Raw genomic sequence first — 284,191 nt, 5'->3', positions numbered from 1 at the left:
GCTAACATGGTGAAACCCCGTCTCTACTAAAAACAAAAAAATTAGCTGGGTATGGTGGCAGGCGCCTGTAATCCCAGCTACTCAGGAGGCTGAGGCAGGAGAATGGTGTGAACCCAGGAGGCGGAGCTTGCAGTGAGCCAAGATGGCACCACTGCACTCCAGCCTGGGTGACAGAGTGAGACTTCATCTCAAAAAAAAAAAAAAAATTTGCCAGCTGTGGTGGCATGTACCTGTGGTTCCAGCTACTTGGGAGGCTGAGGCAGGAGGATTGCCTAAGCATGGAAGGTTGAGGCTGCAGTGAGCCATGATCAGGCCACTGCACTCCAGCCCAGGCAACAGAGCAAGACCCTGTCTCCAAAAAGAAAAAAAAAAAGTTGTTGGGAGAATTTTTAAAAAGAGATTTATTGGTGTTTAATTTACATACTAGAAAATTCACCAATTTTTACGTATATAATTCAATGATTTTTAGCACATTTATAGAGTTGTGCAACCATCACATCAATTCTAGAATACTTTCATCACCCCTGCATAAAACCCTGTATCCATTAGCAGTCACTCCCCTTCTGTCCCCTAGTCCCAGGCAACCATTAATCTACTTTCTGTCTCTATAAATTTGCCTCTTTTAGAAATTTCACATAAATGGAACTGCACAGTATATGGTCCTTTGTGTCTTGCTCCTTTCATGTAAGCATATTTTTTTTTTTGAGACAGAGTCTCACTCTGTCGCCCAGGCTGGAGTGCAGTGGCGCGATCTCGGCTCACTGCAAGCTCCGCCTCCCAGGTTCACGCCATTCTCCCACCTCAGCCTCTCCGAGCAGCTGGGACTACAGGCGCCCGCCACCACGCCCGGCTAATTTTTTTGTATTTTTTTAGTAGAGATGGGGTTTCACCGTGGTCTCGAGCTCCTGACCTCATGATCCGCCTGCCTCGGCCTCCCAAAGTGCTGGGATTATAAGCGTGAGCCACCGCGCCCGGCCATGTAAGCATATTTTTGAGGTCCATCTATTTATTGTGTAGATTAGTAGTTCATTCCTTTTTTATAGCTGAATAATATTCCATTGTATGAATATACCACATTTTGTTGATCCATTCATCAGTTGATGGCCATTCGAGGCATTTCCACTTTTTGGCTATCATGAACAATGCTGCTGTGAACATCCCTGTATGAGTTTCTGGGTAGACATGTTTTCATTTCTCTTGGGTAGAGATCTAGGAGGAGAACTGCTAGGTCATATGATAAATTGATGTTTAACTTTTTTTTTTTTTTGAGACAGAGTTTCACTCTTGTTGCTCAGGCTGGAGTGCAACGGAGTGATCTCAGCTCACTGCAACCTCCGCCTCCCGGGTTCAAGCGATTCTCCTGCCTCGGCCTCCCGAGTAGCTGGGATTACAGTGGGATTACAGGCATGTGCCACCACACCCAGCTAATTTTGTATTTTTAGTAGAGATGAGGTTTTTCCATGTTGGTCAGGCTGGTCTTGAACTCCCGACCTCAGGTGATCCGCCCGCCTCGGCCTCCCAAAGTGCTGGGATTACAGGCTTGAGCCACCACACCCGGCCGATATTTAACTTTTTAAAAATGGCCAAGCTGTTTTCCAAAGTTTTACCTTCCCATCAGCAGCATATGAGGGTTTGTTGAGATAATTAAACAAGATTATTAACACAAAGTGCTTAGCATAGCGCCTGGTCATAGTAAATCCTCAGTAAATGGCAGTTAGCACTAGCAGGTTTCAATAGAAACAGGAATAGTTACAGTACCCAGAGAACGGCTGCCTTCTTCCCTGAATAAAGTGGATCTCATAACCACAGTCACTCTGAAAAAACTGACCAAGTTCTTTTTTTTTTCCCCTGGAAGTATGCTTACATTATTTGTGCTCTTTAGCCTGGCGTTCAAAGCTCTCCAGATACCCCACCTCCATCTACTTCTGCAATCCTGGCCTGCACCTCTCCACCTCCTCGCTCCTGCCCAATCAAGTGATCTGCACCTGAGCAGCTTTGTTCATACCATTCTCTGCCCCCTTCCCTCCAGTCTTTCTCCTGCCCTGTCTTCACGTACCAAAATCTCATCTGGGCTGGGCATGGTGGCTCATGACTGTAATTCCTGTGGGCGGCTGAGATGGTAGGACTGCTTGAGGCCAAGAGTTTGAGACCAGCCTGGGCAACATAGCAAGACCTCATCTCTACACAAATTAAAAAAAAAAATTAGCCAGGTGTGGTGGCACACATCTGGAGTCCCAGAGTTTTCCAATTGGTAGCCACTAGCTATGTGTGGCTACAGAGCATTTGAAATGTATCTAGTCCAAACTGAGATGTGCTGAATTATAGACACCAGATTTTGATGACTAAGTATAAAAAAAATGTAGGAATAATAGTTTTTCTGTGTTCATCACATGTTGAAATGATGTTTTGAATAAATTGGATTAGGTAAAATATATTACTGAAATTAATTTTAAGTCCAGATACAGTGGCTCACATCTGTAATCCCAACACTTTAAGAGGTTGAGGTGGGAGGATAGCTTGAGTCCAGGGGTTTGAGACCAGCCTGGGCAACATAGTGAGACCCTGTCTCTACAAATCATTTAAAAATTAGCCGGGCTTGGTGGCATGCATCTGTGGTCCCAGTTACTCAGAAGGCTGAGGTGGGAGGATCACTTGAACCCAGGACATCGAGGCTGCAGTTTGAACATGATCATACCACTGAACTCTAGCCTGGGCAACAGAGCAAGACCCTATCTCAAAAAGAAATTAATTTCGCTGTCCTTGCTTTTTTAAGTATAGCTGCTGGAAAATTTAAAATTACATTTGTGGCTTGCATTATTGTTCTACTAGACAGCATTGGTATAAAGCATCAATATCCTAACTCTCACCGAGCACCTATTTCTTAAATTTTTGTATCTGTTATCTGATATAATACCACAATTCTGTGGGGGTGGATATCATGAATATTTCTTTTTTCCAGATATGAAAACTGAGGGAGGGTGTGACCTCCCCAGGGTCGCAGCTGGACACTGGCAGAGTCAGGATTCAAACCCTAGCTGTCTTGACTGCAAAGCCTGTGCTCTTCTTCCACGGGATTTTGCTGCACAGACTACTAAAACACCAAGAGCTTTTGGGGTCTGTCTAGGGTGTCTTTAGCTGGAATTGGGGTATCTCTGTTCGAGAGTCTGTCTAGGGTATCTTTGGCTGGGGTGTCTTTGTTCTTTGAATTAGACCAGTTCTGCATGGTAATGAAGCATGCTAATCAGAAAGCCTGACTGAATGCTTGTCTTTCATAAACACAAAATATGAAAGCAGATTCATTAATATAAGCAATGCATTTGGAACAAATCAGATCTTAGAATCTGAGGGTGGAAAAAAAGGCTGAGGGCCACTGATCCAAACATCTCATTTTACAGGTGGGGAAACTGACGCCCAGAGAGGAAGAAGGGATTTGCCCCGGTTGTCAGGGAGTGGCAGAGCCCAGGCGAAAGCTGGGATTCCAAAATCCGGGGCTGAGTTCCCCAGTGTACCACGCTGTCTTCACATGGAAGGTCTCCTTCCTCAGCCACCTGGAAGCCCTTTGTCTTGAACCAGCCCCCTTCCTCCCACTAGCTTGTCCCAAGGACTAGAGAGGAGGGGGCCAGGAGACCCAACTCATTTCCCATCAGGGTCCCAAGGCCACCATCCGGTCCTGGGCCAGGAATTCCTTTCAGAGACTGAATTATACCGGGCCAAAAATAATTCCAAACCCTTGGAGGCTTCCACGAGTCCCCCATCCCTGCTCCATCCTGGTCTAGCTGGCCAGGCCTCCCCACAACTCCTCCCTGGGTCTTCCTGGGCTCCCCAGACTTCCCTGCCCAGCGCCCACCTGCACTCACACGTGTGTGGCGGGAGAGGGACATTTAAACAAACTGCCCACACCCTGGCTTGCTTTTCCCAGCCCTTCCAGATGGGCAGGAGAAAGGGCGACAGCGACGGTGCTAAATCCACCATCCCTGGGACCCAACCCAGGAAAGCCACCAAGAAATAGCAAGAGACACGGAAACAAAGAGGCATAGAGTGTGTCCCAGACAAAGAGAAAAAAAAAAGAATGTATAGATCAAGATAAAGACACGGGGAGGGAGACGAGGGGAACAGACTTCAGCAAAAGGCATAGAGAAAGAGGTGGAGGAGGAGAAAAGGGGACTCGCGAAAAGGAAAATTGGAAGGGAAAGTGGGAAGAAAGGAAGGAAATTAGAATGTGAGGAAATTGACTAGGGGAGGAAAAGCAGGGCGCGCGGGAGACGCTCAGCTGGCGGGAGGCGGCGTGCAGGGCGCGGGCGGCGTGGGGCGTGGGGACGCCAGGGCCGCAGGGACGCCGGGGCCGCAGGGGTCCGGGAGGTCCCGGGGGTCCCAGCGGGGGAGGTGCGGACTCTCCTCCCGGCGCCTGGCCCCGCCGCGGCGGTCCGAACAGCCACATTCCTTCGGGTTTCCCACACACTCGCTATCAAAGAGTCCCCAAAGCCCCAGCTTTTCCCGCGCCCCTCCCCCGCCAGTGGCTGGAGAAGCTATTTTTCACCCCCTCCTGGTCTTTAATCTGTTGTGGGGAAAGAAAGCGGCTTTTGTTGGACGAGGGGCTGCGCGGGGGGCGGAGAGGGGGCGCCGGCGATTGTGTGTCCCGCAGCTGCGCGTCCGGGACCGCCGGGGGTGGGGGCCGCCGGGCGCGGGGCGCGGGCGGGGAGGGCCGGGTAGGGCCAGGGTGGGGCCGCCGAGGCGCGGGCAGGGAGGGCCGCGGAAGGTCGGGCAGGGCCAGAGAGGGGGCAGCCAGGGCGCGGGGTGCAGGAGGGGAGGGTTGCGGTGGGTGAGGGAGTGGAGGAAAAGGCCACCCGGGCGCTCGAGCCCATTGTCCTCTTGGCCTGTTCTGCACCTGGCCAGGAGACTGGGGGAAGGTGGACATACACTGAAGCACGCACACAGAAAGCCGCACAACCCAGGGAAGATCCTATACTAGACCCGGGGACACATCACACATACCAGGCTGAAACACCCAGGAAGGAAGACATACGCGCACCCCGCGCACAGCCCTCAAGGAGAGCCCCACACCCAGACAAGGGCAGACAGCATATTCTCCGGTAGGAATACACTCAAACTGAGGCCGGGCGCGGTGGCTCACGCCTGTGATCCCAGCACTTTTGGGAGGCTGAGGCGGGCGGATCACTTGAGGTCAGGAGTTTGAGACCACCCTGGCCAACATGGCGAAACACCGTCTTTACAAAAAATACAAAAATTAGCTGGGCGTGGTGGCGCACGCCTGTAATCCCAGCTACTCAGTAGGCTGAGGTAGGAGAATCCCTTGAATCTGGAAGTTGGAGGCTGCAGTGAGCCAATACTGCGCCACTGCACTCCAGACTGGGCAGCAGAGTGGGACTTCGTGTCAAAAAAAAAAAAAAAAAGGAAACTAAGACAGACAGACACACACACACACACACACACACTGCCTGACACCATAAAGTTCTGTGAAACAAAATCCATGTCAAATACGTATTTCTTTCTTCCATCCCTTTTTTTTTTTTTTTTTTTGAGACGGAGTCTCGCTCTGTCACCCAGGCTGGAGTGCAGTGGCGCGATCTCGGCCCACTGCAAGCTCCGCCTCCCGGGTTCACGCCATTCTCCTGCCTCAGCTTCTCCGAGTAGCTGGGACAACAGGCGCCCGCCACCACGCCCGGCTAATTTTTTGTATTTTTAGTAGAGACGAGGTTTCACCGTGGTCTCGATCTCCTGACCTCGTGATCCGCCCGCCTCGGCCTCCCAAAGTGCTGGGATTACAAGCGTGAGCCACCGCGCCCAGCCTTTTTTTTTTTTTTTTTTTTTTTTGAGACGGAGTCACTCTGTCACCCAGGCTGGAGTGCAGTGGCATGATCTCGGCTCACTGCAACCTCCGCTGCCCAGGTTCAAGCGATTCTCCTGCCTCAGTCTCCTGAGTAGCTAGGATTACAAGCATGAGCCACCACGTCCAGCGAACTTATGTTGTTGTTATTTTATTTATTTATTTATTTTGAGACAGAGTCTCGTTCTGTCGCCCAGGCTGGAGTTCAGTGACTTGCGATCTCAGCTCACTGCAAGCTCTGCCTCCCGGGTTCACACCATTCTCCTGCCTCAGCCTCCCGAGTAGCTGGGACTACAGGCGCCCACTACCACACAGAGCTAATTTTTTGTATTTTTAGTAGAGACAGGGTTTCACTGCGTTAGCCAGGATGGTCTCAATCTCCTGACCTCATGATCCACCCGCCTCGGCCTCCCAAAGTGCTGCGATTAGAGGCGTGAGCCACCCCACTGCGCCCAGCTGAACTTAGTATTTTTAGTACAGATGGAGTTTCACCATGTTGGCCAGGCTGGTCTCGAACTCCTGACCTCAGGTGATCCGCCCACCTTGGCCTCCCAAAGTGCTAGAATTACAGGTCTGAGCCACCATGCCCAGCCCCTAGTTTCTTATTAAGACAGTTGCCATTCTCCAGCATTTGATTCCTTTCTCCCTCCAACTGGTGGCCTGGCTCATGCTGCAAACCGTAAACTCTGGACCCTGTTCTGCCTCCCAGTTGCTGTGTGACCTTTGGCAAGTCACTTCACCTCTCTGAGCCTCAACTGATACGAGGATTGAGGGAGATAATACATGTAAAATGTCTGGTTCATGACTGGCACTCTGCAAAAGATCCTTCTAAGCCTGCTGATGCTTGGGCCACTTGATTACACTCAGGATAGCTGTGGCCAGCAGGAGGCTCTCTCTGAGCTGCAGCCCCTGCCTCTGCTTTCTGGCACCCCCGCATCTCTAGCTCACTGCAGAGCTCTGGCCCAGTTAGGGGCAGGGAAGCCCTTTCCTCTCAGGCAGGGTCAGCTCTGTCCCCAGGCCACATCCCTCCCTTCCCAACCTCTCTACTCTCTCAGCCATTGAACTACTGCTGAGAGCTAGGCCAACACATTTGGGCAGGTGAATATTGTTTCTCAAGGCCTTTTTTGGACTTCATCTTTTCTTACCTTGGACCCCATCATTCTAAGGCCTTTCCTGAACCCCAATTAGTGGAGTCCCAAATCCAACCATCAGCATCTGTCTACAGCAAATAACATTATGCCTGGGAGTCGCAGAATCAGAGTCATCCAGCACAGCCTGCATTTCAGTCTCCAATTCCCCCTCTAAGTTGTCTCCCAAAAGCAATTAATGGGGTGGAACTTGATTCAGTACAACTTTACTAAGTGCCTACTCGGTGCCAGGCACTGTGAAGGATACTGACTCCAGGGAGACAAATAAGACTTGATTACGAAGCAGGTGAGCTGTGTGCCCCATAAGGTGGTGGGGAGTGTTCAATGAAACTGAATGAAATTACTTTGGAAGTAGTGAAACTCTGCATTATGAGAGTTCATGATTCTTTTTCTTTTGTTGTTTGTTAAGTCTGAGTTAAATTCCTACATAACCTACTGATGCTCTCCAAAGTCTAGAAGTTTCAAACTTTTCCCTTAACAGAGAAATGAGGCAAAGGCTGTCTCTGTCCTCATTATCCTAGAAGTGCAAGGATGAGAGAACCAGTCCTTTTGTGTCTGGACACTGAGCAGCTTGAAGATCTCTGTCTTTGTGTGTATCAATGTTTGAGCCATAGGCCTGGATTCAAATCCTGATTGTTTTCTCCTTTTCCCCGTCAGCTGTGTGGATAAATCTCTTTGAACTTCAGGTTTTTTTTTTTTTTGAGACGGAGTCTCGCTCTGTTGCCCAGGCTGGAGTGCAGTGGCACGATCTCGGCTCACTGCAATTTCCGCCTCCCGGGTTCAAGCGATTCTCCTGCCTCAGCCTCCTGAGTAGCTGGGATTATAGGCACCTGCCACCACACCCGGCTAAATTTTGTATTTTTATTAGAGACGGGGTTTCACCATGTTGGCCAGGCAGGTCCCGAACTCTTGACCTCAGGTGATCCACCCACCTCAGCCTCTCAAAGTGCTGGGATTACAGATGTGAGCTACCATGCCCAGCTGAATTTCAGTATTTTTGTGGAGAAAATGATCATGATAATACCTACCCCCAAAAAACTCGAGGGCCAATTACTAAAATAAAATTTATGAAACCTTGAACACATGACAGTTCCTCAGAAAATAAATTCCCTTCCTGCTTCCCTGTGGGTGCTCAGCCCTCAATCCCAGATAGTCCATGGGCATTCTATAGTTACTGCCTATCTGCTGAAGTAAGGGGTTAGTTAACTTCAGGGCGGCGTGGCTGACTGAAGCTAGGCTGACTCTGGGTTAGAAGAAGGAGCTCAACTCTAAAGCTGACTCCTAAAAACAGGAATAGTTACTGTGTACTTGCTTTAAGAATAATCTGGCCAGGTACAGTGGCTCACACCTGAAATCCCAGCACTTTGGGAGGCCTAGGTGGGTGGATCACTTGAGGTCAGGAATTTGAGACCAGCCTGGAATTAGCCCGGGTGTGGTGGCTCGCACCTGTAATCCCAGCTACTCTGGAGGCTGAGGCAGGAGAATAGCTTAGAACCCAGGAGGCGGAGGTTGCAGTGAGCCGAGATCATGCCATTGCCTCTCCAGCCTGGGCGACAGAGACTGTCTCAATAAAATAAAATAAAATAAAATAAAATAAAATAAAATAAAATAAACATCTCCTAAAACATAAGTATGGATAGGAAGGTCTTTGAGGGAGGAAAAGCTTTAGATTTCCAAAAAATTCCAATGCTTTCTGAGTCTCTCTGCATAGAAAACAATGTTTTCCCCTAGTACCCCAACACTTCAGTGACTGTCTTCCTACCTAATGGATTTGCCTTTGCTTTTCCCTATCTGGTAGAATAAAACCCTCTCAGGTCCAAGCTACCTTCCCAGGAGGTCCTTTGTGAGGGCAGAGGAAAAGCATAGGTGCAGGAGGATACAGGCTTTGGGAGACAGGCAGATCTGGATGCAAATCTTGGACCTGCCGCTTATCTAGCTGTGTGACCTTGGGCAAGCACATTCACCTTTCTGAGCCACTGTCTCTCTGTCTATAAAAGGGATCAGTGGGAAAATGTGTGAGAAGGCAAACAGGACTTGGCAAACAGAACTCAATGAATGATGATGGTGGCGGTGGCACTGAGTGCTTCTGAGCTAGATAGTAGCCCATCCTGGAACCCTTTGAAATCCCTACCCCTGTAAGGACTCATGCCTTAGATCCTGATGCTCCTCACATTCCTGACAAGAGCCTCAGCAGGAACCATTCAACTCACCTGGTACCACCTATCCCACTCAACAGGGCTACATCACATTACAGCACATAAAAATAACAGTTTCCCGCACCATTTTCCAACCCTTGTCCCCTTTGACTCTCCCAGCTGTGAGGTAGATGGATGGTATTTTCCTCCCAATTTAATAGAAGAGACAGCTGAGGCAGAGTGAAGGCAGGAGAAGTCTGGGCAAGCATTGAGCCTGGTATTGATTCTGAATCCCCTGTGCTTTCCTTGTATCACCTGAATCTCGAGCAATACTTTGGGCTCCAGACTTTCTGAGGGGAGGAGAAGGAGAAGGGATGTTCTATGTGTGTGACTGCAAAGTCCTCACCACGCCTTCTAGGCACTTATGAGCAAGGAGGTACATATTATGAAATGTGGCATTTGGGAATGTTCTGAGACCACAGCAGACTATCCTAATGCTATTAAGAGTGCTGGGCGCGGTGGCTCACGCCTGTAATCCCAGCACTTTGAGAGACCAAGTCGGGCGGATTATGAGGTCAGGAGTTCGAGACCAGCCTGACCAATATGGTGAAACCCTATCTCTACTAAAAATACAAAAATTAGCCGGGTGTGGTGGCGTGTGCCTGTAGTCCCAGCTACTCGGAAGACTGAGGCAGAAGAATCGTTTGAACCCAGGAGGTGGAGGTTGCGGTGAGCCAAGATCACGCCACTGCACTCCATCCTGGGCAACGGAGTGAGACTCCGTCTCAAAAAAAAAAAAAAAAAGAGAGAGGGCAGAGTGGACAGAGAGTCAAATGAGAGGAGGTGTGGGTTCTGGCCACAGGCCAGCTACTGACATCCCAAGTAAACGTGGGGAAGTTTCTGAGGTCCCCATGATCCCCGTGTCTAGAACATAAATGGGAAAAAGAGATGATAGATAGATAATAAATAGAGGCTCAGTTTAGACAAAAAGACATCTGCAATCCTTGTCACCATTACTTTGACTTTGAAATCAACAATTTAGAAAGCCCACTACCATGAAATTAAAAAATTTTAAAAATTTTTAAAAGACAAAACAGTATAACTTAAAGTTCTGCCAACTTTTCAAAAAAAAAAAAAATCAGAGAGCACAACATTGAATTTTTTTTTCTTTTCTTTTGGCAGAGGAAGATTCAGTTCCTGGAAATGCTTACAAAATGATTCCTGACACTGGGAGGAGATAGAAGAAAGAAGAAGAAAAATTATACACATATATAGATAAAGGAAGAAGGTGGAAAGAAAGGGAATAGACAAAAGAAAAGAAAGAACTAAAAGAGAAAGAAAAAAAAGACTTTAAAGGGCCCCAATTGAAGGAACATTATCAAGTTCTCCGCATCTGCAATTCACAAGCCGCTCGCGGTTGGGGCGGTGCAGACCCCGCCCCTTTCTCGGGTGTCCGGCGCTCATTGGTGGGGGAGGCAGTCGCCGGCCGGTGACTGCCCGAGGAAAGGTTGCCTGGGACACGCATCCCTGTGTGAACGCATGACGTCCCACCCTGGCGCCAGGCTGTCTGGGGCTGAGTCTTAGATCAACACAGCTGTGGGACCGGGACCCACAGCTGGGCAAAGGAGCGGATTCCTCAACAAAAAATAGGATTGTGAGAAAAGTTCTGAAACAAAAACAGCGCAGACAAAAGCCTTAATGACATCCTTTCATAAAAATAAAAAATGCAAGAGGGGGGAAAAAGCTGGTAAAAGGAGCAGAACTGGGAACAGAAAGTTCAGAGGCATTTGGAATAAGAGGCTGAGGCCCCACCACCGCTAAACAAGTTGCAGAAGGTCTGAGCTGGCCTGAGCTAGCCTGTCCAGTCTGCTGTGGGGAAAAAGAAGTCTCTTGGGTTTAAACTCTATTCGGTGCTCCTAACTATAACCTGCTTCTTTCAGAATTAGAATCTTAGGCTAGAGAGGACCCTTAAAGATCACTTGCTTCCTCCCGACCTCCTCCTACCCACTATCTTTTTTTTTTTTCTTTTTTTTTTAAGAGAAAATGAAGCCCAGGAAGGGAGGAAATTCATCCAAGGGCACACTGCAAATTATTGGCATGCATAGAACAGAATTTTGCTTGCTAATCCCACAGCATCCTTCTGCCTCATGTCACACAGCCCATGGGCATTTCAGCCTGGAAGCATCCTGGGAAATAATAAATGCGAAGGTGCTTTGCAAACCTAAACCACTATACAGGCCTGAGGCATCAGCTGTAGTAGTAGAAGAAGGAAAAGAAGGGAGGAGAATCTGGGCAGACTGAGCACCTTCCACACAACTGGCCCATACTGGGCCCCCCAGGCAGTAAGGAGACTAAGATCAGATGGAGTGAGCATGTCAAGTGCTTTGCAGGGAAGAGGCATTCAATAATTATCGAATGAATGAATGAGTAGACCCAATTAGTTCCATTTTATAGATGGGAAAATAGAAGCACCCAGGGATAACTCAGCCAAAGTTCACACAATTAGTTTAAAAAAAAAAGAAGAAGAAGAAGAAGAATGGGCATTTGCACAGAAATCTGTCTGGCGTATGATTTTTCTAGAACCCTCTGGACTTGACCATTTTGCCACAGAAGTCTGCAAGACAGGAAAAGAAGGATCTTTTCTCTGGTTATACAGGAGTTCCTATAGCCACTATTTTGCCTTTCCTGACCAAATAGCTGGCACTTGACTGCTGTAGCATATAAAGACTGACTTGTCCACTCCCAGGTTTTCTTCCTCTTTTTTTATACTAAAGAGCCTGTCCTTGAAAAAAGCATTCCAGGAAGAAATCTTTCTTGGGCCACAGAGCCCTGTGGTTTGATGGAAAAGCACGAGGCTTCAAGACTGGCTCTGCTATTACTTGTGTGACATTGGACATATCTTAAATGCCTTCCTTGGGCCCCTCAGCATCCTTCACCTACATATCCAAATTTCACACAGCCTTGGAATTCTACAGTTGGAAAGGATTTTAAATAATCACTTAGTATCATCTTCTATTTTACTCACAAGGCAATTAAAACCAGGGTACCTGGGCTTGTTCAAGATTACATGACAAATTATTGTCAGGGCTAGCACGATGAACCGAGGGCTCTCAATTCTCAGTCAGTGTCCTTTTTAACTGTTTTGAGACTCTCTTTGGCTCTGAGCCCCCCTTGTCCTGTTAATCAGTGGCACACACTATTGAACTCTTGTTTCCTGTGTTAATCTTGTCTCCCCAAATTGTGAGATTCTTGAAAGCAGGAGCCACTGTTTTATGTGGAGGGACTCCATAAATATTCACCAATGATTCATTAGGAAAGCAACTATTGGGGGAATCCCACTTGGCCATTTCCAAAATGGAAAGCAGCATCTTGGAGGTGCAGGTTCCCAAATGTCTAGGGAGGTGACAAGGCGACAAGCAAAGAATCAAAGAATACTGAGCAGTGTCCTGTCGCAATACAGGACTTAGTTTGCCGGCCCTCTGGTTCTTTTCTTGGTCTTTCAGATGGAGCTGGAGCTACTTCAGCAGGGCGAAGAATAATCAAGTCCAGGTGGCTTGCCCTTCCACAGCAGAAAGGGACAGACAATAGAGCAATGAAATTACCATTGTTTTCTGCACAGAGGTGTGTGGAAAGTGAAGAGAGGGGAAGTTAAGAAACTTGCTGACCCAATGGGGGGCTCTTAAAAAGGTTTATATAGAAATTCTCCCATCTGTGCCTCCATATTTAAAACCTTGTCCAAAATTCTAATTGAACTCAGCACAACTGTGCATATATTTGGTTCGTTATGGAGTTCATGGGGCAGAGGGTCCAGGCTCCTTTTTTCCCCACGCGAAAAGCATGGGCTCAAGCTTTCTTTTCCCCTGTTGCTCAAATAAAGTGTTCTTTGCTCAAACCCCCTTTCCCTCCTCCTTCTGCAATCTCAGCGCCTAGCGCAAATCTGTTTTCTTCATTGTAACGTCAGCTTCACCGCAATTAATTTTTTTTCCCTCTGGTCACAAGATAATTCCTGACGCCAGTGAGTCTGGAGGTCAGGCGAACAGCAAATTGGGGAACAAGGCGGCACTAATTCCTTACAAGTTTCCCTTGAAAAATCTTTCGCTTAAAAAAAACGGGGGGTGGGGAAGCTTCTTTGCTGTTCAGGGATTTATGACCTCGGAGGAGCTGTGGGTTCGAACCAGTGTTGGGCTAAAGGCGGACTGGCAGGGGGCAGGGAAGCTCAAAAGTCTGGGGCGCTGCCAGGAAAAAGCAAATTCTTGAAGTTAATGGTTTTGAGTGATTTTTAAATCCTTGCTGGCGGAGAGGCCCGCCTCTCCCCAGTATCAGCGCTTCCTCATTCTTTGAATCCGCGGCTCCGCGGTCTTCGGCGTCAGACCAGCCGGAGGAAGCCTGTTTGCAATTTAAGCGGGCTGTGAACGCCCAGGGCCGGCGGGGGCGGGGCCGAGGCGGGCCGTTTTGAATAAAGGGGCGTGCCTTCCAGGCAGGCTCTATAAGTGCCCACAGCGGCGAGCCTAGGCGCATTGCAGATCACTGCAGGGGGAACGTCTTTGGTTTTTGTTTCTTTTGGGGGCACCTCTGGACTCACTCCCCAGCATGAAGGCGCTGAGCCCGGTGCGCGGCTGCTATGAGGCAGTGTGCTGCCTGTCGGAACGCAGTCTGGCCATCGCCCGGGGCCGAGGGAAAGGCCCGGCGGCTGAGGAGCCGCTGAGCTTGCTGGACGACATGAACCACTGCTACTCCCGCCTGCGGGAACTGGTACCCGGAGTCCCGAGAGGCACTCAGCTTAGCCAGGTGGAAATCCTACAGCGCGTCATCGACTACATTCTCGACCTGCAGGTGGTCCTGGCCGAGCCAGCCCCTGGGCCCCCTGACGGCCCCCACCTCCCCATCCAGGTAAGCCTCGAAGTCGGGACAGGGCTGAACACCCAGGCAAGGATGCTGCGGGACCCTCAGAGATCCCGATTGCCTTAACTCTAACCTTTTTTCCTCTTTTCTCAGACAGCTGAGCTCGCTTCGGAACTTGTCATCTCCAACGACAAAAGGAGCTTTTGCCACTGACCCGGCCGTGTCCTGACACCTCCAGGTGAGTATCTCCTCTCTTGGAGAGGGAGGTTTAAACGGCAAGTCCAGGAGTTGGCAGGCGTTTTGAAAGATTACCACTCCCTCGGTTTAGGGAAACTGAGGCCAGAGAGGGATAAGTGACTTGCCCATGGTTGCATCAAATGAATGGCAGAGTCAGTTTCCATGTGATGTGCATTTCAGCCTTAAATGCGCGTCGCCCCTGCCCTCCTGGCAGTGGCCGAGGGTCTGGGAAAGTAGACACGGGTCCGACTAAATACAAGTTTTTCTGTTAAATGTTGTATAGGGAGCTGTGTCTTCGGCAGCCCCCTCCCAGCTAGTGTCAATTCCAAGTGGGAGGGGTAGCGCAAGCTCCGCCTGTGGTCTTTGGCGCCAACTGGGTGGGGGCAGCGTGGGGCGCGGAGTTATCAGCTGGAGGTAGAGACCAAGTTTCCTCCCTGGCGCCGGCCAGTCTGCGGACGGCCCCCGCCTCGGCGCGCTTGGCGGAAACTAACTGCTCCTTGGTCTTCTTTCCTCCCCCGCCCAGAACGCAGGTGCTGGCGCCCGTTCTGCCTGGGACCCCGGGAACCTCTCCTGCCGGAAGCCGGACGGCAGGGATGGGCCCCAACTTCGCCCTGCCCACTTGACTTCACCAAACCCTTGCCTGGAGGCTGAACGTGGTGCTCAGGAGCGAAGGACTGTGAACTTGTGGCCTGAAGAGCCAGAGCTAGCTCTGGCCACCAGCTGGGCGACGTCACCCTGCCCCCCCCCCACCCCCAAGTTCTAAGGTCTTTTCAGAGCGTGGAGGTGTGGAAGGAATGGCTGCTCTCCAAACTATGCCAAGGCGGCGGCAGAGCTGGTCTTCTGGTCTCCTTGGAGAAAGGTTCTGTTGCCCTGATTTATGAACTCTATAATAGAGTATATAGGTTTTGTACTTTTCGTACAGGAAGGTGACTTTCTGTAACAATGCGATGTATATTAAACTTTTTATAAAAGTTAACATTTTGCATAATAAACGATTTTTAAACACTTGTGTATATGATGACACCCGTCTCCACTAAGTAATAATGATGCTTTCTCCCACAGGGCCGAATTTAGGGAGCTTTGGGAAAGTGAACTTACTTATTCCCATGAGAGGGAAATGAAAAACTGCCCAGTTGGGATAGGGTGGAGAGAGAAAGGGTACAGTGGGATCTCCTGTCCATTGAGGGATGGGTGCAGAGAAAAGATCTGGGCTCTGCCCCGTGATTTCACGGATGAAGAAACCAGAGACTGATGCAAGCTCGCCCAGCAAGTTGGGGGCTCAGGCAAGTTGAGAACTGAGTTTTCATGTCCCTTGAGATCTAGCAGTAGCTTTCCTCTTTATTGTCGCTATTGACTGCCATTCTAGCAGGGGATGTGGTAAGAGGAGAGCCTTAAGTTTGCTTCACCTGGTGCCCAGACATGGGTGGTGGTTGATAGACCAATTCCAAAAATGAATAAACTGATAACTGGGCCTGGTTTCATTTCCTTCTTGCTCTCTGGGCTGGCTTCCTTGCGGGCTTCCAAAGTTGGAAAAAAGGAGAGAGGAGGTCTCTCCTGAAATAGGTAAGAAAGATTTGGATGCTGGTTGGAAAGTACTGATACTAATCCCTTCTCTAATGCTAGGTGGTTGTAGAGTCCAACCCTGAACAAGGAATGTGAGGCAGAGACTCCACAGTCCTCATTTCTGCTGGTATTTCTACACCACCTCCATTGGGAAGCTATTCTGTAAGCATCCCTGTCCCTATTTCAGAAATGGGGAAAGGGAACCTCTGTGGGTATTACTTCTGAACCTGGTTTTCACAGCCCTTGAGAGGTAGAGATGGGATTTGAACCGTAACTTCAGTGACTTGATTGTGGTGAACAGGAGCAGGGCTGGGGACTGGCCATTCCTTGAGGCCAGGCCTGGAAGTGGGGCAGAGAGCAAGATCCCAACCCATGCCTTCCCCCACACCCCTGGTGGCTCCCCAGGTGGGCTTTACCAGGTGCCTGGCCTCACTAGAGATTCCTGTTTATGGTATGATCTCATCTGTGTGTTGGTCCCTGGCATGAATTACTTCAATATTTCATAACAAACAGGTCACGTCATCACCTTTAGTGTGTTAACCCTGGTGAGCTTGCTGGGGTGAACAGGGGCATGGGGGAGGAGGAGAACCTCTGGCATTGCCAACCAAACTCCCAGCCTTATCAGTGGTTCTTAACCTGTTCTGTGTCCTGGTCACTCTGATCTGAAGGAAGATATGAACACACTCTTCAAAAAACACACACACAGTGCAGAGCAATAGCAGACTTCAATCCTCATGTGAGGAACCCTTGCCCCAAACCAAGTACAAGGCCTGGGTTGGGTCTATTTTGGATTGTTTTTTAGGTGTGCTGTGCTGGCTTTAGAGATGGCCATACAAGGGCATAAATCCCTGCTCTGTCACCTCCTAGCTGTATAACTTCAGGCTAGGGACTTGGCCTCTCTTGAGCCCCAGTTTCTGCATCTGTAAAGGAAGCTGATTCTAAGGCAGCGGTTCTGCGGTGCTAAGTCCCACATTACACCATGAACTGCAGTAGAGCCAGGCACTGAGCTCAATATCTTATACCATTTTCTGCCACAGCATGTTGCCTCCTGCTTGCTCAGAAGTTTCGGTACCGTGGAAGGCTAAAAAGGGCTGCGGTGGTCATCTGCCGAGTGACCTTGAGCAAGCATTCCACCTCTCTGAGCCATGCTCCTTCTGTGCCCTGCTGCCTCCCAGGACAGAAGATAATGGTGGGAAAGTTCTTTGAAATGCATCACACACCTACGAGGTATTATTAAGCTAATTCCAAGGAAATTGCCTGTCAGGACTCCCAGGACTGAGCTGTTCAGGTAGCCAGGACAATAGCCCAGCATGCCAATCCATTAGTCATTAGAGAGTGAAAGCAATTTGGCCCTAGGTCAGAAAACTCCCGGAGAGAAGATAGTGTCTTCTGTCATAATCACCTATGGAAGTGCCTGCCAGGTTCCAAACTATTTTATCTTCATTTTTGTTCTAATCCTCACAAACCACCATGATGGGTATCATTCCCTGGTTTATAGAAAAAAGACTCAGGCTGAATAACTTGATCCAGGTCACACAGTAAGAAAGTGGCAGAGCAGGGTTTAGGAACCCCAGCTTCCTCTAGCTTCAAAGCTCATGTTCTTGCCTTCTCTTCAGATTGGCTCTTTTCCCTCGCCATTCCCACAGCCTGGCACATGCTTGGTCCCCAGCGAGTGCTTGTCCCAGGGAGCGCTCGTCCCAGGGAGTGCTTGTTGAATGAAAGACCTAAGACTCTCCCTCATCTGTGAAAGGGGGATGTCGGTACCTCCCTTCCATGTGTGTTGTGCGGATAAACTATAAGGCGCATAAAGTATCCACGAGGCTTCCTGAACTACAAGATTCACTGCTGAGTGTCTTATGCAAATTGTCGCATGCGATCAGATTCAGAGCTGATGGCATCGGCTGTGAAATACAGACATTTGGGAGGTGTCTTTATTTTGTAAATAAACTAGCTCAGAACAGGCGAAGTAACTTGCTGGTGGCCACACGACTTCTAAGTAACAAAGGCCAGGATTCAAATTCATGCCTGTGACACCAGAAACGGTGCCCTTTCCATAAAGCCAGTTATAGCTCTCTAGCTGTGGACGTGACAGACAACCTTCAATTATCGTCTTGCCGGCCTCATCACCCCTCGTGGCCACCACTCTTCCCCATGCCCCAGGCTAAACCTGAAAACCTCCTGCCGCGCTCTTTCCCGCAAGTGCTGCTTCCAAGGGCTCCCCTCTGCCCACTCCCGGACCTCCCCGGAGACAGCCGCTCCCCACCAGCGGCGCTGCGGCGCCCGGGCTGGGGCAGAGCCTCGGCCCACGTGGCCCGGAGCCCGGAGGGGCGGAGCCGAGCCGGCCCCGCCTCCGCCCCGCCCCGCCCCTCCCGGCGCCCCACGCTCCCCCCGCGGGCCCTGGGGGCCGCTCGCAGGTGTTCGCTGGCGCCCGGATGTCTGAGCTCTGGCTCCGCTCTGGCTCCGGCTCCCTCCGCAGCCTGCGGGCGGGGCTCGCAGCCCATCCGGAGCCTCGCGGCGCCCCCGCCGCTCTGCCAGCAGCGCGGCCTCCCGGTTCCCAGCCTAGCGGCCTGGGGGGGCCCCCCACCCAGCGGAGTCGCTGACCCCACTGCTCTCCCGCTGCCCCCAGCTGCGCTCGGGCCGCTGCAGCCTCGGCGCACCCCCACCCGCTTCCTGCCCCGGCCGCGAGGCCGCCCTGGATCGCACCCGGTTCCTTCCTTCCTTCGTTCTTTCAGGCAACTCGCATTCCTCGAGCGCCTGCGACGTGCCCTGCATAGGGCCTTACCGGCCTTCCTAGTGTGGCCCCAGGCCCGCTGGGCTCCTCCGAGAAGCCTCTGCCCTCTCGACTCTCCTTTCCCACCTCCGCCCCTCTGTTCCGTGAGGTGCTTCGCTCAGAGTCGAGCAATTTAATTGTTCTCTGATTAGTTCTCCTGTTAGAGGTCAGTCAGTGGCAAGGTCACGAAGTCTCTTTGTGGCTGAGATGAGGGGTCAGAGCGTGGCCGGATTTGGGGTTTCGCCACTCTGGGGCAGGCTTTAGGGATAAATGTGGGTAGTCAGGCTGTGGGGGTCCGTCTGTAGGCAGTGTCAGAGGCCAGGGTTAGTCCGTGTTTGGGTAGGGTCGGTGGGCAATCGGGATCAGGGTAGTGAGACACCTTGAGACTGGGAAATGGGGGTTGCCTTTGACAAACCAGATTAAGGAGGGAGGAGTTCTCTGAACTCATATTCACCTCCCGCCGTGGCTGGGGGCTGACCAATGGCGCCCCCACGCCGGCCTCCTCCTTCTGAGCTATGGAGCTGTCCTTCCATCGGGGGACGCCTCCTCTCCTCACTGCCACCCTGCTTCTACTTTGTGCCCGATGATGCAGGCAGAAGCTCTCACTGGGCCAGACTTGTCAAAGGGAGCCTGGGCTTCCAGTGAGGGTGGCCAGGGTAGGGAGGCCTTAGGCTTCCTGGGGACTCCTACCCTGGAGCCACCCAGGAAAGTTGATGTTCTTCCTTGCTGTCTGAGTCATTTGTTATAATTCTGAAGCCTGTCAAGGATGGAAGGAAGGGCCCTTAAAGGTCACAAATGTAGCCCAGAGAGGAGTAGAAACCTGCTCAGGGACACACAGCAAGTTAGTGTTCAAGTCGGGATTGGAACACCAGCCTCCCACTTTGCTATTCAGGGCTCTTTTCGTGATGCTCTCCCTACCTCGAGTAGGGGTTGTTTTTCCCACTTTAGAGATGGGGCAGCGGAAGCCTGGAGAGGCCGGGAGACTGCCTCTTAGCTTGAGGATCTGCAAAAATGAGGTTAGGGAAGGGTGACTTCCCAAAGCATTGTCTCTTGGCATTGCCCACCTAGCCCCCTCCCTGCCACCCTCGTTAGGAGCAAATGGAACAAGGGTGGCCAAGCGTCGAGTTGGAAGGCGGGGAGGGAGAGAACACTGTTAAGAACTGCTGGGGAAAAGCTTAGCTGGGCTCTTAGGGAAACATATGGAACGCATTACCCGGAGTTGAGGTGGTCGCTGGCCAGCTGGCAGTTGGTCCCTTTGGGGCTAAAAATGTGCCTTGTGTGGCAATGAGGGTACCCAAGGCACGGCAGACTCCCCAGAATAACCTCCCCACTCACTGATCCAAGTTATTTCTGAATATTGTTTTGTTTCCTATGCCTGTGCCATTTCTTTTCTTCTTCTTTTTTTTTTTTTTTTAACGGAGTCTTGTACTGTCGCCCAGGCTGTAGTGCAGTGGCGCGATCTCAGCTCACTGCAACCTCCGCCTCCCGGGTTCACGCCATTCTCCTGCCTCAGCCTCCCGAGTAGCTTGGGACTACAGGTGCCCGCCACCACACCTGGCTTTTTTTTTTTTGTATTTTTAGTAGAGAAGGGGTTTCGCTGTGTTAGCCAGGATGGTCTCGATCTCCTGACCTCGTGATCCGCCCGCCTTGGCCTCCCAAAGAGCTGGCATTACAGGTGTCAGCCACCACGCCCGGCCTCCTATGCCTATGCCATTTCTAGCATCAGAAAAAGGGTTTCAAGGCCGGGCACGGTGGCTCACACCTGTAATCCCAGCACTTTGGGAGGCCAAGTGGGGCACATCGCCTGAGGTCAGGGGTTCAAGACGAGCCTGGCCAACATGATGAAACCTCGTCTCTACTAAAAATACAAAAAATTAGCTGGGCATGGTGGCACGTGCCTGTAATCCCAGCTACTGGGAAGGCTGAGGCAGGAGAATCACCTGAACCCAGGAGGCGGAGGTTACAGTGAGCCGAGCGTCTGGGCAACACAGTGAGATTCCATCTCCAAAAAAAAAAGAAGGGTTTCAAGACATGCCACTGTAGGTTATGCAGGGAAGAGATGAGAAATTGAGGACCATCAGGACAGACAACCATATTGCTCCATTCCCCACCCTACACCCACCCTGACTCTCTTCATCGGGGCCAGGGGCCACTTGGTCTTACAGTGGTTCCATATCCACTGTTCATGATCCCAGCTTCCACTGAGGGTTCATCCAGGTGGGCCCCAAGGGTCCTAGATGTTAATCCCTGTCAATCACATTTTCCACTGCAGGTTCAACTCCATATACAAAGAGAGCGGCAAGAAAGTGTTTCAAAAGAGGCCATTCACTAGTGGGCAGCATTTTACAGTCTATGTGGTAACGTGGACTGGTTGGGGTGCTTCCATTTCACCCCCTTCAGGGCTCATAGGTGTTAGGGGATCTGCTAAAGGTCACCCTGGAGTAACTCTCAGAGCCACAGTCTCCAGGATGGCCTCCTTACTCAGTGCTTTGGATGTCTGCAGCTGTTTTGAAACTTCATGCAAACCGATGGGTGCTGCAGAATTGGCCTCTTCCAGCCACAGCAGTAATCCTGTTACTTTCTCTCTGTGAGTCTGGGAAACATACAGACACTGGTTGAAACCTCAGCTTTGTCATTTACCAGTTGTGCTATCACAGGGAAGTTTTTGGTTTTCTTTTTGTTTTTTTGAGACAGGGTCTCAATCTGTTACCCACGCAGGAGTGCAGTGCATGATCACTGCTCTTACTGTAGCTTTGACCTCCTGGGCTCGAGTGATCCTTCCACCTCAGCCTCCTGAGTAGCTGGGACTACAGGTGTGGGCCAGCATGCCTGGCTAATTTTTTTTTGTATGTTGCCTAGGCTGGTCTGAAACTCCTGGGCTCAAGCAATCCTCCCACAGTGGCTTCCCAACGTGCTGGGATTACAGGTCTGAACCACCAAACCGGGCCACAGGTAAGTTATTTATCATCTCTGAGCCTCACGTGGTTGAATTGATGATTAAATTAGATGACATATGTAAAGCATCTGGTATTTGGTAGGCTCCAGATGACCCCCACCACAGAGTTTGCTGGGCTTGGTGTCAGATTCCTGGCCTTATTCCTTCATCTTTCCAGAGTGGCAATGTGGTTGGCATAACCCAATCACAGCACCCCAGGACTCCTGTCCAACATTGCCGCTCTATATGCAGAGCCCTTTCACTCAGCCCGGCAGCATCCGATCAGCGTCGCAGCCCAGTGGATTGAGGAATAAATATAAACAGTGCAGAGACTAAAAGCAGAGCTCTGGCCCAGCACATCTACTCCCAAGCTCTGCCACCCTGGACAAGCTCCTTCCCCTCTCTGAGCCTCAGTCTCCTCCCTGTAATACTGTGAGAACCCTGTCCACAGTTGTGTGCCGATACACTGAATGTAAAGCACCTAAAAGCCTGCCAGGACGTGGCAGGCACTCAAGAAGCATTACTAGATTCATTTCACACATGGAGAAACTGAGTCCCAGAGTGGGAAAGTGACTCAGGCAAAGATTTCCCTCACAGAACTGGGGATAAAAATCCAAATCTTCAAGCTCCCAGTCAGTGCCTAATTACTACTTTCTCCTTCTTGGAATTTGTAATTATTTCATGACAAGTGTGCTTTTGGCTGCTGGAGGGATGGAACTTCAGAGGTTGTGAGCCTCCCCTGGCTCAGCCTGGCCCAGAACCAGCTCACTCATGAAACTATCCTCTCTTGCAGAGAACAGGAGTTGCGGGGAGGAAGAACGTGACCCAGAGGCCAGAGAACCTGGAGGCCAGGGTTGGTGTAACTGTGTAGGTAAGAGCAGCAGCTTCGTGATCAGCCAGACCTGCATTTAAATCCTTCTCTGCCACTTCTTAGCTGTGTGACCAGCAGCCCTTATAATTTCACGAAGAGGAAGCAAAAGGGGAGCCAGCTACTTTTTTTTTTTTTTTTTTTTTTTGAGACAGTGCCTCTCTCTGTCACTCAGGCTGGAGTGTGGTAGTGCGATCTCGCCTTTCTTCAACCTCTGCCTCCCAGGTCCAAGCGATTCTTGTGCTTCAGCCTCCTGAATAGCTGGGATTACAGGTGGACACCGCCATGCCAGGCTAATTTTTCTATTTTTAGTAGAGATGGGGTTTCACCATGTTGGCCAGGCAGGTCTCAAACTCCTGACCTCAAGTGATCCACCTGCCCTGGCCTCCCAAAGTGCTGGGATTATGGGTGTGAGCCACTGTGCCTGGCCGGAGCCAGCTACTTCTTATCCTCATTCTCATGTATAAATCTTGTTGTAAACTTTTAAACAATTTTTTGTTTTATTTTTATTTTTTATATTTGAGACAGGGTCTCTCTCTGTCATCCAGGCTGGAATGCAGTGGCATGATCATGACTCACTGCAACCTCAGCCTTCCAGGCTGAAGTGATCCTCCCACCTCAGCCTCCCAAGTAGCTGGGACTACAGGTACCCATCATCACACCCGGCTAATATTTGTGTTTTTAATGGAGACAAAGTTTTGCCCTATCGCCCAGGCTAGTCTCTAACTCCTGGGCTGAAGCAATCCACTTGCTTTGGCCTCCAAAGTGCTAGGAATACAGGTATGAGCCACCTCGCCCATCCTTGTAAACTTTTTTTTTATTTTTTGAGGTGATGTCTTGCTCTGTCGCCCAGGCTGAAGTGCAGTGGTGTGATCTCGGGTCACTGCAACCTCCACCTCCCAGGTTCAAGCAATTCTCCTGCCTCAGCCTCCCAAGTAGCTGGGATTACAGGCACCGATCACCATGATTTGCATTTTTAGTAGAGATGGGGTTTTGTATTTTTGATAGAGACAGGGTTTCTCCATGTTGGCCAGGCTGGTCTTGAACTCCTGACCTCAAGTGATCCACCCACCTTGGTCTCCCAAAGTCCTGGGATCACAGGCATGTGAGCCACTGCGCCTAGCCCTTGTTACAAACTTTTAATTGAACAAACAATGGATAATAGAGACGTTCTAAGATTTGTCTAATGAAATGCTTTGTGTTCCCATGCTCTTCCACATACTAGCTGTGTGAACTTGGACAAGTGACTTAACTTCTCTTCTCAGTGTCTGCTAACAGTCCCTACACAGATGGTTGTTGTGAGGCTTAGTTACCATACAAAATTCTTAGATTAGTGCCTGGCACATAATAAGAACCACAGCCCCCAAATGCTAGTTGTCATTCATTATCTTAACATACCATGTGAAGCTTGTGTTCTCTTTCATTCTATAGCCATCTGTGTTTTAATATAAAATTGTGATGTCTCTCTTTCTTTTATTTTTATTTTTTGAGTAAAACGGACATTTCAGAAAGATGTACCAGATTTTTATCACATGGCTTTGTGAGACCCGGCACCCAGCCAACTTCACACATAGTCACACATGTGCATGCATGAGGACACATGCATGCAGACACACACACTTTGAGAAGGCCATGCTACGCCGGGCTGCTTCCCAAATGGGCTGAAACAAGTCCCCTTGCCCTGAAGATCTGCCTGTCCCCTCTCCTGCCCACTCATCACGCTCTGTGGAGTGAGGCAGGAAAGGGTGATTGGCTCACAGCAGCAGCATAGCTCTTAGCAAACCTGACTTGGGAGAAAGGCCTGGCTCTAGCTCTTAGCCCAAGTGTCAGAGCCTGGGTCCCAGCACTGGCTCGATGCCCTCCTTTGCTGTGCAACCCTGGCCATGTAACTTCACCTCTCTGAGCCCCAGCTTTGTCATTTGTGAAAGAGAGCTAACTGTTCCTACCGCTCAGGGTTATGAGGATTTGACAGACACATGGAAAGTGCCTGGCACGTCGCTGTTGCTCCATCAATGAGAGCTCTCAAAAGTCTGGCTCGTTTTTTAGCTCAGTAAAAGCTATCTTTTATAGTCTTTAATAAAATGGGGCTGGCCGGGCGCGGTGGCTCACGCCTGTAATCCCAGCACTTTGGGAGCCCGAGGCGGGTGGATTACGAGGTCAGGAGATCAAGACCATTCTGGCTAACATGGTGAAACCCCGTCTCCACTTAAAAAATACAAAAAAATTAGCCGGGCGTGGTGGCGGGCGCCTGTAGTCCCAGCTACTTGGGAAGCTGAGGTAGGAGAATGGTGTGAACCCAGGAGGCGGAGCTTGCAGTGAGCCAAGATCGCGCTACTGCACTCCAGCCTGGGTGACAGAGTGAGACTCCATCTCAAAAAATAATAATAATAATAAATAAAATGGGGCTATGGTCTATGTGCCTTACATAATTAATAGACTTTATTGCTTTTTGATGTATCTGTTAATCCAATAAAGGTGTTGTCTCCTAACACTATTTTATTTCATATTTTACAGTGTCTGGGCAAGTCAATGAAGCCCACTGAACCTCAGTTTCCTTATTTCTTTCTTTTTTTTTTTTTTTTTTTTTGAGACGGAGTCTCGCTCTGTCGCCCAAGCGGGAGTGCAGTGGCGCAATCTCGGCTCAGTGCAAGCTCCGCCTCCCGGGTTTACGCCATTCTCCTGCCTCAGCCTCTCCGAGTAGCTGGGACTACAGGCGCCCGCCACCACGCCCGGCTAATTTTTTGTATTTTTAGTAGAGACGGGGTTTCACTGTGGTCTCGATCTCCTGACCTCGTGATCCGCCCGCCTCGGCCTCCCAAAGTGCTGGGATTACAAGCGTGAGCCACTGCGCCCGAGTTTCCTTATTTCTAAAATGAAAAAGAAAAAACCTTCCTCACAGGGCTATTTAGAGAATTTAACGAGATGGTATATGTGTGTCCAGGAAGTAAGAGATCTTTTTTTTGCAGCCCCCTTTCTCTCATTAGGCTGAATTTCTCAAAGACAGAAGGGAGTTATTATTATTATTATTTATTTATTTATTTATTTTTTTAGACAGGGTCTCACTCTGTCATCCAGGCTGGAGTGCAGTGATACCATCTTGGCTCACTGCAACCTCCACCCCCAGGGATCAGTCGATCCTCTCATGTCAGCCTCCAGAGTAGCTGGGACTACAGGGAGAGAGTTCTATTGACCTCTGTATCCCCAGCATTGAATATCTAGTAATACATTTAATGATAGCAGTGATGGTGACAACAACTTTCATTTACTGAACACTTACTGTGTTCGAGGCTCTGTGCTAAGTGCCTCTTAAGAGAAGGACAAGTAATAGACATGTAAACGATTTGCTTTTCTCTGCTGATGATTTAAACATGAAGGAATTGTTTTACATTTCCCTTGGGGAAGTTTTATATTCCATTACTGGAGACAAAGTTTATTCTTGGGCCATGTACATTGTTTCGCCAAATCAGTTGGATAAAAATTAGAGCAATCCTTAGTTTACTTATCTATAAAATGGGGCTAATGATTAACTTGACTCATGTAAAGGTGTCCCATAAATGGGACATAAATGACAATGGTTTCTGCTTACTCCTTCCTTTCCTCCCCACATACACACACCCTTCCTTGGGGAGAAGGCAGTGACTAGGAAAGATTTGTTTTTTTTGTTTGTTTGTTTGTTTGTTTTTTTGAGATGGAGTCTCGCTCTGTCACCCAGGCTGGAGTGCAGTGGCGCGATCTCGGCTCACTGCAAGCTCCGCCTCCCGGGTTCACGCCATTCTCCTGCCTCAGCCTCCCAAGTAGCTGGGACTACAGGCACCTGCCACCACGCCTGGCTAATTTTTTTTTTTTTTTTTTTTGTATTTTTAGTAGAGACGAGGTTTCACCATGTTAGCCAGGATGGTCTCGATCTTCTGACCTCGTGATCCGCCCACCTCGGCCTCCCAAAGTGCTGGGATTACAGGCGTGAGCCACTGCGCCTGGCCAGGTGCTTCCTTTTCTTTCAAGGCAGGGCGGGCCTCACTATGTTGCCCAAGCAGGTCTTGAATCCAGGACTGAAGGAATCCTCCCACCTCAGCCTCCTGAGTAGCTTTCATCCTTTATAAGCATTTCAAAGTCTCCAAGTCATAGATGGAGCAGCTGAGACCCAGAAATAAGAAGGGCCTTGTCTAAGGCCACAGAGTGGGTACAGAGCCAGTCCCACATCCCAGGACCCCATCAACCCACCTGAGCTTAGGAACTCTCTGAGCACCTTCTTGGCACTAGGCTTTGTGCTCATTGCTTCCTCACACCAATTTTATAAAGTGGGTGTTGTCCCACTTTTGCGATAAGGACACGGGGACTCAGGAAGGTAAAATAACTTGCCCAAGTCACACAGCTAGTAAGGGACAGAATCATGACATGACTATCTGACTCCAAAATGCATGCTTTTTAAATACCTGGAGGCCTCTGCAGTTTGGCTGTTTTGGAGCCTCAGATTTGCTTGAGTGGCTCAGTGGACAGCCTCTCTGAGTTTCTGTAGCAGTAGTGTTGTACCCCAAAGCAAGGAGTCGGTTACCAAGGCTGATCCCTGTGCCCAACTCCCTCTGTCCCAGCAGCTGGGGTCCAGGGGTTCACAGAGCAGGCACTCATGGCCCCTGCTCCAGCAATGATCTGCATGGCATGCCGCCCCATCCCCAAAGCCCATTGTCTCCCCAGGAGACAATATGGAGAAAGGACCCAGCCTAGTGGGCTGCCTGTATCCATCTGTAACCATGGAAACCCCTTAGGGAGACAATTACAAAACCCTCCTTGCCACCTCCCGCCCTGCAGCTGTGGCTCCAGGAGCCCAGCCTCCAGCAGCAGAGGAATTACTGATAATTGCTGCTCCCCCAGCACTGCCACCACCAAATGGGACCCAGCTGGGCCCCCCTCCACGGGGATCTCCCCCACCCTCCCAGTCCCAGAATTGGTGTTGGTAAAGGGGCCTTAGTTGGGTTTAAGGCCTAAGCTATATTTCTTTTGCAAGAGTCAAAAGATCCTTGTAGCTCTCTACTGGTAAGATATGTCCTTGATCCCACATTTGGGCACAGAGAAAAAAGGGCTCAGCACAATTCTTAACCATTGAATAGTCAACCAGTCACCTGGGAAGGGCTTAGGTCTTCAGTGCATGACTCCCCTCTGGCGGCCAGTTGCTGCAATTGTCAGAGAGGAACAAAAATGATGACCTCGGCCGGGCGCGGTGGCTCACGCTTGTAATCCCAGCACTTTGGGAGGCCGAGGCGGGCGGATCACGAGGTCAGGAGATTGAGACCACGGTGAAACCCCGTCTCTACTAAAAATACAAAATACAAAAAAAAAAAAAAAATTAGCCGGGCGTGGTGGCGGGCGCCTGTAGTCCCAGCTACTCGGAGAGGCTGAGGCAGGAGAATGGCGTGAACCTGGGAGGCGGAGCTGGCAGTGAGCCGAGATTGCGCCACTGCACTCCAGCCTGGGTGACAGAGCGAGACTCCGGCTCAAAAAAAAAAAAAAAAAGATGACCTCTTTTCCTGGGTATTTACTGTGGTCCAGATACACACACATATTAGATCTAATCCTTACCACCTCTCGGTGAGGGGGGTCTTCTTGTCCTACTTGCACATGCTGAAGCCAGGGTGTCCAGAGAATATCCAGAGGAAGGATGACAAAGTGGTTGAGAGGGTGAACCTGGACAGCCCTGACTCAAAACCACCTCTACTGTCACCAGCCCTGTGGTCTTGGGCAAGTTACCTAAATGCTCAGAGTCTCAGTTTCTTCATCTGTAAAATGGGGGTGATGATGTTACACATCTCATGGGGGTGATATGAGGATCATATGCGTGAAAGTTAAGAGCCTTCAGAAAGGTGACCCACACATAGTAAATAAAATTCAGGGCCCTGACACGCAAAGCTGTCCTTCAGGCATAATCATTGAACTACTCTTGGGCTCAGTTCCTTCATCTGTTCTGTGGGGCTAATGGTGGCTTCCTCATAGGGCTGTTGTGATAATTAAGCAGATCTGGGCATGCATGTGCATGCTTTGCAACTATTAGCTTTTTTTTTGACAGGGTTTCCCTCTGTCATCCAGGCTGGAATGCAGTGACACAGTCACAGCCCACTGCAGCCGTGACCTCCTGGGCTCAGGAGATCCTCCAGTCTCAGCCTCTTGAGGAGCTGTGACTACAGGCATATACCACTACGCCTAGCTAATTTTTAAATATTTTTGTAAAGACAGAGTCTCGCTATGTAGCCCAGGCTGGTCTTGAACTCCTTGACTCAAGCCATCCTCCCGCCTTGGCCTCCCAAAGTGCAGGGATTATAGGAGTGAGCCACTGTGCTCGACTTCTTAGCATCATTTTTGATCTGCTTGTTTGGGGAGGAATAATCACAGGAGTGGGGTAGTGTAGGGGGCAGGGGGTGGGGGAGAGCAGTGGGCGGGGGAGGTGGGTTAGAAAGTGAATTATAAGCCAGGTATGGTGGCTCACTCTTGTAATCCCAGCATTTTGGGAGGCTGAGGCAGGAGGATTGCTTGAGTGTAGGAGTTCGAGACCAGCCTGGGCAACATAGCAAGACTCTATCTCTAAAAAAAGAGAAATGAAAAAGAGAGAATAGGGAGAGAGAGGCAGGGAGGGAGTGAGTGGAAAAAAGTGAGTTATGTTTCTCTCCATGAGCCTGGAGGAGGTACATGAGAATTCTGGCTCCTGTGACTACCTCTTTGGCCTCACAAGGCCCCCCAACTCGCCATTTCCCCCCAAGCAGAGTTACAGAGGTACTCTGACAGTGGCCAGAGACTTTCTTGGGAAGTCTCTTGGAAAGGGATTGTGAGTGATCTTGCACCTATTCCAAAGAACCTTTCGTTGGCCGGGCTGCATGGCTCACACCTGTAATCCCAGCACTTTGGAAGGCCGAGGCAAGCGGATCACCTGAGGTCAGGAGTTCGAGACCAGCCTGGCCAACGTGGTGAAACTGTCTCTACTAAAAATACAAATTAGCCAGGCACAGTGGCTCATGCCTGTAATCCCAGCACTTTGGGAGGCTGAGGTGGGCAGATCACCTGAAATCGAGAGTCTGAGACCAGCCTGACCAACATGGAGAAACCCCATCTCTACTAAAAATACAAAATTAGCCAGGTGTGGTGGTGCGTGACTGTAATCCCAGCTACTCAGGAGGCTGCAGCAGGAGAATCACTTGAACCTGTGGGAGGCGCAGGTTGCAGTGAGCCAAGATTGGGCCACTGCATTCCAGTCTGGGCGACAGAGCAAGACTCCATCTCAAAACAAACAAAAAAACCTTTCGTTGAGTTTAGTTCAATAAGCAATTCTTGTCCTTGTACTCTGCAGTGGGTACTATGCTGGATATTGGGGTGTGAAAATTAAAAAGACAAGGAGAAGCTTAAATCTGGGGGTGGAGTGAGGAGGAAGAACATTAAAACAACTGTAATTACAATTGCAAAACGATGATAGAGGGCCGGCATGGTGGCTCACCCCTGTAATCCCAGCGCCTTGGGAGTCCAAGGCAGATCACTTGATTCCAGGAGTTCAAGACCAGTCTGGGCAACATGGTGAAGCCCCTTCTCTACAAAAACAAACAAACAGGCCGGGCACAGTGTCTCACACCTGTAATCCCAGCACTTTGGGAGGCTGAGGCGGGCAGATCACGAAGTCAGGAGATCGAGACCATCCTGGCTAACACGGAGAAACCCTGTCTCTACTAAAAATACAAAAAAATAGCCAGGCGTGGTGGTGGGTGCCTGTAGTCCCAGCTACTCGGGAGGCTGGGGCGGGAGAATGACGCGAACCTGGGAGGCGGAGCTTGCAGTGAGCTGAGATCGCACCACCGCACTCAAGCCTGGGCAACAGAGCGAGACTGCGCCTCAAACAAACATACATACAAACAAGAACGATGATAGATTGAGGTTCCTAACAAGAGGTGGGGTGCAGGGCTCAGGGTCAGCTTCCAAAAGATGGCTGGCATAATCTACCACCACCGCTACTGTGGCCAACACCAAAATCACCTCGATTTCAAAACTGAATGTCTTGATTATTTCAAAAGAGATCTGGGCTGGGTGTGGTGGCTCACGCCTCACAGCATGTTGGGAGGTTGAGGCAGGTGGATCACTTAAGGTCAGGAGTTCAAGACCAGCCTGGCCAACATGGTGAAACCCTGTTTCTACTAAAAAGAAAAAAAAACACAAAAATTAGCTGGGTGTGGTGGTGGATGCCTGTAGTCCCAGCTACTCAGGAGGCTGAGGCACGAGAATTGCTTGAACCAAAAAAAAAAAAAAAAAGAAGAGCTCTAGCTGGGCACGGTGGCTCACGCCTGTAATCCCAGCACTTTGGGAGGCCGAGGCGGGTGGATCATTTGAGGTCAGGAGTTCAAGACCAGCCTGGCTAACATGGTGAAACCCCGTCTCTACTAAAAAATACAAAAAAAAATTAGCCGGGCATGGTGGCAGGCACCTGTAGTCCCAGCTACTCGGGAGGCTGAGGCAGGAGAACGGCGTGAACCCGGGAGGTGGAGCTTGCAGTGAGTCGAGATCGTGTCACTGCACTCCAGCCTGGGCTACAGAGTGAGACTCCGTCTCAAAAAAAAAAAAAAAAAAAAAGAGTTCTGAGCCATTTTTCAATGTTAGCAATTGACCTCCCGGGTTCACGCCATTCTTCTGCCTCAGCCTCCTGAGTAGCTGGGACTACAGGCACCCCCTACCACGCCCAGCTAATTTTTTGTAATTTTAGTAGAGACGGGGTTTCACCGTGTTAGCCAGGATGGTCTCGATCTCCTGACCTCGTGATCTGCCCGCCTTGGCCTCCCAAAGTGCTAGGATTACAGGCATGTGAGCTGGATTCCTAATTTGGTCCCTGGTTTCTGTTCTCTTAGCCTGAGGAGTTAAAAATGCACCCTTTTAAAATTGAGTGCTGTTTAAGATCACGTGGGGGATATGGAGGTACACAGCATTCTCAATGATTTATTTATCTGGTTTAAGAAACAAAAGAAAGGAAGAAACTTCTATCTGAGAGCAGAACGGTTTTTTCTGGTGGAAGAGACGGAGAGAGACATGTCAAGCAGGGAGGACAGCACAGGCAATAGGGAGAGCTGAGAGGTCAGAGGGAGAGTTAGGAAGAGTGTGTTGGATTAGAACGTCTAAGGGGGCCAGGTGTGGTGGCTCACGCCTGTAATCCCAGCACTTTGAGAGGCCAAGGCGGGTGGATCATTTGAGGTCAGGAGTTCGAGACCAGCCTGGACAACATGGTAAAAACTCCTCTCTACTAAAAATATAAAATTAGCTGGGCAGTAGTGGTGCGTGCCTGTAATCCCAGCTACTTGGGAGGCTGAGGCAGGAGAATCGCTTGAGCCTGGGAGGCAGAGGTTGCAATGAGCAGATTGTGCCACTGCACTCCAGCCAGGGTGAGAGGGTGAGAGCCTGTCTCAAAAAAACAAAACAAAACAAAACAAAACAAAAAAAAACCTAAGGCCCATGTGTGAAGGGTCTGAAAATCAGAGGGACCTGGTGGTGGGGGTGTCTGGGCCGTGGTGGGGAGCTAGTTGCCAGACCTTGGGCTAGAGAGAGACAAGGTCAGGTGTGTGTGTTAAAGAGATCCCTCAGGAAAAGGGGAGAATAAATTGACAATTACAGGAATTATAGGGGTGGATCACGAGGTCAGGAGATCGAGACCATCCTGGCTAACATGGTGAAACCCCGTCTCTACTAAAAATGCAAAAGAAATTAGCCGGGCGTGGTGGCGGGCGCCTGTAGTCCCAGCTACTCGGGAGGCTGAGGCAGGAGAATGGCGTGAACCCGGGAGGCGGAGCTCGCAGTGAGCCGAGATCGCGCCACGGGACTCCAGCCTGGGCGACAGAACGAGACTACGTCTAAAAAAAAAAAAGGAATCATAGGTGGCATTTCCCCAAGAGGCGCTGAGCAGCTCTGCTGGGACCTGACTCCCACGTGGGATGTCCCTCTTCCCGCATGGGATCACCTCCACGGGACCCAACATCTGTGAAAAACATTCCCAGGGCCTATCTGGAAAGAATCTGGCCGGTCTAGTAGCCCTGTCCTTCTCAGCGGGGCTGCATCTTTCACATCCTGTTTCTCTTCCCCAAGCCCATAGCGGGTGAGTTACCTTGTTGATGAGAAGACGCCTCGCAGACTTTGGCAGGTGCCAGGGTTGACCTCTAGGTGGCAGCCTTCGCCTTTCAGCCCCACCAGCTTCCAGCCAAATGTCTGAGAGAAGGAAAAGGAACTAATGAAGACGCAGGGGGACCCACCAGGCGCCGCAAGCACGTTTACTGAGCTGCACAGCCACCCTCTCAGGCACACGTCATTCTCTCCACGTCACAGCTCAGAGACGTGAAGTCACTGATCCAAAGTCACACAGATGGGTGGCAATTGGCTTCTCTGAGCCTCATGTTCTTTATCTGTACAGAGACTAAACCATTCCTAGCAATCACTAATCTACTTTTTTTTTTTCTGAGACAGCGTCTTGCTCTGTCACCCAGGCTGGAGTGCAGTGGTGTGATCTCGGCTCACTGCAGCCTCTACCTCCCGGGTGCATACAATTCTCCTGCCTCAGCCTCCCAAGTAGTTGGGATTATAGTCATGCGCTACCATGCTTGGCTAATTATTGTATTTTTAGTTGAGACATGGTTTCACCGTGTTGGCCAGGCTGGTCTCGAACTCTTGACCTCAAGTGATCCACCCACCTCAGTCTTCCAAGGTGCTGGGATTACAGGCGTGAGCCACTGTGCCTGGCCTTTTTTTTTTTTTTTTTGAGACAAAGTCTCACTCTTGCCCAGGCTGGAGTGCAGTGCACGGTCTCGGCTCACTGCAACCTCCACCTCCCAGTTCAAGTGATTCTCCTGCCTCAGCCTCCCGAAGTGCTGGGATTACAGGTGCCTGCCACCACGCCCAGCTAATTTTTGTATTTTTAGTAGGGATGGAGTTTCACCATGTTGGCCAGGCTAGTCTCAAACTCTTGACCTCAGGTGATCCGCCCGGCTCGGCCTCCCAAAGGGCTGGGATTACAGGCGTGAACCACCACGCCCAGCCCCACTAATCTACTTTTTGTTTCTATAGAATTATCTATTCTAGCCTGTAATCCCAGTACTTTGGGAGGCCAAGGTGGGTGGATCACCTGAGGTCAAGAGTTCAAGACCAGCCTGGCCAACAGGGTGAAACCCCATCTCTACTAAAAATACAAAAATTAGCCAGCCGTGGTAATGCACAACTGTAGTCTCAGCTACTTGGGAGGCTGAGGCAGGGGAATCCCTTGAACCTGGGAGGCGAAGGTTGCAGTGAGCCAAGATCATGCCACTGCACTCCAGCCTGGGTGACAGAGCAAGACTCTGTCTCAAAAAAAAAAAAAAAAGATTTATCTATTCTAGATATTTCACTAAATGGGATCATACAAACATGGCCTTTCATGTCTGGTTTCTTTCACTTAGCATAATGTCTTGAAGAGTCTTCCATGTCGTAGCATGTATCAGTACCTCATTCCTTTTTATGGGGCCAGGTGTGGCGGCTCGTGCCTATAATCCCAACGCTTTAGAGGCAGGAGGATTACTTGAGCCCAGGAGTCCAAGACCAGACCACGGGATATAGTGAGACCCCCATCGCTATTAAGAAAAAAAAGAGGCCGGGCGTGGTGGCTCACGCCTGTAATCCCAGCACTTTGGGAGGCCGAGGTGGGTGGATCACCTGAGGTCAGGAGTTTGAGACCAGCCTGGCCAGGATGGTGAAACCCTGTCTCTACTAAAAATACAAAAATTAGCCAGGCGTGGTGGCATGCACCTGTAGTCCCAGCTACTCAGGAGGCTGAGGCAGGAGAATGGCGTGAACCCGGGAGGCAGAGCTTGCAGTGAGCCGAGATCGCACCGCTGCACTCCAGCCTAGATGACAGAGCAAGACTCCGTCTCAAAAAAAAAAAAGAATTACATTACTTTTTTTGGCTGAATAATATTCTATTATATAAATATACCACTTTTTTTTTTTTTGAGGCAGGGTCTTGCTCTGTTGTCCAGGCTGGGATGCAGTGGCATGACTTCCGCCTCCCAGGTTCAAGCAATTCTCCCACCTCAACCTCCCAAGTAGCTGGAACTACAGGTGCACGCCACCACACCCAGCTAATTTTTGTGGTTTTTTTGTAGAGATGGGGTCTATGTTACCCAAGCTGGTCTCAAACTTCTGGGCTCATTTGATGTACGTGCCTTGGCCTCCCAAAGTGCTGGGATTACAGGCATGTGCCACTGTTCCTGGACTCCACATTTTGTTTATCCAATCATCAGTTAATGGGCATTTGGGTTGTTTCTACTTTCTGGTTATTATGGATAATGCTGCTATGAACATCTGTATTCACATTTTTGTGTGAACATATGTTTTCGATTCTCTTGGGTATATGGGAGTAGAATTGCTGAGTCGTGGTTAACTCTGTATAACTTTTTAAAAAACTGCTGAACTATTTTCCAAAGCAGTTGTACCAATTTACAATCCCACCAGCAATGAATGAGGGTTTCAATGTCTGAGAGTTCTCCACATCCTGGACGACACTTGTTATTGTCTCTCTTTTCTATTATAACCATTCTAGTGGGTTAGTGAAGTGTCATTTCATTGTAGTTTTGATTTGCATTTCCCTAATGACTAATGATGTTGAGCATCTTTTCATGTGCTTATTGGCCTCTGTATATTTCCTGTTTTTTTTGAGATGGACTTTGGCTCTTGTCTCCCAGGCTGGAGTGCAATAGCACAATCTCGGCCCACTGCAACCTTTGCCTCCTGGGTTCAAGCGATTCTCCTGCATCAGCCTCCCGAGTAGCTGATACTACAGGTGCCCGCCATCACGCCCAGCTAATTTTTGTATTTTTAGTAGAGTCAGGGTTTCACCATGTTAGCCAGGCTGGTCTCCGACGCCTGACCTCAGGTGATCCACCTGCCTCAGGCTCCCAAAGTGCTGGGATTACAAGTGTGTGAGCCACTGCGCCCGGCCTGGCCTCTGTATATTTTCTTTGAAGAATTGTCCAGCCAAATTGTTTGCCTTCTTAATAAATTTTGGTATACACACACACACACACACACAGCACATTCACATCCCATCCCAGATTCACTTCAACGCAATGAACCCGAGACAGCTGTGATTAGCCCTGTTTATGAGATGAAGGAACAGAAGCCCAGAGTAATGCAATGATATGTCCAAGAGCCCATAGCTTATGGAGTGCCAAGATTTAGAATTGTGTGGTTTTTTCTTTATTTTTCTTTATTTTTATTTTGTTGAGACGGGTTCTCACTCTGTCGCCCAAGCTGGAGTGCAGTGGTGCAATCTTGGCTCACTGCAACCTCCGCTTCCTGGGTTCAAGCGATTCTCCTGCCTTAGCCTTCCGAGTAGCTGGAATTACAGGTGTGTGCCACCACACCTGGCTAATTTTTATATGTTTAGTAGAGACGGGGTTTTGCCATGTTGGCCAGGCTGGTGTCGAACTCCTGGCCTCAACTGATCCACCCACCTCGGGCTCCCAAAGTGTTGGGATTGCAGGCATGAACCACTGCACCTAGAATTTTTTTTTTTTTTTTTTTTTTTTTTTTTTTTTTTTTTTTTTTGAGACGGAGTCTTGCTGTCACCCAAGCTGGAGTGCAGTGGCGAGATCTCGGCTCACTGCAGGCTCCGCCCCCTGGGTTCACGCCATTCTCCTGCCTCAGCTCCCAAGTAGCTGGGACTACAGGCGCCTGCCACCTTGCCCGGCCAATTTTTTGTATTTTTAGTAGAGACGGCGTTTCACCGTGTTAGCCAGGATGGTCTCGATCTCCTGACCTCGTGATCCGCCCACCTCAGCCTCCCAAAGTGCTGGGATTACAGGCATGAGCCACTGCGCCCGGCCTGCACCTAGAATTTTATGTACTTAACAAACATTCACATAGTGTTTACTACATGCCAGTCACTGTTAGAAAAGCCCACGAACCCATCTTCCAACAATGTTCCGGTAAAAAGGTTACCACTAGCAGAACTTCCTTAAAGCAACACCTTGTTTCTCTTTTTAAAAAATAACTTTTTTTTCTCCAATCACCAAAGTAATACATGTTTATTGCAGAATAGGAGAAGCACAAAGAAGATGGAGCAAGGATTTTTCTCCCTTGTTTCCCATAGCTCTGATCTGGTTTCTCTGTGATTTAGGATTCGTGTGAACAGGTGATGCACTGAGGAGCCCCGGACAAGGGATATGTACCTTCAGGAAGTGTCTGTCAAGCGGTTTGTATTCTGATTAATAGGACTTTGAGCACAAGGAATCTGTGGAATTTTTCAGGAGAAGATACACCAGCTGGAATGGAAGCTTGCTTTAGTTTGGGGATTTTTCCAGGACTATCTGGGGTTGTCTGGAACAGGAACTTCCTCACTTACCTGCTCTGTGGCCTCAGGCAAGTCGTGGCTTCCTCATCTGGAAAATAGTACTAAGCATCCCCAACTCATCTAGTTGTGGGACACAGTCTTTCCACTTCCAGCAATGTGTGCAGCACTGGAACCCCTGGTTCATTAGCAGAATGTACCCTCCTTCACATGGGGTTTTGGGGCTGAGTTTATTGTTCACAACAGCACTGTGCCTTGGGAGAGAGATCTGAGTTCAGATCCTGATTTCATCTTTAAACAGTTGTCAAGTTCCTTTACATATTTCAGCCTCAATTTCCTCATCTGTCCAAAACGTACCTGTGTTACAGGGTAGTTGGGAGGTTTCCACAAAATAATGTATGTAAAATACCTAGCTGGGGGTTTACGCCTAGGAAGTTCTCAGGAAATGGGAACTATTATCATTTATTTCAGGCCTACTTTGTGCCTGGCATCTCAGGGGAGGAAGGCACAAAAGTGAAAACAAAGCCTGGGTTCTGCCCCCAAGGAGTTTGAAGCTTGGTTGATTAGAGTAAAAGGGTCTTATGCACTGGAGATAGGATCAGAGACAGAAGAAAACTGCCAATTCTTGAGGCTCCTTATGAACCTGGTTCTGTGCTGAAAGCTTCATATGCATTATCTCATGAGATTTCCTCACAATCCTAGGAGGTAAGTGCTATTAGGATTAGAAAATCAAGATCAAAGATCAGAGAATTTAGGAAATTTGCCTGGGTCACACAGCTAATAAAGTATCAGGGCCTGAGTTTGAACCCAGGGATGTCTGACTTCAGATTCTTTGCTCCTTCCACTCCATTTGAGTTGGACCTTGAAGGATGAGTCAGATTTGGGCACATGGGGATGGAGGGGAGGAGGGGCCTGGAGAATAGGAGGATATGGAGCCAGGTAAGCAAAGCCTGGGAGATGGGGAAGTGTAAGGCATGTACGGCAGAAACTCTGAGGGTTTTTTTTGTGTGTGTGTGTGTGTGTTTTGTTTTTTGTTTTTTGTTTTTTTGAGACAGGGTCTCGCTCTGTGGCCCAGGCTGGAGTGCAGTGGCACGATCTTGGCTCATTGCAACCTCCACCTGCTGGGTTCAAGCGATTCTCCTGCCTCAGCCTCAGTAGCTGGGATTACAAGCACACACCACCACGCCTGGCTAATTTTTTTTTTTTTTTTTTTTTTTTTTGTATTTTTAGTAGAGACAGGTTTTTGACATGTTGGCCATGCTGATCTCGAGCTCCTGGTCTCAAGTGATCAACCCACCTCAGCCTCCCAAAGTGCTGGGATTACAGGCATGAGCCACCATGCCTGGGCTGTTTATTTTGAGAGAGTCTTACTGTGTCGCCCAGGCTGGAGGGCAGTGACATGATCATGGCTCACTGCAGCCTTGACCTCCCTGGGCTCAGGTGATCCTCCCACCTCAGCCACCCGAGCAGCTGGGATTACAGGCGTGTGTCACAACACCCAGCTAATTTTTCTATATTTTGGAGAGACAGAGTTTTGCCATGTTGCCCAGGCTGTCTCGAACTCCTGGGCTCAAGATATCTGTCCACCTTGGCCTCCCAAAGTGCTGGGTTTACAGGCATGAACCACTGTGCCTGGCCTGAAACTACAAGTATTTAGTCTGGTTCCATGTGAGGGCCTCTTCGGGTCCATTTCACATAAACCTTAGCCAAAATATATTAAGTACCTACCATGCACCTGACATTTCTCTAAGGACTTTATAACCAACACCTTACTAAGTCCTCACAGTAAATGGAGAGGTCACTTGTGCCGCCTCCATTTCAAAGATGAGGAAATTGAGACTCAGAATGGTCCAGCAACCTGACCATGATCACAATGCTAGGAATGAATGGGGCAGGAATTCAAGCTCAGGGAGGCAGATTTCAGATCTGTGCCCCACACCTCTTGCAAGAATTAGTTCCCAGGCAGTGAAACTCTAAAGCCAGCCCCAGCCGCCCGAAACTCAACCACAGAGAGCTGGCTCTCAGCCCCTCACTGGCTCCCTTCTCTTCTCCCAGCTCCACCCTGCCACCCCCATTTCCCTCCCTGGCCCTGGGGCTCTGCTCCTTCCCCAAACCTGCTCTGCCACAATTCCTTCCAGGTTCCCTCATCTGTAAAATGGGGATAATAATAGTGTCCGCCTCAGAGCAGTGTTGAGAGGATCAGAGGAGGGGCTCAAGGTGCTTAGAGCCCAGTGTATAGTAGGTTCTCAGTAAAAATCAGTGATCATCACCACCACTGTCATTTAAGTAGTGTCTCTGAAGTAATGTAAAATTGAATGAGTGATAGCATTATCCACATTTGATGGTTGAGGAAATTGTGGTTAAGAGAAGTGAAGCAGCGGCTGTCCAGTGTCACTTAACTAGGAAGTAGAGAGCGGAACTTACTTAATCTGGGCCTCCTGACTTTCTGACTTCAGATCTCATTAACTTCTCCTATTCTTTGCAGCCAGGCAGATGAGTGAATCATAATCAGTATTTATTACCTGCCTTCTGCACTCCAAGCCAGGCCCTAGATGCTAAGGGGCATTCTAGAGAGATCTGACCTAGATTCTTGAAGGAGCATAGAACCTAACTGATAAACAAGGTATGAAAACAAAGCCTTGTTTTGTTGAGGTAGAAGACACTAAGGGTCCCAAGAGGGTAAGAGCCATTCTGGCTGAGAGGAAGCAAGCAGGGTAGGCTTCTTGGAGGAGGTGAGATTTAAGCTGGCCCTCAAAGGACCAATGAGATACGCAGACTAGAGTAAAAGGGTCTTATGCACTGGAGATAAGGTCAGAGATGTGACCGGGAGCGGTAACTCACACCTGTAATCCCAGCACTTTGGGAGGCCGAGTAGGGTGGATCGCCTGAGGTCAGGAGTTGGAGACCAGCGTGGCCAACATGGTGAAACCCTGTCTCTACTGAAAATACAAAAATTAGCCAGGTGTGGTGGCTGGCGCCTGTAATCCCAGCTACTCGGGAGGCTGAGGCAGGAGACTCACTTGAACCTGAGGCAGGAGAATTGCACCGCTGCACTCCAACCTGGTGACAGAGTGAGACTCTGTCTAAAAAAAAAAAGTCAGAGATACAACAGCTGCCAATTCTTGAGGCTCCTTATGATCCAGGTTCTGTGCTGAAAGCTTTATATGCATTATCTCATGAGATTTCCTCATGATCCTGTGAGGTAAGTGCTATTAGGATGAGAAAATCAAGGATCAAGGATCAGAGAATTTACAAAATTTGCCTTGGTCACACAACGAATAAAGTGTCTGGGCCTGGATTTGAACTCAGGGCTGTTGGCTACAAAGCCTGGGCTCTTAATCATCATGGGTTATTGCCACCTTGTCCTCAACCATCTAATGAGGAATTAAGCTGTGGACTGTCTCTGGAGGGCTTTGAATGCCAAGGCTCAGACTTGCATAAAAATCACACAGCACCAGGCGAGAAATCAGACCTGAAATCTAGCAGCAGCTTCTAGCAGCTTTTTACCACTCACTACCCAAGGTTGCTTCTCCGAGCCTCTCTAAGCTGGAGTGATGAGGAATGTATTATCAGCAATGAAGGTTTTTGAATGAGGCAGAGAGGCTCTTGTGACAAAAGGATTGTTTAAAAGAAACCTAGAGATGTTCAAACATTTACTGAGTGTTGGGTCCTAAGAATACAACTGTGAACAAGACAAAGCTCTGCAGTGGGACTCTGACCCTGCTGTGCCCCCAGGCAGCTTGGGAGGGTAGAAGAACCCCTTAACTGGAAAAACAAGGGCTCCAGAGCTGGGACCTGTCCCAGATTCTATTGCCAGCTCTCAAATCAGGGAATCTCTCTGTATGACCTTGGGCAAGTTACCCAGCCTTTCAGACTATCAGTCTTTATCATGGGGATCATCATTCCTCTTCCCAGGATTGTTGGAATAAATTAACTAAAACAACGCTTGTAAGGATCTAGCATGGTGCTTGGCATCCTGTAGGCGCTGAATAGATGTTAGTTTTCCCTACAAAGAAGTAGACTAGTTTGCCTCCGTCCCTCACCCCTCTGCCATTAAAGGGAACAGGTTCCTGGCCTTCATTTCAGCAGGAAAGGGGCTATGAATGCACGTGTGCTAGCTAAGCAACAATGCAAATTAACAAAAGGGCCTGTGGCCTGGGGAATACACTGCTGGGTCTGGGCTCAGGCCGGGACCCCGCGCCAAAATGTTTCCCTTCAATCCCAGAGAATCTGGGCCCATTTCTCGGGGCGCTGTGCACTGCTCTGGCCGCCTCTGCACTGTGCATCCCGGAACCACCCTCTGTCTCCGTCTCGCCGGCTGCTAGCTAGCGCGGCCGGCGGCTGGCGGCACCGACAGCAGGTGTGGCTGCCCCTTTAAGCAGCGAAGCTAGTGTTGCAATCGCCGCCTCGAGGACGGGTTCTTTCCGGGGGGTGGAGCCTGTACTGTTGCAGTAACCAACCGGAGCGCGGCATTTTCCGCGGGAGATCCGAATTTCGCGGCACGACGTTTGGCGCTAAAAAAAAAAAAAAAAAAAAAGAAGAAAAAAAAGAGGCAGAGAAAGACTCAGGGACTAGAGAGCGAGCCGCAAGGAAGTCGGTGCAGTCGAGACCCCCCTCCCCATCCCAGCGCATCGCGTCTCCGCCGAGCTTGAGGGCACGCCGGGGACCCCTCTCCAGAGCCGGCCGGACCCCAGGTGCCGAGGCCTTGGGGAGCGCGGGGAGTCCCGGGTCGCGGTGCCCTCGGGACGAGACAGCCCCTGGCAGTGCCACCACCGCAGCCGCCGGGCGGTCTCCAAGCGCTGCTCTGCTCGGCCGCGGGCCAGGAGGGGAGGGTCCGGCCTTGCCCCGCAGGCGTCCATTGGCGGCTTCCCCCGGCCTCCGCGCCATGCCGCGGGCCGTGTGAAAGGCGGCAGCACCGGAACCCGCAGGTGTCCGCGGGCGCGCCAAGCCCTTTTGGGTAGGGGGCGCCTTACTCGCTATGCTGCAAGGGCCCCGGGCCTTGGCTTCGGCCGCTGGGCAGACCCCGAAGGCGGTGCCCGCGATGAGCCCCACAGAGCTGTGGCCATCCGGCCTCAGCAGCCCCCAGCTCTGCCCAGCTACTGCTACCTACTACACACCGCTGTACCCGCAGACGGCGCCTCCCGCAGCGGCGCCAGGCACCTGCCTCGACGCCACTCCCCACGGACCCGAGGGCCAAGTTGTGCGATGCCTGCCGGCAGGCCGGCTGCCGGTAATGCTGGGGGCCCCCACCGCTTCCCCCTGTGCTTTTCCAGGTGTAGGAAAGGAGGGAGGGGTGCCTGAGATCCAGTTTGAGTGGAGCAGGTAGAGTTTTGGGAAGAGGGAAGATGAGCTTTCAGTTTCCAGGACCCAGTGCCCCCAGTATCTGAGTAGAAGACCCCTTCATTTTCAGACTTTGGATGAAATAATCTCATCCATTGTAGTGGAGTGGAATGAGCACTGGATTGCGAGTCTGGAGGGAGACCCAACTCACTACTCCCAGTGCACTGTGTGACTTTGGGGAAGTCCATGCAGCCAACATTGCGGCCATTCATTCATTACTTCATTGTTTGGCCAGAAACCAGTACCGGGTGCCTGCTATTGTCCAGGCAAAGAGTATGGCCTGGGGACACTGTGGGACTTTGGTAAGACAGAGGGATAGGTCTAGTGGGTCTCTCAGGTCCAATCTGCCGTGGACAGACTCCAGATTGTCCAGCCAGCTCCTGGTATAGCCCCAAGTATCTGCCCTAGGTCCTCCCCCAGGCCCAGTCTTCCCTCCCAGACAACCTGTAGCAGATACAAATGTGGGCAGCCCCCTTGGGTTCTGTTCAGATTGGCTGCTCTCTCCTCAAGCTCCCAGGCTCGTTGTCAGAGCGGGCCCAAAGTGTAGTGGCACCAGGCTCCCTGCCGACCTGGGCTCAAGGTCTGTTTTGTGGGAGTGGAATTCCTGGAGCCCGTGTGAATCAAAACAACTTTAGGGTGGGGGGTGGAGTGGGAAAAGCCTGGGGGAGTGGAGGTGGTGGTGGTTGAGGAGCCTGGTTTCTGGTGTGACTGCCACTAATTCTCTGTGTCCTTGGACAAGTCTTGGCCCCAGTCTGGGCCTCAGTGTCCTCTCCTTCACAATGTGTGTGTGCACAGGTGGCTGTGGGGCTAGCTCTTCTCAGCCACATTCAGCTCCAGGTCCTGGGTTTTGGAAGCAGGCTCCAGGGAGAGGAAGGGGGTGTTGTAGGTTTGCTTAGTTGTGAGTGCGGTGAATAAGTTTGGGTACAGGGATAAGACCACCCCCCACTGCCCCAGAGGCATCTGGTCAGACTTGTGCTAGTCAGCAAGCACGGATACCCAGCCAGCTCTGGATGCAGGCAGAGCCACCACTCCCTGCCAGTGGACTCAGGCTTTGCCCATGTTCAAAACGTTAACCTTCCTGGAGACCCTTCCTGCACATGATTTCTAACTAGGAGAGCAGTGGGCAGGAATGGTATTATCCCCATTTTACAGGTTAAGCAACTGAGGATAACTGGGATTGGGTATCTTGTGTTCGGCGTTTTATAGCCTAAAACATCTTTGTAGTTTGTGAGATAGATGGCATTAATAGCTCCATGTTACAGGGGAAAACTGAGGCTCAGAGAGGGGATGTCACCTAAGGTCAGAGATGGGGATGGGGTAGAGTGATGGGACTTACAAAGCAGTCGGCTCTTCTTTTTTATTTTTTGAAGAGACAGGGATCTCCCTATGTTCCCCAGGCTGGTCCCAAACTCCTGGGCTCAAGCAATCCTCTTGCCTCAGCCTCCCAAAGTGCTGGGATTACAGGCATGAGCTACTCTACTGCACCTGGTCAGGCAGTAGGCTCTTCTCTATGTAGCCTTGACTTTCTTTAATACTGCCTGACTTAGGAGCTGAGTTCCCCCCAGGGAAGGGAGCTTTGTGGCAGGCCCACTCTCCTCTGGCCTGCTGCTTTCAGACTGGAAGTTTCAGTAACAGCTGTGGTTTTACACTGCTTTGAACCCTCCCAGAGGAGCCCAAGTACATCTGTCTGTACCTCCCTCCCAGAAGGGCTCAGTGATCTTAGCAAGAAGGTCTCTCTTTTACTGAGTGCCTCTCCTGTGCCAGACACTGCTTGGCACTCTTCACGTTCATTATCTTGGTCGGGATGTCCAGAATGAGGCATCTTGCAGATAAGGAGACTGAGCAAAGAAAGGAAGTCACTTGCCTGGGTCACAAGCAAAGAAGCAGGGGAGTCTCCTTGCAGCAGACCACCCTAAAGGCCTGCCAGGCCCAGAGCTCCCACTCCTGTCAATCCCCAGATGCCCGGGGCCCAGCCCCGTGGGCAGGCCTGCCCTCTGCTTACTCATTTTACAAGGGTGTGAGCTGGAACGGCTCCAAACCCAACCCTGGGTGTGGCCGCTTGCTTTGTGGCCAGGCTGCAAAGTGCAGGGTGAGCAGGATTTGTTGGGGAGCTTCTGTTTAAAGGGACCTCAGGCACTGTCCAAGGATGGCAACCAAGTTCAATGGCAGAATGAAGGCCAGAACCCAGATCTCCTGGCTCCCTGTCCAGAGCTCTTTCCAAGTCCTCTGAGGAAGGCTCAGGGAATGCCCCTTTATCGCATGCCTCCTCTGGCCAGGCGCATGGCATCATTCTCTTTCATCCCGGCAGGAAGCTCTGCCCAGGCTGGCGTGCAATAGCACCATCTCTGCTCACTGCAAACTCCGCCTCCCAGGTTCAAATGATTCTCTTGCCTCAGCCTCCCAAGTAGCTGGGATTACAGGCGCCTGCCACCATGCCAGGCTAATTTTTGTATTTTTAGTAGAGATGGGGTTTCACCATGTTGGCCAGGCTAGTCTCGAACTCCTGACCTCAGGTGATCCGCCTGCCTTGGCCTCCCAAAGTGCTGGGATTACAAGCGTGAGCCACCACACCCGGTCCTCCTTTTCTTTTAATTTGTCTACATTTTCCAAATTTCCTCTTGTGAGGCATGAGAGAAAATAAACATTTTAACACACAACTCTACAAGGCAGGTCAGGTGAGGAGATGTAGGCTCAGAGAGGCAAGACAGTGAATCCCAGGCTCCCCAGCTACCAAGTGGCAGAGCTGGGATCTGAAAGCGAGGTTCGACCCCTTACATTTGCTCCTACCCCTACCATCTAACTTAGGGCTTAGTAGAGACCAGGCTCCACTCTGCATGACCTTGGGCAAGTCACTTCCTCTTCCCCAAGTCCCAGTTTCCTCACCTTGGTGCCCGTAAGGGGGTTGTGCCTGGTGATCTCTGACCCTCTGCACTTGTGCAGCTGCCTGAGGAAGGAGCTGTACTCTTCTCCATAGGGGTTGGCTGGGTGGGCTTGAGTCCTGACCAGGCCTTGAAGATCCAGCCAAAGGGGCTGCCTAAGAGCGTCCAGGATAGAGCTAAGCTGGGCTCTGGCTGTGGCCATAGCCTTTGCTCTCCTCCCCTCATCACAGTCTCTTTTCAGCTCACCCTTGAACTTTCACCTTTTCCCCACTGGTGCTCCCCATACATCAGTGCTAGCAGCTCCCTGGTGGGGGCACTCCCTATGGGCAAAGTGCTTTGCTGCACTATGTCACTGAATCCTCAGCATAGGTGGAGACAATGATGCCCATTTTATAGGTGACTTGAGGTCAACTGATTTCCCAGCTAAGAAGGGGAAGGCCTAGATGCAAAGCCAGGCCAGTCTGACTCCAAGACCTGTGCTCAGCCTCACCTTGATCCTGATCCTCCTGGGCTTGTCGTCTGCCACCTGTATTCTGCAGGTTCAGCCCAAGCCATAGGCTGACTTTCCTCTGGGCACTGCCCAAAGGTGTCAGGGAGGTATCCTTAGGGGGACACTTGCTGCATTGGGACCCTGGGAGTGCAGAATAAGGGTGAAGGAGAGTGAGAAAAGAGAGAAGGCTGTGTGTGTGTGTGTATGTGTGTGCATGTGCATGCAGTGATGGGGGCAGGTGGGCGTAGCCCAGGCCTTGGCCCAAATTCTAGCAAATCCTGGGGCAGCGTGTGTGGGATGCAGCTGAGGCAGCCTGGTACATGGCTTTGGAGTCAGACAGGCCTAGGTTCAAACCCTGGCCTGGCCTTTTGTGTGACCTTGGGCACGTGCTTACCCTCTGTAAGTCTCCATTTCTTGGCTTCCGAGAGCCAGTGGCAATACTGATGTGGCAGGACTGTTATGGGCGTGTAACAGGCCCAGCATAGATATTCTGTTCCAGGTCTTCCCGGGGTTCTTCCTGGTGTGTTCTGGTGGGGGAGACAGGTGTGGCTGGGGAGGCCCTGGGCTGCCCCACCTCCGCCTCAGGTAGAACTCCACCTGAGCTTCCCTTCCTCTCCCTGCCCTTGGTGCTCCTGCTGGGGGATATATGAAGAATACTAGGATGTGCAGCCTTGGTCAGGATTGATGGAGGCCTCGGAGCTCCCCAAGCCTCAATTACTTCAGCTGTACGATGGGGATTAGTGGTGTGGGAAGATTCAGTGAAGTGATGAATGTTGGGGCGTGGTTCAGGGCATGTGGAAGGTCTCAGCCAGTGACTGGCACTTTCTCCAGTGACAGCGTGGGGCTAAATCTCTAGAATATAGGATTTCACCAGTTAGGAAGGTAGAAAAGGAATATTCGAGAGACTCATTCAAGAATGAGCAGTAAAGTGTTTGGATGGTTTCCAGGTCTGGGTAGTGGTGGAGAGCAAGAGTGTTATATCCAGGCTCCTCAAACCAAGGAGCAGAGCTTCTCAAATCAGCCCAGGAAGACTTCCTGGAGGGGGCAGGAGTGGGGGGAGGGGAACTGACAGCAGGAAGAGCTGTCACCACCTCCAACACCTGTCAGCCCAGCTGTGCTCAGCAGCAGTTAGAAGCCTCAGCCTTGCTGCGCATGACCTCACCACCAAATGTTAAAATAGGCCTCTGTGTCCAAGCCAGGGCAGGGGTGTCTGGGGGATCCAGAGTTGGAAAGAGGAAAGAAATGGGCTCGATGACCCCCAGAAGGATGTATGAAGGAAGAGGTTGAGATTAGATTTTCGGGAAGGGACTCTGTGTTTCCTGAACACCTACTGTGTGCTGAGACACAGGCTGAGAACTTTACAGAAGTTAAAGGAGCAGGAGCTAACCAGGGTCTTTCTCCCGCATGCAGACAGGGAGCTAAATAAGTGCTTCAAAGGGAAGCAACGCAGGGATTAATTCAGCGTGTTCCAGGGTTTTTAAGATGCAGAGGCTGCCCGGGTGGTGCCTTCCTTGAATCCTTACAATAGCCCCTTGAGGTAGGCATTTTTACCCCATTTACAGAGGAAGAAACTGAGGCTCCTAGATGTGTAACATTTCCCCCAACTCGTACAGTGAGCCTGCGAAGGAGCTGGAGATTCAAGCATGGGTCTCTGACCTATGTCCCAGTGTCCCAGTGCCCCAGCCCTGCCCCTGCCCTGCCCCTGCCCAGCCCTAACCAGGAGAGAGGCCCTTTCCGGGCCAGTGCAGCTCTGGGCCTAATTGGGGCCCGGGTGGCAACAGGGTGGAGAGGAGCAGATGGGTCTACGGTTTGATTTCCCCAGCAGGTGTTTCCCAAGCTTGGCGGGAACAGAGAGGGGGAGCGGGGGGGGGCGGGGGGATGGCCTCAGCTGCTTGTCCTTAAGACACGGGAAGGATTCATTGTCTGCCCCTCTCGGCAAAGAAAGAATGGCAAATGCAGTCTATTCAGGAGGCCCTGGGGCCCTCAAGCTGGAGTCCAAACATGGGGGTGGGGATGTTTGCACTGCTTCCCACTGTGGGCACCTCCCTGGGTTGTGGCACTGAGCCAGGAAGTCCCCTGGGTCTGGGCGGATGCCCAGCCCCGCCCTGATAAGGACCAGCTGTGGGACTGTGATGGGCACTCAGTCTGGCTGGGCCAGCTGCTTCTGTAGGGGGGCCCTTTCCCCACCCTGATGTGGTTTAGGCCCCACCCACTGCTTCCTCCTGGTATCATCCTCTGGGTGTGGTGGGGTGAGGAGTGGGTATAGGAGCCGGCTTAGGGCCCGTGGTTAAGGAACTCTGAGCCCTTGGCCAGACTCGCTTTGGTAGGGTCTCAAGTGCCTGGGCCTCAGAGGATGGGAGTTTTATTTGCCCTTCAGAAAACAAGAGTTCCCCTGAAAGCTCACTTCTCAGGTCACTGATGTTTTCCTATCAAGTATAGCAGTGCTTCACCAGGACTGGCGGTAAACTGAGGCACAGAGGTGGCTGCTAAGTGGCTTCATCGCTTTGGCCCCACATCAGGGAAAGGCTAAAGGAGGAATGATTCTCAAAGTCTGCCTCTCTCTCCCCCTTCTCTCCAAGGCCAAAAGGAAGCTGGATCTGGAGGGGATTGGGAGGCCCGCCGTCCCTGAGTTCCCAACCCCCAAGGGGAAGTGCATCAGAGTGGATGGCCTCCCCAGCCCCAAAAGTAAGCAGTGCTGATGGGGCCTCTGGGGTGGGGTGGTGCAGGGGCAGAGGGCAGTGCCCTGCCCAATCACTGGCAGTCATATTTGGATCACTTTCCAGTTTACAAAAGCTTCCTGTGCATTTTATGATTTGATCCCGCCAGGTAGGTAGGCTTGTCTCTCTTTACTAATCAGGCAACTTGAGACTCAGAGAGCTTGAGTGACTTGCCCATAGTCTCAGAGTGGAGTCAGGACTAGAGCCTGGACATGTAAATCTTGCACTACTTCTATGTTTTTTGTTGTTGTTGTTGTTGTTGTTGTTGTGAGACAGGTCTCGCTCTGTCACCAAGCGTGGATTGCAGTGGTGCCATCTGGGCTCCCTGCAACCTCCACCTCTGGGATTCAAGCAACTCTCTCACCTCAGCCTCCCAAGTAGCTGGGACTACAGGTGCATGCCACCATCCCTGGCTAATTTTTGTATTTTTAGTAGAGACACAGTTTCACCATATTGGCCAGGCTGGTCTCAAACTCCTGACTTCAAATGATCCACCCGCCTCGGCCTCCCAAAGTGCTGGGATTACAGGCGTGAGCCACCATGCCCGGCCAGTCTCGCACTGCTTCTGCCACACCATGTACTGCTCTCATGATCTAAACGCAATGACCAGTGTTTTATTTGGGAATTTATTATTCTTAAAAAGTTTTAATGTTTAGGTCAATGTAAATTTTTCTAAATCAGAGGAGCAGGGGCTAACCAGGGTCTTTCTCCCACATGCAGACAAGGAGCTGAATAAGTGATTCAAAGGGAAGAGAAGCACAGATTAATCCAGTCTCTGCCACCCCAGAGGTTTTTAAGATCCAGAGGCTGCCCAGGTGGTGCCTTCCTAAAGCTAAGTTGGAGGGGGTTGCTGCCTCTTGATATTTTCAGTCAATATCCTGGATAGGCTGAGCGTGGTGGCTCACACCTATAATCCCAGCACTTTGGGAGGCCAAGGTGGGCAGATAACCTGAGGTCAGGAGTTCCAGACCAGCCTGGCCAACGTGGTGAAACCCCGTCTATACTAAAAATACAAAAATTAGCCGGGTGTGGTGGCTCATGCCTGTAATCCCAGCTACTCAGGAGGCTGAGGCAGGAGAATCGCTTGAACCTGGAAGGCAGGTTGCAGTGAGCCGAGATTGCAACAGTGCACTCCACTCCAGCCTGGGAGAGAGAGTGAGACTCCATCTCCAAAAAAAAAAAAAAAAAAAAAAATCCTGGTTAGAGCAGGAGTTTAAGCAACTGTGTTTGGGAGGAACACTAGTTTTGGGGGTCCAGGTAGGCCTCTGCCCCAACCTGACAGGTCACTCCTGTGAACCTCAGTTGTCTCGTGTAAAAGAAGACACAGCTAGATCAGGAATGGCAAGAAAGTTTCCTCTACATTTGATTGGTCAAGGCTGCCCAAAGCACTGTCTTGAAGGATCCTGAGGCTCATGATAACTGGTCCTTCTCCAGAGGAACCTAAGACTCTAAAACTCAGGTTCCAGAATTACTAGATTGGCCACTAACTTGCTATATGACTTGGAAGTCACTCAATTACAAAAGTCCCCTCGTGGTTTTTTTTTTTTTTTTTTGAGACAGAGTCTCTCTGTTTACCCCAGGTCGGACTGCAGTGGCGCTTTCTCGGCTCACTGCAAGCTCCGCCTCCCAGCTTCACGCCATTCTCCTGCCTCAGCCTCCCGAGTAGCTGGGACTACAGGCGCCCGCCACCGCGCCTGGCTAATTTTTTGTATTTTTAGTAGAGACGGGGTTTCACCGTGTTAGCCAAGATGGTCTCGATCTCCTGACCTCGTGATCCGCCCGCCTCCACCTCCCAAAGTGCTGGGATTACAGGCGTGAGCCACTGCGCCCGGCCTCCTCGTGGTTTAAGATGCTGCAGCTGAGATATGGTCTTGCGACATCAACCTCATTGAGAAAGGGACCTTTTTCATGAACCTCCCCGACTTGATGTTACAGGACCGATTTTTCTCAGATAATCATTGTGATTCACATGGGAAGAAAAAGCAAGTGTGTGTCTATAAAAATGCTCTTAAATCCAGGCTTCTTATTTCTACCCTATTCTAATTCCAAACTCTGGACATTTAAGTGGCAGGATAGGGTAATGGTTAAGAAGGAAAACTCTGGAGTCAGACTGCCTGGATTTGAATTCCAGCTTTGCCACTTTCTAGCTGAGTGAGCTGAGCAAATTACTTAAACTGTGCCTCAGTATTCTCATCTATAAAATGGGGATGATTGTACAGCAACCTTACAGGGTGTCGTAGGGCTTAAATGTGTTCTTATATGGAAAGCACTTAGAACAGTGACAGTAGTTGTGGGTGGTTGTGTGGCAGCCCTAAGCTGTGGTGGAAATGTGCATTTAACCAGGAGTCAGGACACTAGGCTTCCAACACTGCCCACTGGCTGTGAGACCTTAAGCAAGTCACCTTCCCTCTTAGGTGTCAGGTTCCCTGTCTGGACAGTGGTGGTGATGGATGCCCTTGCTCACAGTGCTTTGTAAACTGGAAAGTGGTGAAAGGTGGTACTTAATGAGCCTACGTCAATGGACGAGGGTCCTGGGCGGGTCCTCCCCTCCCTGAGCTGTGACTGGGTCCCTTTCTTCCTCAGCCCCCAAATCCCCCGGGGAGAAGACTCGGTATGACACCTCGCTGGGGCTGCTCACCAAGAAGTTCATTTACCTCCTGAGCGAGTCAGAGGATGGGGTCCTGGACCTGAACTGGGCCGCTGAGGTGCTGGACGTGCAGAAGCGGCGCATCTATGACATCACCAACGTGCTGGAAGGCATCCAGCTCATCCGCAAGAAGGCCAAGAACAACATCCAGTGGGTGTGAGTGCCTGGGCGGCCAGTGGTACCCTCCAATGGGTACTTGTGCTGTGGGCGGAGCCAGAGGCAATAGCCAGTGGGCGTGAGTGGCAGGGGCAGGGCTGAGAGCAACATCCAATGGGCACAAGGGCTGAGGCGGACCAAGAACAACATCCAATAGGCTTATTGCTGGGGGTAGAGCCAATGTATGGTGAGGAAGAGCGCCATGTACCTGCTGAAGTAATCGGAGAACGTGATGCGGGGCGGAGTGGAGAATGACATCTGGGAGGTGTGAAGGCAAAGGGAACCCCAGATTCTTCCTCTTGAGTCAGAGATCCCAAGATCTACTTCTTCTAGCTTAGGGCAGTCCCCTGGGAGCTGAGTAGGGGGATCCTGGACTCCCTCCAGATCTGAGATAGGAGTACTCAAGCCTCCTCTCTCCATTTCTACAGGGTTTAAAGAGCTGACCTATAGCCCTTGGCATAAATCCTAAGAGAACCCAGGCAGGGAAGTCAGGACTGAGGCTACTCCAGTTGGAGGAGGCTGGGGCATAGGGATGAACAGAGTCGAGAGCCCCTCAGAAGTGGGGTTCAGGCCTTGACTTGTTTCTTCTCCCAAGCCCAAGCCCCAAACCTCTAGTTCCAATCCCTGGTAGCTCCCTGAGTGACAGGCATGACCACTGATTTGCACAACCCAGGGAAGCACCCTCATAGACTATTTTTTGAATGGCCTTGTTCTGGAGTTTCACCCACAGACTGACACTGGGGGGCTGCTCTGTTCCCAGAGGCAGGGGAATGTTTGAAGACCCCACCAGACCTGGGAAGCAGCAACAGCTGGGGCAGGAGCTGAAGGAGCTGATGAACACGGAGCAGGCCTTGGACCAGCTCATCCAGAGCTGCTCTCTGAGCTTCAAGCACCTGACTGAGGACAAGGCCAACAAGAGATATCCTCTTTGGTTGGGGGAAGGTGTCAGGGAGCAGGAATCTGTTGCATGTTTATATCTATCCTGAGTTGATGCAGTAACTTACCCTAAGGGTCTGGCATCTGTTTCTTCCTTCCTGGGTGGCTTTTCTTCTCAAGTCTATTTTTCTAATTATTTCTTTATTTTTTTAGAGACAAGGACTCATTCCGTCATCCAGGCTGTAGTACAATGGCATGGTCATAGCTCGCTATAGCCTCACACTCCTGGGTTCAAGTGATCCTCCCACCGCAGCCTCCTGAATAGCTGGAACTACAGTCATGTGCCACCATGCCTGGCTAATTTTTTATTTTTTGTATAGACAGGGTCTCGCTTTGTTGCCCAGGCTGGTCTCTAACTCTTGGCTTCAGTCGATCCTCCTGCCTCAGTCTCCCAAAGTGCTGAGATTACAGGCATGAGTCACTGTGCCTGGCCTCAAGTTTATTAAAGGTATTTTTTCATTATTGAAAATAAGCCAAGTACATTTCTTTAAATCTGGAAAATGGAGAAAAAGAATGACGAGCTGCCACCTTAACATAGCCATTGTTCCTGAACTGCACACAGAATGTGTTTTATTTAAATATAGTTGTAATGTAGTTGTGTGCCTGCTGAACATAGCTTTTTTTTTTTTTTTTTTTTTTTTTGAGACAGTCTCACTCTTGCCCAGGATGGAATGCAGTGGCACAATCTTGGCTCACTGCAACCTCCACCTTCCAGGTTCTAGCGATTCTCCTGCCTCAGCCTCCTAAGTAGCTGGGATTACAGGTGCCTGCCACCATGCCCGGCTAATTTTTTTTTTTTTTTTTGAGATGGGGTCTCGTTCTTGTTGCCCAGGCTGGAGTGCCGTGGCATGATCTTGGCTCACTGCAACCTCTGCCCCCTGGGTTCAAGCGATTCTCCTGCCTCAGCCTCCCGAGTAGCTGAGATTACAGGTGCCTGCCACCACACCCGGCTAATTTTTGTATTTTGAGTAGAGATGGGGTTTCACCATGTTGGTCAGGCTGGTCTCGAACTCCTGACCTCAGGTGATCCATCCGCCCCAGCCTTCGTAAGTGCTAGGATTACAGGAGTGAGCTACCGCACCCAGCCTTCACACCCAGCTAATTTTTGTACTTTTAGTGGAGATGGGGTTTCACCACGTTGGCCAGGCTGGTCTTCAACTCCTGACCTCAAGTTATCCACCTGCCTCAGCCTCCCAAAGTGCTAGGATTACAGGCATGAGCCGCCACGTTCAGCCGAATATCTTCATACATAGAATGCTTTCCCATATTTTTACTTGTTTCCTAGGTCAGATCCCTAGGATTGAAATGATGAGGTCAAAGAGCATGGACTTTGCTAAGGCTCTTTCATGCATTTTCCAAAATCATTTCATATCTAATTGGTTTTGGATCTGACCTTGTATTTTTGGAAGGATGCTAGGCATTGTGAGAAATATAAAGAAATAAAACACGTTTTCCTGCCTTCTCAGAGCTAATGATCTAGTTTGAGAGATGAAGCCTTTACATAAGGCAACATTTTTTATGATTTATAATGTAAGGCAACATTATATGATTTATAATGTAAGGCAATATTTTTTATGATTTATATCCCCATCTGCTTTCCAAAGGGATCCAAGGTAGCTTATGATATTAACAGGTTACAGATTGTATTATTTCTAAGTTGTACAAGGAGTGAGAAAGTAATGTTCAGAGGCTTAGGAGAGGTGGGTGAAGGTGCTTCCTGGCAGGTTTGGGGTTTGAATTTTGACCAGACAGTCACTTTTCTTGACTCTCCTGCCCTACGCTGGCCTATGTGACTTACCAGGATATCCGTGCTGTCGGCAACTTTAAGGAACAGACAGTGATTGCCGTCAAGGCCCCTCCGCAGACGAGACTGGAAGTGCCCGACAGGACTGAGGTGAGAGGGGAAATATTTGGTGGAGAGCAGGGTTGAGACCCTGCCAGGGAGGGTTCCAGGTGGCTCTGCAGACTCTGTCCCTGGCACTGCCTAGCCCCATGCTTCTCAGGCCCATTCTGGTGTCCATGGCAATACTGGTGGCCTTCAAGCTTGGGCAGAAATGGCAGAAGCTGGAAAGGGCAACGGAGACTGAGTAGTGGCCTGAGAAGATGTCTGTTCCTAGTTTCTTTCTGCATCCCACCAGCCCTGGGTTCCTGCACACATGCACACTCATGCCCACACATGACGGTGTCAGTACTCATGAAAATCCTTTCATGCTGACTGTGCTTTCCCAGGTTAAAGACCGAAATTCCTGACACTCCCTATGAGGCTTCGGTGCTCTGAGTCCCCAGCTGACCTTGCCAACCTCCTTTTCCGTGCTGCCCCATCTGTCTTTGTTTTGGCCACACTGACCTGTCTGCAGTTTCCCCATTGCACTAAGCTCGTTCCTAGTGTGAGATCTTCTGTTTTGTTTTATTTATTTATTTATTTATTTATTTATTTATTTATTTATTTTTGAGACAGAATCTCACTCTGTCGCCCAGGCTGGAGTGCAGTGGTACGATCTTGGCTCACTGCAACCTCCGCCTCCCGGGTTCAAGCGATTCTCCTGCCTCAGCCTCCCAAGTAGTTGGGATTACAGGCGCCCGCCACTACGCCCGGCTAAGTTTTGTATTTTTTTTAGTAGAGATGGGGTTTCACCATGTCGGTCAGGCTGGTCTTGAAGTCCTGACCTCATGATCCACCTGCCTCGGCCTCCCAAAGTGCTGGGATTACAGGCATGAGCCACCACACTCAACCTATTTGTTTTTTTTTTTAAGACAGGGTCTTGCTCTGTCACCCAGGCTGGAGTGCAGTGGCATGATCTCAGCTCACTGCAACCTCTGCCTCCTGGGCTCAAGCCATCCTCCCACCTCACCCTCCTGAGTAGCTGGGACCACAGGTGCATGCCACCATGCCTAGCAAATTTTTTGTTTTTTTTTTGTAGAGACGAGGTTTTGCCATGTTGTCCAGGCTGGTCTCGAACTCCAGCATAGAAGTGATTTGCCCGCCTTGGCCTCCCAAAGTGCTGGGATTATAGGCATGAACCACCACACCTAGCCGTGCAAGACCCTCATACATGCTCTTCCCCTCGAGCTGAAATGCTCTTCCCTCTCTGCCTGATTTACTGCTATTCATCCTATAGGTCTCAACTCAAATGTCACTTCCTCAAGGAAGCCTTCTCTGATTACCTCCAGACTTCATAAACACCAGTGCTTTTCCACTGCCTTTAATCTCCATTTGCTGAGGTATATTTGGCATGATTACACGATTGCATTCTGCTTCATCTATTAGTGTGTAAGCTTCACAAGAGAATGTTCTGCTCACCTTGTATCCCTTGCCCAGAGCCTGGCATATTATAAGGACTCAAGAAATAATTTATTTGAAGGAAGAACTGGGGTTGCAGAGACAATTAAGGTCCGGCCCCTACCCTTGGAGGAGTTCAGGACTTAGTGGGAAAAAGACGCTGTCATTTATAGACTGAAGATGTGCTTTGAGAGCATAGAGAAAGGGTAGTTAGAGGAGGTATCCCAGGTGGGGACAGTTAAACTAGGTCTTAAAGAATGAATAGGGTTTTTGCTAGGTGCAGTTCTGTGTGAGTACAGGCATGGAGACCTGGACATGTGCCTGGATGGCATGCGTGTCATCAGTTGTGGCTTAAGTTGCGGTTATGTGGTAGGGAAGAGACAGGGTGGGAAGACCAAATACTAGGACTCTTGGTTACAAGTAACAGAAAGCCAAGTCCAACTGGCTTCAGCAGGAGGTATGGGTAGGGGTGGTGGGAACCAAATGACAAGTCCCAGGGGAGATTCAGAGATTGCGGGCAAGGCTGGATGTTGATGCTCAAACTATGACTTCAGGTCTGTCTCACGCTTTTCATCTCTCTGCTTTTCTCTGTGCCGACTCCATTCCCAGGTGGGCTCTCTCCCTGTGGTGGCAGAGGTAGCTTTTATGATACCAGCTCAGCAACCCCAGTGGGAAGGGGGCTTCCGTTTCCCACAAGTCCAGCAAAAGTCCTGGGCCTAGTGCTGGTTGGATCCACCTGAGCCATGGGCCATCCTGAACCAATCATGTCACATTAACTTTCCTGGCTGCGTCACAAGCTCATCCACTGGCATTGGGGAAGGGTACTGCCCCCCCGCCCCAAAACTAGATGACCTGAGAGTGGGGGGAAGAGTGATTTCCCACAGGAAAATCAAGGTGTTCCCCCTAAAAGAAGTGGGCTTCGGGGCCAGACAGCAGAAACAGCGGAAGTCCACCTTAGGCCAGATGGAGTTGGTCTCAGTGCCAGCCCAGGGTTTGAGCTTGCACCCATGGATGGCAGCAGCCACGTGCGTCTGTCCATACACACTAAGTGTAAGTGTCCAGCTGCCCAGAGCAATGACCTGGCTTCTCCTCCTCCTCCAGGACAACCTGCAGATATATCTCAAGAGTACCCAAGGGCCCATCGAAGTCTACCTGTGCCCAGAGGAGGTGCAGGAGCTGGACAGTCCTTCCGAGGAGCCTCTCCCCTCTACCTCCACCCTCTGCCCCAGCCCTGACTCTGCCCAGCCCAGCAGCAGCACCGACCCTAGCATAACGGAGCCCACAGCATCCTCAGGTAGGTCCCTTGTCCAGAGGGACAGGAGGTGGAGGGAGAGACCGGCCTTAGTTTTCTCTTCTACATCAATGTTTGTTGAAAACCTCCTGTTTTATCCAGCAGCTGGGGATGTAGTCATCCTACCCCACACATGTGCATTGTACTTAATGCTTTATAAAGCCTCACTAGGAAGGCTGGTGCTGCTCCAGGACAGAGGAAGGCCTGGATCTGAATCCCAGCCTGTCCACTTACCAGCTATATGACCTTGGACAAGTTACCTAACCTCTCTTGGCCTCAATTTTTCTCATCTGTGAGTTGGGCGCAGTAATTAATACTGTCTAACTCATAGGTTGTTGTGAGATTATAGCTCACGCCTATAATCCCAGCACTTTGGGAGACCGAGGCAGGAGAATCATTTGAGACCAGGAGTTCAAGAGCAGCCCGGGCAACATAGGGATACCCTGTCTCTACAAAAAAATTTACAAATTAGCCAAGTGTGGTGGCACAAGCCTGTAGTCCAGCTACTCGGGAAGCTGAGGTGGGAGGATCACTTGAGCCATAGAGGTTGAGGCTACAGTGAGCTATGATCATGCCACCGCACTCTAGCGTGGGCAACAGAGGGAGACCCTGTCTCAAAAATAAAAATAAGAATAAAATTTTAAAAAATAGGCCAGGAGCTGTGGTTCCCACCTATAATCCCAGCACTCTGGGAAGCTGAGGTGGGAGGATCACTTGAGCCCAGGAGTTCAAGACCAGCCTGGGCAACATAATGAGACTCCATCTCTAATAAAAATAAAATAAAATAATAAAATTTGCCCATTAAAAGAAAATAAGACATAGAGGTGATGTGTCTTACCTAAGGTCTCCCAGCTGGGAGGCAACAGAGCCGTGTCTTGAGCCTTGGTCTACACACTCCCAGCCCAGTGCTCTCTCCACAAGGCATAGATCAAATCAAAGAAGGGGCTTCTGGCTGGGAGGTGGACAGTATGGTTAAGAGCTGGCTACCCCTGATGGAAGGTAGTACAGGTAAGTTGCCAGGGAGCAAAGTTCCTGAGAGCTTCCCAAAGAGGGTGGGAGTCTGGAAGGAGTACAAATGGAAGCCTTTAAAGGCCCCTCTCCAGAACAGTTTTTGCCTTTTCCTGGATCACACATCTGGTTAGACTGGCAGGATTCTTCAAGGCTGTGTAGGCCAGTGTTCCACTTTTTGTCTTCTTAGCAGCAGAATCCTCTTAAGTAGAACCCTAGTGTTTAGACAAAGGTAGAGCTAGAGCTGGGCTGATGGGAGAGGCTTGCTGGAAGGGCTCTGCAGTACACCAGTTGTGTCCATTTCCCTAACTCAGAGGTTAATAAACTATTGCCTGCAGGTCAAATCTGACCTGCTTTTAATGACCCATGAGCTAAGAATGGTTTTACATTTTTAAAGAGTTGTGGGAGAAAGAAAAAGAAGGCAACTATGTGACAGAGACCACAAGTGTCCCACAAAGCCTAAAATACTCTCCAGCTTTTTTTTTTTTTTTTTTTTTTTTTGAGACAGTCTTGCTGTCACCCAGGCTGGAGTGCAATGGTGTGATCTTGGCTCACAGCAACCTCTGCCTCCCGGATTCAATCAATTCTCCTGCCTCAGCCTCCCAAGTAGCTGGGATTACAGGTGCCCACCATCACACCCAGCTAATTTATTTATTTATTTATTTACTTTTTGCATTTTTTAGTAGAGGCAGGGTTTCCCCATGTTGGCCAGCCTGGTCTTGAACCCTTGACCTCAGGTGATCCACCTGCCTCGGCTTCCCAAAATGCTGGGATTACAGGCTCCAGCTCTTTATAGAAGTTTGCTGTCCCCATCTAACTCAACCCTTCTTTTTACACATGAATGAACAGAGGCCCAGAGAGGGCAAGTGGCTTCCCTAAGGTCACACAGCAAGTTGATGGCAGAGCTGGGACCAGAGCCCAGCCTCCCAACTCTTCTCTAATGATCTCTCCTGTGTCTGTCAGGCCTCATCAGGGACCAGAGTTTCTCCCTGTGCCAGCCATCTGTCCCTCGGGGCACCTCCCCAGTGCCTATCTCCCATCCCAGACCTGTGCCCCACCCTCTGGTCCATCCTCCTCCTGCTGTGCCTCCTCACGCAAGTGTCAGCATGCGCATAGCCCTCTGAAGCTGGAAGCACCTTTGCTTCAGTTGTCCTCTGAGACCTTGGGTGGAGGTGGCAGATCCCAAAGCATAAACAAGGGTGTGAAGTTGTTGGTTTTTTTTTTTTTTTTGAGACAGAGTCTCACTCTATCACCCAGGCTGGAGTGCAGTGGCACGATCTTGGCTCACTGCAACCTCCGCCTCCCAGGTTCAAGCAATTCTCCTGCCTCAGCCTCCCGAATAGCTAGGAGCACAAGTACATGCCACCATGCCTGGCTAATTTTTGTATTTTCAGTAGAGACAGGGTTTCACCATGTTGGCCAGGCTGGTCTCGAACTCCTGACCTCAGGTGATCCACCCACCTCAGCTTCCCAAAGTGCTGGGATTACAGGTGTGAACCACAGAGCCCGGCCTGGTGTGAAGTTTTTACCTGAGTTTTACAAATCAAGATCCTGAGGCCCAGAGAGGAGTAGAGGCTTACAGAGCAGTCAGTGGTGGGGCCAGCTCTCATGTCATGGCTGTCCCCGCCGACCCTTGTCACATGGCCTCATAGTATTATCCCTGCTGAAGGGAGGAGGAGGAAGTTTTCCTGGTCTCGGCTCACTGCAACTTCCACCTCCCAGGTTCAAGCGATTCTCCTGCACAGAAACACACACACACACACACACACACACACGTACACACGTGTTCCCTGCTGTGTTCTGAAACAGTATGGTTTTGAGGTCTGAGTGCCAGAAGCCATGTAAGAGAGGAAGCCACTACAGTCTTGGGGCCTGGGTCCTGGCCCTGGTTCTGCATTACCAGGGGAAGTGTTCTCTTCAGCCTCAGTTTCCCTCATCTGTAATGGAAGGGGTTTGAACAACATCGTCTCTGACATTTCTCCAGGCTCTGACATTCTGAGATACACCTAAATGTAGCTGATGGCACAGGATTTGAAATTGGGAGACCTGGGTTCAAGCCTGTATCTCACCTCTTAGTGACTTGGTGACTGTGAGTGAATCACTTTAACCCCTCAAAGCCTGAGTTCCCACATCTCTCAAATGGGGACACTTGAAATTTCCTCATGAATATTGAATGGGTTATAGAAGATGACATGGCATAAATGTGACTTAAAAAAAAAAAAAAAACTTACGTGGCCGGCTGCAGTGGCACACGCCTGTAATCCAGCACTTGGAGAGGCTGAGGGAGGTGGATCACTTGAGGCCAGAAGTTCCAGACCAGCCTGGCCAACACGATGAAACCCCATCTCTACTACAAATACAAAAATTAGCCGGAGGTGGTGGTGCATGCCTATAATCTCAGTTACTCAGGAGGCTGAGGCACAATAATCACTTGAACCAGGGAAGCAGAGGTTGCAGTGAGCTGAGATCACACCACTGCACTCTAGCCTGGCCGACAGAGTGAGACTGTCTCAAAAAAAAAAAAAGCTTATGTGAAGAGCATCTACTGAGCTGGGCCTGGTGCTGTTTTAGAGACAGAAAAGCAGTAAGAGCCATTCAGAGTGTGGTGGAGAGACACTTATTACAAAAGGTGATTCTATTTCTGGACGTGATCAACAGCAGGAGACAGCAAGGTCTGACCTATAATAGAGATTTTCACATGTGTTTTATCAGTTACTGCTTCTAATACTCATCCCTGTTTTTCCACATGAGGAAACAGAGTTCTGGGGTTCCATGGCTGGTGAGAGGAGGCGCTAGAGTCTGAGCCCATATGCTCCCCGCTCCCAAGCCAGGCCTCTGACTGTAACATCAGCAGCATGCCAAACAAACCTTAGATTTTTTTTTTTAATGCAAATACATTTAATGGACTTCTTTGGGCCCTAGTTTTCTCATCTGTAAATAGGGGTAACAGCACGGACTCCCTCAGGGCCGTTTGAGTGTCCAAGGAGGCTGAACCACGCCTCGCCTCAAGGGCAGTGCCACCACCTCCCCCATTAGCCTTGGTAAATTGGAGCAATTTTTAACAGGAGCAAGGGCAGCATGCAGACGCGACAAACCAGTGCTTATTTATTTATTTATTTATTTTTATTTTGAGACATGAGTTCTCGCTCTTGTTGCCCAGGCGGGAGTGCAGTGGCGCGATCTTGCCTCACTACAACCTCCACCTCCTGGGTTCAAATGATTCTCCTGCCTCAGCCTCCCTATTAGCTGGGATTACAGGTGCCTGCCACCACACCCGGCGAATTTCTGTATTTTTAGTAGAGATGGTGTTTCACCACGTTGGCCAGGCTGGTCTCGAACTCCTGACCTCAGGTGATCTGCCTGCCTTGCCCTCCCAAAGTACTGGCATTATAGGCATGAGCCACCGTGCCAGGCCAAACCAGTGCTTCATATGCACTTACCATGTAGTCCTCTGAGTAACCCTTTGAGGTAGGTAGAGTTATCATGCCCCATGCAGAAGGGAGGAAATGGATGCTGTAAAATGTGAAGTCCAGAGCAAGACTCCATCTCAAAATAAATTAAATAAATAAATAAAAGGTGAAATCACATGTCCAGGGGTGCACCACCAGTCTCAACAGGCAGACTAGCATCCCATCACAGTTGTATCTTCAAAATAATACTTGGCTGGGGCTTAAGGAGTGACTCCAATGTGGGGGATTCTCAGCATCAGGATATATGTGGCAGGCAATTTCCAGTGCCTCATTGCATGTCCCTGTATGGGAAATCACCATCTTACATCTAAGTGGAAATGAGCAGGTTGGGTGTGGTGGCTCATGCCTGTAATCCCAGCACTTTGGAAGGCCGAGGCAGGAGGATTGCTTGAGCCCAGGAGTTCGAGACCAGCCTGGGCAACAGAGTAAGACCCCCGTCTCTACAAAAAAGTTTGAAAATTAGATAGGCACGGTTGCATGCACCAGTGGTCCCAGCTAATCAGGAGGCTGAGGCGAGATGATTGCTTGAGCCCAGAAGGTTGAGGCTGCAGTGAGCCGTGTTCACCCTACTGCACTCTGCACTCTAGCCCGGGCAAGACCCTGTTTCAAAAAAAAAAAAAGAAGAAGGCGAGAAAGAAATGAGCATAGAGTGCTGGAGAATGGCTACTGAAAGGTCAAATAAGATGAGGCCAGAGAAATGACCATTGGGTTTAGCAGCATGGAGGTCACTGGCTCAGGGACATGGTGGGGAGAGACCCCAGACTGGAGTGAGTTGAAGAGAGAATAATAATAGGAAAGAAGAGACAAGATCAGGCTACTCTGGAGAAAGTTTACTGTGCAAAGGAGCAGAAAAATGGGCCAGTAGTTGAAGAGGGTGATGAGGTCAGGTATAGTTGTGTGTGGTGGAGAGTAGAGTCAACGTAACAAATTTACCATCGTAACTATTTTTAAATGTACAGTTCAGTGGTAATTAATACATTCATAATGTTGTGTAACCATCACCACCATTCATCTCCATAACTCCTTTCACCTTGTAAAACTGAAACTCTGTACCTATTCCCCATTCCCCTCTCTGCCCAGCCCCTGACAACCACCCTTCTACTCTCTCTCCCTGCGATTTTGACCAAGTATCTCATGTAAGTGGAATCACACAGTGTTTTTTTGTGATTGGCTTATTTCACATAGCTTAATGTCCTCAGGGTTCATCTATGTTGTAGCACGTGTCAGAATTTCTTTCCTTTTTGGTCGGGCACAGTGGCTCAGGCCTGTAATCCCGACACTTTGGGAGGCCAAGGGAGGTGGATCACTTAGGGTCAGGAGTTCGAGACCAGCCTGGCCAACATGGTAAAACCCGATCTCTACTAAAAGTACACACATTAGCTGGGTGTAGGGGTGCGGTGGTGCGTGCCTGTAGTCCAGCTACTTGGGAGGCTCAGATGGGAGAATTGCTTGAACCCAGGAGGCGGAGGTTGCAGTGAACCAAGATCGCAACACTGCACTCTAGCCTGGGTGATAGAGTGAGACCTGGTCTCAAAAAGATAAAAAATACATGAAAAGGGGTAGGGTTGGGTGTAGACTCTGGAAGGTGGATTTTGAGAGCAGGACAGTCCACCCAGGCTGAGGAGAGAGGAGACGGGTGCAGTCATCCAGAGAACCGGAAGTTTGTCCTCGCATGCTGAGGAGTTGGATGCTAGGGCCAGGCGTAACCTTTGTCTGTTTGTCTCCAGCGCCAGCGCCAGCGCCAACCCCCCAGCAGGCCCCACCGCCTCCATCCCTGGTCCCCTTGGAGGCTACTGACAGCATGCTGGAGCTGCCGCACCCACTCCTGCAGCAGACTGAGGACCAGTTCCTGTCCCCGACCCTGGCGTGCAGCTCCCCTCTGATCAGCTTCTCCCCGTCCTTGGACCAGGACGACTACCTGTGGGGCTTGGAGGCGGGTGAGGGCATCAGCGACCTCTTCGACTCCTATGACCTTGGGGACCTGTTGATTAACTGAGTGGCCCTGCCTGCCCCCAGCAGCCTGCCCCCGACTCTACCTCCTCACAGACAGGCTGACAGCCCCTCTGCCTGCACAGGGACATTGGACACTAGGTGCTGCCCTCAGGACATGGGGTCTCCTCGCCTTTCCCGCCCCAGCCGGCGGAAGCTGTGTGGGGAGATGTGAATGGTACGGGTGAGGAGTGGATAAGGGGTGTGTCCTCACCTTCCTAATGGAAGCTGGGCCTGGGGAGGGCCATCCAGTCTTCTGACTTCTGACCTCTCACGAGAAGGCTGCAGGTGAGGTGGCCAAGTCCAGGGAAAGGCCCTACCTCCTTTTGAGGGGTAATTAGGACCCTCGACGTACCAAGAATTAGGTGATGCCTTTGTATTTATTTCAGGTTGAGTTGTTTGTTTGTCCTCCCTGAATTTTAGCAGGGAGGTTGTTCTAGTTTTTAGTGAGACCTCTGCAGACAGACCCATCAGGGCCCATCGCTGTCCATGTTCCAGGGCAGGTCTGGGTTTCCAAGGGAGGGGCCCGGGCCACGTCCCTGGTTTCTCCACCGTGGTGGGGGCTGGGACTCTGAGGGGCTGTCCAGTCTGCCAGAATGCTAATTGCACTTAGGCCTCATAGTTCTAGTAAACGGCAGCTGTAGGCCCTTTTGCCTCTAGCCCTGTTCTTGGCCTCACATCTCCAGCTGAGCTGCTGGTCTTGGCTTCCTGGTTGCCTCTGTCCCAGAGATGGTCCCAGGGAGCCATCCTAGGGCAGGTAGCGCTGAGGCTCCTGTGCAAACAGGAGCCCCCTGCTCGGGAGACCCCTTTCCTGAGGCCAGAAGTCCTTACCTCTCCCTCCCCTTGCGATGTAAAAATCGTCCAGCAGAGACAAGCTCCCGCGGAAAACAGGAACATGGGGGCAGCTGTCATGGCTGTGGCGGGCACTTTTCCTCAGAGTTTCTGCCTTGCGCTGGTCCAGGAGCCATTTTGCACCAAGGACTTGGTAGGCAGAGGCAGCCCCACTGTGAAGAAGGGTCAGATTAAAACAACAAGCTGCCAAAAGCATCCCCTCTGCCCCCCATGTGGCACTGGCATCATTCTTTGCTTCCCTGGGAGGAATTTTTTCACCATATTTATTGAAGGGGATGGTTCCTTAAGGACGTCTCTGCCCGTCAGAGCTCACTCAGACCCCAAGGACACAGGTGACTGGGGCTTGGTGACTTGTTCACTCCTTTTTTCCTAGGTATACTGAAGGGGTGACAGAGAGAGGTCTTCATGGCAGACCAGGACTTCACAGCTAATGGGGAGAGGAACTCATGTGACCTCTTCAGGCCTGGGGTCCTGAGGGGGTCTTTTGGCTTCAGCCTGTTCCCCCAGAGGCTTGATCATCCCACACTGTCCCTTCAGTCCAGCTGCTCTTCTCCCCCACCCACCCTGGGATGTGGGTGCTCTGGGCTGAACCAAGGCCATGCCTTCTGGAGAGAGGCTCAGGGGCTGGTCTGAGAGGCCTGCCACCCACCCCTCAGGGAGCTAGGTTTTCTCAGAGGCTCAGCTGGACAGCACTTTTTTTAAAAAGTTTGTAGCATTAAGCTGGTTTAAAATATGAAGTTGGTTTTGTTGGATGACTCCTGAGCTGACTGACTGATGTCTGAAGTTTGAGACGAGGGATTATTTCAGGGTGGGGCCCAATGTGATCTAATGCCCAGCTGGGGGCAATTGTGCCTCATCATTTGCTCAAATTCCTGGGCCCCCAAGTTAGCCCCCTCCCAGGAGTGGTCAGCAGGTCACAGCTGCCCTCACTCTATAAGCAGGGCTAATTGCGTACCCTTTACAGAAGTGCTTTTGTTCTCCTCCCCAAATACTCACAAGGGTCTTATCAGAAGCCTGTCTTGAAGTCCGGCATGCGCAGGGATCCTGTGTGGGATCTTGTTTGTGGTGAGTGGGCTGCTCTGAGGTCTCCACTGGGCTGCCATTTAGCCATGTGCCATCTCTGAAGTCAGAGGTGTTTGACTCCCATCCCTTGGACTCTGTCTGGAGATTTCCCCAAGAATCACATCAGAGAAAAGGAAGAAAAGGCCTGCAGGACCCACTGGGAATGAGTTTAATACTGAAGTCTGGAATGTAAGCTCATGCCCTAGAGGCCTCTCCATATGGCTGGACAGGGGAGCTGCCCTCAGGCTTGTGCCCTGTGTCCTCAGCAGCTGTCTCTGTCCCCCTCTGCACTATGCCTTTTGCACCTTGCCTGGCCAAGGGGCTAGACCTCCCAGGCTAAGCCTTAGATTCAGTGCAGGACACAAGCTCATGCCCCCTTCTTGCCAGTGACACTTGAAGCCTCCCGACTGCCACAGAGCGCTTTCAGGGCGCATTGTGAGTGGTATTTTCTTTTCTTTTTTTTCTTTTTCTTTTTCTTTTTTTTTTTCAGATGGAGTCTCGCTCTGTTGCCCAGGCTGGAGTGCAGTGGCCTGATCTCGGCTCACTGCAACCTCTGCCTCCCAGGTTCAAACGATTCTTCTGCCTCAGCCTCCCGAGTAGCTGGGACTATAGGCATGCACCACCACGCCCGGCTAATTTTGTATTTTTGGTCGAGACGGGGTTTTGCCATGTTAGTCAGGCTGGTCTTGAACTCCTGACCTCAAGTGATCCACCACCTCGGCCTCCCAAAGTGTTGAGATGACAGGCACGAGCCACCGGGCCCAGCCTGAGTGGTATTTTCTTTAGGAACCAGGTAGACTTTAAAACGAGGGTAGGAGAAGAGCTAGTTTCTTTCTGAGGTAAATAATTTCTGCCAGGAAACTTCCCAGCCCCACCAGCAGCCCCCCTAAAAAATCACTCATATCCCCAGGGACTTCTAAAGCTTGGGCCTCCAGGAAATCATCCAGTAGAGTTGGAGATTAATGGGAACTCCTTTCCCATTAAAGGTGTTAGAATAGACCAGAGGGTGTCCCTTTTCCATAGTAATGGCATCGGCTGGTGTGCCTTCAGGGAGGAAGAGGGAGGTGGGCAAGCTTGAAAAACTGGCTTTAGGATGGTTCTGACTTTGTTCTCCCTCCCCAAGAGTTCTCAACCTCCATCCTGCAGTGTTCAGAGTTCAGGGAAAGGGTTTGGGTGCCCCAGCATCCAGGTGTTGTGTGGCTTAGCGCATGTGAAGTGAAAACCTTTCGGGGTTGTTTGGAAGCAGCTTTCTGGTTCTTGTCATTGTATCCTGAGGTCCCAGAACCCCATTCTCCCACGAGGATCCTCAGTGACCATGGTGGCCACACACCCGGCCAGCCTGCTGGCTCCTGGGTGAGCTGAAGAACCTTGCCTGTGAGGGTGAGCTGGACCCGAGAGAACATGGTCCCCGTGCTGGGACTCGTGCGGGTCATTTCCCACCGGCCTGGTTTCACCTGGTCCTGTCTTGATGAGCACCGTGTAAGCCTCCTTGTGTTGAGATAATTGGGCATTAGACATTAAACTGAAGCTCTGGGCATCTTGTCTTTGTCGTGCTTTCTGAAGCTCATTACCAACTGTGGATCTGGTCCCTCCAGGCTAGGCGTTGGGGGCTGTCCTGGCCAATGCCGGGGGGGTACATGATTGCCCAGTGGATTTCCCTCCAAGATACAGCCTCTTATCACCATGCCTGCAATCTCACCTTTAAGGCACTGAAAAGTTCTCAGCACCCAGATCTAAAATGTGATCAGCCCTGACTCTGTCTCCCCTATCTGGGCTATTTCCACAGCTTCCTGAATGGTCTTGCTGCCCACACTGTCCCTCCCACCCTCTACATCAGTGGGTCCAACTGTAGTCCTCAGACCAGCAGCAGCAGTATCACCTGGAAATGTGAGACATGCGTATTCAAGACCATGCCTCACACTGGATGCGTTGGATCACTTGAGGTCAGGAGTTCAAGACCAGTCTGGCCAGCATGGTGAAACCCCATCTCTACTAAAAATATAAAAAAATTAGCCGGGCATGGTAGCGGGCACCTGTAATCCAAGCTACTGAGGAGGCTGAGGCAGGAGAATCACTTGAACCCAGTAGGCAGAGGATGCAGTGAGATCACACCACTGCACTCCAGCCTAGGCTACATAGTGAGACTGTCTCAAAAAAAAAAAAAAAAAAAATGGCCAGGTGCAGTGGCTCACGCCTGTAATCCCAACACTTTTGAGAGGCCAAGGTGGGTGGATCACAAGGTCAGGAGATCGAGATCATCCTGGCTAACACGGTGAAACCCCGTCTCTACTAAAAATACAAAAAAAAAAAAAGAGGTGGGCATGGTTGCAGGCACCTGTAACCCCAGCAACTCAGGAGGCTGAGGCAGGAGAATCACTTGAACCCAGGAGGCAGAGGTTGCAGTGAGCCAAGATGGCACCATTGCATTCCAGCCTGGGCAACAGAGTGAGACTCTGTCTCAAAAAAAAAAAAAGACCTTGCCTCAGACCTGCTAAATAAGAAACTCACGGGGCAGGACTCAGAATTCTGAGGCTCCATGAACCTCCCAGGTGATTCTAATGCAGCTGAAGTTTGAGAATGCATGCCTTCTGCTACCCCAGAGAGATCTTTCTACACTTGATCTTAGCCAAAAGGCTGAGAAGCGATGCCCAGAAAGATCTTCCTAAAATGTAGTTCTAATCACATTACTCTCCTGCTTAAAGCCCATCCATGGCTCCTCTCTGCCCTCAGGATGAAGTTCTAACCCTTTTGCATGGTATAAATGACTATTTACAACTTCCAACTGGCTTCCTCTACCTTACCTGTGGCCTCTCTGGCCACCCTTTCCCACCACCATTGCCACACTGGGCTTCCTTGTCATCTCCTAAAATCGACATGTCTTCCCTCTTCTGGGCCAGTCCACATGCTGTTCCTTCCACCTAGGATGCCCTGTGCTCCATTTGAGCTGAGTGGGTACCTACTTATTCTTCAAGGCCCAGTTCAAGAATCTTTTTTTGTAGTTTTCTTGACATTAACGTGTAATCATTAATACTTTGTACATGGATATTGTTATAGCTTACTGAATATTACATGTTGGGCACTGAGAAGATAAATATGAATAAGACCTAGTTCCCATTTTCAGGATGCTTACACAACACAAACACATAAAAATGTAATTATAAATAATGTAACAATTGTAGTGACTGGTATACATTACAGGAGTTGGTGGGAGGGGGTTGGTCATTTTGGAAGGTTTCCTGGCCTTCGTACACCATAATCTCATTTAATGCTCACAACAACTTCAGGAAATCAGAGTTACTCTTACTACCACTTTATAGATGAGGAAACACTCGGAAGTTCCCAATACATTGTTGAAGTTCCTCATATATTGTTGGGGATGTAAAATTTGTAGCCACTTTGGAAAACAGTTTGGCAGCTCCTCAAAAAGATAAACATAAAACTACCATAAGACCCAGTAATTTTACTCCTAGGTATAGAATTATTCCTACTTGAAGTAGGATCATTTCTACTTCAAGATAAATGAAAACATATGTCTATGCAAAGACAAGACTTGGACACAAATGGTTCTGGCAGCATTATTCATAATAGCCCCAAACTGGAAATACCTAAATATCCATCAACTGGTGAACAGAAAGTCAAAATGTATTAGATTCATGCAATGGAATACTATTCAACTATATAGAGGAATGAGGTACTGATACATTATACAATATGATCCTCAAAAACATGGTGCTAAATGACAGAAGCGAGTCACAAAAGATCACATATGATTCCATGTACATGAGACATGAAGAATAGAAAAACCTACAAAGACAATAAGTAGGCCAGGCGCGGTGGCTCACGCGTGTAATCCCAGCACTTGGAGAGGCCAAGGCGGGTGGATTACCTGAGCTCAGGAGTTCAAGACCAGCCTGGGCAACATAGTGAGACCTAGTCTACAAAAAACAAAACTAGCTGGGTATGGTGGTGCATGCCTGTGGTTCCAGCTACTTGGGCCGATGAGGCAGGAGAATCACTTGAACCCAGGAAGCAGAGGTTGCAGTGAGCTAAAATGGAGGTGCACTCCAGCCTGAGTGACAGAGTGAGACCCTGCCTCAGAAAGAGAGACAGAAGAAGGAAGAAGAAGGAGGAGACCTGAGGTCAGGAGTTCAAGACCGGCCTGGCCAGCTGGGCACGGCTCACGCTTGTAATCCCAGCACTTTGGGAGGCCGAGGCGGGCGGATCACCAGGTCAGGAGATCGAGGCCATGGTGAAACCCCGTCTCTACTAAAAATACAAAAAATTAGCCGGGTGTGGTGGCGGGCACCTGTAGTCCCAGCTACTCAGAGAGGCTGAGGCAGGAGAATGGCGTGAACCCGGGAGGCGGAGCTTGCAGTGAGCCGAGATTGCGCTACTGCACTCCAGCCTGGGTGACAGAGCGAGACTCCGTCTCAAAAAAAAAAAAAAAAAAAGACTTATGCAATTAACTACAGTGCTGTCCCGAACAAGGGTCATTTATTTATCAGACATTTATTGGGCATCTACCCTGTTCCAAGGTGGGGTCATAACTACTGCTCCCTCCTTGTCAAGGGTGTTTACCTGCCTTAAGAAATTGCTTCCTCTTTCCCTGGGTGGCCAAGGCCTGGCAGGTGTGCATCTGCAGCAGGGTTTTTTTTTTTTTGTTTTTTTTTTTGAGACAGGGTCTCACTCTGTCACCCAGGCTGGAGTGCAGTGGCGTAATCTCGGCTCACTGCAAACTCCGCCTCCCAGGTTCACGCCATTCTCCTGCCTCAGCCTCCTGAGTAGCTGGGACTACAGGTGCCCACCACCACGCCTGGCTAATTTTTTGTATTTTTAGTAAAGACGGGGTTTCACCGTGTTAGTCAGGATGGTCTCGATCTCCCGACCTCGTGATCTGCCCGCCTCGGCCTCCCAAAGTGCTGGGATTATAGGTGTGAGCCACTGCACCCAGCCGCAGCAGTATTCTTGAGGTGCCTCAAGCTCTGGGTTGCAGCAGGGATAGAAAACCAGACATTTCAGGGGGTTCTGAGAGTTTCAAAGGGCTCAACAGTGTGACAATACTTTTTTGTTATATATATTAAGCTGTTTACTTTGCTTGTAGATCCTTCCACAGATCCTGGAAGAGAGAACAGGTAATAAAACTGAAAACTGAACTTTGGAAAATCTGAGATACTGAGAACCATAAAAAGAACCAAAAGGGCTCTTCACTCATTTGTTCATTTGTTTCACAAAACTTTTCCTTTTTTTTTTTTTTTTTTTTTTTGAGACAGAGTCTGTCTATGTCGCTCAGGCTAGAGTGCAGTGACGCGGTCTTGGCTGTGCCTCCAGGGTTCAAGCAATTCTTGTGCCTCAGCCTCCTGAGTAGCTGGGACTACAGGTGCACACCACCACACCTGGCTAATTTTTGTATTTTTAGTAGAGATGGGGTTTTGCCATATTGCACAGGCTGGTCTCGAACTCCTGATCTCAAGTCATCCGCCTGCCTCTGCCTCCCAAAGTGTTGGGATTACAGGCATGAGTCACTGAGCCCGGCCCACAAACCTTTTTTGAGCATCTACTATGTGCCTGCCTCTGCCTCGTGCTAGGGAAACCATGCGCCCTCACTTTATGGAGCTTACAGCCAACTCTAATTCAAACCACATAAAGTTTATGGATTGAACATATATTTAAACAAACACCTTTGAGCCTCCATGTGCTGGCTGGTAGATCCCAAGCTTTAGCGCTCATCAGAATCAGAGGGCTTGTTAGAGTACAGCTTGCTGGGCTCCATCCCTAGAATTTCTGATTCAGTAGGTCAGGGGTGGGACCTAAAAATGGACATTTCTGGGCTGGGCGCGGTGGCTCATGCCTGTAATCCCAGCACTTTGGGAGGCCAAGGCAGGCAGCTCACCTGAAGTGGGGAGTTCAAGACCAGCCTGACCAACATAGAGAAACCCTGTCTCTACTAAAAACACAAAATTAGCCGGGTGTGGTGGCATATGCCTGTAATCCCAGCTACTTGGGAGGCTGAGGCCAGAGAATTGCTTGAACCTGGGAGGTGGTGGTTGCAGTGAGCTGAGATTGTGTCATTGCATTCCAGCCTGGGCAACAAGAGTGAAAGTCCATCTAAAAAAAAAAGGGGCATCTCTAACAAGCTCCAAGGTGACGTTGAGGATACTGGTCAGGAGGACCACTGCACCAGATAACATGCAATGCCCACACTGGGATTCAGACATTGCAAAATGTAAAAAAGAAAGAAAACAATCCTTATTCCTGAGGAGCTCACAGCCCAGTGGATTCACTCACTTGCTCATTCATTTATTCAACAAATTAGGACCTTGTGTGCATAACATCATTTAGCTTCCGGCCAAGCGTGGTAGCTCACACCTGTAATCCCAGCCCTTCGGGAGGCAGATGGATCACTTAAGCCCATGTGTTTGAGACCAGCCTGGACAACATAGTGAAACCCCATCTCTACAAAAAATACAAAAATTAGCCAGGCACGGTGCTGGCATGCCTGTAGTCCCAGCCCTTTGAGAGGCTGAGCTGAAAGGATCACCTGAGCCCAGAAGGTCTAGGGTGCAGTGAGTCATAAGCATGCCACTGCACTCCAGTCTGGGCAACAGAGTGAGGCCCCGTCTCAAACAACCAAAAAAAAAAAAAAAAAAACCACAAACAAACAAAAATCTATTAGGTTGGTGCAAAAGTAATTGCGGTTTTTGCCATTAAAAGTTATGGCTAAATGGTTTCCGGCAAAACCCTATAAAGTAGGTATTGTTATTAGCCCCATGTTTACAAATGAGGACATTGAGACTCAGAGAGGTTGGGCAGTGTGTACAAGGTCACACAGCATGTGATGGAGCCCAGGCCATGCATCCCCAGGAAACCCTACTGTTAACCTCTAGCCAAACTTCATGTATTATAAATATGTCGTTTAATAAAGTGTTATAAATGCCACCATCAAGGAAGAATGGAATGCTCTGGGAGCTCGCATGGGCTCCATCTATGGAAAGATGGACTCGGAGAGGGTTGGGGATGGGGCCTGAAGGAGATGCTTGCCAAAGGAAAGGAGGGGAGAAGGCTGCCCAGCAGGCAGAAGTAGCTGTTTGGGAAAAGGCCAGCTGGCTCCATGGTTAAAATACGTAGAACAGGGCCAAGTGTGGTGGCTCACGCCTATAATCCCAGCACTTTGGGAGGCTGAGGCGGGAGGATTGCCTGAGCTCAGGAGTTCACCACCAGCCTGGGCAACACGGTGAAACCCCGTCTCTACTAAAATACAAAAATTTAGCCGGGTGTGGCGGCGTATGCCTGTAGTCCCAGCTACTCAGGAGGCTGAGGCAAGATAATTGCTTGAAACAAGTGACCACAGCAAAGGGTGACCAGCAGGATGCCCAGTGTATCTGTTGGCTGGTGGTTGTATTGACCCAATTATGGCCACACACCTCTTCCTGGAGTGTGCAGTCCCTCAATTAAAGGGATCCCTGACCACGCTAAGAGTGTTCCCCGGTCAGCGTTAGCGAGGCCTCTGCCCAGGCAGGTTGTTTTCCCAGCATGGGGACCACTGCCCTCTGGTGGCCACTCTGCCAAATGCAGAAATTGGGAAAAGCTACCTTTTATTAAGATCTCTTTAGGGACTAGGTTTTAGTCTATGCAATCTTTTCAAAAACCTTATAGAACAGGCATTATTATCGCCAGTGAGGCTCAAAGAGGTGAATTTACTTATGTGAGGTCACACAGCTAGTAAGGGTGAGCAAGAGAGGCACTTCACCTGCCTCACCCTAGTCCTGGTCCTGGTGATACAACCAGACTGCAACGTGGCCATCTAAGCTCCAACACCCATACTTGTCACTTCCATGTGGTCCCGCCTCCTAACTGGCATTATGGGGGCTCCATTCTGACCTTTGAGATTTTCTGTGTGTGTACACTGCCAGATGCTGGGGAAACAAAGACACAGTCTTTTGCCCACAAACAGTCTGACTAGTGGTCCCTGAAATATAAACTGTGAGAAGACACCTGGCTTCAGGAGCAGCAAAGAAAGCATATTTGCATGTGTGTGTATTTGGTATTCTAAGGAAACAGGTCCTTGGGGAAGCCTGCAGGCAGTGTCCCAGCCACAGGGAATCCTCTTCCCAGACAATGCGTGCCCTAAGGCCAGCAATCCCCTATCCCACCACCACTACTAGGCTGTACTTTCAGGTCCCTGGGACAAGCCTGATCCTGTTATTTCTTTATTTTCTTCTTCTTTTTTTTGAGATGGAGACTCGCTCTGTCGCCCAGGCTGGAGTGCAATGGCATGACCTGGGCTCACTGCAACCTCCGCCTCCCGGGTTCAAGTGATTCTCCTCCCTCAGCCTCCCAAGTAGTTGGGACTACAGGCGCCCGCCACATGCCCAGCTAAGTTTTGTATTTTTAGTAGAGACAGAGTTTCACCATATTGGCCAGGCTGGTCTCGAACTCCTGACCTTGTGATCTGTCCGCCTCAGCCTCCCAAAGTGCTGGGATTACAGGCGTGAGCTACTGCGCCTGGCCCCCTTTTTTTTTTTTTTTTTTTTTTTTTTTTTTCTGAAATAGGGTCTCCCTCTGTTGCCCAGACTGAAGTGCAGTGGCACGATCACAGCTTACTGCAGCATCGACTTCCCGGGGCCAGGTCATCCTCCTATCTCAGCCTCTCAAGTAGCTGCGACTATAGATACACAACACCATGCCTAGCTGATTTTTGTATTTTTTTTAAGAGATGGGGTCTCACTAAGTTGCCCAGGCTGCTCTCAAACTCCTGGGCTCAAGCCATCCTCCTGCCTCAGCCTCCCAAAGTTTTGAGATTACAGGTATGAGCCTGGCCTCATTATTTCTCTACTTACACAAATCTTCCTCATGGTCTGAGCCCTTTTAGGACCACCACCTTCCCTTGAGCTCTGTAACCCTGGCAGGGCCACCAGCCACCAGGTTCTTTGGAGGTTCTAGGGAAGCTTTTGTGGATGAATAACCATGAACTTGCAATACAGTTGATCTGCTGTCACTTCTGACGTGCTTGTTATTGTCAGGAAAATGCTCACCAGTGTGAAGGTCATTCATTCCTTTTACCCAGACATACCCACCTCTTCTCATGTTGCCAGCTTTTTTTTGAGACAGAGTCTTGCTCTGTTGCCCAGACTGGAGTGCAGTGGCACAATCTCAGCTCACTGCAACCTCCACCTCCTGGGTTCAAGCGATTCTCATGCCTCAGCCTCTTGAGTAGCTGGGACTACAGGCGCACACCACCAAGCCCAGCTAATTTTTTTTTTTTTTTTTTTTTAGTAGAGATGGGGTTTCACCAGGCTGGTCTTGAACTCCTGACCTCAAGTGAACCGCTGTCCTCTGCCTCCCAAAGTGCTGGGATTACAGGCGTGAGCCACCGCGCCCGGCTGCCAGCACCTTTTTTCCAAGTGTCCAAGGCAGTAGTTTCCCCTAAAACCAATTCACAAGTTTTTATTGAGCACCTACTAGGAAGCCAAAACACAGGGAGAGGAAAATTTTAGAGGTAGAGCTTCAGGCCTTTTATTAAGAACCTGCAATTGTCCTAATTGGAATTGTCCTAAGCCTATTACTCCTCACATCCTAATTGTCCTAAGCCTGTTACTCTTCACATCACCCCAGCGGGGAGGGGAAGATGAATGTTTTTATAGATGAGAAAGCAGCTTGGAGAGGGATAGGGACATATCCAGAATCACAGAGTAAGAGGCAGAGCTGAGATTTGAAGCCAGGTCTAGCTTGATGACAACATCTCAGCTTCTGTGCCTGTGGTTCTCAAAGTGTACTCCCCAGACCAGCAGCATCAGAATTACCTGGGTAGTTGTTAGAAATGCGGATGACTGGCCAGGCATGGTGGCTCACGCTTGTAATCCCAGCAATTCAGGAGGCCGAGGCGGGCGGATCACCTGAGGTCAGGAATTTGAGACAAGACTGGCCAACATGGTGAAACCCTGTCTCTACTAAAAATACCAGAAATTAGCCAGGTGCAGTGGCGGGCACCTGTAATCCCAGCTACTCAGGAGGCTGAGACAGGAGAGAATCGCTTGAACTCAGGAGGTGGAGGTTGCAGTGAGCCGAGATCGCATCATTGCACCCCAGCGTGGGTGACAGAGCGAGGCTCTGTCTTAAAAAAAAAAAAAAAAAGGCCGGGTGCGGTGGCTCACACTTGTAATCCCAGCACTTTGGGAGGCCGAGGCGGGCGGATCACGAGGTCAGGCGATCGAGACCACGGTGAAACCCCGTCTCTACTAAAAATACAACAAAAATTAGCCGAGCGTGGTGGGGGGCGCCTGTAGTCCCAGCTACTCGGAGAGGCTGAGTCAGGAGAGTGGCGTGAACCCGGGAGGCGGAGCTTGCAGTGAGCCGAGATTGCGCCACTGCACTACAGCCTGGGCAACAGAGCAAGTCTCCGTCTCAAAAAAAAGAAATGCAGATGACCAGGTCCCATTCCACATCAACTGAATTTGAAATTCTGGATGTTGGCCCCAGGAGTCTGCATTTTAATAAGTCCTCCAGGTGATTCAGATGCACGCTCAAGTGTGAGAACTGCTGACTCCGTGGTCCAGGTGCCCACGCTTAGATGGGAACGACCGCCAACTGGTACGTACACAAACAACTCCCGTCAAGACAAATTCCATAATAGCAACAGTGGAGGGAGACTCATTCTGGGGGTTCTGAAAAGGTTTCATGGAAGAGGCAACATTTGAACTTGACCATAATCAATGGAAGGACTTTCAAGATCATAAATGGAAGAAAAGGGCTTTCAGGTAGAGTGGAAGCAAGGAAGCCAGAAAGTACCTATTCATAAAATGGGAATATAGGTCAATTCATGACATGCTTTGCCTGCTAGGCTGACACATCTTGCCCTTATCCTGGAAGCAGTGGGAATCCCTGATCCTTGGAAGCTTTTTTTTTTTTTTTGGGACGGAGTCTCGCTCTGTCGCCCAGGCTGGAGTACAGTGGCGCGATCTCGGCTCACTACAAGCTCCGCCTCCTGGGTTCACGCCATTCTCCTGCCTCAGCCTCCCGAGTAGCTGGGACTACAGGTGCCCGCCATCATGCCCGGCTAATTTTTTTTGTATTTTTAGTAGAGACGGGGTTTCACCGTGTTAGCCAGGATGGTCTCGAACTCCTGACCTCATGATCCGCCCGCCTTGGCCTCCCAAAGTGCTGGGATTACAGGCGTGAGCCACCGCGCCCGGCCCCCTGGTAGCTTTTTGAGCACAGGTGTACTCATAGCTCAAAGTCCTTATATGTCATTGCCCAACAACAGTGTTGTTTTTGTTTTGTTTTGAGACGGAGTCTCGCTCTGTCGTCTAGGCTGGAGTGCTGTGGCATGATCTCGGCTCACTGCAACTTCTGCCTCCTGGGTTCAAGCAATTCTCTGCCTCAGCCTCCTGAGTAGCTGGAATTACAGGTGCCTGCCATCACGCTCGGCTTTTTTGTATTTTTAATAGAGACGGGTCTTCACCATCTTGGCCAGGCTGGTCTTGAATTCCTGACCTCGTGATCCACCTGCCTCAGCCTCCCGAAGTGCTGGGATTATAGGCGTGAGCCACTGCACCTGGCCAACAGTGTTTTCTTACTTACCCATCATAGTAGGCAGAATAATGCCCCACTCCCAAAAGATGTCCAATGTCCTAATCCCCCGAACCTGTGAATATGTGATATTACATGGCAAGGGAAAATTAAGATTACAGGTGATAAGATTGCTAATCAGCTGACCCTGAGATGGGTGATTATCTTGGATTATCTAGGTAGACCTAACATAATCATAGTCCTGACTGGTCACAGTGGGTCATGCCTGTAATCTTAGCATGTTGGGAGGCTGAGGCAGGCAGATCATCTGAGGCTAGGAGTTCGAGACCAGCCTGACCAACATGGCGAAACCCGGTCCCTACTAAAAATACAAAAAAATTTAGCCGAGTATGGTGGTGTGCGCCTGTAATCCCAGCGACTCAGGAGGCTGAGGCACGAGAATTGCTTCAGCCTGGGAGGTGGAGGTTGCAGTGAGCCAAGATCACACCACTGTACTCCAGCCTTGGTGACAATTTGAGACTCTGTCTCAAATAATCATCATCATCATCATCATCATTATCATCATAGTCTTTTTGTTTTTTGAGACAGGATCTCATTCTGTCACCCAGGCTGGAGTGCAGTGGTGCAATCACAGTTCATTGCAGCCTCAACCTCCCTTGGCCCAGGTGATCCTCCTGCCTCAGCCTCCCGAGTAGTTGGGACTACAGGTGTGTGCCACCACACCCAGCAAATTTTTTGTAGAGATGGAGTTTTGCCACATTGCCCAGGCTGATCTTGAACTCCTGGGCTCAGGTGATTTGCCTGCCTCAGCATTCCAAAGTTCTGGGATTACAGGCGTGAGCTACCACACCTGGCCAATCGCAGTTTAAATTGGGTGATCAGGATAAGCCTCCCTGAGATGGTGGCATTTGGGCTAAGACTTGGCAGAAAGAAGTGAGAACATTGGCCATGTGGATATCTGTAGGAAAAGCATGCCAGGCAGGAGGAGCAGCCAGTGCAAAGGTCCTGGGGCACAAGTGTGCCAAGTGTATTCAAGGAACACTAAGGAAGTCAATGTGACTGGAGCAGGGGAGGAGACGGAGAGTGAGAAGGGATGAGGTCAGAGGAAGGCAGATTAGGTAAGACCTTCAGGCCATGCAAGGCTTGGCTTTTGGCTTGAGTGAGAGGCATTAGAGGGTTTTGCAGAGCGCAATGACATGATCTGGTATCAGAGTCACCTGCTGCTCAGTTGAGAATAAGCTATAGGCCGGGCATGGTGGCTCACACCTGTAATCCTAGCACTCTGAGAGGCCAAGATGGGTGGATCACTTGAGGTCAGGTGTTCAAGACCAGCCTGGCCAACATGGTGAAGCCCCATCTCTACTAAAAATACAAAAATTAGCTGGGCATGGTGGCACATGCCTGTAATTCCAGCTATTTGGGAGGATGAGGCATGAGAATTGCTTGAAGCTGGGAGGTTGCAGTGAGCCAAGATTGTGCCACTGCACTCCAACTTGGGCAACAGAGCGAGACCCTCTCTCAAAAAAAAAAAAAAAAAAAAAAAAAAAGAATAGGCTGTAGAGCAGCCAGGGTGGAAGCAGAGAGCACAATGAAGCCTCCTGCAGTGATCCAGGCAAGAGATCATGATGGCTTGGACCAGGCCACTAGCGGTGGAATGATGAGGAGTGGGGTTCTAGATATATTTTAGGGCTAGAGCCAGTGAATTTCATGATGCGGGGTGTGACAGAAAGAGAAGAGTCAAGAATGTTCATCCTGAACACTAGAAAATGGAAGTTGTAGGCCGGGCGCAGTGGCTCACACCTGTAATCCTAGCACTTTGGGAGGCCGAGGTTGGCGGATCACGAGGTCAGGAGTTCAAGACCAGCATGACCAACATGGTGAAACTCTGTCTCTACTAAAAATACAAAAATTAGCTGGGCATGGCGGCGCACACCTGTAATCCCAGCTACTCGGGAGGCTGAGGCAGGAGAATCGCTTGAACCCGGGAGGCGGAGGTTGCAGTGAGCCGAGATTATGCCATTGCACTCCAGCCTGGGCAACACAGCGAGACTCTGTCTCAAAAAAAAAAAAAAAGAAGAAAATGGAAGTTGCCACCAGTTTAGATGAGGAAGAGGTGTGTGCATGTGTGTGCATGTATGCATGTGTGTGTGCGTAGCTGCTTTGGGTAGGGAAGCCAGGAATTTAGCTTTGCATAGGTTAAGTTCAAGAAGGCCCCTTAGACTTCCAGGCAGACGTGTCTGGAGGCAGTTGGATATAGTAATCTGCAGGTCAAGGGAGAGGGTCCAGGCTGGAGTTACAAGTTGGGAATCATCAGGATCTAGATGATATTTAAAGCCATGGGACTGGGTGGAATCCCCAAGGGAGTGAGCACGGAGAGTGGAGAGGAGTCCTGAGTGCTGAGAAATCAGAAAGAAGAGGAGGAACCAACCAAGGAGTTCAAGAAGGAGCCACCAGTAAGAGAGGAAGAAAATCAAAGCAGTGTGGTGTCTTGAGGCCAAGTGAAGAAATCGGGGAGACATTAGGCAGCTGCTGGAGGGGCTGCAGGATGAGGACTGAGCATTGACCTCTGGGTTCAGCGGGTGGGGGGGTCACTGGTGGCCTTGATGAGAGCAGTTCAGTGGCTGGTGGGAGCAAAATTCTGATCAGGCGGAGTTTAAGAGAATATCACAAGGCCAGGCATGGTGGCACACACATGTAGTCGCAATGACTCTGGAGGTTGAGGCAGGAGGATCGGTCAAGGTTACAGAGCCATGATCATGCCACTGTGCTCCAGCCTGGGTGACAGAGCGAGACCCTGTCTCTAACTAGTGGCATGATCAAAGCTGTGTATAGCCTCACACTCCTGGGCTCAAGCAATCCTCCCACCTCAGCCTCCCGAGTAGCAGAAGGTAGCAGGACTACAGACACGTGCCATCACACCTGACTAATTTTTAAATTTTTTGTAGAAGCGAAGTCTCACTATGTTGCCCAGGTTGGTCTGAAACTCCTGGGCTCAAGTGATCCTTATGCCTCAGCCTCCCAAAGGCATGAGCCATTGTGCCCAACCCCTTGATGGTTTGATTTTATCTGGAAAAAAACTTGCTCCAGAGAGCAAGCATCCTGGGACCTCTCTGAGCTCATTGCTTATCCTCCCTACTGCTTCACCCCAGAGGACTCTCCTCTTGGCAAATGGCAGTTTGCCAGTGAACCAAAATCAAGCACAAGAATCTAATAATACCATCATTGGTGTTTAAACTAGAGTGACTCCATCTTGAATAGGGGCTGGGTAAAATAAGGCTGAGACCTACTGGCCTGCATTCCCAGAAAGCTGGGCATTCTAAGTTACAGGATGAGATACAGGTCACAAAGACGTTGCTGATAAAACTGGCTGTGGTAAATAAGCCAGCCAAAATCCACCAAAACCAAGATTGCTGCAAAGTGACCTCTGGTCATCCTCACTGCTCATTATATGCTAATTGTAATACAGTAGCATGCTAAGAGACACTCCCACTAGTGCTATGACAGTTTACAAATGCCATGGCAACATCAGGAAGTTACCCTATAGGGTCTAAAAAGGGGAGGAACTCCCAGTTCTGAGCACCCCTTTCCGGGAAAACTCATGAATAATCCACCCCGTTTCGCATATAATCAAGAAATGACCATAAAAATGCGCAACCAGCAGCCCCTGGGGGCTGCTTTGCCTATGGGTTATCCATTCTGTATTCCTTTACTTTCCTAATAAACTTGCTTTCACTTTATGGACTTTGTGCAAGATCCAAGAACCCTCTCTTGGGGTCTCGACCCCTTTCTGGTAACGGTACCAGCAGAGGACTGTTCAAGCAGTTGCTCCTGACTCTATTTATTGATTGTATGCAGAAATGAGGAGAGGCTATCTTGAGAGGTTCTATTTTAAAAATTATGGCACTGAAAGTACAGTATTTGCATTAGGTACATCAAACACTTGGAACCCTTACAGTTTTCTCTCCTCTATTTTGACCCAATATAAACATAGTCGGGCATGACATACTATCAAACACCTATAGATTACTTAAAGATTACCCTAAACCTGGAAGTTCAGAAAAAATTTCACTGTAATTGAATTGTTCACATAATATTTAAGTAAAAACAAAAAGTTATTTTACTTAAAAAGAGAGAGAGAGAGAATGGCCAGGCTCAGTGGCTTAGACCTATAATTCCAGCACTGTGGGAGGCTGAGGAGGGAGGATCGCTTGAGCTCAAGAGTTCAAGACCAGCCTGGGCAAAGTGAGACCCCTGCCCCCTGACCTCCATATAAAAATTAAAAGTGGCCAGGCGCGGTGGCTCACGCCTGTAATCCCAGCACTTTGGGAGGCCGAGGCGGGCGGATCACGAGGTCAGGAGATCGAGACCATCCTGGCTAACATGGTGAAACCCCGCCTCCACTAAAAATACAAAAAATTAGCTGGGCGTGGTGGCGGGCGCCTGTAGTCCCAGCAACTCGGGCAGGAGAATGGCGTGAACCTGGGAGGCAGAGCTTGCAGTGCGCTGACATTGTGCCACTGCACTCCAGCCTGGGTGACAGAGCCAGACTCTGTCTCAAAAAATAAAAAAAATTAAAAGTTAGCCCAGTGTAGTGGCACATATCTGTGGTCCCAGGCACTTGGGAGGCTGAGATGGGAGGATCCCTTGAGCCCAGGAGGTTTAGACTGTAGTGAGCCATGATCATGCCACTGCACTCCAGCCCGGGTGACAAAGTGAGACTCTGTCTCAAAATAATAACAATAAAACAAAACAAAGAAGGCTTTGAAGTCATGCAGACCTGGGTTGGAATCCTGGTTATATTACTTGTTCATTCTGACTTTATACAAATTAATCTCTCTGAGCTTTAATTTCAGTGAGATGGGAAGCATAACGTCACCTACTTCATAGGGTTGCTGTGTATTGAGTGAGCTATCACTTGTATAGCCCTTGGCCCTGTGACTAGTACATAGTAAATAAATAAATACATAGGTGGGCCAGAGCCCCAGACCAGAAAACCGATTATTACAGTCCACAGTGGTAATTGCTGTGGTGGGGGATACTGGGTCCCGTAGGAGTCCAGAGTAAGTACATCAAGGAAGGGTTCTTGGAGGAATTGACATCTAAGTTGGCCCGCTGAAAGGACATGGGACAGCATTACAGACAGAGGGGAGAACAGTGAAGGGGCTCAGTCACAGTTGGGACAGAGAGGCGAGAGATTAGCCTGTGAATGGCAGGAGCAGCAAGACCATGCAGGGCTAGACGTCCATGAAAAGAAGTTTGGCTTTTATTCAGAGAGCAATGCCGGGGGCACTGAAGAAAGTTCTAAGCAGAGGAGCAACAGAACAGATATGCAAGATTAGGGGCTGGGAGACCAGCGAGGAAGTGAGAGGTGGTGGTGGTCTGGACTGGGGTTGGCCTGCAGATGGAGAAGGTGGTCTCACTGGTGAGACTAGTGACAAGACTTGTTTGAGGGGAGGTTGGTAGAAGAAGGGAGGAGAGGATGACTCCGAGGGGGTGCATGGTAGTGCCTTCCATCAAGACAGGGACAGAAAACAATCTGGTGCAAGGGGTGGGCGTACGAGATGGTGAGTTCAGTTTTGGACCTGTAGAGTTTGAGGTGTCTGTCTGTGAGACAGTGAAATGAAACGGTCTCATAGGCAGCTGGATGCATAGATCTTGAACTAGAGAAGAGTACAGGCTGGAAATACAGCCTTGGAAGATGTGATTGGCTCGGTAATGGCTCCCAAAGATATCCAGGTCCTAATCCATGGAACCTGTAAATGGCACTTATATAGCAAAAGAGATTTTGCAGATGCGATTGAATTAAGGATTTTGAGATGGGGAGATTATCCTGGATTATCTGGATAGGCCCTAAATGTAATTACAAATGTCCTTGTAAAAGGGAGGCTGAACACTTTGGGAGGTCCAGGTGGGCGGACCACTTGAGGTCAGGAGTTCGAGACCAGTCTGGCCAACACAGTGAAACCCTGTCTCTACTAAAAATACAAAAATAAATAAATAAATAAATAAAAATAAAAATAAAAAATTAGCCAGGTGTGGTGGCATGCGCCTGTAATTCCAGCTACTCGGGAGGCTGAGGCACAAAAATCCGTTGAACCTGGCAAGTAGAGGTTGCAGTGAGCCGAGATCACACCACTGCACTCCAGCCTGGGTGACAGAGCGGCATCATGCCTCAAAAAAAAAAAAAAAAAAAAGAGAGAGAGAGAGAGAAAGAGGTTGAATTAGCCGGGCGTGGTGTCATGCACCTGCAGTCCCAGCTACTCGGGAGGCTGAGGTGGGAGGATTGCAAAACCCCAGGAGGTTGAGACTTCAGTGAGCTGTGATCACTCCACTGCTTGGAGTGACAGAATGAGACCCTGCCTCAAAAAAAAAAAAAGAGGGGGCTGGGCACCATGGCTCATGCCTGTAATCCCAGAACTTTGGGAGGCCGAGGTGGGTGGATCTCCTGAGGTCAGGAGTTCGAGACCAGCCTGACCAACATTGAGAAACCCCATCTCTACTAAACATACAAAATTAGCTGGGCATAGTGGTACATGCCTGTAATCCCAGCTACTCTGGAGGCTGAGGCAGGAGAACCACTCGAACCTGGGAGGCAGAGGTTGTGGTGAGTTGAGATCACACCATTGCACTTCAGCCTGGGCAACAAGAGCGAAACTCCATCTCAAAAAAAAAAAAAAAAAAAAAAAAAAGAAGGGGGTGGGGAGGCTGGGTGAAATTTGACCACAGGGAAGAAAGCAAGTAAGATGCTTGAAGATGCTGCTGCCCTTGAAGGTGGAAGGTGCCATAAGCCAAAGAATGCAAAAACTACAGCTCTCAAAGCTGCAAAAGCAAAAAAACAGATGCTCCCTTATAGCATCCAGAGGTAGTACAGCCCCACTGATACCTTGATTTTAGCCCAATGAAAGTTATTGCAGACTTGTGACCTCCAGACATGTAAAAGAATAAATGTGGCCAGGCGCGGTGGCTCATGCCTGTAATCCCAGCACTCTGGGAGGCCAAGGTGGGCAGATCACCCGAGGTCAGAAGTTCAAGACCAGCCTGGCCAACATGGCAAAACCCCGTCTCTACTAAAAAATACAAAAATTAGCTGGGTGTGGTGGCATGTGCCTGTAATCCCAGCTACTCGGAAGGCTGAGGGAAGTTAGTGGTGATTTGTTATAGCAGCAACAGGAAACTAGTACAGAAGACATCAACATTACCGTTGGGATTGGATAAAGAAATCCAGGAAGGCTGATAGGGTGAGACATGCAGAGGATTTAGCAGAGAGCTCCCAACGACTCCAGCATTTAAGATCCCTGCGGAGAAAGTGCATCTCAGAAAAGGCTCTTGGAGCAGCCAGAGGGAGGAGGGCCACCAAGGAAAATAGTTCTCCTAGGATTCAGGGGAAAGGGTGTTTCAAGAAGGGAGTGGTTAACATTGTCAGATGCTCCCAGAAGTCAAGCAAGAAAAGTGCCTGAGCTCAGGAGTTTGAGGCTGCCCTGAGCTATGATCATTGCACTGCACTTCAGCCTGGGCAACAGAGTGAGACCTCGTCTCTAAAAATGAATAACAAGAAAAGTGCCTATTTGGTTTCAAGAGGAGAAGCTGACCTTGAAAGAACTCTTGGAATAGTTGTCTTCTCTATCATATGGTACACATTTTTTTCCAATTTTTAATTCTTTTTTCTTTCTTTTCTTTTTTTTTTTTTTTTTTTTTGAGACAGGGTCTCACTTTGTCACCTAGGCTGGAGTGCAATAGCAGGATCTCAGCTCACTGCAAACTTGACCTCCTAGGTTTAAGCCATTTTCCTGCCTCAGCCCACCAAGTAGCTGGGACTACAGGCAAGAGCCACCACGCCGGGCTAATTTTTGTATATTTTGTAGAGACAAGGTTTCGCCATGTTACTCAGGTTGGCCTTGAACTCCTGAACGATCTGCTAACCTCGGCTTCCCAAAGTGCTAAGATTACAGGCATGAGCCACCGCGCCCGTCAACTTTTAATTCTATTACACAGTAGTATATGGTCATTGTATAAAAGTTAGGATATACAGATTCACCAAAAGAAAAGAAAATTACTCATAATGTCTTCAGCTAGTAATATTTTAGTGCATGTCTTTCCGGGTTTTTTTCTTTTCTTTTCTGTGCGAGAAAAGAAAAGATTCTCTCAATCGCCGCCCTGTGGGGTAAAATACCATGAGGCCATTTTAAGAGGGGGAAATTCAGGCTTAGAGAAGCAAGCAATTTATCCAAAGTAACCAAGATTGGAATCTAGGTTCTTCTGACTCCAAAACCAATGTTCCCTGACGCGGTGCTTTCCTAGCTTTTTACTTGGAGAACTTTTCCCCAGAGGACCTCAGGCTTCAGAACTAAAACTAAGTGGATTTCTATCCTGAACCCCATCCCTCATCCGCCCCAAAGGATGGTGAGCCAGATTAAGGGGTGAAAGGCAGGAGCAGGAAGAGTAAAGGCGTGGGTGCGATCTACGGTCTGGTAAGAGGGAACTGGTACACGAACGTGTTCGGTTTTTCGCAACATCACAATCAAGCGGGCATCAGGCTTCCCATTGTACAGATAAAGAAGCTGAGGTTCCAGGAGGAGAAGTAATTTCCCCCAAGTCACACAGCTAGCCAGGGGCCCCGAGCCACATATCCCCGGGGCGGCGGGGGTTATCAGGAGGGAGTCCCCGGATGCTTGCAGAGTGAGGCTAAGAGCTGGGCGTACGCAGCAAGGGAGGGGTGGGGCGATTCGGGGCGGAGCGAGGCAAGGAGATTGGGCGGGACTGGGGAGAGAGGAGGGAAGGGTGGCGGGGGGGCGGGTAGGGCAGAAGGGGCGAGGTCATGGGGAACTCGGAACGAATCAGCAGAAGAGGGAGGAAGAGGCAGGGGGCTCTAAGACTGGGCGCGGAGATGGAGCAGCCTGGGCAGTGCGAGGGAGGAGGATTTGGAAGACCCAGAGCGGGATGAAACGGGACAGAGCCCTGGAGGGGCAAGGATGGGGGAAGGCGGAGGAGTTTCGACTGAGGCCAGGGGCGGGGCATCGAGCCAGGGGGAGGGGTCTGAGGCGGTGAGGGGCTGGGGGCGTGGCCGAGGGGGCCGGCGAGGGGCCGGGGAAGCGGCCTGAGGCGGCGCGGGGCGGAGACCGGACCCGGGGCCGGGGCGGGGACCGGGGCCAGGGCCGGGGCCTGGACCGTGGCGGTGGAGGACGGCGAGGAGCCGGGGGCGGGGCCGTCCCAGCTGAGGATCGGAGAGCGGCTGGAGGGTCGGGGGCGGGGCGTGCAGAGGGGCGGGGCGTGCGGAGGCCGGGACGGCGCCCCCGGCCGGCTCAGCGCGGAGCAGCTCAGTGCCCCCCGCGCCCCGCTCCAGCAGCCCCACGCTCGCGCCCGCCATGCCGGAGCAGTTCAGCGTCGCCGAGTTCCTGGCCGTCACCGCGGAGGACCTCAGCTCCCCGGCTGGGGCCGCCGCCTTCGCCGCCAAGATGCCCCGGTACCGGGGGGCGGCGCTGGTGCGGGAGGAGGTGAGGGGGCCGAGGCGGGAGGGGTCCGGGGGTCGGCGCCGGGCCTGGCCTTGACCTCCACAGGCGTGTCGCACCCGAGCTGCGACGGCCCTTCACCGCGCCCCGAAACCTGCCCCCTCCCTAGGTCTGGGAGGACCGAGCGCATCTCCAACAGCTGCGTCCTCACCGTCGAGGCGGGGGGAGGCCCGAGGGACCGTTTTGGGGGGCCTCGAGGTCACTTCGATGACAAACTCCACAGGTCGGGGGACGTACCCCAAGTGCCCCGCGTGACCGCCTCATCACATATGTGTTTGCCTAGCGCCTTCCAGCCTCAGTTTGCGTTTTCATCTTCGGAGCCCCACAAGTGTGCCCCCGAGTCACTCTCCTGAGAGGCAGGCTTCCCGCCTCAGTCCTGAACTTTCTTCCCCCCGGCTGCAGAGAGGCTCCCTCCCCCTTGCGGCTGGTTCGGAGATTTGGCCCGCGTTTGTGGAATGAATGCGGATGGGAAGGCGCCAGGAGCCGGGGTTCACCTTGGCCGGGCTGTTGGCAAGTTTATCGTCTCCTCTCCCCTCCCCTCTCCTCTTTGTCTTTCCCAGCAAAGCGTCCCAGGCCTTTTCTTTCGGCCTTGCAGGCTGCCCCTTGCAGGCTGCCCCACCCCATTCCCATGCTCTTCGGAGTTCCTTCCATTCCTCTTCTCCGAACCTGCTTCAGCTTTCCCCAGCTCCTCTGTAAGGAATATTCTAGGACAGACACCCCGTGGCCTTGGTCCAACGGAGAATAATGTGTTTTTGCAGCTCCCCATCCAAAGGATGCCCTCAATTTGGGTGGCATTTTGGACCTCAGCAAAGGCTCTAGCCTTCCACCCTTCACCCTAAGTGTACTAGGCACCCACTGCGTGGCAGATACAAAGCTCAGTAGTTCATAACACCCTGCGCCAGTGTCAGAAAATCTCTCCTTCTCTTCTCTCTTGGCAGGCTGACCCTCCATCTCGGAGTCTGTTTGTATCACTTTGTAAGGGTGATAGAGGATTGTGGAAGGAGCATCGACTTTGGGGAAGGCAGACCTTTTTTCTGTCTTTTTTTATTTTGAGACGGAGTCTTGCTGTGTTGCCCAGGCTGGAGTGCAGTGGCGCCATCTTGGCTCAATGCAAACTCCGCCTCCCAGGTTCACACCATTCTCCTGCCTCAGCCTCCCAGGTAGCTGGGACTACAGGCGCCTGCCACCACGCCTGGCTAATTTTTTTTTGTATTTTTAGTAGAGACGGGGTTTCACCCTGTTAGCCAGGATGGTCTCGATCTCCTGACCTCATGATCCACCCGTCTCGGCCTCCCAAAGTGTTGGGATTACAGGCGTGAGCCACCGCGCCCAGCCAAGGCAGACCTTTTTTCAAACGCTGGCTCTGCAGTTTGCCATTTGGGTGAACGTGGGCATGTGACCTGTTCTGTCATCTGTGGAGTGGGGGTAATAATGTGTACCTCACATGAGACAATGCGTATAAAGCATGTATCTTTTTTTTGGAGACAGTCTTGCTCTGTCTCCCAGGCTGGAGTACAGTGGTGCGATCTCGGCTGACTGCAATCTCTGCCTCCCGGGTTCAAGCAATTCTCAAGCAGCTGGAATTACAGGCATGCACTACCACATCCAGCTCATATTTGTAGTTTTAGTAGAGACAGGGTTTCACCATATTGGTCAGGCCGTTGTTGAACTCCTGAGCTCAGGCAATCTATCCGCCTTGGCCTCTCAAAGTGCTAGGATTATAGGCGTGAGCCACTGTGCTGGCCCATGCCTCTTGATAAATGGAATGATTTCATCAGGTTAATCGGCAGATCTCTTTAGACAGTGATTGGGTCTCTTTTGTCTTCATTTGTCTCACAGAGCCTCGCCTTGTCTCATTTGTCTCACGGAGCCTAGCCTACTACTTTTCACATAGTAGGGGTACATGTTTTATTAAAATAAGAAGCAGCCGGTCAGGTTTGGCTTCCTTACTTGGGCAGAACCAGTAGCTTGGAGTCCACTGCCTGTGGATGTGGGTTATGTTTTACTGTGGGGCTCACAGGGAAACAGTGCTGTCCAGCCCATCCTTTGGAGAGCTTCCAGAGGTTTGTCTTCATAGCCTCACATTTCATGACCCAGAATAGCTCAGTGCCATCCACATTCTTAGGGATTTCATGGTTCATCCTTCTCCCCAGGTTGTTCATTAGAATCTTAGAGCAGGAGAAGGGGCTCCAATATGAACCTTATCCGGACAGAAATGCCCATTTATGCCCATACATCTGGCCTTGCCTGGCTGTGTAAGTGTAAGCACTGTGTGTTGGGGGAGGGGCCCTTAGAATGGGTCTGGAGGCTGCAGAAGGCTCTTCAGGGCTCAGCTTTGCCCCAGTTCAGGCAAGACAAAATCCATCCTCCTTTGCCTTCAGATTTTTGGTTTGGTGCATGTAGAGGTTCGTTGTTACAACAGAAAGGCTTGTGGCACCTAAACACAGCTTTTCTCTTCAGCATTTCAGGGCCCAAAAAGTTAGAGTCTGAACTTTGGATTAGACTTCCCTGAGGTTTCCTGTTTGGTTTTGCATTTGCATTTATATTTTGCGATTACATTGTGTTTACACGTAGTTTGATGCTGCAATTTTTTCCCCCAGTTCTGGGCTTGACTAACCCACCCCCAGGCTTGTAGCTCTATTTGACTGAATCAAAATGCAACTGATTCTCAAGTCAAGTCTTCCAGTTCTGACTGGTTTCCTGGGAGTAACTAGGGACCCTGTCCTGGGACTTGCAGCCCTTTTGTACAGTCCTGCTGGGAAGGACCCTGGGCAGATCACAGGAAACTAGAATGTCAGGGCTGAGGGACCCTTTTAAGATAGAGACCAGCTAGAAACTCTCTCAGATAAGTTGGAGAAACTGATGTCCAGAGAGGCCAAGAGACTTGTCCAAGCTCCTGCGGTTGGATAATGTGAAAGTTAGCATTTCTACCCACGTGTTCTACCCCTGGTCCTGTTCTCTTTCCTTTTAAAGTCCATCTGTCTGTCCTCCCTACATAACTTCTCTGAACCTCGTTATTTTATCCTTAAAATGGATCTGTTAATCACTCCCTGCTTACCTTACTGGGTTGTTAAAGTTTTTTGTGTTCAATTATGAAGCACCATGCAAATGTGAGGGAGTATATTAAGATAGTCATTATGTCAACCAGCCTCTTCCTGTCTTGGGCCCGTTTATGCCCATCATCTCGTTGATATTCACAACAACAGGTGAAACCGGGCCTAGGGCAGTGGAGGCAGCTGCCCTGTGTCACATAGTGGGTCTCTCTGACTCTGCTGTGCTCTGCCTGGGCTCTATCCAGCTCTCTGTGCCATCTCTATGGACATAAAGGATGCTAAGGACATAAAGATGCTACTTTGATTTGCTGACTGACTAGAGAGAAGTAGCCTGTTACAGGAAGATCAGTAAGAACCCCAGGAGTTTGTCCTGAGTCCCCAGAGAAAGGTACAGTCAATGCCATAAGAGGCAAGTGGAGCAGGAGAGGGAGAGAGCAGTAAGGACTGGTGCAATGAGGGAAGAGTTCCTGGAGGAGGTGACACTTCCAGGTGGAAGGATAGATGAACCCCACTTAGCGGAGAGTGAATTCAGAGACTGGTGGGAAGAGAGCATATTGAGAACCAAGTAAGCCATTTTGACCACAGCTAAGAATTCATACTATATTGTGTGCCTCAAACTGCTAGTGGACACACCCCCTCCACTAGGTCTCAGATGAAGCAGTCTGCCACAAATAGGAGATCTTCAAAGGCTTGTTTTGTATATATTTTTGAAATTTTAAAATAAAGTTTTAATTGGACAAGTGGCAAATTTATTATTATTTTATTTTTTGAGACAGGGTCTCACTCTGTAACCCAGGCTAGAGTACAGCGGCACAATCATGGCTCACCACAGCCTCAACCTCCTGGGCTCAGGTGATTTTCCCACCTGAGTAGCTAGGATTACTGGCGCTGGGTTAATTTTTGTATTTTTTGTAGGGCTGGGGTTTCACTATGTTGCCCGGCTGGTCTTGAACTCCTGGACTCAAGTGATCTGCCCACCTCAGCCTCCAAAAATGTTAGGATTACAGGCGTAAGCCGCTATGCTCGGCCGGGGCATAATTTGTAATAAGTAATTTAAAACATAACAGAAAAGGCCTATGAACAACTATCTCAATCCCTATATTCTCCTCAGAGGTAATTGCTATGGAAATGTACATGCTTCCCAATGTATGTCCTCATGGAAAATATATTATCAGTGGGGGAATGGGAGTGGCCGGGGGAATGTTTACCTAAATTGGTATCAGGTCTTATAATGCACAGTTTAAATTGTTTTGGAGTTACATTTTTCTTTTCCTTTGTGACTTTTGCTTTTTTGAATCGTTTTATAAAGGATTTCCTTCTTAATTTTTAATATTCTTGTGAATTTTACAATTTGCTTTGTAAAATGTATTTTAGTGTTAAAATTGTGTAATCTTAGAGATTGTTTGCAAGAAACATAAACCCTGTCAAGCTTGTTTCTGTTGGAGGGAAATGTGTTTGTTTGTTTTTTGATCGTCAGAGAAGAAGGTTGAGGGAAATTGGCTTTAAAGAATTAGAGGTGCCTCATGGGACTGAAGAGCTGGAGGTAAAAGTACACCTCTCCAGGGCCTGGAACTGGAGGCTGGGAAGTTGTCAGGAACTAAGGCAGCTGCTTCGTCATTCTTGTTCTCTCCTGCCTCTGCTTCTCTCTGCACATCTGATCAGTGCTTTCGCTCATTCATCATCACGCAGGCCCCAAAGCACAGCCCCCATGATCACGTGACCTCACTGGGCCAGTGTCTAAAGGTAACCGGACACAAGATTGAGCCAGTCTCATGTCCCACTTCCAAGTTCCTGGCAGAGGTTGACAGCCCGGCCCAGCTTCTGGACTGGTTCCAGTAGCTGGGTCTCCACCCCTGGTTTCATCAGCAGAGGTCATGGAGGGAAAGTGACAGGCAGAGTAAACATGTCCATTGAGACCTATGGTGTGGGAGGGGGCACTTCTCAGAGAAGGGGCAGGGCCTGGAAAATCCCCTCAGAAGTATCTATGGCGATTCCTCTTTATTTCACACAGTCCAGGTTCCAGGGAGAGGTGCTGTGCCCATCCTGTTCTGTACCTCCCTGGTTTAGATCATTTATGCATACTCTCAGGTATAGAAGAACTCGTTTAGAAAACTCAGGTATAGGAGATTTTTTATTTTTTATTTTTTAATTTTTTTTGAGACAGAGTCTCGCTCTGTTGTGCAGGCCAGAGTGCAGTGGTGCAATCTCAGCTCACTGTGAGCTCCACCTCCCAGGTTCACGCCATTCTTCTGCCTCAGCTTCCCGAGTAGCTGGGACTACAGGTGCCCACCACCACACCCGGATAATTTTTTGTATTTTTAGTAGAGATGGGGTTTCACCATGTTAGCCAGGATGGTCTCGTTCTCCTGACCTCGTGATCCTCCCACCTCGTCCTCTCAAAGTGCTGGCATTACAGGCGTGAGCCACTGCACCTGGCTGGAGTTTTTTTTTTTTTTTAAGACAGAGTTTCACTCTTGTCAGCCAGGCTGGAGTGCAGTGGCACGATCTGGGCTCACTGCAACCTTCACCTCCCAGGTTCAAGCGATTCTCCTGCCTCAGCCTCCCGAGTAGCTGGGATTACAGGTGCCTGCCACCATGCCTGGCTAATTTTTGTATTTTCAGTAGAGACGGGGTTTCACCATGTTCGCCAGGCTGGTCTCAAACTCCTGACCTCAGGTGATCTGCCCACCTCTGCCTCCCAAAGTGTTGGGATTACAGGCGTGAGCCACTGCGCCCAGCCAGGTATAGGAGTTTAAAAGATTTAAAAGATTAGAATGCTAAGGGGGTGCAGCAAGACTTGGAGAGTTTTGAATGCCAGTTGAGCATTCTGACTTTTTGTTGGGCAGTGGGGACCAGTGCGCCCAATCATGTTGCTCAAGGAATGGATGAGGTTGGCCCTGCCAGCATAGTGCCTGGGGGACTGCTCCATGCCAGGCCCTGCATGAGGCACTGGGCAGATGCATCGCTCAGTTGAAGAGATGCAGTCCCTGCCCTGTGGACCTCAGAGTCTTCTGGCAAAACCTGACAGTAAGCAGGTAAACAAATAAGTCACAGCCGGGTGCAGTGGCTTAAGCCTGTAATGCCAGCACTTTGGGAGGCCAAGGTGAGAGGATCACTTGAGCCCAGGAGGTTGAGGCTGCAGTGAACCCTGATGGTGCCACTGCATGCTAGCCTAGGTGATAGAGCAAGACCCTGTCTCCAAAACAAAACAAAACAAAACAAACAGAAAGAACAAATGTCAGAAGTTGCTCATTGTACTAAGTGGCACGAAGACTCATCCTCCTCGTCAAGGCCTTCTTTGAGGTTTGTTCCGGGTCCTCATCTCTTCAGGGAATCTTGTCCACACGTGTGGCCTTAGTTACCTCCCATCTCCAGGTGACTCACACATTTGTACCTGTAGCCCAGATCCTCATGTCCCAGTGCATACTTGACCACACTCCTAACTTCCCCCAGGCTCCCTTCCAGAGCTCTTTTCACAATGAATGGTGTGACCTCTCACCTCCACGTGTGCCCCTCATCACCAAGGATCATCAGTTTTACCTTCTTTTTTTTTTTTAAGACGAAGTCTCGCTCTGTTGCCCAGGCTGGAGTGCAGTGGCGTGATCTCGGCTCACTGCAACCTCCGTCTCCTGGGTTCAAGTGATTCTCCTGCCTCAGCCTCCCCAAGGCAGATGGATCACCTGAGGTCAGGAGTGCGAGACCAGCCTGGCCAACATGGTGAAACCCTGTCTCTCCTAAAAATACAAAAATTAGCTGGGTGTGGTGGCACGTGCCTGTAATCCCAGCTACTCGGGAGGCTGAGGCACGAGAATAGCTTGAACCCGGGAGGTGGAGGTTGCAGTGAGCCCAGGTCACGCCATTGTACTCCAGCCTGGGCGACAGAACAACGCTCTGTCCCCCCAACAAAATATTATTTTGTTAAGATCTAATTTGTCAATAGATTTTGACTTCTATGAGAATAGAAACTAATCTCACCCTAGTATTTACCATAGAACCATAGTGTGGTTTCAGAAAATATTAGTTGAATAACAAATAAATGAAAGAAAAAACTAAAAAGGAGCATTCATAGAGAATAATGGTATGGGGGTGATCCAGATGGAGGGGACATCTTAGGCAAAGGCGCTGAGGCAGTAAAGAAGCTGAAGTATATGTGACCCTGAAAGGGGGCCCAAGGGGCAAAAGCACTGAGATGGGCAAAGGGAATAGTGGCACCTGCTGAGTTCGGGTGGTGGTGGCAAGGCCATATTCAAGTTTAATGGCCCTGGTAGTGAGTTTAAGTTTTATTTCATATACAGGAAAGCAACATAATCCAGTTTATATTTTAGAAAGATCGTATCAGTTGCCGTGTGGAAACTAGATTGGAAGGGCCAGGAGAGGACCTAAGGAAGCCATGCTGTTATTTAGGAAAGAGATGATGGTGGTGTGGATAGGGTTGTGGTTGGTGGAGGAGGAGAGAAGTGCACAGATTGTAGAAGTGTTTTATAAGCAGTCAAGATTTGTTGATGGAGTACATGTGGGCAGTGCTCAAGACTGGGTTCCACATTTCTTTTTTTCTTTTTCTTTCTTTCTTTTTTTTTGTTTGATTGGGATGGAGGCTCACTCTGTTGCCCAGGCCGGAGTTCAGTGGCACCATCTCGGCTTACTGCAACCTCCACCTCCCGGTTCAAGTGATTCTCCTGCTTCAGCCTCCCAAGTACCTGGGATTACAAGCGCCCGCTACCACACCCAGCTAATTTTTGTATTTTTAATAGAGATGGGATTTCACCATGTTGGCCAGCTGTTCTCAAACTCCTGACCTCAAATGATCCGTCCGCCTCAGCCTCCCAAAGTGCTGGGATTACGAGTGTGAGCCACTGTGCCTGGCCTTAAATTTCTGATGGAAGGGTGCCATATACCGAGAAGGGGAAATCTGGCAGGGGAACAGGTTTGGGGAGAAATCAAGAAATCTTTTTTTTTTTTTTTTTGAATTTTTTGTTTTTTAGAGACAGGGTCTCCTTCTTTTGCCCAGGCTGGAATGCTGTGGTGCAATCATAGCTTACCACAGCCTTGAATTCCTGGGCTTAAGCAATCCTCCTGCCTCCACAGGCACATGCCACCACATCCTTGCTAATTTGTTTCTTCTTTTGGTAAAGATGAGGTCTCCTTGTGTTGCCCAGGCTGGTCTCAAACTCTTGGGCTTAAGTGATCCTCTTGCCTTGCCCTCCCAAAGTGTTAGGGTTACAAGCATGAGCCACTTGCCCCTGGCCAGGAATTCTATCTGTGTATCTTTATAGGTCTTGAGACATCCAAGCGGAGATGTCAAGAAGGCAGTATGTGAGTTTGGAATTCAAAGGAACGGGCTGGAGATACACATTGGAGAGCTGTCAGCATCGAGACAGTGGGTTTCAAACCTGCATCTGTGTCAGAATCACCTGGCGTCATTCCCAGAGAGTATGATTCAGTGGAGGTATCTTAGGCTTTTTCTGGCAAGCAAGAGAAACCATCCTGAGCTGATTTAAGCAGAAAAGGGCTGCAGTGAAAGGGAATGTTCAGTAGATCACAGAATTTCTGGGAAGTTGGAAAATGGGCTGGGCAGCAGGCAGGATCTCAGCCAAAATCATGCCACGGAGCCAATTTGGCAGGACACTGCTGCCACACACTAAATGCCATCGCTGTGTCACTGTCCCCTGGACACTAGGCACCATTGCTGCGGTTGCCACCAGCATTGGAATGGATCTTCCACTGTGCTCCTGATTCAAAGTCTGTAGTGAGGGCTTCTGATTGGTTGAGCTTAGGTATAAGGGAGGCTGGAAAAGCAAGAATTTGTTGTTTTCAGCTTTCATAGGAGGTGAAACTCTGCCAAGACTTGTGCAGTGAGGAAGTCCCCAGACATAGGAAGGAGGTCAGGTGCCAGACTGGCACACAATGACAGATGTACTTGACAGCAGGTTTGCCAGCTTGTGGGAGTGTCTGGGAATCTGCATTTAAACCAGCACCCTGGAAATTCCCATGCAGGTGCTGCCTGAATCATATTTGCATCCATTGCTTGAACTGGTACTTAAAGCTGTGGGGGCTGGGCGCGGTGGCCCACACCCGTAATCCTAGCACTTTGGGAGGCTGAGGCAGGGGGACCACTTGAGGTCAGGAGTTTGAGACCAGCCTGGCCAACATGGCGAAACCCCGTCTCACTAAAAATGCAAACAATTAGCCAGGTGCGGTGGCACGCACCTGTAATCTCAGCTATTCGGAGGCTGAGGTAGGAGAATCACTTGAACCTGGGAGATGGAGGTTGCAGTGAGCTGAGATTGCGCCACTGCACTCTAGCCTGGGTGAAAGGGCAAGACTGTGTCTCAAAACAATAAAAAAATAAAAAATAAATAAAGCTGTGGAATGGACAAGATCACCTAGAGAGAGGAATGAAGAAGGCCCAGGCCCAAGCCCTAGGGACCCTCAGTATCAAGAGATTGGGATAGGAAGAGGAATTAATAAAGGAGACCAAGAACGGGCTGCCAGTGGGGAAGGAAGGAAATAAGACAGTGTTGTGCCTCAGAAGCCAGCAGAGAAGTGTTCTGAGGAGAACGGGTGCTCGGCTTTGTTAGATGCTGCCCAGATGCCCAGAGGTAAAATAAGACAATGACAGAGACACAGCCTCTGGCTTTGGCAACATGGAGGTCATTGGGAACCTTAAGAGCAGATTTATGGCTCACGCCTGTAATCCCAGCACTTTGGGGGGCTGAGGTGGGTGGATCACCTGAGGTCAGGAGTTCAAGACCAGCCTGGCCAACATGGCAAAATCCCATCTGTACTAAAAATACAAAAATTAGCCAGGCATGTTGGCGGGCACCTGTAATCCCAGCTACTCAGGAGGCTGAGGCACGAGAATTGCTTGAACCCGGGAGATGGATGTTTCAGTGAGCCGAGATCGTGCCACTGCAGACACAGCAAGGCTCCATCTCAAAAAAAAAAAAAAAAAAAGCAGATTTAATGCCATTTTCGCCTCCACACCATCCTGGACTGATTTGAGGAGGGGGCAGATGAGAAGTTCTCCCTAGAAGGGGAGCAGAGACATAGGGTGTGGCTAGAGCCCTGGTATCAACACGGTTTTCTAGGATGGACTGGGGACCCAACTCCACTGAACCAGCCTCCTCCCTACCAACAGCCTCTGCACAGGGGCTGAGGGTCTTCCCAGAGTTGTCAACGTTGAGCCTGTCTCTCAAAGTCTCCTTCTCTCCCCAAATTTGTCTTTTTTTGTGCTCACTTCCTTGCCTAGTGTTCAGCTGTTTCTGGCCACTGAGGTGCAAGGAGACAGATGACTCAGGCAGATTTGGAGGCAGAAACTGTAACTTTAGGTCAGAGCAGAAGGAACATCTTTCCCTGAAGGCAATTTGATCATATCATTCTCAGACAAGATGCTGCTAGAAGGTCCCTTCAATGGGCCTAGAACTTGGGCCCAGGGCAGATGAGGGAGTGAGACCCACAGGGGCACAGTGAGTGGCTTCTGTGACTCTAGGGCAGGGCCCTGGGAAAACTGCGATTTCACCTCACCAACGTCACTGGAGGTGCTTTGGAGGGCATGGGAGGCTGAGCTGGGAACAGCTGCTGGAGGTTCTCTAACTTGACTGGTTTTAGACCTTGAAAGAGCTTTTAAGAATCTCAGCTGCCGCGGGCTACACCCAAACCCACTGAATCAGAATCTCCCAGGGGCGAGGCCTGGGCAAGTGTGCAGTTCGAAGTTCCCAGGTAACTGATGAGCAGTCGGGGTGAAAACTATGGTGGTAAGCTATTGCATGCCCACTGAAGGTTAGTAATCCATTAAGCCATATTTACTGAACGCCTGTGGTGTACAAAGGCAGGCTGTGAGGGCATGGAGAGAACTAGACAAGATCTCCTGGGTGGGAGGACTCTGCCAGTGAAAAGTTGATTGACAATCTGTAGCGTACAGGGATGTGGCTGAGGTCTGTGGCGAGAGTCCAGTAACTAAAGTCAGACAGACTTGGGTTTGAATTCCTATTCGCTGTGTGACTTTGGGCAAATGACTTAACCTTTCTGAATCTCGGTTTTCTGATCTGTGAATTAGGGATGATGATAACTGTCTTATGGGTTTGTTTGAGGGGATAACACATAAAAAATCTAGCAAGCATAAACCTAGCACGTAACAGGTACTTAGTTAAAATTAAAATTGAAATTCTCTCTTACTGTAAACACAAGTACACCTGCACACAGGGTAGTTAAAAAGAACAGGAAACATACAGAGAAAAGAGGAAAGTAATTGCAATAGGGATGTGGTAATTACCATGAGTGAGTGTTGAGATTATCTGTGCGGTCCTGGCACCAGAGCAAAAAGGGAAACCTTGTGTACCTTGGAGGTGTTGGGGAATGAACAGCTGAGCCTGATTTTGGACAAGGCAGGGTCTTCCCTCAGCTCTGCCCTTTGCTCTCTGCCTTCTGTTCATTTCTTTGTCAAACATTTGCTGAGGCCAGCGTGGTGGCTCATACCTGTAATCCTAGCACTGTGGGACGCCACAGTGGGAGGATCACTTGAAGCCAGGAGTTTGAGACCACCCTGGGCAACAAAGCAAGACCCTGTCTCTACGAAAACAAAACAAAACATTTGCTGAGAGGCTACCTAGCAATTCTCAGTCCTGGCTATACCCTACAATCCCTTAGGTTGCTTTTAGGTAGATTTCTTCTCATTCAGGTAAAATTCACATAACATGAAACTCACCATTTTAAAATGTACAATTCAGTGGCCTTAAGTATATTCACAGTGTTGTGTAGTCATCACCAGTATGTAATTCCAGAACATTTCCATCACCCCAAAAAGAAACCCTGTATTGATTAGTAGTTACTCTCCACTCCCTTTTCCCCGGCCCCCGACAACTTTCCATCTCTATGGCTTTACCTATTCTGGACAGTTCATGTGAATGAAATCCTGCTATATGTGGCCTTTTGTGTCTGATCTCTTTCAGTTGCATAATGTTTTCAAGGTTCATCCGTGTTGTCTGGGTTGTGTTAAAAAGCAATAAAAATAGGAAAAACAAACACACCAGGCAGTGTTGTAAGCATTTTTCAGATATTAGCACATCATAACACAGGGCCTGTCCAGTTATTTGGATACAGAGAAGGTGTCTGCTGGGCAGGAATATCTACCGTGAAGCCCTTTCTGTGTGTCATATGCTGAGCCATGTGCTTAAATGCCTGACTGAGTTCAGTCTGATTAGATAGATGCTGTTATTATGCCATTTGACAGATGGGGAACATCTGTCAGAGAAGCTGTGTCACTTGCCTCAGGTCACACAGCTAAGAGGACTGGAACCAGAATTTGGACTTTAGGACAGTATGACTTAAAAGCCGGAGTCCTTAACCCTTGCTCTCTTTTCTATATTGCCACTGGGCCTTGCTAATATGTACTCATACATTTAATCATTCATTCATTCCACACATGCTTATTAATACCCACATCCTGAGTCTTGTGTTGAGTGCTGCAGATACAAAGGTAAATGAGCCATTCCCTGCCTTTCTGGAGTTTTCAGCCCCGTAGAGATCAGACATGTATGGCAAATAAGGGCCAGGATGCTCTAATGAAAGCCTGTAGTGGGCACAGGATGGAATAAAGGTAGGCAGGATCAGTTCTGTTGTGGTGGGGAGGGGGTGACCTGTAAGTTGAGTCGGGAAAGATGAAGTGTTTACTAGACAGAATGGGGCAAGGGCCCTCCAGGCAGACGGAGCAGCATGAGCAAAGGTCTGATGGCTGGAAACAGTTTGGCATATTTAGGAAATTGCCAAGAGTTCGATAGGGATGGTTTTAAGGGACCAGTGATGGATAGCAAGCCCAAGTTGGGGGCAGGGAGGAATTCATCCTGGCCAACAAGGGAACCCAGAAGGTGGGAAGTACTGTTTGCTGCTCTGTCCAAGAGGGCAGGCCAGGTTCTTCCCCAGGGTTGAGTGGAATTCAGGGCTTGAGGCCAGGGGTCGGGTAGGAACCTTCGGCGGTTAGTCCAGCAAAGTTCTTGTTCTCTTAGCTCATCACCGCCAAGCAATCTCCTGAGGAAAATCCCAGCCAGGAAACTTGGGGTTTGCAGAGGCCTCAGCATACATCGAGCATGTGGCTCCCTTCTTGCAACCCCTCTTCCTCCCTGCTTCCTACCACCCCACAAGGGACAGCCGGTAAGGCTGAGCTGGTGAGGCTGGACAAGTGCCCAGGCTGGGAAGATGTCTGCAGAGGCCTGACCAAGGGGCGCACAGCCAGTCACAGGCTCCAGCAGTGCAGGAAGGAAAACAGCAAGAGGCCAGAGGATCCTGAAATAATAAATGTCAGAGCAGACAGGAGCCTTCCCATCACCACCCAAACCCTTCATTCCAGAAGAAGAGTCAGAGGCTCAGGGTGGGAAGGAGACTGGCCAGGTCATGCTGCGGGACAGGGGCAGGGCTGGGGCAGGCCCTGGGTCCTGGCTTCCAGGCCTTGCAGTGTAGCCACCGCAGGGGCTGTGGGGTGGCAAGCAGGGCCAAGGGCCACCTTGGTATGGATGAGGCAGAGGGATAGCTGGGAAGAGCACTGCCCTCCTCTGGCATCCCCTTCTGCCCCAGCCTGGACTCTGAGGTGCTGGGGGTGGGGGCTGATCCAGAGGAAAACCATTTGGAGTCTTTCGCTTGCCCCTGCTGGTGGCTGAGGTTGGAGCAGCCTTGTAGGGTATGACTAACCTCAACTGTGTCCTAGCACTTTGGCCTGGAAGGGGATTTAGAGCTCATGTCTGTTAGCTCAAAATTGGACAGATGAGGAAACTGAGGCATAGAAGGAGGAAGGAACTCGCTCAGAGGCACACCGAGGGCTTAATGGCAGAGACAGCCCTAAAATTCAGCACTTTCCAGTTCAGGGCTCTTGGTCTCATGGCCTTCTTCTATATGCAGTAGAAGGCCATTCTCTCAGAATGTTTCTGCTGCGCCTCTGAAGATGCCTGGCATCCATCATTAGAAAAAACATTACCTCAATTTCTTTTCACAGCAATCCTTACAGAGATAACTGGGGCTAAGAGAGAGAGGATTTAGCTCATAGTTTGCTTTAGTGTGATAGCAAGAAAGGGCTCTGGAGGCAGAGGTCTCTGCGCTTCTTAGAACTTCCTACATGATCTTGAGCAAACTGCCTAACCTACCCCAGCCTCAGTTTCTTCATCTGTAAGATGGGGAGGATAATAACTACCTCACAGAGCTGTTGGGAGGAATAGGCCAGGTAACAAACATAAAGTGCCTGCCCCAAAGTGAGCAGTCAGTTAGTGGGGCGGTAGGTAGTTGAATTCATGCTAATAATAGACTCAAGCTGGGAGCTTGGAATGGGAGTCCTTCCTGTTGGGTGATCTGCTCCGGGCCAGGGCCTGGCTGTGTTCCCATCACCCTGTCATGCTTGGGGAACAAGGCTGAACCCTCTTTGTCCCGCTTGAACATGGATCTGCAGCCGAGCCCTGGAGTTAAACTTTCTATGTTGAGAATTACCAAGTAACTGCCCTATTCAGAACCCTTCAGGAGCACCCCATCATTTATAGAATAAAACCTAGAGGTTTGGTTAAAAGCATGGACTCTGGAGCTCAACTGCCTGGGTTTATTTTATTTATTTATTATTATTGTTATTATTATTTTTGAGATAGGGTCTCGCTCTGTTGCTCAGGCTGGAGTACAGTGGTGCAATCAGAGCTCACTGCAGCCTTGACCTCCTGGGCTCAAGTGATACCCTACCTTAGCTTCCCAAGTGGCTGGGACTACAGGTGTGTGCCACCATGCCTGGCAAGTTGTTTTGTATTTTTTGTAGAGACAGGGTTTCGCCATGTTGTCCAGGCTGGTCTCAAACTCCTGGGCTCAAGCAGTCCGCCCACTTGGGCCTCCCAAAGTGCTGGGATTACAGGCAGGAGCCACAACACCTGACCTGCATTTTCTGTAAATTGGTAATTGGATCTAGAAGTGAGAAGCCCTGGGTTTGTTTTTTTTTTTTGTTTTTTTGTTTTTTGCTTTTTCTTTTTTTGTACTTTATCATTTTGTTAACTATTTTAAGTGTAACTTGGTTTGCTCATTAAGGTATTGTATTTTGTATTTTTTTTTTTTTTTTGAGATGGAGTCTCACTCTGTCACCCAGGCTGGAGTGCAGTGGTGTGATCTTGGCTCACTACAACCTCCACCTCCCGAGTTCAAGTGATTCTCCTGCCTCCCGAGTAGCTGGGACTAGCCAGGGTGGACCACCACACCTGGCTAATTTTTGTATTTTTAGTAGAGACAGGGTTTCACCACGTTGGCTAGGATGGTCTCAAACTCCTGACCTCATGATCCGCCCCCCTTAGCCTCCCAAAGTGCTGGGATTACAGGCGTGAGCCACCGCACCCAGCCAAACGTTGTATTTTTAGGATCATGTTTAATATGTAGTACATATAATTTAATCATCTTTGTGGACACTGGAGTCAAAGACCAAAGAGCCAGGATTCAGCCACCCCACAGGAAAACTCCTTTTTAGCGTTGGAGTTTCATTGATCTTCCCACATCATTTATACTGTTAGTATTGATTGATTGAAAAATATGGGAAAGAACAAATGAATTCAAGAATGCTTTTAAAGAGTTCTGTGTCTTATTGATCATAGAGTTGCGCATATTTGGAATGTGGTCAAACTAATTTGTGAAACATTTTTATACTCGTCAGTAGTGCTTATGATAAGTGTGGCTTCACAGGGTCCTGCTAGTAACACCATGGACCTCCAGGGTCTGGGTCCATTGCCTGGAAATGAACAAGGGAGTTAGAGTCTTAACAGTTTAGTTCCCAGGTCCACATTTTGGCTGTGTGAGCTCAGGCAATGATCTTCACTGTTCTGTGCCTCGCTGACTCATCAGCCAGATGGAAACAAAAACGATGACTGCCCCATTAAGATGGTGTGTGTCTGAAATGGTGGGTGTCAAACTCCCTTACAAACTGTAAAGCTCTATACAAGTTTTAGGTTGTATTGTTTTTTTCCTTTTTTTTTTGAGACGGAGTCTCACTCTGTCACCCAGGCTGGAGTGCAGTGGCATGATCTTGGCTCACTGCAACCTCTGCCTCCCGGGTTCAAGCAATTCTCTGCCTCAGCCTCCTGAGTAGCCGGGACTACAGGCACCTGCCACCACACCCAGCTAATTTTTTTGTATTTTTAGTAGAGACAGACTTTCACCATCTTGACCAGGGTGGTCTTGAACTCCTGACCTCATGATCCACCTGCCTCTGCCTCCCAAAGTTCTGGGATTACAGGCGTGAGCCACCACACCGGCCTAGTTTGTATTTGTTAGTTTGCTTGCATTTCCAGTGAAACCTGGGGCAAGAAACTCACCTGAGCCTTTATTTTGCAGTCTGTAAAATGAGGAAGTAATGTTAGATAATCTCTAATATTCTGTGACTTCGTCTCTTAAGGAACACCACCATAGTCCAAAGCAAAGATAGAAAATGTTTTTCATCTCTCTGCCAACTCTAGTTTAATTGGTAGAGGCTACCATCATATCTTAACAGAATGATGAACCAAATCCACAGTCAGTGGGGAAAACACTGTGATTGATTAATAATGGCTATAATGGGCCAGGCGTGGTGGCTCACACCTGCAGTCCCAGCACTTTGGGAGGCCGAGGTGGGCGGATCACGAGGTCAGGAGATCGAGACCATCCTGGCTAACACAGTGAAACGCCATCTCTACTAAAAATACAAAAAAAATTAGCCAGGCATTGTAGTGGGCGCCTGTAGTCCCAGCTACTCGGGAGGCTGAGGCAGGAGAATGGCATGAACCCAGGAGGCGGAGCTTGCAGTGAGCCGAGATCGCACCACTGCACTTCAACCTGGGTGACAGAGCAAGACTTCATCTCAAAAATAGTAATAATAATAATAATGGCTGTAATGGGCCAGGTGAGGTGGCTCACGCCTGTAGTCCTAGCACTTTGGGAGGCCAAGGCAGGCGGAGTACCTGAGGTCGGGAGTTCAAGACCAGCCTGGCCAACATGGTGAAACCCCCGTCTCTACTACAAAAAATTAGCCGGGTGCAGTGGCGCACGCCTGTAATCCCAGCTACTCTGGAAGCTGAGGCAGGATAATTGCTTGAACCTGGGAGGCGGAGGTTGCGGTAAACTGAGATCATGCCATTGCGCTCTAGCCTGGGCTACAGAGTGAGATTTCGTCTCAAAGTAATAATAATAATAATAATAATAATAATAATAATGGCTGTAATGGTCATGGGATGACACAGAAGTGATACCTATGCACTATATTATAATGGTCCAAAGGAATGAATGTCTAATGGTGAAATATAATCTGTATCTCCCAAGGCCTTAGCTCTAGCAGCTCTGCCCCCTTGTCTGAGTTGCCTTGGTAACCACAGCTGGCTCTGAGAAACCATGGGAATGAAGAATGGGTCCTATTGATGAATCCTGACCCAGGAGGGGGCATGCAGAAGGCCCTTCTAGGCAGGGCAGCTGGGCATGGTCTAGTGCTGCCATCTGTGGTCTTTTGCCTGCAGAGAACACAAACCAGAGAGCCAGAGTATGGGGGGGTGTGTGTGTGTGTGTGCGCGTGTGTGTGTGTTGGGATCAGAGTAGGGGACACAATGGGCAGTGCCAGCAGCTGGAATTTAGGCCTTGTCTAGGGCCAGGGTAGGCTGCCCAAAGGACTCCAGTGGGCTTTCCAAGCTCAGACATGTCTCTTACACTAAGACGTGTTTCAGCCACCTTTGCCCAGTGCCTGCCAGGCTCTTGCATGGATCCGTTGACTCTTAGCTTTGAATGAAATCTAAATAGCTGTCCATTCTAATCCAAAATCCAGTGTCTGAATCACTCTCTAGCACCTAAAGTATTTGAATACTTCAAGTGACATGGAGCTCACTGCCTTCAGGGGTGGCCTATTCTTCCTTAGGAATGTCCCCTGTTTGAGCTGAAATCTGTTTCTGTCTCCCTAATTTCCACCTCTCAGTCCTGGGAATCCTCTCTGAGGCCAGCCTGAACAAATCTGTTTTCTTTTTAGTAGGACATCCTTTACAGTGTTTGTATTCGGGGCCTCACCATTGCTGTCAACCTTGTTTTCCTTGGACAGATCTCCCTCTGTGCCCTGCCTTCTCCCTCTCCTAAGCCTGAGGGGATGGTGAGGGAATATGGTAGAGGTGGTGGAATTGGGATTTAGGTGTGGAGGCAGATCCAGTCCCAGGATCAAATAAGCTGTGCCCCCTAACCTTTGTGGGGCAGCTTAGAGATGGGGAAAGAACATTGGCCCTGGATTTGGCTAGTCCTGGGTTTAAATTATAACTCTGGGCCAGGTGCAGTGGCTCATGCCTGTAATCCCAGCACTTTGGGAGGCCGAGGTGGGCAGATCATCTGAGGTCGGGAGTTCTAGACCAGCCTAGCCAAGATGGTGAAACCCTGTCTCTACTAAAAATACAAAAATTGGCTGGGCATGGTGGCACACGCCTGTAAATCCAGCTACTCAGGAGGCTGAGGCAGGAGGATCGCTTGAACCCAGGAGGCAGAGGTGGCAGTGAGCTGAGATTGTGTATCTGCACTCTAGCCTGGGCGAGAGTGAGACTCTATCTCAAAAAAAAAAAAAAAAAGAAAGAAAAAGAAAAGAAAAAGTTACAGCTCTGCCACTGTTCATCACTGTGTGACTTGGACATGTTCCTCCTCCTGACAGCTTCATCTTTGAAATGGGAATGGCAATGCCTTCCTCAAAGAGTGGCCAGGATAGTGACAAGTAATGAGGCTGCACAGAGCAGGCACTCGGGACATGCTGCTTGCACTCTCCCTGCCCGGCGGCAGAGGTCTGCTGTGGTCTCTCTCCACCTGTGCTTCCACACAGCTTGCTGACGAGGATCAACGTGGAGTTGGGGGTGTGAGGAGATATGTTTAATTAATTCAATGAAAGTTGAGAAATTCCTAAACCAAATTCAATTTAATTTTGAAGTAGATAACATTTTTAGTTGTCAAATAGTGGACAGTATTCTAAGCACTTTACCTATAGAACTTACTTAATCTCCCCAATAACCTTATGTTGTATGCAATATTATCATCTTCATTTTATGAATGGGGAAATTGAGGGACTGAGAGGTCACATCAGGTACCTGGTGGAGCTGGAATTCAAATCCAGGTAGTTTGGGGACAGCCCCATACTTTTAGCAATGATGATGCACTGCATCTCTGAAGAGAATTAGAACAGTAATTCCCAAACTTTAGCATGCATTAGAATCACCTGGAGGGCTTGTTAAACCACAGATTGCTGGACCTCACCCCCAGATTTTCTGATTCAGCTGGAGAATTTGCTTTTCTAACAAGTTCCTGGATGATGCCTGCTGCTGGTTGAGGGCCCCCACCTTGAGAATCTCTGACTATCAGGGACTAAATGGGCCCACCTGAACCCAGAGGCTGATTTTTTTTTTTTTTTTTTTTTTTTTTTTTTTTTTTTTTTAAAGACAGGGTCTCATTCTGTCACTCAGGCTGGAATGCAGTGGCATGATTATAGCTTACTGCAACCTCGAACTCATGGGCTCAAGAGATCCTCTCACCCCAGCCTCCCAAATAGCTGGGACTACAGGTGTGTGTCACAGTACTTGGCTAATTTTTTTTTTAATTTTTTGTAGATGGTTGGGTGCAGTGCCTCATGCCTGTAATCCCAGCACTTTGGGAGGCCAAGACAGGAGGATCACTTGAGGTCAGGAGTTTGAAACCAGCTTGGCCAACATGGTGAAACCGCATCTCTACTAAAAATACAAAAATTAGCCGGGCATGGTGGTGGGCACCTGTAGTCCCAACTACTTAGGAGGCTGAGGCAGGAGAATCGATTGAACCTGGGAAGTGGAGGTTGCAGTGAGCCCACTGCACTCCAACCTGGGCAACGGAGAGAGACTCTGTCTCAAAAAAAAAAAAAAAAAAATTTTTTTTTTTTTTTGTATAGATGGGGGTCTCACTTTGTTGCCGAGGCTGGTCTTGAACTCCTGGGCTCAAGCAATCCTCTCACCTTGGCCTCCCAAAGTGCTGGGATGATAGGAGGGAGCCACCACACCTGGCTTTTCCTTAATCTATCCAGTTTCATGGGGAATGAGGGCTGATCTCACACAGAGGCAGAAAATAAACCACAGTAAGAACCATACTCGTGTTTTCCAAATGCCTCAAGCCTTGCCACATGCCGCCATGTTTGTGATCTCATTAAGCCTCACAGTAATTCTGTGAGTTAAGCAGAGAATGGATTTTTCTGCCTGTAATCCCAGCACTTTGGGAGGCCGAGGCAGGCAGATCACGAGGTCAGGAGTTTGAGACCAGCCTGGCCAACATGGTGAAACCCCGTCTCTACTAAAGATACAAAAAATTAGCTGGGCATGGTGGCGGGCACCTGTAATCCTAGCTACTCGGGAGGCTGAGGCAGGAGAATCATTTGAACCTGGGAGGCGGAGGTTGCAGTGAGCCGAGATTGCGCCATTGCACTCCAGCCTGGGCAACAGGGCGAGATTCTGTACCAAAAAAAAAAAAAAATCTATTTTAAAGGAGAGGAAGTTTAGAAAACTAGCTGGGCTAGTGTCACCCAAGGAGATAATTTTGGAGATGTGGGGCTAGAATCTTAGCTACTGACTCATCACAGCACTCTGGAAATCTCTCTGCCTTTCCCCAAAATACCTTCCTTTCCCCAGGAAAGACAATTCCTATCAGAATTGTCTCCTTAAAACTAAATTTTTTTATCAGTGTGTGGATGAGTGGATTTAAAAAAAAAAAACCTGCATTTCTTTAGCTTAAATCTTTGAGCCCTATTATACCATGGGATAGGTGTTATCAGTCATTTATACCTCAGTGTGAATGATTTTCAGATATTTTCTTGAGAAAGGGGTAATTGGAACTTTTCCCTTTTCATGCTCCCTTTGGGCACTTGCATGTTCTTAAGTCTGTGGGTCTCTTGAAGGAAGGGGCCGTGTCTTACGTGTCCTCACCATCTGGCACCATGCCTGGCTGAAACAATCACCAAGAAATGCTTGTTGAAATGAATGAATGAATGGAGGAACTATGTTCCTGTCCTTGCCCATTCTTCCCAGAGCACGCCTCCCTTCCTGGCAGTCCTACCATTTATACCAAGCGTTCCCCTCCCTCTACCTTGTAGTGCAGTCTCTTTGGTCTCTTTTCTGCCTGTCCAGGGGCCAGAGTTAAGCAACACAGCTTATGGGACGCCTTCCCCATTCCTTCAAAGCAGACATGGCTGTTTTCTCTGGATTCCCAGGAACCTTCCATCATAGCCCTCATCACATTGCATGATAAGTGTCTGTTTATAATGGCTTTTTCTTCCCTTCAATGATGATGTCCTTGAGAGCTGAGATTGTGTCTTTTTTTGTTTGTTTGTTTTTTGAGACAGAGTCTCGCACTGCCCCCCTGGCTGGGGTGTAATGAGGCGATCTTGGCTCACTGCAGCCTCCGCCTCCCAGGTTCAAGCAATTCTCCTGCCTCTGCCTCCCGAGTAGCTGGGACTACAGGCACATGCCACCATGCCCGGCTAATTTTTTGTATTTTTAGTAGAGACGTGTTAGCTAGGATGGTCTCGATCTCTTGACTTCGTGATCTGCCAGTCTCAGCCTCCCAAAGTGCTGGGATTACAGGCGTGAGCCACCGTGCCTGGCCGAGATTGTGTCTTTTTTACACAGGGTGTAGTGGGCACTCAATAACTAGTTGAATGAATAAACAGCCATGTGAACTTGGCTGCCAAGAGCAGTAGGGACGGGAATGGTATCGGGATGGGAATGGTATCTGGCTGGGAAGCTGTTTGCTGATAGATGTCTGACAAGGGCATCGAAAAACAGTCTGTGGCTGGGCGCGGTGGCTCACGCCTGTAATCCCAGCACTTTGGGAGGCCGAGGCAGGCGGATCATGAGGTCAGGAGATCGAGACCATCCTGGCTAACACGGTGAAACCCCGTCTCTACTAAAAAATACAAAAAATTAGCCGGGCGTGGTCACGTGCGCCTATAGTCTCAGCTACTCGGGAGGCTGAGTCAGGAGAATGGTGTGAACCCAGGAGGTGGAGCTTGCAGTGAGCCGAGATCGTGCCACTGCACTCCAGCCTGGGCGACAAAGTGAGACTCCATCTCAAAAAAAAAAGAAAAGAAAAGAAAAGAAAAACAGTCTGTGAGTGATTCAGGTGACTTGTCTCCCTTTACCAGTTAGAGCTCGTTTCAGCCACAAGTGGCAGAATGCCTACCATAACAGTGGCTCAAATAAGAGATTTCTCTTTCATATTAAAGAAGTCCACAGATAAGTAGACTGGGGCTGCTAGGGTAGTTTCCTAATCACTAGGGACAAGGCTGATATCTTGTTGCTCCGCCATCCATAAAAAATGGCTTCTACTTCATGGTCCAGGATTGCTACCTGAGCTCTAAACATCGCAAGCACATTGTGGCAAGAAGAAAGGGGTGACAGAGGGTATCCTTGCATTCCCCTTTTTTCTTTTGTTTTTTTTTGGGGGGGGTTTGAGACAGGGTCTTGCTCTGTTGCCCAGGCTGGAGTGCAGTGGCACAATCACAGCTCACTGTAGCCTCAACTTCCTGGGGTCAAACAGTCCTCCCACCTCAGCCTCCTGAGTAGCTGGAATTATAGGCACATGCCCCATGCCTGGTTTTTAATTTTTTGTAGAGACAGAATCTCACTATGTTGCCCAGGCTGGCCTCGAACTCCTAGGCTCAAGCGATCCTCATCCCCAGCTTCCCAAAGTGTGGGATTACAGCCATGAGCCACCACACACCAGGCCCTTTTTTTCTTAATTAAAAAAAAATCGACTTTATTTTTTAGAGCAGTTTTAGGTTCACAGCAAAATTGGGCAGGAAGTACATAGAGTTCCCATATACACACAGCCTCCCCGTCTGTCAACAGCTCTTACTGGAGTGGTACATTTGTTTCAGTGACCATACATTGACACATCATCACCAAAAGTCCATCGTTTACATTAGGGTTCACTCTTAGTGTTGTACATTCTGTGGGATTGGACAAGTGTATAATTCCATGTATCCACCATTATAGCATCATACAGAAATGTTTCCCTGCCCTAAAAACCCTCTGTGCTTCACCTGTTCCTCCTCCCTACCCCCATCCCTGGCCACCACTGATCTTTTTACTGTCTCCATAGTTTTGCCTTTTCCAGAATATCATATAGTTGAAATCATGTAGTAGCCTTTTCAAATTGGCTTCTTTCACTTAGTGATATGCATGTAACTTTCCTCTGCATCTTTTCATGGTTTGATAGCTCGTTTCTTTTCAGTGCTGAATAATATTTCACACTCTGGATGTATGACGATTTCTTTATCCATTCACCTACTGAAGGACATCTTGGTTGTTTCCAAATTTTGGTAATTATGAATAAAGCTGATGTAAACATCCATGTGCAGGTATGCATACGTTTTCAACTCATTGAGAAAATATGAAGGAGTATGATTGCTGGCTCATTTGGCAAGAGTATGTTTAGTTAAGAAACTGTCAAACTGTCTTCCAAAGTGGCTGTACCATTTTGCATTCCCACCCACAATGGGAGTTTCTATTGCTCCGCATCTTTGCCAATATTTTTGTTTTGGGGTTATTTATTTGTGTGTGTGTGTTTTTTTGTTTTTTTTGAGATGGAGTCTCGCTCTGTCACCCAGGCTGGAGTGCAGTGGCACTGTCTCGGCTCACTGCAACCTCCGCTTCTCAGGTTCAAGTGATTCTCCTGCCTTAGCCTCCCGAGTAGCTGGGACTACAGGAGTGTGCCATCACGCCTGGCTAATTTTTGTATTTTTAGTAGAGACAGGGTTTCACCATGTTTGCCAGGCTGGTCTCGAACTCCTGGCCTCAAGTGATCCACCAGCCCCAGCCTCCCAAAGTGCTGGGATTATAGGCGTGAACCACCGTGCCTGGCCTCCCTTGCCCGTATTTGGTGTTGTCAGTGTTTTGGATTTTGGCCATCCTAACAGGTGAGTAGTTCCTCCCTTCCTTTTTATTTTTTTAAAGCCACTTTATTGAGGTAGGATTGACATGTAAAAAGCTGTCCATAGTCAGTGTATACAACTTGATGAGTTTGGGGGTTATCTCCCTTCTTTGTAAGATACTTCTTGGAAGTTAACAAAATATTATATTCCATGGCCAGGACTTAGTCCCATGACCACAGTTAGCTGCAAGGTAGGAAATGTAGTCTTTATTCTAGGTCGCCAAGTGGCCATCTGAAAAGTCAGGTTTCTTGTGAAGGAAGAAGAGAGAATGGACACTGCAAGCCACCCAGTGATCTCTGCCACACTACAGGGAAGGAAATCTCTCAAACTTGCTTAAAGGAACTTCGTTGGGTGGGTTCAGGGGTATTTCATGGAATTTCACCAAAGACATAATGTGTGGAGGTTGCCTCTGAACAGGCAGCATCTGGAAAGTTGCCAGAAACCAGCACCACTCTTCCTCTTCTGCCTTGCTGTGGTGGTATGGGGCTTGTTCATTTCGTTCTACACATCTGCTCTGGTCTTTTCTCTCTGCATGTGGCAGGAAGGACATCCCAGCTTTAGCATTTCAGTCAGTCAACTAGCTTTCCAGAGCCCAATTCCAGAGACCTTGGAGAGAGAATCTGATTGGTCCAGCTTGGATCAGGTGGAGAGAGATTCTGATTGGTTTAGCTTGAACCAGGTGTCTCTTGACTCTGGCTAGAGCAAACAAGGCTGCAGGGGCCCACCTCCAGAGGAACGGAAGGCAGTTTTCAGAAAATGGGTGTCATGGGATGGGAAGACTCCTCAAAATGTATCTAGAGCATGAACATACTCCTGTCAGGTCCATGTCCCAGGACTTTGCAAACCATCATTCATTTAGGTAAACATTTGTTGAGCACCTTCTGCGTGCTAGGCACATGGATCGGCCCTCTAGGGATTTTGGAAATCTTTTTGAAAATTGTTCTTATCTTTTTTTTTTTTTTTGAGATGGAGTCTCGCTCCCATTGTGCAGGCTGGAGTGCAGTAGTGCGATCTCAGCACACTGCAATCTCCACCTCTCAGGTTCAAGAGATTCTCCTTCCTCAGCCTCCTGAGTAGCTGGGATTACAGGTGTGCACCACCACGCCCAGCTAATTTTTGTATTTTTAGTAGAGACAGTGTTTCGTCATGTTGGCCAGGCTGGTCTTGAACTCCTGACCTCAGGTGATCCACTGCCTTGGCCTCCCAAAGTGCTAGGATTACAGGCATGAGCCACTGTGCTGGCCCAATTACTCATATCTTTAACCTGAATCGTCTTTTAGAGCGAAATCATAGCTCCTTAAATTACTCACCTTTTAGCTTTCCAGGTTTCAAGATGGGGATCAAGGGATTTGGTAAACACGTGCTTCTGTTTCCCCATCGGGATTTTGGGGAACCATAGAGATGGCCATGTTCTCGCCTCTTTTTTTTTTTTTCTTTTTCTGTTGGCCAGTTTAGAAAGAAATGTTCTCCCCTCCACCTCTTTGTCTCTTTAGTAAGAAACATTTTGGTTGTTTTTTGTTTGTTTGCTTTGTTTTTTGAGACAGGGTCTCCCGCTGTCACCCATGCTGGAGTGCAGTGGTGCAATCAGGGCTCACTGCAGCTTTGACCTCCCCAGGCTCAGGTGATCCTCCCACCTCAGCCTCCCAAGTAGCTAGGACTATAGGCACATGCCACCACATGGAGATGGGGTTTCGCCAAGCTGCCCAGGCCGGTCTTGAACTCCTTGGCTCAAGTGATCCTCCTGCTTTGGCCTCCCCAAGTGCTGGAATTACAGGTGCACCCCACCACACCCAGCTAATTTATTTGTTTATTTTTCTTTTCGGTAGAGATAAGGTCTCACTATATTGCCTAGGCTGGTCTTGAACTCCTGGCCTCAAGTGATCCTCCTGCCTCTGCCTCCCAAAGTGCTGGGATTATAGGCATGAGCCACCATGCCCAGCCTCATGTTTTAACCAACTCAAATATGATGCCCTCTCCTTAATCTTCCTGATTCTTTTGTTTTCTTTCTTCAGCCCTGGGATGGGCCTCCACAGATCTCAAATATGAAAGTGTCTCAAGTTCACACCCGAGGAGGAGAATGTTAGATTTATAGCCCCTGTAGGAAAAGAACCCAGAACCTGGCAGACCTTCCTAGCATCAGCAGCAGCTAATGATGATGATCACAGGTGCTGTTCATTTTGAACATACTCCATGCCCAGCACCAAGCTAAATCCTGTATGTGCATCCTCTCATACATATAGCCCTCATACCAACCCTGAGAGGTAGGCATCAATTTCCCCATTTTACACATGGCTAATCAGGAAGCTCAGAAAGAATAGGCAACTTGTGCCCAGGCACGGTGGCTCGGCCTGTAATCCCAGCACCTTGGGAGGCCAAGGCGGGTGGATCACTTGAGGTCAGGAGTTTGAGACCAACCTGGCCAACACAATGAAACCCCATCTCTACTAAAAATACAAAAAATTAGCCAGGTGGTGGGCACCTATAATCCCAGCTACTCAGAAGGCTGAGGCAGGAGAATTGCTTGAACCTGGGAGTCAGAAGTTGCAGTGAGCCAAGATTGTGCCACTGCACTCCAGCCTGAGGAATAAGCGCAAAACTTTGCCTCAAAAAAAAAAAAAAAAAAAGAAGAGGCAACTTGTTCAAGGTCACATAGCCCCTGAGTAGTGGAGCTGAACTTCAAAACTAGACCGCCCTTCCTCCAGAGGCTTCCCACGTGCCACCGGCCTCTGAGAACACTCCACATTGCCTCTGAGTTCTGTCCCATGCATGTCCTCTGGTGGGTATCATTTTGAATCTTTGGCGGTACCATTTCAAATGTGTTTACTAACTCTCGTCATGTAACTCTGGAAATCAGACTCTGATCCCATTTTATTTTTGTCACTGGGAAGAACAGCTGGGCTGGGGTCAGGGTGGGGCTGTGGTGCATGGATGGAGCACTGTTCTGTTGCACCTGGGAAGTCCAGCTCTGTGGCGTCCCCACCATGTGACTCTGGGTAAGGGCGTACCCTCTCTTAGCTTCAGTTTTCTCATCTATGGGCCTCTTCCAGCTCGACATTCTGTGCTTTCCAAGTTAACTGTGCATTTCACAAGGATTTTATGAGGTTGTCAACTTCCACGCCCCACTGAAAGGGGGAGTGTTTCTCATCTAGGCTGAGCCTGCCTGGGGCATATGAGACTTGCTTCTTGCCATCACATCCCTGGCCTTTCCCACATTCTGACGTTTGTTCTGCAGTCTCTGGGCTTTGGGGTTATCTGGTGTTGTCTCTCCAGTTCTCCCCAGTGGGGATGGAGTGTGCCCCCTCCACCCTGTGCCATCTCCCCAGACCCAGGTAACTGAATGCCTCCAACCTCTGTCTGCTCACCCATAGCATCCTGGCCTCTTCCTCCTTGTCCTGACATAACTGTTTATTGAGCCTGGGGTTTGGTGAACAAGTGTCCCCTGCTTTGTATCTTAAGGGAACATAGAGATGTGCGTGTTCTCCCCTCTGGCCTTTTGCTCAGCATTTTGTACATATTTACAAATCATTCATCTTCTCAGCAACTCCACAAGTCCCCTAGTATCATCCCCATTTTGTAGGCAAGGCACTCAAGGCTCAGAGAAGTTAACAGATTTGTCTAACAGACACACCAGCTAGTGCCAGAGGCAAGATTCAAACCCAGGCCTGGCACACCCTGTCATGCCACGTGCCTTTGACTCACTACATTTACGCTGCATTGGATTCAGGGAGAAAAGTCTGTGGTCTTCTTGGAGTGGTGTGACTGGTCTGTGGTTTCTGTGTGGTTTTTTGTGTTTGGTAGGGTAAACAGGAAGATCCTAGGGATAAGTTCCAGAGGACAGCAAAACTCAGCGTATTTGTTTGGAGGGTGGTGAGGGGGTGGAAATCATAGAGACAGGGTTCCTGAAGGAAGCACCCTTTTCCAGCTTGGCATCCCTGAACCTCTGTCCACATTTGCTTCCAGATCTTGGAAGGAGACCAAGCCATCCTGCAGAGAATAAAGAAGGCCGTGCGGGCAATCCATAACTCCGGCCTTGGTAAGTGAGCCTGCTGGGTGCCCCGCCTGGTCAGGAAGCCCCTCTCCCAGCCCCAGCCTGGAGCTAACTCCAAGCTCCCGTCTGTACCTCCACAGGCCATGTGGAGAATGAAGAGCAGTACCGAGAGGCTGTGGAATCCTTAGGCAACAGCCACCTGTCCCAGAACAGCCATGAGCTGTCCACAGGCTTCCTAAACTTGGCCGTGTTCACCCGCGAGGTCGCTGCGCTCTTCAAGAACCTGGTGAGGCCCCTGTCTCTTCCTTGCCCAGACTCAGGGTAAATCTAGTGGTCTTAAGAACCTGACTAGGAAAGGGTCCATTTCCTTCCTTCTCCCAATTTGCCCTTGACCTCTGACCTGAAGTCAGACCTGAGGTCCCTTTCCAGCCCTGACCCTTCTTTTGGATAATCCTCCTTTCTTTCTGGCTTCTTACCCAACTAACTCTTCTCTCTCTGTTCTCCTCCTTCTCTTCACCCAGGAGCAGAGGGGGTCTCACAGCAGGGAAGAGCCCCATGCAAGGGAGGGTTCCCTGGAGGAGCTTTGGGATAAAGGAGAGACAGGCTTGAGGGTTCCTACCTTTATACCGCTACTGCTGCCACTGCCGCCACCACCGCTGCCACCGCCTCCTCCTCTCCTCACTCCCTCTTTGTCCTCTGCTTTCCTAATCCACATCTGCTTCGTACTTAAATCCCAGGACCTGTCCCTGCCTCTACAAGCCTCTCAGCCCCTGTACATGGCCCAGTGGCCTCAGGTTGCTTCCTGATGGCTTCTTTGATGACTGCCTCCTCCATGGTTCAGTTTGAACCCAGGTTGTCTGGCTCCAGAGTCCAAGCATAAGCCTGGCTACACTGCCTCCCAGGAAGCCCTCTCGTCTCCCTCCAGGCTCCATGGCACTGGAGCAGCTCTTGTGGCTCCAGTCCTACCCAGCATCCTCCCTGGTTGGCAGGGGCCACATCATCCTTGAGAGGCAATGTGCTCAGTGGTTGAGTACCCAACCTTGGACCTAGACTCCAGCTTGGAATCCCCACTCTGCTGCCTACTAGGTCAAGTCGCTCAGTCTGCCCAAGCCCCAGGTCTCTCATCTGTGAAACTGGCATAATAATGCTACCTACCTCACAGAGCGGTAATGAGGATTAAGCAAGTTAGTGCCTACTTTATGGTAAGTGCTCAGTAAATGTTGGCTAATATTATATTAATGGCAAAACAGCAATTACTTTTGCACCAACCTAATAAAATCTATCGTTATAGCTCTTGGCATAGCTGTGCCTCGTACACTGTCCTGCATGTAAAAGCCTTTAACAGTGTTTGAGGCCGGGTGCAACGTTTCACACCTTAATCCCGGTGCTTTGGGAGCCTGAGGTGTGTGGATCGCTTGAGCCTGGAAGCTCTAGACCAGCCTGGGCAATGTAGTGAGACCCTGACTCTACAAAAAATATGAAAATTGCCGGGTGCGGTGGCTCATGCCTGTAATCCCAGCACTTTGGGAGGCCAAGGTGGCGGATCACTTGAGGTCAGAGATTTGAGACCAGCCTGGCCAACATGGTGAAACTGTCTTTGCTAAAAAATACAAAAATTAGTTGGGCGTGGTAGCAGGTGCCTGTAATCCCAGCTACTCAGGAGGCTGAGGCAGGAGAATCACTTGAACCCAGGAGGTGGAGGTGGCGGTGAGCTGAGATCATGCCACTGCATACCATCCTGGGTGACAGAGTGAGACTCCATCTCAAAAAAAAAAAAAAAAATGCCAGGTGGGGTGGCGTACGCCTGTGGTCCCAGCTACTCGGGAGGCTGAAGTAGGAAGATCAGTTGAGCCTGGGGTAAGTCAAGGCTGTAGTGAGCGTGAGCACACCACTGTGCTCCAGCCTGGGTGACAAAGCAAGACCCTGTCTCAAAAAAAAATAAAATAGTATTTGAGTCCAATTAAATTAGTGTCCTTCTTTGTCTTCACCTCTTCTCTCCCTGTTTCAGTCAAACTAGTGTTTCCTGGGGGTCTGCTATCTAGTGGGCATTGTACCAGGTGACACAGGAAAGTGTCAGACTGCCTCAGAGAACCACAGCCTAGCGGGGGAGAGAAAAACTAGTGTGTGGACTAGTATCAAGAAATACCAGCAGCATGGCACAAACTCAAGGACCCAGCAGCTGGTCTCAGAGGCCTAGTGCTGCCATGGTTCAGAAAAGGGGAGATCAGCATAGACCAGTCGGGAGGAGTAGCCAGGAGAGGCTTCCTGGAGAAGAGACCCAAGCTGTACCTTGGAAGCTGGTTGAAATATTAGGCCTCTTTAGGTTGCGAAATCACAGAAACCCAACTCAAACTAGGTTAAATTTTTAAAAGGGAATTCATTAGCCCCTGTAATGAGAAGTCCAGGGGCGCAATGGCTTAGGCTCCATCCTTTCCTCTTTTTTTTTTTTTTTTTTTTTTTTTTGAGACGGAGTCTCGCTGTGTCACCCAGGCTGGAGTGCAGTGGCACGATCTTGGCTCACTGCAAGCTCCGCCTCCCAGGTTCACGCCATTCTCCTGCCTCAGCCTCTCCGAGTAGCTGGGACTACAGGCGCCCGCCACCACGCCCGGCTAGTTTTTTTTTTTGTATTTTTAGTAGAGACGGGGTTTCACCGTGGTCTCGATCTCCTGACCTCGTGATCCGCCCGCCTTGGCCTCCCAAAGTGCTGGGATTACAAGTGTGAGCCACCGCGCCCAGCCCATCCTTTCCTCTTAAGATAGTTTCTCTGTCTCTGCTCAGTGGGCAGGATAGCCCAGCAGGCCCAGATGCCCATCTTACCAGAATAAAGATGGTCTTTCTCCCACAACTTAGGCAGAAAAATCCCAGTGAGGATTGTGATTGGCTGGCTTGGGTTGCATGCCTGTTCCCTATCCAGTCCCTCTATCCTGGGGCTGGGGTGCCCTGCTCAGATCTGACTTCTACGTTTACCCCATCTGACCACAGAGGAGGAGTTCCCCACAGGAAAGGGGGTTCTATGACCATTAGTAGGGGAGGCTCTGAAGCATTAGCCAGCCCAGAACAACAGACGTGCACTAACAGGTCAATTTGAGAGAGTCAGAGAAGAGAAGGGAGGCTGCTCCTGGCGAGGAACAGGGAAGAGACTGACCATGGGGTGCTGCTGGAGCAGTGCAGCAATGAGGCTGGAGCCATCAGGGGAGGTGTCACTCCGACACACCTCAGCCTCCCCTCCTGCCCCCTGTCACACAGGAAGCCTGGCGAGCAGCAGGTCAGCCATCCTAAGCTGACCCCAGAGCCAGGTCCTCTAGTCCTCCCCAGGCTCAGCACTCCTGCCATGACGGCCCCCCTCACTTGGCTGTCATCTCTTTGATAACATCTTTTCCTCTCCCCTGCTTCCCTTCCCTGCTGCTCTCTTTGCCAAGTGATACTTCACCGTACCCTGAATCTCTAGGGGCTGGATGCCAGTCACCTGAGGCGGGAATGGGCGTCTCTGTTTTTTCCAGATTCAGAACCTGAACAACATTGTCTCTTTCCCCCTGGACAGTCTGATGAAGGGGCAGCTGAGGGACGGGCGACAGGTGAGTCTCCATGCTGGGAGTGGTGGTGGGACAGAGTAAAAGAGGGGTGGGCAGGAGACTGTTGGGGGGCAGGGCTGGACTGAGGGTGGAGGGGAACAAGTGAAGGGGCTGTCTTAGGGAGAGTGATGAGCCTGGGGAGGTCTGGAGGACCTGGCTTGGGTCAGCCTAGGATGGCTGACCTGCTGTCTGCTAGGCCCCTTGTGTGAAACATCTCATGTAAATCTTACAACCATCCTATGAGGTAGGCTTTGTGGGTATGCTCATCCCCATTTTGCAGTTGAAATTCGAGGCCCAGGGAGTTAGGTAACCTGCTGACAGTTTACATAACTAGGAAGTAGAGAGCCCATGTGGGAATCCAGGGATCCTGAATCCCATACTCAAGCTGCCCTGTCTGTGCCTGGCAGCCCCTGGCTGGATGCAGAGTGGAACTCAAAGAAGGTGACAGAATAATCTCCCTGGGCAATCTGCCCCAGACGGCCCAGGGGAGGAGCCGTGCTCCCCCAAGAGGGTTCCCTCCCTGCCCTAGGCTGCCAGCCTGGCACCAGCCTGCTAACCACACAAACCAGACAGGCAGCTTTTTCACCTTGGGAGTCTCGAGGTTGTTCAGAAGGGTGTGAGCAGCCTGGCTGGATGAGGCTTAGGCAAGCTAGGCGGGGGGTAGTCAGGTCTCCCTGGCTTGCTGTATGGCCTTGGGTAGACTTCTCAACCTCTCTGTGCATGTTCCTTGACCTGTACCCTTGCTCTAAGAGGATGATCTAGCATCAGGGAGGAGAAAATGCTGGGCTAAAATTAGGTGGGGGGAGTTTGGCCTTCATCCTCCCATCCTCATGGTCATGACTGATCTCTCTTCTGAGCAAGAGGACTCAGGGTAGAGCCCAAAGATCTCTTCACACCCCAAGCCATGGCCCATCAAACCTGACTGATTCTTGGCATCTCTGGGGAGGAGAAGGTCTGTTGGGAGGAGGGCCTCAGCCCTGAGAAATGGGGTCAGCTGAGCCTGTTTGGTGGGGGCAGATTTGCAGCAGGACTGTGGGGGCAGGGGCTGGTTAGAGAAGGGCTCTGAGCAGCACAGGGGAGCACACTAGCAGGTCCCCCTGCAGGCAGCAGAGCATACTGTTTATTCCAGTGCTCCAGCTTCCCTTTGGGCAAATTGTCCTTTTTTAACCCACAGGATTCCAAAAAGCAGCTGGAGAAGGCATGGAAGGACTATGAAGCCAAAATGTAAGTGGCCACAGCCAGGGTCGTTTGTCCGGGAGAGTAGCGCTTAAACTGCAGCAGGGGGCTGGATAGGGAAGAACCTAAATGCTGCCAAGACATGTCATCCAGAAGTGGGTGGCATCTGGCTCTGTAGAGGCATTTACAGGGGATTGTTTATACCCAGACCTGACTGGATTCTGGGGACTAGGCCACAAGACCACCAAAGGAGCTATTGTGAAGGGACCTCAGGATACTGCTCTCAGAGTCCCATCTGCTCGGTGGTGCCAGACATGGGCAGGGATGGGAAGGAGCTAGCACTGACCGAACACCTCCGTGTGCTGGCCATTTAATCTTCACAGTCACCCTGTCATGTGAGAGAAAGGTATTAGGATCACAATTCCCACAGGAGGACTCAGAGAGGTTAAATCACTTGCCCAAGGCCCCACAGCTTGGCAGAGGCAGAACTGGGGTTTATGCCCCTTGCTCCTCGTTCCTCAATGTCAGGTGGTATATCTAGAGAAGGAAATGGCTTCCTGTGTTCTGTGCACACCACACGATACTCCAGATCTCTCACCAGCTATTGGGACATCATGGGGAAAGAAGGAGCCTCAGGCAACCAGTGGCCAATTCCTCCTGGGCAGAGACTCCTTGGGCTCTGTCTTCTAAGGAGTCTGTCCAGATCCCAGCCCTTGCCCTCTGCCCACCCAGGCCCATACGGTAGAGCATTGTTTGTGCTTTTTTGTAAAATTTTGTTTTCTCTTGCATTTTGCCAAAGCAATTTATGCTTATTATGAATAATTTTGAAAATATGGAGAAGTAAAAGAAGAAAAAAAATTAATCATCCTTAGCAGAGGATTAGGGTCATGGCAGGGAGATAATACTCTCCGTTGTTTGAATTTTTTTTTTTTTACAAGGTCTGGGTAACATTGCAATTTTCATCATTTAAAAAAAAGGTGGGATGGGGAGAAACTACCCAAAAATAGGAGAAAAATTATTAATTTTCAAGCCTAAAATATTAACATTTTAACATTTATTTTCCTATGTACGAAGAAATGTTTTTATAAAAATGAGATCATAACAACATACTGTTTTGTAATCTGCTTTTTTCATTCAAAAAATACATTGTGACCATCTTTGTACACCATTACATATTCTTCCACAACATCAGTCAAACAGGTGTGCCAAAACCTACATAATCCATCATGTATTTAATCTGTTCCTGTCATTGGAGAAGCATCCTTGGATTTAAATATTTGCCCCTGCTCATAATTATTTCTGGAGGATCAATTTCAAGAAGTAGATCCTGGAGCTTTTTATTGTTCCCTCAGCTCCCAGAGCCATGGCATCGCTCCAAGTCTGAAGCAAGGTCACATCTTGTCCCTGCACAAGCATCTCCAGCCCCAGCTGTGGGCATAGATCCTGTGATGAAGGGTGTAGGCACTGTGTGGCCATCCCTGTGGGGCCCCATCCTTGCCTGTGATGGGGCACGGCCGTCTGCTGTCACCGGAGGCCCAGGGACAGGTAGTGAGGGCACAGGCTGACCTTGTCTTCATGATTTGCTACGGGGCCACATGGTCCTCTTCTTCCTGAGTTACCTTGACTAAGCCCTTAGGCTTTTGGGGATCGTCTACCAAATGGAAATAATAAGCTCTACTCTGCTGACCTTCCCAAAGCAGGTCTGCTTTTCCTAGGTTTTTATATTGAGCCTTCCTGTAGGATTTCATTTACAGACCAGACTCCATTTAGTTGATGGGAAAGGGGGATTGGCTGAGGTTATTCAGTGAGTTATCGACAGGACCTGGACTAGAACCCAGGGCTTCTGAGTCTAGTGCTATTTCTGCCACGTGGTCTCCTGGCTCCCACCATGGAGCCACATAGTTTGAGCTAATGTCTTGGCACGGGTGACTGTACACTCCTTTTCATACGGGCTCCAGGTGTAGCCGGATATGCGTGAGCCATAAGTTACTATGTAATTCCACCACATTCTTACCAAACAAGTCTGAGCAGCAGCTGGAAGGGCCCAGGGCCCTGATAGCATCTGTCAAATACCACTGGGAGCTTCACCCCTGGCTGTTCATATAGGAGGAGGATTACCTCTCCACGTGGGGCTGCTGAGAAAGGCATCCCGGGCCCTGTACAGAGGCCAAGTTTATCTAGGCAGTTCCATTTACAGGTCTGTTTCCTCATCTGTACAATAGGGACAGTAATACCTTGCAGGGTCAATGTGGCAATGAATAAGCACAGTGCATATAAAGCACTCAGCACTTCAGTTCAGCAAGTATTTATTGACCACCTCTGAGCCAGAACTAGGACCAGAATAACACAGGAAGAGATTGAGAGGCAGAAACTCACACATCTGCTGGTAGCATTTACCCTAGCCAGCTTTTAATCTGTGCAAGCCATTTTCCTTCTCTGGATCTCAGCTTCATCATCCGTAAAATGGTCCCTGTTCTGAGAGAGACTGTTATCTCTCAGAAAATAAACAGCGTGACTGTCAGCAGCTCGCAGGACTGAGGCAGGGAAGAAGGAATGGAACAAACCTCAGTCACAGTGTTGGTTGTTAGGGCTGCCCCTAAGGCTCAGGCACCAGCCAGTCCTGGGTTCAACTCCTGGCCCCACCACTTAACAGCTGTGTGACTTGGACAAGTGACTTATCTCAGCCACAGGCTCCTCTTCTATAAAATGGGATAATGATCCTGCCTTATGGGGCTATCATTTTAGCATGTGAAGGGCCTAGCAGAGTGCCTGGGCCTAAAAATTATAATTAGGAGCCTGTAATCCTAGCACTTTGGGAGGCCAAGACAGGAGGATCACTTGGGCTCAGAAGTTCGAAACCAGCCTGGGCAACATAGTGAGACCTTGCCTCTATTTAAAAAATTAATAATAATAACAATACATATATAATAAGTATAATACATATATTTAGAAGCCACACGTGGTAGCTAATGCCTGTAATCTCAGCTACTTGGGAGGCTGAGGCAGGAGGATTGCTTAAGTCCAGGAAATTTGAGACCAGCTTGGGAGACAGAGCTAGACCTTGTCTCTAAAAAAGAATAATAATAATAATTAGTAATAATAGCAGCTTCTACTTATTTAGAGTTTCCTTTGTGCCAGGCACTGGAATAAGGTCTTTGCATCTATTACCAGATTTATTCTCCCTGGCAGGGAAAGCTGCTATTGTTATTCCCAATTTATAGGCAAGTAGTGAGGAACCCCTGCCACCTAAGCGTGGCTCAAGGTTTCAAGGTTGGTGGGTGTGTGGTATTTAAATACTTTCCTGCCTGCACCAGGAGGACCTGTACCCATCCCATGAACAACACTGGACTGTTGCTGTAGTCTCCTTCTGCAATGATCCCGGTCTTAGTAACTAGCATTTAAGTACTTTCACCCACTATTTCATTTCATTCCTTCTATTGCAATTCCACTCATAAGACAGAAAAATGTTTCTGACATTTGAAATGTTTTAAAAATGTTGGTGATCCTTTGAGGATAGGGAAGGAATGGGACTTGTTATTTTATAGGGGAAGAAAAGCAATCCCCAGCTATTACGTCATCTCAGAATGACTATGTCAGACTTTGTAGGGAAAATCTCTATGAATTATCTCAGCTGAGGCTGAGGGACAAAACTATGATAATTGACAAAGCCATTTTGTCAAAGCTGTGTACATTTTGTCGAAGCTGAAGCACATTGACAAAGTTGTGTACTTCATGGCTTATCTACACCCTGAGTTAAGTAGCATCTTTTAATCTACTAGCACTCAAAAAATAAAGAAGAAAGTACCATATGCTGAAAAAAATTATCTAAAAGGGATCACCAGTATTTACTACTCTGTCATCATTGCCATTACTAGAATCATCATAATCCTGCCATTCATTGAGGGCTTGCCATATGCCAGGAACTGTACTGTTTCCTATGCATTATATTATCCAAGGACTAGGTGTCATTACAGTGGTTCCCCCTTATCCTTGGGGGATACGTTCCGAGACCCCCAGTGGATGTTTGAAACTGAAGATGATACTGAACGTTACATTAGGTTGGTGCAAAAGTAATTCCAGCAGTTTTTGGCATTAAAACATAATCTATGCTTTTTCCTGTATATACATGCCTATGATAAAAATTAAGCACAGTACGAGATGAACAACAATAGTAATAAAATAGAACATAGTAGCATCACTACCCTTGCATTCTGGGGCCATTATGAAGTAAACTAAGGGTTACTTGAACACAAGCACTGCAATAATGAAACAGCTAATCTGATAATCAAGAAAGCTACTGAATGACTAATGGCAGGTGGTATAGACCAGGGGTCCTCAACCCCTGGGCCATGGACTGGTACGGGTCCAAGGCCTGTTAGGAACCTGGACTGAACAGCAGGAGGTGAGCGTTGGCAGGCGAGCGAGCATTACCGCCTGAGCTCCGCCTCCTGTCAGATCAGCATGGCATTAGATTTTCATAGGAGCACGAACCCTATTGTGAGCTTCACATGCCAGGGATCTAGGTTGCATGCTCCTTATGAGAATTTAAGCCTGATGATCTGAGCTGGAACAGTTTCATCCCAAACACCCTCCCCCACCTTGCTATCCATGGAAATATTGTCCTCCATGAAACCAGTCCCTGGTGCCAAGATGTTGGGGACTGCTGGATAGACAGTGTAAATACACTGGACAAAAATATGATTCATGTTCCAGGCAGGATGGAGCAGAAGGATGCAGGATTTCACATGCCACTCATAATGATGCATAATTTAAAACTTACAAATTGGGCTGGGCATGGTGGCTCATGCCTGTAATTCCAGCACTTTGGGAGGCCAAGGCGGGCAGATCGCCTGAGGTCAGGAGTTTGAGACCAGCCTGAAACACATTGTGAAACCCTGGCTCTACTAAAAATACGAAAATTAGCTGGGTGTGGTTGTGGACACCTGTAATCCCAGCTACTTGGGAGGCTGAGGCAGGAGAATCGCTTGAACCTGGGAGGCAGAGGTTGCAGTGAGCTGAGATGGCGCCATGGCACTCCAGCCTGGGTGACGAGCAAAACTCCCATCTCAAAAAAAAAAAAAAAAAAAAAAAAGACAAAAAAACTTAGGAATTGTTTATTTCTGGAATTTTCCATTTAATATTTTTGGACAGGGTTTGACCATGAATAACTGAAACCACAGAAAGCAAAACTACAGAGAATGGGGGACTACAGTATTATTCTCATTTTCCAAATGGGAAAACAAGCTCAGAAAGTTTTATAAAGGTTAAGTAAGTGAAGGAGCTGCCGAATATACTTTTCTAACCACTGTACTATATTGTGGTTTGCTTTTTGTCCATTTAATCTGGAGCAGATATCTTTCCATGTCAGTACAGTCATCCCTCAGTATCCATGGGGCATTGGTTCCAGGACCCCTGCAGATATCAAAATCTGAGGATGCTAAAGCCCCTTAGTCAGCCGCCTATATCCTCAGGCTTTACACCCACAGATATGGAGGGCCGACCGCATGTACAGATATTCCTTCTTTTTTTTTTTTTTTTTTTTTTTTTTAATTGAGACAGAGTCTACTCTGTTGCCCAGGCTGGGGTGCAGTGGTGCAATCATGGCTCACTACAGCCTTGAACTCCTGAGCTCAAGTGATCCTCCTACCTCAGCCTCCCATGTCGCTGGGACTTACAGGACCGTGCTACCATGCCTGGATAATTGTTTAAAATTTTGTTTTAAAGTAGAAACGGGGTCTTATTATGTTGCCCAGGCTGGCCTTGAACTCCTGGCCTCAAATGATCCTCCCACCTCAGCCTCCCAAAGCACTTGGATTACAGGCATGAGCCACTGCACCTGGCCAATCTTCATTCTAACAGCTGCACAGCATTTCTATATATGGCCATACTATTATTTGTGTAACTGCTTTCTACTGATGGACATTTAGCTTATTTTCCATTTTTGACTATTGAAAGATATGGTAACATTGTACACTGGGAGACTCCCCCTGCCCCTGCCCACCTGATGTCACTTTGTCTCCCTCATTCCTTTTTTTTTTTGGAGAGACAGGGTCTTGCTCTGTCACCCAGGCTGGAGTGCAGTGGCACAATCACAACTCACTGCAGCCTTGACTTCTTGGGCTCAAGGGATCCTCCTGCCTCAACCTTCTGAGTAGCTGGGACTATAGGCACACACCACCATGCCTGGATCATTTTTAAATTTTTTGTAGAGACAGGGTTTCACCATGATGCCTGAGGTGGTTTCGAACTTCTGGGCTCAGGCAATCCTCTCACCTTGGCCTCACAAAGGGCTGGGATTACAAGCATGAGCTGCCACGCCCAGCCCTCCCCAATTCCATAGCAAGCTGCCAGGCACTGCTGCCGAGATGCTGCTGAGATGCCGCAGGCCCAGCCATCACCTTCCCCTTTCTGCTGCTTTTTTTCAGATTCATAAAAAAAAGTCTGTCCTGACCCTTAGGCCTGGTTCACAGGATCAGTTCCCACCCTACTTATACCACCCTTTACAAACTCTTGCTTGGGGTATCAGAAAGCTTAGGGAAATACAAAATAACTCCCACTTTAAAATTAAAAAAAAAAAAAAAAAAGCCTACAGAGCCTGCAATGTCGGGAGACATTTCTGGTTGTCACAGCTGGGGGGATGCTACTGGCAGCTAGTGGGTGGAGATCAGGGAGGCTGCTAAACATACAAACCACCAGGCAGCCCCCCATAACAAAGAATCTTCTGGCCAAAAATGTTAGCAGTTCCATGGTTGAGAAACTGCTCTACAGGTCCCCAGGGACAGATTCTGCATATGAACACTATCCCAGAAGTCTTATCTACTCAGGAGGGCCCAGAACTTTAGAGTCAGAAGGGACCTGAGAACTTACCGTAGACCATTGCTTCCTCCATTTACAGATGGGAAAACAGAGGCCTTGAGGGGCCTACAGTAAAAGCTGCCATGTGTCTTCTATGTGCTGAGTCTTTTGCATGCTGTGCCTCATCTGGGTACAGATAAGAATCTCCATTTTCCAGATGAGGAGACCGAGGCTCAGAGAGGGGAAGAAATGCAGCTAGTAAGCAGCAGAGCTTGTATTAATCCCACTCTGTCTTTGTCTTCTCTGCTCAGGGCTGGCCCCCACTTGAGAGCAGAACTATTAAGCAAGACCTCTCCTTTACATGGGATTTGGAGTCACATGCACCCAGCCTGAGATGTGGAAATACTCTCCTGGCTGCGAGTGGGTAGTCTGCTGGGTGTGGGATTTCCAGGAAACCATTTACACACAGATCCACCCATCCCCAAAGAGGGAAAACAGCCAACCTCTGAGGGGGAAGGCCCCGGTTACTCTTAGCTACCAGGATGGGAAGCACTTTCTGTCTCCACTTAAAAAGAGAAGAGCACAGTGGGGCGTGATGGCTTATGCCTGTAATTTCAGCACTTTGCGAGGCTGAGGTGGACGGATCACTTGAGGCCCGATTTCAAAGACCAGCCTGGCCAACATGGTGAAACTCCGTCTCTACTAAAAATACAAAAGTTAGCTGGGTGTCGGCTGGGCGCGGTGGCTCACGCCTGTAATCCCAGCACTTTGGGAGGCTGAGGTGGGTGGATCACCTGAGGTCAGGAGATTGAGACCATCCTGGCTAACATGGTGAAACCCCATCTCTACTAAAAATACAAAAAATTAGCCAGGCATGGTGACACCCACCTGTACTCCCAGCTACTCACGAGGCTGAGGCAGGAGAATCGCTTGAACCCAGGAGGCAGAGGTTGCAGTGAGCCGAGATCACACCGTTGCAGTGAGCTGAGATCGCACCACTGCACTCTAGCCTGGGCAACAGAGTGAGACTCCGTCTATAAAAAAAAAAAAAAATTAGCTGGGCATGGTGGTGGGCACCTGTAATCCCAGCTACTCAGGAGGCTGAGGCTCAAGAATGGCTTGAACCTAGGAGATGGAGATTGCAGTGAGCTGAGATTGCGCCACTGCACTAAAAAAAAGAAAAAAAGAAAGAAAGAAAAAGAAAATAAAAGAACAAAGGTTTTCTGAGCTTTAAGTGTGAAGCTCCATGGGCTCAGAAGAATGAAAGCACTTTGAAATAACTCAGAAACAGAAAGTCAAACACTGCATGTTCTTTCTCCCTTATAAGTGGGGGGTAAGCAATGGGTACATGTGGACAGACAGAGCAGAATAGTAGACATTGGAGACTTCAAAAGGTGGGAGAGTAGGTGAGGGATGAAAAATTGCCTATTGGGTACCATGTATACTATTTGGGTGATGGGTACTCTAAAAGCCCAGGCTTCACCACTGCGCAGTATATCCACGAAACAAAACTGCACTTGTACCCCCGAATCTATAAAATTAATACAAATAAAAAATATTGAAGGCACCTGTGCTCTTAATACCTTCCAGGAAAATCAGAACTGTTTGCCCCAAATCTCACTTGGCCCTTGTTTGAGTCCTTCATCCCCCTGCATAAAAACCTTCAAATCCTTCCCATTACTCTTGGGATAAAGACCAAGAATATATTAACGTGGTGTGAATTAGACCCTGCATGGTCTGGCACCTCCTCACCTCAGCTGGCACCAGCCCTCTCCATCTTGGCACTATCGCTCCTGCCTTGGGGCCGTCACATGGTCCAGCCCTCTTGCCCAGCAGTAGCTTCCTCCAAGCTTCTCAGGCTTCAGATCCCAGCTCAGACATCACTTCCCAAGCAGCCGCAATGAGGTTGGATCCCCATTTTCTCTCCAATAGTTCTCTGTGTGGCTGTGATTTGATTCATGTCTTTCTCCCCCAACACTCTGGATTCCCTAAACTGTCTTGTTCATTGTACCCAGCCCCACCACACAGCTGGCACGGGAGGGCCTCCTGTACCATGCGGCCCCTTTGCTCATGCATCCCTGGCAGAAGAGGATTAGGGGCTGGTGAGAGTTGTTCAGGCTTCTCTTTCCTTGGGGTCTAGGGCCAAGCTGGAGAAGGAGCGCGATCGGGCCAAGGTGACAGGAGGGATCCCTGGGGAGGTGGCCCAGGACATGCAGAGAGAGCGGCGCATCTTCCAGCTGCACATGTGTGAGGTAAGGGGTGCTCTGGATGAGGGAGGGGGGTGTGGGATGTGTCTTCCTGTCTGCCTCTCCAGGAGACCAGTCACAGCCTCAGTTCAGGTCCTGGCCACATGGCCCTGTGGGATGTCACCAAGGCCCAGTCGCAGCCAGGAGGATTAGCCTGGGATGGGGACTGCAGCCCCTCGTTCCCAGGATTCTGCTTCAGCTCACATCATGTATCTTGCCCTGCCCTCCTCCTAGTATCTGCTCAAAGCTGGGGAGAGCCAGATGAAGCAAGGTCCTGACTTCCTTCAGAGCCTCATCAAGTTCTTCCATGCCCAGCACAAGTAGGTATCTCCCCACGTCCCTGCCACTAACCCTTCCAGTGTCACAAAACAAGGCCCCTCTCAGGGTGTGATAGACCTGCAAGTCTCTTTGGAGGCCTGCATCTTTTTGGCAGAACTTTCATAGCTCCTCACTGAGTGCTCACCGGGTGTCAGGCACGAGTACTTTACAAACATCAATTCACTCAATCCCCCAACACTTCTGGGAGCAGGTACTATATTGTCCCCATTTTATAGATGAGAAAACTGAGGCTCATTTTCCGATTACATAGCTAGTAAGTGGGATTTGAACCTAGTCAAGAGAGACTCTTGTCTATGGAGTGTCTGTTCTTGACCGTCAGACTACAATGCCCTGAGGTGCCCTGTGATCCTTACAGCAGCTTCTCCCACACTTCTGGCTTCATCTCTCATTTCCATCTTTATCTGGACCCTTGTTTGGCCTCTGACACCTCTTAGCTTTTTCCAAGATGGCTGGAAGGCTGCCCAGAGCCTGTTCCCCTTCATCGAGAAGCTGGCAGCCTCAGTACATGCAGTAAGTTGGGTCTCACCCTTGGGCACGTGATCAAGCCCCCTGTCCTTCCAGGAAAATCTGTGGGTGTGGAAGAGCTGGCTCCTGCCCACAGAGTAAGGCTACTGCTCTGCTCTTCTGGGTCTGGGCTCTGTGCCTGACATATTTGTTGGCTGGTGATGGGATCTCATCCTCTGTCCCATAGCTCCATCAAGCCCAGGAGGAGGAGCTACAGAAGCTCACTCAGCTCCGGGACTCCCTCCGAGGGACACTGCAGCTTGAGAGCAGAGAGGTCAGCCCCTGAACTATCCCAAAAGGAATGCCCTCCCCCAAGGCCCACTATGGAGGGAGAGAGAGAAGGAAGACCCACAGGGTCCCCTGGAGAAGTCTCCCTGAGTGAGCCCCTGCAGAATGGGGCTCTTCCCACTGAGATGCCCTGAGGTCTCCTTTGCATGTCTGAGGGACAGGAACACCTGAGCCGGAAGAACTCAGGATGTGGCTACAGCATCCACCAGCACCAAGGCAACAAGCAGTTTGGGACGGAGAAAGTGGGCTTTCTATACAAGAAAAGTGACGGGTAAGTGATTCAGAGCTTACATAATTTGCCCAATGTCACACTGCAAAGCAAGTAAATGACAGGGTTGGGGAAGCTGCCCAAAGGAACTGTTCTAATCATTTGTGTAGACACTGAGGGTTGCAATGTAAAATCCTCAATTCCTGGGTTGTCCAGGACACCTGGGCATGTGAACTTCTGCTAGAAGTGACTGGTTATTTTAAGTTAAAGAAGAAGAATAGCAGTAGCTAACACTTTTTTTTTTTTGAGATAGAGTCTCGCTCTGTCGCCCAGGCTGGAGTGCAGTGGTGCGATCTCCGCTCACTGCAAGCTCCGCCTCCTGGGTTCATGCCATTCTCCTGCCTCAGCCTGCCGGGTAGCTGGAACTACAGGCACCCGCCATGACACTCGGCTAATTTTTTTGTATTTTTAGTAGAGACGGGGTTCACTGTGTTAGCCAGGATGGTCTCGATCTCCTGACCTTGTGATCCGCCCGCCTTGGCCTCCCAAAGTGCTGGGATTACAGGCATGAGCCATCGCGCCCGGCCGGCAGTAGCTAACACTTATTGCAACAGTTAGTATGCCCTCATTCTTTTTTTTTTTTTTTTTTTGAGATGGAGTCTCCATCACCCAGGCTAGAGTGCAGTGACGTGATCTCAGCTCACTGCAACCTCCACCTCCTGGGTTCAAGCGATTCTCCTGCCTCAGCCTCCCGAGTAGCTGGGACTACAGGTGCCCGCCACTACGCCCAGCTAATTTTTTGTATTTTTAGTAGAGACGGGGTTTCACCATGTTAGCCAGGATGGTCTTGATCTTCTGACCTTGTGATCTGCCCGCCTCAGCCTCCCAAAGTGCTGGGATTACAGGCATGAGCCACCACGCCCAGCCTATGCCCTAATTCTTAACCTCTACAATATACTGAATATGCCTAGAAATGAAAGTATTGGCTGTGCCTTGCTCCCTAGTGTAAAAAAAAAAAAAATCAGTCTGTGGGCCAGGTGCAGTGGCTCACACCTATAATCCCAGCACTTCGGGAGGCTGAGGCAGGCAGATTACTTGAGGCCAGGAGTTCAAGACCAGCCCAGCCAACATAGTGAAACCCCATCTTTACTAAAAATACAAAAAATTAGCCGGGTATGGTGGTGTGAACCTGTAGTCCCAGCTGCTTGGGAGGCTGAGGCATGAGAATTGCTTGAACCTGGGAGGCAGGGATTGCAATGAGCCGAGATCGTGCCACTGTATTCCAGCCTGGGCGACAGAGAAAGATCCTGTCTCAAAACAAAACAAAACAACAACAAAAAAACAAACAAAAAACAAAACTGCTGTGAAATGCGAAGGCCCCTGTGGGATATATTCATGTTTCTACCTACCAATCAGTTTAATCAGAGAAGAATAACTTTGAAGAAGAAACCGATGAATATTTACCTGTTACAGGAGAAGTGTTACGTAGTTTTGGATCATGGACTTGCTAATTTTATTTTGGGGATATTAATATTGATCTTGCTTAGTTGAACCATAATTTATTTGTTGTTGTCAAGAGCCTGTGCCTCTCAGAATAGGAGCTCCCTAATGATATAAGCTGTGTCTCCCCCATCAGACTGGAAGCTCTCAGAGGACCAAAGTCACATCATCCCCTTAGAATAAGGATTCCCAGGGAGTGAGGCTGTGTTTCTCCATCAGACTGGCATCTTCCTAAGAGCAGAACTGTGTCTCCTCCATCAGAAGGGAGCCCCAGAGAGTCGGGGGTCGGCAGGTGGGGGTGTAGGGTTAGGAGAAGAAAGAGGTAAAGGGATGTGGCTCGAGATCATACAGGTGGGGGCAAATCTCTGTTCTCTGACACCAGGGAACTAGGTGTGAGCCTTGGGTCACTGTCCTTCTATCCCTCTGGGCCTTAGAATTCGAAGAGTCTGGCAGAAAAGGAAGTGTGGAGTCAAGTATGGCTGCCTGACCATCTCACACAGCACGGTGAGGCCTAGAGGTGGTGGGAGTCTCAGGGCACGATGGACCCTCTTCTTCTGGTGTTCTGAGCAAATAATGTCAAGCCCTCCCTCCAAGACTGGCCCCCAAACCTAGGTCCAGGGAGCTGGAGACCCGTGTGGGGGGACAGATGGGACCTGAAGGCCCCAATCTAGTCTTAGTCTACACACCACATCCTTGAGGTGCTGCTGGGTGAGGAGAAACACCAATGGAACAGGGTGATTATGCCCATTTAACAGAGTGGGAAATGGAGGCCTAAAGAGTGTGGAGGGCCAGAGGTAACACATACATCCTCCACCCCTAAATTCCCACAGATAAACCGGCCCCCAGTGAAGCTGACCCTGCTGACGTGCCAAGTGAGGCCAAACCCTGAGGAGAAAAAGTGCTTCGACCTGGTGACCCGTGAGTGTTCCCTGTGCTTCTCCCCCACCCGCAGCTGCTCAGGGCTTCTCTAAGACACCCGTCAGCTCCCGGCGGGCTTCAGTGAGGGGTCTGTGTCCAGTTCCACACATGGTATTGAATTGCTGCTACTGCAGACATAAGAATCCTTAGGTCCGGGACACCCACATCACATTAAACGTCAAAATGCACCCACTTTCCATAATAAATATGACTATTTATATAGAGCATATTTGAGTGGATTTGGGTCATCTGGGTTTTGAAATTATTTCTTTTTTTTAAATTTTACCTGTTTTTCCCAAATACCCAGACTTGAAGGAGATGAAATTATTGTTTCTTTACATTTTCTACTTTTCGTTCTTCGGAGCCTTTGGTGCAGGCTTTATGTGAGAGCAGACACAGGCTGAGAAAGACCTAGATCTTGTCCTCAGGAAGCTCTCTGGCAGGGGTGTGGGGTGGGTACCCAGGACTGTAAGATGAGGGGGCTGTCCAGAAGATGGGTGTAGATACAGTCCCGTAGAAGATTAGGGAGCAGGAAGGCCTGCACTGCTGTGGGGAATCAGGAAGGGCTCCTGGAGGAGACAGTATTTGAGTTTAGCCTTGAAGGACATGTAGAATGAAGAGTTTGTGGGGTGGGGGCTTTTGAGGTGACAGGATTAGCATGATGAAAGGCATGGAAGCAGGAGAGTGGGTCTGGCCAGTTTGGCCAGAGTAGAGGGTTCATGTAGCAGAGTGAGAGATGAGGCCTGGAAATCCCTCTTAAAAGTTTGGACCTTATTTCATGGCAATAGGGAGCCATGGGAGATCTTGGGGCAGGGCAGTGGTGTAATTAGAGCAGAGCCTTGGGCACAACAGTTGGGAGCTGGTACAGGCTAGGGGAAAGGGGAAATGGGAAGCAGGGAGACCAGACAGGAGGCCTGGTCGCCCAGGAGGAGACCAGGAAGGGCCCAGTGGGGTGGTGACAGTTGATTCAGAGGATGCCCTGCCTCTGAGCTGGGTTCTCTGGGGTTCCAAGCCCTTTGAGACCTCGTCTGAGCCTGGAACCAGGGTTTCACGCAGAGGGAGCTTTGTTGGGATCCTACTTCAGAGGCCACTTCTGAGAAACTGCCCCTGCTGCTGGCCACTGTCATTCCGCTCCCTCCCCACTCCTAGCTTGAGAGTCCGACTTGTCAGGGACACATCTCCATGTGGCCCCAGCGGCTTTGGTGGGGGCTTCCTGGGCTCCGGGAAGGCCAGCAGCATTTCTGTGGGTCAGAAGCCCCCTTCTCTCCTGACAGACAACCGGACGTACCACTTCCAGGCGGAGGACGAGCACGAGTGTGAGGCGTGAGTGCCCCCTTGGCCAGCCCGGCCAGCCTTGTGGGTGGGGGCCAGCGGCCCTATCTATCTCTTCCCACCTGACATCCCCATCCCACCCCGTTCAATCTCCGCAGGTGGGTGTCAGTGCTGCAGAACAGCAAGGACGAGGCCCTGAGCAGCGCCTTCCTCGGGGAGCCCAGCGGTGGCCCGGGGTCCTGGGGGGCCGCCGGGCATGACGGGGAGCCCCATGACCTCACAAAGCTGCTCATCGCGGAGGTGAAGAGCAGGCCTGGGAATAGCCAGTGCTGCGACTGCGGGGCTGCAGGTAGGTCCCTGGTGCTGGGGCAGGAGGGAGGCTTAAGTGGAGGGGAGGGGCTGCACCTCCAGGCTCCAGCTGTTTTCCTCTGCAGACCCCACGTGGCTCAGCACCAACCTGGGCGTGCTCACCTGCATCCAGTGCTCGGGCGTCCACCGCGAACTGGGCGTGCGCTTCTCGCGCATGCAGTCACTCACCTTGGACCTGCTGGGCCCCTCCGAGTTGTTGGTGAGGGCGGGGCGGGGCCTGGAAGGGGCCAGACGCGGAGTTAGGGGTGTAGTTTCATCCGGGGGCGGGGCTTGCAGATTGTGGGTGGGACCTGGCAGAGGTGGGCTGGGACGAGCCAGGTAGCGGGTGGTCAGGGGCGGGGCCTGAACCGGGAGGGCGGCCGAGGGGCGGGACTCTGGGGGCTCGGAGCTCCACCCTGTGCAGCCTTAACCGCTCGGTCTTATTCCGCCCCACTCCTATTTTCCTACGACTCCAGCTGGCCTTGAACGTGGGAAACACGAGCTTCAATGAGGTCATGGAGGCCCAGCTACCCTCACACGGCGGCCCTAAACCCTCAGCTGAGAGTGACATGTAAGGGGATTCTCAGAGAGAGGGGCACCCTGCCTAGGGGATTCTGCCTCCGCAGTGTCCAGGGTCTCAGAAAGGTCTTGGATCAGAAGTCTGGGGAGGCTGGGTGCAGTGGCTCACGCCTGTAATCCCAGCACTTTGGGAGGCCAAGGCGGGCGGATCACTTGAGGTCAGGAGTTCAAGACCAGCCGGGCTAACATGATAAAACCCCGCCTGTACTCAAAATACAAGAATTAGCTGGGCGTGGTGGCACACGCCTGTAGTTCCAGCTACTCAGGAGGCTGAGGCATGAGAATTGCTTGAACCCTGGAGGCAGAGGTTGTAGTGAAACAAGATTGTGCCACTGCACTCCAGCCTGGGCGATAGAGTGAGACTGTGTCTAAAAAAAAAAAAAAAGCCTGGGGAGAGGAGAGCCTCAGATCTGGACATCTTCAGGACATGGTCCTGGAGAAAAGGAGAGCTGTATCTGCTGTGGGAGGGCCCCAGGGATCAGCTGGGCAGACACAGTCCATTCTCTGAGATCCTATGGTTGTCTTTGGTAGGGGCACCCGCAGGGACTACATCATGGCCAAGTATGTGGAGCATAGGTTTGCACGCCGGTGCACACCTGAGCCTCAGAGACTCTGGACAGCCATTTGCAACAGGGACCTCCTGTCGGTACTGGAGGCCTTTGCCAATGGGCAGGACTTTGGACAGCCACTGCCAGGGCCTGATGCACAGGTGAGAACCCCCTCCAAGGGCCACTTATAACCCACCTGTCTCACATATTCCCCAGTTCTTCTCCAGGACCAGCTGTTAACTCCCCTCCGCCCCCCCCTCCCCGACATCTGCTCAAATCTCACCCATCAGAGTGGTAAGTGGGAAAGAGCACAGCTTCAGTCAAGCAGACCTGGGTGGGAATCTTGGCTCTGTTTTTTCCTAGCTGTGTGATCTAAGGCAGGTTACTTCTCTGAGTCTCATTTCCTCATCTATAAAAGGGGTTAATAATAGCGCCCATGGTGATGAAGTGAGAAGTCATGTATATAAAGGGCTTAGTGTACAATGGGTATGCAATAAATGTTAATATCTTTTTCTTTCACCTAAATAGCCCTGAAATGTAAGGGCAGGTCAGTTTAGAGCCAGGAAGGCCACGTTGCTTTGGCTATTCCAAGAACAAACACATGAGCACGGAGAGAGGATGTCAGAGACATTTGAAAAAGTAAATCAACAGGAGTTGCTGACTGATTGGACATCAAAAATTGGATGTTGGCTGGGTGCAGTGGCTCACGCCTGTAATCCCAACACTTTGGGAGGCCAAAGTGAAAGGATCACTTGAGCCCAGGAGTTCAGAATCAGCTTGGGCAAAATAAGGAAACCCCCATCTCTACAACAACAACAACTAAAATTAGCTGGGTATGGTGGCACACACCTGTGGTCCCAGCTACTCAGAAGGCTGAGGTGGGAGGGTGGCTTGAGCCCAGGAGGTTGAGGCTACAGAGAGCTGTGATTGCACCACTGCCCTCCAGCTTGGGTGACAAAGCGAGACCCTGTCTCAGAAAAACTAAAAACGGGTATCTTTGAACTGTCTGTCTGATATCTTGGTGGGCTATCCAATGGGCAATGCAGCACTTAGATGAGGTGAGAATTTGGAACAGCCAGCACATGTGTGATAGTTGAAAATGTGAGGTTGCTGAGGTCTTGGTGGGGAAGTGCCATCAGGGAAAGGAGCCCAGAGCCGAGAAAGAAGTTTGGGAAACACTTGTTGGGGGCAGAGGAGGAAGAGCCACGAAAGGGAAAAATGAGAGAATGGCCCTTCACCTTCCTCCCAGACATGAGGCTGTGCCCTTGCAGTCTTATCTCTCCAGGGTTCTGGCAGCTTCCTATGGGGGGATAAAGGGGTAGCAAGAGTTCAAGAGGGAAATAACTGGGTTGGAGGCAGGTGCACTGGGGGGAAACTCAGAGGTGTGGATGTGTTTTCAGGCACCTGAAGAGCTCGCCCTGCACTTGGCTGTCAAAGTCGCCAACCAGGCCTCCCTGCCTCTGGTGGATTTCATCATCCAGAACGGGTGAGAGCCTCCCTGCCTGTCTGTCTGGCTCCTGACACTCCTGCTCCTTTCCTTCCTCTTCTTCCATTCTCTTCCCTCCTTTCCCCTCCCACTTTTTCCCCTGACTTTGATCCCCTCATTGATCTGTTCCCCTTCCTTTCTCCCTGAACCCTCCTCTCCCCAGTGGTCACCTGGATGCCAAGGCTGCTGATGGGAACACGGCTCTGCACTATGCAGCACTCTACAACCAGCCCGACTGCCTCAAGCTGCTGCTGAAGGGGAGAGCTTTGGTTGGCACAGGTGGGGCTTGAATACCTCCTCCGTCAGACTCCTATTCCTGACTACCCCTTGTGTGGACTTCCGATGGTCTCGGGCTCTAATCCTGGCTTGCCTCTGACCACCTCTGTGATCTTAGGGGTTTGTCATTCATCTCCTGAATTTCGGCTTCCTCATCTGTAAAATGGGAATAATACCACTGACCTAGCAGGACTGCTAAAGAGAAAAGAAAATAATATTTCCGGGAGTACTTAGGCAAATAAATATTAGCTAGATCTGAATGATAATGATTATAATAGCTAATATGTATTGTTTAACATATGCCTGGCAATGGGGCAAGTGCTTTATGTGTGTTAATTAATCGAATCCTCATAACCACTTCATCAGGTAGTTCCAAGTATTATACTCATTTCACAAACAATTTTGTCCCAAAAGGTTATATAATTTGCCTATGGTCACATAGCCAGAAAATGGCAGAGCCAGGATTCAAACCCAGACATTCTGATTCCAGAGGCCCATCTAAGCTGTAATATATCTTTGACCATGACCATGACCATGACCCCTGACTTTCCCCGCTACAGTAAATGAAGCAGGCGAGACAGCTCTGGACATAGCCAGGAAGAAGCACCACAAGGAGTGTGAGGAGCTGGTGAGGACTCGGGGAGGCAAGGGGCCCCTGACCCTTTCTCTCTCCCTGCTGAGCCCCCAACCCTCTGAACCACCAAGCCTTTGTTTTTGGCAGCTGGAGCAGGCCCAGGCGGGAACCCTTGCCTTCCCTCTACATGTGGACTACTCCTGGGTAATTTCCACAGAGCCTGGCTCTGACAGTGAGGAGGATGAGGAAGAGAAGGTGGGTCCCAGCCCTGTCCCTCAGGCCTCTGGATGGCAGAAGGAAAGAGCCAGATTGGGCCTGGTGTGTGTTGGCGAGGGCGGTGAGGCGGGGGGACAGGGCTACACCAGAGGAACCAGTCCTCATCCTCACTCTTTGGCTCTTGGCAGCGCTGCTTGCTGAAGCTTCCAGCCCAGGCTCACTGGGCCAGTGGAAGGCTGGACATCAGCAACAAGACCTATGAGACTGTCGCCAGCCTGGGAGCAGCCACCCCTCAGGGCGACAGTGAGGACTGTCCCCCGCCCTTGCCAGTCAAAAACTCTTCTCGGACTTTGGTCCAAGAGTGTGCAAGACGTGCCAGTGGAGGTACAGTTGGATGCCCAGATAAATGCTCACCATGCCATTCACAGAGGGCCTGTATATGCCGGGGCACTGAGCTGAGTGCATATGTTAGTCCGTAGCATCCTTACGATGACCTCCCAGGGAGGGATTCTCATCTTCCCCTTACAGATAAAAGAACAGAGGTGTTAAGTCACATGCTTAAGATCCCACAGCTAGTAAGTCTCTGATGTAGGATTCAAATCTCAGCCCATCTTATTCCAAATTCCTCAATGCTCCACTTAACAAGAGAGAAAAGAGTTTATTGAGCATATCCTTCATCCTGAGTCCTTTGAGGGCTACCAAGACACAGTCTAGTAGGGGAGATAAAAACTGGAATGCAATTCATTATAATACAAGGTACATTGTGATATAGAATGTAAATCCCAAAAGGACAAGGACTTTGAATGTTTCGTTGAATACTATTTGTCCAGCGCCTAGCTCAGAGCCTGGCTGTTCTCAAGAACTATTTGTCGAATGAAGGAACAGACTTGTTCTGGGAGGTTGGGGCTGTTGGGGAGGGAGCATGTCCTGCTGGGATTGGGGGTTGGTTTAGGAAGGCTTCCTGGTGAGGATAGCATCTGAGTGAACCTGAGGAATGAGCAAGGGAATCCAAACTGGGACAGGGTATGAGCACAAGCGAAAAAGTGAGTCAGCATGGCCCTGGCCACCGCGAACAAAGGCTTCATCAGTTGAAGGAGAACACTGGACAGGTAGATGGGGAATGGACTATTGGCAGAGAACCAGAAGAGATCCTAGGCCGGACGCAGTGGCTTATGCCTGTAATCCCTGCACTTTGGGAGGCCGAGGCAGGCGGATCACCCCAGGTAGGGATTTTGAGACCAGCCTAGCCAACATGGTGAAACCCCATCTCTACTAAAAATGCAAAAGTTAGCCAGGCATGGTGGCATGCACCTATAATCCCAGCTACTCTGGAGTCTGAGGCAGGAGAATCTCTTGAACCTGGGAGGCGGAGGTTGCAGTGAGCCGAGATTGCACCATTGCACTCCAGCCTGGGTGACAGAGTGAGACTCTGTCTCAAAAAAAAAAAAAAAAAAAAAAAGATCCTAGAGGCCAGAGACTGCTTTGAGGTTGGGCACAGAGCAAGTGATAAAGGAAAGCTTTATCATTCCTGATTCCAGATCGTTCTGAAGTCTCCAGCCTGAGTTCAGAGGCCCCTGAGACCCCTGAAAGCCTGGGCAGTCCAGCCTCCTCCTCCAGCCTCATGAGCCCCTTGGAACCTGGGGGTCCCAGCCAAGCCCCACCCAACTCTGAAGAGGGCCTCCGAGAGCCCCCAGGCACCTCCAGACCCAGCCTGACATCTGGGACCACCCCTTCGGAGATGTACCTCCCCGTCAGGTTCAGGTTGGTGAGGGCCCAGCTGTGCAATCAGGGCAAATCCCCTGACTTCTTTGAGCACCCATTGATTTCCACACCTCTAAATAGTACCTGCCTAAAGACTGGGTCACACTCCATCTCTGGGCCTATCACTTATTATGCAGAAACACTGAACCCTGGGACCCCTTCCCCCTTCACACACTTGCTCCCAAATCCTGCATGGAGAGCTGAGGAGGAGCCAGGGATCCTGCCTGCTGACGTTGGAGTAAAGGAGGCTTAGCCCCCTGTGTGGCTTATTCTAGAGGCTCTCAGTGCAGTCTTCACTCTGTCCCCACCACCAACCCAGGATCTTCTCCCTTCCATACAAACCCATTCAGTCTGGAGTTTGGGGAGAATTAGACCTGCAGATATCCACAGAGTCTTCTGGAGGTCAGTTCCAGCCTTCTTGGGCCTGTGATGGGCCTGGCCTGGGGGCCTTGTGGACTCTACCCACCCATCCTAAGCCCCCAGACTGGCTCTGTTCCTGAGCCCTTTCTCCCCAGTCTGAGGTGCTCTCTGGACATGAGGGTCACGTTGGCCTTTCCCTGCCTTCCAGCTCCGAGAGCACTCGCTCATATCGGCGGGGGGCACGGAGCCCTGAAGATGGTCCCTCAGCCAGGCAGCCTCTGCCCAGAAGGAACATGCCGGTAGGAACTCTGGGACCATGGTTTGAGGGGCAGTGGCAGGGAGCCTGGGAGGCAGAGTTAGTCAAGAGTAGGCGTATTGGGGTGGGAGACCTCCCCATGGTTGGGGTACAAATGGGCCCAGGCAGCCACAGTTTGGACAGTCCCTGTCCTGGTGCCCAGGCGGCCACGGTTTGGCCAGTCCCTCTCCTGGTGCCCAGGCAGCCACGGTTTGACCAGTCCCTGTCCTGGTGCCCAGGTGGGCACGGTTTGGCCAGTCCCTGTCCTGGTGCCCAGGTGGTCGTGGTTTGGCCAGTCCCTGTCCTGGTGCCCAGGCGGCTGCAATTTGGCCAGTCCCTGTCGTGGTGCTCCTCTTTCCCTGCTCCAGCCCAAGGCTGGGTGAAGCTGAGGAGAGCCCAGGCCTTGAGGGGTGGCAGCAACGATGAGGTCCAAGCTCTGGCTTCTCCCCAGGGGAGGATAAGGAAAGTTGTGTTAGGCAGGCCAGTAGCTCAGAGAAGGCATCACTTCCCTGCAGAAGAGGCAGGATTAGGTGGCCGTGGACCAGCCCTTGTTTACCTAACTCTCCCCTTGTTCATGAGTCTCCTGGAATCCACAGGGACTTTCAGATCCCGGGCATAGAGGGATGTGAGGGACAGGGCAAGAGCTGTCATCCTTAATCCAGCTTCTCCCTGCTGAATCACCAAGTCTCCAACAATGGCATATATTTGTTGAACCTAGGAGTGGGCACAGATCAGAGCCAGTTGTGTTGGGAAGGAAGCCTCTTCTGTCCCTTGTTCCTCTGGGAATTCCTCAGAATGGCATTGGTTGTGTTGGGAGTCAGGATGGCAGGGGCAAAAGCTGGTTCTGTCTGGGGAATCATCATCTTTAGTCCACCAGAGTTAGTCACCAGACACAAATCTATGTCCATATCCTGGTTCCACTATTGCCCTGAAAACCAAGTATCCATCAGATGGCATTTAATTGATGCCTGTGATTGTGGTGTGTATGATAGCAAGAGCTTGGGCTTTAGAGTAAGGAGACTTTGGACAAGTGGCTTCACTTCGTCAAGCCTTAGTTTCTTTGTCTGTAAAATGAGAATAATTTAATCTATCTACAATAGGACAGATGTGAAACTGAGTGAGATGAACACCTGGTATGTTACAGGTGCTTTGAAAATGTCAGTTTCATCCTTCTTTCTGCAGGTTGGCATCAGTGAAGGAGATGGCTCAAGGACTGGGAGTCTCCCAGCAAGTTCTGTGCAACTTTTGCAAGAGTAGCTCCTTGCTGGCCCCCACATGCCTCATGCTGGGCCCCAACGTTCAGAGCTGGGACTTGAGCTCACAAAACTGGGGAACTGAGACGTTTGTTCTGTTGGATCTCACTCTTTCTGTCCCTTGTGCCTCTGTGGCTGGCCTGTTGCCTGCCACGGGCCATACCTCTACCAAGGACACATGGCCTTTCCTTGTTAGGGCTGATGGCAGTTCTTTCCTATCTCATTACCCGCTAGGGGCCTGGGAGCCCTATAGCTGGATCTGAGTGCTCCTGAGCTGGCTTCAGCTGCAGAACTCTCAGTCCCTCATCAGATCGAGACTCTATTTCCCCCATCAGTCTGGGGGCTTCACAAGGGAAGGAGAGCCCTCCATCACTGACTTCCAGATCAGGGACCCTGCCAAGTAGGGACTGTCTTCTCAGCCAGCCGTTTATTAGTCTAATATTCCTTCACTAAATTCCAACTCTATGTCTGGACCTGTGTTAGGCACTTCAGATACCACACGAGTAAGACAAGGGCCCTGCAGGGGTGGTCCTTTGGTGGAAAGCTGGTCTTAAGGGTTGGGCTTGGGAATAGGCAGGGTCAGATTCCAGGTAATGGCTCTGGACTCAGCTGGTTTATACCTGTATGACCATTACAGTTGTCTACAGATCACATCCATTCTGGCTGGTCAACATGCATGCTGTACTGGCTGTTAAATAAAAATATTCTGAATGTCACTCCTTTTGAGGGACAGCACAGCCTTCCCTAGGCACTCTCCTATATTCCCCAGCCGAATAGTAGAGTCAGATGCTCCCACATTTGCCTGTGTCCTTGATTTAGCAGGAAGGAAAGGAATGGTCTGGGTTGATGGATGCCCACTTCTCTTCTCTTTCTCTTGGTCAACTCAGGAGGCTTTTAGTCTGAGGGAATGGAGAGGCAAAGAAAGAAGGGAGAGTAATAGAATTGGGACGGCAGAGACTTAAGGGTTCTGCTTCCCAGCACTAGAAATTCTATCATTGCTCAGCCCCAGTGAGAAAGCAGATACAACTAAGCCATCATCAACCACTAACATCTCAACTTGCCAGTTGCTGGGTGCTGGGCCCTGGCAGAAATGGGCGAAGCCAAGCAGGGGAGACTAGAGAGCACCAATGGCCAACACAGCTGCCTGGCTGGGGAGGCTGTGCTGTCTGCCCTGGAGACCTGACTGGTCTGTGGTTCCCACAGGAACAGGGTTGTCCTTTGAGCCCCCAGTGGCTGGTTTCATTCATCTCAGACTTGTTATTTCACTCTTTCTCTAATAAAGGACTAGGGGGTCAGTTTCCAGTGGTTTCATTTATGTGATCTAAAGAGCAACAGGGAGGGGAACAGAATCTTGGGGCTTGAAATTCTTTCTCTGGACCTGGCAAGGGAGATGGCCTAATGTAGAATAGTGGTTTGCAACCACAGTGTTTTGCCCCAGGGAACTTTTGATAAAGCAGAAAACAGTTTTGACTGTTCCCAGCTGGAGGGTGCTAGTGGCATTTAGTGGACGAAGGTCAGGGATGCTACTAAACGTCCTGCGGTGCACAGGTCAACCCTCCATAGCAATGCATTATTCAGTCCAAAATGTTAATAGTGCCAAAGTTGAGAAACCCTGGAAAGAGCACTGGACTAGGAGTCTGGAGACCTGAAATTCTACCTCTCCCATGGTCCTCTGCCACTGTCTCTGTTGATTGCCCCTGAGACAAGGATTTGGGAGCAAGTAGCTTATCTGTGAAATGATCCCAGGAAGCATAATGAGGGAATAGAGAAGTGAAACAAAGTCAAAGAGCAATAAAGAGCTGGGCGTGGTGGTGAGAACTTATAGTCCAGTTACTCGGGTGGGAGAATTGCTTGAGCCCAGGAGTTCAAGTCTGCAGTGAGCCATGATGGCGCCACTGCACTCCAGCCTGAACAACAGAGCGAGACTCTGTCTCTAACTCTTGTTGGGGACATGTGAGAAACAGTATTGACTAGAACATGCCTTCAGGTTGTCCCATTGAGAGTGAAGAAACTAGATGTTTTCCACCAACTCTGGTTTCTTGCTGGTTGGGGATGTTGTTTCTGAGGGCATCAATTTCCTACCACCCCAAAGCTCCTAATCAGAGAAATGTGGGGAGCTGTCCAAGGTGTGTCCAGGAATTATCTTCCAGTGACCTGCAGGGCGGATAGGTAGGCAGAGGGGATATGATGGTATCAACAGGGTCCAACCCCGAGAGGATCATCACCCTCTTTGGGCCTCGGTCTTCCCATCTATACAAAAAAGAGGTTGGACTCCATGTTTCCTTAGGATCCTTCATACCCTGACATTCTAGGAGTCTTAACTTCTTTTGATGTCGCACAGCTTAGGGTGGGGACTGGGTGGAAGTTGGAGAAAAATCTTTTTTTTTTTTTTGATGGCTCTGTCTCCCACTCTGGAGTACAGTGCACAATCAGAGCTCACTGTAACCTTGAACTCCTGGGCTCAAGCAATCCTCCTGCCTCAGCCTTCCAAGTAGCTGGGACTGTAGGCCCACGCCACCATGCCCAGCTTTTTAAAATATTTCATAGAGACGAGGTCTCGCTCTCTCTGTTGCCCAGGCTAGTCTTGAACTCCTGGCTTCAAGCAGTCCTCCTGCCTTGGCCTCCCAAAGTGCTAGGATTACAGGCATGAGCCACCACTCCTGGCCTTTGTTTGTTTGTTTGTTTTTATAAGGCAATCCTAAGTAGCCTCAGGCTGCTGAGGTTGAGTCTCTTCAACCCAGAAGGGCTTGGCTGGGATTGGCAAAAAGGCCTCCCAGAATCCCAAACCATTAGAGTCTAACCTCCCAAATGTGACCGGCAGAGCTGCATGCTCAGGTCCCACGCACTGCCTCTCCCCACACTCCTCACCTCTGTGCTGCAGCCACGCTAATTTTTCAGTTCCTCCAACACTGTCAGGCAGGCCAGGCACCCTCCCATCCCTAAGCTTTGCACATTTGGAACTCCAAGAGGAGAGGACTGTTTTGTTCCTCTGGATGTCCAGAACAAGAACTACCTGGCACATATTAGGTGCTCCATAAATATATGTCGAATGCCTCTTCCTTTCTTCTGTGAACACGCTTCCTCCTCCCCTCAATGCCCACTGTGTACTTCAGCCCAAAGTTTAAACTTCGTTTCTTCAGAGAAGATGACACCCTAAACAGTGCAGTTCCCCTCAAATGTGTCCTTAAGCTATTCTCCACTGCTTCCTGCCCTTCACCCCAGCTATGATAAATGCATTAATTGACCACGTCTGTTTTTGTTTAAGGTTTCTCTTGCCCACAGACTGAGTCTCAAGCTTTCTGGGAGTGGGTCTGTCTTGTTCATTGCTTGGACACTCAATATGTATTTGTTGAATGGATGAAAAAATCCCACTCTGCCCTACCTTGATCCCAGTCACATAGCAACGAGAAGATAGGTGTCCACACCAAGCTGCCTCTGCGACCCAAGCTGGAATGGGGTTCTCTCAGGAAAATCAGGAGATTTCACTCGACACCCCAACCCCAGCTCCCACAGTCCCAACCTGCGCACACTCTGGACCACTTTTCATGCCTTCCCTCCAGGTTCCTGAGTCCCACCCCCATCACAGGAAGATCATTTTCTGTCCATTAAACTCACTTATTTAGCAAGAGAACTGGGTCTGCAGGAGATACTTGAAGATCATTGGAGATCATTCCACAGGAAGGCAGATCCGTGCATGGCTGGGGAAGATAGACACAATTGTGTTTCCACCCCTCCACTAAGATGACTCTTCCAAACCCAGCCCCACTGAGGGGGCACTGGCCTGACCTGGCAGCCTTGCACCTGGATCAGTATTTCTCAAAATTTGGTGCACTTAAGAATGAATCTTGGCAGGGCGCAGTGGCTCACGCCTGTAATCCCAGCACTTTGGGAGGCCGAGGCAGGCGGATCACGAGGTCAGGAGATCGAGACCATCCTGTCTAACACGGTGAAACCCCGTCTCTACCAAAAATACAAAAAATTAGCCGGGCGTGGTGGCGGGCGCCTGTAGTCCCAGCTACTCAGGAGGCTGAGGCAGGAGAATGGTGTGAACCCAGGAGGCGGAGCTTGCAGTGAGTCAAGATCGCGCCACTGCACTCCACCCTGGGGGACAGTGCGAGACTCCGTCTCAAAAAAAAAAAAGAATAAATCTCATCTGTAATTACAGCACTTTGAGAGGCCAAGGCAGGAGGATCACTTGAGACCAGGAGTTTCAGACCAGCCTGGGCAACATAGTAAGACCCAGTCTTTACAAAAAATTAAGAAATTAGCTGGGCATGATGGATGGCTCACACCTGTAGTCCTAGCTACTCAGGAGGCTGAGGCAGAAAGGATCACTTGAGCTGGGGAAGTCGAGGTAGTGAGCCTGATTGCTCCACTGCACTCTGGCCTCAGCCACAGAGGGAGAGCCTGTCTCAAAAAAATGAAAAGAATCTCCCCAGTAAGCGCTCACTACTCAGAGTGTAGTTCTGGGACCAGCAGCACCCCCAGCACGTAGGAGCTTGTTAAAAATGCAAAGCCTTACTAACAAAACAGCCAGCAAATGAAGTTTTAGGTAGACAGAGGCAAACAGGAGCCTGGATCCACGTGGCATGCACAGGCCGTGTGCACGATGGAGTGAGTGCAGGTTAAAGCAGAGCTGGATTTAGTGATCTACACACACACACACACACACACACACACACACACACACACACGGGATCCGAGCGCACCGAGTTGCCTCCACTTGGCATAGGCGCGGAACTGAGTCCTCCCGCTTTAAGATGCAACGGTGCAGAGACGCGGGAGCCCAGAACGCTTCCTGGGGCTCCTGGGACACCCTCGGGCGACCGCCGCCTGTGGCCAGGTCACAGCCTCCCAGCTCGCCAGAGAGCCCTCTTTCCCAAATCTCTCTTCGGTTCCCCGGCGCCCCTGGAAGGGCCGAAGGTGGAGGGTCCCCTTTCTCAGCCTGGTCCCTCCCCTGAGGCCCGACCGGCCGGCGCGGGCAATCAGTGCCCGGGCAAGCCCTTGAAGTCTATATTTAGTGCCCGCCACCCCTCCCCCGCACAGTTGCGAGGCGGGCAGTGGGGGGTGGGGGTGGGGGTGGGGAAAGCCCCGCCCCCGCCGGGCGTGTGTGTCGTGTGTGTTTGGGGCCCGCGCGGGTTGAGCGCCCTCCGCCTTCGCGCCTCCTGCCCCCGAGGCCCTACGGCTGCCCCTGTGCCCCTCGCCCCGCCGGGCATCGCGGGCCAACATGGGCCAGGAAGAGGAGCTGCTGAGGATCGCCAAAAAGCTGGAGAAGATGGTGGCCAGGAAGAACACGGTGAGGCTGCAGAGTTTGGGCCACGGCCCCCGCCCCCGGGAGGCGCGGGCGAGCCCCGGATTCCGGGGTGGGGACGTACTGGCGGGGCGCCGTGCGGGTGCGTACGGGACTCGGGGACCCGAGGGAGGAGCGGCTGGTGCAGGGCCCAAGGCCCCTTGGGGACCCTTGCTGAGTACCTCGAGGTGGGCGTGTGCGTGGCCCAGGGGGATTGTGCGGGTCCCGGAGGCGCGACTTGTGCACGTCCCTTTGGACGTGTAGGGTACACTCTGGGCAGCTAGTGCAGGGCCCAGGAAAGCGGGCGAAGAGAGCTGGACGTGGGAAAGGACTTTCGGAGTCCCAGGACTTGGCGTGTGCAAAGCCCAGGGAGCGGCGGCGATGGCGGGGGCGGGGCGGGGGGCGAATCCTGGTGGCCCGAGAAGTGGCAGAGAAACTTGGGCTAACGGGGGTACTGAGCTGCATCCCTGCACCCCGGAGTGGGTCTGCGGGAGAGAAGCAAAAGGCTGTGGATCCTGCGACCCCACCGCTTGGTGCGTCAAGAGCGGTTCTTTTGGCAACTTTCCATTTCCTTGGCCTTGGGGTGCGGCCCGGACGGGCGGGGGCTGAACAGGTGCGGGGGCCCGCGGGGCGGGGGAAGGGGGCCGGGCTGCAGGCCTGTGCAGCGAGGGCGAGGGCGGAGGGAGGAGCGGGTTCGGCGGGAGGTTGGGAGCAGAGCTGACAGCCCTACCGGAGGGTCCTGGCCAGAGCGCAGACCCAGCTGGAAGTTAATGTTTGATCTTCCCCGTGATCTTTGCCTGGGGCTGGCGGCCGACTGGTCGCCTGGCCACAGCAAATTTGGTCTTGGGTCCTGGAGGGCCTGGGCTTACCCTGGGAGGGAAATAAAGGGAGCCTGGTGAGCATGCCCATCCCACCTCCCGTTTCTGTTCCAGGGTCCTCTTCCTCCCACCATCAGTAGCCTTGTGCTGCAACCACCTGCATTTCCAGGACACCTAGGAGCCTGGGAAAGTAAGAGACACTAAGGGAAGTTTTAGAGCCAGGAAGAGTAGCCAAGGCCCAGGGAAGGGTCGCTGGAACCACGAAGTGGCAGGGAGCCCTAGAGTGGACACCGGGCAGTCATGAGTTGGTGTCCATATAAAGGCCAGAGCCTCAGCTTCTTCATCTGTAAGAATGAGATGAGATTATCTGCTTCTGGAGAAGGGATGTCACTGGATTCTTGTCTCTGCTGGCAGCAGTGAGGATTGGAGAGATGAGATAGAGATGTAAAGCCCTTAGTAGGACTCAGACCTGTGCTTGGTAAGAACTGGCGAACAAGACCTGCTTCTACGCAGCCAGGTCCAACACAGAAAGATACAGCACAAACCTGCAGAGTGTTGGGAGCTTCTCACCTCCATGCACTCCCCGTTCCAGGCTCCTCCACAATCCTCAGTACAACTGAGCCTCAAGTCATGGGGGAGCATTTTCTCAGCTGGGGTTGGCAGAGCCCAGCCAGGGATTCTGAGCCAAATTCCAGTTCAAATAGACAGGTTATCCCAGCCCAGCTCCTTACTGACCCCCAAGCTTGGGCCAGGAAAGAAATTCTGGGCCCCTGGGTAAGAGGGGTTGGGTGGGGACGCCTAGAGACCCGGGGAGAGGCAGCCTGCTTGGGATAGAGCTCTGGCTGAAGAGGACAGGACCTGCCCTGGCCTCCCCCTCACTCCTTTTATGGCCCTAGGCAAAAGCCACTCAACCTTCGCTCTCTGGGCCTCAAGTTTCCTCTTCTGTGAAACAGGAAGAGGAAATGGTGTCTTTTGGAGATAGATTCCTGTGGAAGTGCCCAGAGCTGTCCCCAGAAAAGATGCAAGTCTGGCCGCAGGGTCCCTGCAGCATGGATCCAGTTTACAGCCACGTCTGCGCCTGGGCTCTTGGCAGCATCTGGGTGGGCATGGAGCTCTGGGCATCTGGCTGAGAAAGGTGGGGCCTGCTCTGGGAGTGAAAGTGGACCCGCCTAGCAGTGGTTAGGCAGGGGAGGACATACTTCCTGTAATAAGACGGATCCTCCACGTTGCAGCTCAGGCCTGGGGTTTACTGCCAGTTGCTGAAGTCTCAGCCACTTAAGGCTTTGTCACATCCTCTGAGCATGCACTAACAGAAGCAACTTCAAACATGCAATCAAGTGCCTACGGTCACAGCTACACACACTCATATAGCTATAACATGCAGCCACAACACAGTAGTTAAACAAGCAACTGAACCTAACTGTGTATGAGACACGGCTACTGACACCAACATGACAAGCATACTGACCCATATGACCCACATTGACCATTATAGTTACAGAACGATACACAAAGACAGCCACACACATGTGCATGCAGCACAGCTACACCCAGACATGCAATGCTACAGACTTAGCAAACAGCCACATTTATATATTCAGATCTTATATCACACGCATCATCCCACAAAGCCCAATAGACACAGCTGTGCCTGGAGCTGCATATTCACAGCTCCACACTTAGACCAGAGATACTGCTGGCTACAGCACCCATTTGTGTGTTCAGAGAGATACACCCAGCAACATTTGCACAAGGCTTTGTTTACCCAGCTACAATCCAGGCTCATGGCTATTCTCCTCCAATATGACCCAGTTATACAGCTGTGACACACGAGGCATACACCCAGTAGAGAGGTGGAACTGGCTTAACACTGTTGCATTTTCAGGAATTTTGCAACCTGGTGGTTAAACACAGCAATTGTTTCAAAAAATTACATTATCTGCTTACAATTAAATAAATTATATTAGAAACAAAGGTAAGGAATCCTCCAAAATAATCACTTCCTGATTGTTTTACTACGTTGTACTGTTATGTATGGTCAGAGGTAATTTACTTCTATTGTTATCTGTACGGTGGAAATACCATATGATGGTATGGTACTGTACATCTCCTCCCAAAACTTCCTTCAGTTCAGTGACAGCATGTTGGCAGCTTGAAACTGGCCATGGAATGAGTGTTTACACCACAGAAATTGGCAAACACTACAGGTCATTTTTTTTTTTTCCTTGAGAACTGGTTGTTAAACGTTGGCCAGCACACCACTGCACTTACCCATGTTGATATTCCATGATTGTGTATGTCTAGACAGATCTACGCCCACGCTAACACAATTTGTATAGTACCCAAAAGGCCTGAGTTTGAATCCCAACTTGGCTCCTTATAAAGCATGTGACCTTGAGAAAATTATTTAACCTCTCTGTTTCTTGGATTGCTCTTTGGTGAACATGGGATAATAATTCTGTAAGAATGGGAATAATACACAGGACCTACCCGATAGGGTCATTGTGAGAGTTAAATGAGATAATACATGTAAAAAACGTAGAAGAGTGCCCAGTACATAGCAAACCTTTAATTAATGTTACACTTGGAGTTGTGCACCCCCAAGTTCACATACACACACATCTGCAGGTCACGCCTCTGAAAACATACCGTGAACCCAAGTTCTCAGGGAGGCTAAGGACTGACAGAGGGCAGCTCTTGGGACATGGTCCAGGTCCTGGCAGGGCGGGGATTGGCAGCTGGAACCATGAAGTGTGGGCCAAGGATAGGAACATACAGGACACCATCAGCTGGTGCTCCCCAGGGAAGTGATCTCAGGACAGCAGGCAGGTATGGCTTCTAGGAAGGGGCTGGGGGAAAGGAGAAGGCTGAAATGAGTCAGAGGGTGTCCAGGGCCTGGCAGGTCACAGATTTTCAAACCTAAGCCTTTTTCTCCCTCCCGCCTTCTTTCTCCTTTACTCCTGCACAAGTTCATCCACTCAGGGAGCACTGGACTCTCTGCTGAGCCCTAAGGTCTCAGAGATTAGAACGGTTCTCTTTACCCGAGAGAAGTTAAAGTACCTGTTCACACAAAGACTTGAAATGAATGTACCTAGAAGCTTTATTTGTAGCAGCCCCAAACTGGAACCTATCCATAAGTCCCATCAACCGGTGAATGAATTTAAAACATTGTGGTAGACCGGGTGTGGTGGCTCACGCCTACAATCCCAGCACTTTGGGAGGCTGAGGCAGGAGGATCACTTGAGGCCAGAAGTTTGAGACCAGCTTGGGCAACATGGCAAAACCCCATCTCTTCAAAACAATACAAAAAGTTAGCCAGGTGTGGTGGTGCATACCTGTGGTCCCAGCTATTCAGGAGGCTGAGGTGGGAGGATCACCTGAGCCTGGAAAGTCGACGCTGCAGTGAACTGTGATTGTGCCACTGCGCTCCAGCCTGGGCAACAGTGAGGTCTTGTCTCAAAAAATGCCAAACAAACTGTGGTACATACGTACAGTGGAAACCACTCAGCAGTAAAAAGGAGCTACTGATCCATGAGACAACATGGATAAGTCTCAAAAATAATTAGGCCGAAATAAGCCAGATAAAAAAGGGTTTTTGCCCTACATACTCTTCACATAAAATCCTTAAAGATACAAGGTCACCTATAGTAACAGAAGGCAGAATTGTGGTTGTTTAGGATTGGGGATGGGGAAGGATGGATTAGAAAGGGGACAGAAAGAAGCTTTTGGGGCTGGTGGTTGTGCTTTTATCTTGATTGTGGTGAGGGTTCCATGGGTGTACACCTATGTTGAAACTTATCAAATTTTACACTGTAAAGTGTGCAGTTATTGTATGTCAATTATACCTCAAAAAAGCTGTTTTGTTTTGTTTTGTTCGAGTTGGAGTCTTGCTCTGTCACCCAGGCTGGAGTGCAGTGGCATGATCTTGGCTCACTGTAACCTCCATCTCCTGGGCTCAAGTGATTTTCCTGCCTCAGCCTCCTGAGTAACTGGGATTACAGGCATGCGCCACCACGCCTGGCTAATTTTTGTATTTTAGTAGAGGCGGGGCTTCACCATGTTGGCCAGGCTGGTCTTGAACTCCTGGCCTCAAGTGACCTGCCCACCTCAGCCTCCCAAAGTGCTGGGATTATAGGTGTGAGCCACCGTGCTGGCCAAGCTGTTTTGTTTTGTTTTTTAAAAAGTCCCCAGTCCTCACCCTGTGAAGTTCACAGTGGGGAGGTAAGGGAAGGACGCTACAGGCACACGAGCAACAATAAGCCAGGAAGGAATTCATTTTGGAGGAAAGATGGGGAAGGGGGAGGGCATTCCTGGGGAGAGGCACAGCAGAACCAAAGGCTGGAGGTCAGGAGCCTGGCTCAGAGGGTTTGAACCCAGCAGGTGGCGGGGGATGAAGTTAGAGCACTGTCTAGGACAGAATGTTTCTCGTCTCTCTCCTTCCTTCTGCCCCTTGCCTATCCTTCGGCCACGTGTCTGTCTGTATCCTCCTGCTCCCTGTACCAAGGCCACACAATAGTCAGAGAAGCCTGGTCAGGACCCGGGCCCCAGTCCTCACCTTGTGGCCTCCCACAGGAAGGGGCCCTGGACCTTCTGAAGAAGCTGCACAGCTGCCAGATGTCCATCCAGCTACTACAGGTGGAAGCCTTGGGACAGTGCCTGGGGGGAGAGCTGGTGGGGGAGGGAAAGACCCCTGGTGGGGGAAGGTGGAGTCTGGGAGGAATTTCTGAGGGGAGGCCTGCGGGGAGGGGATCTTGAGGTGCAGACCTCCCAGGGAGGGACTGAGGGGGACACAGGGGCATCTCGGGGACGGAGAGGGTACCTTCTAGGTGTAGGGGACCTCTGGGCCTTGGAGCAAGACTGGTTTGCTTTTCTTGAATACCCCAATTCCCAAGGCCCTGGGCCTGTGGGATCCAAGAAGCCAATGATCCAGGGAGAGGGAAAAGTCCCCCATTTAAAAATCCCCGTGTGGCCCTTAAAGTCCCCAGATTTACCAAAAGCTCCTGGCCCTGAAAAATCAGCACAGACAGATGCAAGGTCTCATAGCTGGAGCTGCTGTCTCAGTTGAAACTGGAGCTCAAAGACACTAGAGGGAGCTGGCCACGGTGGCTCATGCCTGTAATCCCAGCACTTTGGGAGGCCGAGGCAGGCAGATCACCTGAGGTCAGGAGTTTGAGACCAGCCTGGCCAACATGATGAAACCCCATTTCTACTAAAGATACAAAAATTAGCTGGGCAAGGTGATGCACGCCTATAATCCCAGCTACTCGGGAGGCTGAGACACGAGAATCGCTTGAACCTGGGAGATGGAGGTTGCAGTGAGCTGAGATTGCACCACTGCACTCCAGCCTGGGTAACACAGCGAGACTCTATCTCAAAAAAATAGACACTAGAGGGTTGGGAATGGGAGGGGCCTTGACAGTCAGCCAAGTGCCTCCCCCAACCCTAGGTGCAGGCTTCCACCAAAGCCACAGGTATCCTCCATGTCAGGCTTAGCCCTGGACCCTTGGCCTCGTGCAGAGCAGGGCCTCAGTTACAGCAGTGGGGTTCTGACCTCAGCCAGGAGTCAAGGCTAGGACTCTGGGGGTCCAGGTTGGAAGGGGAGGTGGTGGTAGAGCTGGGGCAGGACCTGCCAATGATGGCAGCCATTCCTGTGTATCCATTCCCAGATCATGCGTTAACCCTCTCACTTTGCAGACAACCAGGATTGGAGTTGCTGTTAATGGGGTCCGCAAGCACTGCTCAGACAAGGAGGTGGTGTCCTTGGCCAAAGTCCTTATCAAAAACTGGAAGCGGCTGCTAGGTGAGAGAGGACAAGGTTGTCTTGAGCCCTGTTTTTCTCCTAGCGCTTAGGACAGGACTGGGCCTGGCTCATAGCCAGCACTCAGTGTATGTCTGTTGAGTGACTTAATCAGTGACAGATGGCCTCTGGATCCGGGAGGTAGCTAGTGGGGGACTGCCAATGTTTGTGTACACAAGTGCAAGATTTGTAGACTTGTGAGTTTTGAGCACATGTGCCCCTTATGTGTTTGTGCTCTCATGCATTTGTCTACATAATACATGTGTACATACACACATTTGTCTGAATACGTGCAGAGGTGTGTTTGCCAATGTATTAATGTCCCCATGTGAGAATGTGTATTTGTACACACGTTCCTGTTGTATGTGCATTTGTGTGTAAATGTGTTTGTGTGTATGTTGGGAGTGTGTGTGCCGCTGTCCTTGTCCCTGCCCTTTGCTCCCTCCCCACTAAAGTCATACTGGGTTCTGCTGGGACAGAGCTTAGCTGAGGGACAATGCCACCCTTTTGTTTTCAGACTCCCCTGGACCCCCAAAAGGAGAAAAAGGAGACGAAAGAGAAAAAGCAAAGAAGAAGGAGAAAGGGCTTGACCGTTCAGACTGGAAGCCGGAAGCAGGCCTTTCTCCACCAAGGAAAAAACGAGAAGACCCCAAAACCAGGTATTCTTTTCTGGAATGGAGAGAAGGGAGCTGACACTTGTCATGTCCTCTGACAGCAACTCAGTGTATATTACCTCATTTAAACCTCACATCCTGGGGAGGAAGATACTGGTATTATCTCCTGCAGTGCCCCCTCTGGGGGTCTTGTTTGGCTCAACCAGACGTTAGACTCACAAGACCCAAATAGGCCATAAATGGCACTGGCTTTGCCTAGAAGGATGCAGGGACAGGAAAGAGTGCGTGTGCAGGAGGGCCTCCAGCATTTCTCTACAGAGAGTTCCCATAGGAGACCGCACAGCAGTCTAGAGCTCTTCTCTGGCCCACTCAGGCAACAGCCTAGGTGCAGGGAAACAAGACCACAGCGGGTGTAAGCCTCACATCCCAAATCTTGTAACAGTCCCAAAGACAAAGTTTCCAAGATGCTAGCAAAGGCAATAGCCACTTATAAGATTCACTGCATCTGGCGCAGTGGCTCACACCTGTAATCCCAGCACTTTGGGAGGCTGAGGCGGGAGGATCACTTGAGCCCACGAGTTTGAGACAAGCCTGGGCAACATGGCAAAACTCCGCCTCTACAAAAAAATACAAAAATTAGCCAGGCTTGATGGTGCGCACCTGTAATCCTAGCTACTCTGGAGGCTGAGGTGGGAGAATCGCTTGTGCCCGGGAGATGGAGGTTGCAGTGAGCTGAGATTGCACCACTGCACTCTAGCCTGAGCAACAGAGCAAGAACCTGTCTCAAAAACAAACAAAAACCAAGACATATATCATAAATTAAAAGGATCTCTACTTTCTGTATTATACAATAACAATTTTAAATCTGAATTGTTGAGTTTTTTTCACAATGATCCTGTACTGCTTTTGAAACAAAAAATAATAACAGTGCTTTTAAAAACTAAACAAATAAGAGGGATAAAAATCTGTTGTAGAAAATAACGGAAGGCCGGGCGCGGTATCTCACCCCTGTAATCCCAGCACTTTGGGAGGCCGAGGTGGGTGGATCACTTGGGGTCGGGAGTTCGAGACCAGCCTGACCAACATAGAGAAATCCCATCTCTACTAAAAATACAAAATTAGCTGGGCGTGGTGGCACATGCCTGTAATCCCAGCTACTCAGGAGGCTGAGGCAGGAGAATCACTTGAACCCGGAAGCTGGAGGTTGCAGTGAGCTGAGATTGCACCATTGCACTCCAGCCTGGGCAACAAGAGCAGAACTCCGTCTCAAAAAAAAAAAAAAAAAAAAAAGGAAAATGTAGAAAAGTAGAAAAAAAAATCACTCACATTCCCACCACCCAAAGACAATCACTGTTAATGAGTTAGTGTATGGCTTTTCTTTCTGTTCTCTCTTTGACTTGTTTTCTATAGTCATCCCCAATTTTAATAGCCTGCTTTTTAAAAGGTAATGCCTGTGAAATGGATTTGTCACATTTTCTATGTTCTGTTCCTTTCCATTGCTCATTTTGCAAGTGTATCCTACTTGGAAAAACCCTAATTGGCATCTAACTTTTCACACGAGTGTGTTTTCTTTTCCCAAAGGGATTAGAAGTTTGGCTCGGGGAATCCCTGACCATCTCCACAGTGCCTAGCACAGAGTGAACATTTACTGAATATTGCTAGCCCGTTTGTAGCAGCATGGTCCCCTGCCCTGTGGATTGCCTCCTGTTCATGCCCTGGCTGGTCTGGCCATGTCTGGAGCACTGTGTGGTTATGAGAACTTTGGCAAATGAAGGACCAGGAGCAGGAGAGCTCTTGTGAGATGAAGTTGAAGGACTAGAGGCTGAATTACTGGGGAGGGACCAAATGGGATTTGGGACTAATCTGTCACATGGGGAGTGTAGGCATCCAGGTAAAGGTGGCAGCCTGAACATATGCAGTTTTTGTTTTTGTTTGCTCCATACCCAAGCCCCACTAAATGAACAGTAAAGAGGCTGGGTGCAGTGGCTCATGCCTGTAATCCCAGCACTTTGGGAGGCCGAGGTGGGCGGATCACCTGAGGTCAGGAGTTTGAGACCAGCCTGGCCAAGATGGTGAAACCCCATCTCTACTAAAAATACAAAAATTAACCAGAGATGGTGGTGCACGCCTGTAATCCCAGCCACTCAGGAGGCTGAGGCGGGAGAATCGCTTGAACCCGGGAGCAGAGGTTGCAGTGAGCTGAGATCCCACCACTGCACTCAAGCGTGGACAACAGAGCGAGACTCTGTTAAAAAAAAAAAAAAAAAAAAAAAAAAAAAAGGACAGTAAAGGGATTTCTTTTAAAGGCCTGTATGAAGACAACAGGTGTAGGAGAAGTAACAATGAGAAAGCAGAAAGCCAGGTTCTGGGCTGAACTTGGTCACTTATGGCCTTCGTCTCTGAGACTCAGTATTATGGCCTGAAACACAGACATCATTTTCTCAGTTCTTTCTTCTTAAAAATAAAATGTTTTATTTGTAATAGTCTTTAATTATATTTTAGTTGTCTTAGTTTAGCTATTTTGTATTTTTTATAATACAGATAATTACTTGCTCATTGTAGAAAGTTTTAAAAATACAAATAAATAAGAAAATAGGCCGGGTGCAGTGTCTCATGCTTATAATCCCAGCACTTTGGGAGGCTGAGGCAGGTGAATCACGAGGTCAGGAGTTCAAGACCAGCCTGGCCAACACAGTGAAACCCTGTCTCTACTAAAAATACAAAAATTAGCTGGGCCTGGTGGCAGGCGCCCGTAATCCCAGCTACTCAGGAGACTGAGGCAGGAAATCGCTTGAACCTGGGAGGCAGAGGTGGCAGTGAGCCGAGATCGCACCACTGCACCCAGCCTGGGCGACAGAACTAGACTCCGTCTTCAAAACAAAACAAAACAAAACAAAAGATAAGGGTCAGGCACGGTGGCTCACGCCTATAATCCTAGCACTTTGGGAGGCTGAGGCGGGTGGATCACGAGGTCAGGAGTTCAAGACCAGCCTGGCCAACATGGTGAAACCCCATCTCTACCAAAAATACAAAAATTAGCTGGGCATGGTGGTACGTGCCTGTAATTCCAGCTACTCAGGAGGCTGAGGAGGAGAATTGTTTGAACCGGGACCTGGGAGGCGGAGGTTTCAGTGAACTGAGATCGTGCCACTGCACTCCAGCCTGGGCTACAGAATGAGACTCTGTCTCAAAAAATAAAATAAAATAAAATAAAATAAAATATCATTTATTATCTAGAAACAAGCACTCACATATAATTGTGTGTATATATACATATAAAATTTATATATGTATATATACATCCTGTAAGACTATTCCGATTCATTACTACCTATAAATAGGTATAAAATACCTATTTGTTTTAATAAAATTGAATTACACTCTGGATACTATTTTGTAACCTTTTCATGTACATAAATGTATTCATTTCAGTAGCAAGGTGTGTTTAGTGTAAAAAGTTTAGAAAATCAAACACAAGAAGAAAATAACAGAAATAACCATTGTTAACATTTTGATGTATATCTTTATAGTTTTTTAAGAACATACAGGCCAGGCCAGGCTCAGTGGCTCATGCCCTTAATCCCAGCACTTTGGGAGGCCAAGGTGGACAGATCACTTCAGGTCAGGAGTTCGAGACCAGCCTGGCCAACATGGTGAAACCCTGTCTCTACTAAAAATACAAATATTAGCTGGGCATGGTAGTGGGTGCCTGTAATCCCAGCTACTCAGGAGGCTGAGGCAGGAGGGTCACTTGAATTTGGGAGGCTGAGGTTGCAGTGAGCCAAGATTACCCCACTGCACTCCAGCCTGGACGACAGAGGGAGATTCTGTCTTTAAAAAAATGAAAGAACATACATATGGGCCGGGCAAGGTGGCTCCTGCTTGTAATCCCAGCACTTTGGGAGGTGAAGGCAGGTGGATCACTTGAGCTCAGGAGTTAGAGACCAATGGCAAAACCCTATCTATTAAAAGTAGAAAAAATTAGCTGGGTGTGGTGGTGTGCACCCGTGTTCTCAGCTACTTGGGAGGCTGAGGTGGAGGGATCACTTGAGCCTGGGAGGAGGAGGTGAGCCAAGATCGCACTACTGCACTCCAGCCTGGGTGAGGAGTGAGACTCTGTCTAAAAAAAAAAAAAAAAAAAAAAAAGAATTCACATGTACATTGATATTTATGTTTTGTTAATAAAATTTGAAGTGCACTATACATTTTCCTGGGACACTAAATTGTTATGCCCACTCACTTTTCACAGCCATAGGGCTCGGAAATGAAGCTATTGCTGGGGCTGAGCAGAAAATGGAGAGGTATCTCCTCATTCTGCTGGGAGAAGCCAGTTGTCAGGGGTCCTATTTCAGCTCAGTTAATTAATTTCCTTTCTTTTTAGTTTTCTTAATGATAATTCATTATACAAACACTGTAACCACATTAGTGAAACTTAGAATAAGCATGGGAAATATTTGTGCACATCAGACAAATTAAGCAGCTTTTATTTTTCTTCCTCTCCTTTCCCAGGCCTGGTCTGACTACATACATAATTTTTCCATTCCTTTAGGCAGAATGTACAACTTTGTTTTTTTTTTTTGAGACAGAGTTTCACTCTTGTTGCCCAGGCTGGAGTGCAATGGCGCGATCTCAGCTCACGGCAATCTCCACCTCCCAGGTTCAAGTGATTCTTCTGCCTCAGCCACCAAAGTAGCTGGGATTACAGGCATGTGCCACCATACCCGGCTAATTTTTGTATTTTTTTTAGTAGAGACGGGGTTTCTCCATTTTGCTCATGCTGGTCTCGAACTCCTGACTTCAGGTTATCCACCCACCTCGGCCTCCCAAAGTGCTGGGATTATAGGCGCGAGCCACCATGCCCAGCCTTTTTTTTTTTTTTTTTTTGAGACAGAGTCTCACCATGTTGCCCAGGCTGGAGTGCAGTGGCGCGATCACAGCTCACTGCAGCCTGCAACTCCTAGGCTCAAGCGATCCTCTCACCTCAGCCTCCTGAGTAGCTGGGACTATGGGCGCAAATTATTTTTTTAAATATAAAACAGTATTTGAATTTTTGTCCTTAGGAACTATAAAGATTATACGTGACTTGGAAATGAGACTGTAGCAAACAATGGCCAAAGAAGAATCACCCATTCTATGCCTTCTCCTTTGTCTGGTCACTCAGAAATATCCTACTATCAGCTATCATTGCAGGAAACTGAGGACCAGAGAGACCAATAGGAGAACAGGAGGATTGGTTATTTAAGGTATGCACCGGCTCAGTGGATTCATATCTAAACAGCTGAGCATTTTAACAAAGACAGAGTGGGGTTTTTATAAGCAAGCTTACAGAAGCAAAACAAAAGCAGTTAATCATGTGATAGGTCACATAATCTATAGCATAGCATAACTTGTGGCCTTGCATAGCTGGTGGCCTTCTAGCTGCATTGAAAGAAAAACAAGAACTGGCTAAATACAGACATTTGTAAAACACAGTCATGCTTAAGAAGCCAGGGAAAGGAGTAATAGTAAAGGAATTTGTCTTTCTCTCTTTTTTTCCTTCAACCTTGCTCTGGAGGGGAGGGGTGTCTGGAGACTATTCATTTGACCTTGGCTTCCCAAACAGCATTATCTTATAACTGTCCTTGAAGTGAGCTTGCTAGGCAGAGGAAAACTTGTTCTTTTCTTTTTAACCCTTGCCTTGCCTGTTACTTTTCTTGGAGTGAATGAATGCATATTTATTTTTAAATTTCTGCCTCACTATGATTGTTGTTGCTTGTCACCTCCCATTATTTTTATCCATATATTCACCATAGTCTACTTTTTCTTCTGCATAAATTCGAGACCCCTGGCTGGGCGCAGAGGCTCATGCCTGTAATCACAGCACTTTGGGAGGCCACGGCGGGCAGATCACTTGAGGTCAGAAGTTCAAGACCGGCCTGGCCAACATGGCAGAACCCCCATCTCTACTAAAAATACAAAAATTAGCCGGGAATGGTGGCGCGTGCCTGTAATCCCAGCTACTCGGGAGGCTGAGGCATGGGAATCTCTTGAACCCAGGGGACAGAGGTTGCAGTGAGCCGAGATGGTGCCACTGCACTCCATCCTGGGTGACAGATTGAGACTCCATCTCAAAACAAATAATAAAAATAAATTCCAGACCCCTTTTTCACTAATGTGCCACATCTCCAAGGCCTGGCTAGAATGCTGATATTCTGTGCCATGTCATCTTGACAGACATCACCCATTTGGTACACTTCCTTGTCCCCTGATCACCACATTTCATTTGTTGCTAGAGAAAACATTGTGCTGGAGTATTTCCTTCCATCTGTCTCATGATAGGGTCCTAACCCACTTGCCCAAGTAACTGCACACAATTCAGGGAGCTTTCAAGAACCAAACTGCTAGCTGTTTTGGACTCAGCCTTACAAACTGATGAAGTACCTGTAATACAGGTCTTTGAAACATGGTTTCTACTTTCTTTCTTTTCTTTTTATTCGTTTTTTTTTTTTTTTTTTTTTTTGAGATGGAGTCTCCCTCTGTTGCCTAGGCTGGAGTGCAGTGGCACAATCTCAGCTCACTGGAACCACCATCTCCCAGGTTCAAGTGATTCTTCTGCCTCAGCCTCCAAGTAGCTGGGATTACAGGTGCATGCCACCAAACTTGGCTAATTTTTGTATTTTTAGTAGAGATGTGGTTTCACCATGTTGGCCAGACTGGTTTCAAACTCCTGACTCAAGTGATCTGCCCGCTTTGGCCTCCCAAAGTGCTGGGATTACAGGTGTGAGCCACCACGCCCAGCTGGTTTCTATTTTCTTACAGTCTAATCTGTAGACTTTTCCTGATGCTCTAGCTCTAGTGTTAACTAATAAGTCACCTTTTTATTTATCTTGCTATTGTATTCTAAGCATTTTTTTTATGTTCCTGAATGGTTTTCATAACAGTCATTTGCAATAACTGCGGAGTATTTCTGATTTGTTCTAAAAAGAAAAGTAAGGCTGGGCGCAGTGGCTCACGCTTGTAATCCCAGCACTTTGGGAGGCCGAGGCGGGCGGATCACGAGGTCAGGAGATCGAGACCACGGTGAAACCCTGTCTCTACTAAAAATACAAAAAATTAGCCAGGCGTGGTGGCGGGCGCCTGTAGTCCCAGCTACTCGGAGAGGCTGAGGCAGGTGAATGGTGTGAACCCGGGAGGCGGAGCTTGCAGTGAGCCAAGATTGCGCCACTGCACTCCAGCCTGGGCGACAGAGCGAGACTCCGTCTCCAAAAAAAAAAAAAAAAAGAAAAGTAACGAGGAAGAGTCAGAAAGTGGTTCTCCAGGGTGGAGTCTTATGTCTTCTCTCCCCTCTCCCACTGTAGGAATTCCAGCTTCTGGTTCCTGCTTGCATTGTCTATCCCCAAAGGGCACTAGGGAGAAACCCCACAGAAGAACTCCCAGAGCCTGTTGTGGGTGTGCAGGGGCATGTGAATGAGGACCTCTCTTCCCCTCTTCCATGTGTCTGGTGGAGGGCTGCTCCTGGGGTCATTAGTTAGTGACCAGCACTTCCAGCCAGCCTAGCTGAGGGGGAGAACTCCCTCAGACAGAGGCCCTGGGGAGCTTGCAGGAGGCAGCTCTTAGGTCCAGAGGCACTGAGAGAGTGAGCACCCAAGGGGAAGTGGGCTGAGCACAGACAATGTTCACCACAGTGACCAAAACCCACCAAATGCTGCTCTTGTGGAATTTACATGGGGTGTCGGACAATAAATATAATTAAATATAAATAAGTAAATTGGCCAGACGCAGTGGCTCACACCTGTAATCCCAACACTCTGGGAGGCCGAGGTGGGCAGATTACCTGATGTCAGGAGTTCGAGACCAGCCTGGCCAACATGGTGAAACCCCCTCTCTACTAAGAATATAAAAATTAGCTAGGCATGGTGGCACATGCCTGTAGTCCCAGCTACCCGGGAGGCTGAGGCAGTAGAATCACTTGAACCCAAGAGGTGGAGGTCGCAGTGAGCCACTGAGATAGCACCACTGCACTCCAGCCTGGGTGACAGAGTGAGACTCTGTCTCAAAGAAAAAAAGTCAATTATGTAGTGTGCTAGAAGGTGACACGTGCTATGGAATTAAAAGGAAGGCAGGGTAAGTGAGATGGGGAGTGGGGTTTGCAATTAACAAGCAGATTGATTTTTTAAAACCAGTAAAAGGAATAACTACATTATATATCATAAAAAGAATGTAGCTACGTGCATTTTGGAAAAATTGGAAAAAAAAATCACCTTTAATCCCATCACCCTAGCTGTAACAGTGGTTAGCATTTGAGTATATTTTCTTTAGATCTGCTTTTCCTCCTATGCATTGGTTTTCTTGCGTGACTTTAGGCACAGTCCGCATCTAATTTTGTCTCCTGCTTTCTTGATTGCTATTTTAACTCAGCTCTTCTATCCCCAAGGCCCATGTGTTTCTTCTCTCCTTCTCCTAAAGTGCCTGCCGGGGAGGCTGAAGCTGATCTCTCTGTTTCTCTGGTTCTAGATGGGTACAGACAACTCCAGGAATCCAATCTCTGTGGACTCCAGTTAGCTAAGGCCTGCCTGACAGCCAGGAGGACAGGGGCCTGCTGAGAATAGTTGTTAATAATGAGCAACACAACCCATGTCACGTACATGGCATGTATTAGGCCCTTGGCAGATATTGACTTCCTTCCCTTGTATTGGTTCACTTGATGGAGGGCAGGTGAAGGTCATGAGTAGCCGGCACCACCTGGAGCTCTGTCTCCCAAGTAGCTGTGGCCCAGGTGGGCTTCCTTAGCCTCAAGCCAGCTGGCCTTTTCCCAGGATGCTTTCTCCCCACCTCCCTGTCAGTACTGATGCTAGTCTACAAAGCAGTCTCATCGCCAATTTTCTTCTTTCAGGAGAGACTCTGTGGACTCCAAGTCTTCTGCCACCTCCTCTCCAAAAAGGCCATCGGTGGAAAGGTAAAGGAAACCACAGTCTTCTCCATCCCAATGTCCTATTTAGCCTGTGTCCCCTTCTCTGTTTTTATGGAGGAAGCCCAAGGCAGAGGAAAGGAGGGAAGGAAGAAACCTCCTACGTTATGTTGCCCCCATATTCTAAGACCCACACAGTCTTCCCACATTTCAGCCCTCGGGGCCCCTCTGGATGTGCCTTTCATCTCTCTTGGTCAATTCTTCAGTTCATCATGTATTCATTCATCCATCCATTTAGCAAGTGGGCCCCCGAATCAGAGGTGTGGCTCTTTCCCTGGGGTGGCTGACTGGTTGCTGTTGCCCCATCACTGTCAGGGGACCAGTCTCAAGGTCCGATTGAACCCAGTGAGGACAGACGTCTTGAAAGCTGATACCTAGGCTGGGCACAGTGGCTCATGCCTGTAATACCAGCACTTTGGGAGGCCAAGGCAGGCGGATCACTTGAGGTCAGGAGTTCGAGACCAGCCTGACCAACATGGCGAAACCCCGTCTCTACTAAAAATACAAAAATTAGCCAGGCATGGTGGTGGGCACCTGTAATCCCAGCTACTCGGGAGGCTGAGGCAGGAGAATCGCTTGAACCCAGGAGGCAGAGGTTGCAGTGAGCCGAGATCGTGCCACTGCAATCCAACCTGGGCAACAGAGTGAGACTCCGTCTCAAAAACAAAACAAACAAAGTAAAACAAAACAAAAAAAAAAAGAAAAGAAAAGAAAGAAAAAGCGGCCGGGCACGGTGGCTCACGCTTGTAATCCCAGCACTTTGGGAGGTTGAGGCGGGCGGATCACGAGGTCAGGAGATCGAAACCATGGTGAAACCCCGTCTCTACTAAAAATACAAAAAAAAAAATTAGCTGGGCGTGGTGGCAGGCGCCTGTAGTCCCAGCTACTTGAAAAGGCTGAGGCAGGAGAATGGCGTGAACTCAGGAGGCGGAGCTTGCAGTGAGCCGAGATTGCGCCACTGCACTCCAGCCTGGGCGACAGAGCAAGACTCCGTCTCAAAAAAAAAGAAAAAGAAAAAGCAAGCCTATACCCGGAGTGGGCTCTCTCTGGATTTGGGCTGAACTGGTGAGGATGTCTACCCAAAAGTAGCATAAATCATCAAGTCATTTAGTCATCAACTATTTGAGGGCCTATTATGTGCTGAGAACTATTCTAGGTGCCAGGGATACAGACATGCACGAAAGAGACAAAAATCCCTGCAGTGATGGGGGCCTTTATTCTAAGTAGGGGGAGACAGGTAAAGTTTAGAAGGTGACAAGTCCTATGGAAATCAAAAGAGGAGCGGGAAGAGGATCGGGGAAGGATATTCGTGGAGTTGTCAGAAAAGTCCTCACCGAGGAAGTGACCGTTAGGCAAAAGCTTGAAAGAGGGATTTAGCCAAGCAGATATTGGGGTCATTCCAAGCCAAGTGCCCTGAGGTGGGGGTGTGCCTGGCAGAGTCAAGAAACAGTGAGATGGCCGAGGGCTGGAGCAGTTTAAGTGAGGGGGAGGGTTGGGGGAATGAGTAAAGCTGGAGCTATTGGAGGGTACTGAGGGGGGGAATGATGTCACCAAATTTATCAGGCTGGCTCTGGCTGCTGTGCCAGGAATGAAGGAACAGCAACACCAGCCAGGAGGCTGTTGCGGTAATTCAGGCAAGATATCATGGTGGCTTGGATCAGGGAGGTAATTGTGGAAGTGGGGTGAAGGGGTGGTTTCAGGATATATCTTGACAGGAAAGCTGACAGAACTTCCTGACAGATTGGATGTGGGGAATGAGAGAAACAGAGGAGTCAGGGATGAGTCCAAGATTTTTCACTTGAGCATCTGCAAGGATGGAGTTGCCATGAATTGGCGTGGGGAAGACTGTGCTTATGCAAATCAGGCTTGGGGTGGAAAATCCAGAGTTCAGGTCTCGATATGTTGGATTTGAGGCGTGTGTTAGTCATTCAGTTGGAGAAGTCAAATATGCAGTTGGATTATATGAGGCTACAACTCAGGAAGAAAGTCTCAGCTGGAAATATAAATTGCAGAGTCAAGGCCAGGTGAGGTGGCTCATGCCTATAATCCCAGCACTTTAGGAGGCCGAGGTGGGCAGATCACTTGAAGCTGGGAGTTCGAGACCAGCCTGGCCAACATGGCAAAACACCGTCTGTACTAAAAATACAACAGTTAGTGGACATGGTGGCAGGTGCCTGTAATCCCAGCTACTCAGGAGGCTGAGGCAAGAGAATCACTTGAACCCGGGAGGCGGAGGTTGCAATGAGCTGAGATTGTGCCACTGCACTCCAGCCTGGGGGACGGAATGAGACTCCATCTCAAAACAAAACAAAACAAAACAAAAATTATAGAGTCATTAGTGTGTAACTGACATCTGAAGAACCTGGATGAGAGCACCAAGGAAAGATTGGAATAAAGGAGTGGGTGTGAAGTGTGGTCCAAGAGAGGGGTCAGAGGTCAGAGCAGGAGAAACAGGGCCAAGGAGAGCAGGCCAGGCCAGGAAGTGGCCAAGCAGAAGATCAAGGAGAACGATTAGGGTCCATGGGCCCCATTGGGTTTTGGGGCACCTTGGGATGATAAGGGTGTTGGCCTCTGGGAGAGTAGGTGTGGGAGCTGCAGAATTATTTTAAGCCTAATGTATCAGTAAGATTGCCATTGGAAAGAAAAGTAGAGACACAAAAATTAGGTTGTTTAAGGTTTTATGAAGATTCAACGGGCCTAGGCTGTATTGCACACCTCCAACATGGCAGCCGGCTCCAGCTGATGTGTGGAAGCTATCTGGAGTGCTGATTGGAGAGGGAGTCTGAGGCTGTAGAAAAAGTTCTGCAGTCAATTAGCAATGTCTGATGTGGGTCAGGCCTAGAAATGGTGGCTCCAGTGTCATCCTAGTTCTAGACCAGTGGATCTCAGCAGCGGTCATTTAGAAATGTGTGGAGGCATTTTTGGTTGTCACTGTGACTTGGGCCAAAGTAGGGGTAAGGTGAGAAGGAGGGGGATACTCCTGACATTTTGTGGTGGGAATCAGAGACGCCAAGTGTCCCGGAGAGTGAAGGACTTTCCTGGATAATGAAGGGTCATCCTATCCCAGATGAAACACTGGTCACTAATGACATTCTGGGTTTGATGCTGTAAGCAAAACACTCAACATTCATGTAAGGATTTGAGCCTCCGGACTCCTCTCCTGACTTTGCCTTCATGGTCTTGAAACCTCCTGGCTCCCTCCCCTAATGCATTCTTTCTCTGAAGGTCAGTCAAACAGAATCTGTTTGTCCTTCCAGAAGCTGTGCCATTTCCTGCTGGTTCAGTATTGAGGGTAGGAAACCAAAAGGGACACAAGCAAGTCTCATTATTATTATTATTTTTTTTTTTTGAGATGGAGTCTTGCTCTGTTGCCAGGCTGGAGTGCAGTGGCACTATCTCAGCTCAATGCAACTTCCACCTCCCAGGTTCAAGTGATTCTCCTGCCTCAGTCTCCAAAGTAGCTGGGACTACAGGCGCATGCCACCATGCCCAGCTAATTTTTTGTATTTTTAGTAGAGACGGGGTTTCACCATGTTGGCCAGGATGGTCTCGATCTCTTGACCTTGTGATCCACCCTCTTCAGCCCCACAAAGTGCTGGGATTACAGGCGTGAGCCACCGTGCCAGGCAGCAAATCTCATTAATTTATCTCCTACCCAGACTCTTTCCTGCATGATTTACTTCTCTATTTCATTTTTCTCTTCCGTTCATTCATCCATTCATTGATTTGGCAAGCACATCTATTGAGCACTTCCTTGCAAATTCAACATTCTCCGGGGATCAAGGGCACGTGCGTACACTGGGTGACTAGTGGAGATCATGACAAACTAGAAAGTATGTGCCTGTCTGAAGGGGGCAGCCACTACCCCACCCCAGCTGATTGTTGCTTTGGGGAAATGCAGGTCCAGGGTGCCATGTCTTCTAATTTTTTAAAGAAAAGCCAGACACCTAGATTTTCATATGGAACTCCCCCACACCACCTTTTTTGAGACAGGATCTCACCCAGGCTGGAGTGCAGTGGTATAAACAGGGCTCACTGCAGCCTCAACCTCCTGGGCTCAAGCAATCCTCCTGCTCCAGCCTCCTATGTAGCTAGGACCACAGGTGCACGCCACCACACCCGGCTAACTTAAAAAAAAGGTTTTTTTTGTAGAGACAGAGTCTCACTTTGTTGCCCAGGCTGGTCTCGAACTCCTGGGCTCAAGCAATCCTCCTGCCTCAACCACCCAAAGTGCTGGGATTACAGCTGTGAGCCACAGCACCCGGCCAAAACTCCCAATTTTCAATATCAGCAACATATTCACATTTTTCTAAGACACAATAGGGAGACAAAACATATTTGTAGCCCACCCGTTTTTGACCTCTAAGGCCAGGCAAAGGTTGAAACTCATCACCTCTCCTTTCTTAGGGCTAACCATGAGTACAGAGGCAGACACCAAAATGTATGTTTTTAGAAAAGGGTAGGTATAAAACACCGTGGGAACATAGGAAGCGTGTCTCAATATGACTATAAAAGTCAAAGGAGGCTTCGTGGAAGAGAAAGTATTTGAGCTGAGAATGGAAAGTCTAATAGGAGGAGTTTGGGAGGCAAGTCAGGAGAGTCATTTCAAGCAGAAAGAAATGGCACACGCAAAGTGTGGAAGTGGGAGTGAGCACGATGCTCTGGGAACTGTAGCTGGAGTACCAGGAAGCAGACCACGAAGGATACCATGGTGACAAGGGAGAAAGTTGACTGTTCTCAGTTGTCCTTTTACCTGGCTGTCAGAATGATTTGCCATTTGCAGAGCATGCTCGCTGATGCAGTAACTGAAATGCCCTCGAGGTGGCGCACAGAAGCAGCGAGCCCGGCCTCCAGACGCCTCTACTCAGACCTGGGGCAGGGGGATTTTCTAAGGACTGGTGCGGTGCGGGCACATCCGGGGAGCAGAAGGAAGCTGTTGATAAATCCAACCTCCAACCCCGGCCGATGATGCCCTCTCTGCAGTTTGGCTCAGTTCCCAGGCGTGTGCATTGAAAGCAAAATGAGTGTGGCTGCCTGAAATGCTGCCCAGACACGAATTCCAGCTGGCCAGCCAGCTCCTAACTGGGGAGGCGGGACCAGGGCTGGGTGTGCCCTGCCAGGAAGGTGGGAAGAAATGCTCCAAACAGCCTAGTCTTGCTCAGGTAGGAGGACTCTGGAAACCTCTCTTTTAAAGACACAGTTGATGTGTTGAAAAGAATTTGGAAGGGCGACAGACAGGTTCGTGGTCTGACTATACTCTTTGCTAGTTGGATGGATAACTTGGGACAGTAACTTGGATGGATAATTCAGTTCAGCTCTCTGAGCTTCAATCTATTGATCTGTAAAATGGAGACAATTATGAACCCCTCTCAAGGTCATTGTGAGGATTAAATGAGGTAATGAAATACCCAGCACTGTTCCCAAACCATGTAAATGCTCAATAAATACATAATACTTTGTAATAATACTCACATGAAACCTGGTTATCTATGTAAACTGCCTAATACTTTGTCACTTAGTTGCTTTCATCTGCCCCATAAGATGGGTATTATTGTTATTCCCATTTTACGTGTGAAAAAAAATTGAGGCACCTAGGGGTTAAGGAACTCACCCAAGGTCACATAGCTACAAAGTGTTGGTATCAGGCTGTGAACCTGGGAGTTTGACTCCAGAGCCTAGGTTCTTAATAAGTGAACCAACTCAGTGCAGTCATTTCAAAAATGACCACCATTATTACTGTTATTCACTGGGGCTTCTTCAAAGCAGCATGTTGCAGGCTCCCCTGATGGTTTTCCTGTGGTGAGTCATAGCTGTTGAGAATGTGCAATGGCGCACACAGGTTGGCGAGGCACCATCCCAGCTGCAGGAGATGGCGTTGCCTGGGTCCTGGAAGTTGACAGAGGCTGGCTTTGAGAGAGATCCCTCTTGTACTCCCAGAGAGAGAGATCCCTCTCTTAGGCCCAGAGAGTGGGGCCACTGTCCTTCCAAAGAGGACCTTCCTCTTTCCACATTTCAGCCCTGGGGGACCCTGTGGGTGTGCCTTTCATCTCTCTGTGGTCAATTCCTCAATTCATCATGTATTCATTCATTTATTCATTCATCCATCCATTTAGCAATGATGTATCAAGTGTCCATCTAGAGCACTGTTACAGGAGCTGGAATGCAGTGGTGAACCCATGACAGGGTCCCAATACTCTGGAGCCTGTAATCTGGAGATGGAGGCAGACGATGTTTATAAACACATAAACAAGTTAATCATACACTTGGATAAGTGCTGTAAAAGAGAGAAATCAGGTGATGTGCTAGAGAATTACAGGGCGGGGACCGTCAGCCTCGGCTGAGGTGGTGAGGGAAGGCCTCCCTCATGTGAGCTGAGACCTGGAGGAGGAAGAGCATTCCAGGAAGGAAGACCAGCTTGTGCAAAGGCCCGGCAGTGGGAGGGATGGGTATGTTTAAGGAACAGAAAGAAGCAGTACTGTGGAGGCCTTCCATAAACCATGCAGAGAGCATGGCATAAGATTACATCAGAAAGCGGGTAGGGGCAGGATGTGCAGGGGCTGGGAGGCTGTGGTGAGCTTTTGGTTTTGTTTTTGTTTGTTTTTTTTGAAGACACAGTCTCGCTCGGTCGCTCAGGCTGATGTGCAATGGCGTGATCTCGGCTCGCTACAGCCTTCACTTCCCGGGTTCAAGCGATTCTTGTGCCTCAGCCTTTTGAGTAGCTGGGATTACAGGCGTGCGCCACCATACCCAGCTAATTTTTATATGTTTAGTACAGACAGTGTTTTGCCATGTTGGCCAGGCTGGTCTCGAACTCCTGACCACAAGTGATCCTCCCACCTCGACCTGCCAAAGTGCTGAAACTTTAGGCATGAGCCACTGCACCCGGCCAGGAGTTTTACTTTATGCTAAAAATAATTGGAAGCTGTTACACCACCAGTCCCCAACCTTTTTGGCACCAGGGACTGGTTTCATAGAAGACAGTTTTTCCATGGACCAGGGCTTGTGGGGGATGGTTTCAAGATGAAACTGTTCCACTTCAGGCCGGGCGCGGTGGCTCACGCTTGTAATCCCAGCACTTTGGGAGGCCGAGGCGGGCGGATCACGAGGTCAGGAGATCGAGATCATGGTGAAACCCCGTCTCTACTAAAAATACAAAAAATTAGCCGGGCGTGGTGGCGGGCGCCTGTAGTCCCAGCTACTTGGAGAGGCTGAGGCAGGAGAATGGCGTGAACCCAGGAGGCGGAGCTTGCAGTGAGCCGAGATTGCACCACTGCACTCTAGCCTGGGCGACAGAGTGAGACTCTGTCTCAAGAAAAAAAAAAAAAAAAGAAACTCTTCCACTTCTGATCATCAGGCATTAGATTCTCGTAAGGAGCGTGCAACCTAGATCCCTCACATGCGCAGTTCACAACGGGGCCCACCTCCTGATGTGTGGCCTGGTTCCTAACAGGCCACAGACTGGTACCAGTTCGTGGCCCCAGGGGGTGGGAACCCCTGTGTTGGAGGGTTAGAAGCAGAGGAGTGACTTGATCAGCTGTGAATTTTTGAAAAGTCCCTCTGGCGGCCCTTTGGCAAATGGATTGTAGTGGGGGAAGAGGATACAGGGAAACCAGTTTTAGGGCTATTGTGACCATTCAGGCGGGAACCCAGTGACCAGGACCAGGCTTGGGGGCAGGAACATCCGTTTTGGTTGCTGACAGCCCTGCTAGTTCATGCCCTGTCCAGCCTTTCCTCACCCAAACCTCCTGCTGAAATCTGACTCCAGGAGAAATCTGCTTGGATCTCAGCTTCCCTGTCCCTCCACCATGCTGCCAGGCAACCCAGTTGTCAGGCAGGGTCGGGTGGAATCAAGGCTAGATTAATCTAGGACAGTAAGTTTCAAACTGCATTAAAAATAAATAAATAAAAGCTAGGAAATGAATCCCTTTGGACAAAATTTTTAGAAATTCAAAATGTAAACCTTATAAGAACAGAGTTTACCATCCCCGGCCCACCTCACCGGTATGCACGGAGGCACTTTTGAGGAACCTCAAGTCTCTAGAGAACGCAAAAATCCCAAAGGTCCAGGGGTCTGGAGTGAAAGAGGAGATCCAAGGTCAGGCCAAACAGCAAGAGGTGAGGGACAGGGAGGTCACCAGCAGAGTCCACACTGAGCTGTGCCCAGCAGGATGTTGGATGGGATTCCCTGGTAACTCCAGGTTGTTGATCCTGAGAAGCCTGGGCTACTCAGTCAGTCTCACTCTCAGACACAACTCCCTGGGCCTGAGAGACTTTGTCAGAAGTCCAGAATCCTCTTCTTCCTGAAAGGAAGTAGCATGTCCACAGCCTGAGAGTGAACATGAGAAGTAGCTGTGGATCCAGGCCCCAAGTCTGCCTGGTGCAGCTGCCCAGGCTGTGCACTGTATAATTACAGGAGGTACCAAGCTAACAATGTAAATAATGCCTCCTGAAGTGAGGAAATGCAGCAGCTCTCTGGGTGCTTCCACAAGGGCTCAGTTTGGTAAGACCCTCGAGTGGGTCTTAATTTCACTCCAGGAGGGGGCCTTAATTTTTTCAACTCTGATGAGTCCACTGTTTTCAGAGCAGAGATATAGGGGCTGGCTGGCAGATTCTGATGGGTTATTGAAAAAAGAGGTGAGAAGAGCAGAGGAATGAAGACAGAGACTTCCTGATTTCCTGGCTCCTACCCTAAGAATAGTGCAAAAACATCTTGGGAGGGAGGGAGTTGTGCAACTATCACAAAGTCATGCCAGGCGCAGTGGCTCATGCCTGTAATCCTAGCACATTGGGAGGCCAAAGCGAGTGGATCACTTGAGGCCAGGAGTTTGAGTCCAGCCTGAGCAACATATTGAGACCCCCATTTCTACAAAAAAAAAAAAAAAAATAGTATGGTGTGGCGGTATCTGCCTGTAGTCAGTCCTAGCTACTTGGGAGGCTGAGGCGGGAGGATTATTTGAGCCCAGGAGTTCGAGATTGCAGTGAGCTATGATTGACACACTTAACTTCTTCAAGGCTCCGTTCCATCATCTGTAAAATGGGCCCAGTAATTTGTAACTTTTAGGGTTATCAAGAAGAATAAACAGCAGACCTGTGGTAAATGGTGGCTTTTGTTTTACTATCCTTAACAAACCCCAGAGTCTGGTTAGATCCTTTCTCTCCAACTCCCTCTCCTTCTTACAAGCTCCCTCACCCTCACACTACAGCTGCATTGAGCCCTTTGACATTGCCCATGCAAATCTTGGTCTTCCACACTTCCATGCATTTCTGCCAAGAATGCATTTTTTGGCCGGGCACAGTAGCTCATGCCTGTAATCCCAACACTTTGGGAGGCCAAGGCGGGTGGATCACCTGAGGTCAGGGGTTCAAGACCAGCCTGGCCAACATGGCAAAACCCCATCTCTACTAAAAATACAAAAATTAGCCAGGCGTGGTGGTGCACACCTGTAATCCCAGCTACTAGGGAGGCTGAGGCAGGAGAATCACTTGAATCCAGGAGGTGGAGGTTACAGTGAGCCAAGATTGTGCCACTGCACTCCAGCCTGGATGACAGAGTGAGACTCCCTCTCAAAAAAAAAAAAAAAAAAAAGATTTCTCACATCACAAAAGTAGATATATTCTTTATAGAAGATTTAGCAAATAGGCATAAGCAAACGAAGAAAATGAAAATCTCGTATCATTCCATCTCAGAGAGATAATTGCTATTAACATGGTATTATGGGCTGAATGTTTGTGACCCCTTAAAATTCATATATTGAAATCCCAAACTCCATCGTGACTGTATTTGAGGATAGGGCCTTCATTAAGGTTAAATGAGGTCATAAGGGTGGAGCCCTGATCCAATAGGATTAGTGTCCCTATGAGAAGAGACACTATGTGAATACAACGAGAAGACTGCCATTCACAAGCAAAGAGAGAGCCCTCACCAGAAAGCAAATTGGCCAGCAACTTGATCTTGGGCTTCCCAGCCTCCAGAACCATGAGAAATAAATTTCTGCTAGCAAAGCCTCCCAGTCCCATATTTTGTTATGACAGCTTGAGCCACATAGTTAGCCTTCTAAATGTCTGTGCATATATGGATATATATATATTAAAACAAAACCTGAATGAGATAATTCTTAGATAGTACATCATCGATTATAGCATAGGTGTTGGCTGGGTGTGGTGGCTCACACCTGTAATCCCAGCACTTTGGGAGGGCAAGGCAGGTGGATTGCTTGAGTCTAGGAATTTTAGACCAGCCTGGGCAACATGGTGAGATCACATCTCCACAAAAAAAATGTAAAAATTAGCCCGGCATGATGGTGTGCTCCTGTGGTCCCAGCTCCTTGGAGGCTAAGGTGGGAGGATTGCCTGAACCCAAGAGGTCAAGGCTGTAGTAAACCATGATTGCACCACTGCACTCCAGCCTGGGTGACAGAGACAGAGACCCTGTCTCAAAAATAAAATAAATTAATAAAAAGAGCATAGGTGTTGGAATTAGACAGATGTGGATTCAAATCGTGATGGTGTATAGCCTTAGGCAAATCTCAGTGGTGTACCTCTCTGGGTTTATTTCCTCGTCTTTAAATGGAGATGATGAGAGTATCTACCTCCTGGGACTGCTATGAAGATTAAATTGGAAAATTCTTGTAAAGTGCCTGGCACAGTTCTGGCATCTAGTAAAGACAGCCCTTTTAAATGGTGGTAGATAGTCACTATTCACTAGACTGTAAGCCCCTTGTGGGAAGGAGCTTTGCTGACTTATCTGCATTATCCCTTGTTCTTGCCAGGTGCCTGGAGAATAGGTGTCTAATAAATATTTAGTGAATGAGTGAATAAACAGTTCATACATTTAGGAGAGCATAGATAGAGAGCAGCTAGCACAGTGCATAATCAATTGCATATAATTATTGGTGGTGTTACACTGTTCTATAATGAGTAAAGCACAGTGGCTGGTTAAGAGCTGACTGCCTGGGTTTGAATTCTGTTTCTACTGGTTCGTCGATGTTTTACCTGAGCCAAGTGCACCTTTAGATACATCTTTCTCTACCATGCACTTTAAAATGCGTCTCTCAAATGGGGATAAGAATAGTATAAACCTCATGGGTTTGTCACGAGGATTAAATGAGATGATCCATGTCAAGTGCCTAAAATAGTACCTACCTCATGGGGTTGTTATGAGGATTATAGGAGATCATCCATCGAGACATCTAGAATGCTGCTCAATAAATGCTTTACTCTCTTAAGGTCAAATGTCTGTTACTGATTGTCATCCTCAGATCAAACAGCAGAAAATCAAAAGCGGAGAGCCCCAAAACACCTAGCAGCCCCTTGACCCCCACGTTTGCCTCTTCCATCTGTCTCCTGGCCCCCTGCTATCTCACAGGGGACTCTGTCCGGGACAAGTGTGTGGAGATGCTGTCAGCAGCCCTGAAGGCGGACGGTGAGAGAGCCTGGGCTAGGGATGAGGGAGGGAAGGAGTTCCTTTTCCCAATCTCACCAAGGGCAGATGAAATTCAGTCTCTCTCAGCACCCCAAGGGATGGTACAGGAACACTCTAGTCCCTGGTACAAGCAGGCTTCACTGCCTACATTGCGTCTGGCTGATACCTGTATTTCTCAAATCTCTTTTAGATGATTACAAGGACTATGGAGTCAACTGTGACAAAATGGCATCAGAAATCGAAGATCATATCCTTGAACCGTGCTGGGGCTGTGGGTGTCTGCACCATCTAGCAGCACCCCTCCAAGGTGCAAGTGAGCTGGGAGAGTGAGGAAGGAGAGGAAGGGCTCTGGGAACAGCCCCTGCTCTGCCCCTGAACCAGAGTTCTTAATTCTATCTAACATTCATTATTATTTTACACCTGCCAGCAAAACTTGAAAATGAGCAGTACCTCATTCAGTGTTGATAACAACCCCACAGTAAGTTCCCTGATTTATCCAGTTTCATGGGTGAAGTCACTGAGACTCAGAGAGGTCAAATCATTTCCCAAAGTCCATACAGCTAACAGTAGTAGCAGAGGTGGGATCTGAACCCAGAAAGTGTGACCCTGGAACTTGGAGGCTCAGCAGCTGTGCCAGCTAGGCTGTGTAATAGCGTGCCTCAGTTGGCCAAGTCGTTACTTCCAGGAACAGACTAGACTGAGAGGTCAGCATTTCCCATGCTCAGCCTTTTCCCTTCTCCTGTCCTCTGATGTTAACAGCTCCCCTTTTTTTTTTTTTTTTTTTTTTTTTTTTGAGACAGAGTTTCACTCTTGTTGCCCAGGCTGGAGTGCAATGGCGCAATCTTGCCTCACTGCAACCTACAACTTCTGGGTTCAAGTGATTCTCCTGCCTCAGCCTCTCAAGTAGCTGGAATTACAGGCATGCACCATCACACCTGGCTAATTTTGTACTTTTAGTAGAGATGGGGTTTCACGATGTTGGTCAAGCTGGTCTCGAACTCCTGACCTCAGGTGATGCACCCCCCCCCCCCCCGCCCTTTGCATCCCAAAGTGCTGGGATTACAGGCGTGAGCCACCACACCCAGCGCCCCACCCTCCGTTTTTTTACTCCCAAGTATATATCAAGCACTGCAACGGCCAGTTGACACTTCCTACCTCTGTTAGCTCTCACAGCATTCTCTGTGAGGCAGGGACTGTTTCCATTTTACGGACAAGAAGTCTGAGGCTCAGAACTACTCGATGTCAAAGCAGGACTGGAGACTTTGTCTTTGGATTCCATGTACTGAATCCTTTCCATGTGCCCCCCGCTCCCCAACTTCTCACCTGAAAGGGGCCTTGTGTAGACAAGAGAGGTGACCACCACTGGGATATATTAATAGATCTGTTGCACCAAAAGACGTTTGGCTTGGGAGAAAAAAAAATCTCTCCTCACTTGGCCCCCACTGAATGAAAATGTGGAGCTTCTTTTACTAGAGACAAAGGTTTACATGGTGTTGGAGCGGGGAGACAGTCAGGGGACAGGAAGTCTAAGTGTCACACCGAGATGTGAGCGACCCTTTTGAGGGCTCCTGGGTTCTACCTGGGGAGTTCAGCAGGGTCCGTTGGGGAGGGCCAGGGGCCGATCTGCAGACGACAAATTTGCGTTTCCATCTCCTTCCTGTGGCCTACCCTAATTCCCTCCAACTCATTTTCTGGTGGTTCCTTTCTACTCTCATTTAATGATTAATCAGCAATACCTCAACAAGTCTAGAGACATTCAGCACCTCAAAAAGTACATTTTCACCATTTCCCGTTAATTCAGGAAGGCAGAACACAAGGTATCAGAACTATCATGAGTTTCATCTTCATTTTCTCCTGAACAGTCATCCCCCCAAGCAGGTCCTTTCCACCTTTAAGCCCAGTTTGAAACAGCAGCAGATGGTCCAGTACAAAGTTCCACTCCGAGCCTTTCCTCCATCCACTGAAAGTTCCTCTTTTTTTTTTTTTTTTTTTTTTTTTGAGATGGAAGCTTGCTCTGTTGCCCAGGCTGGAGTGCAGTGGCATGATCTCAGCTCACTGCAACCTCTGCCTTCTGGGTTCAAGTGATTCTGCTGCCTCAGCCTCCCAAGCAGCTGGGATTACAGGTGCCCACCACCACACCTGGCTAATTTTGTTGTATTTTTGGTAGAGATGGGGTTTCACCATGTTGGCCAGGCTGGTCTCGAATTCCTGACCTCGGGTGATCCGCCCTCCTCAGCCTCGTAAAATGCTGGGATTACAGGCGTGAGCCACCACCCCCAGCCTGAATGTCCCTCTTCTAAAGGAGAGGAAATCAAAGCTGCATCAAACCCTTTAGCCCTTTGTTCTTAGCTAGCTGGAGGTCAGGGGGAGGGTACATTTGGGGGCTGGACTGCTCCATGTCCTAAAATAGATCTGTCCTCTTTGGAGTGGCCCTGTGCTAACAATGCAGCCAAAAGTTCCTCTGAGGGGCCGGTGCCCCTGGGCTGCTCTCCACCTCGTCCCCTCCTGTGGCCTTGGGACGTGGAGACGGAGTCAGAAAGAGGCTGGTGAAAGTATCGCCAGCCCTGCTGGCTCCACATATCAATACACCCCAGGAATCCCGAGTGGTACACTTTAAAACACATTTTTTGGCTTTCACATGCATTGTGGCATATTCTTTGCTTTTCACACTTTTATTGTACAAACAACATTAAAACAATAACAGAAAAAAGAAAGAATACCACCTCCCCTCCCACCACTTCTAGCAAGTCATCTGTTTTCATTTTTCCACATTCCCCGCAGTCTCTTTCTTGTATATGGCTTTTCCCAGCAACAGCTTTGTCTTCCTGATCTTCTTTGGCTCAGGAGACCAAGAAAATGAGGCTGTGTTCCCTGAGCTCCTCCAGAGGGTGGAGGGAGTGGGAGGCTCGGAGGCCTGCCTAGGATGCAGTGTTTGGACAGAAACTCTGTGGTTGGTGGCCAGGGATGACTTCCTGCCGGGTGAGTGGAGAGAGTGTTACCGTCAGGAGGGGTCTGGCTTCCAGCCCTGTCTCTGCCGGGAATTTGCCCGGTGGCCTTGAGCAAGGTCCTGCACCCTTTCTAAGCCCCAGCTGCCTCATCTATTAATGGGAGAAGTAACTCTGACCAGCAGTTCCCAGCGTGGGTTCCGTGGGATGGTAACAGGTCTTGTAGGGGAAAGGACGGAGGGGAAGGGGGCTCTATAATCAAATTTATTGGGAACACCAGATTAAACAAAGCTCAGTGGTTTCTTTTTTGCAATACTTCTTAGAGCCTTAAACATTTGGCTCTTAATCTTTTCCTCTGACAGCTGGACTCAACCTCCAGGGGCCCTTCCAAACTAGAAGTTATCCGCATCCTTGTCATCATCTTAGCAGCCCATACATGTTGAGCATTTGATATGTCCCAGATGCCACACTAGTGCATCATGTGGCTTAGCTCACAGAATCCTTGTATTTTATAAATAAGGAAACTCGGGCGTGCAGAGGTTGTGTGACTCACCTGAGGTCACACAAGAGGCTCAGACAAACCCAGGGTCCTGGTGTCCCTGACACTATAGTGCTTGCTATGATCTGATCTTACCCTAGAAGCTACTTTTTTTCTCTGCTACTTGGCTGACCACAAATGCCCAAGAGAGATCCCCACTTGGGGAGTCAGAGGTCACAAAAGAAGGGCCCAACCCCTGTAGAAGTCCAGGGAGAGGAAAAAAGGGTTCTGGAGCTCCTCAGGCGTCAGGGCCAGGCCTGCACCCTTCTGTGCCCCTCCATGAACGGCTGGCCGGCCCTTGACTGTGTCACATATCTACCAAGAGCTCAAGAGCACCGACATGAAGTACCGGAACCGCGTGCGCAGCCGCATTAGCAACCTCAAGGACCCCAGGAACCCCGGCCTGCGGCGGAACGTGCTCAGTGGGGCCATCTCCGCAGGGCTCATAGCCAAGATGACGGCAGAGGTGAGAACAGGGCATCTGCATGGTGGGGCAGGAAGCCAGGTCCCCCCAGCCCTGCCTAGTGCAGCGGGTCAGTGGCTCATGACTCAGCAGCGATGAACCAGGGAGCTTTTCCAACCAGCCCCATCTCAGCCTCCCCACCGGGCTCTGGACTAGCAGGAGCCTGAACACAGCTAATACGTTCTAAGTGCTGTGCTAAGTGTGTTCAGCGAATTGGCCAAGTTTATGTTCACACCAACTGAGATAGAAAAGTGTATTATCCCCATTCTACAGATGAGGATCCTGAGGCTCAGAGGAGTAAACGGATTTGCCCATGCACACAGCTAGAAAGAGTTGAAGCCAGGAGGCAAGCTGTCTGGCCCCAGAGCTAGATTGTGTGGTATGTGTGGGGGCTGTACGTGTGGAGTGCGTGTCTGTGTGGTACGTATGATGTGTGAGGTGTGTAGTGGATATATGTGGGGTGTGTGTGTGGTATGTATGTGTGTGTATGTACGGAGCATGTGTGTATGGTATATATTAGGGATCCCTAACCCTCGGGCCACCAGCTGATACCTGTTGGGAACCAAGACACACAACAGGAGGTGAGCAGTGGGCAAGTGAGCGAAGCTGCATCTGTATTTACAGCCTCTCCCCATCACTCGCATTACCGCCTGAGCGCCGCCTCCTGTCAGATCAGTGGTGGCATTAGATTTTCATAGGAGCACAAACCCTATTGTGAACTGTGCGTGTGAGGAATCCAGGTTCCCTGCTCCTCAGGAGAATCTAATGCCTGATGATCTGTCACTGTCTCCCAGCACCCCAAGTGGGAACCATCTAGTTGCAGGAAAACAAGGAATCTCAGGGCTCCCACTAATTCTACATTATGGGGAGTTGAATAATTATTTCATTATATATATCACAATGTAATAATAATAGAAATAAAGTGCACAATAAATGTAATGTACTTGAATAGTCCTGAAACCATCCCCCACCCCGTCTGTGGAAAAACTCTGCCAGGAAACCAGTCCCTGGTGCCAAAAAGGTTGGGGACCACTGGTGTATATGATGTGTGGAGTGTGGGGGCTGTGTATGTGTGGAGTGGGTGTGTGTGTGGTGTGTATGATGTGTGAGGTGTGTTTGGTGTTTAGTATATGTGTGTGGTATGTATGATGTGTGGAGTGTGTGTGTATGATGTGTGGAGCGTGTGTGTGTGATGTGTGGAGCATGTGTGTGTGATGTGTGGAGTGTGTGTGTATGATGTGTGGAGTGTGTGTGTATGATGTGTGGAGTGTGTGTGGTGTGTTTGATGTGTGGAATGTGTGTGTATGATGTGTGAAGTTGTGTGATGTGTGGAGTGTGTGTGGTGTGTATGATGTGTGGAGTGTGTGTATGATGTGTAGAGTGTGTGTGTATGATGTGGAGTGTGTGTGTATTGTGTATGATGTGTGGAATGTGTATGATGTGTGGAGTGTGTGTGTATGATGTATGGAGTATGTGTATGATGTGTGGAGTGTGTGTATGTGTGTATGATGTGGGGAGTGCGTGTGTGTGTATGATGTGTGGAGTGTGTGTGCATGATGTGTGGAGTGTGTGTGCAGTGTGTATGATGTGTGGAGTGTGTGTGATGTGTATGATGTGTGGAGTGTGTGTGCATGTGTATGATGTGTGGAGTGTGTGTGTATTGTGTATGATGTGTGGAGTGTGTGTGTATGATGTGTGGAGTGTGTGTGGTGTGTATGATGTGTGGAGTGTGTGTGTGTGTGTGTGTGATGCGTGGAGTGTGTGTGGTGTGTATAATGTATGGAGTTGTGTATGATGTGTGGAGTGTGTGTATGTGTGTATGATGTGGGAGTGTGTGTGTATGATGTGTGGAGTGTGTGCAGTGTGTATGATGTGTGGAGTGTGTGTGCACTGTGTATGATGTGTGGAGTATGTGTGTATTGTGTATGATGTGTGGAGTGTGTGTGTATGATGTGTGGAGTGTGTGTGGTGTGTATGATGTGTGGAGTGTGTGTGTGTGTGTGTGTGATGTGTGGAGTGGTGTGTATAATGTATGGAGTGTGTGTATGATGTGTGGAGTGTGTGTATTGTGTATGATGTGTGGAGTGTGTGTGGTGTGTGTGATGTGTGGAGTGTGTGTGGTGTGTATAATGTATGGAGTGTGTGTATGATGTGTGGAGTGTGTGTATGTGTGTATGATGTGTGGAGTGTGTGTGCACTGTGTATGATGTGTGGAGTATGTGTGTATTGTATATGATGTGTGGAGTGTGTGTGTATGATGTGTGGAGTGTGTATGATGTGTGGGGTGTGTGTGGTGTGTATGATGTGTGGAGTGTGTATGATGTGTGGAGTTTGTGTGTCTGATATGTGGAGTGTTTGTGGTGTGTATGATGTGTGAAGTGTGTGTGTGTTGTGTGTGATGTGTGGAATGTGTGTGTGATGTGTGGAGTGTGTTTATGATGTGTGGAGTGTGTGTGTATGATTTGTGGAGTGTGTGTGTATGATATATGGCGTGTGTGTATGATGTGTGGAGTGTGTGTATATGTGTATGATGTGTGGAGTGTGTGTGTGTATGTATGATGTGTGGAGTGTGTGATGTGTGTGTGTATGATGTATGGAGTGTGTGATGTGTGGAGTGTGTGTATGTGTGTATGATGTATGGAGTGTGTGTATGATGTGTGGAGTGTGCGTGGTATGTATGATGTGTGGAGTGTGTGTGCATGATGTGTGGAGTGTGTATGTGTGGAGTGTGTGTGGTGTGTATGATGTGTGGAGTGTGTTTTGTGTATGATGTGTGGAGTGTGTGTACTGTGTATGATGTGAGGAGTGTGTGTGTATGATGTGTGGAGTGTGTGTGTATGATGTGTGGAGTGTGTGTGTATGATGTGTCATGTGAAGTATGTGTGTGGTGTGTGATTAGCATATGTGTGGCGTGTGTGGTTTGTGTATGTGTGGCATGTGGAAGTGTGTGTCTGTGTTATGTAGTGTGTGTATGTACATTCTTCTGAGGAGAGGGTTCACTGCTTTCCTCAAACGCTCAAAACAAACAGCAAAGAGCCTTGGCTTTAGGATGAAATGGGGAACTTGGCACAGGTAGACCAGGGTTATCTTTCTGCCTAATTTAAAATATCTGATCTTTTTGGGTAAATAGCAACATATGCCTGGAGTTATAAATTGCAACTTGGCTTTACAGTGTGTCTTTCGTCAGTTCAGACTGCTACAACGAACATCGCCTGGGTGGTTTATAAACAACAGGCATTTATTCCTCACATTTCTTTTTTTTGTTTGCTTGTTTTTTTGAGATGGAGTCCACTCTTTTGCCCAGGCTGGAGTGTAGTGGCACAATCTGGGCTCACTGCAGCCTCCACCTCCCAGGTTCAAGTGATTCTCCTGCCTCAGCCTCCCGAGGAGCTGGAATTACAGAGGTGTGCCACCACGCCCGGCTAATTTTTGTATTTTTAGTAGAGATGGGATTTCACCATGTTGGCCAGGCTGGTCTCAAACTCCTGACCTCAGGTAATCCACCCGCCTCAGCCTCCCAAAGTGCTGGGATTACAGGCGTGAGCCACCACACCTGGCCTAGTTCTCACATTTCTAGAGATTGGACAGTCCAATATCAGGGCACCAGCAGATTCAGTGTCTAGTGAGGGCCTGCTTCCTCATAGACAGCCATCTTCTCACTGTAACCTCAGTGAGAAGGTTACATGGTGGAGGGGTCTTTCTCAGGCCCCTATTAGAGGGGCACTAATCCCCTGCACCAGGGCTCTGCCCTTGAGAGCTAATCACCTCCCAAAGACCCCCTAATAACCATTGCCTTGGGGTTAGGATTTCAACAGGCCGGGTGAGGTGGCTCATGCCTGTAATCCCAGCACTTTGGGAGGCCGAGGTGGGCAGAACTCCTGAGCTCAGGAATTCAAGATGGCAAAACCCTGTCTCTACTAAAAATACAAAAATTAGCCGGGCGTGGTGGCACACACCTGTAGTCCCAGCTACTTGGGAGGCTGAGGCAGGAGAATCGCTTGAACCCGGGAGGCAGAGGTTGCAGTGAGCTGAGATCCTGCCACTGCACTCCCAGCCTGGGCGACAGAGTGGGACTCCGTCTCAAAAAAAAAAAAAAGAAAGAAAAAAGAAAAATCATAGCTTGGGCTTGGGCTGCCTGCTGTGCAGGGAAGCGCCCATCAGGACCCATGTGGACGGTGTCTCTCTCAGCATTCCCTTCCCTGGCTCCCTTTTTACACCTCTTTCCTTGTTTACCTGACTCCCTCCTTCTTCCTTCTTCTCTTTTCTTCCCTACCCAGACATAGCAAAGAATGGAGTAGGCTCTGAGATACCCATGAGTGCTGCTGAGTGGACATACCATCCTGTCAGTCCCCTGAGAACCGGCATTCACGGTCCACCCAGCACTGACAACAGTGTCTGGAACATCACAGGGCTCAACAAATAGGGATCGAATTGTGGTCTCTGGCTCTCATTTCCTTCATTTTCTACCTTATTTTCTACAATGTTGTACTTATTCTCCGTGTCTCTAATGCTGCCTCATTCTAATGAGGCAGGGCAGAGAAGTCAATGAATTGGCACGTGGCTGGATAGATTTTTCTGTTCTCTGTTTCCTAGCTGGCACACAAGACCTTCCTTCCACAATCTGACCTCCAGCCACATCTCCCACACTTGACTTGAACCTACCCCAAATACTTTTCCCCAAACATGCTATTCTTGTCCTCTGATCTTTTGTGCCTGCTGTTTTTTGGTTTTTGTTTTTTCTTTTGAGATGGAGTCTGGCTGTCACCCAGGCTGGAGTGCAATGGCACAATCTCAACTCACTGCAACCTCCACCTCCCGGGTTCAAGAGATTCTCCTGCCTCAGCCTCCCAAGTAGTTGGGATTACAGGCATGCACCTGTAACCATGTAACCATGCCTGGCTAATTTTTCTATTTTTAGTAGAGATGAAGTTTTGCCATGTTGGCCAGGTTGGTCTCAAACTCCTGACCTCAGGTGATCCGCCCGCCTCGGCTTCCCAAAGTGCTGGGATTACATGTGTGAGCCACTGCGCCCGGCCCTGCCGTTTTATTTGTCTGGAATGGGCCACCACCCACCCTAAGAACTCATCTTTCAAGACTGGTTAAAGTACTAGCTTCTTCATGACCCACCAGACCCCAAACAGTTAACCACCTTACCCTGTTGCTTTCCCCTGCACCTTATATACCTTCGCTTTAGTACTTCCTTCCCTCTCTTGCAATCCCGTGTAAATACTTGGTTACCCTATCAGATTAGCACTAACTGGGAGGAGGAACCAGATCTTCCTTTCTGAATCAGTTGGACTCAGAGGCAGTAGCACGCTTGAGCTAGCTCCTACCAGCTCAGGGGAGCTGCTGATGTGTAGCTCTTCTCAACTCTGTGTTCAGTTATATCACATTAGCAGCTTGAAATTGGCCATGGAATTTTGTCCCATTGACCATAGCATTTTGTCCCATGGAAGCTGACAAACGCTGCAAATCAAGGCATCCCCACAACCAAAGCTGGTTTACCTGCAAACTGATACAGTTAAAGACATTCAGTAAATTGGCATCCAATAGATTTTGTTTTTGTTTTTTGAGACGGAGTCTCGCTCTGTCGCCCAGGCTGGAGTGCAGTGACGCGATCTCGGCTCACTGCACCCTCCACCTCCCAGGTTTAAGCAATTCTCCTGCCTCAGCCTCCTAAATAGCTGAGATTACAGGCATGCACCACCATACCTGGCTTTTTTTTTTTTTTTTTTTTTTTTTTTTTTGAAGGAGTCTCGCTCTTGTTGCCCAGGCGGGAGTACAATGGTGCAGTCTCAGCTCACTGCAACCTACACCTCCCAGGTTCAAGCAGTTGTCCTGCTTCAGCCTTCCAAGTAGCTGGGATTACAGGTGCCCGCCACCACGCCCATACAGATGGGGTTTCACCATGTTGGCCTGGCTGGTCTCGAACTCCTGACCTCAGGTGATCCACCTGTCTCAGCCTCCCAAAGTGCTGAGATTACAGGCATAAGCCACTGCGCCCGGCCACATCCAATAAATTTTGAATGGGCAAATGCTTTATGCTCTGGAAAATCCCCCCATATTAAAGTCAGCTACTTCTTACTCATATGGGTAAATGACTTTCGTTGACTTGTTTTTCTATATTCTCCTGCCATTGGTTAGGGCCTAGTCTTTGAATTTAACACACTAGGACTTAAACATTAATATGTACCAGAATAACTTGAGGACACTAGTGAAAATGGATATTCTGGCCGGGCGCAGTGGCTCACGCCTGTAATCCCGGCACTTCGGGAGTCCAAAGTAGGCAGACCGCTTGAGCTCAGGAAACCAGCCTGGGCAACATGGTAAAACCCCAACTCTACAAAAATATACCAAAAAAAAAAAATTAACCAGGTTTGGTGGTGCAAGCCTGTAGTCCCAGCTACTTGGGAGGGTGAGGTGGGAGAATCGCTTGAGCCTGGGGAGGTTGAGGCTGCCGTGAGTCATGATCGCACCTCTGCACTCCAGCCTAGGTGACAGCAAGACCCTGTCCCAAAAATAAACAAATAAATAAATAACTTTTAAAAATGCATATTCCTGGGCCTGCCCTTAGCAATTCAGATTCATAGGAATCTGCATCTTATCAAGAGGCCTAAGTGGTTATAATGAAAGGTGAGCACACTAAAATGCTTTGACCTTTATGCCAGCTTTCTTCTCCATGGTTTAAGGAATCAGAACAGACAGCAACAATTAAAATGTTTAGGCCAGGCATGGTGGTTCACACCTGTAATCCCAGCATTTTGGAAGGACGAGGTGGGCAGATCACAAGGTCAGGAGATGAAGACCATCCTGGCCAACATGGTGAAACCCCGTCCCTACTAAAAATACAAAAATTAGCTGGGCGTGGTGGCATGACCCTGTAGTCCTAGCTACTTGGGAGGCTGAGGCAGGAGAATCGCTTGAACCCGGGAGGTGGAGGTTGCAGTGAGCCGAGATCACACCACTGCACTCCAGCCTGGTGACAGAGCGAGACTCCATCTCAAAAAAAAAAAAAAAAAAAAAAGTTTAAAATCCTCATTTTGACATTCGCGTCAGCCACCCTCCTTCCCCTTCCACCAACCCTTAACTGGAGCTCCCTCTCTGCTGTCCTCTGGCAGAGGCTTAAGGGGAGACAAGTGGCCAGGGAGACGGACAGAGAAAGCAAAGGTATGGGTGATGCAGACCCAGAGTGTCCACTGTGAGCTGGTGGGAGACCGGAGACTCTTCTGTGGAAACTCTCAGAAAAAGATGGTCTGGGGTGCGTGCTCATCAGATGAACAGTTAGTTGTGGGAGCCCAGGAGCTTCAGGGTGGGGGTAGCATCAGCAAGTCATGGGTAGTTGCGCCAAGGTTCCCACTAAGCAGACCAGCAGGGCAGTGATCACAGCATAAAAGAGCACTGGGTCAAGTCTAGAGAGGAAGGCTAAGGGGAACATTACAGACCAGGTGGTAGTGATCAAGTCAGCTCAAGCAGGAAGGTTCAGGCCAAGGCCAAGGTCCTGGCAGGCAGGATGAGCCCCAGATCTGAAGAAATGTACACAAGAGTGCTCGTCCTTGGGCAGAGGCTGTTTGCCTGCTGCTCACCTGAACGTGCCTTATGACCTTCCAGCCGTGGGTGGCATGGGGACTCTGTGGGGACAGCTTTCTCCCAGCTGGGGCAAGACCTGGAATCCAGGCCTCCCTCCAGCTCCTTGCAGTCAATAAAGCATGTTACCTCCTCTTCTGTTCAGGCTTTCTAGAAACCAGGTGTGGGGCAGGTCCCCTGCAACTCCTCAGCCCTGAAGGGCAGACTCTTTTTTTCTCTAGGAAATGGCCAGTGATGAACTGAGGGAGTTGAGGAATGCCATGACCCAGGAGGCCATCCGTGAGCACCAGATGGCCAAGACTGGCGGCACGACCACTGACCTCTTCCAGTGCAGCAAATGCAAGAAGAAGAACTGCACCTATAACCAGGTATGGACAGTGAGGGGATGGGCCAGAGGTGCAGGAGGCCGCAGGGGCATAGAGGTGGAAAATCAGAGAGAAGCTTAGGGAAGAGCCAGAGGGGAGAAAGGGTTAAAACTCTCTAGGCTTTGCCGGGTGCGGTGGCTCACGTCTGTAATTCCAGCACTTTGGGAGGCCAAGGCAAGTGGATCACCTGAGGTCAGGAGTTCGAGACCAGCCTGGCCAACATGGTGAAACCCCATCTCTACTAAAAATACAAAAATGCCGGGCGCGGTGGCTCACACCTGTAATCCCAGCACTTTGGGAGGCCAAGATGGGTGGATCACGAGGTCAGGAGATTGAGACCATCCTGGCTAACATGGTGAAACCCCGTCTCTGCTAAAAATACAAAAAAATTAGCCAGGCGTGGTGGCAGGCACCTGTAGTCCCAGCTACTCCGGAGGCTGAGGCAGGAGAATGGCGTGAACCCGGGAGGTGGAGCTTACAGTGAACCGAGATCGCACCACTGCACTCCAGCTTGGGCAACAGAGTGAGACTCCATCTGAAAAAAAAAAAAAAAATTAGCCAGCCGTGGTGGCACGTGCCTGTAATCCCAGCTACCCTGGAGGCTGAGGCAGGAGAATCACTGGAACCTGGGAGGTGGAGGCTGTAGTGAGCTGAGATTGCACCATTGTACTCCAGCCTGGGCGACAGAGGGAGACTGTCTCAAACCAAACAAACAACAACAAAAAAACCTCTCTAGGCTGGGCCAGCTCAGTGGCTCACACCTGTAATCCCAGCACTTTGGGAGGCTGAGGCAGGCAGATGGCTTGAGCCTAGGAGTTTGAGAGCAGCCTGGGCAACGTGGTGAAACGTCATCTCTACTAAAAATACAGAAATTAGCCAGGCTTGGTGGTGGGTGCCTGTAGTCCCAGCTACTGGATGCGGGGGAAATGGGTGGCGATGAGGCAGGAGAATCACTGGAGCCCAGGAGGTTGAGGCTACAGTGAATTGAGGCTGCAGTGAGCCATGATTGCACCACTGCACTCCAGCCTGGGTGACAGAATGAGACCCTGCCTCAACAAAACAAAGAAAACCTTAAAAACTCTCCAGGCTGCAGAGAGAAGGGCAAGCCTTGGCACACTAACGTTGTGCACCTGTGGCTTCTAGACAACGTTCTCCTGAGTTTAGAATCATCCCGCTATGTGTCTACGAGGCTTGGTCAGTGTGTTCTGGTCTGCCCTGACGTGACAATAAGAAGAATCAGACTCATGGCGGCTGAAGAGTTGTAGACAGTTGGAAGGGAACTTGGCAATGTGAAACCCAGCTCCCTCATTAAACACCCAGGGAAACTGAGGCCCACACAGGCCACAGATGGGCTTTTTAGCCTTGCCCAAGAAAGGAGGCCAATGTCAGAGATAGTAATAAACCAGATCCAGACCTTTCTGCCTGCAGTCCAGCTAACTTGGTCAATAAAGCCTAAGGGCTTTAGCTCTGAGTCCTAAAGTTGAAGACCGTTGCCCTGGCATGGGGAACTTGGGAAGGCTGTGGAGGCCCCTTCTCTTAAAACCAGAGAATGGCCTCCTCTTTCTGGGTTGCACGTGGTATGCCCTTAGAGCACAAATATCCTTGGATTCTAACTGGTGTCTAGTCATTCTAGAACTCTATTCAGAGTTCTCCGACTGCTCGGCACACACCATTTATCAAGAGCACCTTGCCTGCGGCATTCTGTGGCCAGGGCAGAAATGCGGTCAGCCTTGCCATTCCGGAGGAGTCCCTTGGAGTATTCCAGTTCTGGAATTCGGAGGTGTTTGTGCAAGCCTCTGCTCTCTCTCAAGCACCTTTCCGTGTGGAGTGATGCGCTTCCTGTGCCTCACTTCTTTCTAGAAGTAAACTGCCCACTAGCAAAGTTTTCTCTCTGCTTGTCACTGCTTTCCAGTGACCAGGCTGCGCTAAGCTGTGTCCGCCTGGCAGACTGCTAGGCTGCTGGGGCTCACTCAAGGAGGGTGGCGGGCATAACTCGTCCCACACCACAGATTCCCAGCTGACATCATTCGTAGCTGATTATCAGCAAAGTAATGACTTGCTACATGTCGTGGCCAGGCGAGGACAGCCTTAGAAAACCAGAACAGGAGGTGTTAAATCTGGAAATGCCAGGGCTTTACTGTGGGATACCCGGTTCCTGCACCTGAATGATGAGGCTAAGAGGATGAGAAAACGTAACATTAAATAGTCCCAATGATATTTAGGACTTTTCCTCTCTGGGCCTCAGGTCTTCCACCAGTAAAATAAGGAAGATGAACCAGACCACTAAGCCTGCTTGCAGCTCACTCCAGTGAGCTTGTCCAGTAGGGTGTGTTCAGGGCTAAGTCAGGGAATACTTCCTGTAGGAGATAAGTCTTGAGGCAAGAGAAGAGAGATCTGTTACAAAAGATCAACAAGAGTGACCAACAAGAGTGAAAGTCCAAATTAGCTGAGCGTGGTGGCGAGCGCCTATAATCCCAGCTATTCAGGAGGCTGAGGCAGGAGACTCACTTGAACCCAGGAGGTGGAGGTTGCAGTGAGCCGAGATGGCACCACTACACTCCAGTCTGGGCAACAGAGCAAGACTCCAGTGTCAAAAAAAAAAGGGGGTGAAAGTGCAAAAGGCCAGGTTAAGCCAGTAAGATACAGGGAGTGAGCTGATGGGCTGCCTGCCAGAGCAGAGGAATGCATAATACTAATATTATGGAGTTGTCAGTGACAAGGAAATTGCCAACGGGGGGTGGGAATCTCAGTGCCAACTTCTGGGATTTGGACCTACTCCTAAAGGCAGTGGGAGCCATGGCAGGTCCTAGAACAGGGGAGTGACTTCATGAGTGGCTCTTCTCTCTCTCAGGTGCAGACACGCAGTGCTGATGAGCCCATGACTACCTTTGTCTTATGCAATGAATGTGGCAATCGCTGGAAGGTCTGTATGTTTATATATTTCCCCCTTCCCTGTCATCCACATACCTCGCCCGCATAAGGCGTAGCATACCCACAACCCAGAAGGGGCCTTGTGCATGGCAGCGCTTGCCAGCCTGCACAGAGTAGGCCTGCAGAGCCAGAGATAGTGGCGGATTGCTGCTGGGGAGGTGGGGAGAGAACACACATGCATGTTTTCATTTTAGAAGGGCACCAAGCTGGGGTGGGGGCAGCAGCCCACATTTTGTCACAGGATGAGCAAGTCTGTCATTTGAGCACAGATGGAATCAGCTTCCTGAGATCCACAGAGGAGAGGAAAAACATTCTGCACTTGGACCACGCCTCTTTGGAAAGTGCTTCCACAGATGGTATTTCCTTTGAACCTGGCCACAGCCAGGATGGAAAACAGGAAGGCTGAGCCCTGTCAGAAAGGAGTTGAACCTAAATGCCACCAGGTCATCCTTCCCTCCTAAGGGAGCTCTGGAAGTCTTACCCAAGTCTGTAACTCAGACTGCCCCAGCTCCTGCAAAGGCAGAAGTTTTGTTTTCATGCATGGGAGCCAAGCAAAGACTCCTCCCAGAGTGCTCCTTCCTGCCAAGTCTCCTGAAGGAACAGAGTGTGGTCACATGACTAATGTCAGTTTCCAACTGCTATCTGACTTGCACGTGCACCATGTGTTGTCTGGGCCACCAGGCAGGCTGCAGGTGCTCCAAAAGTTCTAAGGTACTTAGCAAGAAGTACAAGACAAGTCAGGATCCCTGGCTTCAGGTCCCATTCTGCCCTACTCACCCTGAGCATGTTACTCACCTCATTGAGCAAAAGAGTAATAATAATGCCCTTCTCCCAGGGTTGAGGATGTGAGGATCATATTTTTTTTTTTTTTTTTTTTTGAGACGGAGTCTCGCTCTGTCGCCCAGGCTGGAGTGCAGTGGCGCGATCTTGGTTCACTGCAAGCTCCGCCTCCCGGGTTCACGCCATTCTCCTGCCTCAGCCTCTCCGAGTAGCTGGGACTACAGGCGCCCGCCACCATGCCCGGCTAATTTTTTTTTGTATTTTTAGTAGAGACAGGGTTTCACCGTGGTCTTGATCTCCTGACCTCGTGATCCGCCCGCCTCGGCCTCCCAAAGTGCTGGGATTACAAGCGTGAGCCACCACACCCGGCAAGGATCATTTTGATATGAGGGTTATTATGTATGCATAAACACTTTGCAAACAACTACAAGAATTGTTCCTTTATAATATTATTCTTACTTTCAGACAAGGAAATTGAAATATGGAAATAGTTAATCAGCATAAAGCCACAGTTTGGAGCACTGAAAGCCGATGCTCCGACTTCCTGATCAATTCCTTTACTTTTTTTTTTTTTTTTGAGGTGGAGTCTCGCTCTGTTGCCCAGGCTGGAGTGCAATGGCGTGATCTCCGCTCACTGCAAGCTCCGCCCCCGGGTTCACGCTATTCTCCTGCCTCAGCCTCCTGAGTAGCTGGGACTACAGGTGTCCGCCACCACGCCCGGCTAATTGTTTTGTATTTTTAGTAGAGACGGGGTTTCACCGTGTTAGCCAGAATGGTCTTGATCTCCTGACCTCGTGATCCGCCCACCTCGGCCTCCCAAAGTGCTGGGATTACAGGCGTGAGCCACTGCGCATTTTTTCCTTTTTACACTTATTGAGCACTTAGGGATGGGGCCAGTATAGTGGTCTACTGGTTTAGAGCATGGGCTTTGGCATCAGGCTCAAATCCTAGCTTTATCCCTTACCAAGTGACTTAACTCAGTGACCCGAACTCACTGAGCCTGGATTTCCTCATCTATAAAATGAGGGTATTCATATCTAGCCCACAGAGCTGTTTTGAGGAGTAGAGAAGGTAACACACGTAAAGCATTAACAGAGCCTCTGAGAGTTCATATGGCATCTTTGTCAAATTAGGAAAAGGTGTCCCTTCCTCCAGGCGACACAGCCTCATGCCAGGGTACAGAGCAAACAGAGCAGGGGCTACGTTTCAGCCTCAGCTTGTCCCTTTGGCCAGGCTCTTTTGTGAAGTCAACAAATTATACAACCGTACAAAAAAAGCCCTGAGCACAGACATGCCTGGTACATAAAACCACTATTCTTACTATTTTGGGTGTGTCATCTACTAGTATTATGGAAGTTTGGGCAAGTTACTTAACCTCTCTGATCTGCTTCCTTACCTGTAAAAATAGGAGTGATAGGCCAGGCGCAGTGGCTCATGCCTGTAATCCCAGCACTTTGGGAGGCCGGTGGATCACCTGAGGTCGGGAATTTGTGACCAGCCTGACCAACATGGAGAAACCCCGTCTCTACTAAAAATACAAAATTAGCCAGGCATGGTGACACATGCCTGTAATCCCAGCTACTCAGGAGACTGAGGCAGGAGAATCGCTTGAACTCAGGAGGCGGAGGTTGGGGTGAGCCAAGATCGCACCATTGCACTCCAGCCTGGGTGACAAGTGAAACTCCGTCTCAAAAAACAAACAAACAAACAAAAAAATTGACAGTGATACTAGTGCCTACCTCAGAGTGATGGTAAGGGTGAAATGAGTTAATACGTGTTAATACTGCCTAGCACAGAGTCAATGCTCAATAAATGTAGCTCTTGTGATTGTGTTACTGTTAGAGAAAGGACATTCTGAATGCTCTAAATCCAGCTCCTCCTCCTTGACTCTTACTAGTTGGAGGGACAGGATCCACTAGAGGTAACAACAACAGACTTCTGAACACATTTTCAGATGGTCTCTGTTGCCATGTGGGAGACCGAAAGTCTAACCAAGTGATTAGTAGTCATCCCAGTGATGTTCTTGACCATAAATTGAGAGCTCAGCACATTCCTGGCACCGAATTGCCATTCATTTATTACCTGATATCATTCTCACATTCACAAGCATTATGAGCTCATTTTACAGGTGAGTGATTTGTTCAAGATCACACAGCTAATAATGGCAGAGCTGGGCTTTGGACTCTGGTCTGTGTGGCTCCAGACGCCACCTTCTTTTTCATATTCCCCCACAGCCTCCTTGTAGGATGCCGAGAAACCTTTCAAATTTTGTTGCCTTTCTGGTTTTGTAGTTCTGCTGATTGAACAGCCAGGACCACCATGAACAAGGTGAGGAAGAAGAAAGAGGAAGCGCTGAACTGTATGAACTGGAGAAGCAATAAAAATTAAAGTGAAGGAAAATACTGAACTCTGAGTGGGGTGGTATGAGTTGGAGGAAGAATTCTCTTGCAAATTAATAATCGGTCATTAGAAACAATTGGTTAATGGGGGAGCCTAATTGGAGAATGATGCTGAGATTCTGTATTGATGAACCTCTTTTAGAAACTGCAGAGGGCTGGGCACGGTGGCTCATGGCTGTAATCCGCAAACTCTGGGAGGCTGAGGTGGGAGAATCGCTTGACCCCAGAAGTTTGAGTCCAGCCCAGGCAACATAGCAAGACCCCATCTCTATAAAAAAAAAAAAAAAAAAGAGAAAGAAAAAATAAAGAAATGGCAGTGCCTTAGACCTGAGGTGTCATATCTTGGACAGTGGCAGACCTTTGCTTTGAGTTCCTTGTCTCCCATCTGGATCTCCCAGCCTTTTCCGAATTGGAAAATGCCAGATCAACACAAACCTCACCCCACCCCCACCTTAGAGTCACACGTGCAGAACAGTTGATACACCATTTGGCTTCAGCAGATATTACTTCCCTACTACGTATTAGGTTGCTGCAAAAGTAATTGTAGTTTTTGCAATTACTTTTGCAGTGGCCTAATAGAAATATTTCTTTCCTACTCTTTCCTCATCTCTTCCCAAACTCTCTGCTATTCCCTGTTCACGGCTGGCTGTGGGGGCCTTTGAGGACTCCAGATCATATCTCTCTAGGCAGGGAACAGATCCTCTTGAGCTGGGCTTTCTGAGTGGGCTTTCTTGAGTGGGCTTTCTGAAGATTACAGCAGCACTCTGACTTCCATGGCCCCTTGAAAGTCCTGAGCCTCAGAACCTGCCCAGGCCCTAGCAATGTGTCCCTCACAGCTCCATCTGTGACCTGAGCTTCAGAACACATCTGCAGAGCACAGAGACCTTGCCATGCTTCTCCCATGGTAATTATTGGCTTGCTTTTTTTTTTTTTTTTTTTTTTTTTAAGAGGCTGGAATGCAGTGGTGTGATCTTGGCTCACTGCAATTTCCACCTCCCAGGTTCAAGCAATTCTCCTGCCTCAGCCTCCTGAGTAGCTGGGACTACAGGCATGAGCCACCAAACCCGGCTAATTTTTTTATTTTTAGTAGAGACGGGTTTTCGCCCTGTCGGCCAGGCTAGTCTTGAATTCCTGGGCTCAAGTGATCCGCCCTCCTCGGCCTCCCAAAGTGCTGGGATTATAGGTGTGAGCCACTGAGCCTGGCCTCGGCTTGCTTTTGATGCTGACAGGAACTTTTGGCAAAGCTGGAAACTTCTAGAAAAGCCTTGGGGAAGCTTTTGGGGCAACTGTAACCCAAGTTCTTCATATACCCTGGACATCGTTTACTCTAGAATTGGTTACTGTCTTCTTCCTTCCATCCATAAGTGCCTTCTCCTGTAGACGAAGCCCGGAAATAAACTAGGTACGGGAGTCTTCCACCGTCCTTGACTTTTATTTATTTTTATTTATTTATTTTTGAGACAGAGTCTCTCTCTGTCACCCAGACTGGAGTGCAGTGGTGCAATCTTGGCTCACCGCAACCTCTGCCTCCCAGGCTGAAGCAATTCTCCTGCCTCAGCCTCTGGAGTAGCTGGGATTACAGGCACGCACCACTACCACCCGGCTAGTTTTTGTATTTTTATTAGAGACAGGGTTTCACCATGTTGGCCAGGCTAGTCTTGAATTCCTGACCTCAAATGATCTGCCCACTTTGGCCTCCCAAAGTGCTGGATTACAAGCCACTGTGCCCGGCCCCATCTTTGACTTTTTTTTTTTTTTCTGAGACAGAGTTTTACTCTTGTTGCCCAGGCTGGAGTGAAATGGAACAATTTTGGCTCACTGCAACCTCCACCTCCTGAGTTCAAGAGATCCTCCTGCCTCAGCCTCCCAAATAGCTGAGATTACAGGTGCCCGCCACCAAACCCGGCTAATATTTTTTTGTATTTTTAGTAGAGATGGGGTTTCACCATGTTTCCCAGGCTGGTCTCGAACTCCTGACCTCAGGTGATCCACCCACCTTGGCCTCCCAAAGCGCTGGGATTACAGGCGTGAGCCACCACGCCTGCCCTGTTTCTGACTTTTAAATAGTTAGATTTGGGGTGAATCCCTTCCTTGGAAAGATCAAAAATCCTCTCACAGATGATACAACACAAAGAGCTCATAAATGGCAGAGCCAGGACAGAAACCCAGGTCTTCTGCTTCCTGTCATTGTGCTATAAGAGATCCAGAGCTATACACAGCGCTCAGCCCCTACCTTCCAGGAAGTCGCAGCCTGGCAGGGAAAGAAACCATAGGCACAGATTTCCACACCAGATGGGATGCGATAAATGCCACATATATCTGAGGGACCAATATTATCCACAGACGTGCAGGGGGATGTTGCTTAGAAACCCAGATGTTTCTTAAACTTTAATACAGGTGAGAATTCACTGGGCATTGTGCTGAAATGCAGATTCCAATTCAATGGGTCTGGGGTGGGCCTTGAGATTGTTCATTTCTTTCTTTTTTTCTTTTTCTTTTTCTTTTTTTTTTTTTTTTAAGACAGGGTCTCACTCTGTTGCCCAGACTGGAGTGCATAATGCCATCATGGCTCACTGCAGACTTGACCTTCTAGGCTCAGGCGATACTTCCACCTCAGCCGCTGGAGCAGCTGGGACTATAGGCATGGACTATAACCACCACGCCTGGCTAATTTTTTATTTTTTATAGAGATGGAGTCTCCCTACGTAGTCGAGGCTGGTCTCAAACTCCTGGGCTCAAGCAATCCTCCTGCCTCAGCCTCCCAAAGTGCTGGGATTATAGGCATGAGCCGCCGCACCCAGCTGGTTTTTCATTTCTAACCCCAATGCAGCTGGTCCACAGACCACACTTTGAGTAGGAAGACCTTAGATGTCCAGATTTTTCTCTGTATTGTCTAATCCTCCATCCAAATGTCTAGAAACCAAAAGCAGAACAAAAAGCAACCACTGTTAATTTAATAAGGCCAATAAAGGTTACTTTCGGGTGAGTTTTTTGTTTTGTTTGGTTTTGTTTTGAGACAGAGTCTTGCTCTGTCGCCCAGGCTGGCGCAATCTCGGCTCACTGCAACCTCCACCCCCTGGGTTCAAGCAATTCTCCTGCCTCAGCCTCCCAAGTACTAGAACCCCAGTACTGGAACCACCACACCCGACTAATTTTTGTACTTTTAATAGAGATGGGGTTTCACCATGTTGGCCAGGCTGGTCTCAAACTCCTGACCTCAGGTGATCCGCCCGTCTCAGCCTCCCAAAGTGCTAGGATTACAGGTGTGAACCACCACGCCTGGCCTTGAGTGAGGTTTTTTTTTTTTGAGACAGAGTCTTGCACTGTCGCCCAGGCTGGAGTACAGCGGCGCAATCTCGGCTCACTGTAACCTCCACCTCCCGGGTTCAAGCAATTCTCTTGCCTCAGCCTCCCAGGTAGCTGAGATTACAGGCACCTGCCACCACGCCTGGCTAATTTTTTTTTTTTTTTTTTGTATTTTTAGTAGAGACGGGGTTTCACCATGTTGGTCAGCCTGGTCTCGAACTCCTGACCTAATGATCCGCCCGCCTCAGCCTCCCAAAGTGCTGGGATTACAGGCGTGAGCCACTGTGTCCGACCAACCTCGGGTGAGTTTTTTAAACACGGCACCTTGGGGTGATTTTCAGTAGTCATGATCTAAATAACTGTTGTGTTTCCTGTGTCACAGCATAGGGATTTAGAGCATAGAAAAAAAAAAAAAGAAAGAAAACTAATCTTCACCCTCAATAACCTTACTGTTTACAAAGGAGATGAGTCAGATTAAGCAGCAAAAGAACAAGTCAGCTCAAGTCCACACATCTATACAGTATACATCCACATTCACAAAAGGACACAAAAGAGTATGAATAGGCCACAGACTGTCATCAGCAGGTGGCAAAACTCTCCCTGCAGGCCTTCCCGTGTCCACTCTGGATCCAACTGACTGGAACAGGCTTTTCCACATTGTAAAACTGATCCTTAGAGTCCCCCACTGTACACCCCCACTTAAAACCTTTCTTTTTTTTTCCCCCCCTACTACTCTTGGCAAGGTCTACAAGGCCCTGCAGGGCGGGCCTGTGCCTCGCCCCCGCACTTTGTGCTGCAATCACACTGGCCTTCCCTCAGTTCTTCACAACATGCTGTGCTCCTCCTTGTCACAGAGTCTTTCCACACACTGTTGGCTGGAACATGTGGTTTAACCCCATCTCCTTCATAACCAAAGATGAAAGTGCAAGCTACAAGCGAGTTAGCATTCACTTCTGCCACCCAGGAGGGCTTCCTAGGGGAGGGGAGGTGGTTACCATACGGGAGGAAAAAGACAAGGTCAAGTGAGGTAAAACAGGCAACACGCTTGGAATGAAAGAGCTCACCAGAATGCTATGGCCAAAAGAACTTGAAAATAGGCTGGTTGCGGTGGCTTATGCCTGTAATCCCAGCACTTTAGGAGGCCAAGGTGGGCGGATCACTTGATGTCAGGAGTTCGAGACCAGCCTGGCCAACATGGTGAAACCCCATCCCTATTAAAAATACAAAAAAAAAAAAAAAAATAGCTGGGCATGGTGGCACACGCCTGTAATCCCAGCTACTCCAGAGGCTGAGGCAGGAGAATCACTTGAACCCAGAAAGCAGAGGTCGCAGTGAGCCGAGATTGCCACTGCACTCCAGCCTGGGCGACAAGAGCGAGACTCCACCTCAAAAAAAAAAAGAACTTGAAAATGGAGGAATGGAGGGTCGTTGAAGATCCTATGGCCAATTTAGGTGTTTTCAAAAGGTTCCAGGAACCTAAAATACTGTATAGGATGAGAAGTCTTTCTTAGTATTTTCATCCAGACTACCAAATCTCTTATTAGCCCTGGTTTTTCTTTAGCTCAAGACTTACATTGCCAAGTGCCTATTTGGATATCTCCTCGCAAGCACCCCACTGACACTCTCAATACAATAATACAGTTAATCTGAAATTGAACTCACATCTCTGTTTTTTAATTTAAAAAAAAATTTTTTGAGATAGGATTTCATCCCGCCACCCAGGCTGGAAAGCAGTGGTGCAATCACAGCTCACCGAAGCCTTGATGTTTCAGGATCAAGTGATCCTCCCACCTTTGCCTCCTGAGTAGCTAGAACCACAGGTGTGCACCACCACTCCCCGCTAATTTTTTTTATTTGTAGAGATGAGAGCTTGCTGTGTTTTCCAGGCTGGTCTCGAACTCCTGTGCTCAAGTGATCCTCCCACCTCAGCCTCCCAAAGTGCTGTGATTACAGGTGTGAGCCACCATACCCCGACATTGTTTGTTTGTTTGTTTTTTGAGAGACAGGGTCTCACTCTGTTGCCTGGGCTAGAGTGCAGTGGTGTGATCACAGCTCACTGCAGTCTTGAACTCCTAGGCTTAAGTGATCCTCCCACCTCAGCTGCCCGTGTAGCTGGGACTACAGGCACATGCCACCACATCTGGTTAATTTTTTTTTTTTTTTTTTTGTCGGGCGTAGTGGCCCATGCCTGTAATCCCAGCACTTTGGGAGGCCGAGGTGGGCAGATCACCTGAGGTCAGGAGTTTGAGACCAGCCTGGCCAACATGTACTAAACACCTACTAAAAATACAAAAATTACCCAGATGCAGTGGCGCATACCTGTAATCCCAGCTACTCAGAAGGCTGAGGCACAAGAATCGCTTGAACGCGGGAGGTGGAGGTTGCAGTACAATGCCACTGCACTCCAACCTGGGCGACAGAGCGGGACTCTGTCTCAAAAAAAAAAAAATTTGTAGAGATGGGCACGCGAGGGGGTCTCCCTGTTACCAAGCCTGGTCTCCAACTCCTGACCTCAAGCGATCCTCCCACCTGGGCCTCCCAACGTGTTGAGATTACAGGCGTGAGCCACTGCACCCCATGCATCTTTTCTTTCTTTGGTCCCCTCTTCTGTCTTTCCTATTTGTCAACTAATTCATTCCTTAAAACCATCTGTGACCCTTTCCCCTTGTCCTCTTCTCTTATTTCCCAATTCTATAGTCTCTCCCTTGACCAACCCTTATCTCCATTCCCATCACTGTCAACATGGCCTTTCAGGTTTCCTTTTTTCTTTTTCTTTCTTTTCTTTTTTCTTTCTTTTTTTTTTTTTTTTTTTTCTTGAGATGGAGTCTCTCTCTGTCACCCAGGCTGGAGTGCAGTGGCGTGATCTCGGCTCAATGCAAGCTCTGCCTCCCGGGTTCATGCTATTCTCCTGCCTCAGCCTCCTGAGTAGCTGCGACTACAGGCGCCCTCCACCACGCCCGGCTAATTTTTTGTATTTTTAGTAGAGACGGGGTTTCACCGTGTTAGCCAGGATGGTCTTCATCTCCTGACCTCGTGATCTGCCTGCCTCGGCCTTCCAAAGTGCTGGGATTACAGGCGTGAGCCACTGCACCTGGCCCAAGTTTTCTTTTTTTCTAGGACTGGTGCAAAGGTCTTCTACTGATCCTCCAACTCAGAGCACTATCTTCCCTGCATCTACCCTGCCTGACTCTGAGCGTCATTCCTTGTCTTCAGCAGGTTCCACCAGCTATCAAAATTCAACTATTTGGTTTGATTTTCAAAGCTCTATCTGCCCTCTGCCTTTTTGGGGGGTGGCGGGGGGTCCTAGAGGCTTTTATGTCTGACTGTGCCGATGGGCCCTGTCAGGCGCATCCGTGTGAAGAGACCACCAAACAGGCTTTGTGTGAGCAACAAGTCTGTTTATTTCACCTGGGTGCAGGCAGGCTGAGTCCGAAAAGAGAGTCAGTGAAGGGAGATAGGGGTGGGGCCGTTGTATAGTATTTGGGTAGGTAATGGAAGATTACAGTCAAAGGGGGTTGTTCTCTGGCGGGCAGGGGCGGGGGACACAGGGTGCTCAGTGGGGGAGCTTCTCAGCCAGGTGAAGGAATTTCACAAGGTAATGTCATTAGTTAAGGCAGGAACCAGCCATTTTCACTTCTTTTGTGATTCTTCAGTTACTTCAGGCCATCTGGATGTATACGTGCAGGCTTGGGCTCAGAGGCCTGACAGGCCCTTGCCCTCTGCTTGGCTTTGGTGGTTCATCATCCACCTCTGCTGTCCCTTATGCTCCAGGCTAAAGGAGATATTTGCCCTGTGTTTGAATACCCAATGGGCCTTCCCATTTGTGAATGCCTATACTGCTTCCTTCTCCCCAGCCAGATCCAAATCTTATCCATTCTTCAAGGCTCACCTCAGATGCACATCTTCTTATGAGGTCTCTGATCCCCTAGCAACATGAGATGGTTCCTCAGAACTCCCATAGCATCGTGAAATTCTCTTAGCACACATTGCATTCAACCTTCATGATGATGATGATGATTCCTTTAAAATTTCTTTGTATGACAGTGTCAGTGCTATCTATTAATCATTGAGCATTTACTAGCTGGATATCTTGGGCACATAATACAACTTCTGCATGCTTCCGGTTTCATCGGTTAAACAGTGGTAATAACAGCTCCTAGCTCAAAGAGTTGTTGTGGATTCATTTAGTTAATACAAAGAGAGCAGCAGAATCAGGCCTGACATATAGTGACTGATTAGTAAATATTAGCTATTGTTACTATGAGTGCAGGGTAGCACATTACATTGATTGCCTCAATGAGCCCTCTGACCTCATGAACTAGGTTACTATTATTATACTGTTTTTTAAAAATTGTAGTAAACTACACATAACATAAACCATCTTAGCAGTTTTTTAAAAATCTATTTTGAGACAGTCTCTCTCTGTTGCCCAGACTGGAGAGCAGTGGCACGATCTCGGCTCATTACAACCTCTGCCTCCTGGGTTCAAGTGATTCTCGTGCCTTAGCCTTCTAAGCAGCTGAGATTACAGGTGCACACCACCAGACCTAGCTAACTTTCGTATTTTTAGTAGAGATGGGGTTTCAATACGTTGGCCAGGCTGGTCTGGAACTCCTGGCTTCATGTGACCCACCCACCTCAGCCTCCCAAAGTGCTCGGATTACAGGCATGAGCCACCGCGCCCAGCCCATCTTAACAATGTTTAAGTATATAGTTCAGTAAGGTTAAGTACATTCATACTGCTGTACACCCAGTCTCTAGAACTCTTCATCTTGCAAACGGAACCTTTATACTCCTTAAGTAACTCATTTCCTCCTCCCCTCAAGCCCTGGAAAGCACTATTCTACTTTCTATGAATTTGTATTATTATAGTCTTTGCAGACTGAGAAAACCAAGGTTCTGAGAGTAATTTTTTTTTTTTGAGACAGAATCTCACTCTGTCGTCCAGGCTGGAGTGCGTGGCACAATCTTGGCTCACTGCAACCTCCGCCTCCCAGGTTCAAGCAATTCTCCTGCCTCAGCCTCCTGAGTAGCTAGGATTACAGGCCCACGCCACCATACCAAGCTAATTTTTGTATTTTTAGTAGATACGGGTTTCACCGTGTTGATCAGGCTTGTCTCAAACTCCCGACTTCATGATCCGCCCACCTCAGCCTCCCAAAGTGCTAGGATTACAGGCATGAGCCAAGTAATTTGTTTTTAGAGAAAGAAGCTGGATTTGAACCCAGAGCCCAGGTCATGCTCTGAGCCACTTTGCAATATGTTCACCTCACGGAACATCTGTGATGTGTTTTCCCTCCCCCGTAATAGTGATGGCCACAGTATGCCAAGGCCCTCCTCTGTACCATTCTCACATTTAATCCAGGCAGCAGCCCTGCAGTTGTTGTGAGGGGTGGTGTCCTATTTCCCAGCTCAGCAGCTGGTACAGAATAGGGTTCAGTGAGCATGGGTCTGTTTGATGTCTTTAAGTAGGCCAAATAATACTAAATAAGTTTGTATTGCATTTTTAATGCAATTGTCTACATTTTTAGAAAATAGATTCTTTTTGGGGAGAACCAGCTGAAATGCATGAGGTCATAACGGCTTCCCAATCATCTCCACTTCCCCCTCCTCTGCAGAGTCAATCTGCTCTCCTCACCCCAGGCCAGTCCCTGGGCAGCCCCGCATCTTTACCTCATCACTAGCATTGCTATTCACAGCCAAAGGCAGAGACAAACAGGCAGACAGGCAAGGGGACATAGGAGACTCTCCGTGCTCTGCTTCCTCCCCCTGCTGCTCCACCCCCACACTATTCCCTCTAGCCATAACCAATCCTGACCAGCCTGGAACATGCTCTGGCCTTTCACGCCTCCATGCCTTCGCACATGCTGTTCTTGAAGACTGGAATGCTTTCCCTCCCACCTTCTCCACCTCCAAACTCCTACAGTCTTACCAGCTCAGATATCACCTCCTCTGTGAAGCCTCCCCCCTCCCCGCCAGCTAGGAGTCCACCCCCTCCTGGGTGCAGACGAGCTCACCCCTTATTATAGCACTTGGACTGCAATGACTGTTTGCAAGTCAGTGTGTCCCCCATGTCCCCAACTCCTTGTGCAGTGATGAGCCTTTATCACCCCTCCTAGCAGGGCTCACGAGAAGCCCAGGTCATTTTGATTTTTTGAGGTGCCCCATCTGTTTGAAAATGAAGAGATGACAAAACAGGATTACACACATCAAGGCATGTTTTAAAATGTTTAACAAATTAATGTTTTTGATACAAAAAACTATGACAATTGTGCTGCTCACAAGATAATTATAAAATTTATTAAAAGGTAAGAACTTACAGTGCTCCACAGGCACAGTGGCCTGGTAATAGAGTACAGGTTTAAAGATATACAAGGAGGGTCTTTGATCCCATCAGCCAGTGGAGCTGACATAATGTATAACCTTATTTAGAGAGAATGTTGAAAGACTGAATTGGAGACCCTGGCCAAATGGCTCTTCTGGCCTCTTTCCCAGTGATGACAGGCTGTCCTGCTGCCTCTGCACACAGTAGGTGCTCATTGTTTGCTGAATCATGGGAACAAATACAGCTTTCCAAGTTGGTTACTGAAAATCCACATACAGTAAGTATTCCCAAGAAACACTGCAGTCCAGAACAATGGGGCAGGAAGCCACCTCCTCCTCCAGTGACCCCAACCCTGAGTCCAGCTGAAGGCTACAACAGGAAGCCCCTCAGCCACTGTCCTTCCACTCCCTCTTCCCCACTCCCCCCAGGGGCTCCAGATGCAGTCATGCTTTCCATCCGCTCCCAGCCTCTCTTCTCTTTCCAACCTCTAGAGGGTCCCAGGTGAAGAAAAAAAAGCACTTACAGAAGGAGGCAGGCAGCCAAAGCTGAGCCCGGGGAGTCGCCCTGGGCGCCACCCCGCCCCCGCCCCGCAGGCCTGAGGAATAAAAGAAACAGCAAGAAGACAAAGAAGGGCTTAAAGCACTGGGGCAAAGGGGTGGGGGGAAGGCCTAAGAAAGTTTACAAAGCAGTCTGTCAGAGGAGGGATGAAAAGGGACCCCCGCTGGGCTGAGGGGCTTAAGCCCTCAGCTCACCTTAGGCCCAGTTAGAAACCTGCAATTACTTCAGCTAGTCAGAAAGGCTCCCCTCCTCCTCGCTCCAAGGAGCGTGGTTATTAACCTCTGACCCAGAAGTTTCCCTGAGCGTGAAGCCTCAACTTGCTGGGGTTTTGGCAACCCCAAGTACCTATGCTCTACTAGGCTCCACACACCGCTCACTGGAACCCACCAAACTGGCCCAACCTCTGTTGCGTCTGAATTTCTGGAAGAAACACAATGTGAAGATAAGGTCACCCACAGTTCCTCACAGCTATTGAGCCACTTTGATTTCCCAGATTTTCTGAGCTATCCAATATACCCACAAGCATTTCTGGAAGTTTCCCTTACCACCAAAGCCAGGGTTAATAAAAAGTAACGGCTATCATCCAAGAGCGCACTCTCTGGAACGCTTTAATCATCTCACTCACGCCTCACAACATCCTTAGGTATGATGACCCTTATTTTAGAGAAAAGGAAATGGGCCTGGATTCAATGACTTTACAAAGGATACACAGCATGGATTCCAAACCAGGTTTGTCTGACCTTGAGGCCCACGCTCCTTCCACTGGGGATACTGCCTCTAGGGGACCCTCCAGGATTCCATTTTATATGGTGCTCGGATCAATTTTATTTTTATAGTCAAATTTAGCAGTGGGGGGTTGTATACTAACTTTAGAGATATTAATGTTACTAAGTTCTGGTAACCCACTACCATCGGACCAGCCTCGGATCGATTTTAGATGAGGTAGGATGGTATAATTCTGTGACATCTGAAGAACTGAAGAATTCTTAGCCCCACAGTTGCGGGTGGAAAGAGAAGGAATGGGAAAGTCTGCATTATGGCTGGGTCGGGTCCTTCTAGTTCTTTTTAGACACTTGAGTAATTTAATCATAAATAACCGGGCACTGGGAACAGGACACTCACCAATAAAAGCAAGGCCTGGAGTTATGTTTGAAAAAAATTTTGAAGTTCCTCAGTGGGTGGATCTATCTGCAAAACAAAAGAAAGGCCCCTTTCCCAGCCCAGGCAGAGAAGTCTCCTGTACAGTTAGAGACAACAGGCTTCCGGGCACGTAGCCAAGGTTCTGGGGATATTTATAACTTGAAGAGGGTGGGAGTCCCTAATAAGCTGCTATATTCTTTTTCCATCACTTCCCTCTCCAAGGCTACAGCGAGCTCGGAGCTCTTCCCCACGCAGAATGCCTGCTTTCCCCAGTGCTCAACTTCCATTGTCTATTTCCCTCATCCTGGCTGGGGAAAGGGAGAGCTGCGAGTCCTCCCGTTCCGAGGAACTCCAGCTGAATGCAGCTTAGTTGCTGGTAGTTTCTTGGCCAGCTTCTGTGGTCTCAGGGTTCTGCCTGAGCCTGTGGTTGCTCTGAGCTGCCTGCGAGTCTGAGGCCTCGGGAATCTGAGTCCTTCGGATCAGCCTACGATATCTGGGCTTCGCCTGCAAGTCTACGGATCCGAGATGTACCTGCGGGTCTGAGACCTCCGGGACCTGCCCGTGCTCTCTAGAATCTTTCTGAACGCCAGGTCTGAGAGAACGCTGCGGCTCTGGAATCCGTTCGCGGTCTCTCAGGTTTTGGAGACGACGATCTAGTGGATCTTTTGCGGGACAGGAGGTAAGTCTGTTCGTCCCCCACTCGGGTTTTCGGCTTCCTACCTTCAACCGGACAGGGACTGCTAACATCCTGAAGGCCCGCCCGGATCAGGGCCTCAGACGCCCAGGGTCCCTTCGGTGCGGAAGGCCGCTGGGAGCCCCTGTAGCAGACAAGCCCTCTGGGACGATAAGGAGGGCCCGCCCCCGCCCAGGGGCCTGGCTATCTCCTTCTTACACGCCCTACACCGCCACCTGCTTTTGAGTTCCCCCACGGTTTTCGCCTCCCCGCCGCTGGACGCCACTCAGCCCGCCGCTCGAGGGGCGCCCTCTTGAGAAAGACGCAGTCGCACGCCCCTACAGGGTTAAAGCGCCGAAGACGTGACACCGCCAGGCTCTACTTGCCGACCGCACTCCCGAGTCGCCCCGGCGGCGCGGGGCCTCTCGGGAGTTGTATTCCGCACAGAGCCGCGCGGCCGCAGGCGCTGCTGGGAGATGTAGTGCGTGGGCGGGGCTCAAAGTTCCAGCGCGGCCTCCGAGTCTCCCCTGGGGAGTGGGCGGCTGCCGCTTCCCTCTCCGGCCTGTGCTGTCAAGCAGGGGCTAATTCTAGCTCAGCTCAACACAGGCCAGCTCCTAAATTAGGCCTGACTTCGCAGATAATAAGGCCCGACTCAAGAGAAGCTTCTAGGGACGTGAGGCGAAGCAGGGCAGCCTCTAGCTTAATCGTGCTGCAGTCTCCATAAGAAAAAAGCGAGAATACTCCGCCCTGACTGGGAGGACGGGCTTACTTCTTCACCCTTTTGTTCTTTTCCCTCCTTGGCTTTTGGCCTCTGGCTAGCTTTTGTACGCGGGAGTGGAACTCCAACTCCCGGCAGGCCACGGGGGCAGGCACAGGCGCACTAGAGGCTCTTGGCCAGGCTGTGGGAGGCGGGCCTAGTGTTCTACCTCTGATTGGCAGAGTGGTTCACGAACTTCGCTCGCTGATTGGCTGAGGCAGCTGCCGGAAAGGACCCGGCCTCGAGACGGCAGAGCGGAGGCGTTCCCTGGGCTGGGCTGAGCGCCTCCTCCCTGAGACAGCATCGGTCTAACCCCCGGCGCGGGAGGGACCCAGCCAGGGGGCTGTCCTAGTAGATTCCTTCATTGCCTCCACCCCGCTGTGGCGGAGACACAGAGGGCGGGTCGCGCTCGAGGGTCAGGGAGGAGAGTGACCCGGCTCTGGTCCAGGGCCCTCCCTGCCCGCCTTGGGGCCAGAACTCCAGCCCTGGGGAGTGGGCAGGGCCTGTTTTCCGTGCCTCACGCCCTGCTTTTCGCCTCCTTCAGCGCTGTCTGCTAGCTGCTTTTCCTGCTCTCTCTCCCTGGAGGCGAACCCTTGTGCTCGAGATGGCAGCCACCCTGCTCATGGCTGGGTCCCAGGTAAGCCGGGGGTGGCTTTTCAGACCTTGTCTCTGCTTACCCACCTCGTCCGGCGTTTCTCTGCTCTGCAAGTCCCTGTGGGAAATTCCCTGGGATTAGTAATTCGCTGGCTTCGATATTCTGTCTCCAGGGGCCTAGTACCAGGCCAGTATAGTCACAAACAAGCATATATCGAACACCTGCTGTATGCCTTTAAAAACTGGGGAGATAAAAGATGGACGAGATGGGCGCTACCTTCTAGCTCACAGCTCACAGTTCCCAATCTGTAGGGAGAAAGGCGCATCCACTTAAGCGTGGCACAACGTAATAAGTGCTCTATTTGCTGTAGGAACAAAGTGCTGTAGTGTGGGAATCACTCCCAAGAAGTGGGCGTGATTAAGTCTATTTGGGGCATCCAAGGGGAGTGGAGCAGTGCAGAGGGGTAGGGGGCATTGAAGAACAGTTGGTACTGGAGCGGGACCTTAAAGAGTAGTAGAATTTCGCTAGTGTGAGAAGGATATTCCAGGAAAAGAGGAACATTATAAGTAAAGGTATGGAGCGATGCAAGTGCCAGATATGTCTTGAGAAAGTCACAGCCGGAGGATAAAGTTCCTGAGTGGGGCAGGGATAGCTGGCCATGGGACCAGAGCAATCAGCTCATAAATTGCTGCCTTCTTTACCACATCTCTTTTTTGCTTGTTTATTTCTTATTTGGACTCTATAGGTCACATTTAATATCTTTTTCCTCCTGAATATTTCTAATCATGTTTCTAATTTCAAGAAGTCCTAAATACAGAATAGTAGGGAAGTATCGTGTGATTTCAGGCACCTGTGACGTTTGAAGATATGGCCATGTATCTCACCCGGGAAGAATGGAGACCTCTGGACCCTGCACAAAGGGACCTTTACCGGGATGTTATGCAGGAGAATTACGGAAATGTTGTCTCACTAGGTAAGTAAGGATTCTACCTTTCTTCACCTCCACGTTTTTGAGATCGTGTCAAAATGGCTTAGTTCTTTCAACACAGCCTAGTGGTTTGATTTTTTAAAGCACTTAATTGGATATTGGCTTGACTTGAGTCCTCAGGCAGATCTTTGAATGTGGGAACATCCAGGTCATATTGTCTAAAAAGAAAAAAAACTGCTTCTGCACGTTTTAGAAACGTTCAGATTTCTTGTGCCCTGAGTCATTTTCCAATCTCCAGCCTGTTTGTACAGATCACTGACCAAACAGGTCTGGCGTAATAGTGCTTGCCAGAATATAAATGCCCCCGTAACTAGTGCTTTTACTCTAGGGTGCTAAAAGATGAGGGGATTCTAACCCAGGTTCATGGGAGGGCGAAAGCCACCTTTTTGGGTTCGTTTTGGCTTCAGAGCCCTAGCTTTGCCTCAAGTTCCTTAGCTGAGTAGGTTCTCATCTAGAGATGTTTCAGTGTTGATGATGATAGATTTGTAGTGTGTCAAATGCTGTTCCTGAAGAATGCTGAAATAGTTCACAAATTCTATTAGAGAGGGCAGCTGATTTTCTTTTTCATGGTCTGCAAGCCTCTCTTCTCTCTTTGCTGTACTTTGGTCTGGGTGTAACTAGAATAAAGAGTATATCCTTGAGCTGAACCGTCTTTTGACTCACTTTGCCTCACGTCAAGACTTGACAGACATTATTAGCAAGCGTGTATCGGTCACTAGGTCATCTGCCATTCATTAGGACTAATCCTTTTTTTGAAATCTTTATTCCCATAGCCTTTTTCAGAACAAAAGGCAACTCTGAGGGCTTTCCTTTTTAACTTGAGCTTTCTCTGATGTCCCTGGTTTCTTGAATCCTTTCTTTATAAAAGTAACCATAAATAGTTATCTATCCAGATCTATTGCAGTCTGTAACCCAAATATTCCACTTAATCCAACAAAAGCAAAAAATGACAATCTTTAAAAAATGTGAATTTACAATTCTATAGTTTAGCCCCAAAAGCACTTGTTAGAAGGATGGAAGCGCCAAAAAACTGGTTTCTTGCCCAAATAAGTTTGGGAATAGGAATGGGTTTAAAAATGATTACAAGGCGTTTTTTTGTTTTGTTTTTTGTTTTTTGTTTTTTTTTTGAGACAAGATCTTGTTCTGTTGCCCAGGCTGGAGTGCAGTGGCATGATCACAACTCATTGCAGCCTTGACTTCCCAGGCCCAGGTCATCCTCCCATCGCAGCTTCCTGAGTAGCTGGGATCACAGATGTGTACCACTTTGCCCGGCTAATTCTTTTTATTTTTTTTTAATTTTTAATTAATTAATTAATTAATTTTTTTGAGACAGAGTCTCACTCTGTTGCCCAGACTGGAGTGCAGTGGCCCGATCTTGGCTCACTGCAACCTCCGCCTCCTAAGTTCAAGCAATTCTTCTGCCTCAGCCTCCCGAGTAGCTGTGATTACAGGTGCATGCCACCATGCTCAGCTAATTTTTGTATTTTTAGTGGAGACGGGGTTTCACCATGTTGGTGAACTCCTGACCTCAAGTGATCTGCCCACCTCGGCCTCCTAAAGTGCTAGGATTACAGGCGTGAGCCACCATGCTCAGCTTCTTTTTATTTTTTTATTATTTATTTATTTTTTTGTGTGATGGATTCTTGCTCTGTTGCCCAGGCTGGAGTGCAGTGGTGCGATCTCAGCTCACTGCGAGCTCTGCCTCCCAGGTTCACGCCATTCTCCTGCCTTAGCCTCCTGAGTAGCTGGGACTACAGGCGTCCGCGACCACACCCGGCTAATTTTGCATTTTTTTTTTTTTTTTTAGAGATGGGGTTTCACCGTGTTAGCCGGGATGGTCTCGATCTCTTGACCTCGTGATCTGCCCACCTCGGCCTCCCAAAGTGCTGGGATTACAGGCGTGAGCCACCGCACCCGGCCTGCCTCTTTTTATTTTTAATAGAAGCGAGACCTCCCTATGTTGCACAGGCTGGTCTCAAACTCCTAGGCTCAAGTGATCCTCCTGCATCAGCCTCCCAAAGTGCTGGGATTAGAGGCCTGAGCTACTGCATCTGGCCTTATAAGGCCTTTTTACCTCAGGATTCCTTAGAACCTTTAATGTGTTATTAGGCATTGTGAATTTTGAAGGAAACGATATTGTATGTACCATTTGCCAACCCAGTTTATCCATGAACCCTTTTCTCCCAAAATACATATTCTTTCTGAAGAGTGTAGTAAGAAACCCAATTTGGAGAATGAAGTGTCTGGTATAAAACTCCTTGCAGATAGTGGTTGTGTATTTTGATTTTCTTTTTCTTTTTTTTTTTTTTTTTTTTTTGAGACAGAGTCTCGCTCTGTTGCCCAGGCTGGAGTGCAGTGGCGCGGTCTTGGCTTGCTACAACCTCTGCCTCCCAGGTTCATGCCATTCTCCTGCCTCAGCCTCCCGAGTAGCTGGGACTACAGGCGCCCACCACCACGCCTGGCTAATTTTTTGTATTTTTAGTAGAGACGGGGTTTCACTGTGTTAGCCAGGGTGGTCTTGATCTCCTGACCTCGTGATCCGCCCACCTCGGCCTCCCAAAGTGCTGGGATTACAGGTGTGAGCCACTGCGCCTGGCATGTATTTTGATTTTCATTTGAAGACTGCATGTGAAATAGACAATGCCAAGAATGTTCTCAGCCAGACACCTTTTCTGCCTTCTTCAACTTTCCCACTCCTATTTTCATTAAAAGGTCACTGAAAAGTAGGAAGTGACATTTGTCAGTCACTTTTCTGTCAACTATGACATAGCTAAAGATTCATTTTTCTCCATATTAACATAGTTGGTTCTGGCCGGGCACGGTGGCTCATGCCTGTAATCCCAGCAGTTTGGGAGGCTGAGGCAGGCAGATCACCTGAGATCAGGAGTTCAAGACCAGCCTGGCCAACATGGTGAAACCCTGTCTCTACTAAAAATACAAGAAAATAGCTGGATGTGGTGGCGGGCACCTGTAATCCCAGCTACTCAGGAAGATGAGGCAGGAGAATCGCTTGAACCCAGGAGGAGGAGGTTACAGTGAGCAGAGATTGCACCACTGCACTCCGACCTGGGCAACAAGAATGAAACTCCATCTCAAAAAACAAAACAAAACAAACAAAAAACCATAGTGGCTTCTTAGTAAATATTTTATGATGCTACTAATGATGAAGGCTTGGCAAGTTAAAAAATACATACTCACAAAATACCTAGAATCTTGCCTTTTAGATATTAGAGTCTCATCTTTTCTGCTTCCAGTGTTCTTTCAAAACACGAATATATATAGTTTTCTTTTTTTTTTTAAGAGACAGGGTCTCGTTCTGTCACACATATTGGTGTGCAGTGGCACAATCACAGCTTATTGCAGCCTTGAACTCCTGGGCTCAAGTGATCCTCTTACCTTAGCCTCCTGAGTATCTGGGACTACAGTTGCATGCCACCACATCCACCTAATTTTTTAAATTTTTTTGTAGAGATGGGGTCTCCCTATATTGCCCAGCCTGGTCTTGAACTCCTGGCCTTAAGTGATCCTCCTGATTTGGCCTCCTAAAGTGTTAGGATTACATGCGTGAGCCACAGCACCTGGCCTGTATAGTTTTCTTAATGAATCATTAATTACAGCGATACAGAACGTGAATTTTGACAGACCTGAGTTTGAATGCTGGCTCTATCATTTACTATGGCCTTGAGCAAGTCATTTCACTTGTCTGGGTCTTGGATTTCTCATTAATGAAGTAGAAATAATCACGGTTCCTGACTCTCAGAATAGCTGTGATAAAGGATATATGTGATGAAGAATATAAATAGTTTAGGCTGGGCACAGTGGCTCAGGAGTTCAAGACCAGCCTGACCAATATGGTAAAACCCTGTGTCTACTAAAAATAAAAAAATTAGCTGGGCGTGGTGGCATACACCTGTAGTCCCAGCTACTCAGGAGGCTGAGACAGGAGAATTGCTTGAACCCGGGAGGCAGAGGTTGCAGTGAGCCAACATCACACCACTGCACTCCAGCCAAGGCAACAGAGCGAGACTCTGTCTCAAAAAAAAAAAAAAATTTAGTATAGTGCCTGGCACACAATAGGTAATTTTTGTACTTACTAGTCTTATTGTTTACTTTTTATTACAGATTTTGAGATCAGGAGTGAGAACGAGGTAAATCCCAAGCAAGAGATTAGTGAAGATGTACAATTTGGGACTACATCTGAAAGACCTGCTGAGAATGCTGAGGAAAATCCTGAAAGTGAAGAGGGCTTTGAAAGTGGAGATAGGTCAGAAAGACAATGGGGAGATTTAACAGCAGAAGAGTGGGTAAGCTATCCTCTCCAACAAGTAACTGATCTGCTTGTCCACAAAGAAGTCCACACAGGCATCCGCTATCATATATGTTCTCATTGTGGAAAGGCCTTCAGTCAGATCTCAGACCTTAATCGACATCAGAAGACTCACACTGGAGACAGACCCTATAAATGTTATGAATGTGGAAAAGGCTTCAGTCGCAGCTCACACCTTATTCAGCATCAAAGAACACATACTGGGGAGAGGCCTTATGACTGTAATGAGTGTGGGAAAAGTTTTGGAAGAAGTTCTCACCTGATTCAGCATCAGACAATCCATACTGGAGAGAAGCCTCACAAATGTAACGAGTGTGGAAAAAGTTTCTGCCGTCTCTCTCACCTAATCCAACACCAAAGGACCCACAGTGGGGAGAAACCCTATGAGTGTGAGGAGTGTGGGAAAAGCTTCAGCCGGAGCTCTCACCTAGCTCAGCACCAGAGGACCCACACGGGCGAGAAACCTTATGAGTGTAACGAATGTGGCCGAGGCTTCAGTGAGAGATCTGATCTCATCAAACACTATCGAGTCCACACGGGGGAGAGGCCCTACAAGTGTGATGAGTGTGGGAAGAATTTCAGTCAGAACTCCGACCTTGTGCGTCATCGCAGAGCCCACACGGGAGAGAAGCCGTACCACTGTAACGAATGTGGGGAAAATTTCAGCCGCATCTCACACTTGGTTCAGCACCAGAGAACTCACACTGGAGAGAAGCCATATGAATGCAATGCTTGTGGGAAAAGCTTCAGCCGGAGCTCTCATCTCATCACACACCAGAAAATTCACACTGGAGAGAAGCCTTATGAGTGTAATGAGTGTTGGCGAAGCTTTGGTGAAAGGTCAGATCTAATTAAACATCAGAGAACCCACACGGGGGAGAAGCCCTACGAGTGTGTGCAGTGCGGGAAAGGTTTCACCCAGAGCTCCAACCTCATCACACATCAAAGAGTTCACACGGGAGAGAAACCTTACGAATGTACCGAATGTGAGAAGAGTTTCAGCAGGAGCTCAGCTCTTATTAAACATAAGAGAGTTCATACGGACTAAGTCCTGTAATTATGATAAATGATTCATTTGAAGATACAATTTTATTATCAATGAACACCCTCAAGACTGAGCTGCTTTTATCATACTCTCCTAGTTGTGGGCCACGATTTAAACCATCAGAGATGACAAGCCATTTGAAATTCTGACCCTCAGCTTTGGGAATGTTATCTCCTCCAAAATGGTGGTTTTTATTCACTCAGTGGGCTACTTCATTAAAATCAGCCCCACAAGTAACTGGAAATCTGAAGACCAGGGGACAAATGCTGGTGAATGGCCAGGCCTGGAAATAGAGTAAATCTTTCAATGTTATTTTCTCTCATCCTTGGCCCAAGGAACTATGCTAAGTGAAACATGGGACTGATTTAATAGGGTGGTCATGGCTGCTTTGGAAAAAGGCAACTAGAGACTCTGCCTGAATTGCCACACCTATTCACACACCATAGTAGTTGGGCACACACATCTTCCCCTCCAAAGGGCTTTTTCCTTGAGTTGCTCATGCATTTGTATCTTTTCCGTCTTCCTGAGGGCAAGATTTTGCACGATGAAGGCAATAATTGTAACTTTTCTCCTTCTCATTGTTTCTAATTAGCTCCTTTAAAGCTTGCATCTTTGTGAAAGCTAACTGAAGATACAGTTGGAAAGGAAAAATAAGACACAGGTTTGGGGACCAAGAACCCATCAATGATGGTGACTTTAGCAGAAGATGCCCACAGTTATTACTGCCATTATTCAGATTTATGAATTTTCTTTGGGGATCACTATAGAGAATATTGTATAGAAAATATCTTCAAGAAAAGATAGGACCATCAGTGACAGTTAAGTGTAAGGAACAAGTGGAATTGACTCCTTCAGGGAAGGAACCAGAGTCCCTTCCCAAGGAATGTAGGTCGTTTCTGTGTTCTTTCCCCTCTAATCTTTAAGATCAACTCTTCCTATCCTGCTAACTCTAAGATTTGATAAGGGCCACTTCCCAGTGTTTATCTTAGCTTGCATCAGGGCATGTGTATGTACAGTAATGTGTATTCCTGTGGTTTTTCTAATAGCAGAAACTGAATTTACAGAGACTTAGCATGTTCTTGGGTGATGTGAGTCATGTGACAGAAGTATAGACATAACTCCAATGTGAGAAATGTCCTTTTTTCATTATGGAAAATAATTTAAACACTAGTGCTTTAGTGTGCACTCTCCTGTAAGGTCTGTCTTTGTACAGAGCTAAGTACTTGTTTGTATGTGTTTGTCAATTGTGGAAGATAATGACCGGACAAATAGGTCGATTGTCCTATTCTCAGAATGAATTATCTTCTATGGCAATGAAGAACTCTTTGGCTTAGTCAGAAGGAATTAACAAACCTCGGTAGGAATGTATTTCCATCCTCCCACCCTACAGATATAAGTGGTTAAAATAACAGTTCGCCCAATTTAAGCCCAGTAGTGTCAGTTTTCCTAATCTCAGTCCAGGTAGGAATTAAATATCTCAAGTGTTGATGCTATCCAAGCATCTTGGGGTAGAAGGGAATTGGTACCCAGAAAATGGGACTGGAGTGAGGAATATCTTTTCTTCTGAGAGTACCCCCAGTTTATTTCTACTATGCTTTATTGCTACTGTTCTTTATTGTGAACGTTGTAACATTTTAAAAATGTTTTTGCCATAGCTTTTTGGGACTTGGTGTTAAAGGAGCCAGTGGTCTCTTGGGTAGGGTACTATAATGAGTTATTGTGACCCACAGCTGTGTGGGACCACATCACTTGTTAATAACACAACCTTTAAAGTAACCCATCTTCCAGGGGGGTTCCTTCATGTTGCCACTCCTTGTTTTTTTTTTTTTTTTTTTGAGATGGAGTCTCACTCTGTCGCCCAGGCTGGAGTGCAGTGGCGCAATCTCGGCTCACTGCAAGCTCCGCCTCCCGGATTCACGCCATTCTCCTGCCTCAGCCTCTCCGAGTAGCTGGGACTACAGGCGCCCGCCACCACGCCTGGCTAATTTTTTGTATTTTTTAGTAGAGACGGGGTTTCACCGTGGTCTCGATCTCCTGACCTCGTGATCCACCCGCCTCGGCCTCCCAAAGTGCTGGGATTACAAGTGTGAGCCACCGCGCCCGGCCGCCACTCCTTTTTAAGGACAAACTCAGGCAAGGAGCATGTTTTTTTGTTATTTACAAAATCTAGCAGACTGTGGGTATTCATATTTTAATTGTCGGGTGACACGTGTTCTTGGTAACTAAACTCAAATATGTCTTTTCCCATATATGTTGCTGATGATTTTAATAAATGTCAAAGTTCTCCTGTTGCTTCTGTGAGCCACTTTGGGTATCAGCTTGGGAGTGGCCATAGATGACCGCATTTCCATGACCTAACTGTATTTCACCCCCTTTTCCTTCCCTACTGTTCTTGCCCCACCCCAACCAGTTCCTGCTGCTGCTTTTGGCTTCTTAGAGGTGAAGGGCTCAAAACAAGGCTTCTAAGCACCCAGCTATCTCCGTACATGAACAATCTAGCTGGGAAACTTAAAGGACGAGGGCCACACCAGCTGTCTCCTCTTTCTGCCAATTTTTGCCCGTTTGCTGTGTTGAACTTCGTGTAGAACTTATGCATCAGACTGCCTTCACTAATGCTTTTTGCATGCCTTCTGCTCCCAGGTTCCTGGCTGCCTTTGCACATCCCGTGAACAGTTTGTGCCTGTTTTCTATGGTTGTGGAGAGTGAATGAACAAATCAATATGTAGAACAGTTTTCCTTATGGTATTGGTCACAGTTATCTTAGTGTTTGTATTATTCTAACAATATTCCATAATTAAAAGCATAATTTTTAAAGTCAGCAAACCTGAGAATTATTTTAGTAACCCAGCACTGATTCGTTTAATGGCATTTCATCAGAGTCATTAAAATTGGGCATGATTGTCTTTACACTGATGCATTCCGTACAGATGTACAGATATTTTACACAGATGTTCTGTAGGAATTTGGGAGTACAGTATCTTGAGCCCTCTGGTTATTGCCATATCTTGGGAAGATGAAAAAACCTGAGTAATTTTCTATGAAGGTTATGCTGGTGACAGAAGCCACATAGGAATATTTGATATGGGTGACTCATTAGCTTTGGGGAAGGAAAAAAAAATCCAAAAAGAAAAATGAGAGAAGGTCTTGTCGCTTTAAGGAGATATTTTGGAGAATTCATTAAGAATACTAAGTCTGGGTGCGGTGGCTCACACCTGTAATCCCAGCACTTTGGGAGGTCAATGCGGGTGGATCACGTAAGTTCTGGATTTCGAGACCAGTGTGGCCAATATGGTGAAACCCCATCTCCAGTAAAAATACAAAAATTAGCTGGGCGTGGTGGCATGCGCGTGTAATCCCCATTACTTGGGAGGCTGAGGCAGGAGAGTCGCTTGAACCTGGGAGGCAGAGGTTGCAGTGAGCTGAGATCACACCACTGTACTCCAGCCTGGGCAACAGAGCGAGACTCTGTCTCAAAAAAAACAAAACAAAACAAACAAAAATACAACTAAAACAGTTTCTACCACACTAGAATTGGGTTCCTAGAACAGATACTTCTTAGAAACAAAGGTTCTCTATTCGTGACACAGTTGTACAGTCTGCCTAAGGCTGTAATTAGGTATTACCAGGGTGTGGCCACAATTTTCAAATTACTTACAAGTAATTTTCTCTCAATAAAATCTTTTTTTAAATGGACAGCCAGCCTAGGCAAAGGTAGGGATGGAAGTGCTTTATATTGGGGGAAAATGTAAATATCAAAGAAACGTTTTTAATTTTGTAGCCAAGACTTGCAAAGAAGAGAAACTTTACCAAAAAAAAAAAAAACAAAAAAAACCCACTTTTTTTTGTTTTTTTTGGGACAGAGTTTCGCTCTGTCACCCAGGCTGGAATGCAGTGACATGATCACAGCTCATTGTAGCCTGGACCTCCCCAGGCCCAAGTGATCCTCCCCACCTCAGCCTCCTGAGTAGCTGGGACCACAGGTGTGTGCCACTACACCCCGCTAATTCTTACTATTTTTTTAGAGATGGGGTCTCTATATTTTGCCGAGGCTGGTCTCAAACTCTGCGGCTCAAGTGCTCCGAGTCAGCCTCCTAAAGTGATGGCTTGCAGATGTGAGCCACCAGACCTGGCCCCAGAATATTATTTAAGCTACTCTAGGCCATTCTGCCTATGAGTGAACCCTACTCTGTCTATAGAGCAGCCAGAAGTATATATACATGTAAACTCTTAGCCGGGCGTGGTAGCAAGTGCCTGTAGTCCCAGGTAGCAAGTGCCTGTAGTCCCAACTACCTGGGAGGCTGAGGCTGAGTTCGAGGCTGCAGAGCAAGACCTCATCCCTTAAAAACAAAAGCAAAAAAACAAAAACAAAAACAAAAAAAACTCTTCTTACTGCATGTTGAGCATTTTTCATTGCTGGGAAGGAAAGTTAAGGGAAGATGCTAATTCACCTGGAGAAGTGTAGCTCAAGAGCCTCCCTCTAAGAGTATTTGATATGTTAATATCTTGACATTGTTATTATTGAGCAAATTTCCTTCTGTGTGAACTGTTCTCTAAGACCCTAGAGGTAGGTTAGGCCTGTGTTTCCAGGCCATTAGGATATCACTGAGTGCACTGAAATGATAATTTGTTAAGTGGTTCCCTGGTGTTTTAGAAGTTAGTGTAGCTCCCAAAGGAGTTCCCAAGCCCTGGGAGAAATTGACTCTTGGGAAGCAGTTGTTAGATACCCACCTCTGCAGTAGAGTAGCAGATGTAGGCCCTGCTTATCAATAGGAGACTTCAAGAACTGAAAGACTGTTAAGATCGTTAGTGAAAAACAGCCGAATTAATGGGAGACAATTACCCTGTAATGACCTAAAATGGGTCCGTGGGAAATCCCATTGCATGATCTGTTTTTCTAAATGCTTCATTCCCAAAGTTTATATCATTTTCAGCTTCTCCAAAAGTGGTTTTGTTTTATTTTTCCTTTTGGGAAAGATTGAGGCTGATGACACCAAAATCTGGCAGAGTTTCACACCAGCCCCTGCAGCTGCCTTCTGGACAGCTCTGCTTGGAAATTATCCATCAAAGCATGAACAAAATAACTAAGTTAAAAAATTATAATAGGAAATTATCCAGACATCTTGAAATCAAACCCTGAACTCAACTTGCCACATTTTCCCTTACTCCCTGCCTGCTTCTCCTGTTCCTAACTCAGTCATTGCCCACTTATCCAAGCTAGAAACTTGCATATCATACTTAACTCCCGTTCCTTTAGCCACCCTCCCCAAATCAGTAACAAATATTGTATAACTATGTATCCAGTCATGCCCATACCACCTCCTAAATAGTTCTCAGATCCTTCTGCCTCGCTCTCTCTACTGCCACCACTTACCATGTGACTTTGGGCAATTATTTAGCTTTTCTGTTCCTTGGATTCCCCATCCGCAAATGGGAGTAATTATGTCTACCTCATAGAGTTGCAAAGACTAAATGAGATCACGGGGCTCAAAATATTAGCAGCAATTATTCAGACCATCACTGGGCCATATCTCGCTTACTGAAACGACCTCCTAATGAGTCTCCTCTTTTCTATTTTGATTCCCGTCAGTCTGTTCTCCCTTTCTGCTAGAACAATATTTCTGAAAGGCAAATCCTTTTATGCCACTCTTCTGTGTAAAGCCCTGTCATGCTTCCCATTGCCAGCAGCAAACAGTGAACCTCCTTTGGTGTGATTTCTGAGGAGGTCATTCATGATCTGGCCTCTGCTGCTCTCCCCAGCTCTGGTTCCCTTCTCTTTTCCTGCACTTGCTCTTTCCTGCACACTCCAAGCTGCATCTCTCCCTCCACTCTTCTGGCCAACTCCTACTCAGCCTTCAGGTCTAATACCTAACTTGCTCTAGGAAACCTTTCCCAATCCCGTAAGACTGGATCAGGTGTTAACTTTTTCTGTTTTCCCTGGGTTTATCCCAATCAAAGCACTTTATCCCTGTTTTGTAATTGCCTACTTACTTTTTTGTCTCCTCCATTAAACTTTGATATCTTTGAAGAAGTCACTGTCTTGCTCACCGTTGTGTCTTCAACCCCCAGCAAATGTTTGGCATAGAATAAGCAGGCAACAATAAAATAAGGAGAATATACATAAACTTTATTCCCTTCATATTTTTGACTGTCACCACACCAAGCTACTCTTTCTTGGTAGACAGAGTCTCACTCTGTCACCCAGGGTGGAGTGCAGTGGTGTGATCTCGGCTCACCGCAACTTCCGCCTCCCAGGTTCAAGCTGATTCATGTGCCTCAGCCTCCCGAGTAACTGGGATTACAGGTGCCTGCCGTCACGCCCAGCTGTTTCAGTATTTTTAGTAGAGACGGGGTTTCGCCATGTTGGCCAGGCTGGTCTCGAACTCCTGGCCTCAAGTTATCAGCTCACCTCAGCCTCCCAAAGTGCTGGGATTACAGGCTGTGAGCCACTGCCCGTGGCCGGTACTCATTAAAAGAACTGTAGAAATTCTGTCATTAGTGCATCTGGTGAGGCCTTCTGGAAAGAGGAAGAAGGCTTCCAGAAGTAATGTGACCCATCTAAGATCCCCCAGGTAAAGCTGAGGTAAAGACTCTGTCACCTAGGCTGGAGTGCAGTGGCACGAACACAGCTCACTGCAGTCTCAACCTTCTGGGCTAAAGGGATCCTCTTACCTCAACCTTCCCAGTAGCTAGGACCATGGGCATGCACCACCATGCTCAGCTAATTTTGTTTTTTATTATTTGTAGGGCGGGGTCTCCCTATGTTGCCCAGGCTGGTCTTGAACTCCTGGGCTCTAGGGATCCTCCTGCATCAGCCTCCCAAAGTGCTGGGATTACAGGAATGAACCAATGCACTCGGCAGAGTATGCTATTAAAGGAACCAGAACATGCAAAGAGGAGGAGTCTGGGATTGGGGAAAAAGATTACAAGTGAATGAAGTCATTTAACAAAAATTCATTGAGCACCGCCGGGCGTTCTGGCTCACGCCTGTAATCCTATCACTTTGGGAGGCTGAGGCAGGTGGATCACCTGAAGTTAGGAGTTCGAGACCAGCCTGGCTATCATGGTGAAACCCCATCTCTACTAAAAATACAAAAATTAGCTGGGTGCAGTGGTGGGCATCTATAATTCCAGCTACTTGGGAGGCTGAGGCCGGAGAATCGCTTGAACCTAGGGGGCGGAGGTTGCAGTGAGCCAAGATCGGGCCACTGCACTCCAGCCTGGGTGACAGGGGAAAAAAAAAAAAAAAAAAGCCAGGCGCAGTGGCTCATGCCTGTAATCCCAGCACTTTGGGAGGCCAAGGTGGGCGAATCACGAGGTCAGGAGTTTGGGACCAGCCTGACAAACATGGTGAAACCCCGTCTCTACTAAAACTACAAAAAAATTAGCTGGGCGTGGTAGCACATGCCTGTAGTCCCAGCCACTCGGGAGGCTGAGGTGGGAGGGTCACTTGAACCCGGGAGGTGGAGGTTGCAGTGAGCCGAGATCGCACCACTGCCCTCCAGCCTGGGAGACAGAGCGAGACTCTGTCTCAAAATAAATAAATAAAAATAAAAATAAATAAAAAATATTTTAAAAATTCATTGAGCACCAACTTATGTGCCTGGTATAAAACCGAATGAGACAAAGATTCTGCCCTTGTTGAATTTCTGTTTTCTGGGGATAGGGACAATAAACAAAGACATATATAATGTTAGCTGGTAACAAGTGTAATGAAGACAAAAGAGACAGCTTTTAGAGGAAGTGGTCATGGAAAACCTCTCTAAAGAGGTGGCATTTGAGCATATCTCTGACTAAGACGTCAGGATATCTGGGGTAAGTGTTCTAACTACTCAGTTTATTGAAGAGCAAATGTGAAGATGCTGAAGCAGCAGTTGGTATGCTGGAGAAACCACCACCAGGGGGTCCCTATGAGTGGGGCTCAGTGAGGAAGGGATCACACGGCCGGAGATAAAAATCATCTTTAGTCATTTAGTTTGAGGAAACTGTTACATCCAAGCATATATTCATATGCCCAGCAGGCAGTTGGAAATATGAATCCAGAGCTCAGGACCAAACGTGGTACTATAAATAAATGGGAGGCCGGGAGCAGTGGCTCACGCCTGTAATCCCAGCACTTTGGGAGGCCGAGGCGGGTGGATCACTTGAGGTCGGGAGTTCGAGACCAGTCTGACCAACCTGAAGAAACCCCGTCTCTACTAAGAATACAAAATTAGCTGGGCATGGTGGCACATGCCTGTAATCCCAGCTACTTGGAAGGCTAAGGCAGGAGAATCGCTTGAACCTGGGAGGCGAAGGTTGCAGTGAGCCGAGATCAGGTCATTGCACATTGCACTCCAGCCTGGGCAGCAAGAGTGAAATTTTGCTAAAAAAAAAAGAAAAGAAAAAGAAATAGGGAATAGGCCGGGCACAGTGGCTCACACCTGTAATCTCAGCACTTTGGAAGGCCAAGGAGGGTGAGTTGCTCGAGCCCAGGAGTTTGAAACCACCCCGGACAACATGGTAAAACCCCATCTCTACAAAAAAATTTTTTTGAAAAATTAGCCGGGCATGGTGGCACATGCCTGTAGTCCCAGCTACTTGAGAGGGTGAGGTGAGAGGATCACTTGAGCCTGGGGGACAGAGGTTGCAGTGAGCAGAGATCGTGCTATTGCACTCCAGCCTGGGTGACAAGACCCTGTATTAAAAATAAATACAAGGAAAAAAAAAAAAAAAGAAATGGGAATAGCTAGTATCTGCACGGAGATGGTAGTAGTAGTGAAACCATGCAAGTGAATGAGATGACCGTGGCAAAATGTGAGAACAGTTGTCAGGGATGAAGTCCTGGGAACACCAACAGATAATGATGGGCAGAGGAGAGGACCTACAAGGATGTATTACAGGGTCCAGAGAAGAACCAGGAGAGGAGGGTCACAAGCCAAGTTCACGGCACATTTTAAGATGTTCAAATGCAGCAGAGATATCTCATGAGATACAGTACTTGAAACTCATTTACAGGGGAAAACCGTTAAGTGCAAGGTGTTGTTATTATTAATGACAATTAGAGAGCACTTGCCCCCTTCCTCGAATGGATTTTTTTTTTTTTTTGAGATGGAGTCTCGCTCTGTTGCCCAGGCTGGAGTGCAGCGGCGCAAGGCGCGATCTTGGCTCACTGCAAGCTCCACCTCCTGAGTTCTCGCCATTCTCCTGCCTCAGCCTCCTGAGTAGCTGGGACTACAGGCACCCGCCACAACGCCCGGCTAATTTTTTGTATTTTTAGTAGAGATGGGGTTTCACCGTGTTAGCCTGGATCTCCTGACCTCGTGATCCGCCCGCCTCAGCCTCCCAAAGTGCTGGGATTACAGGCGTGAGCCACCGTGCCCAGCCTCTAATAGATATTTTAACTTTAGGGTAGTGAGAATTTAGTTATATCCACAATCTATTTATAACCAATTCTTATTGTTTTATTGAATTTTCAAAACATATGCAAGTTATACTGAATGCTATAATTACTCCATGACACTACACTGATATTGGGAACAGGACTCACAATTCCTGCAGAATCTGATTTGTGGAACTGTATATTCAACTTGTATATTTGAATATGAGTAATAATACTTATCTTAGATTTCTACCAGATTTTAGTTAAAACCTCACAGCAACACCTCCACCAAAGATTTGCAGCATGCAGCTCTTCCGTCTGTCTATAGGGAAGCCTGATAATAATGAGAACTCCATGGAGTTATGTACAACAGTCTTCTAGAATTCAGTGGATGGAATTAGGCTGCAGCTGTTGCTGTTGCCTCTTTCTGCCTTCCCCCTTTCCCCACCCTTCTTTTGAAACAGGGACTCACTCTGTCACCCAGGCTGCAGTGGTACAATCGAAGCTTATTGCAGCTTTGAATTCCTGGGCTCAAGTGATCCTCCCACCTCAACCTCCCAAAGTGCTGGGATTACAGGCATGAGTCACCACGCCCAGCCACCTGCAGCCTTTTTAAAGGCTCAGGCCTGTAATCCCAGCACTTTGGTAGACCAAGGCAGGAGGATCACTTGAGCCCAGGAGGTAAAGGCTGCAGTGAGCCATGATGGTGCCACTGCACTCCAGTCTGGGCAACAGACTAGAGTGAGACCCTGGCTTAAAAGAAAAGGCTGCAGAGTTTACTGTCAGTGAGTGGGTGCACCAAAGTCCTGGTGAAGAGTTGCCAGGGAATTCCACTGTTGTGGAATGAGAGAATGTTGTGACTGAGTGTTCAGCACTGTTAAATTGGATTTAACAATCCTAAGAGGACTTATTTTTATTTGTTTATTTATTTATTTTTGAGACAGAGTTTTGCTCTATCACTGGATTACAGGTGGGATTACAGGCAGGCACCACCACACCCAGCTAATTTTTGCATTTTTAGCAGAGACAGGGTCTCACCATGTTGGCCAGGCTGGTCTCTAACTCCTGGCCTCATGAGATCCATCTTCCTAGGCCTCCCAAAGTGTGAGGATTACAGGAGTGAGCCACTGCGCCTGGCCAAGACATGTTATTTTCTAACAAATCTACCCAAAGCGGTGTTGCTTTCCAAAGTTGAGACCTTGTGAGGCTACAATTTTATTCTTGCACTGTTCATTTCTCAGAACAAGTTTAAATTGTGTTATAAGGCCAATTTGCAAACCACACAAGGTAAATGTGAGAACTCGTTATCTTATATCATAGTTGGCTTTGGTCCCTAACTAGTGTTTTCTAACCTATTCATCAGATCAAACAGACGATTTTTTTTTTTTTTTTTGGAGACAGGGCCAATTGCAGTGGTGCAAACGCGGCTTGCTGAAGCCTTGACCTCCCCAGGCTAGGTGATCCTCCCACCTCAGCCTCCCAGGTAGCTGGAGCTACAGGTGTGTGCCACCACACCCAGCTAATTTTTTGTAGTTTTTGTAGAGATGGGGTTTCACTATGTTGCCCAGGCTGGTCTCAAACTCCTGCACTCAAGCAATCCACCTGCCTCAGCCTCCCAAAGTGCTGGGATTATAGACGTGAGCCACCACTCCTGGCCACCTATATGATTACTTGACTGGTACCTTCAAGAGAAGAATCTGCCAACACTGAGACAATAATTGAAAAGTTGCTTGGTAAAGTAGCTTTGGAGTTACACACACGACATATGTTTGAGTCTTGGTTCAGGAGTGTGGTGTGCCTTTAAGCGAACGTTTCAATCTCTGTAAGCCTATTTCCTCAATAAAATGGGATAATATTACTGAGGTTGCAGGTTCCATGTAAGGATCAGCAATAGCATATGTGGAACACTCGACACACAGTAGGAGCTCAAAAATGGTAGCAATAGTGCCCCTAAAATGGAAATACACTTTCTTTTCATTTTAAAATGGCTTTGATACATTTGAGAACTAGAAGGGCATTCAATAGACCAGCTCAAGGATAACCTTCAGAAGAAAAAATGCTAGAAAAATGATGATGAAGCCGGGCATGGTGGCTCACGCCTGTAATCCCAGCACTTTGGGAGGCCAAGGAGGGCAGGTCACCTGAGGTCAGGAGTTCAAGACCAGCACGGCCAACATGGTGAAACCCCATCTCTACAAAAATACAAAAATTAGCCGGGCATGATGGCGGGTTCCTGTAATCCCAGCTACTCAGGAGGCTGAGGCAGGAGAATTGCTTGAACCTGGGAGGTGGAGGTTGTAGTGAGCCTAGATTTCGCCACTGCACTCCAGCGTAGGTGACAGAGCAAGACTCCGTCTCAAAAAAAAATTATTAAAAAAAAGTGATAAGGCAGGCACTGCAATAAGATCTTGAGGTAAGCCAACTATAAGCCATTTGCAAGTCATCCACATGGCATTTTATTTTTGTAAAAGCATCATCATCTTAGGAGGTATAAATGAAAGACAAACAGCTTAAGTGCTGGTCAATCTTAGTTGGAACTCCACCATTTTGCAAAGTGTTTTAAAATAATAAAAATGATTCTAGTTTTTTTTTTTTGTTTCTTCATTTTTTGTTTGTTTTGTTTTGTTTTAGGTAGAGTCTTGCTCTGCCGCCCACGCTGGAGTGCAGTGACACAATCTCGGCTCACTGCAATCTCTACCTCCCAGGTTCAAGTGATTCTTGCACCTCAGCCTCCCAAGTGTCTGGAACTACAGGTGTGAGCCACCACGCCCAGCTAATTTTTTGTAGAGACGAGGTTTTACTATGTTGGCTAAGCTGGTCTCGAACTCCTGACCTCAGGTGATCCACCTGACTCAGCCTCCCAAAGTGCTGGGATTACAGGTGTGAGCCATAATTTTTGTATTTTTTGTAGAAATGGGGTTTCACCGTGTTGCCCATGCTGGTCTTAAACTCCTAAGCTCAGGACATCTGCCCACCTCGGCCTCCCAAAGTGCTGGGATTACAGGCGTAAGCCACCATGACTGGACCCTATAATTGTTATAAGAAGCAAAAGTATATTCATTGATATACCAGCTCAGACAACAGGTTTGGTCTGTAACAGGGAAGAGATGCAGAAGGGCCTGGCTGCACTATGTTACCTAATTTCAGAAATTATGGGTATAGCTGGAGCTTCCCTTAGCAACCCATTTTTTTTTTTCTTGAGACAGAGTCTCACTCTGTTGCCCAGGCTCGAGTGCAGTGACATGATCTCAGCTCACTGCAACCTCTACCTCCCTGCTTCAAGCAATTCCCCTGCCTCAGCCTCCTGAGTAGCTGGGATTACAGGTGCATGCCACCGCACCCAGTTAATTTTTTTTGTGTGTGTATTTTTAGTAGAGACGGAGTTTCACCATGTTGGCCAGACTGGTCTCGAACTCCTGACCTCAGGCAATCTGCCTGCCTCGGCCTCCCAAAGTGCTGGGATTACAGGCATGAGCCACCACGCCCACCCCCCTTTTTTTAAATGTTTATACTTGTCCTACCTTTCACCGAGGATGGAGGACAAGGATTGTGTTTTATTCATTTTATATTCCCTAGGTTATTTATTTGTTTATTTATTTATTTATTAAGACAGGATCTCATTCTGTTGCCCAGGCTGGAGTGCAGTGGTACATTCACTTGCTCACTGCAACCTCCACCTCCCAGTCTCAAGTGATCCTCCTACCTCAGCCTCCTGGGTAGCTGGTACTACAGGCATGTGCCACCACACCCGGCTAATTTTTGCAACTTTTGTTGAGACGGGGTTTCAGCATGTTGCCTGGGCTGGTCTTGAACACCTGAACACAAACAATCCTCCCGCCTCAGCCTCCCAAAGTGGTGGGATTACAGGCATGAGCCACCGTGCCTGGCTTTTTTTTTTTTTTTTTTTTTTTTTTTTTTGAGATGGAGTCTTGCGCTGTTGCCAGGCTGGAATGCAGTGGCGCGATCTTGGTTCACTGCAACCTCTGCCTCCTGGGTTCAGGCGATTCTACTGCCTCAGCCTCCTAAGTAGCTGGGACTATAGACGTGCGCCACCACGCCCAGTTAATTTTTGTATTTTTAGTAGAGATGGGGTTTCTAGCCATATTGGCTAGAATTGTCTAGATCTCTTGACCACGTGATCCACCTGCCTTGGCCTCCCAAAGTGCTGGAATTACAGGCATGAGCCACCGCGCCTGGCTTTCTCTACTCTTAACTCCATGATTTTTTTTTTTTTTTTTGAGATGGAGTTTCACTCTTCTTGCCCAGGCTGGAGTGCAATGGCGCAATCTCAGCTCACCGCAACCTCCGACTCCCGGGTTCAAGTGATTCTCCTGCCTCAGCCTCCTGAGTAGCTGGGATTACAGGCATGCGCCACCATGCCTGGCTAATTTTTGTATTTGTAGTAGAGACGGTGTTTTTCCATGTTGGTCAGGCTGGTCTTGAACTCCCGCGGCCTCAGGTGATCCACCTGCCTTGGCCTCCCAAAGTGTTGGGACCACAGGCATGAGCCACCGTGCTGGCCAACTCCATGATTTTTATATAGAGGCATGCAATACATATTTGTGGAATATTGAATTCATGAATATCTGTATCTATACAATAATTTTCTTTCCAAGTAAAAAAATCAAGATATATGGTCTGAAATGTGGAGTATACCTTTGATGACTACGTAGCAGAACATTTGAAATATTATCCCAGAAAATACTGGGTGATAGAATCATTTTAAATTACATATCTAGGCCAGGTGCGGTGGCTCACACCTGTAATCCCAACACTTTGGGAGGCCGAAGTGGGTAGATCATTTGAGGTCAGGAGTTTGAGACCAGCCTGGACATCATGGTGAAACCCCGCCTCTACTAAAAATACAAAAATTAGCCAGATGTCATGGCAGGCACCTGTAATCCCAGCTACTTGGGAGGCTGAGGCAGGAGAATCGCTTGAACCCAGGAGGTGGAAGTTGAATTGAGCTAAGATTGCACCACTGCACTCCAGTATGGGTGACAGAGTGAGACTGTCTCAAAAAAAAAAAATTACATATCTGACCCATGGGTTCTCATCAATGGACTTAAAGGAGTCTCTGAATGGAAGTAAGGAGTACTTTAACTTGGATGGGGAAAAAAAATTACATCTTTGTTTTCTCTAACATCTAACTGAAATTTAGCATTTTTCCCCGTTGTGAATGTAGACAACATATCACAGTAGAATTAGTATTAGCTTTCCCTCTGTAACCAATAGAAATCATTTTCATATCACTTTATTAGTCATGAATTTCTTGAAATATCACTCTACAATTTCTGTAGTTATTAGACCTGCTCTAAGATCTTAATAGTTATTGTGTTAATAAAGAAAAAGTTCCTGCCTGGGTAACATGGTGAAACCCCGTCTCTGCAAAAAAAAAAAAAAAGCAACAATTAGCCCAGAGCGGCGGCCAGCGCTTGTAGTTCCTACAAGCCACTAGGGAAGCTGAGGTCAGAGGATCGCTTGAGCCCTGCAGGCAGAGGTTGCCGTGAGCCCAGATTGCACCATTGCACTCCAGCCTGGGTGATAAAGTGAGCACATCTTTAAAAAAAAAAAATTATAAAGTAAAAGCTGGGCCAGGTGCGGTGGCTCACACCTGTAATCCCAGCACTTTGGGAGGCTGAGGTGGACGAATCACGAGGTCAGGAGATCGAGACCATCCTGGCTAACACGGTGAAACCCCCGTCTCTACCAAAAATACAAAAAATTATCCGGGCGTGGTGGCTGGCGCCTGTAGTCCCAGCTACTCGGCAGGCTGAGGCAGGAGAATGGCGTGAACCCAGGAGGCGGAGCTTGCAGTGAGCCGAGATTGCGCCACTGCACTCCAGCCTGGGCGACACAGCGACACTCTGTCTCAAAAAAAAAAAAATAAATAAAAATAAATAAATAAATAAAAACGTAAAAGCTTACTATATCACGAATGTGTTTTAAAATATATTTCCTAACTGTATTTCAATATAAATAGTTTCTTTCGTATTGCTCTGTATTTTGTTTTATGCATTTAAAAACTGAGAAGAGATTCATAGCTTTTACCAGACTTCCAAATGGCACAAAATAGGTTCAGAATTATGGCGCTAGAGGCAGATTTATGTGAAGCTAGTAAAATTTAAGCTTCAAGCTGGGCGCCTGTAATCTCAGCACTTTGGGAGGCCGAAGCAGAAGGATCACTTGAGGCCAGGAGTTCAAGGCCGGCCTGGGCAACATAGCGAGATTCCCTCCGCACCTTCCCGTGTCTCTATTAAAATAAAAAAAAGTTAAGCTTCAGGGTCCTCCCTCACTTTTACAATGCCCTTCTAAGACTCTGTTCCTAAATTTGTATTCATCATTTAATATGATTTTTCTTAAAGACTCCCACCATTTCTCTTTCTTTCCTTCTTCCTTTCTTTTCCTTTCCTTTTCTTTTCTCTCTCTCTCTCTCTCTCTCTTTCTTTCTAGAAGGAGTTTCGCTCTTGTCGCCCAGGCTGGAGTGCAATGGCGCAGTCTCGGCTACTGCAACCTCCACCTCCCGGGTTCAAGCGATACTCCTGCCTCAGCCTCCCAAGTAGCTGGAATTACATGCACGCGCCACCACGCTCGGCTAATTCGTGTATTTTTAGTAGAGACGGGGTTTCACTATGTTGGCCAGGCTGGTCTCGAACTCCTGTGCTCAAATGATCGTCCACCTCGGCCTCCTTAAGTGTTGGAATTACAGGCGTGAGCCACCGCGCCCGGCCTAAGACACCCAGCATTTCTGTAAATCTCACACCAACACAAAACTTGGATCTACCCAGAGATTTAACTTGGTACTGGGCACATAGTAGTCGTTTTCAGTATTTCTTTTTCTTTTTTTTTTTTTTTTTTTAAGACGGAGTTTCGGGCCGGGCGCGGTGGCTCACGCTTGTAATCCCAGCACTTTGGGAGGCCGAGGCGGGGGGATCAGGAGGTCAGGAGATCGAGACCACGGTGAAACCCCGTCTCTACTAAAAATACAAAAAAAAAATTAGCCGGGCGTGGTGGCGGGCGCCTGTAGTCCCAGCTACTCGGAGAAGCTGAGGCAAGAGAATGGCGTGAACCCGGGAGGCGGAGCTTGCAGTGAGCCGAGATTGCGCCACCGCACTCCAGCCTGGGCGACAGAGCGAGACTCCGTCTCAAAAAAAAAAAAAAAAAAAAAAAAAGACGGAGTTTCGCTGTTGTTGCCCAGGGTGGAGTGCAGTGGTGCGATATTGGTTCACTGCAACCTCCGCCTCCCGGGTTCAAGCGATTTTTCTGCCTCAGCTTCCGGAGTAGGTGGGTTTACAGGCACGTGTCACCACACCAGGCTAATTTTTGTATTTTTAGTAGAGGCAGGGTTTCACCATGGTGGTCAGGCTGGTCTCGAACTTCTGACCCGCCTTGGCCTCCCAAAGTGCTGGGATTACAGGCATGAACTACCGCGCCCCGCCCGTTTTCAATAATTAAATCTAGGTTTGTAGGTTCTGAGAAATTTAATCATCCTTGAGTGCATCCGGAAATCCTGCAGACCACTGCTTGACTTCCTCCGCTTCCTAAGGGTGGGCATTGGAGTTTGGGGTTGGGAAAAAAGGGCTTGCACCACAGAAGTGAGTTCGGAAGGTTTCTGTGAGACGAGACAGGTTTGGAACTAAGGACAGGGAACAAATCAGTAGGAATGGCAGGTAAGAAATAGGTTTAGGACTAACAAGAATTATAGCGTCCTTTGGGAATTACCCCTTTCCCCTGCATGGCTCTTTTGGCTTCAGAGATGGATATAGCTGCTTTATTTTATGAATATCAAGTAGCTCCAAACCCTGTGAGGAAAAGCTCCCTGCTCTATCACTTGTGTTACACACTGCTTTTGAGTCATTTTAACGATTTCCCTCTCAGTCTGCCACCAACGATGTGTGGACGGCAGCCAGGGAGGGAAAGAGGCATTTCTCCGATCGTTCCAAGGAATGATTATCTAGACAAAATCCTCAGCAAAATGACCAGCCAAATCATCCTTAAATCGTGTGCTCACTAAAGGCGAAAAGATGACCGAAAGAGGCCCGAACGCGTGGCTATGGGCGTGTCTGGGGCGAACGCCGGCTGCTGGGGTGCGAGGGAGGACTCCGGGGCTAAGCGCGGCCGGTGGCTGGACGCGAGCGCCATGGCGGAGCCGGGCAAGCGCTGCCGTAGGGGGCGGGGCTCCGGAGGCGGCCACGAGGCGCGAGGCCTACATTTTCGGCCTCGCGTCGGCGGCAGACGAAGAGGGAGGAGCCTAGTCTACCCAGGACCCAGTGCCCCCAAGCCTCGCAGCCACCAAGGGCTTCCACCACAGACCCCTTTGTGTGCCTGCCCCCGCCCCGGAGGCGCCCCAGCCAGCGGCGCTGAGCACCCTCATTGGTTCAGCCGACAGCTTCATCGATTGGCTCTCGAGTCGTCCGGCGTGGTCCGTTTTGCCTCGATACTACTGGTCGTCTGAGCTGCCTGTCAGGCCGCCTCGCCAAGCGATTGCCCCGTAGCTCGGAGTCCCTGGAAGCAGTTCCGGGAAACCCCGCGTGCTGCCGGGATCGCGTCTCACTCCATGAGGGGGGGGAGGGGGTGGCGCGCGCGCCATTTCTAGTCGTTTTCAAAGCGCCTCGCGCTGATTCTCACGGGCCCGGCCGCCGGCCCCCGCTCTGCCCTGGTGAGTCTCGCGCCGGCCCGTGGGGGGAGGGGCCGGGAGCCCCGATCCGACCCGACTCAGCCCGGGCTCCATGCCTGGTCCCGTTTCGTTTGCGCTCCGAGGCCCCGGGGTGGGGGTGGGGACGGGCTGGGGGCGGCTTCGGTCTAGTCCGGCCGCGCGGCTGTGGGCCTAGCCCGGCCGAAACGCTTCTCGCCCTCGCTCTTCCTCCCCCCCCGCCCCTCCAGCCCGCGGTCCAGCCCGCCGGGCGCTTTCCGCGCGGCCTGCCGGGGCCGGCCGTGCTTTTCCCGCCTCCGCCCGCTGCTCCATGCGGCCGGACCCGCGAAGGGCCTGAGGCGCCCGCGGCCCTGCCGCTTCTCCCCGCCGGAGCCGCTTCGCTCCCGCCGCGGCCGGCCTAGCCCGAGTGGGATGTGCTGATGATCCGGACGGGCCTGAGGGGATGGGGGTGGGGGGCGGAAGGCGGGGTGCAGATCCCGGGGTTATCTGAGCCGGGAGAAAAGTTTTGTGTGAGCAGAAACCGAAAGGCCGATTTGTGTGGGAAGCCTCCCTCCCCTCCCACAATCTGCATGCCGCGGGCTGAGATTTGAAGGAAAAAATGACTACTAGAGGCCGTGGAACTTAGGCTCCAAGCGGCGCCTGAAATGAATAATTCTGAGACTGTCAGAGGCGCACCAAATTGGAAAGGCGATCCTTTTTCTTATACGGTAGTGGCCGTATTGCCAAATTTTTTAAAAAGCCCAGGGCTTCTTGGAAGGTTCAGTCCTTTCACACTACCTGTTTGAGATTTTTGCAGTCCTCAAGTGGCTGAATTGATGTCTCATGAGTCAGTCGTAGGATGAGAGCTCGACACTCCCAAGCCATGAGATAACCGTTAGTCTCATTTCGTTGGTTCTTTTAAAGCCCGTCTCTTAATATGAAGAATTTGCACAGAGAGGTTCAGAAAAAGTCAGGGAGGAGTTAGTGCTGACATCCCGAATCTCCCAGCAGCCCTTTTAAATCTTTAAATGTCTCCTTTTTTTGCAAAAATGTTTAGATCAAATGACTCCAGTCACGTTAGTATATTTGCTGCATCCAGAAATATGGTTTGGCTGTGTGGGGCATTGTGTTGAATTGACATGAGTTTCAAATGGTCTCATATGACATAAAAAGTCTTTTTAAAATGAGCACTTTGTATTTGGCTTGAAGAGAGAGGGCTTTCCTTGATCCGAAGGTTTTATTTTCTGGAATCTAATTATTTTACGGTTTTTTTGTTAAAATTTACAAACTTTTTTTTGAAAATTTTAACCAATTTCAGTATCAACTTGTAGAGCCTTTGCAATGAAATGGTAGGCATAAATATTTCTGTCTTGTGCTTAATACACAACTTGTCTTTTTGCTTTACACATACTTAAAAACCCCACCTTAACAGATGTTCATTGAACTTTTCTGTTAAAAATTTGCCTCTTTTCTGTGACTAATAGTATTCCTAGGTGCAATGCTGTAAGGGTCTTGTGATACTGAGAACTTTTGAGTTCTGATGATCTTAAGGTAGTATGTGGGGATGGGGGAGCATGGGAAAACAGAACCTTATGTTCGCAAGGAGATTTTGGGGTTTCAGGATGCATCTTTATAGAAATAGGTTGTGTTAATCAGTAAACGTATTCATCTCACACAATACAGTTTCTTGATCAAAAGTGTGACAGTTTCGAATGTTTCCGTTTTTGCTAGTTCATCAGAATTTGAAGCTTGCCTTGAGAAACATCCACCCAGAATTTAACCACAGTCTGCGTCTATTAAGGGCTATCGAGTCTTAATAGTGTTTTGTAATTGTGAGGAGTCATGTTTATCTCATTTTCAGAGTAACCCTTTGCATTTTCCTTTCTTCTTCCTACTCTGTATTACCTCCTTCCCCTCTTGGTCTTCCTCCCTCTTTCGTTAACTTCAACTAAATATCCGTGGACTTTGAAGTGAAAAGAAGTTGTTTTAAGCCAGAAAACTGCACCTGGTGCATTTGCACAATGTTCGATAAGCTGTCTGGAAGTGTGGTTATGTTATGTGTCTTAGTACTTTGTAGGAGACTTGTATTTTCTTTATAGATGACTAGGTATCTTGAGTTTCATCAAGAAAAGTAGGCTGTTTCTTGAGATCCACCTTTATGTCTTTTATTTAGTATGTGTTGCAATGTCTTGTTCTGCTGCCTATTATCTTCATCACATTATAATTTCACCACAGACAAATGCACTTTAATTCCCTGTCTTTTGAGGCAGTATACAGACTGGCCTTGTATGGTTTATTGTTTACTCTCTCTCTTCAGGGAATCAGTCCATTTCAGCATTACCTACAGGCTGAATGTACAAAGTTATTTTTGATAGGTTAATCTGAGAAATCTGGCTGAAGTTTAGCCTAATTAGGTAACGTTTTTTGAAATATTTGGAAGAAGTTGTCCATTCTTCAGTATGTTTTTACATCTTTATTTTACTGATATGAAAATTTCAACATGTACTCATTTTTTTTTTTTAAGAAGCAACCTAAACTGTAGCTCACTTAGTATTTTATTTGGACTGAAAACAATTGTTTCGCTTTTGAACTTGGTCATTTTTTCTTTTAAATCTGTGGGAATAGCGAATTAATCTTAGAACAAAAAGTAATGTCAAGTTGGTTTTTTTTTGTTTTCGTTTTGTATTGTTAGGTGGAGAAAACCCAAACCACCAGCATGTTGAACTAGAGAAAACAGGGCACTTATTTCACACCGATACTGTATTTGAAGCAGAGCCAGGAAAATTTGAAAGTCCATAAATCTTGATTAAGTGGTCTGTGGGTGTTCATTCTGTTTTTAAACCAAAACTTTTTAAAACTGTGTAAGACCCGAGAGCTGAGGGGCTTTTAGGATTTTGTAGTGATTTTGATCTTTTCACCAGGACAGAACAGCTGCTTTTGTTAATCAGCAATTCTACCTTCAGTAAATTAAAGCCTTTATTTTACCTGGTGTACATGAAGTTCCTTAAAGAACTAATGCTTCCATGTACATTTTCTATGGTTTTACAGGATTATTATTGCCAATTTAGGTCAGATACATCACAGGAGGAATAAATTATTATTTTGATAGAGGTTATTAGCAGCATGTATACAAATTAGTTTAGATAAATCATGCATTGTCCTACAAACTAGTTATTTCTGGCTTAATGTAATATAGCTCCTGAATTTTTTCCAGCAGCATAATAAAATGGCTAATCAGGTGAATGGTAATGCGGTACAGTTAAAAGAAGAGGAAGAACCAATGGATACTTCCAGTGTAACTCACACAGAACACTACAAGACACTGATAGAGGCAGGCCTCCCACAGAAGGTGGCAGAAAGACTTGATGAAATATTTCAGACAGGTATAATATGCATTTCTTGTTTCTGACTGGTTATGAAAGTGAGGGCAAACCACTTTGAATTTTATAGACTTTTAAGGTTAAATAATACTTATTGTTTCTGATCTGTAGAGCTGAATGTTTGTTACTTTCCCTTCATTGAAGGCATATTGGGTTTGACTTTGATACTCTTATTTCATTATTTTGAAGCCTTCTTAGTGTTGAATATGCAGTCTTAGTTGTTTCAGAACAGCACATCGATTTGTCTTAGATTTACCACCCATTAAAATGTATGTTTCTGCATACCAAATTTTACATTTTTTTCTTAATCGAAATCAGTCATCATTTTGCTTTTGCTTTTCTACTTTTACCTTCTTAAAGTGATTGTTAAATCAGCTTAGGTCTGATTAGGTGGCATAATAAGAGGATAGACTGTATCGTCTGAAACCATAATAAATGTCAGACTCCTTGAGAGTTTGTGGCTTGTCTAGTTTCTAATAGAAATCCACATCTCTCCGTAATTTGGAAGTGTTTGGTTTGTAACAGCTGCTTTTTTTTTTTTTTAAATCCAGAAGTGCCATGGTTAAGTGCTTAAGCAAATTTGAACATCTTAATATAGTTGGTTGTAAGTGGTTTGAAGTTTTAAAGAGGGAGAGAAATATTTACCCTTAGGGAGCGTTGTTCATAAATGAATGTGTCCTCCTCCTTTGGGGACATAGATGGAAACTTTCTTCCTCTGTGTTGTGTGTGCCTATTCAGATTCTGAGAGAGAATTGAATTGTCTCACTCACAAATGTGTCTTAAGTACAGTAGAAACAAATAGCTGGTTTTTTTTTTGTCCTTAAAAAATTTTTAAATCTGGGAAGCTTAGCATAATTTTAGACATTAAAATGACTTATAAAAATGACTCCTGGGTCATGGTCGCATTTGAAAATCAGTCCTCAGGAACTTTCTGTGACATTCTGCCATAGAGAATTGGCAGTGATCTGCTTAGAGATGCTCTCTTGTAGAGTGTTTTGTTATCGATAAGAGGCTGATGGTTTGGGCGTAGGCTTGGTTTGACAAAATGGATTGATGGGTGTCCTGAGTTGTGGCTTTGGGTGGTGGTATGGAATATTCAAGTGAGGCAGCTCCAGTTATTTACACATGCTCATTTCGAGCTTTTGAAACAAATCATGGCAACTTTTTAAAAAAGCAACTTTGGAAGTGGCATTACATTTATTTAAAATTTACTATATGGAATAAAGTTCTTTTTGGCTTTATCAAAATGGAGTTACTTTTCATGTTCATATGAACTTGGGGTTTTAATCTATGAAATACTTCCATTTTACGTTGGATCAATTCTGAAATATATTCCATATATAAATATGACACAAACTTAACAGACTTAAGAAATTATATTTTCAACTTAGTAGATGTTCTGTGTGCAGTTGATTATACTACATATATGAAATGCAGTGTATATATTTTCTGTCAAGTTTACTTGTAAGTCCATAAAGTCTTTATTGCCATTTGAAAAAGATTGTCGTTCTTGACAGTCAGTGTGAATGCCACAGCATCTTTTAAATCTCAGCTTGTCACTTCAGAAGAACAAAGAATGCCTTAAAGTATGACTTTCAGAATTGATTAATCAAGCTGCACTTGCATTTGTAGAAGTTTAAAATTATGCCTTTCCGCATTCTGACTGCAGCAAAGTGGATGCTCAGATAAACAAATGCATTTCAGTTTATCTTTGGTGTTCAAGAGGGAAAGCCTTTTGACACTTTCTGGAGAGTGGAAAGAATTACTTAGTAAAATTTGTTTTCAGATTTTCCTCCACCTCTTATGTGGTTAGCATCAACTGTAACCGTCTGTAATTTGAAGGTTTATCCTTGGAAAACACAGTGTATTCTTATCACTCTAATATAAACCAAAATTTGTTATATTAATGCATAATCTGTAATACAGTATGTACATCAGATTTAACTTTCAAGACTTAGACCTTTGGGGGAGTGGGAAATGGATGTTAGGATTTGGCGGGGGAGGTTTGTGGATATGGAGATTGAAATTCATGTTTTTGGTTGTTGACATTTTATCTTTATTTTCATATTTGTCCTGGACCTTTCTATGTAGTATTTGGATAGCTGCGTATATGCATATAGTTAAATGAAAATATAGTTTGTTAGTGATCATAATGCAAGAATTCTTGATTAAACATCAGTAGAGCTTAGGTTACCCCTTTTGTTGCAATAACGTTACCCCTTTCAATTTAATTTTTAGGATTGGTAGCTTATGTCGATCTTGATGAAAGAGCAATTGATGCTCTCAGGGAATTTAATGAAGAAGGAGCTCTGTCTGTACTACAGCAGTTCAAGGAAAGTGACTTATCACATGTTCAGGTAAGGTCATTACTCAGAAATGTCTTTGAACAATTAGTGATCTGAAATTATTTTACTATTGCTTTTTTTCCTGTGGAGAAGTGGTATTTTTTGTTTGCGACTACCTCTTCTTGTAAAAAATTAGTTTAAAGGAAAAAAAGATCTGCTTGTGGCAGAGTTTCAGAAGCCCAAGTATAAAGCAAAAGTTTCCTCCCACCCCCTTGTGCAGTAAGTTATTTTAAAAACTTAAAATTAAAGCCAAGTTTTGATGGTTGTTACTATAGGTTTTTACATGTTACTCAGCTTTTTAACATTTGGGGGTTATTTGATCCTGTTTTATTATCTTAGTGGAAAATGTAGGTGGGAGGAATAGTTTCCGACATCTGGCAAAGACAGTCTAGATGCAGTCACATATCAACAAGTGGAAGACTGTGTTTTCCCAGGGTAGAAGGTAAGCTCCCTGAGGTCTATACTGCCTTACTGCTGTCTGCTCCAGTCTCTGGCACATAGTAACCACTCAGCAAATACTTGTTGAGTGAATCAGTAAATCTTTTGTTAAGATCCTGGTTTTCTGAAATTTAAATTTAATTATGTATCTGACCCCTCAGAGATTTTTGGTGATTCTTTTTATTCAATTACTTGTCTGTTCTAGAACAAAAGTGCATTTTTATGTGGAGTTATGAAGACCTACAGGCAGAGAGAGAAACAGGGGAGCAAGGTGCAAGAGTCCACAAAGGGACCTGATGAAGCGAAGATCAAGGTAAAACTTGACTTGGGTAGTTGTAATGAAATTGCATTTAATGATGAGGTCAAATGCCTCTTTCCATGTTTCCTAGAAAGTTTCACTTTTTTTTTTTTTTTTTGAGACGGAGTCTTGCTCTGTCGCCCGGGCTGGAGTAGCGGCGCAGTCTTGGCTCACTGCAAGCTCCACCTCCCAAGTTCACACCATTCTCCTGCCTCAGCCTCCCAAGTAGCTGAGATTACAGGCATGCACCACCACACCCAGCTAATTTTTTGTATTTTTAGGAAAGACAGGGTTTCACTATGTTGGCCAGATTGGTCTCGATCTCCTGACCTTGTGATCCACCCACCTCGGCCTTCAAAGTGCTGGGATTACAGATGTGAGCCACCACGCCCAGCCAGAAGTTTCACTTTTCAAAACATTTCATTTAGAAATGAAATAATTTAGAGGAATTACATAAGAAGGATAATTTTGTGGATCGACACTCAATTGCATGTTTAATGAAAAGCCCTAATTCATACTCTTCCTCGTTCCCTCTTTTGTGGCCATGAATGATGTATATTTATTGATGCTTCGCTGGTAGTTTCTTGGATTGATCCAGTAACGTCTCTTGGTTAAGTTATTTTCCAGCCACTTTGTTTCTTTTCTCTTGATAAAAAGGTTATAACTTGATAAAAAGTTGTTATAACTGCTTTCCTCCTTTTGAATATTCAGTTACCTCAGTTTCTTTATTTGTAAAATGGGAATAGTAATAGTGACTACCTTACAGAGTTATTGTAAGGAGTAAATGAATTAACATATATAGAGCACTTAGAATAATGCCTGGAATGTAGCAAGAACTATATAACCATGAACCATTATTATTATTACCGTTTTATTACTTAAACAGCTTTGAAAGATAAATATACAGGTTTTAATGAAAGACCAGTGAACCTAATTCCTTAGTTAAATGGACACTCGTGTCTTGCTGTAGTGATATACTTTTTTTTTTTTTTTTGAGACAGAGTCTCACTCTGTGGCCCAGGCTGGAGTGCAGTAGTGCCATCTCAGCTCACTTCAACCTCTGTCTCCTGGGTTCAAGCGATTCTCCTGCCTCAGCCTCCTGAGTAGCTGGGACTACAGGCGTGTGCCACCACACCCGGCTAATTTTTTTTTTCTTTTCTTTTTTTTTTTTGAGACGGGGTCTCCCTCTGTCGCCCAGGCTGGAGTGCAGTGGCGTGATCTTGGCTCACTGCAAGCTCCGCCTCCTGGGTTCACGTCATTCTCCTACCTCAGCCTCCCGAGCAGCTGGGACCACAGGCGCCTGCCACCACGCCCAGCGACTTTTATTTTTCTTGTATTTTTAGTAGAGACAGGGTTTCACCGTGTTAGCCAGGATGGTCTCAATCTCCTGACCTCGTGATCCGCCCGCCTCGGCCTCCCAAAGTGCTGGTATTACAGGCGTGAGCCACCGTACCTGGCCGCTAATTTTTTTTTATTTTTTGGTAGAGTCGGGGTTTCACCGTGTTAGCCAGGTTGGTCTCGAACTCCTGACCTTGGGGGATCTGCCCACCTCACCCTCCCAAAGTGCTGGGATTACAGGTGTGAGCCACCATATCCAGCCTGTGATAGACTTTTTAATTTCTATTATTATTACATTGTAATATGGAATGAAATAATTATACAACTCACCATAATGTAGAATCAGTGGGATCCCTGAGCTTGTTTTCCTGCAACTAGATGGTCCCATCTGGGCATACTGGTAGATAGTGACAGATCTTCAAGCATTAGATTCTCATAAGGAGCATACAACCTAGATCCCTTGTATGCGCACTTCACAATAGGGTTCATGCTCCTGTGAGAATATAATGTGGCTGCTGATCTGACAGGAGGTGGAGCTCACAGCTCAGGCAGTAATGCCAATGATAGGTGTGGGCGGCATGCCACCCAGGCGCTGAGGCAAGAGACCGAGGACACGAGCTGTTCCAGTATGATAAAATATAAAACAAGAATAGTCATACCAGATATAGATCTTAGATATGATTATATATGAATATCATTAATCATTAGTTGGTAGTAATTACTCTTTATCCCAATATTATAATAATCCCTGCTGTATAATCATAACCTAGGAAAAACCAGGCCATACAGAGATAGGAGCTGAGGGGACATAGTGAGGTGTGACCAGAAGACGGGAGTGCAAGCCTTCTGTTATGCCTGGACAGGGCCACCAGAGGGCTCCTTGGTCTAGCGGTGATGCCAGCATCTGGGAAGATACCTGTTGCCAGGCGGACCGTGGTCTAGCGGTAGCAAAAGGTGTCAAGGAACAACACTTGCTACTTAGCAGACCGGGAAAGGGAGTCACCTTTTCCCCAGGGGAGTTTAGAGAAGACTCTGCTTCTCCACCTCTTGCGGAGGGCCTGACACCAGTCAGGCTTTCCCGCAGTTATCCGGAGGCCTAACCGTCTCCCTGTGATGCTGTGCTTCAGTGGTCACGCTCTTAGTCCACCTTCATGTTCCATCCTGTACACCTGGCTGTGCTTTCTAGATAGCAGTAGTAAATTAGTGAAAGTACTAAAAGTCTCTGATACATAGAAATAATGGCGTAAGCTGTCTTTCTCTTTGTCTCCTCTCTCTCTCTGCCTCGGCTGCCAGGCAGGGAAGGGCCCCCCTGTCCAGTGGACACGTGACCCACGTGACCTTACCTATCATTGGAGAAGACTCACATTCTTTACCCTGCCCCTTTTGCTTTGTATACAATAAATAACAGCGAAGCCAGACGTTCGGGGCCACTACTGGTTTCTGCGCGTTGGTGGTAGTGGTCCCCCGGGCCCAGCTGCCTTTTCTTTGTCTTGTGTCTTTATTTCTACACTCTCTCGTTGCCGCACACGGGGAGAGACCCACCGACCCTGTGGGGCTGGTCCCTACAGATAGGGAGGATGAGGAGCGTCTGTAAATACAGATGAAGCTTTGTTCTCACTTGCCCGCTACTCATCTCCTGCTGTGCAGCCCAGTTCCTAACAGGCCATGGACCAGTACGGGTCTGTGGCCCAGGGGTGTGGGGACCCCTGTTTTATATTACATTTATGGCTCTGTTTCAGTCAAAGGTAGAAGAATGGAAGGCCGAAGGCATGCATCCCTGTGAAATCCTAGTGTTCACTGAACTTGATGATATCTAAAGTCTCTTATTGTTCTGACATTGTGTATTTTAAAAACCTGGCTAGGTGTGGTGGCTCACGCCTGTAATCCCAGCACTTTGGGAGGCTGAGGCAGGTGGATCACGAGGTCAGGAGATCGAGACCATCCTGGCTAACAACGGTGAAGCCCTGTCTCTACTAAAAATACAAAAAATTAGCTGGGCGTGGTGGCAGGCACCTGTAGTCCCAGCTACTCGGGAGGCTGAGGCAGGAGAATGGCGTGAACCTGGGAGGCGGAGCTTGCGGTGAGCCAAGATTGCGCCACTGCACTCCAGCCTGGGCGACAGAACAAGATTCCGTATCAAAAAAAAAAAAAAAAACCAAAACCTGAAGTGTAAATTTCTCTTTTCTAGGTAGATTGTGTTTCTTTGTTTACCATTGTGTCTTGTCTTCTATAGGCTCTTGATATAAATGTAGCTTCAATTATAACAGAAATTCCTGAGAGCAAGGAGATTATGTTCTTTTCTATGATTGCTCTTAATACCTAATAGAATGTAAGGAAGGTTGGTAATCGGGAAACACAAGATTTTACTTATTTTTCGAAACCTGACTATACTCATTTGGTAATTGCCAATTATTTTTAGTTTGTACTGTATGATTCTTGTCCGATTATCTGATTCTTGTGGAACTTATGATATGGCAGGAGTACAAAACAAAAGGATCAAACAAAATCAAGCTTAAATTACGGAACTTTAAGTACACTAGAGGCTGGGTGTGGTGGCTCACGCCTGTAATCCCAGCACTTTGGGAGGCCAAGTCGGGTGGATCACGAGGTCAGGAGATTGTGACCGTCCTGGCTAACACGGTGAAACCCTGTCTCTACTAAAAATACAAAAAAGTAGCCGGGCATTGTGGCGGGCGCTTGTGGTCCCAGCTGCTCGGGAGGCTGAGGCAGGAAAAGGGCGTGAACCCGGGAGGCGGAGCTTGCTGTGAGCCGAGATCGCGCTACTGCACTCCAGCCTGGGCGACAGAGCGAGACTCCGTCTCAAAAAAAAGTACACTAGAAAGACAGTGGGGGCCGAGCACAGTGGCTCACGCCTGTACTCCTAGCACTTTGGGAGGCCAAGACAGGCGGATCATATGAGGCCAGGACTTTCTGACCAGCCTGGCCAACATGGTGAAACCCCATCTCTACTAAAAATACAAAAATTAGCTGGGCGTGGTGGCACATGCCTGTAATCCCAGCTACTTGGGAGGCTGAGACAGGAGAATCGCTTAGACCCGGAATGCAGAGGTTGCAGTGAGCCGAGACGATGCCACTGCACTCCAGCCTGGGCAACAGAGCAAGACTCTGTCTCAAAAAAAAGAAGAAAAGACAGTAGGGAGAAATGGATGTGAGTGATAGTAAATGAGAGAAGCTGCATGAAGGAGGTAAGACTTGTTGCTAATTTTTTTAAGTATAGAGAACATTTTATTTGAAAAGACTCACCGGTAGAAACATGTCCCCAGTGCGAATTTTGACTTTTTTTTTTTTACCTAACCATAAAAATATATCTCCTAGGAAGCTGGGGTCCTTTTTGGAAAAGATTAATACACTGATGCTTGTGTGTGAGATTTAGTATTCAAGTATAAAGAGATGTATAATTATCTCTAGGCCTTGCTTGAGAGAACTGGTTATACTCTGGATGTAACCACAGGACAGAGGAAGTATGGTGGTCCTCCACCAGACAGTGTGTACTCTGGCGTGCAACCTGGAATTGGAACGGAGGTAAGTGTTCTTTAGCAGTTTACCAAGATCTTTCCAGTTTGGAAAGTGTTTTATCTACTATGCAGATACTGTACAGACGGGGGAAAATTCTTGATCCCTTTCAAAGTGTAGCTGTTGTTAGTTTTTAGATATCTATGTGTATTTTGCTGCCATCATGAGGATGGATAATCTTGTGACTGGTAGACTCCCAAACACTTTATATAGGAATATAATATAGAGTTCTTGGAACAGGTTGCTAAAACCATGCTACTAGCAACACACCATTTTAGATACTTGGAGTAAAGTTACTTGGAAGACGCATTGCTTTATTCTGTTTTTTTTCCCCTCCCCTGAGATGGAGTTTCGCTCTTGTTGTCCAGGCTGGAGTGCAGTGACGCGGTCTCGGCAGACTGCAACCTCGGCCTCCTGGGTTCAAGTGATTCTCCTGCCTCAGCCTCCTGAGTAGCTGGGATTACAGGTGCGTGCCACCACACCTGGCTCATTTTGTATTTTTAGTAGAGACGGGGTTTCACCATGTTGCTCAGGCTGGTCTCAAACTCCTGACCTCAAGTTATCCACCCACCTTGGCCTCCCAAAGTGCTGGGATTACAGGCGTTAGCCTCCACACCCGTCTGCTTTATTTTGGTTTTTGCTTTTTGGGGATTGTTTTTGTTTCTGTAGAGACCAGGTCTCACTGTGTTGCCCAGGCCGGTCTTGAACTGCTGGCCTTGGCTTCCCAAAGTGCTGGGATTACAGGCATGAGCCACAGTGCCCAACCAAGTTTTTTTGTTTTTGTTTTGTTTTGTTTTTTGTTTTTTTGAGATAGAATTTTTGCTCTTGTTGCCTAGGCTGGAGTGCAATGGTGCAATCTTGGCTCACTGCAACCTCCACCTCCCAGGTTCAAGCGATTCTCCTGCCTCAGCCTCCCAAGTAGGTGGGATTACTGGCATGCACCACCACACCTGGCTAATTTTTTGTATTTACTAAAGACAGGATTTCACCATGTTGGTCAGGCTGGTCTTGAACTCATGACCTCAGGTGATCTACCTGCCTTGACCTCTCAAAGTGCTGGGATTACAAGCGTGAGCCACTGTGCCTGGCCAAGTTTTTTTTTTTTTTTTAATGTCAGTAATTTAGAACTGTGCTTGTCCTCTCCCTTGCCTCACCTATCACTTAGAAGGGACTTAGTATTTACAGAGAGATATTATTGATGGGCGTGGATTGCACAAGGGAACGATGTGGAATCAGATAAAAGATTGAGTATGTTAGTCCATACTTGAACAAAGAAGCAGTTCTTTCCCCATCTGTCTTCATAAAGCTTTTTCGATTTGCCTTATTGCTAGCCTGTTCTATTCCTTCCTTCTCTTCTCCTCCCCTCTCCCCTCTCCCCTCTCCTCTCTCCTCTCTCCTCTCTCCCCTCTCTCCACTCAGAGTCTCGCTCTGTCACCCAGGCTGGAGTGCAGTGGTGCGATCTCAGCCCATTGCAACCTCCGCCTCCCAGGTTCAAGCGATTCTCCTGCCTTAACCTCCCGAGTAGCTGGGACTACAGATGCCTGCCACCACCCCTTGCTGATTTTTCTATTTTTAGTGGAGACGGGGTTGCGCCAAGTTGGCCAGGCGGGTCACGAACTCCTGCTAATCCTTCAAATGGAGAAAACTATGTGCTGAAAAGTAACCTGTTATACCAGGGCCTTTTTTTTTTTTTTTTTTTCCTAATAAGAAACGGTCTCACTGTCACCCAGACTGGAGTGCAGTGGTGTGATCATAGCACACTGCAGCCTCAGACTCCTCCTGGCTCAAGCAGCCCTCCTGCCTCAGCCTCCCCAGTAGCTGGGACTGTGGACTCATGCCACCAAGCCCAGCTATTTTGTGTTTTGCCCTTGTTTCCCAGGCTGGAGTGTAATGGTGCAATTTCGTCTCACTGCAACCTCTGCCTCCTGGGTTCAAGCGATTCTCTCACCTCAGCCTCAGTAGCTGGGATTACAGGCATCCGCCACCATGCCTGACTAATTTTGTAGTTTTAGTATTTTTAGTAGAGGAGGGGTTTCTCCATGTTGGTCAGGCTGGTCTGGACCTCCTGACATCAGGTGATCTGCCTGCCTCGGCCTCCTAAAGTGAAGCCCAGCTTTTTTTTTTTTTTTTTTTTTTTTTTTTGAGAAGGAGTCTCGCTCTTTCACCCAGGCTGGAGTGCAGTGGCATGATCTCGGCTCACTGCAGGCTCCGCCCCCCGGGGTTCATGCCATTCTCCTGCCTCAGCCTCCCGCGTAGCTGGGACTACAGGCGCCCGCCACCTTACCCGGCTAATTTTTTGTATTTTTAGTAGAGATGGGGTTTCACCGTGTTAGCCAGGATGGTCTCGATCTCCTGACCTCGTGATCTGCCTGCCTCGGCCTCCCAAAGTGCTGGGATTACAGGCATGAGCCACTGCCCAGCCTTGTTTTTTTTTTTTTTTTTTTTTTAATTTTTTGTGGAGATGGAGTTTCCCTGTGTTGCCCAGCTGGTCTCCTAACTCATGGGCTGAAGTGATCTTCCCACCTTGGTCTCCCAAAGTGCTGGGATTATAGGCGTGAGTCACCATGTCTGGCCTAATAAACTTGGAGATAACCAATTTGAAACAAATAGTTGATATGTTAATTGTAAAACACATATACATTCTCTTAGATTGCATTGTTCCTTTGGGAGAAAGATGCATTCTTCTGTATGTTAAATGTTGTTATACACAGCAAATATGATTCCAGCAAAATCCCTATATGTGATCACTAGCCTAAAACCACTCCTGTCAAGCAATCACTTTCAGCAAAGTCCTAATGTAAAGTTTCAGATTTCTCTCATAAAGTTAGATTTCATGAGATTGTGCAAGTATTTGTTGACAAAGTTTTAAAAACTCAGGAAAAATAGGTTTTTAATGTGTTGCGAGTAGATACAATAAATTGGTTTTGATTGTGATTTTTGATGTTATGAGGTTTGGATTTTGTTCTTTTATATTTTCTTTCAGTCGTCATTAAACATTTTTAGGTCTTGATTCAGGAGTTTGAAGTTAGAGTCAGTGCCTGAGACTGTGCAGTATTAAAATTATGAGAGGACTATGATATCTCATTTTTGGGTAAAATCTGTAAATTAACCCATTAGATGAGCACTCATTAACAGACATTGTTGCTAAGTATTGTTCTGAGATGACAAATGTACAAGGATGATAGGTAGTAATTTTGAAATATATTTTTTAGTGTGTCTAAGCTCTCAGACCTACTCTAGTTGTAGTATTTTTGGATTCTTCAGCTAGTATTGTTAAGCTGCTTTGGGAAGCAAGTTCTGTTTTTGTTTTTGTTTTTTTGAGATGGAGTCTCACTCTGTCGCCCAGGCTGGAGTGTAATGGCACGATCTTGGCTCACTGCAACCACCACCTCTCAGGTTCAAGTGATCCTCCTGCCTGAGCCTCCCAAGTAGCTGGGACTACAAGCATGCACCACCATGCGCAGCTAATTTTTGTATTTTTAGTAGAGACGGGGTTTCACCATGTTGGCCAGGCTGGTCTCAAACTCCTGACCTCATGATCCACCTGCCTCGGCCTCCCAAAGTGCTGGGATTACAGGCGTGAGCTACCTCGCCTGGCCAAGTTCTGTTTTTGTTTCCATTAATGTAAGCAGTATTCATGGAGGTCATGACTGTATATAATAAATTCTTACCTGTTTGCAGAGCATACCACTGATGTTTTGCAGAGTAATGAAAAGAAATGGTAGATTGAGATCTCATCCTTTGGTTTATTCATGGTGGTGTCACAGAACCCCAGTGTATTTAACAGAGACCTAAAGTATATGACTTTGTGGCACCTGAATTGTATTATGTATGAGAAACTGATATATTTGCAAGATAGCAAATGTAAGTAGGAGCTAGATAATAAGAATCCTAATAGATACCCAAAAGACTCTGTTGGCTGGGTATGGTGGCTCATGCTTGTAATCCTAGCATTCAGGAGGCTGAGGCAGGAGAATCATTTGAACCCAGGTGTTTGAGACCAACCTGGCTAACATAAGGAGACCCTGTCTCTATAAAAAATTAGCCGGGCATGGCAGCATGCGCACAGCTATGGCCCTGGCTACTTGGGAGGCTGAGGTGAGATCTAGACTCAAGATCAGTTGAGTCTGGAGGTCACTACAGTGAGCTGTTACTGTGCCACTGTATTCCAGCCTGGGTGATGGAGCAAGTACCTTGTCTCAAAAAAAGAAAAGACTGTTGAATGACTTGGTTACTTCCTTTATTACTGTTGAAGTACTTGATGGATAAATAGTAAACAGCTAAAACTTTTTCTGGGTCTTCATGGCCAGTGAGTGAAGAAAGAAGTGTCATTATGGTATTCACTAGATTCTGTTGGTTCTGAAAAGGGAGGAGGGTTACCTGAAGATGACCGAGTGCTTACTCTGAAAGGGCTCACATGGATCCAGAATGACTCAGAGACTAAAAAGTTAATAAAAGGAAAGTATTCTATTTCATTTTAGTTAATTAAAAATTGAGCTTAAAAACTTTAAAAGGAACAGTACTGAATTAGTTTTTGAAAACTTTAGCCTTTTGAATTCTTTTTAGGTCCCAAGTTAAATTGCTCTTGAAATGAAGATATTTCCTGTTTCTTAGATAAACCAGTGTTTTCAATTCGTGGTCTGTTTCTTCATGGACTCACGTGACTATAGTATTGGGGACTTTATTGGCCACAGATTTGTTGATGTTTCCTCTATATTTATTTATTTATAAAAACAAGGTCTCACTCTTGCCCAGGCTGGAGTACAGTGGCACAATCGTAGCTCACTGCAACCTCAAACTCCTGGGTTTAGGGGAACCTCCTGCCTTAGCTTCCCAAGTGACTGGGATTACAGGTACATGGCACCACACTGAGCCAATTCTTTAAATTTTTTATAGAGGCAGGGTCTCGCTTTGTTGCTCAGGCTGGTCTCAAACTTCTGGGCTCAAGCAATCCTCCTGCCTTGGCCTCCTCGAGCGTTGGGTTTACAAATGTGAGTCACCATGCCCAGCCCACACGAGGAAGTTGAGACTCATTGCTTAAGAAACTTGGCCGGGTGCGGTGGCTCACGCCTATAATCCCAAAACTTTGGGAGGCTGAGGCTGGCAGATCACTTGAGGTCAGGAGTTCGAGACCAGCCTGGCCAACATGTTGAAACCCCATCTCTCCTAAAAATACAAAAATTAGCCAGGCGTGGTGGCACATGCCTGTAATCCCAGCTACTCAGGAAGCCAACACAGGAGAATTGCTTGAATCCAGGAGGCGGAGGTTGCAGCAAGCCGAGCTGGTGCCACTGCACTCCAGCCTGGGCGACAGAGCAAGACTCCATCTCAAAAACAACAACAACAACAACAACAAAACAAAACTTGCTCAAGGTAACTAAAATGTAGATTTGAATCCAGTATAACCAAAAACTCACTGTTGCTCACATTCTTACCACCGTCATAGCTATCACCCTATTATACCAAGCCACTTTCATTTCTTTCCCAGATTGCCCTGTTCACCTGACTAGTCAGCCTGTTTCTCCATCCAGTCCATTTTCTACCCAATCGCTGAAATGTACCTTTTAGAATGTAAGTCATATCCAGTCATTTTTCTGCTCTAAACTCTCTGATGGCTTCCCAACACATCTGGGAGCAGAAATGCCTAACCATGGTTTAACTTACTGTGGACCGATTCTCTGTTTTTCCACCACTGTCACTTTCATTCTAGCCATTGGCCTGTGTGCTGTTCTTCAGGTTTGTCGAGTGTACTCCCATCTCACATCTCACAGCCTTTTGTACTTGTTCCCTCAACTTAGAATGCTCTTTCTTCAGATTTCTTTTTTCTTTTCTTTTCTTCTTTTTTTTTTTTTTTGAGACAGAGTCTTGCTGTGTTTCTCAGGCTGGTCTAGAACTCCTGGCTGGCCTCAAGTGATACTTCTGCCTTGGCCTCCCAAAATGTTGGGATTATAGGCATGAGACACTGCCCCCTCGCCTTCCTCAGATTTTTACTTAATTTTCTCTTAGATCTCTTAGATTTCAGCTCAAATTCACCCCTGTAGGGAAGCCATCCTAGTGAAAACTCAGCCCCATCATTTATCCCCTTTTTCTGTTTTTTCCTTCTTCTTAACATTTAATACCTCTTAAAATCATATAACCACTATTTATTTATTTATTTAAGACAGAGTCTCACTCTGTTGCCTAGGCTGGAGTGCAGTGGTGTGATCTCTGCTCACTGCAACCTCCACCTTCCTGGTTCAAGTGATTCTTCTGCCGGAGCCTCCAGAGTAGCTGGGATTACAGGCTTGTGCCACCATGCCTGACTAATTTTTTGTGTTTTTAGTTACAGACAGGGTTTCACCATATTGGCCAGGCTGGTCTCAAACTCCTGACTTAAAGTGATCTGCCCACCTTGGCCTCCCAAAGTGCTGGGATTGCACACGTGAGCCACTGCGCATGACCCATATTGTTTACTTTTTTTATTTTTGGCTGTCTCTCTCAGTAGAATATAAACTTCATGAATGCCTAGACCTTGTCTGTGGTAGTCACTATATTTCTAGAATCTAGAAAAATATATGGCACATGAGTCCAAGATATATCTAATTACTTGTCTCATGAAAGATTTGTATTATACAAGTTCTGAGTAGGGTGGGAGCCATGTGTTTGTATAGGCTAGGCATTTACGTGGAGCAACTTCAAGCAGATACTTTAAAGATTAATTGGATATGGGTGGTAATGGGAGGAATTGAAAACATCTGGGATGTCTGTTTATGGAAGTAGTTCCTCAGTCACCTGGAGTTGGGGGCTAGGAGGGGAGAGAAACAGAAATTATATTCTTCTAAAGGTAGATGGGGGCAGTCAGAGGAGCCAGTTGACAAGGCTGGGTTTTAATAATTTTGATTTTTAGAAAAAATCATTTGTTACAAACATGTCTTCATCATAGATTTCAAGGTACAAAGATGATATTAGTATTCCGAATACTTAACGGAAGAAAAGTTTTTGACGGTAGTAGTTGCATCACCAGTGTTAATACTTGTAGAGAAGGTAAGGATGATGAGAACTGAGGGGGAAAAATACCTTTTTTTTCTTTCTGAGACAGTTTCACTCTTGTCACCCAGGCTGGAGTGCAATGGCGTGATCTCAGCTCGCTGCAACCTCTGCCTCCCAGGTTCAAGCAATTATCCTGCCTCAGCCTCCCGAGTGGCTGGAATTACAGGCGCCTGCTACCATGCCTGGCCAATTTTTGTATTTTTAGTAGAGATGGGGTTTCACCATGTTGGCCAGGCTGATCTTGAACTCCTGACCTCAGGTATTCCGCCCGTCTTGGCCTCCCAAAGTGCTGGGATTACAGGCATAAGTCACTGTGCCCGGCCTGGAAAAAGACTTTTGAATTTGGTTATTAGAAGTTTATTAGTGACATCTGGGTACACGGTTTGAGTTAGAAGAAGAAGCCAATTATAGAGGGTTAAAGAGAACATAGATGCTGTGTGCTTTTCCGAGTATGTTTTTGTTAGAAAGATTGTTCTGCAGGGACATCACTTAAATCACATATAACAGTATCTTGTATCCCTAATTGTGATGATGCCATAGATGTCTTATTTCTACTTCTCTTTGGCTTCACGGTATTAAGCATGTAGTAGATGTGTTGAAAATAATAACTGTGTGAGTGAAAAAAAAACCATACGGACGGTGTGTTCAAAACAGGCCGGGCGCAGTGGCTCACACCCGTAATCCCAGTACTTTGGAGGGCCAAGACAGGAACAGGAAGATCACTTGAGCCCAGGAGTTCGAGACCACCCTGGGCATCATAGCGAGAGCCTCTCTCTACCCCCAACCCCCACCCCCAGATATTAGCTGGGCACTGGCAAGAGCCTGTGGTCCCAGCTACTTGAGAGGCTGAGGTGGGAGGATTACTAGAGTCTGGGAGTGTGAGGATGTAGTGAGCCATGATCATGCCACTGCGCTGCAGCCTGGGCGACAAGGTGAGACCCTGTCTCAAAAACAAACCAAACATTTATCAGTGAAAGGAAATAAATACAATACAAGCTAAAGTAAGGGATGTTTTGTTGTATTTTGTTTTTGGATTGTTTGGAGACAGGAAGGAACCAGTGGGAAGGGAAGGATGGTACTGAGCAAAATATGAGAGTTGAAGGAATAACGGTTTGCAGTTATTTCCAGAAAGTGGTAAGAAGAAATGGGCTTATTTATTGTGGTTAAGGAGTTAACCTTAGAAAGGAGGTAGATCTCTTTCTCTGAGGTGCGATAGAAGTGAAAGTAGACATTGTGAGAGGTAAGCATATGAAGAAACCAATGACTTTCTCAGGTGATATCCTTAGAATGAGGTTTAGTGAATGAGGATTGGGGACCTTAAGGAGGTAGAAGAATTGCAGTAACTATTGTGTGAGAATCATGCTAAGGAGTCAAAAGAATACAAGTTTTACCAGATAGCAGTGAAAGTGAGTCTTGATTATTTTGGAAAGGATTATCTCTAGATAGTACATCTGTTGTAGAGCTTAACTTCAGAAACTTAATGTCCATAATAATGTCGGCATATTTTGGATTGGATTGCTATTATTACTTCATTATTTACCTATTATTCCAGCTATTTTTCAGACTGTGAAATGGTGATGTAGATGAGTTTCACTAGAAAATTTGTCATGCAAATACTAATTTTACTCATTCAGACTTTGTGGATTACAAATGTTTTAACATAAATTTTTTTTTTTTTTTTTTTTTTTTTTTTTTTTTTTGAGATGGTGTCTCGCTCTGTCTCCCAGGCAGGAGTGTAGTGGTGCGATCTCGGCTCCCTGCAAGCTCCGCCTCCCGAGTTCACGCCATTCTCCTGCCTCAGCCTCCTGAGTAGCTGGGACTACAGGTGCCAGCCACCACGCCCGGCTAATTTTTTGTATTTTTGGTAGAGACAGGGTTTCACCGTGTTAGCCAGGATGGTCTCGATCTCCTGACCTCGTGATCCACCCGCCTCGGCCTCCCAAAGTGCTAGGATTACAGGCGTGAGCCACCGCGCCCGGCCAAGGTTGCTTTTTAAGAAGTAAAGATTTTAGAGTTGAGGAGATAACTTGAGGAGGGCTATGACAATCTTTCATTCAATTATTTTATTTTTATTCATTTTTATTTATTTTTAATTTATAAATTAATTTTTTTATTTTAAATAGTAGAAATGGGGTTTCACCATGTTGCCTAGGCTAGTTTTGAACTCCTGGACTCAAGTGATCCACCATCCTTGGCCTCTCAAAGTGCTAGGATTACAGGCATGAGCCGCTGTGTCCAACCTCCTTTATTCTGTTTTTATGAGAAAAAGGCAAGTTATAAAAATTTAAAATTGAGTAAATACAAATTTCACACTCTTATTAGTCAGTTTCCATTTTTCAAGAGACTGTTGTGCTTTGATAACCCTAAGGTCATTATAATAAAAATCAGGATTAGCTCTGCAAGTCAACTGTAAGTTTCAGATTGTTTCCATTCTTACTTAATCATCTTCTTCTGCCCCCATCTTTAAAAACAAAAAGCAGTAGGCTTTATGGCTCTAAAATCAAATGCTTATGTTGGATTCTAATAAGGGGGTTTTATTTCAGGTATTTGTAGGCAAAATACCAAGAGATTTATATGAGGATGAGTTGGTGCCCCTTTTTGAGAAGGCCGGACCCATTTGGGATCTACGTCTTATGATGGATCCACTGTCCGGTCAGAATAGAGGGTATGCATTTATCACCTTCTGTGGAAAGGAAGCTGCACAGGAAGCCGTGAAACTGGTATGTGATAATTATCCACTGTCTAGCAAGTCACTATTTGAGGAAATAAACTTTAATTCAAAAATGTTTGTAGTTAACATTATTTTGATTTCTTCAGTTGTTGCTTGGAATGTTTTTATACTGACCAAGTTGGTATGTGATGTTTATTTTCTTCTGACTATAAAAGTAAAAAAGAACTGAAAATACCCAAAAAGTAATGTTTTATAGAAAGTCTCCCATTGATTTAAGAAGTTATCTATTAAATTGATTAATATCAGAAGTTTCATAAGCGTATTTGGCTTATGCATTTCTGTCTTTTGGTTTTAGACAAAAGGATGTCAATTTTTGATGTTAAACTTTAGGATTCTTAAAGTATAATGAAGACGGGAATGGGCTGTGGGGAACATAATAGTGAATGACAGTGACTTTTAGGATTCAATTCAGAAAATGGTTGTGAATCTGTTTTATTTTTGTTACAGCCTACTCATTACGATTTATTTCATATTTTCTAAGTGTATTTTTGTTCTTTATGTTTCTTGGCCCTTGAGTCTTCTCTGTCTTTAATCTTTCTCTCCTCTCCTACTATTCATAGCCAGTCTCATATTAATTTCCTTTCTCTAGGGCCTTTAACCACTTGGTGCTCATTTCAGACCAGTAGTAGTAGTAGTAACAAAGTTCTGCACATCAAATGTATCTTCACTCCTGCTGTATTTAAGGCACAGCTATCTCAGTATCTTAAAATAACAATGTCATTATTTTTTGGCATACTCTTGCCTGACTTCTGAGGGCCTCACTAAGTCTAATTCTAGCCTTTCTAGAATGGTCAACCTCTTTCATCAAGGCTTTGGTTTCATTACTGGTGTCTGAATCACTTCCACTACTAGCTTGACCCAGATTTTAGTTTTTATTTTGGATTTTTCCTTCAAACTTGTTTATTTAATATTAAGTTTTCATTTTTGGCAGCATATGGATGATTTTATTTTTAATAATCATATCTCTTAGTAAACTAATGGTTAAATATTATTAAAGTATAAGAAGCTAAAATTGGCCAGGTGTAGTGGCTCATGCCTGTAATCCCAGCACTTTGGCAGGCTGAGGCAGGCGGATCACCTGAGGTCAGGAGTTCAACATCAGCCTGGCCAACATGGTGAAACCCTGTCTCTACTAAAAATACAAAAATTAGCTGGGTGTGGTGGCGCACGCCTGTAGTCCCAGCTACTTGGGAGGCTGAGGCAGGAGAATCACTTCAACCCAGGAGGTGGAGGTTGCAGTGAGCAAAGATCGTGCTACTGCCCTCCAGCCTGGATGACAGGATGAGACTCCGTCTTAAGAAAAAAAAAAGGGCTAAAATTTATCAAGAAAATCCACTATAGTGATTTAAATAAAACATTTTTAAAAATTTTATAAAACTTTGAAAGTATTGTGTTTGGTAGACAATTTAAAACTATATATTTAGAATTCTGTGACTTCTGTAGAATTTGAAATTTTTCTGATATCTTTGCATTGATTAAACATAGTTGTTACCCTTTACATATTGTTATTTTGACTGTGGCTTACCTATATGCAATTACATTTCCAAGGACCCTGAATGATCAGTCTCAGGTATTTTTTTCTGAAAAATCTGTGGAAAAACATTTTCAGATAGATAAAATATGAAATAAGATATTTTAAACAATAGAGTGAGTCCTTTTTATATGGAAGAGTAGTGAAGGTTAACAAAACCAAACTAAAACAAGAGACTGTAACAATGAAGTTTAAAATATACATTCATATTATGGAAAGCATGAGGGAACTTGGTGAGTTGATGAAGCAGGGAGCGTTTGGCCTTAAATTGTTGAATTTTTTAGATTAGGATCAATTGTCCTGAGTTTGGGGTGGTTTTGGGGTCTCTGGTTCTTTTCTTATTGCAGTGTGACAGCTATGAAATTCGCCCTGGTAAACACCTTGGAGTGTGCATTTCTGTGGCAAACAACAGACTTTTTGTTGGATCCATTCCGAAGAATAAGACTAAAGAAAACATTTTGGAAGAGTTCAGTAAAGTCACAGGTAAAACAAAAATGTATTTAGAAATTACTTTTGCGAAATATGTTGTACTACTTACAAGTGCTCAAAAAAACTGAGGGGTTGTATGTATTAAATTAAGAATTGAGGTCTGAAGTATCTAAATTGCTTCCTTTCTGCTTTATAGTGGTTTGGGTTTAAGCAAGTTCCCTTATATCCTGCATTTCTTGGAATGTCCCCTTCACTTCTTTGTCTTAATTGAACCTTGGCTTTTGCTGGAGCTTTTGCTCTATAGCCCTCAAGTGAATGCTTTTTTTCCCCTTGACAATTAGTGTATTTTAGGACCAAGAGGATGAAAGTTTTTACTCTCTCCCTGTTGCCTTGTCTAGATCAGACTTTTTTTTTTTTTTTGAGATGGAGTATCGCTCTTGTTGCCTAGGCTGGAGTGCAGTGGTGCGATGTTGGCTCACTGCAACCTCTGCCTCCTTGGTTCAAGCAATTCTCCTGCCTCAGCCTCCCGAGTAGCTGGGACTAGCATGCGCCACCACGCCCGGCTAATTTTGTATTTTTAGTAGAGACGGGGTTTCTCCATGTTGGTCAGGCTGGTCTCGAACTCCCGACCTCTGGTGATCCTCCTGCCTCGGCCTCCCAAAGTGCTGGGATTACAGGCGTGAGCCACCGTGCCTGGCTGATCAGATTTTTTTTAAATACCCAATTCTAAATCCATGGAATTGATTGAGAAGTAGATTTATATCACAGTTCTATACACATTTATATATAACTGAAACAATTTAACAAAACTGTACTTTTATTTGTTATACATGATCTATTTTGATATTTCTTACTGTATTTCATGTTTTAAAATGCCAGTTGTGATCTAATACTACCTATGATTTAAAAACACTGTGTTAGACCACTGCCTCCCCTTGTAAAAACCACTATTCCTTTACATTTTTATCATCCAGACATATCCTTTCCCTTTTGTTGAAGCTGTCATTCATTGCTCTTGTGGTTTCAGCCTTTCATTAATCTAAAGATTGCTTCTGGCTCACTGTCTTCCTCTTATGCCCTAAATTGACTTCTTTCTAATACCTTTAACATCTACATTGGTGAACCATCCAGGGCTTTAGACTCCTACCTACTTCTATAACTACCTTATTTTTAGTCCTTTACTTCAGCTCCACCATATCCAGATTACATTCTAGATCTAGTCACCAGAAATTCTATGCACTTTGAACTCTTGATTTCTAGCGTCCCACTTTGTAACCACTGCTACCACCCGCTGTATTGTGTTGTCAAGTACCCCTGCTGGCACAGTTCTTTGACCTCATCACTTTATTATCTATAGCTCCTCCTGGCTTCATGATCATTTATTCATTCTTTCAGCAGGTGTTCATTAAAGTTCCTGTTAAGTGCTGGCATTGTGCTATGTGCCTGGGGATACACTGGTGGCTAAGAGACATATTCTCTGCTTTCATAGATCCTATATCCTGAGAAAGGAGATAAGACCAAGAATATTAAAAATAAAAATTAAAGGAATATTTAGACATTGTGATAAGACACTGAAGTAGGAAATACAGGATATTTAGCTAGAGAGTAGCTACTATCCCTGTTTCGATGGTTCTGGAAGACTTTTCTGATAAGATGACATGTCGGCCAGCACCTGAAGGATGTAGAGGATGTAGCACATAAAGAGCAAAAGGAAGTGCATTCCAAGACAGCAGCACATGCCAAGATTCCAAGGCAAGAAAGAAGTCAGTAAATTACAGTAACTGAGGAGGCCAGTATTATTAAAAGGTAGAATTAGGAGTAGAATTGTATGAAATGAAGTAGGCAGGGCTTCTGTAGGCCATGTAAGGAGTTGGGTTTTTACTGTATATATAATGAGAAGGTATTTAAAGGTTTTAAGCAGGAAATAACACCTATTTCATGTTTATGGGATATTATTCCTACTGCTCTGTGGATAGGGGCTTGGAGAGAAGGGGCGTGAGTGGAAGCTGATAAATTAGTTGAAGCTGTCCTACTAGTACAGATACAGGATTAGACTAGGGTAATAGCAGTGGAGATAGAAAGAAGTAAATGAGTTTGGAATTGGATTAGGAGAGATGAAGTAAAGGAAGAAATCAAGAATGTCTAACCAATTTCTGGCTTCAGAACCAGATGGATGGCACTGTTTATTAGATAGGAAGTCTAGGGAAGGCAGATTTTGGCCATGGTGGTTCAGTTTTGGACATGTTAAATTTGCAATGTCTAAGACATCAAAGAGGATACATCAGGTAAGAGTGTAGGCACATCTAGAGCTAGAGAAGTCTGGGGTAGGAAAAAAATCTAAGTATTTATAAGCGTATAGGTAACATTTAAAAGTAGGGCTAGCTGACATTATTTAGAAAGAACACATATGGAGAGATAAGGGCAAAGGACGAAGACTAGAGGAACACTAATATTTAGTGATCACTTCCATTCTTGGTAAAAATAGTAACTTTTAAGTTAGCTTCAAGGAAGATTTTTGGCCATGATTACTTGTCAAAAGTTAGTTCTCTTGGGTTTATATTACTAGTTTCGTTTTTAAGATCCTTGTTAGTGCTTTTATAAAGCCATGTTATATCAAACGCTCTAAAACGTAGCATGTTAAATGTCAGAATATGGTAGATTTGTTGTATATGGCTGTACCTTCAGAACGCCTAAAATTAAAAAGGAACAGCAAATACTGTCCCAAACCCCATATCTAATTATGTTGATCTAATTGTCTACAAAATTAGTGACTCATTTTGAGGCTGCCTCACTTATATTTTGCTCATCGTCAAGCGGATTTAGGTCTGCCTAATCGCTAGATGTGTGGTGGATGCTTTTGGCTTATATATCTGGCTGTTGGTTTAACAGAGGGTTTGGTGGACGTTATTCTCTATCATCAACCCGATGACAAAAAGAAGAATCGGGGGTTCTGCTTCCTTGAATATGAGGATCACAAGTCAGCAGCACAAGCCAGACGCCGGCTGATGAGTGGAAAAGTAAAAGTGTGGGGAAATGTAGTTACAGTTGAATGGGCTGACCCTGTGGAAGAACCAGATCCAGAAGTCATGGCTAAGGTAAATACAGTTGCTTGGAATGGGCATAGGGTCATCATTTAAATTTTGTACTCAGAGTAAAGTTCAAATATTTTGAGTTTTATGATAAATAGAAATTGTAGCTTTAGACTTCAACTGTTTGGCAAGGAGTGGCTTTAACACTAAAGTTAACAGCCTGTCTTGGTATCCAGGAATTTCCATTAACCATCCCTTTTCCTGCAGATTAAATGTGCAAAAGGAACTGAAATGAAATTCCTTCAATTAAGTATCTTCATACACACTGGGTGTTTGTTTAGTGCTAGGTACTGTGAGGGATAGAGGTTTTTTTTTAAAGGTCCTGAGTAAAGAGAGAAGTAATGTTTTGGAGATTATAAATTATAATCTTCATTGACTATATTATGACTTTTATTACTTGGCCATGAATTGTGTTTTATTTAGATTTATAGCTAATTTTTCTTTTTTTAAGCTTTTTTTGTAGTTTTTATTTTTTAAATATTTTATTTATTATTATTATTTTTTGAGACGGAGTCTTGCTGTGTCGCCCAGGCCGGAGTGCAGTGGTACAATCTCAGCTCACTGCAACCTCCGCCTCCCGGGTTCAAGCGATTCTCCTTCCTCAGCCTCCCAAGTAGCTGGGACTACAGGCACCTGCCACCACACCCGGCTAAATTTTGTATTTTTAGTAGAGACAGCATTTCACCATATTGGCCAGGCTGGTCTCGAACTCCGAACCTCGTGATCTGCCCGCTTTGGCCTCCCAAAGTGCTGGGATTAAGGCATGAGCCACCGCGCCCTGCCTGTTGTTTTTAAATTATCAAATTCCATAGTGTATTGTCCCCATGAAGAAAGGCAAAAGATTGTCATGTTTGCTCTTATTTGTTAGTGGCAAAATATGCATGGCAAGTCCTGTAAAGGGCCCTGAATTCCCTCCTAATTCCTGTACTTGCGTTGTCAGGATCCTAATAGTGGTGCCTTGAGTACTGGTTCTTAAGCTTTCCTTTGGGCGACTCCTAGGACACATCAGAGTTGCATTTCTTTTTTTTTGAGACGGAGTCTTGCTCTGTCGCCCAGGCTGGAGTGCAGTGGCGCGATCTCTGCTCACGGCAAGCTCTGCCTCCCGGGTTCACGCCATTCACCTGCCTCAGCCTCCCAAGTAGCTGGGACTACAGGTGCCTGCCACCATGCCTGGCTAATTTTTTGTATTTTTAGTAGAGACGGGGTTTCACCATGTTAGCCAGGGTGGTCTCGATCTCCTGACCTCGTGAGCCACCCACCTCGGCCTCCCAAAGTGCTGGGATTACAGGCGTGAGCCACCGCGCCCGGCCTCAGAGTTGCATTTCTGCTGCTTGCAATGAGCTCTTGAGCATTTTAATTGTCTCTTCTCTTCACAGGGAGGCAGCAACTCTGAATGCCCATAAGTTAATGGTTGGATTCTTATTGATAAGTCAGAAGTCAAGGTTTTTATTCCAGAATTTGAGGAGGCAAACCCTCGTTCTGAGTAGTTTGGAGGAGAACCCTGGTTTATACTTGTATAAAGTCTGGGTAGGCAATGACATCTTTGGGTTAAGCAGATAAGTTCTATTGAGAATGAACCAGAGAGGCTCTCAGAAGTACTACTCAGTATCTTTTATCTCATATTCCTTGAGTAGTAGATGGGTGTCTAGGAAAGGGATAGAGAATTTAAATAGCCGTGAGTTTTTATTTTGATTTTTTACTAGCTTGATTTTAATTCCTATTGTTTCTTCTCCTAATACAACTATGACTTTGGGTAAACTACTGAACATGGATGTCATCTATTTTATTGAGCCTGGATCAATCTCTAAGATTCATCACAACTTTGAATCTACCTGTAGTAACTAAGTATAGCCTGTATTGCTTTTTCTGTAAAAATATTTTAAAATAGTATTATAGATGTATTACATATTATAAAAGAGGAATAAAATCCCATGAAAACCAAAAGTATAGCTTGTAATTTGCTTACCAGCCACTTCTCACGTAACCTTTGGTAACTGCTCAGATGGAAGTTCATCCTAATCTTTTTTTAGGTTTAGAAAACTTCAAGATTTCATTCTGGTAACTCCTTTTTCCTAGATCTAAAACAGGTTTCAGAATGAAAAGGAGGTCTCTATAAACTTAGGATTAAATATTATAGAGCCCTTTATTGTTTTCTTTTTTTTAAGAGATGGGGTCTCATTATGTTGCCCAGGCTGGAGTGCAGTAGCTGCTCACATGTGCAATCATAGCACACTGCAGCCTTGAACTCCTGGGCCTAAGCGTCCCTCCGGCTTCAGCCTCCCAGGTAGCTTGGGACTACTGGTGCTTTGCAACCGCACCCAGCTCCTTTATTGTTTCCTAATTGAAAAGAAAAGTTTATCCATTTGAGTAAAGCTTCTGTTATTCACATCAATTTACAATTCACTGAAGATTTTTTTGCCAAGTTGGGTCAGTTTTACAATATACCAAAACCTAAAAGCCTAAATATATGTCTCTTAAAGGGACCCTTTTTCCTGTTGAACATTTTAAACACCATTTTAGTGAGTAATTTTCATATAGTATGTTATCGTTTCATCATAAAAAAGTACATGTTGAATTTTTTTTAAAAAGCAACTCAACCAGTAGGAGTCTGTGTAACATAGAGGCTGGACCTTAGTATGACAAATTGAGAATAAAGGGGATGGAGCATTTGTGGAAAATGTTAGTTTTTTTCCTCCTTAAATTAGTATCTTCGTATTAGATAGCCCTTTATCTGAAGCAACAATTTGTTCAATATGTTAGTTTTTTATTTGGATAGGTACTATATTTTCTTAGTTCCCAAGTTATACAGAAAAGTATAGACAAAGAAATTGCCTTTCTACCCCTATGCCTGTGTCTACCAAATCCCCTTTGTTTCCTATAAGGCATCCAGTTTTAATAGTTTCTGGTTTCTTTTTAGTATTTCCTCCGGCAAATATGAATATACTTCCTTAATTCTTACATGAGTGGTAGTAGTGTTGGTAGCCTACCATATCCACTGATCTCCCTTTTGTTTATTCACCATCTTGTTTCATCAGCTCTGAGGAAATACACCATTATTATATGTACTACTAAATAGTTATAAAACACTGCCAACTAAACTATGGCACAGTACTTGCTTATCACATTGACTGTAAGTTGTTTCTTTATTTCAGAGATGTAAAAACAGGAAAAACAGTGTATCCTATCATTCTCTATCAGCTCATAGAGCTCCTCTTCATTTTTTGGGGTTTTTTTTTTTTTTGAGACGGAGCCTTGCTCTGTCACCCAGGCTGGAGTGCAGTGGTGCAATCTTGGCTCACTGCAGCCTCCGCCTCCCGGGTTCAAGCGATTCTCCTGCCTCAGCTTCCCGAGTAGCTGGGGTTATAGGTGCCTGCTACCACGCCTGGCTAATTTTTGTATTTTTAGTAGAGACGGGGTTTCACCGTGCTGGCCAGGTTAGTCTTGAACTCCCAACGTCAGGCGATCTGCCCACCTCGGCCTCCCAAAGTGCTGGGATTACAAGTGTGAGCCACCGCACCCAGCCCTCTTCTTCATTTTTTATGACTACGCAGCAGTCTATCCTGTGAGGTACTATAGTGTATTTAACCAGCTAGATATTGTTTCTAATCTTTAGCTCTTACAGTGCTGGAATGAATAAGCTTATGTCAGTTGATACAAGTGGAGATATATCTTTAGGATAGATTCTTAGGGGTAGAATTGTGGGCCAAAGGGTAGATACATCTGTAATTGTTAAGATACTGCCATGTTCCTGTCTGTAGGAGGTACACTATTTTACATTCCTACCAGCAAAATACAAGAGAATTATTTTCCTCATTCTTGACAAAATAGTGTATGATCAGACTTTTGAATTTTGCCAGCTTGATAACAAATGATGTCTCAGTGCCATTAATGATTAATGATTTGCTTCTTTTACTATGAATGGTTTGAACTTTAAATATATTTTAAGAGCCATATGTGTTTCTTTGTATGAACCATGTATTCAGGAATTTTGCCTATTTTTCTATTCAGTTGTTGAGCTTTTTCTTATTTTCTGGTGCTCTGATATAAAAGAGAGATTAGCTGTTTGTGATACATGTTGCAAATTTTTCATCCATATTTATTGTCTTTGCTTATAGTATTTTTTGCCATATAGAAGTCATTTATTTTTAGTAGTTGAATATATCATTCTTATGGCTCCTAGATTTAAGTCATAAGGTCATCCTCACTCCAGTGTTATATAAAGGAATCATCCTTGTTCTAATACTTTCACAGTCCTCCCTCCACCCTTTTATTATTTAAATTTTCAATCTATTTGGAGTTTATCCTGGTGTATAGTGTGAGGCATGGACCAGCTTTTCTCCTTTTTTTCTAATTGACACTACCTGATTTAATGATTTAAGCATTATAGTTTGTTTATATTTGGTAGGGCCAGCCTCTAAATTTCACTTTTTTTTTTCCTGGTTATTCTTGCTTATTTATTTTTTCATATGAACTTTTGAAAGTTATTCAGTTTTAGAGGAAAGAAACAGAAAAACTTGTTTTGAAAGGGACTTGGAAACCATGTTAAATTTGTTGATTAACTTGGTAATAATAATTATGTGTTGGTTCCTTGAAGGTTCTACTCAGTGTTAGGTGCTTTAATGACAACAAAGAGAAGGGAGGAACCAATAATTTTTATAAATTGGTGACTGATATCAGTGTCATTTTCCTAGCAATTTCTCTTACTACCTGTAACAATGCTTTTAGCACTTAATGTTTTAGAGGAGAAAAGCTATGCTATGAAGACAGGAAGAAACACTTTTCAGGTAAAATTAAGTGGCCAATGACAGTTTTGTTTATTTGTTGCTTACTAGGTAAAAGTTTTGTTTGTGAGAAACTTGGCTACTACAGTGACAGAAGAAATATTGGAAAAGTCATTTTCTGAATTTGGAAAACTCGAAAGAGTAAAGAAGTTGAAAGATTATGCATTTGTTCATTTTGAAGACAGAGGAGCAGCTGTTAAGGTAGAAATTTTGAAATTTTCGTTCTTGATATTTGAATTTTGTTTCTGAAACTTGCCAAACACAAAGTAACTTTAAAAACTGAAATAAAATTGGTTGTTAGCTTTTGCTGAACTCTTTCTATTTAATCTCTGTAAAGTGGTAATAGTATATAACAGATAAGACTCCATATTTCAAAGCCAGATTATTACTGGGTTTGTGATCTTAGGCAAGTTATTTTTAATCTCTGTATTTGTAAGATTCAATAGCATGATGCCTTGGAAGTATTACAAGGTATAAAAATTAGCTGTTGTAAACACTAAATAGGTAATGAATGCATTATAACTACTTAGTTTACCTCAGTTTGTGTACCTATGAAGGAAACTGAGTGGTGTACATGACTCATACAGTATACCATGTTTAATCGAGTAGATATATTTTGAGGGTATGATTAGTTTTACCTTTATTTAATCATTTTATTTTATCTTATTTTTTTTTTTTTTGAGACGGAGTCTTGCTCTGTCGCCCAGGCTGGAGTGCAGTGGCGCAGTCTCGGCTCACTGCAAGCTCCGCCACCCAGGTTCACGCCATTCTCCTGCCTCAGCCTTTCCGAGTAGCTGGGACTACAGGCGCCCACCACCATGCCTGGCTAATTTTTTGTATTTTTAGTAGAGACGGGGTTTCACTGTGGTCTCGATCTCCTGACCTCGTGATCCGCCCGCCCGGCCTCCCAAAGTGCTGGGATTACAAGCGTGAGCCACCGCGCCCGGCCTATTTAATCATTTTAGAGTTAAAATAGCATTCACTATGTTTTACTGATTTTGGTAATTGTTAGAGATATCACTTGTGTATAATAATTGATTTAGTCTTTGATGATAATGAAAAGTGTGAAGAAAGTATTTTCATATGGTATCTGGAACACAAAACTTGCTTTCTATTGACAATGGTTTAGGACTATCTTTAATGGGTGAAATTTTCAGTTTCTTTTTCTTATTCATCTCTCCTTCCTTGGGGAGATGGGAGCAAGACAAAACACGACAAAAATCTTGTTTATGTTATTAGGAAGATAGATCCAGAATGCTTAGTGACACAGGCATGGTTCTTTTCCTGCATGTTTGGTCGGTGGGATACTGCCACCTCTAATTTGAGCATTTTTTGGTTTTGTTTTTTGCCCAGGCTACTGCTTTTAAAACAGGCTTTATAGAATCTCTGACTGGTTTATAATTAATCGGCTTGCTCATTGATGGTAGCTAATTAATGAGGCAGTATTGTTCATAAAATTCATAACTTGTCCAAGATCACAAACTCAGCAATAATCTGGCTTTGAAGTATGGAGTCTTATCTGTTATGCTGTTATACTCTTATCTGTTAATGTGTGGCTTCTGAAATTTCACTGGTACAGAATGCAGATAACTAATAATTTTATGCTTTCCAAATATTCCTCTTGATTTGACTGGTTTTAAATAACTGGTTGTCCTGATTGAAAATATTTATAGGATGGTTTGCCAAAGAAGCCTATGAAATTGTAAAATATCTAGTCCAGGAACTGGGAGTCACCAGGATGGTCAGGGCAGAGGGTAGATGTTTCATTTTTTAATTTATGCCAGGAAGCTTTTGTAAACTTGTTTAGTTGCTTTGACTGAAGCAACGCAAAGCTGAGGTGGTAAAAGGGAAAATTGCAGTCTTGAGGACTAGTTTTTTGTCTAGATACTTAACAAATCACTGATAGCTCTAATAGAACATTTTTTTATGTGTGCCCAGAGTGGGGAAAGGTATAGGGAAACAAAAAATGAAATATCATGAGGAGGTGACATTTTGTTACTGAGTACATGAACCTTTTGATGTACAGCAGAGGTTGTTAGGTGGAACAACATGAACAAAGGGCTAGAACATGGAATGTTTGATTACTGCTTTCTACATAATTGCTTGAGTCTTCATTAGTCCAGGCCTTTTCTGGCTCTATACTTTTAATTGTTCAAGCAAAGTACATTTTGGGTTAAGCATTGTGAGGGAAACCTAGGCTTTTTTGTGTTAATATCTTCTTGAATTTTACGGATAATCTCACTCAGTAACCTCATTTGTGCTTCAGATCCATGAAATTGTTGTATAAGAACAGTGTAAGACCTGTATGTTGTATGCTACATGTTTATTTTAAAATTCTAATCCCGAGAAGTTAATCTTTGTCTGGCTCGTATTAATACTGGCATTTTTCCCTGGTATGGATTTGCTTCTTTGGTATGGTTTATCTTTTAAGGAGTTATTTGTAATTAAGGAGCAGCAATAGGTGGCAGCCCTTTTACCTTTTAAATTATAATATCAGGAGGTCAGTTTTGTTCTAAATGTAATTTACGTATAAAAAGATAAGGTCAGGGGAAACATATTTTCTTCGTGTGTTTGTGTTTAACTTTCTAGCTAGATTCACCTTTTGCCATTTAAAATAATTGTGAAGTAAATTGTTAAGTATATTAAATTACACAAGTATAATAGCTTACATACTATATAAAACATAATATAGTTTTATATTGTTGTAAAATAACTTTTCTAATTTTTTATAGGCTATGGATGAAATGAATGGCAAAGAAATAGAAGGGGAAGAGATTGAAATAGTCTTAGCCAAGCCACCAGACAAGAAAAGGAAAGAGCGCCAAGCTGCTAGACAGGCCTCCAGAAGCACTGCGTGAGTCTACATTTTAGTAGATATATCTTTGGATGAGGAATAACTTGATAATGGAGATCAGATTAATAAAACAAAATCAGAGTCTTGAAGCAAACTGATTTGTTTTTTCTTTTCTCCCTTCTCTCCTTTGCTAGGTATGAAGATTATTACTACCACCCTCCTCCTCGCATGCCACCTCCAATTAGAGGTCGGGGTCGTGGTGGGGGGAGAGGTGGATATGGCTACCCTCCAGATTACTATGGCTATGAAGATTACTATGATGATTACTATGGTTATGATTATCACGACTATCGTGGAGGCTATGAAGATCCCTACTACGGCTATGATGATGGCTATGCAGTAAGAGGAAGAGGAGGAGGAAGGGGAGGGCGAGGTGCTCCACCACCACCAAGGGGGAGGGGAGCACCACCTCCAAGAGGTAGAGCTGGCTATTCACAGAGGGGGGCACCTTTGGGACCACCAAGAGGCTCTAGGGGTGGCAGAGGGGGTCCTGCTCAACAGCAGAGAGGCCGTGGTTCCCGTGGATCTCGGGGCAATCGTGGGGGCAATGTAGGAGGCAAGAGAAAGGCAGATGGGTACAACCAGCCTGATTCCAAGCGTCGTCAGACCAACAACCAACAGAACTGGGGTTCCCAACCCATCGCTCAGCAGCCGCTTCAGCAAGGTGGTGACTATTCTGGTAACTATGGTTACAATAATGACAACCAGGAATTTTATCAGGATACTTATGGGCAACAGTGGAAGTAGACAAGTAAGGGCTTGAAAATGATACTGGCAAGATATGATTGGCTCTAGATCTACATTCTTCAAAAAAAAAAAAATTGGCTTAACTGTTTCATCTTTAAGTAGCATTTTGCTGCCATTTGTATTGGGCTGAAGAAATCACTATTGTGTATATACTCAAGTCTTTTTATTTTTCCTCTTTTCATAAATGCTCTTGGACATTATTGGGCTTGCAGAGTTCCCATATTCTGGGGATTACAATGCTTTTATTGTTTCAGGCTTCATTTTAGCTTCAAAACAAGCTGGGCACACTGTTAAATCATGATTTTGCAGAACCTTTGGTTTTGGACAGTTTCATTTTTTTGGATTTGGGATAGATTACATAGGAGTATGGAGTATGCTGTAAATAAAAATACAAGCTAGTGCTTTGTCTTAGTTTTAAGAAATTAAAGCAAACAAATTTAAGTTTTCTTGTATTGAAAATAACCTATGATTGTATGTTTTGCATTCCTAGAAGTAGGTTAACTGTGTTTTTAAATTGTTATAACTTCACACCTTTTTGAAATCTGCCCTACAAAATTTGTTTGGCTTAAACGTCAAAAGCCGTGACAATTTGTTCTTTGATGTGATTGTATTTCCAATTTCTTGTTCATGTAAGATTTCAATAAAACTAAAAAATCTATTCAAAACATTACCTATTTCAAATTCAATTGTGTCCTAAAACATTATTTTATTCGTAATCCTTGCAAGGAATATTGTTTTCAAAGTATAACTGCCTATGTGAGTGATCAAATTCATGCAAAATTTCTTGTATATTCCAACATGTATTGTGGATATTAGACTGAGGATTAGTCTAAATTCAAGTATTTATTCCAATTAGCACTTTCATTGATTGGTGTTCTCTCATAGTCTCTTCTAATTTTGAAATTTTATCTTTTATTTAAAAAAAAAAACAGGTTCATAGACTTTTGAGCATTCTTGCAGGCATTGGATAATTTGCGTTAAAACAAATAAAATGTGGCTGGGGAAGCAGACTGCAATTTATTTTGACCCACATTCTTTGTAAGGGATAATTTGTGACTGAAGACCTTATTTGCTGGATAAGTGAATGTACATACAGGGAAAACTGTTAGTACTGTGGCGTCAATTGCACTGCGGACTTTAGTGAAAATGATCGTGACTACCATTTCAGTTACTGGTTTAGGAGTATAATTTCCTATTACTATGTAAATTTGCTTTGAGAAACATTCATGCCTTGTAAGAGAGGCTTAAAAATATCCAGTAGTAATACCTCTGGCTTTTGTTAACACCTCGTTTATTTTTATTTATCTGCTATCCCTGGTGCCTAAATTTTTTGTTGGCCAAGACAACATCTATTTCCCTATTTCCTTTAGAAATTCTGATTTATTCTAATGACTTTTTTGCTTGAGAATGAGAGGAACAAAAGAATCTAAGCTTTACGGTACAGAAAAGTCTGAATCACTTTCAAATTACTATTAAGTTTTCCCCTCCATCTTATTCTTACGTGGTTCTCAAATGTTTTTATAATGATAAAAATATCAGAAGCCATTGGGGAATAATTAAAATGGATACACCATTATTCTGTGTTTTGTTCCTGTTTGGTGTCTTTGTGATAGGAATATTAGATTTCAAAATCATAACCCACTTAATTCTGTGTAATCTTGGCTAGATGATACTGGGTTTCATGGCTTCTTTTCATTTCAAGTAAGATTAATATTTACTGATGAAAGTCAATATATTTCATTTCTTTTTCAAAGTACACTCATTACACAGTATAGTCATTTAACAGACCTTATTTTAGTTTTTTGGAAACATAAAGGAATTATGGTCTGTTGTATGATAGTTTTGAGTTAACATGGGTATTTCTTTGGTAAGACAGATCCAGTTGTTTTTCTTATGCCCATGTATGCAAGTAAAGACACCAAACATTCTTTAAATGCTGCTTTTAAACTTTGAAAGTACAATTTGAAGTTGTAACTATACATCTAATTAGACTTAAGTAAAACCCTGATTTTTTTTCTGGAAAGAACAAAATCTACAAATAAAATTTGAGTTGTTTGTATTTCTTAATTAGGTATTACAAGCTACAAAGTTGTCATAAAGAATGCTAAGAATGGGGATAGAAATGATTCTGAGAAAACATAAACCCTCGCAAAAACATAAGATTAAAACTTGGGTTCCATGTCAAAATCCTTTCCTTTAATTGCAAATTATATTTTGAATTTTAAAGTGGCCACCTCCTCCTCTGTCCTTTTCACTAATTAAAAATACATTTGCAGAGGTACCCTCTAATATTTGGTTTATAGGTTTTGTGGCTATTTTAAATTGTAAAGCATAATCCTATAAACGTTAAAACTCAAGAGTTTTTCTTCTTTCATGTCTTGTAAATTAACACTGTAGCAGCATTCAGAGAAAATAGATTCAGAGCTCAACTTTTCACATAAATAAATCTAACAGTGTAATATATAAACCTGAAAAATGTCAATTGAGGGAGGTCTTTATTCTAGATTGGCATTTTTTTTTTTAAATAGGTACAAATTATGAGTTTAAGGAATTTGGTTTCCTGCTCTCCTGTCTTTCCATCTTTTTTGTTCCCCAAGCTAATTGATTTGGCTTTATTTATGAGCCTGTTTCAGTAAAGTGTGTGTTGGGAAATATATTGAGGTATACAGCTATTCTTTGTAGGTACCCTGGTGAGACTGATACAAATATGTCCCTCCCCATAATGAAATACTAATTTTTATTTGATCACTCATTTATAGCAGTTGCTTAAATGTATGTATTTATATGAAGGTATTTTAATTTTTAAGAGCAAAAAAGTTCTAATAAGTTGCCAGATTTCTAATAAATCCAGGTTTATTTGGTGAAAAGATAAGGAAAATGAGTTATGATTCTGTAGTTTTTTTAAAATGAGTTCAGCATAATTGTTTTTCAGGTTTTTTTAGTTACTGGGGTTATTCTGCATAAGAAAGCCCAATGCTTTCTGATAGTAGGAGATAATTTTTCTCTCTTTTGACTTTGAAATCTGACTTAGGAGATGAATTCTTTTTAAACAGGTCAGCATGCAAAAAAATAAATTATATATTTTAAATTCTAAAAGAGAAGGGACGTAAAATTTCACTCCTAGCATAAAGCCATATAATATTATTCTTGAAACTCATTACATCATTTGCCTCCTGCCCATTTGAATATAATCATACCTACGTTTTATTAATTGTGTATTTGTAAAACCAAACCCTTCCAGTAAATACTTGCTATAAGGCTATTGCTTGTCAATTATCAAGGCTTCTAAATATGTTAAAACTTGTCATTTTGATTTTTCAAAGAGAATTTTATTATACTGAGCTACCAGTATTCTTAAACTAACCAAAGGTAATGTTAATGTAGTCCATTATTATGTGGACAATTACTATGTGGAATCTCATAAGTGAGCAGCTAAGAAAAAGCCTTATAGAAAGCCTACACTGGATTTATAAGTGTGTTTATGTTTCTCTAAGAATGGGAGCTTCTGTTAACTTAGGGGTGGAGTTGTTCTGAGAAAACCAGTAGATTGGATGACTGACTGGAGAATCCAGAATAACAAATCCATTAGCCAGACATGTTTACTTTTATATTAGAAGTTTGTTGATTAGGTCTTAATTTTCAAATGCAAACACCAAGCTTTAAAAATATTGCATATACAATGTATTGGTCAGCAATTTAATAATATTTAATTTGAAGTTAATTATTGTTAATCCTTCTAGAAAAGTTTTTTTTTCTTTAAATAAAAGTACATGTATATACTTTTTTATTTAGAGGTTACCAGAAGCTCTGGTTTTGTTTTGTTTTGTTTTTTTTTTTTTTGTTTTTTAATCATTTTCAGATGTTATCCAGAAATCTGCAAGTGTACTTTTCCTGTTTTAACTCCTTCCTTTTATCACCTGACTATCAGGGAAGCGAGGTTGAGGCTGCCCTGACCTGACATGTCATGATGTCGACTTGCTAGGTGGGGTTCGCTGGGGACGATAACCAGTGGAATTGTTGGTAAGAACTTTTTTTTTCCTATTTTTTTTTTTTTTTTATCAGTAGTGGGGCATTAAGTGTGGGAGAATGCCCATATCCTGTAAGTGGGCAATTATGTCAGCCTTGTAGAAAAATAGGACTTTAATATTAAATTATTTTGTTCTCAATAGGAACATATAATAACACTTCACTTACTCTTAAATTGGTAGCAGATCAGCAGGAAGGGCCTGCAAGTATGAAGTAATGAAATACTCAGGGTATATTTTAAGTGAGCAAAATAGACACCTTATAATCTTAAAAAGTCTGTTGGAGAGACAATAAATTAGCTTTAACTGTCATTTCAGTCTAATATTATATTTTCTATATTTTGTTGGATAGATTAACATATAATGCATCTTAAAGAGATGTTTATTGCACACTAATTTTATTGAAAACAAGAAGACGTTGATAGAATGGAGGGCTTAAACACCAAAGATACTGTTTTTAAAAATCTTCCAAACTAATCCTAACACTGTAAAATAAAACTTGAAAAAGTTTTAGCAGTTTGACAATAATGGCCTCAATTTAGAGATATGTTGAGACAATGACTTTGGGTCAAGAGGAAATTACATAGCTGAAATATTAAGACCTTGAACATAGCAGAAGCATAAACCTATGAACAACTTGTGTTTTGTGTGAAAGCTAGGATAGCTGATAGGATTAGTAGATATTGGTAGAATTAAGAGTCAATATTTAAATTATTGCTGAAGGTTAAAATCCCTCATCTTATAGTCTGTAGGGGATTCCATGATGGTAAGGTATAGATTGAAATTAAATTTAGTAACTAGGCATTTCTGACCATACCATATAAAAAATAATTGTAATATGGTATCAGCACTGATTAAAAGTAATTATGGATTTTCATGCCTGAAGAACCTTCTCAGTATTCTTACAGCACTGTATCTTCTTTATTGGTTGAGAATATCAGTCTAGAAAGACTTTCCTAGGTGTTAAATGTGCTAGTCAGTGTCATGAATATAAACCCTTACCTGTAAGTTTGCTATAGACTAGTTGTACAACACTAGAATGAAATTATGTAATAATTTTAAGAATTGCAGTGATTGCAGGGTTGTGTTAAGGTAACATTTTATGCACGTGTCAGTGACAGAAAGGATTGGGATATAAAACTTGCACTAAATAGCATGCTCCTTAGGAAGTTTTAAGGTAAGCAGTAGGAATATTCATGTAATTCTAATGAGTTTATGTAAGTTAAGGAAAATGCAATGCCAGTTTGTTGACTTTAAACACTTAAAATACATTTCATGGAACCAACAAAGGAGACATTCTGGGGAAAAACTTAAATTGCTCAAATTTAAATAAGGGCTCTCACTTTATATAGTAGATTTGTCAGGATCCCATGAACATTGCTTTTCTTGATTTCTCACATATGAGGGTTGGGCAAAAGGGACTTCTCTAGCCTGTTCAATAACATAGGTAGACTTGTACTTAGTGAATCCTATTATAATGTTAGGTACTATGTTCTAAGACTATTTCTATAATTGGGCTGAAGGCTCCTGCAAACATAAATTGCTGATATGGATATAGTAACATAAGAAATACCAAAATAGGGACATTTGCAAGACCTTTTCCATTTAATCATTAGTTTAATAAAAATCATGCTTTTGGTACAGTGTTCATGTACCATGAATGTATTGGAATATTTGTACGATGTTAAATATTTTTAATAAAATTTAACATGTTCAAAATGTTGTGTTGGTGATTTTGGGTGGGGTGTGATGGGTTTGATTGTGCAAAACAGATTTAGTAGTTATGTGATTGAGGCTTTTGTAGTCAAATGGAGTTTCTGTCTTCAAATTTAGTACTAGATACTGTACCTGTTCTAAGGAAGGTAGTGAAGGAGTAGGATAGTAAAAATGAAAAGGCTAACTCCCCAGAGATTTATTAAATTGTCAGGAAGCTTGACTGAGGTTAGAACTAGATCTGCAGGTGGCAGATAGGAATATTGGCTATGGCATAACAGGCTGCCAATAGCGTTTTTCTGAGGAAATTGTGGCATTTTGGAAATGATCCTAGAGAATCTACAGAGGTGGGCAAACAGAAACACTTGTACAGTGCTTTAAGCAGGCTTTTTATTGCCCCAGTGCCCTTGTGCCCTTGATGTGACATGCCACAAGTGAAGGAGAAGTGGTGAGGGGATTATTTGAGGAAAGCTTTGTTGGACAGTTTGGATGCATCATCGGGGGAGATACTGCCAATTTACAGGAAGTACTGTATAAAGAGTTCTCTCTTTATGTCTTAAAGTTAATTTTATAAGATTTCCTCTTCTCTTGCGGGTAGCCCTAATACAGTGGTTTTTCTTATGACTAATTTTTCTTGAGGGTGTACTTCGTTTCTCACCAGTCAAAAACATAGAAGTTCTGCAACTCAGAATGGAAATTCACTTGAAGTAATGTGTGATTCCTCTGTAATCAGTGCCGTTAATAGCAAAAAATATTTAAAAGGAAGATGATTGGGACCTAATAGTCTATAAACTGAGTAAGAAAGCATTAAGAAGGACTAGTAATGTATTCTGCCTTGTTTCTTTCAAATGAAGACTGTTAAACTGAGTTACGGGGAAGAAAAAGTGAATACCCTATTGTTTCAAGATAATAAAGAGTAGACAGTATACTTCCTTTTGGTTAGTGTTTTCCAGAATTTACTGTTCTTGTTTTGTTATATTCTTTTTGTTCCAAGATCAAAAGATCACTCACTGAAACAGGAAGGAATGTTCTAAGAGCAGAAATATCTAAACTTGGGCATCTTTAGATGTTTGCAGAATGGGAGGTGGAATGAAAGGTGGGGCATCTCACTGATTTGCGATGTATTTCTTCCAAAAATAAAGGGTTGCTTAAGCTTTAGCTCTACCAAAAGCCCTGAATTTATTTAGTTTAGTTTTAGAAATAACAAGATTTTGTTAGGTATTTTCCTGTGGAGTATATTATATTCACCTAGGGAGATATCTTCTGTCTATAGCTATGAAAAGAAATTACATTTCTATTTCCTTAGAATTGAAAGTTGTGACCAAAATCAAGACCACGTGTAGACGTTTCCTCCAACTCATAAGCAAGAGTAGTGTTTTATTCAGCTGTTTACTTAAAATTCCAAATGGTGACTTTTAGGCCTAGATGTCCATTTGTTAAGAGGCAGGAGGGGCTCTGTGCGGTGGTGGTTCACGCCGGTAATCCTAGCACTTTGGGAGGCCCAGGTGGGAGGATTGCTTGAGCTCCGGAGTTCAAGATCAGCCTGGGCAACATAGGGAGACCCCATCTCTACAAAAAAATCAGAAAATTAGCTGAGCATGGTGGCACACACCTATAGTCCCAGCCACCGTGGAGGCTGAGGTGGGAGTATCGTTTGGGCCTGGGAGGTAGATGCTGTAGTGAGCTGTGATCCTGCCACCACTGCACTCTAGCCTGGGTGACAGAGCGAGACTCTGTCTCCAAAAAAAAAAAAAAAAAAAAAAAAGAGGCAAGAGATTAAATTAGACACAGTTTAGTCATGCCTTTTAAAATAACAAGGAGTTTGATCATTTTAAGATTCTTTCCCATGGGGTGAAGGTGAGGATCAGTATTATCAAGTATGGTAACGTTGGTGAGAAAAGGAGCTCAGTTTTTAAGTATGTTAAGGGGTAATATTTCCTTAGATACAAAAATACCGGGTTATTGCAGATCTCAATACTGTTTAATAGAATTTGGAAACATTCCTGTATGTGTGTTTTTGGGAGATTATTCTGTACTTCAGTTAGGAATCCTTTAAGTCTGTAAACTTCAGATTCAGCCTGGGTTTTTAAGTAGATTAAGCAGAAGTTAATACTTTTTTTTTTTTTTTTTTTTTGAGACTGAGTCTCGCTCTGTCGCCCAGGCTGGAGTGCAGTGGCACGATCTTGGCTCATTGCAAGCTCCGCCTACCGGGTTCACGCCATTCTCCCGCCTCAGCCTCCTGAGTAGCTGGGACTACAGGCGCCCACCATCATGCCTGGCTAATTTTGTTTTTGTATTTTTAGTAGAGACGGGGTTTCACCGTGTTAGCCAGGATGGTCTTGATCTCCTGACCTCGTGATCTGCCCTCCTCAGCCTCCCAAGGTGCTGGGATTACAGGCATGAGCCGCCGCGCCCAGCTGTTAATATGTTTTAAAAGGCCACTATTTTTATCAGCTAAATCACTTTTGAAAATTTTGTGTGTTATACTCAAAATATTATCAAAACATTCTGTTTTCATTTGAACCTATTGATTATAATGGTACTTATTTATTGGGCTATTGTTCCAAGTACCTGAATTGGCTTGGTCAGAAGGACTTGGGTGTTCTAGCTAGCTGTCGTATAACTAAATATTTTTGGTTAAGTGATACATGTTTAGCATTGGCTTGTCATTTTGAAACTTTTTCATGCTTCCTGTTAAGAAATAGAACCTTACCAAATTAGTCATATTTAAATATAATCTATAGAGTTGGTATGGAAAACGATTTGATCTAAATACAACCAACAATAAATATTTTTATTGAAACTTCCTTTTAATTGATGAGTAGTAATGTGGATGTCTTCATTAGTTGTAATGTCATTTCTATTTTACTTTCCTAAATGTGAAAGAAAAGATGAAAGACCATTTCTTGCACGTATCAAATGATTTTGAAGGAATTTCTGGTGATTATTTAAATTTTCTAGTTAAGCTGTCTAGGTCAGGATTCGTCATTCAAAAATGCTGCTCAAACTTGAAGTGGGTAGGAATTTCTGGGAATTTTGATTAAAATGCAGATTCTGACTCATTAAATCTGAGATGGGCAAGAGTCTGCATTTCTGACAAGCTCATAGGTGATGCCAGTGTTCCTGACTACACTTTCAGTAGCAGAGTTACAGATTATCTCACATTTTGGGGGATTTTGGAAAATGATCTTAGTAGAAAAGATAACAACAGATGTTTGCAGTGATTTGCCTGGATGTAGTCGGTCTGAGATTTAAAACTATGGTAAAGGTTGCCACAAATGTTTAATAGTGTTTAGGATCCCAAGGAAAGGTTAGGAACATTTTCTGCAAGAAAATGAAATGAATTTAGAAAAACAGGTTTTAGTAGTTTCAAGGAATTGCTAGAAAATAATGGGAAGGAATATGCAGAAAAGATCAGGATGCTGAGAAAATGTCATGGCATGTTTATTTAGGAATTAGATCTGAAAACAGTTACATGAGTTATAGAAAAAATAAAAATAACTTAAAGCTCAGAAAGGAAAGGTTGATAGGTTACTAAAAATGCCTATGTGGTTTTATTTTTGGAATGTGTAACTTTGTCTCCCCAGGAAGGTTTTCACTAACTAGTTCAAAGTAAATCTTGGGCCAAGTGTGGCAGCTCATTCCTGTAATCCCAGCACTTTTGGAGGCCAGGGCAGGTGGATCACTTGAGGTCAGGCGGGCGTGCACCTGTACCTAGCTACTTGGGAGGCTGAGACAGGAGAACCACTCAAAACCGGGAAGCAGAGGTTGCACTGAGGCGAGATCGCACCACTGCACTCCAGCCTGGGCGAGAGAGTGAGTCTCCATCTCAAAAAATCAACCAACCAACCAACACCCCCAACACCAAAAAAAAAAAAATCCAAGTAAATCTTGGGTAGTAAGCAAAAGCAAACTAATGAAGAAAATTGTTAAAGGTGACTTATTTATTACTATTTTTTTTTGAGATGGAGTCTCGCTCTGTCACCGAGGCTGGAGTGCAATGGTGCGATCTTGGCTCACTACAACGTCCGCTTCCCGGGTTCAAGTGATTCTCCTGCCTCAGCCTCCTGAGTAGCTGGGATTATAGGCACATGCCACCACGCCCAGCTAATTTTTTTATTTTTAGTAAGAGGTGGGGTTTTGCCATGTTGGTCAGACTGATCTCGAGCTCCTGACCTCGTGAACCCCTCACCTCGGCCCTCCAAAGTGCTGGGATTACAGGCGTGAGCCACTGTGCCAGGCCTTTTTTTTTTTTTTTTTTTTTTTGAGACGGAGCCTAGCTCTGTCGCCCAGGCTGGAGTGCGGTGGCGCAATCTCAGCTAACTGCAACTTCCGCCTCCTGGGTTCAAGCGATTCTCTCCCTGCCTCAGCCTCCCGAGTAGCTGGGATTACAGGCACCTGCCACCATGCCCCAACAATTTTGTATTTTTAGTAGAGATAGGATTTCACCATGTTGGCCAGGCTGGTCTGGAACTCCTGACCTCAAGTAATCTTGGCCTCCCAAGGTGCTGGGATTACAGGCATGAGCCACCATGCCCAGCCCTAAAGGTGACTTTTTAAAAACAACTTTCAGCCGGGCACAGTCGCTCACACCTGTAATCCCAGCACTTTGGGAAGCTGAGGCCGGCAGATCGCCTGAGCTCAGGAGTTCCGGACCACCCTGGGCAACATGGTGAAACTCCATCTCTACTAAAATACAAAAATTTAGCCAGGGATGGTGGCGCACGCCTGTAGTCCCAGCTACTCAGGAGGCTGAGGCATGAGAATCGCTTGAGCCTTGGAGGCGGAGGTTGCAGTGAGCTGAGGTCACGCCACTGTACTACAGCTTGGGCTACAGAGTGAGACCCTGTCTCAAAAAATAAAAACAATTTTCATAGATCAATAGCTGGGAAATTCTCGTGAAGAATAGAGACGACAAATGTATCCATCTTTATATAAAGTTAGGAGCTAGAAGGTGATCCCTGAAAACAGTGTTTTTAAAGTCTGATTTTCAGCTCTAGAATTTTATCTTGAAAAATAAAAATAGTGTAGATGAAGTATGGGTGGAAAACATTCTGCTGTTCCTTTTTTCATGGTGAGCTTTTTTTAAAATGATAGATTAATAACACCTACTATGGTGTAAGTGCTATGTACCATGCTCTGTACTAAGGCATTTTATATTCTGTGTATGTCATGTAGTTTACAACCCTGCAAGGTAGGCGGTATTGTTCCTACCTACTTTACTTATAAGGAATTCAAAGATTGAGGTTAGGTAACTTCATATTTGTGGCTATTGGCCACCTGTCTATGAAGTGGCAAGGCCAGGATTCAAATCCTCTTCTGCCTGACTTAAAGTGTACATTCTTTACTCTAGATTAGAAAGACCTAATGTGAGGTTAGAACTAAGTGGTAAAGTTTATGTGTACTTAAAAGCTGTTTATGTCTAAAATAAAGCTAACCTAATTAGAATTTAAAGTAATATAGTTTTGTCTGAAATTAAGGATTACTTAGGCTTTTTTGTTTATGTTGATAGTTGTCATTTGTTTTGCTCTTTTTTCGTCATTTATAAAAATGTAAGCCAAAATGTATTGGATTTTGGTCTTTAGGAAGCCCCTTTTGGGCTGGGCGCGGTAGCTCACGCCTGTAATCCCAACACTTTGGGAGGCCAAGGTGGGAGGATTGCTTGAGCCCAGAAGTTCAAGACTGTCCTGGACAACATGGCGAAACCCCATCTCTACAAAAAATTTAAAAAACTAGCTGGGCATGGTGACACACCTCTGTAGACCCAGACCTGAGAGGCTGAGGTAGGAGGATCACTTGAGGCCGGGAAGTCAAGGTTGTAGTGAGCTGTGATCAGGCCCCTGTACTCCAACTTGGCCGACAGAGTGAGACCCTGTCTCAAAAAAAAAAAAAGTTTTTAACCTAGGTAAACTTAATACTTGTTTGGAAAAGATTGCAGGAGGATCCCTTGAGCCCAGAAGTTGGAGACCAGCCTCGGCAATATAGTGAGACATCATCTCAAAAAACAAAAACAAAAAGCAAATATTTTAAGCTATCCCATCGCCTAATTTTTAGTTCCAGTCCTATACATTTTTTTTTTTTTTGAGACATGGTCTCACTCTTGCCCAGGCTGGAGTGCAGTGGCATGATCTCGGCTCCCTGCAACCTCTGCCTTCCAGGTTCAATCGTTCTCCTGCCTCAGCCTCCTGAGTAGCTGGGATTCCAGGCATGCACCACCACACCTGGCTAATTTTTTTATTTATAGTAGAGACAGGTTTCCCCACGTTGGCCAGGCTGGTCTTGAACTCCTTACCTCAGGTGATCCGCCTGCCTCGACTTCCCAAAGTACTGGGATTACAGGCGTGAGCCAGCATGCCGGGACTTAGTCCTATATTTTTCAAGGCCATTGTAGAAGAGTTTGTTAAAAGGCTTACTTATCAGACCTGAGTGTGTGTTTGCATTTGTATGCAAGATACAGAATTACACATAACGGAAGCCACTATGCTGGGCTCTAAAATTGGTGGGTGTAGAGAACCTGCTTTCCATATGTATTCTTATAGGAAATGTTATCTTCTCTGATACAGAAAGAAAGATGGTTTTAAAAACTTTTTTTTTTTTTTTTTTTTTTTTTTTTTTTGAGACGGAGTCTTGCTCTTTCGCCAGGCTGGAGTGCAGTGGCACGATCTCGGCTCACTGCAACCTCTGCCTCCCTGGCTCAAGCGATTCTCCTGCCTGGCCTCCTGAGTAGCTGGGATTACAGGTGCGCACCACCATGCCCAGCTAATTTTTTGTGTTTTTAGTAGAGATGGGGTTTCACCATGTTGGCCAGGCTGGTCACGAACTCCTGGTCTCAAGTGATCTGCCCGCCTTAGCCTCCCAAAGTGCTGGGATTATACGGGTGTGAGCCACTGTGCCTGCTTATCTTTTAATCTGGAAAGTAAGTCAAAACCAGGATAAATGTTTTATAAAATTTATTCAAAAGATTGTAGTTGGGCCAGGCATGGTGGCTCATGCCTGTAATCCCAGCACTTCGGGAGGCTGAGGCAGGCACGTCACTTGAGGTCAGGAGTTTAAGACCAGCCTGACCAACATGGTGAAACCCCATCTGTACCAAAAAACACAAAAGTTGTGTGGTGGAGTGCACCTGTAGCACCAGCTACTCAGGAGGCTGAGGTGGGAGAATCACTTGAACCTGGGAGGCAGAGGCTGCAGTGAGCTGAGATTGTGCCATTGCCCTCCAGCCTGGATGACAGAGTGAGACCCTGTCTCAAAAAAAAAAAAAAAAAAGATTCTGGCTGTGGCAGATTGCTTAAGTGTATATAGATATATGTAGCCTTGAATAAAGAAGTGTGAGTACTCCACCAGCTGAACACTTAACATGAATTATTCTCAGTATATAACTTATGTGATCTTGCCTACCAATAAACATTTGAGAAAAATGTTCAATTCTAATAAGATAACAGAACCCAAATTGAGTTCTATTAAGAAACCTTTATCATGGCTTGCAATATTGTTGGAAATTCTTAATTCTAATCTTGTTCTTATTGATGTAACATGGGGTTTTTTGTCTTAAAATGAGGATTGCAAGACCTATATGACAATTGCTAGTTTATTTCTTCATAGTGTGATACGATAATAGGAATTTCCAGAAATTCCCCTCCTGGCTTTTGTCCTTAAGAAGTATTATAAAAGTAATTAACTTTCTTTTCTTTTCAGAAAGTACAGTAACATCTCGAGCAACCTGTTAATGCTTAGGAAGGGATATCATTAGATGGATTGATCTTAAACATCATCAACCAAATATAGATAACTAGTTCAAAGTCAGCCATATATTGAAAATGTTGTCTAATTTATACCTAACATTGATAATTGATACGATATTCATTCTAAATTTCATGGCCATTGTGTATTTGTTTCAGGAGTTAGGCATACAAAATTAGTAAGTTATGGTCATTGTCTTCAAATAATTTAGAGAAGATTGTAGGAGACAATAAAAGATTTCTAAATAGTAGTGATAATCATCAAACCAAATGTTCCAGAAACACTATTGGAAGTTTGAAAGGTGTCCTGTGCTCCTAATAAAATATTCAGATTGTAATTGCAGTACATGAATAATATATATGATTTAGATTAGGACAGCAGAAGAGTTTGTAAAATGTGTATATTCTGATTTTTTTTTAGCTGACTAAAAAAATTAAGCTTAATGTTCACTGGATATGTCAAGTAACTTGATTTTTAAGAATTTTCTTTTTTTTTTTTTTTTTTTTGAGACGGAGTCTCGCTCTGTCGCCCAGGCTGGAGTGCAGTGGCGCGATCTCGGCTCACTGCAAGCTCCGCCTCCCGGGTTCACGCCATTCTCCTGCCTCAGCCTCTCCGAGTAGCTGGGACTACAGGCGTCTGCCACCACGCCCGGCTAATTTTTTGTATTTTTTAGTAGAGACGGGGTTTCACCGTGGTCTCGATCTCCTGACCTCGTGATCCGCCCGCCTCGGCCTCCCAAAGTGCTGGGATTACAAGCGTGAGCCACCGCGCCCGGCCTGATTTTTAAGAATTTTCATCTATCTAGTTCGAATTTTATTTAAAGAAAATATTAAAATGTAAAGGTGGAGTGATTGTGTGAATCTGAAGGAACAAAGGTGAAGGTAGGTTTCCTAATACTTGTATTTTTCCATTGCTGAAAACTTAAGGCTTCATGTGAGAAATCCTTGGTCAGAACTGAATTAATGATCACTTTTCTGAACCATTTCCTCCCTCCCTGAAGAAAAACAGACATACAGATGTTGCTTGGTTAAAATGGAATAGATTTACCAAAAATAACAGTTTAATCCATTTCCTGTAACTCATAAGGTTCCCTATGAAATCAAGCTTTTCCATTCCTCACTATGACTTACGAAACTGGTTAATCTAGTGTCTGATATACATTTTTTGCATTATAGAACATTAATACATTTGACAGGAGTGACTGCTGAGGTGATTTATTTAGAAAGAAAACATAGATGATAATAGCTCCTATTTAAAAACAAAAACAAAACTCAGGACTACATGTCTCCTAAGAATATATAGTTTAGCATAGTGGCTAAACCAGCCTTTTCAGCTCTTCATTCTCTATTTATTATTTTTCACCCATAAACATTTTCTTTTTTAAGGAGTTCTAAGACCAGCCAGGCGTAATGGCTCATATCTGTAATCCCAACACTTTGTGAGGCCAATGCAGGCAGATTGCTTGAGCCCAGGAGTTCGAGACTAGACTAGGCGACATGGCGAAACCCCATCTCTACAAAAAATACAAAAATTAGCTGGGCGTGGTAGATCATGCCTATAGTCCCAGTTGAGGTGGGAGGATCACTTGAGCCGGGGAGGTTGAGGCTCCAGTGAGCCATAATGGTGCCACTTGCTGCTGCAATCCAGCCTGGATGACAGAATGAGACCCCGTCTTTAACAAAAAGAGTTCTAAGACCCATAAACTGCCATCTGGAACTTTTAGTATGAGAGAACTGAGGTTAACACATTGAAATGGTTATAATTTCATTCAAAAGCAAACTAATACTTAGTATTTCCAGCGTGCTGCCATTGTCTTAAATACCTTATGTTAACTTACTGAACTTCATACTAACCCTGTAAAGTAAGTATAAATGTGGATACTAGACACACGTATTTTAGTCTAAGGCCTGCCAACTAGAAGTCGCCTATCTAGTATTGAACCCAGGTAGATCTGATACCAGAACTCATTTTTTGTTTGTTTTACGAGATGGGGTCTTTGTCGCCCAGGCTGGAGTGCAGTGGCACGAATTCCTAGGCTCAAAGCGATCCTCCTGCCTCAGCCTCCCAAAGTGCTGGGATTATAGATTTGAGCCATCACGCCTGGTCCAGAACTCATATTAAACACCACTGTGTAATGCCTTCTGGATTTTACTTGTTCTGTGTAGTCATATTAGGTAAATGTCATTAGGCTTTGAAAAACTGGGATACTACTCACTAGCTGGTTATGCTAATAGTTTCTCCAGCCCAGGACTATAGGTGGGGCCAACAACTGGTATTCCAGAAATAAGAACAAAAATTATTTTCTGTTGTGATATTAAGATTAATGATAGCCTCTGAATAGCTCAGAAACTTCGGTTTTGTAAATCGTGTGCTGTCAGTAAGCCTTCACTAATTGAACAATGCCCTTTTTGAGACTTTACTAATTTCTCAAACTGCTTTTTTTGTGCTTGTGACTTTTGTCACACGTTTACTAAACATTTTGTGATTCAACACTTTTGCCAGTTTCTAATTATCTCCTAGAGTGTTTCAGAATTTGTTTCAAATTGTTTTTAATAAAATTGAGCCAGGTTGTGGTATTTTATCTGCAACTTACTACAATTTTACGTGTAATTCAATTTTATCCTTAACTTCTTCTCTTCAGATTGGAGTTCTTATTCTTTGAAGTCAAAAGCCACTTTATTTCTGTGAATACTTCCTTGCACTGTTTGTACCTTCCCTGGCTTTCTATTACGTCTTTGAAGTGGCTACTGGAAGGTAATGAAGTATTCTGGATGCATATGTATTAACCATGGTTTTGTGTCGTGTTAATCATCCTTAAAAAAAAATCATTCCAAATTATCCCCGGTTGTTATCTCTGTGTGTGTGTGTGTTTTAGAAGTGAGGTGTTAGGCTGGGTGCGGTGGCTCATGCCTGTAATCCCAGCATTTTTGGAGGCCAAAGTGGGTGGATTAACTGAGGTCAGGAGTTCAAGACCAGCCTGGCCAACATGGTGAAACCCCGTCTCTACTAAAAATACAAAAAAATAGCCAGGTGTGGTGGCGGACGCCTGTAATCCCAGCTACTCGGGAGGCTGAGGCAGGAGAATCGCTTGAGCCCGGGAGGCAGAGGCTGCAGTGAGCCGAGATCGCACCATTGCACTCCAACCTGGGCGACAGAGCAAGACTGCGTCTCCAAAAAAAAAAAAGAAGTGGAGCATTATTCCCATTTCACTTCATGATTTGCCTAGGCATGCATCATAGAAGAAAGATAAAACAGGGCCAGATGCTCACGCCTATAATCCCTGCATTTTGGGAGGCCAAGGTGGGTGGATTATGAGGTCAGGAGTTCAAGACCAGCCTGGACAACATAGTGAAACTCCATCTCTACTAAAAATACAAAAAATTAGCCGGGCATGGTGGTGCATGCCTCTAATCCCAGCTACTCGGGAGGCTGAGGCAAGAGAATCACTTGAACCTGGGAGGCAGAGGTTGCAGTGAGCCGAGATCATGCCACTGCACTCCAGCCTGGGTGACAGAGCAAGACTGTCCCCCCGCCCCCGGTCCCCCCCCTCCCGAAAAAAAGAACCAGAATTTATTTCCTGGTAGTTTTTCACTAATTTTGATTCCTGGAGAAAGGCTGTAGTAGAATTCATAAGCAAAGTTAAATGGCATCCTGATTTCCTGTTAACTTTGAGAAAACCTATTGTCTTTTATTTATTTTTACTTATTTATTTATTTTGTGACAGAGTAGCTGTCCCGAGAAGCTGGGACTACAGGTGTGCACTACCACACACAGCTAATTTTTGCATTTTTAATAGAGATGGAGTTTCACCATGTTGACCAGGCTGGTCTCGGAACTGCTGACTTCAAGTGATCCGCCCACCTTGGCCTCCCAAAGTGCTGGGATTACAGGCATGAGCCACCTCATCCAGCCAAGAAAATTTGTTCTCTAGTAGTAACAGGTCATATGTATATCTTGTTGATTGAATACATAGCCAGCAATATCGGAACTGGGACTTACTTAATGATCTGGAAGGTATCAATGAAAGCCAGACCGGCTGTAGTTATATTTAGCATGAAGACCAACTTCAGAATTTCAAATGGATATCTATCTGACTTACAAGGTGCCCTCAGTTGCTTTAGGGTTCCATCTAGCTGTGTTCTGCCTGGGATTAGTTACAGAATTTAGTTGCTGTTCAGTCAAAGCCAGTGGGTAATAGCAGCAGTAATCTTCAGGTCATTTCAGCTTTCTTTTTTCCTCCCGGTTGTTATTCTTGATCCTTTATTTTTGACACAATTGGATAAACTTCCAAACTGTTCTAGCTTTTGCTGGTTCTGTTTGATCCATAATTCCGTGTATTTTTTTGGCCCTATAACACCTCTTCCCATGTCTTTTTGTCCCTCATTAGGGGCTTCATCTGTTGGTTGGGGCTCTACTGGATTTTAATATACTCCCAAGTCATATCTCTAACCCCAGTCTTTCACTCTACAATCTCGTATGTGCCTCCAGATCACATGAAACTTGATAATGTTAAAAGACAGTTACAAGCATTTGTTCACTTTGAAACATGTAGTGGATATCAGTGTTCCAGGCACTGGCATTGTGCAGTCACGGGTATACAGGGGGAATATCTGGCAAAGGAAACAAAACCTTATAGGCTTAGCCATGAAAATTGTGAGTTTGAGAAGCACTTTTTGATCCCACCAATTGAAATCTTAATAGTTCTTTTGTTGAATTTTCTGTTAAGTCGTGGTGATTCTTCTCTATGATGTCTTTTTCTTAATATCTCTAGTCATTAATCCAGTATCCTAAGGTGGTGGTTTTTAACCTTTGTTTTAGGATAATGACTTGGAACCAATGTAGAAAAAAATACCAGACCAGCCATAAGAAATAACAGCTATAGTTTAGTACTTGATTGGAATTGTAATCAGTTGATTAGAAAACTTACATTAAAAAGATTCTAGGAATTCAGCAATATTTTGTAAGTGAATTATATTTTATTAATTACAACAGCTTTTATAACAGATTCAGACTATATTGAATGTTAGAAGGTCATTTTTATGTTAGATATTCTAGGTACTGAAAATACATCAGTGAGTAAGACAGGCTCTCTCCTGTGGAGCTAATGTTCTGTTAAAGGAGACAAAATTAATTTATATTTAGTCTGTTTAATATATTCTAAAATCCAAGACTTACTAGGGTAGGAAGCACTGCTGTGGGCCTTAAAAGTTGGTTCCTAGTTTATTATTCCTCTTCCTCGTCATCCTGCCCAATCCCTCATACTATCCTATTTGTCCTACACAATTGTCATAATCGTCACACAGGCACCCACATGCCTACTATGTCATGGTGTCAAGTTTAAATTCTTGAAATTTGAGACCTTTCATATACTTCCTTGGCATCTTATGTTTCCTTTAAACCTTTTATTAATTTCCCAATCTGTCTGCAATTCTGCATAAGACTTTTCTGTCATCCTTAGGAAGGTTATGCTGATTTTTTTCCCCATACTTTGGTCCACCTTTCTTTAACCCATTACTTTCTAGCAATTATTTTGGCAATTATTTCATTTTCCTAAGACAAAGATTGGAATGTATTGTCACTGATGAAATAATAGAAATACATGGTTGAGCCATATACAAAATAACTTACAGGCTCCAACCAGTAGCCCTCTTCAGGGGGTATTTGTAATCATTTAAGTGACAGTTTGACAACAGATTTGGACTGAATCTTAATATCTGTGGGTAACAAAATCTGTAAATAGAAAATATAAAATGGTTAGAATTAGTCCATACGAGAGTTTACATTCAGAGGTTTGGAGGGGCAAAACTGACGATTTCCTACTCTTGACTATTATAGAGCAGTCTCTTGCTTCACAGTTGTCAAAATCCCACTTCATGAACGCTTACAGACCAAATGGCAGAAAACAACCCAGTTTTCCCAGTTGTTTCGATTCCTAAAAATTGCATAGGTGGGTACATATCGTATTCTGTTGTATTTACCGAAAGCAAAGGTATTGTCATGTTATTGTGGTGTATGTGCATATCGCTGTAGTTATCCATGCTATAGGTAAAACTGTTGAAAAGAATTATTTAATTGTGGTGATAAACTGCCTTAGACAGTCTGTTAGACGTGCCTTCTTGTGGTGTTTATGCCTTAGCTGTCTCTTCCTGGGGAAATTAATGTATGAAAGAAAGGCTTCTTGGTATTTTGACCTTAGACTTGATATCTAATCCGACACCCTTCCTCCCCTATTTATAGGAATAGTACTCATTCATTGAGTACTCTTATATGCCAGACACACGAAGCTAGGTGCTTTGTATTATCTTTATATCCACAATAACCTTGATTTAGGTAGTAGTATCCCTGTTTTACTGTGAGAAAACTGAGGCCCAGAAAGGTTAAGTGATAATTGTAATGGCTAGTTTGTGATAACTATAGATACTACAACTAAAAATTTACCCGGCCGGGCACGGTGGCTCACGCTTGTAATCCCAGCACTTTGGGAGGCCGAGGCGGGCGGATCACGAGGTCAGGAGATCGAGACCGCGGTGAAACCCCGTCTCTACTAAAAATACAAAAAAAAAAAAAAATTAGCCGGGCGTGGTGGCGGGCGCCTGTAGTCCCAGCTACTGGGAGAGGCTGAGGCAGGAGAATGGCGTGAACCCGGGAGGCGGAGCTTGCAGTGAGCCGAGATTGCACCACTGCACTCCAGCCTGGGTGACAGAGTGAGACTCCGTCTCAAAAAAAAGAAAAAAAAAAAAGGCTGGGCTCAGTGGCTCACGCCTGTAATCCCAGCACTTTGGGAGGCCGAGACGGGCGGATCACGAGGTCAGGAGATCGAGACCATTCTGGCTAACAAGGTGAAACCCCATCTCTACTAAAAATACAAAAAATTAGCCGGGCGCGGTGGCAGGCGCCTGTGGTCCCAGCTACTCGGGAGGCTGAGGCAGGAGAATGGCGTGAACCCTGGAGGCGGAGCTTACAGTGAGCCGAGGTCGCGCCACTGCACTCCAGCCTGGGTGAAAGAGCGAGACTCCGTCTCAAAAAAAAAAAATTTACCTTTCTGTTGTTTTTTTTTTTTTTTTTCATTCTTACCTTTCTCTAGCAATACATATTTAGCTCTTTAGAGCTAGTTACAATACAGTTTTTAGGTTAGACTTACTATGTGGGGAGTTTTGAATTTAAAAACAAAAAAAAACAACACAAGGTTTATTCTAAAGGTTTAAATTTTTCAAATTTAATCTGCTGTTGTGTGCTTCTATTACCCCTGACCTTAGCGTTGCAGGATACTTTCTTTTCCATATTTTGTGATTG

General features: G+C 47.3%; 7 protein-coding genes and 1 pseudogene across 17 annotated transcripts; 6 read left to right on the top strand and 2 right to left on the bottom strand.

Moving 5' to 3' along the window:
• The first annotated feature begins 13,351 nt into the window (after nt 1-13,351).
• Nucleotides 13,352-15,220, top strand: ID3 (inhibitor of DNA binding 3, HLH protein). Its single transcript, XM_003271598.4, has 3 exons — nt 13,352-14,018; nt 14,124-14,208; nt 14,731-15,220. Exons 1-2 carry the CDS (start codon nt 13,719-13,721, stop codon nt 14,181-14,183), a joined length of 360 nt encoding a protein of 119 aa, XP_003271646.1. The 5' UTR covers nt 13,352-13,718; the 3' UTR covers nt 14,184-14,208; nt 14,731-15,220.
• Nucleotides 15,221-41,217: 25,997 nt separating this feature from the next.
• On the top strand, nt 41,218-66,315 carry E2F2 (E2F transcription factor 2). Its single transcript, XM_003271597.3, has 7 exons — nt 41,218-41,893; nt 47,952-48,057; nt 50,673-50,892; nt 51,653-51,811; nt 53,608-53,722; nt 56,210-56,402; nt 62,605-66,315. The coding sequence occupies exons 1-7, from the start codon at nt 41,642-41,644 to the stop codon at nt 62,871-62,873; spliced, it is 1,314 nt and encodes a 437-aa protein (XP_003271645.1). The 5' UTR covers nt 41,218-41,641; the 3' UTR covers nt 62,874-66,315.
• Nucleotides 66,316-85,562: 19,247 nt separating this feature from the next.
• Nucleotides 85,563-141,597, top strand: ASAP3 (ArfGAP with SH3 domain, ankyrin repeat and PH domain 3). Its single transcript, XM_003271594.4, has 25 exons — nt 85,563-85,797; nt 113,758-113,830; nt 113,926-114,071; nt 117,286-117,360; nt 118,532-118,581; nt 127,469-127,580; nt 127,809-127,894; nt 128,348-128,423; nt 128,605-128,691; nt 128,867-128,976; nt 130,848-130,917; nt 131,244-131,331; nt 132,606-132,654; nt 132,762-132,952; nt 133,038-133,171; nt 133,428-133,522; nt 134,062-134,239; nt 135,479-135,564; nt 135,728-135,843; nt 136,401-136,468; nt 136,562-136,669; nt 136,819-137,014; nt 138,169-138,391; nt 138,960-139,050; nt 140,229-141,597. Exons 1-25 carry the CDS (start codon nt 85,669-85,671, stop codon nt 140,301-140,303), a joined length of 2,712 nt encoding a protein of 903 aa, XP_003271642.2. The 5' UTR covers nt 85,563-85,668; the 3' UTR covers nt 140,304-141,597.
• Nucleotides 141,598-145,380: 3,783 nt separating this feature from the next.
• Nucleotides 145,381-191,200, top strand: TCEA3 (transcription elongation factor A3). Its single transcript, XM_030805534.1, has 11 exons — nt 145,381-145,595; nt 150,980-151,042; nt 152,102-152,207; nt 152,722-152,863; nt 161,691-161,753; nt 173,024-173,187; nt 173,378-173,434; nt 176,982-177,136; nt 184,939-185,085; nt 187,934-188,005; nt 191,085-191,200. The coding sequence occupies exons 1-11, from the start codon at nt 145,527-145,529 to the stop codon at nt 191,091-191,093; spliced, it is 1,047 nt and encodes a 348-aa protein (XP_030661394.1). The 5' UTR covers nt 145,381-145,526; the 3' UTR covers nt 191,094-191,200.
• LOC105738065 lies at nt 157,950-159,262 on the bottom strand (annotated as a pseudogene).
• A 9,517-nt stretch (nt 191,201-200,717) lies between the features above and the next one.
• LOC101178793 (putative uncharacterized protein ZNF436-AS1) lies at nt 200,718-203,601 on the bottom strand. The gene has a single exon (XM_030805533.1). It carries the CDS (start codon nt 203,266-203,268, stop codon nt 202,888-202,890), a length of 381 nt encoding a protein of 126 aa, XP_030661393.1. The 5' UTR covers nt 203,269-203,601; the 3' UTR covers nt 200,718-202,887.
• On the top strand, nt 202,702-212,763 carry ZNF436 (zinc finger protein 436). Its single transcript, XM_003271592.4, has 4 exons — nt 202,702-203,200; nt 204,496-204,588; nt 205,393-205,519; nt 209,657-212,763. Exons 2-4 carry the CDS (start codon nt 204,556-204,558, stop codon nt 210,907-210,909), a joined length of 1,413 nt encoding a protein of 470 aa, XP_003271640.2. The 5' UTR covers nt 202,702-203,200; nt 204,496-204,555; the 3' UTR covers nt 210,910-212,763.
• A 16,009-nt stretch (nt 212,764-228,772) lies between these two features.
• Nucleotides 228,773-264,101, top strand: HNRNPR (heterogeneous nuclear ribonucleoprotein R). Of its 11 annotated transcripts, none has more exons than XM_030805093.1 (11): nt 228,773-228,923; nt 232,111-232,279; nt 234,515-234,633; nt 235,265-235,372; nt 240,125-240,238; nt 249,802-249,978; nt 251,868-252,003; nt 254,830-255,044; nt 259,871-260,020; nt 262,552-262,673; nt 262,808-264,101. In XM_030805093.1, the coding sequence occupies exons 2-11, from the start codon at nt 232,123-232,125 to the stop codon at nt 263,418-263,420; spliced, it is 1,911 nt and encodes a 636-aa protein (XP_030660953.1). In that variant the 5' UTR covers nt 228,773-228,923; nt 232,111-232,122; the 3' UTR covers nt 263,421-264,101. The 11 variants fall into 11 exon arrangements, with proteins under 11 accessions (XP_030660953.1, XP_030660954.1, XP_030660955.1 ...); XM_030805094.1 differs by having other exon boundaries at nt 254,839-255,044; nt 262,808-263,420; XM_030805092.1 differs by having other exon boundaries at nt 228,780-228,923; nt 232,114-232,279.
• The last annotated feature ends 20,090 nt before the right edge of the window (nt 264,102-284,191 follow it).

Source organism: Nomascus leucogenys, chromosome 24 (assembly GCF_006542625.1).
Source record: "Nomascus leucogenys isolate Asia chromosome 24, Asia_NLE_v1, whole genome shotgun sequence".
Classification (NCBI taxonomy): Eukaryota; Metazoa; Chordata; class Mammalia; order Primates; family Hylobatidae; genus Nomascus; species Nomascus leucogenys.
Note: the sequence above shows the minus strand (reverse complement) of the source record. Positions and strands in the feature narration are given on the sequence as shown.

Excerpts from the sequence above, each read along its gene's own strand:
- ID3 (XM_003271598.4), top strand. The coding sequence starts at position 13,719 with ATGAAGGCGCTGAGCCCGGTGCGCGGCTGCTATGAGGCAGTGTGCTGC. Across the intron at positions 14,019-14,123 it reads GCCCCCACCTCCCCATCCAG|ACAGCTGAGCTCGCTTCGGA; the intron begins GTAAGCCTCGAA and ends CTCTTTTCTCAG.
- E2F2 (XM_003271597.3), top strand. The coding sequence starts at position 41,642 with ATGCTGCAAGGGCCCCGGGCCTTGGCTTCGGCCGCTGGGCAGACCCCG. Across the intron at positions 51,812-53,607 it reads GAGGACAAGGCCAACAAGAG|GCTGGCCTATGTGACTTACC; the intron begins ATATCCTCTTTG and ends CTCCTGCCCTAC. Across the intron at positions 56,403-62,604 it reads GGAGCCCACAGCATCCTCAG|CGCCAGCGCCAGCGCCAACC; the intron begins GTAGGTCCCTTG and ends GTTTGTCTCCAG.
- ASAP3 (XM_003271594.4), top strand. The coding sequence starts at position 85,669 with ATGCCGGAGCAGTTCAGCGTCGCCGAGTTCCTGGCCGTCACCGCGGAG. Across the intron at positions 128,424-128,604 it reads TGGCAGCCTCAGTACATGCA|CTCCATCAAGCCCAGGAGGA; the intron begins GTAAGTTGGGTC and ends TCTGTCCCATAG. Across the intron at positions 133,523-134,061 it reads CCCTCAGCTGAGAGTGACAT|GGGCACCCGCAGGGACTACA; the intron begins GTAAGGGGATTC and ends TGTCTTTGGTAG.
- TCEA3 (XM_030805534.1), top strand. The coding sequence starts at position 145,527 with ATGGGCCAGGAAGAGGAGCTGCTGAGGATCGCCAAAAAGCTGGAGAAG. Across the intron at positions 145,596-150,979 it reads TGGTGGCCAGGAAGAACACG|GAAGGGGCCCTGGACCTTCT; the intron begins GTGAGGCTGCAG and ends GGCCTCCCACAG. Across the intron at positions 161,754-173,023 it reads AAAAGGCCATCGGTGGAAAG|ATCAAACAGCAGAAAATCAA; the intron begins GTAAAGGAAACC and ends TGTCATCCTCAG.
- LOC101178793 (XM_030805533.1), bottom strand. The coding sequence starts at position 203,268 with ATGTTAGCAGTCCCTGTCCGGTTGAAGGTAGGAAGCCGAAAACCCGAG.
- ZNF436 (XM_003271592.4), top strand. The coding sequence starts at position 204,556 with ATGGCAGCCACCCTGCTCATGGCTGGGTCCCAG. Across the intron at positions 204,589-205,392 it reads TGCTCATGGCTGGGTCCCAG|GCACCTGTGACGTTTGAAGA; the intron begins GTAAGCCGGGGG and ends GTGTGATTTCAG. Across the intron at positions 205,520-209,656 it reads CGGAAATGTTGTCTCACTAG|ATTTTGAGATCAGGAGTGAG; the intron begins GTAAGTAAGGAT and ends TTTTTATTACAG.
- HNRNPR (XM_030805093.1), top strand. The coding sequence starts at position 232,123 with ATGGCTAATCAGGTGAATGGTAATGCGGTACAGTTAAAAGAAGAGGAA. Across the intron at positions 235,373-240,124 it reads CTGATGAAGCGAAGATCAAG|GCCTTGCTTGAGAGAACTGG; the intron begins GTAAAACTTGAC and ends AATTATCTCTAG. Across the intron at positions 249,979-251,867 it reads CACAGGAAGCCGTGAAACTG|TGTGACAGCTATGAAATTCG; the intron begins GTATGTGATAAT and ends TTCTTATTGCAG.